Raw genomic sequence first — 276,408 nt, 5'->3', positions numbered from 1 at the left:
ATTTCAGGCCTGCAACAAATTTGACAAAAAATTCTGACAGAGGCAAATTAGAGCAAGTAATGAGGTAAAAAAAAAAAATGAATGATTGTAATCATGGTGTGGTACAAAAGCAGTATTCACGAAAGGCGGAGTCTTTGAGGAGTAAAGATCTCCAGTTTGTCAAAAAATGCATTAGAAAATTATTGAAATGTTTAAAAACAATGTTCCTTAAAGAAAGATTGGAAGGGATTGGTGTATTTCTCCCTCTACAGTGCATATTATCATGAAATGATTCAGGGAATCTGGAGGAAATTCAGTGCATATAGGGATAGGGTGCACTTTAAGCTGAACACATGTGACCTTCGATCCCTCAGACGGTTCAAGAAGTGTCACTCATCAATAGCTGATATAAGCACATGGGATTACAAGGGATGAGTTTGGCAAACCTTTGTCAGGCAAATACGGAGTTCCATTCACAAATGCCACTTAAAACTTTACTGTGCAAAAAAGAAGCTTTATGTTAACCATGTCCAGAAGTGGTGCTGACTTCTCTGGGCTCGGAGGCATCACACCATGGAAACGTGTATTGTGGTCTGATGAATCGGTATTCCAGATCTTGAAATTGACGCCATGTCCTCCAGACTAAAGACAAAAACGGACCATCCAGACTGTTATCAGCAACAAGGGTCTGTCATATTATGGGGTTGGCAAAGGGCATTTATTTATACTTTAATTATTTATATTTTTAATGTATAGTTCTGTGATGGCAGCATTAATATAGAAAAACACATTGAGGTTTAAGAGCAACATATGCTGCCTTCAAGACGACATCTTTTCCAGGGACATCCATACATTTATCAGCTTGACAATGTAAAACCACATTCTGCACACAATTTAAAGCAGGGGTGGGCAAAGTCAGTCCTGGAGGGCTGCAGTGGCTGCAGGTTGTCATTCCAACCCATTGGTTTAATTAAAAAACAATCCTTGCCAATAATTTAATTTCATGGCTTGTTAGTGCTTTAACTCTGCCATGTCAGGTCATTATCATATCCTGGAGTTTTTTTACTCTCTAAGGATATGATCCAAATAATTTAAAGTCTAAAATGGATGAGAAATTCTCAGGTCTTCACTCTTTTCTTGTCACTTTCCTTCCAAGTATTCCATTAAATCAAATACTGGGTGATAAATACACATAGGTGTAAATGGAAACAAGCTAAATGGAGAAATGCTGGTCTCTTTTGTTATTTGCATCTTATTGCTAATGAGGGGCCATTAAAAACCAAGAAAACGGCTGTTTAAGACTAAAAGAAGTAATAAGGGTTCAAAATATTAACAACTAAAATGAAGCAGAAGTGTCACTTGAGCAAAAAGTACTTCTTATTAAGTACTAGACAAAGAGCCCATTTCGACAACGTAAGATGAAACGGGCACGAGTGGAATAGTAATAAGTACTAGGGGGCTCCGCCCCCTGCTCGCTTCGCTCTCCAACCCCTGGTGTTGGGAAATGACAAAGAGCGTGATGTATGAATGAGATATAGAATAGTGTGAAGGTGTAGATGATGCAAACAGAAAGCAAAAATAAAGTGTGTGGCACAGTGTTAAGGGTTATTGGAAAATTTCTTTGTACACGCCTTTTAAGTGTAAAAGGTAATTTCAGGTCAGAACTTGTAAGGTCAATGAAGATGGTCATTGTCGTGATCAGAGTCAACTTTGTCAGAGCTTAGAAAGAGTTGTGTCTCTCCAGGAAGTAATGCAATGACTTGGGTATTTATGTTTTCTACATTAATATTGTTTGGACATAATATAGCACGTTGTGTTAAAAGGGGCATTTGGTCTAATGAGATTGCTGTTCCAAATATCTCTGTAACTAAGTCGTTGCAGATAAAGGCTTGAGGAATTGTAATAATATGTGGGTGAAGTCCATCTGTATTGGTGAGTGTACCATCTCACAGATGTAATAAGCAATTGTTATGATCTGGATCTGGACATCGCATGTTTTGTACTAACTGTATCTTTTGAAAGCAATGTCAATTGTCTGCGTATTTTAAGGTGCACTGAACAATAGCTGAGCGCATGGCATGTGGAACAATAGCTAAGCACTGTCAAAAATCTCCTCCTAATAAAAGTACCTTTCCTCCAAAGGGAATATTATTATTCATCAACGTTTGTAGAAGTTTATGAATGGTGTTGAGTAAGTGACTGGATGCCATTGTACATTCATCAATAATTAACAGTTTTGCAAGACGGATGTCATGTGCAGTGCTACTGTTCATGTTCATAGTGGATATCGATTTGTAGGATCTAATGCAGTTCATAAAGTTTTCACTTTCAGGTACATCGTTAGTTAGAAGGTTCTGTAGATATTCAGGATATGAATGTAAAGGAGGCAGTCTAATTTGACCCTTTTGACAACAACGTGTAAATTCATTACTTGTATTGTCAGTTGTTTCTTCAGGGAAGTGAACTTAATGACAATGATTGCAAATGACATTCATTAATCCCCATGAATTTTCCTGAATAGTGGACTCATTATTGAACGCGTTGTTAGCTAACTGGCGCAAGTGTTTAGCAGGTGTCTGTCGTTGATGTCCGTGACGTGTATCTTTTACTTGTGCCGTTTGAGAGGCGCGTTGTTGTATGTGTAGTATTTGGGACGTGTTGTTTTTGAGCTGTAATCGATTTGCCTGTGCCGTATGAGAAGCCCGTTGTAGTCTACTGCGTGCATTGTTTCTATTGAGTGTTACTCGTTTTTGTATGTCGGTCAGTTGAGCTTTCTCTTTTTGGAGACTTGCCTGCTTGTTTTTCGGCATTGCAGATGCGCGGTGTAGACGTCTGCATTTATTTATTTTGTCCCTTCGCTACTGTTTCTGTATGTCTGAGACGGGAGGTGTTTCGTTTTGAATCCGTGCCTGTTTCGATGCAGCACTTTGAGACGCGTGCTGTATGCGTGTACGTTCATTGTGTCTGTCCATATGCGCGCGTTTCTGTTAATGTGTTAGTTGAGCTTTGCGTTTTTGGAGCCGAGACATTTTTTCTTCCGGAGGTTCAGAAGCGCGTTGTATGCGCCGCCGTGTATTTTGTTTTTTCATGCGGGTTCGTGTGTTTGGTCCCGTTATCCGAGCCGTATCGTTTTGTACCTGTGATCGTGTATTCATGACTTGTTTGTTCTTCAGCGTGAGAAATATGGATAAGTAATAAGGAGGATCACACTCACTGTTAATATGGAGCCTTTTCTGCAGTTGAACGGTTAATAGTGCTTCAGTGTAAGGAGATCCACCTATGCTGCATAGTGTGAAGGTGTTGAGATGACGTATGTTTAATACGGACGGTTCCTTCAGAAATGGGGCTTTGGGTGTCACTTCTTATTGATGTTAGTGTGTTTGTGGGTCTGAATCGTTGTTTTTGTGAATGTTTCGTGTGCAATGTCCGTAGTCTGTCCCGTTTCGTGTCTAATGGGCTTTGTGTGGCGCTATGTGCTTTGCCGGCGTCTGGGGGGGGGGGGGGGAGGTTGCTTGGAGGGGGTGGTGGGATTGGTGGGGCGCGAGCGGCTTCTTTTTTTTTGTGTGCCAGGGGCTTGTTGAACCTTCCTCTTTGTGTGTGTCCCGTCCGTTGCTTGTAGGGGACGGGGGGGTGCTTGGAGGTGGGTGTGGGATTTGTGGGACGCGAGCGTCTTCTTTTTTTTTGTGTGCTAGTTTCGTGTGCAATGGGTTTCGTGCGGCGCTGTGTGCGTCGCCGGCGTTTGAGTCCTTTCTACTGTGCTGACTCCTTTTTTCTGTGGTCACGGCGCCTCATTTCTTGGGGCGCCTGCGCAGTATGTATTTCTTGGGGCGCCTGCGCAGTACGTCTTTTGCTTCCACGGCCCATGGCCGGATGTCCCTGCGTCCATCCGGTTTAACATTCTCGGTTAGTAATGTGGATAAGCACCACAAACCTGATATAGGTGTATTGAATGAATGCGTATGAATCAGAATGCGTAATTAGGCCTTGAGCTGTAGTCGAAATCGACTTTCAGGCCTCTAGAGCTTTAATCGTAGTCGCCTTTCTCTTTGAATTTTTGCGGCTGTAAATCCGCCACCTGCTGCGATGTCAGCCTCGTAAGGTTTTTCGGGCAGCTGCGCAGAAGGCGACTGCGCATTCAGCTTCGGACGTGAGTGAGTGAGTGAGTGAGTGAGTGAGTGAGTGAGTGAGTGAGTGAGTGAGTGAGTGAGTGAGTGAGTGAGTGAGTGAGTGAGTGAGTGAGTGAGGAGGCTGGCGAATTATGTATTATGATTTGGGTTGGAACAAAAACCTGCAGCCACTGTGGCCCTCCAGGAACGACTTTGCCCACCCCTGTGATAAAGGCATGGCAGCGCAAAAAGAGGGTATGGGTACTGGACTGGCCTGTCTGCCTGCCTGCAGTCCTCACCTGTCCTCAAAAGTGGAGAATTTTGAAACCAAAAATGCAACAACAACAACCCCCATACTGTTGCACACCTTAAGACGTGTTTGTAGGAAGAATGGGATGAAATAACACCTGAAACACTTCATTGCTTGGTGTTCTCAGTGCCAAAACATCTTTTAAGTGTTGTGAGAAGGAATGGCGACATTACAAAGCAGTGAATGCTTTACCATCCCAACTTTTTTTGGAATGTGTTGCAGGCCTGAAATTCAGGCATGGCTGTATATTAACAAAATGAAATTAGCAATGAACAAGCACTTTAAACAAGCCACAAATACTGCAGTGGAAAAGAATGAGACCAACCTTAGAGATACTCAGGTCAGGAAAGGGCTAATGGGGCCACTTTTAGCAGCAAAGTGTGGTCCAATTCTATGGTATCCCATAACACCGACTTACACGTGAGCCATAATGTGGAGGACAACGAGACTACTGCAGGAAATAAGATACACCAAATAACATCTGAACTGACAGTCTTTTTTTATGAAGTGCAAATATGCAACCCAAAACGCTCTACAGGCAATATGCACACTCTCTTCTGGATTCTGCGTTAGCCAGTTTCTTCACTTCCTGCTGACTAGCTATAGCATTTTTCAGTTGATCACTTCAAGACGTGCACAGACTTATAGTAAACGATGTAAGTTGCATTAGTCACACATGGAGCCAAACATCAGGAGCTAAAAAGGAGAAGGGCTTCAAATTATATGTTTCAAGCTAACATCCACAATTACGAAGGTAAGATCCGAATGTATTAAAGACTTGTGTCTACTATGAAGTTAGACGGGACAAATATGTGATTACATTAGGATTCTTTAAAAGAACAGAATTTCAATAATCAGTCATTAAACTTTATTCAGAGACAGGTGAATATGTAAGTTTAATACAAAATAACACGAGTCTGCTGGACAACTTACTTTGTAAAAAAAACAGATGTTTCTGTCTGAGCCAGCAAACCAGTGAATGCCAAACTGCTGCTTCATTGTAAGGGTCTCGATTTGTTTCCTCAGCTGGAGGATCTTCTCTCTGAGAGACACGTTTTCATCAAGTGCTAGGTCAACAACTGCTGGATCTGGAGCCGAAGTTAGTTATGGTGCTCGAGGATTTTATCTTCCTCCTCCTCACCAGGGGCCTCATGTACAAACGGTGCGTACGCACAGAAATGTTGCGTACGAATGTTTCCACGCTCAAATCGCGATGTATAAAACCTAAACTTGGCGTAAAGCCACGCACATTTCCACGGTAACTTTAACCTTGGTGTACGCAATTTCTCCGCTCGGTTTTGCAGACTGGCGGCACCCAGCGTCAAAGCTGTGCTACTGTTCCTGTGTGGTTACCCTTTCTTTCTTAGACCCACATTCCTGACGCAGCTTTATAAATACACTGAAATTAACTGCATATTATTTATTAGTGTAATGCATCTGATTGTAATTAACCTGTAGCAATATAATGGTCCAGGGAATAGCCATAGTATTCCAAATACCATAACTGCTTTAGCGTTGTTACGCTCACTGCATCTTGTTCTTCTTTTTGCTGCTCCCATTAAGGGTAGCCACTGCGGATCATCTTTTTCCATATTACTCTCACTGCACCACTCAGAGTATTTATATCACTGTATCTGAGTGTGAATCACAGCAGCAGCTGATCGGAAAGAGAATTATCGGTATACAGTTTCAAGTACACACTACCTCAACCACGGCAAAACGTGTCAAAACCTTTCCTGTACGGACCTCGCGTTTCAGAAACAGTTTCATCCCAAGAACTATAAACGCACTCAATCAGTCCATCAAGTGCTCCTTGTAGAACTGTTTGTACTTATAAGTACAATCACCTCACTGTAAACTTACACTACAGTTATAATATTGCACAACCTGCGCTACTTCATAAAGCACGTATGATGACAATATCATTTTTAAGATGAAATGCAGCAAAATATGTTGCTTATAGTATACAGATAAAACTTTAACTTCATTTAAATAATCTGTATTGTTAATAATTAAACATGTGAGGACACGGTGCCGCAGCGTATAGCTAGTTCACGGATAGCTCCTGCCTTGCGTTGTATTCTTGCTGGTGCTGACGTGACACTGGAAGGATAGACGGATAGAATAATTAAACACGTACTACGAAGATATTTCAATGTTCCTTAAAAGTTTTGAAGAATCGGCGTTCTAAGCTTACAGATGGCTTCACGTCTATTACAGAGCTGATTGTGTGGCGATTGGGTTTTTGGAGAAAGAAATGTAAGGACAGGAATTGGAGGTTAGTACATTTGAAAGAGACAGTACTTCTGTAATAAATTATTTCATCGAAGGTCGCACATGGCGCAGCAAGCCTCTTGCGTGAGATATGAACAATCACTGCGCCACCGTGTTCCCATGTTTAATAACATGCTTTCATTCCTATCATCATGAAAATGATATCACGTATACATCTCAGTATTTTAATTATTCAGAGAGCTGTAATATCTCGAATGTAATGATTCTGTGTCCTGTCGGAGAAAGAGAAAGAACGGAAGCACGTAGTGATTCACACACATAGAGCACATAGAAGATCAAACACAGAACAAAGCATTTAACGTGCTACTTGAGAAACTAGTAAAATAAACGATTTTAAGATGAAGTTTATGATGTTCTACTTTAATGGCAAAATAAACTATGTGATTAAAGTGGAAATTTCGAGATTAAAGTTGACATTTCGTGCTTTTTTCCCACTGTGTGCCTATTTGTTTTGTCTGTACCCTAATAAGCTTTCATATGACACTCAGACGATGGGCTACGACTTGTGTTTTCACGGCGACTTTGATATGTGATTTCTTTTTTATTTCGGGCACTGTGCGACTTTGTGAACTTCATCTTTCGAGTTTCTCCAACACTCTGTCACTCGATCAACTTCCTTTTGTTGATTATACCACTGTTTAAACCAACAAATAGTACGTTTTTCCTTTGCCTCCATTTGGTATTCGCTGAAATTCTTATATTTTCCCCCGTGCTTTTCCCATTGTCTTTTCACAGAAGGCTATTTATGTTGATTTGCATATTCAAAGAGACGTAATTCTGGGAGGAGTTGGGGCGGGACAGAAGGTGCGTGCACGTGCGTTACTTTTCACGCTGATCGGGATTTATGTAGTGGAAGAATGTGGAAGTTTGTGTGCGAACAGATTCCTGCATCTGGATTTTTCTGTGTGTACGCACATTCCCGCTTTTGTGCTTATGCCATGTTATAGTGTGAGTTCTACGCAAGGCGTTATACATGAGGCCCCAGGTGTGTCATCCTCTCTCAGTCACTTCCTCCTCTCTCAAACCCCCAGTCTGGAAAGCGGAACAGAGAAATTGCTCCACTCAAGCAATGCAAGAATTGCTCCCTTCTTCAACAGTCGTCGCCCTGTCTCAGACCCTGGCTTGTGAAAATCCTCTTTTTTAAAATGCTGGCTACAAACTCGGGTATGGGGACTAATAGTAAAGCTCTCCCTCCGGATAGTGACAATCCATTTGGATTGGATTTCCGCATCAGAAGGAAATGTATGAAAACTAAGTACAGTGGAACCTCTGTTCATGAACGTCTCGGTTCACAACCAAATCGGTTTACGACCAGAGTTTTGGAAAGAATTATGGTCGTGAACCGAGGTTCCACTGTACCATGTTGTACTTACTGGAAGCTCAACATAAAGGTACACAACAATGTTCAGCTGCAGAGCCATCTGTACGCTGAATTTTTAAATTCTTTTTCTCAAATATTCTCACCACTAAACAAAATCACAACTGCAGTATGGACAACGGAAGTGAAACAGCCGACCGAGATTTCACCAGAAGTATGTCAGCATATAGCTGATTACACATCATCTTTGTGCCACAAAGTGGCCTTTTAAAAATGTTTAATGGATGTTTGTTAACTGCGCTAACAGAAGAAAGTTGGCTTCCCACAGATGTGACATTGCACTCATAAATGAGTTTATTACATTCATTGAAATCCACAAATGATCAAATAGGGAGGTGAAGCTGATCCAATGTAAAGTGTGGGTGTTTTTTTTTCTGCTGATTTATTATTAAAATAGGCGATGTTTGTAATGTGCGGATCCGTGCATGTGCCTAGTGAGGTGAGGAGGCCTTTTTAGGTTTGACACCCAAGGGCCCTTGTGTTTTGATTCTAGCAGCACACGCTAGCAAAACGGCTGATGCTTTCAAAAATAGGTCTCACCTTAGAGGGGCCTGACCCTAGGAAACTGGGAGGCTTCGGCCTACAAAGCCCTAAACAAGGAAAACTGAAAAAGAATTAGTTATATCTCAAAATTAAAAAAAAATTAACAAATACGCTTCATAAGAAGGAGAACCATAAAACTCCGGTTCGAAGAGACAAGTCACAAAAAGGATCTTTATAAATGAAAATATTTATTAACAACAAAAAGAAACTGCAAAAAACTAAAAAAAAAGGAGTTACCTAAAAGGCAATTCAGAGTGAAGAAGTCTCAACAGGAAATCCAGAAGAATAACCCAATGAGCAAAAGCAAAAAATCAGAAACAGAGGAAAGAAAACAAAAAATAAGAAATAGCAATACTCACACAACCGTCCTCCAAAGCATATTCAGAGGACTGCAAGGAGCTTGTGATGAGTGCTTCATGAACGATTCATTCTTTCTGAGTGACTCTTTTCGGTGAATCATAAATATGAATCGATTTATGAGCACAAATAGCAGAGCTCGACGCGACTAGTGCATGTGTGTTCTGTGCGACGTCGTCATTCCCTTCTGTTTCGCTGCTGCTGCCAACTGCTGGATGTATAAAGTGTAAGAGAATCAATGATAAAGAACTGGGGTACCTCCCCAGTAACCCCATATTATTGGATCACAAGCAAATAGAAAAAAACAAGCAAATAATTGTATAAAGATCTTTTCAGACATGAGTTCAGGACAGAACTGGCAAAGATGGCGAGGCTTCCGGTTTTCAGTCATCATGGCAGGAAGAGGCGGGTCCAGGTGGATGGGCACCAGAAGTGCCATCAGAGATGTACTAGCCGTCAATCATCCAGTCTGTAGAGGGAGGAAGAGAGACAGGCGTTAAGACACAGCGCCAACCCCTGTAGTGGCGGTATATTTACAGTCACTAGAGCCCGCACGGGAATAAAGCAAATGTGCAAGAACCACCTGACTCGTGAGTCTTGACACACTTGATTTGTGAATGGGTCGCTATCTGAGAATCAGTCTAATGATTCTCGTTCATTTGATATTTATAATTAACTAGTCAAGCCCCGCGGCTCCATCCGTGTAGTAGTGAAACAGGACAGTGAAGAGGGCCCTGCTCGGCTCCCTACTCCTGATGTCACGCTTCCCCCTCCCCTCGGCCCGCATCCTCTGTCTTGGATTAACACGAATATATCGCTCCTGCAAGCGATCTGTGATTCATAGCGCAATGAGAGAAGTCGCAAAATCAACTGGAATGTTCAAGCAAATTATAGAAAAAAACCCGATCTAAATCTGTTAAGTGGTTCTCTCGTTCGCTAGCTAAGCGATTGTAAGATACACCCTGTGGCTGGGGCGTGAGTGAGAAGGGCCCCGCAACCCTCCCCTCGGCCCGCTGCGTCTATCTCGGATTTGCGCGAATAAATCGCTATAGCAGGTGAACTATGATTCTTAGTGCAATGAGAGAAGTCGCAAAATCAACTGGAATGTTCAAGCAAATTATAGAAAAAAAACCCAATCTAAATACATTAAGTAGTTCTCTCGTGAAAAGCGGACAGACAAACAGACGTTGGATTTTATATATAGAGAGATTAATCAAGCTTATAGATAATGTATTAAGTTTAACTTAACAAGCAATAATATCTATATACTGTATATAATTCACTAAGTCCATGGCAAGCAAGACGCACACAAGACAGCCCCGCCAACCAACAATTCACTAAACAGCTGACCATGGCGCGAGAGCGAAAGCATTTGCCAAGATTGTGTTCATTAATCAAGAACGAAAGTCGGCGGTTCGAAGAAGATCACATACCGTCATAGTTCCGACCATACACGATGCCGACTGGTGATCCGGCGATGTTATTCCCATGACCCGTAGGGCAGCCAACCAGGTAACCAAAGTCTTTGGGTTCCGGGGGGAGTATGGTTGCAAAGCTGAAACTGAAAGGAATTGACGGAAGGGCACCACCAGGTGTGGAGCCTTTGGCTTAATTGGACTCAACACGGGAAACCTCACCCAGGCGGAACGTGGCTCACAGGTGCATGCGACTGAGGCAGTGTGTGGAAAATGAACAGTCAACGTGACTCACAAGTGCATGTGGACTGTACACAGACGAAAGCAATTCAGGTGAGGAGTTGGGGGCGATGACTTAAGAAATCGGCAGACTAGAATGGCGGGGGCGGAATGGGCGTCAGACGATCAAACTTGCCTATCTAGAGGATGCAAATGTCCTAACACGAGTTCCATAGGTGAACCTGCGGAAGGATTGTTACCGGTTGTGCTGACCTGTCGTTGGACGGTTAGGACCCGAAACCTCTCGGGCCCGCTTCCCTGCCCTCTCTCCAGAGTTCCATCTTTGCATTCACTTACAGTCGTATCCTCAAACCCACCCCATTTGGACAACTGTGTCTTTCAGGAAGTGTTCACCCATCAATACATAATTATGCGGCGTATGGTACGCCGTGGGTTGGCTAGTCCATTGGCCGAGATCCATGCCCGGTTGGGATGGCCCTTTGACACTGGATCCAGGGGAGCAGTCATGGGATGCACACTACGTCCCCTGGAACACATGTTAGCAGCCCCCCTGGGTTGCATCGGGGCCAATAGTTTGGAACACCAGAGCTCATTCCTGTTGGGCTCCTTGGCCACCGCCAGAGGTGCTGTCGGAAGTAGGTCAACGAGCACCCACAGCACTTCCGGGTGGGCTATAAAAGAGGCCGACAGTCATCACTCCAGGCCCAGAGCAAGAGGAGGACATGGGAAAAAAAGACGGGGACTCCTGACAGTGCGCAGTGTGAGCCCGTCTGCTCGCAGACAGTGGAGGGCTGCACTGCGGAGGGGCGGAGACGCCACGAGCCCTCAGCTGGGCGGACCTCCAGGCAGTAATTCCCGTCGTGCTTCTGATCCCACAGGGTTTGGACTAAAGGGGGGCGACGTTGCTACAAATGCGGCTGCTGTGGTCACGGCTGGAGGGGTTGTCCCTGGAGGACGTTCAAAGTATGTGGACATCAGGACAACTCCTCCCCTGGGTTGGAGCAGTGCCTCGGTTTCCCGCAGGGCTCCATGGGAATTGGAGTTGGGGGCAGCCCAGTTGGGTCCTGCAGGCGCCGCCAGGGGGGGCTGCAGCTGGAACTCCTGAACCCTTGTGGGCAGTGTTTTCACCACACCCGGAAGTGCAGCCAGAACACGGCAATCAAGCACCTGGAGTACTCCTGGGTGAACTATAAAAGGGGCCAGCAGCCACCACTTCGGGAGCCAGAATCGGGAGGGGGAGGACGAGGATGCCAGGGAGGAGTGGTGGAGGAAGAGAGAGTGATTATTTGTGTGTTTTACTTGGTGTTGGTGCTTGGGGACTGTGTACTGCCTGTGGGACATGGGGAAGACGTGCACCCACAGGTGAAGAAAAAAATAAATAGTGCATCCATGTAAATCTGTGTTGGGTTGGGCGCCTATATAGTGCCTTTTTCACAATATATATGACGCTAATGTCTGAATTATTAAATTATATATTTGTGATGAGATAAACTACGGTAGGCCTATAAGTGATCCCTAAAAATGAATCAAATGAACCAAAAGAATCAATTCCCTTAAATGCATAGTTTGAAATAATCGATTCAGTAAATTAAAACAAAACACCCATCACGACAAGGAGCTCACTTTCCCAGTCTGCTTTTAAAGGCTTGGTAGGGTGGGTGGTCGCTTGGTGGTGAGGTAAGGGAATGTGTTTAGGAGAACATGTAGATGAAGGCAATTATAACGGAAGGAAGTCGTTATGAGGAAAAGAGTAAGAAAGGATGAGGAAATGGAAGAATGTGAGAAGTGAGGGGATGGCCAGCTACAGTATAGAGAAGTTCTGAGCATGAAAAAGATTAAGGGTGAGGAGCTGCGAGGAAGGACACGGGGAGGAAAAGAAAATGCAAGAATGAGTCAATGTGAGGGAGAGGAGATATAAGAAATCAACAGGGAAAAAAATGAACCCTGAGTCAAAGGCATCTTGGACAAGAGGAAACATAAAGAAGAAGGGGACTATGAAGAGGTGTAAGGAATGTGTAGGAGGGGTGAGGAAGAAGCAGCCAAGGGTTACAATGGAAATCAGATGAACAGCTGACAACAAGATGGAAGGACTGGGATTCTGGCAACAGTGTTGAAAAGTGTCAAACAAGTAAGAAGATGAAATGTAAGCAAATGGCACACTATGGCAGGCAAGGCCAAAAGAACTGCTACCCTTTCACCATTTTCTGTGAAAAACGTTCTAACTAACAAAAGTAACTGGCTTTCACCATTCTTTATTCAATATGGCAGACGTATTGCTTTCACTTGAAGACTTAAAAAAATAAAACCAATGAAAATGGCTTGGGTAAAATTATTGGGACCCCTAACCTAATATTTTGCAGCACACCCTTTTGAGGTAATAAGTACAATCAAGCGCTTTCTACAGCTCGGAGTGAGACTTGTGCAACTCTCAGCTAGCACACCTAACTGTACATCTCTTGAACTCTCCTGGTACTTTTGGGTTTGTTGGGTTCCTTCTTCCAGCTGCGAGTCTGAGCTCTTTCGGTAGACGTTCAGTTGAGTTCAGATTAGGAATTTAGAACATTCCAAGGTCTCCTTTTCAACCAGTCTTGGGTTCTCTTCAACGTTTTTCAGGTCATTATTGTACCGCAGCGTCCTGACAAGTAAGGTTCACTCAAGAATGACTTGATAATCTCATGATTCAGGACGGATGGGGCCAGAAGTAAGACAGCAGCCTTGTAACATTAATGAGACACCTCCACGTTTTATCATTTTGTCTTCTGTAAGCATACAGCTAAGGTGAGTGACTTACCAAAAAATCTCTAATTTAGTTTAATCTGTCCAAAGGACTATCTCTGAGAAGCACCGTGGCAATCTCCAGAACTTGTTTATGTTTCTCTTTTAGAAGTGGGGTTATGAAGCCCACTTTCATTCACACGATGACAGATGATGTGACTTGAAACTGTTGTACCTTGATCTTGGAGGTCAACCAGGGTCAGTCTTGATGTTTTGCTTCATTCAAACTATCCTTCTGTTCAATCTGGGATCAGTTATCCTCTTGCAGCCACCACAAGCGAGGTTGGCTGCAGTCGTCCAGCGGACCTTATTAACTGCAGTGATCACAGGAACATAAAGCTCTTTGTAGAAGTTCTTGTAGCTTTTACCTTGACCAGGCTTGCCTGTTCTACTTTCTTCCTCTCCTCCTTCTCTTGTCCATGTACAGCATGATGGTGTAATAAATAAATTCACGCAAGAAAACTTCAAAGAGTTGGGGAAATTGCCCTGTATAATGTCCGTCGGACATGATGAAGACTTGAGTGAGAGTTGCTCAAAAAACCAAAGCATTTGACAGAGTACAGATATGGAATGAGGATTTATATACAAAAATGGCAACAGGAAGTTATTTGGCAGGAAATGACACCAATACAGAGAGACGGAAGCGGAAATATGAGGTCATCAATAGGAAGCCATAACTGATGTCATCCATGGGAGTCGGAAGCGGGATTGTTGTGGAGTGGCCATTTTGTGAAACCGGAAGTATTGAAGGTAAGTGTGTGAGATTATTATTTCTCTTCTTTGGCTCTGTTGAAAGAGAGAGAGAGGCGATGGTACCCAAAATCAACCCCTTAAACCCTGGTAGATCACTTACCTTGGAGCTTGTTGGCTGCCACCTAAGCGCACGTGAATGACAATGGACACAATGATACAGCAGCTGAATGAAGACTTTTGCTCAATTCAAGTTGGCTGGGTGACTGATTATGGGATTGAAGATACCTGTGCGTCACACAACTAATCTGCTTCAGATGTCACCACAATCCCATGATTGTACAATTGCAGGAAAGGACAGAGCCGGTTATACTTCCTTAGAAGGCTGGCGTCCTTCAACATCTGCAATAAGATGCTACAGATGTTCTATCAGACAGTTGTGGCAAACGCCCTCTTCTACGCAGTGGTGTGCTGGGGAGGCAGCATTAAGAGGAAAGACGCCTCACCCCTGGACAAACTGGTGAGGAAGGCAGGCTCTATTGTTGGCATGGAGCTAGACAGTTTAACATCTGTGGCAGAGCGACGGGCACTCAGCAGGCTCCTATCAATTATGGAGAATCCACTGCATCCACTAAATAGTATCATCTCCAGACAGAAGAGCAGCTTCAGCGACAGACTGCTGTCAATGTCCTGCTCCACAGACAGATTGAGGAGATCGTTCCTCCTCCAAACTATGCGACTGTTTAATTCCACCTGGGGGGGTAAACGTTAACATTTAACATTATACAAAGTTATTGTCTGTTTTTCACCTGCATTATTATTATTATCAATCTTTAATTTAATATTATTTATTGTATCAGTATACTGCTGCTGGATAATGTGAATTTCCCATTGGGATTAATAAAGTATCTATCTATCTTCAAATGGGCACAAGACTTTTGACCATGCCATTTTCATTTCTATATACTTTTCAAATAATGTTATGCCCTACCCTACGATGGGCTGGCACCCTGTCCAGGTGTTGTTCCTGCCTTGTGCCCGATGATTGCTGGGATGGGCTCCAGCTTCCCCGTAACCCTGTACTGGATAAGTGGGTTAGAAAGCTGGATGTTAAACCCTAAATCCATTCTGCAGCCAGAATGATGGAAGCCAAATATTTTTGTCAGTTTCAACTGATTTCATGTAAAAGTGTGATTCTTTTTAAATTTAGTGGAAGGGTACCCAAACCTTGGGCCACATCTGTCACAGGATGACGTGGAGGAAGAGAGAAGTTTAGGGGAGGATGCCAGGGGCAGAAGAGGAGTTAATGAGGAAGAATCGTTGTAAGGGAGGAGGAATGCAGAAGAAAGATAAGGTAGATGTGAAAGAGGAAAGCTGAAGCAGAGGAGCCTCACACTGGCTTTTGGCCGTTGTGAAAATGGACAGACCCCTGAATATCTGCTCCCTCCCTGCTCTGCTCACCCTCCTGCCTAACCGTTTGTTTCTTTAGTGACAGTGGAAATAAACGCATTTGCCAGATCAAGTGAACAGGTAAAAGTGCCTTCTGCCAGATGACACCTGGGTGGACCAGTAAAGGGCCAGACATCTGGCTGCACTGTCCCATCCCCCATCCCGAGGCAGGAAGGCAACCGAGGGCGGCACCCTGCGGTGACATCACTGCCCATATAAAAGCCCTGCCTGCTCCCGGCCCCCAAGTCACATCATCACCCTGTGCTGAGCCACGACATGAGGGAAATTGTGCACCTGCAGGTCGGCCAGTGCGGCAATCAAATTGGATCAAAGGTAGGTCATCGGCTAATGTTGGGGTCTGTGGGGCAAGCCCACCATCATGGCCCCCTTCAGGGCTGGCTTACGTTTTGAGAGAACAAGAGCCAGAGTGAACTGCAGTCCACTCCCAGCTCAGGTTGGACACCTCTGGCTCGCAGGCAGCACTGGACGAGCCTGCATGATGCCAGGCACACACAGCTGTGCCACCCATGCAAATCTCCATGAGGAGCTTTTTTGAATGTTATTTGAATGCAACCGGCTGAGCAGTGAAAGGGATGCCCCTTTAAAGATGGGTGAGTTTGTGAGTGTGTGTGTGTGTGTGCCTTGACCGCAGGGAGTGCCACCAGTCAGCCTCCTGCATGGAGTAGAGAGATTACACTTCTGGGGGCTGAGATAAGGCCTCCCTCGCAGGCTTGCCCTGCCTGACTGACAGCGTGTGTCTTTGTATGTGTGTCTCAAATTCTCCTTTTCTTCTTTCTGCTCTGCTTGTGAGTTCTGGGAGGTGATCAGCGATGAGCATGGCATCAGCAACACGGGAGCCTACCAGGGGAACAGCACGCTGCAGCTGGACAGAGTAAACGTCTACTTCAATGAAGCACATGGTAAGAGACTTTGGCAGCTACGTGGGACCCCTGAGGAAGTCTCCATAGATGCTTACAAATGATTGGGGGTCTCTCCGAGGGGAATATTGTGTCAAAGCAGCCAGGTCAGACACTAAAAGGACAGACTTGTGGACAAATGTGACCATCGAGCTCCAAAGCTGCTCACCATTCTTATCCTGCTTATACATCCTCAAGGACTTGCGGGTTAGGTGAACTGCAGTCTCTGATTTGGCCCCTCTGCGACTGTAAGACTGGCTCTGTGCTAAGGTGGGCTTTGCCCAGGGTTGGTTCCAAACTTGTGCCAAATGACCCTGAATTTGATAAACCGGTTTGAGAATGGGAGGTCATATTTATCTTGAGTATCCATCAATAACCCCTCAATGCTCTTGGCAACTTCTTACCTGATGTTTGCCTGAGTGGTCCATTAGTGAAACCCCTACAGCTTTATTGGTCATTTTCTAACTGACACCCCCTGTCTTTCTTCAAGCAGCCATTTTCATAACTGAAGTCCACTTCATCCATCCATTATTTCAGCTGATAGTGTCCTTTTTTTAAAATAAGGTCATCACAGCTTCTCCCCTCTTCATTCCATGCTGGCACATTTTTGGTCATTCCAAAGTGACCCACGCCGTAACAGCCTCAAGATGAACTGGTTACAAAGCTATTGTGCCCTTTGTTGTAGTCAATATGGACCAAAAACCTCAAGAATGCTAACTGAACCCTCATTGTCCACACACCAACTACGGTACTGTACATGTAAAGGGTCTTTAAATGGTGTGCCCCTGCCTAGTAAGGCACTACTGTATATGAAACAAAGTTTGATGGAGTAATTTACTTCCTCCTTCAGATGGCAGATATGTGCCCCGGTCTCTACTGGTGGACCTCGAGCCTGGAACCATGGACAGCATCCGCAGCAGCAAAATAGGGCAACTTTTCCGCCCGGATAACTTCATCCATGGTGAGTATGCATGTGCACACGGCGGTGGGAGCTGTAGGGGAGGATGTACTGTATGTGCAAGCTGCTGTCACTCAGCATACATGTTGATATTTTTGTGTATGCACATAACAGTGGAGGCTGTAGGGAAGGACATATACAGTGCATCTGGAAAGTATTCACAGCGCATCACTTTTTCCACATTTTGTTATGTTACAGCCTTATTCCAAAATGGATTAAATTCATTTTTTTCCTCAGAATTCTACACACAACACCCCATAATAACAACGTGAAAAAAGTTTACTTGAGGTTTTTGCAAATTTATTAAAAAATAAAAGAACTGAGAAATCACATGTACATAAGTATTCACAGTCTTTGCTCAATACTTTGTCGATGCACCTTTGGCAGCAATTCCAGCCTCAAGTCTTGTTGAATATGATGCCACAAGCTTGGCACACCTATCCTTGACCAGTTTCGCCCATTCCTCTTTGCAGCACCTCTCCAGCTCCATCAGGTTGGATGGGAAGCGTCGGTGTACAGCCATTTTAAGATCTCTCCAGAGATGTTCAATAGGATTCAAGTCTGGGCTCTGGCTGGGCCACTCAAGGACATTCACAGAGTTGTCCTGAAGCCACTCCTTTGATATCTTGGCTGTATGCTTAGGGTCGTTGTCCTGCTGAAAGATGAACCGTCACCCCAGTCTGAGGTCAAGAGCGCTCTGGAGCAGGTTTTCATCCAGGATGTCTCTGTGCATTGCTGCAGTCATCTTTCCCTTGATCCTGACTAGTCTCCCAGTCCCTGCCGCTGAAAAACATCCCCACAGCATGATGCTGCCACCACCATGCTTCAATGTAGGGATGGTATTGGCCTGGTGATGAGCGGTGCCTGGTTTCCTCCAAACGTGACGCCTGGCATTCACACCAAAGAGTTCAGTCTTTGTCTCATCAGACCAGAGAATTTTCTTTCTCATGGTCTGAGAGTTGCCTCGCAGTTAGGAGACCCGGGTTCGCTTCCCGGGTCCACCCTGCGTGGAGTTTGCATGTTCTCCTCGTGTCTGCGTGGGTTTCCTCCGGGCGCTCCGGTTTCCTCCCACAGTCCAAAGACATGCAGGTTAGGTGGATTGGTGATTCTAAATTGGCCCTAGTGTGTGCTTGGTGTGTTTGTGTGTGTCCTGCGGTGGGTTGGCACCCTGCCCGGGATTGGTTCCCTGCCTTGTGCCCTGTGTTGGCTGGGATTGGCTCCAGCAAGACCCCCGTGACCCTGTGTTCGGATTCAGCGGGCTGGAAAATGGATGGATGGATGGATGGTCTGAGAGTCCTTCAGGTGCCTTTTGGCAAACTCCATGTGTGCCTTTTACTAAGGAGTGGCTTCCGTCTGGCCACTACCATACAGGCCTGATTGATAGATTGCTGTAGAGATGGTTGTCCTTCTGGAAGGTTCTCCTCTCTCCACAGAGGACCTCTGGAGCTCTGACAGAGTGACCATCGGGTTCTTGGTCACCTCCCTGACTAAGGCCCTTCTCCCCCGATTGCTCAGTTTAGATGGCCGGCCAGCTCTAGGAAGAGTCCTGGTGGTTTCGAACTTCTTCCACTTACGGATGATGGAGGCCACTGTGCTCATTGGGACCTTCAAAGCAGCAGAAATTTTTCTGTAACCATCCCCAGATATGTGCCTCGAGACAATCCTGTCTCGGAGGTCTACAGACAATTCCTTTGACTTCATGCTTGGTTTGTGCTCTGACATGAACTGTCAACTGTGGGACCTTATATAGACAGGTGTGTGCCTTTCCAAATCATGTCCAATCAACTGAATTTCCCACAGGTGGACTCCAATTAAGCTGCAGAAACATCTCAAGGATTATCAGGGGAAACAGGATGCACCTGAGCTCAATTTTGAGCTTCATGGCAAAGGCTGTGAATACTTATGTACATGTGCTTTCTCAATTTTTTTATTTTTAATAAATTTGCAAAAATCTCAAGTAAACTTTTCTCACGTTGTCATTATGGGGTGTTGTGTGTAGAATTCTGAGTAAAAAACGAATTTAATCCATTTTGGAATAAGGCTGTAACATAAGAAAATGTGGAAAAAGTGATGCACTGTGAATACTTTCCGGATGTACTGTATGTCACATATATGCATCTGTACTGTCATAAGATCTTCATGGCATGCTTTATACTGGTTTTAAACATTGCAGATACAGTGACCTGGTTAAGAGGACCTGCATGATGCACACTTGATCTTCCAGGTACAAAGGAATATACAGCAAAATACAGTGACGTTCCACAACTATGAGCAGTAGGACTGTTTGCTCAGGAATTCCCATGGCTTTTTCTTCCATTTTTAAGTTTAATTATTGCACTTTATTGTGGGAGGCTTGAAACAGGAGGTGGATGACCATAAGTGTCTCTGGGGATTGTGAAAGCTTTCTTAATAGCGAGTTGGTATAAATGTGCTCTTCAGAACAACTGCTTCTCTACCAGTGCTGGTTGCTCATACCTTTTCCTCACACAGGTAACTCTGGAGCAGGCAATAACTGGGCTAAAGGCCACTACACTGAGGGAGCAGAGCTGGTCGAAAGCGTCATGGATGTCCTACGCAATGAGTGTGAAAGTTGTGACTGCCTGCAGGGCTTCCAGCTGGTCCATTCCCTAGGGGGGGGCACCGGTTCAGGCATGGGCACGCTGCTCATCAACAAGATCCGTGAGGAATATCCAGACCGCATCATGAACAGCTTTAGTGTGATGCCATCGCCTAAAGTATCTGACACAGTGGTGGAGCCCTACAACGCCATCCTGTCTATTCACCAGCTCATAGAGAACACAGATGAGACCTACTGCATCGATAATGAGGCACTCTATGACATCTGCTTCCGCACTCTCAAGCTAAGTACCCCTACCTATGGAGACCTCAACCACCTCGTCTCCTTGACCATGAGTGGTGTCACTACATCTCTGCGCTTCCCTGGTCAGCTCAATGCGGATCTGCGTAAGCTGGCGGTCAACATGGTACCTTTTCCCCGTTTGCATTTCTTCATGCCAGGATTTGCACCTCTGACTGCTCGGGGGAGCCAGCAGTACTGTGCTTTGACTGTGCCTGAGCTCACTCAACAAATGTTTGACGCCCGTAACATGATGACAGCCTGTGATCCACGCCATGGCCGCTATCTCACAGTGGCTGGGGTCTTCAGAGGACAAATGTCCACCAAGGAAGTAGATGAGCAGATGCTAGCTATCCAACAGAAAAACAGCAGTTACTTCGTGGAGTGGATTCCCCATAACGTCAAAGTAGCTGTGTGTGACATCCCCCCTAGGGGACTAAGGATGGCGTCCACTTTCATTGGAAACAATACAGCTATCCAAGAGCTGTTCCGCAGGATCTCTGAACAGTTTTCAGCCATGTTCAGGAGAAAGGCCTTTCTACACTGGTATACCGGTGAAGGTATGGACGAGCTCGAGTTTTCTGAGGCTGAATGCAACACCAACGACCTTGTGTCGGAGTACCAGCAGTACCAGGATGCCACTGCTGACCTGGAGTGGGGGGAGGAGGAGGAGGAAGAAGAAGAGACCGTGGCAGCGGAGACAGAGGTCCAGTCGTAGCAGTAGATATGTCGCTACAGGCTGCCTGGGCCTCAAACCTCCTTAGCATAGGTGTCTCACCTTTAAGTTTTGTTTTTTATTTAAAAAGATATGCAGTGATTTAGATTTCCATATAATATTTTAATGAACAATAAAACTGAGCGATCTCAAGTCCATTTTCTACTACAAATTCCTGGAAACCAGACTTCTATTGTCATTGGACTGCTTATGCATCAGGGAAAAAAAAAAAAATCATCTTTGCACATCTCAGCAGCTTCAAATATTTTTCCCTACCTGCAGTCGTGCGGACATTCGTGTGTTAGGTTTTGGCTTCCTTACTGCCGATTCATTTAAAGGACTGACTGGGAAAGCACTGAACACAAGTCAAAAAAGTGGCAACCAGCAGCAAATAAACTTGAAATGGCTCACTTACATTATGTCAGTAGAAATTCACTGAAATCAAGAAAAACAACAAAAAAACTTTAAAAAAGGTACTGGACCACCCAAATATCTACACAGATACAGAATTGGCTGGCACTTACCTGTACAAGTAAACAGCCACTCTAAACTTCATAGAAAAGGTCTGGTATATAAGGTTTGTAAATACACAAGCATTGGCTTTTCATATATGCTTGGCCTCAATGCCCTGCCAATTTACAATAAGAGCTGCAGTGAGCCTCACATGAAGACGACTAAGACTGCCTTTTATACACCAACCTACCATCTTATATGCTATTCCTCAAGGTGCTATACATGCTAAAAATGTAACTACTAGTCTGGGTCAATAAAAACAGTGTTGGAAAAATGACAAAGTGTTGTTTGATTTTAGGACAAAGTCGGTTTGCAAACTAAAATCTCAGGGGGAGATGATATGCATATTTTGACTTTGTTATTCAAAATAAGAGACCAGTCACCAGTTTGCATTGCACTGCATTTGCCTTTGTGGATTTGAATAACCTGGGCCATTATTTCAGTCTTGTCAATTGCAGCTTGAAATTTTTGACTCTTAATACGAGTGTCAAATGAACAGATAGCTAGAAGCAGGGACACAGACTTGTATGTTAACCTTATTCTCTTCATTAAATACTAGACATTACTGTAAGCACAGCATTCTGTCACAACTCTGAAATAACAGCAAATACAACTGCTTAGGGGTTTGGAATTTTTAATGTAATTACATTAATACAGTTACAGTGGACTGGTATGAGAACAGAAGTGGAATAAGGAAAATATCATCCAAAAGGGAACCAAATAGTTCTGGGCTCAGCCTGAGGGGGGGAAAAAAAAAAAAAAAAGACGTTACATTTGACAATTTCTAATGTAAATATTAACAATGAAAGAAAACCAACATTATGTTATTGTACTGGACTAGAAACCGAAGTTCTCTATTGGGCAACACACTCAAGATTAAGAAGTAAAGAAAACTTATTCAACACACCAGGAAAGCCTGACATTAAAACAAAAATGCCTCTTGCATTATTCCAATGATATTCTTAAACAGAAGCTTTATAGTGTAAATAACCAGTTTGTTGCAAGATTTTACAGTTGCACTTCTGGAATAGAAATTATGCTTCCCTTAGTATTTTTAATTTTTTTTGTGTTACTTTACTTTTCACACTGAATGTTAATCACATCTTCAATCAAAACCTGGTATCAGATAAGACATGTGTAGCACAAAATGCTGACACCTTCATCGATTTACTTAATAATGAAAAGTTATAATGCCAGAATATTTCTTTAGTCTCCGTTATAACACGGACAGGCAGGCAGAAAGAAAGAACAAACTTTAATTTGTCCCCAAAGAAATATTTGGCTTTTTACAGAAGCTCTTTAAATAGCAATGAGAGCTATGGCAGTGGTTAAGGCTTTTTTAGACTTAAACCCTACGGTTGTAGGAGCAAATCCCACTACTGACACTGTGTGCCAATGAGCAATCCACTCACTTACCTGTACACCAACTGCAAGAACAAAAAGAAATGTAACTAATTGTATCTCAAATGCTATAAGTCACCTTGGATAAAGGGGAGCTAAATAAGTTAATAGAATTTTTAAGAATAAAGGAATTTTGGCCAATTAATCTACACAGAAATGTTTCAGCTTAGCTACATTTGTGGGTGTATAAACATGAACACCATCAAGATGCTGCCTGTTCAGTTCATCCCTTTGGCTTGACCATTCCAAATTGCAGACCCATGTCCCACACACTATTCTGGTGGTGATAAACTTGTCTATCTACCAGAGCTTCAGCTTCTTCTCAGGTGTCATGACATTCTCCTGAAAAATCATTTATCATGGTCACATGTGACCGTTAATAACATGTTTTTAAACTGAAATGAAGGATTAGCTAATAGCAGTATGCCTCCAAGATCTTTAATTTTTGACCTGAAATGCCACTGTTTTGAACTCAAGGATTACATCGGTGTATTTTAGTATTTATAGTGAGTGGTGCTTTCAAACCTGTTACTCTATCATGTATTTTATTTTTCTCCCACTGCAAGCAATTCTGTCTGTAGAGTCAAACACTGAACTTTGCAGTTGTAAGAAATGCCTAAAAATCTTAATTATTTTATAGAGATATTTTGAAATTTTGGATGAATAATGAATTTTCAGACTGACAGCAAAAAATATTTTTATCTGGGATTTTTAAAAATGAGTATTAGAATCTGTGTGCTCATGAACTTCACTCTGATGGAAAGGGCTAAGGTTAACCCAATGTACACTGGAAGGATGGTCTGTAAGAAGTCTTAAAAAAAAAAAAAAAGAAAAAAAAAAAAAGACCTTAATTATCCATTTATTTCGGGGGTCAACCTTTCACACTTGAAGACTGCTTGCTTTATTACCTTGGTCAACAAACAAATGAACAAAGAACCAAAAATGGTAATATGGTGTTGCCTTTTATCTACATGTCCATCTATCCATCCTCTAAACCTGCTTTATCCTGAGTAGGAGTGTGGGGAAGCTGGAGCCCATCTCAGCAAGCACTGGGCGCAAGGCAGGAACAATCCCTGGTCATAGGGCTGGGCGATACGGGAGGAAAAAAAAAATGTCTAACTAGATATACAAAAGGGAACATTTTTGCAAACTTTGCAATTTACTTTAGTCTCACACCTGATCCTTCATATGGAAGCCAGTAAGAGACAAGTGAAAAGGTTAAGGGCCTTTCTTTGGAATTAGCTCATTTGTAAGGGAAACTGCACTTGTCCTGTTCTTTGCATTAATATAGTTTGACTTTACACTTGTGATCAGTTGATCAAATTAAGGTGTTTGTTTGACTGTTTACCTGTACCATGTAATTTATATAAAAAAAAACATGATTTTCATGTTTGTCAATTACTTTAACTCATTAATTCAAATTAAATAATTTAAAATCGAAAAGAAACAAAATTAAAATCGTCCGGCTCTACTTGGATGGGGCAGCAGCCCATTGAAGCATGTACAGATGGAAATGCATGTGCCAATTTAGCTTTGCAAATCCACCAAACCTGCATGTCTGTGGACTGTGGGAGGAAACCCACGCAGACATTATCTACCTTCTTCTTGGGACACTGCATTCGTTTAATGCGGGTAGGGACATCCTTCACATATGAAAGTCCCACTGAATTAACAAGCTAACTAAAAATGCAGGCTCACTTATAAGACACAATCTGGACACCCTAGAGGTCAAGAAACACTACTGGGGGTCCTTTATACCAAAAGCACAACACCTGCATAATTCATTACTGCAGCTGGAACTACTAACTCAGAAGATTTTTCTTTTTAGTCATTCTGGTGTATATTTGAAAGAGCTTTGCTTGTCATATAAATATTTATTAATTGAGCTTCAGTAGAAAGCCAAATCCTCTCCTTGGAAACAAATAAGACTTCCGTTTATCTGTCTAAAACATACATGTATATTACATAAATATCAATACTCTTAGATACATACACAAAGATATACATATAAGCATGCTTTATTTTTAAAGATTAGATACACACAAGCACACTTTTTCTGCCAAGGGCTGTGAAAGAATTGTACACAGCAATGGGGCTGCTGCTTTAAGCCAATGGAGGATGAAATAGAAGAATAAAACTTCTGCAAAGCTCAAAGACGACATGCTTAGCAAGTTGTGTTCCCTTGGATACACACAGTACTCCCTAATCTGTTGGCTTTCTCTTACTCCTTGAGATGTGGTATACAAACAAACTTGATGGGGGTTTTATGGTTGTTCTCATTGGATTGTTGATCGAATGGATCTTACTTATACAGAGGTCATATACTTCAAAAAATTGGGTAGGAGACAGAGGCCCCTTTTGGTGAAGTACATATAATATTGTGGAGAACTGGGGTATTCCCTTCGCAGTCAGACTATGATGTGCTGCTATGCTTAGGTTTGCAAAGCAGAAACAGTGGATACAACAGATACTAGGAGTGACAGCATGCCTTGGTCAGTTTAAATGCTTGTTGCAGCTCATCAAAGGGGTCCCCCTCATGTACAAAATATGAAGGAAATAGACACTGAACATAATGTACAATATTTATTTTCACCTGTTCTTTTCTGTAAAATGCTCTTACCATTAAACTCATTTCAAAGGCCACACAAATAGGAAGCTTGTAATCAATGCTGTATGTAACAAGCTAAAGGAAACCACGATTCACTGTATGTTGTCTTCATCTAAACTCTCGAAAACTTTGCAAATGTACAAGACTACAGATGAAAGAATGACATTCATATCCAATTTAAGCTATCATTATACCAGATTTGACAACAGGAGAAATTATATTTATGCCCAAAATTTCCCTTATTCCTATTAATTTCATCTCTGAATTAAAAAAATGTAACTTCAAAGAAAGGTGCTTTTCCCAATGACCATCAACAAAAGCCAAGGTCAGTCGCTGGGAAAAGCAATAACTGATTTACTTCAGAATGTTTTACTAATGGGCAATTGAAAGTAGCATGTTCAAGAGTAAGGAGCTCCAGTGAAGTAATATTAGACCCAGGATAAAAAAAAAATAATAATAAACCAACCTACAAATATTGTATCAGAAGTACTATGTATTGTACAGAGTATACATCTGATTAATCAAGATATGAGAAGCACTGGGAGTGTGGGTCATCAAATCCATATTAGATATCATTACTTAAAAAAAGAATTTTTTTTAAGTGTGCGGTCTTATCAAAATAGCTCAAATGCATTTTCATTTTACTTTAAAATAAATAAATTGGGAACGTGAAAATACTGGTTGATATGTTCATCTCAAAAATGCTAATTTTTCTGCCAACACCTCAGAAGCTTTTATGCTTTGCGGATCTACAAGTTATGTGAATAAGTGCATTGATTTCCAAAAATATTATGTAATACAATCAGTTGTGCTATGCCATATGATTAATAATCCATAAAGAAAAAAAAAATGAAAAGTTGTAAACTCCATTTAAATAAAATAAAATGAGTTTGTTTCAAGTATCTCGGCATGAGATCGACAGGCGGATCGGTGTGGCCTCCGCAGTGATGCGGGCTCTGCATCGGTCTGTCGTGGTGAAAAAGGAGCTGAGCCGTAAGGCAAAGCTCTCAATTTACCAGTCGATCTATGTTCCTACCCTCACCTATGGTCATGAGCTATGGGTAGTGACCGAAAGAACGAGATCGCGAATACAAGCGGCTGAAATGAGTTTCCTCCGCAGGGTGTCTGGGCTCTCCCTTAAAGATAGGGTGAGAAGCTCAGTGATCTGGGAGGGGCTCAGAGTAGAGCCGCTGCTCCTCCGCATCGAGAGGAGTCAGATGAGGTGGCTCGGGCATCTGATCAGGATGCCTCCTGGACGCCTCCCTGGTGAGGTGTTCCGGGCACGTCTAACCGGGAGGAGGCCCCGGGGAAGACCCAGGACACGCTGGAGGGACTATGTCTCTCGACTGGCCTGGGAACGTCTCGGGATTCTCCCGGAAGAGCTAGAAGAAGTGGCCGGGGAGAGGGAAGTCTGGGTATCTCTGCTCAAGCTGCTGCCCCCGCGACCCGACCTCGGATAAGCGGAAGAGGATGGATGAGTTTGTTTCACCCAATAAATACCCTATATTTAAACAAAAAACTAAATATAAGAAGAAAGCCAAAATTTGTAACAATCTCACCAGCTGGTACATAGTGGTGCAAATCTAACATCAACTCTATCTAGACCTCAGTATGTGCGTCTTGGGAACTGCACGTCTGACATTGTGGTCAGCAACACAGGAGCGCCACAGGGGATTGTACTTTCTCCGGTCCTGTTCAGCCTGTATACATTGGACTTCAAATACAACTTGGAGTCCTGCCATGTGCAAAAGTTCACTGATGACACTGCTATCGTGGGCTGCATCAGGAATGGGCTGGAGGAGGAGTATAGGGACCTAATCAATGACTTTGTTAAATGGTGCGACTCAAACCACCTACACCTGAACACCAGCAAAACCAAGGAGCTGGTGGTGGATTTTAGGAGGCCCAGACCCCTCATAGACCCAGTGATCATCAAAGGTGACTGTGTGCAGATGGTGCAGACCTATAAATATCTGGGAGTGCAGCTGGATGATAAATTAGACTGGACTGCCAATACGGATGCGCTGTGCAAGAAAGGACAGAGCCGGTTATACTACCTTAGAAGGCTGGCGTCCTTCAACATCTGCAATAAGATGCTGCAGATGTTCTATCAGACGGTTGTGGCGAGCGCCCTTTTCTACGCAGTGGTGTGCTGGGGAGGCAGTAAAAAAAAAGTAGGACGCCTCATGCCTGGACAAACTGGTGAGGAAGGCAGGCTCTATTGTTGGCATGGAGCTGGACAGTTTAACATCTGTGGCAGAGCGACGGGCGCTCAGCAGGCTCCTATCAATTATGGAGAATCCACTGCATCCACTTAATAGTATCATCTCCAGACAGAAGAGCAGCTTCAGCGACAGACTGCTGTCACTGTCCTGCTCCACTGACAGATTGAGGAGATCGTTCCTCCCCCAAACTATGCGACTCTTTAATTCCACCCGGGGGGGTAAACGTTAACATTATACATAGTTATTGTCTGTTTTTCACCTGCATTACTATCATCCTTTAATTTAATATTATTTATTGTATCAGTATGCTGCTGCTGAAGAATGTGAATTTTCCATTGGGATTAATAAAGTATCTATCTATCTATCGTTGACCGCATTAGCCAGTGTCATGAGTACATGATACCCTTGGATGGCCAGTCCTACCTTGCTCTGACTGCTAAACTAGAAAGTGTGTCTACTAACTGAACTGGGATATTCAGTCTTTGTATACACTGTCTCATTGGCAAGAAGTTATTCTCATGCCCAAGCCAGTTTTGGACACTGTGCTTACCATGGGGTGACTATATATTATCTTTCCAAAAGTTACAGTGTCAATACTTTTACATAATTGAAAAAACAAAGCCCTCAGAACGATATTTTTATCCGAGTTTGTTTTCTCCTTTTAACAAACCAAAAAAGTCTTAGGATTTCTCCTAGATTATGATGCATCAGATGCTAAAAAGCTATCAGTTGTGATGTCAGTCTAAGTTATACATTTCACTGATCTGTCACGATCACCCTCAGCTGCAGTTAGTTTCCTCGGTTTTTCAGGCTCACACTAGGCAGCCTGATGATGTGCTCCTTTCGTTAAAGCCAGTTCCATGTGTTGTTTAATGGACATGTGCAAAGCAGTCTGTGCCTTTATTTGCTAAGGGCAACTATGTGGCGGCTGTACAAGAACCTTTCGACTTCCCATTCATTGTCGCTAGATTGACAACAGATATATTTATTTTTCAATTCATATTTAAATCGACGCTTTCTTTAGTGCATCTTTTGTACTTTGGTTATGATTTTTCAAACATAATGCGACTTTGCCCAATCCTTCTAGGAACTGTCAAACTGTGCTCTCCTTTAAACAAATCTCTTAGCGCTTTCTAACTACTTATGAATGAAGTTACGGTGCGTTTAAGTTCAAAGAATCATACATTACATGAAACGAATTTTTAGTAATTGTAAAAACAACCGGTCCATGTAATGAGAAAAAAAAAAAAAATTGACCAAGATTTTGTATAAGTTCCGGCCTATTTTAGGCATCTAAAAGAGACCATGTTCATGAAAGAGGGTGTCTGGTCACCGTTGATTTACTTTGGAAGAATGAAGCACACTTTAGCGATCACAGTCACTTTCTTTGTTACTTTACTCACCAGACGTCTTGCCCTTAGTGACCTTCACGTTCGCTCCAGCCGCCCGTTCAGCTTCCACTCTGATCTGAGGCTTGAGGGCTGCGCGTACGGCCTGCGCACATATCTGCGAGTATCGGATGTAGCTGAAATCGGGGAGAGAGAAAGAAGGCCTTGCTCAAGAGTGCTGTCACTAGAAGTGGCAAGAGGTACGAGACATGCAGGACGGAGGTACTTATGAAGGTGGCAAAGCCAGTCACACACATAAAAAAATGACTATACCTGGCCTCCATGCTGTATGCACTTTCTAAACTAATAACTCGTTATCTCAACCACTTACCTGAGACCAGCCTGCCTCCAGTACGCCACCATTTTTGCCTTTAATTCGAGCGGTCAAGGACAGCCGAGCAAAAGAGCGCAGCACACAGAAGATGTGTCCGGTCACGTGGCAATACGTAAAGCATGCCGGGGGAAGTACGGAACAGGGACTGCAGCGGCTTCCGCACCCGCGTATATTTAAGTCGTACTAGTCGTGGTGCTCGCACATCAGGAGCGAAGATGCAGTAAATGTAAACATTTTCAGAACTATTTAAGGAAATTTTACACTGTATAACCATCACAAGACTGGATCTAAGGCCTTCCCTGCAAGAACACGGGGAATATTTCAACAATATAATTAACAGATACTGAATGATATAACGATATAGTTAATATATACTGAATAATACAGGCTAAATTTCCATTTTAAAGCTATTTCTAGAATTTTAATGGCCATACAGAAACATGTAATAGAAAGTCTAAAACTGTCATATGTACAGAGTAAAGATAAATTCTTACTTGGGGTGGAAACCGTTAAGATTCACGAGGAAGAGACTCTCTTGTCTCTATTGAACTAAATTGTGTATATGTGTATAATAAAGGGTGTGGGCTGATATCCCTTGCAGCCGTGGTTTGTGAGAACAATACTGGGTAATCCTTTAATTTATCTATACTAAATATTTTTACTGATATAAAATGCAGATATTCACGGGAGATTATTATTCTTTCCACTAACACAAGGAACCATACAGAAGCAGACTAAACACAGTTCTATTTTATTTCCATTTTATTTTTTTCTTAAGATGTTTATAAGCACCTACAAAAATTAATTCTGCTTTGATTCTGTATAGAAAATATGTGTAGCTGATGGGTATGCCTTCAATAAAAGGTATGTAAATTGGCTACACCCCATTTTTGCCAAATAAGAAACAAACTTGTATTTGAAACATTGTGGCTTCTGGGGGCCATTTTTTCAAATTACACATTTTCTTGTGTAAACAGAGTCACACTGAACTCTACCAATTGCAAGCACTTTGTACAGTCTGAGTTGATGATGCTGTTCAACACAACTTGGACAATTCAGCCTGTAATGTGAAAGTATATAAGCAAATATCAAAGAGGCTGAAAAAAACAGGTGTGTATTCTGTAGAAAAAAAAGTTAAAACAAAGTGGCAAAGGGAACAATTATCACAACAATAATTCCCTTTATATTTTCCATTTAGGGAAGTATGCAAATATCCATTGCATACATTTGTTGGAACCACTGTAAACATAATACCCTAAGTTAGAGCTCTTGTTTGTAATGGAAAAACATCTGGCACTAGGCCATGTGCCTCATTTGAATTCCTGGTGTTACTTTCTATTGTAATCATCATTTATGGGTACTTTACAAATATGGGAGTACACTACAGTCTAATGTTCTTCATTTGTTTTACATTTGGAGCATGCAGGGTTAGGTGGCTTGCTTAAGGATACATAAGGAGTAGGTGACTGAGTCAACATTGTTATAGTGTTAAGTCCATCACGTGTGCCACTAGGCCAACCTGCTGCACTTCATTTGTTATCGTCAGTTAAAAAGATTGAATGATTTTATTCTATTTCATTCAACATATTCTTATAAAATGCACTTCCAATTGTAAGTAACAATAAAAACAAAAATGATCATTCAAAGGTGTTATGTTTGGTCTGTCTTGATTTATGGTTGTAAAACATGGATTGTCAGCAAAGCAACAGAAGGTAGACTAAAGAGCTGTGAGATATAAAGTACTGTGCACAAGTTTTAGGCAGGTGTGAAAAAATGCTGTAAACAAAGAATGCTTTCAAAAATGGAAGTGTTAATAATTTATTTTCATCAATCAACAAAATGTGAATGAACAAAAAAGAAATCTAAATCAAATCAATATTTGGTGTGACTACCCTTTGCCTTCAAAACAGCATCAATTCTTCTAGGTACACTTGCTCACAGTTTTTGAAGGAACTCGGCTGGTAGGTTGTTCCAAACATCTTGGAGAACTAACCACAGATCTTCTGTGGATGTAGGCTTCCTCACATCCTTCTGTCTCTTCATGTAATCCCAGACACACTCGATGATGTTGAGATCTGGGCTCTGTGGGGGCCATACCATCACTTCCAGGACTTCTTGTTCTTCTTTACGCTGAAGATAGTTCTTAATGACTTTGGCTTTATGTTTGGGGTCGTTGTCCTGCTACAGAATAAATTTGGGGCCATTCATACGCCTCCCTGATGGTACTGCATGATGGATAAGTATCTGCCTGTATTTCTCAGCATTGAGAACACCATTAATCCTGACCAAATCTCCAACTCCATTTGCAGAAATGCAGCCCCAAACGTTCAAGGAACCTCCACCATGCTTCACTGTTGCCTGCAGACACTCATTATTGTATCGCTCTCCAGCCCTTCAACGAACAAACTGCCTTCTGCTACAGCCAAATATTTCAAATTTTGACTCATCAGTCCAGAGCACCTGCTGCCATTTATCTGCACCCCAGTTCCTATGTTTTCATGCATACTTGAGTCGCTTGGCCTTGTTTCCACGTCGGAGGTATGGCTTTTTGGCTGCAACTCTTCTATGAAGACCACTTCTGGCCAGACTTCTCCGGACAGTAGATGGGTATACCTGGGTCCCACTGGTTTCTGCCAGTTCTGAGCTGATGGCACTGCTGGACATCTTCCGATTTCGAAGGGTAATAAGCTTGCTGTGTCTTTCATCTGCTGCACTAAGTTTCCTTGGCCGACCACTGCGTCTACAATCCTCAGCGTTGCCCGTTTCTTTGTGCTTCTTCAAAAGAGCTTGAACAGCACATCTTGAAACCCCAGTCTGCTTTGAAATCTTTGTCTGGGAGAGACCTTGCTGATGCCATATAACTACCTTGTGTCTTGTTGCTGTGCTCAATCTTGCCATGACATGAAACTGTCTTCCACAACCTCACCTTGGTAGCAGAGTTTGGCTGTTCCTCACCCAGTTTTAAGCCTCCTACACAGCTGTTTCTGTTTCAGTTAATGACTGGGTTTCAACCTACGTGTGACATTGATGATCATTAGCACCTGTTTGGTATAATTGGTTGGTCAGACACCCGACTATAATCCTACAAAATCCCTGACTTTGTGCAAGTGTATCTATAAGAATTGATGCTGGTTTGAAGGCAAAAGGTAGTAACACCAAATATTGATTTGATTTAGATTTTTCTTTTGTTCGCTCACTTTGCATTTTGTAAATTGATAACAATAAACAATCATTATATTTTTGAAAGCATTCTTTGTTTACAGCATTTTTTCACACCTGCCTAAAACTTTTGCACAGTACTGTATTTTTTTCAGAAGACTGCTGAAAATTTGTGGACAGATAAAACAGCAAAGGAGTATTAAAAAGAGAGCAGATGAAAAGACATTTACTAAATGAGATGAAGAACAGACAATTTAAATATTTGGGACACTTCACCAGAGATGAAGGCATTAAAGTGTTGTATTGCTAGGTAAAAGCAATGAAAAGAGAGCAAAAGGAAGGCAGAGAAACACCATCAGTGGATTTGCTGTGAGATGATCTGGGAACAACAAGAATTACAATGAGAGGTTTAGTAGGGCAAGGAAAAGGAACACATGGAAGACCATGCTCAGCAACATCTGCATTGGACATGGCACATAGAGAGAGAGAGAGCAATACACACTGTTACAAATACAGTAGAGTTACATTTAAATACAAGATTGGATTACAAGTACTCTCTCTCACACACACACACACGCACACACACACACACAGACCATGCAATATGTACACAGAAACCGGAATAGATCCACGTTTCTGCCAAGACAACCTGCTAACTTCATTACAGATACTATGCAATGCCCACCTGTGCAGACAAATGAGAAATTCCTGGAAAGTGGGTGTGTGCATGTGTTTGACCTGTGGAGGACCAGCACCATGCTCTGCTTTGCACCTAGTGCTTCTGGAGCATGTTTCAGTCCTGCAACCATGATTCCATCAGTGGAGATGGGACATTCACTGCAAGGACCTGAGAGTTAGGTCACTGAAAACAAAACACCAACATCAACAAAAAAAAAAAAAAAACTTGGGAAAATCTTAGTAAAAGGCAATCAAAGTGATCACTAGATGAACAGCCTCATCAAGAGGCCTAACAAACATGCTATGAAGAAATAATGAGTTTATTGCCAGGAGACCAAATGAGCCACTTTACTTAATAAAAAAGTTACCCATGTACAGAGTTACTGGCCTATACACGGTAATTGTATTTTTCCAAGGAATTTATGTTTGCTCGATTCTAAAATGGTAACTATAAACATAAACTTGATAATACATTATTATTTTGTGAGTTACAGTCTAAAGTATTTTTTGTCATTTGTACTGCTGCCTTAATCCATTGGGAAACTACACTGCTCAAAAAATAAATCACACATTGGATCTCGATGAACAAAATATTCAAGTGGAAAATCTTTACTGAGTAAGACTGTAATATTCATTAAGAACAAAATGATGTAACAATAGTCAATGGAATACAAAAACACATACCCACTGAAGGCTGGATTCAACCTCACACTGAAAATCAAAGTTAAAAACTGAAATCACAGGCTGTTCCAACTTGCATGAATTTTATCACGGCAACTCATAATGTGACTCGGTACTGTGTATGGCCTCCACATGCCTGTATGCACTCTCATCAATGTGTGGACATGCTCCTGACAAGATGGAGGATGGCGTACTGGGGGATCTTCTCCCAGACCTGGATCACGGCATCTGTGAGCTCCTGGTCAGTCTGTGGTGTTACTTGGCGGCATTGGATATACCGATACATAACGTCCCAGAGGTTCTCAGTTGGACTCAGGTCTGGGCAACATGCGGGCCAGTAAATAGCATCAATGCATTTGTCATCCAGGAGCTACCCAATCACTCTGGCCACATAAAACTGGGCATTACCCTGCATCAAGAGGAGTCCAGAGCCCACTGCACCAGCGTAAGGCCTGACAATGGCTCTGAGGATTTCATCCCAGGACCTAACAGCAGTCAGTGTACCGTTGCTTAGCATGTGGAGGTCTATTTGACCCTCCAGGGATATGCCTCTCCAGACCTTTACTGACCCACTGGTCATGCTGGATGATGTTGCAGGTTGCATAACGTTCACCATGGCATCTCCAGACTTTTTCAGGTCTTTCACATGGCTCAATGTGAACCTACTCTCATCTGTGAGGAGAACGGGGCACCAATGGCGTAGCTACCAATTGTGTTATTCTCAAGCGAATGCCAATCGAGCTGCATTAGAGGACATCAGGTCCTCAAGCCACCCTCATGGTGTCTATTTCTGACCATGGACTCCAGTAGCCAGCTGGAGGTCATTTTGTAGGGCTCTAGCAGTGCTTCTCCTCACACAAAGGATCAGTCCTGCTGCTAGGTTGATGCCCTTCTATGGCCCTGTCCAGCTCTGTTCATGTAACGGCCCATCTCCTGATGTCTCATTTACACCAAAGCAGGTGTAGCTGATTCACAACTGCTTATGCTTCCTAACTGGACAGACTGATATCCCTGAAGCTTAATTGACATGGAATTAGATTGTGAAGATTAAGTATTCCCGTAATTTTTTTTTAAAATTTATTTATTAATTTTTATTGTAATCATTCCATACAAATAGATCAATTTATAATCAAACAAAATTGAAGACAAATCAAACCCCACCCCTGAGAAGGAGAGCTTAGCCAAAGGAGAATTGCTTAGGGCTTTTTAATAAGGCAACAATAAACAAAAGAAAGGGAGAAATAAATATATAGGCAAATAAGAAATGGAGAAGGGAATTAAATGCGGTAATAGTTATTTCTCTTATTCTAAAATAATATTGATTAGATCCTGCCAGGTTTTAAAAAAATTTTGTACATATCCTCTAACTGAGAATTTTATTTTTTCCAATTTCAAATAATATAAAACATCGGTTTCCCACTGACTTATCAGAGGAGAGTTAGGATTCTTCCAATTTAACAGAATAAGTCTGCGTGCCAAAAGTGTAGTGAATGCAATCACCATTTGCTTGTCCTTCTCCACTTCAAGTCCGTCTGGAAGAACACCAAACACAGCTGTTAGTGGGTTAGGAGGGATTGTGACCCCAAGGCTGTCTGAAAGGCACTTAAAAATTTTGGTCCAAAATGATGTTAGTTTGGTGCAGGCCCAAAACATGTGACCCAGTGAGGCAGGAGCTTGGTTGCAGCGTTCGCAGGTTGGATCTTGCCCTGGAAACATTTTGGACAGTTTTAAGCGAGACAGATGAGCTTGATATATAATTTTTAGTTGAATAATTCTATGCTTTGCGCATATGGAGCTCGAGTGAATTCTCTGCTTTGCTACCTTCCACTCCTTTCCTGATATATTGATTAAAAGATCTTCTTCCCAATGTCCTCTTGGATCTTTGAAAGGTAGGGACTCTAATAGGATTTTATATAATGCGGAAATGGTGTTTAATTCCTCCTTAATTTTTTGAGCAGTGTAGCTTTGGTAACCTATCTTGGTCACTGCCTCTGAGGATGATATTACACTTTTTGTGCTGGTAATGGAATAAATGGACATTGATTAATTTCCTAATATAAAACAGGACTACATGTTAGGTGTGGGCAGCATGATGGCGCTGTGGTAGTGCTGCTGCCTCGCAGTAAGGAGACCTGGGTTCGCTTCCCGGATCCTCCCTGCGTGGAGTTTGCATGTGTCTGCGTGGGTTCCCTCTGGGTGCTCCGGTTTCCTCCCACAGTTCAAAGACATGCAGGTTACGTTCATTGGCGATCCTAAATCGTCCCTAGTGTGTGCTTGGTGTGTGTGTGTGTTGCGCCCTGCCCCAGCTTTTGTTCCTGCCTTGCGCCCTGTGTTGGCTGGGATTGGCACCAGCAGACCCCTGTGTTAGGATATAGCGGGTTGGACAGTGACTGACTGTGCTTTTATAATCATTTTTGTAATTACTCTAAAAAACCCCACTATTAATGTACTAATTTCATACCTAATCTAGTCAAATGGCATGTACAGTACTGTATATGTTTTGGGAGAATAAGATGTACAGCATGTGGGCGTAATTTTCCCAGCTAGCCGTAAGCGCTGAAAACCTTTAAAATATGTCATAATTTTGCAATTCTATTACAATGCGTTTATAAAGGTTCGGGGATGATTGGGAAATCAGACGTACTCGGAGAAGGTCCACGTAGGGTCTTTACCCTATATGGCCTTCATCAGCTACCGTAGTCCGGAATTCCAGGGCCCGATCATGTGCCTCACAGAGGGTGTGGCTAAGATAAGCCTCTGGAAGGTTCCGGCGCGAGCGGTAGCCGGTGACTTTGACAGTGTGGTTCCTCGTGACTGCTAGTGCTTTTCACTATGAAGATCTGGACCTCCGAACACGTTTTCAAGTAAGTGGGAGTCATATTCTAATCGGTTGGGTCGAGCATAGAAACAGATTTTGCTGCTAGAGACAGGATCTTTGAGTTTTCTTTTGGGGCGCCGGCGTGGTTAAGTTATATCCTTAGAATGGCCTAGAAGTTTGCGGAAATTGCCTAGAATTAAGTTAGTACTCGGACTTGTTAAAGTGGTATACTTTTCTTACCAAACGAAGTATATTTTATGTTTGTGAGCTTTTATTGGTGTAAGAGCCACACGAAAAATTACTTTGTATGAGAGCGGAAGTATCATTAAGCGGAACTCGCCGCTCACAATCTACGGGTTTTAGAGGCCAGTGATGGAGAGAGCGCTTTCAAGCAATTATACGATTAGTATCGGAGGGAAGTAAAGCCCGTTAATTGAAACTTGCCGGTCCATATCTGCTGTTTTTAAACACCCTAATTTCTTGAAGAGTGGACTGAGCACCTTATAACGGATTCCCTTTCATTTATTGTGTTCATATTGTTTAATGCAAAGATAAAATAGAAACCAGATTTTATATCCGTTAACGACATTAAGCATTTTGTTGAGTGTACTGATTTGGCAATACCAACCGAGGAAGCCATGGCTACAGCGTCGTGACGTCCCACTAACCTTGAAGGAACTCTGTACAGCGACGCAATATCTGGACAGGACGTTCAGTTCGCTTGATACCGAATGTGCAATTCAGGGCAGGAATGCTGCTCCGTCAGCCCTGCTCTAGTGTTACATCACAATTTGACCTTTCTCCCAATTACATAGTGCTTCTGACTCCGCCCCTGTATCGTAGCAACTTCTGTCATGCTGCACTGCGCATATGCACATTAAGGAACTGCGACGGGAATACGCAAGAACATTTGGACGTTTTTTGCTGTTTGGGCACGTTGATTTCACGTTCGTGACGACTGATTTTAGTGCTTTGACGTCAAAGCTTTAGGTGTTCTGGAAGTGCATGGAGTTTCCGGTTGTTTTACACAAATGTATTTCTTTTACCGTCGCATCTTATTTGGTCGATTGGCATCCTCCTTTATGCTGACATACGGCTAGATATGAGTGATGTTTGCACTTTATCTTCTCATCTGAAACGAGGAATAAACGATATTATTGTCCGTTCAGCATGCTTGCACAGCGTGACTAGTGGTCTAGAAATCGTAGAATGGCGTGGCATGTAGATGTTTGCTTAATAATTTAACTGGTTAAACTCCTGATTGATAGTCTATCTCGTTCATCTGGCGGGATATTGACCAGCTTTTACCATTTGATCGCCAAATCCTAGATGCTGTTTGACCACGCATGCCTGTCTTGGGGAAGATTTAAGGAACCTAGAGTAACGAGCGAAAACCCACGTCAATAAGGGTAAACTAAACTCGTTTGGTGACTTGAGGCGTTTTCACATCCGTTTCATTTGGAAAGTTTTTTTCCCCCCAGCTCTGAAGCCATTTGCCCCCCATATTCCGGTTCGTTTAGGTATATGCGAACGTGCCAATTGCACTCTAGTGTGGGCCACTCTTTTTGTAATGACCCTCGAGCAGTTAACGTGAAGTGGGAATATGTTCTGACACTGGCCTAAATTAACTACTGGAAATACTGAGTATGATGGGAAATATTTCAGTTGGTAAGTGTACAATTTTTAGTTGAAAAAAAAATCCACAATTGCATGGAAGTTTGCATAGAACACCTCTTAAAATTACCATTCAGTTAGATACATCCTTGTACCTGATTCAGCCTTTTTATCTCCATTGCGATCAGATAACAGGTTAAACAGTTATTTTAAAAAATAAAATTAAGGGTTTAAATTCACTTGTGATCAGGTAGATAAAATCACATACAGAATTGTCAAGAAATGAGTGTCCTGTGCAATCAATAAGTAAATCCCGTAGTTTGCACCACTACAGTGATGCACACAGGTGGGCATTCTTTTAATGTGATTTTGCCTGGCACAATGCGGATCCTGGAGATGCATTAACTTAAGATACTGTTTTGTAAATGTTAATTGGACATTCTGGAGTAAACATAAGGCATATTTCCATGTTAATTGATTACAGACAGGAGATTTTGGGTAAACTAAATAGAAATGTTCACATAGTAGGTTATTGGAGAGTAGCATAATACACAGTGCATTACATGCACCTGATACTTTTACTGTCTAAATGCAATTGAGGTACATCAGTGTACAGTCAACCAGATGAAAATTGTTCTTTCTGTAGCATGCAAAGTAATGCATCATTTTCATGTGTTCTTCTAGTTATCAGATAACAGACATTCTGTCCACAGAGTGGTGTTTGGTAAACAAACCATTTAATTATTATAAATACAGTGTTGATGATTTTCCAGGGCAAATGTGTTTGCCCAATGAACAGAGGCCACAACAGCACCACAGAGTGTTTTTTGTGCCTTCTGCTTTTCTTAGCAGTTTGCTATGTGACATGCAAATGAACTCTTTGGAAATTGAAACAAAGTAACCAATCAAACAGACTATGAGTTTGAAAACGTCCTTAAATGTGTGTCCCTGTAGCTGTGAGCCAGCAGTGCTAAATTTTTCCGCCACTATACCACCCCAATACACAGTTCCACTTTGTAATTTATCAAGCTATCAGTTCTTTTTAAACATTCGTTCTATTGCAGGATGTCAAAGCCAACCTGGTAAGATCCACCATTCCATTGGAGGGCATTCACTCACACTTACATATGCGGGGTAATTTACAGTTGAACAGTGAGAGGTGTAACTGTGACACAGCTTTAAAAACTACACCGTTGTGCCCACCATATGAAGATTTTATTATGGCAAATGAAAGAGCTTGCAACAGTTTTGTTCAGATTGTTTGAAAAGCTCAACTATGTGTCTGAATTTTATCATAGCATATCCAATATGCGTTTCACAAATCTGTTGATTAGTCAGCAGTTTACAGAATTGCTTTATATGCTTATATGGATGCAATGTCTCATTGTTCCTTTTTAAATAAAATAAAAATGCAATGATTTAATGTTGGCAGCAAGTAACTAGAGATGTCCCTTTTTAAATAATTGTTTACTCGGATTTTTTAATGTGGTGTTTAAATAATAGTACATATTTTTACGACAGATTAAAAGTTTACTAGGGAACTGAGTTTGGCTGTTTTACTTCTTTGAAAGTTGGAAACTGATGTACTGAAGCTCTTTGGAAAATGTGTTGGTTGGATTAGGACCAGCTTACATCTGTCTGCCCTATCCAAAGGCTGTTTTCCACTATATACATGTATAATAGTCACAGTTTAAATCTTGGTGTGCTAATCACAATGTTAAAGCATAATTAAAAATTAGCAGCTTACACACCTGGTCAGATATCCTCTGAAAGCAGCAGACAGGTCTGTTTTTGCCCCTTGCATGTTCTTCTACAATGAAGAGTATTCTTGAGAAAATGTGGTTTCTCCTTTCTGAAAACAGTATTGTAACACTAGTGTTGACTTGTGTTTCAAATGTTGTATGTTATTGACCGGCAAGGAAATTTGTCCAATTGCACCACCATGATGCCTCTTTTAATATACAAAGTATTTAGTGCACATTGCTTTCCGTGTTACATCCAATAGAGCATAAACTTTAAGAAATGATTCTGTGCTATTCTGCGACTGCAGGGCTTTGAACATTCTTTATCATCCAGGGGTTATTGGTGTCAAGATGCAAAGGTCAAAGGATCAACATAAATGCAGCAGGGGGCGACCATAACCGCAGTTTAAGTTGTTATTCAGTGTGAAACTGCACATAGTAGTTTACAAAACAGCTGTGCAAATTCCTTATGAGCTCTAGGATACAGTTATTGAAGTTATACTAGTTGTGCACTGCAAACATTAAAGCTGAGGACTATGTTGATTACTTAGATTTTAACCCCTCATAGACGGTTAGCATAATCTATTGGAACGTATTTTGTAATAAAATAATTTACATTTATCCTTCCAACAGGTGGTGCATCACAAATTTTGCAGATGACAGAGACATAGACATGCAGGCACTTGTTCTTTTATTAAGATGGATTTGACGCTGCAGTGCGCAGACTGTGCTGCTTGCCTGACCCTTTGCTTACAGCAGCATGGCACTCCTCAAACCTGCTGTACCAACCCCTAGGTATATGTCTTAACCCAAAATTATAGATGAGACTTCACATACCATTATTGTTGTAACATGCCAAAGGCTATTCCCTTTGGAGATCTGTTGTGGGTGCAACAGTATTTTAAATATTTCAGTCCATTGTGCGTTTACACTTTGACACATCCTAGTTTTTAACAGTTTGCATGTTACAGGGTTTCTGCTGAGGGGTAGTTTTTGACTATGAAAGAAGTAACTTCCAGAAAGATTTGAGTTATTTTTCAGTACTGCTGACTATCAGTTTAAAGTTTAGTGGACTGGGGACACTTGCTGAAGTATAGGTAGGCAGGTTTTATCCAGTGGTGCATGAGCAACCTTTTCACTTCATTTTACCTGAATAACGGGTGTGCCCTCCTTGTCAAAGTGGAGGTACAGTAACATCTTTTTCTTTGTGAGAGAATGTGGGCATAGTTGTGATTTTTTTTTATAAGGATATTAATTAATTTTAATTAATGATATCCATGCCTAAAATGTTCTAGTTTTAACATTTCTTATCATGAGAGTTTTCTGGATTGGAAAATTAGACTGTGAGCAGAGAGTAAGTGGTTTAAATAACAAATGAATATAGTCTCATACTGACACGTCCTCTTGTAACAAAACCAACAGCAGCCTTTTCTCCATCAGGACTATGCCAGTGAAATTGTTCTCCATACAAAGAAAAACAGCAGCAATCCTATTACTGACTAGAGATTGTGAACTGACAAATGTATTTCAGTTCTCATGCAAATTGACCAGAATCCATTTAATATATTAATTTGTATTTTTTGCTTTGTCCATAGCCATCCATGGGACACTGTTACCAAGGCAGCTATGCAGAAATACCCCAACCCTATGAATCCTAGTGTGGTTGGTGTTGATGTTCTCAACAGACATGTGGATATTCAAGGAAGATTGCATAGCTGCCGGCTACTTAGCACTGAATGGGGGCTACCATCAATTGTCAAATCTGTAAGTAGTTCAAAGTAACGATTATTTTTTATGAACAGACTCTTGAAGAGAGCCTTTTGCATGCAAACCCCAGTACAAGCCAGTTTAAGTGGATATGCATGTTTCAAGTATGCAAGGCCTGTCAAAGTGTCCAACAGAATGAAAGTTCTCCTAGAAAGCCTGGCTGATTTGGAATTTTCTGCCCCTGCAATTGTTCCAAATGGTAATGGTCTGCTATTGCATCGTCATTCTGTGTTGGAATCGCAGTGGGTGCATTGTGTAGCCCTTTTGTAAAAAGTGTGGTAGTGATGTTTTACTGAGAGCCTGCAGTTTTGTCCAGATTAGGCATCTGGGGCACAATTTGCCTTTGAGCATTGAGAGTTTTACATGCCTCTCATTCTCTGTTGAATTTATTTTTAGATTATTGGTGCCACACGTACGAGGACATATGTACAAGAGCAATCTGTTGTGGATCCAGAAGAACAGACATTTGAGCTCAGATCTTCAAATGTAAGTAGCCTTTGAACTTTGATCTGTTTAGTTAGTTACGGTCACTGCAGGCACTTTCCTGCTACATAATGTCTTGGGTCTTCTGCTGGTGGGACACCCAAAACGAGCTCATGTACTATTATACACATTGTTTCATGGATAAATATACATACAGTGGGTACGGAAAGTATTCAGACCTCCTTCAATTTTTCACTCTTTGTTATATTGCAGCCATTTGCTAAAATCATTTAAATTAATTTTTTTCCTCATTAATCTACACACAGCACCCCATATTGACAGACAAAAAAAAAGAATTTTTGAAATTGTTGCAGATTTATTAAAAAAGAAAAACTGAAATATCACATGGTCCTAAGTATTCAGACCCTTTGCTGTGACACTCATATATTTAACTCAGGTGCTTTCCATTTCTTCTGATCATCCTTGAGATCACCTTCATTTGAGTCCAGCTGTGTTTGATTATACGGATTGGACTTGATTAGGAAAGCCACACACCTGTCTATATAAGACCTTACAGCTCACAATGCATGTCAGAGCAAATGAGAATCATGAGGTCAAAGGAACTGCCTGAAGAGCTCAGAGACAGAATTGTGGCAAGGCACAGATCTGGCCAAGGTTACAAAAAAATTTCTGCTGCACTTAAGGTTCCCAAGAGCACAGTGGCCTCCATAATCCTTAAATGGAAGACATTTGGGACGACCAGAACCCTTCCTAGAGCTGGCCGTCCGGCCAAGCTGAGCTACCGGGGGAGAAGAGCCTTGGTGAGAGAGGTAAAGAAGAACCCAAAGATCACTTTGGTTGAGCTCCAGAGATGCAGTCAGGAGATGGGAGAAAGTTGTAGAAAGTCAACCATCACTGCAGCCCTCCACCAGTCAGGGCTTTATGGCAGAGTGGCCTGTCGGAAGCCTCTCCTCAGTGCAAGACACATGACAGCCCGCATGGAGTTTGCTAAAAGACACCTGAAGGACTCTGAGATGGTGAGAAATAAGATTCTCTGGTCTGATGAGACCAAGATAGAACTTTTTGGCCTTAATTCTAAGCGGTATGTGTGGAGACAACCAGGCACTGCTCATCACTTGTCCAATACACAGTGAAGCATGGCGGTGGCAGCATCATGCTGTGGGGGTGTTTTTCAGCAGCAGGGACAGGACGACTGGTTGCAATCGAGGGAAAGATGAATGCGGCCAAGTACAGGGATATCCTGGACAAAAACCTTCTCCAGAGTGCTAAGGACCTCAGACTGGGCCGAAGGTTTACCTTCCAACAAGACAATGACCCTAAGCAAACAGCTAAAATAACGAAGGAGTGGCTTTACAACAACTCTGTGACTGTTCTTGAATGGCCCAGCCAGAGCCCTGACTTAAACCCAATTGAGCATCTCTGGAGAGACCTAAAAATGGCTGTCCACCAACGTTTACCATCCAACCTGACAGAACTGGAGAGGATCTGCAAGGAGGAATGGCAGAGGATCCCCAAATCCAGGTGTGAAAAACTTGTTGCATCTTTCCCAAGAAGACTCATGGCTGTATTAGCTCAAAAGGGTGCTTCTACTGAATACTGAGCAAAGGGTCTGAATACTTAGGACCATGTGATATTTCAGTTTTTCTTTTTTAATAAATCTGCAACAATTTCAAAAATTCTTTTTTTTGTCTGTCAATATGGGGTGCTGTGTGTACATTAATGAGTAAAAAAATTAATTTAAATGATTTTAGCAAATGGCTGCAATATGACAAAGAGTGAAAAATTGAAGAGGGTCTGAATACTTTCCGTACCCACTGTATGTCTGTTCTTTTTATATATGCACACATAGGTATTTGACTTTACTTTTACTCTCCCATCATGGTTCTGTAAGGCTTCAATATTATCCTTGTCTTTGACAAATGTGAATGAGTACACACATTACTCAAGGTCCTACATGATGATTGTTCTTTTTTCTTTTTAAGATCACATTTACTAACTTAGTTTCAGTGGATGAGAGATTGGTTTACAAGCCCCATCCTCAAGACTCTGAGAGGTATGTTGTGCAGAGTAATTTATGAGTAAGATGTTGATATTATCAGCACTGCTTCTCACGGGCTTCTGTTTATTAGGACTGTTCTCACCCAAGAGGCAATCATCACTGTCAAAGGTGTCAGCCTTAGTAGCTACTTAGAGGGAGTAATGGCCAGCACAATATCATCGAACGCCAGCAAGGTATGGAACACCAGCCTTTGAGATGACCTGCTTAAAGAAATCATGTTGTTTTGGGAAAGTCATCACAGCAAATATCTTGAAATATCTGTCTGCTTTTGTATTTTGTGTTGTGCTTCTTCACAAATCTTCATGTGTTATTATTGTTGGGTTTAATGCTAAAGTGTGCATAGGATTCTTCTACTTTTTCTGATTGTCTGTTTGTGTCCTCCTCAGGGCCGTGAAGCAATGGAATGGGTGATCCGACGGTTGAACTCTGAAATTGAAGAATTCACAGCTACAGCTCGAAATACAATCCGAACACCTATGGCTGCTGCTGTCACAGAGAAATGACCCTCATGATTGAGCCACTGGCGTTGTCTGGACCAGTCAGGCCCTACTCAGCCTCTCTTTGTGCTTCTATTTATTTCTAAATGTACATAACAGGCAAGCACTCGGTCTGAGAATTGCATATCTATATTAGATATTTTGAGAAATGAGCACAAAGAGGGGCTGTGCAGACCTATTTATTTAGAGAGAAGAAGGGGCCGAGAGTTGAAGCCTGCATAGATTGTGACCAACTGAAGAATTTAGCCATGAGATATCAGTTGGGTAGTCCGAAGTGCAGGATTGTTGGTCACAGGAGCTGCAGTTACATTTGGGCCTGGCCTGCTTTCTCAATGAGTTCCTCTGTCAGAGTGCAGCAGGTAGAATTCTTGAGAACAAGATGGACTGCGGTGGTGGGAGTCTAGCTAGGATGATGTATGGCGAATGTAAAAAAGTGGTGAGGTGAAGGCTCTGTTTTTGTTCAGCGATGGCCAGTTTTAGCAAATCAATACTTGAAAATGGTGGTACTACAAGTGACTTGGAGAAGGAAGCATTTTTATAATAGTTAATATTTAAAGCACATAAACATTGTTTCTAGTCTGCACCATTCCAGTACAGGTGGATTGTGTCCAAAAGACTTCACTTGGGAAATGGGAACAGTGAATGTGCAGCCCAGCTTTTGTTTTTTTTTGTTTGTTTACATTGAATCACAAAGTGAAATATTTGCTGATGACCAGCATCTCCTTATTTATTGTTGGTGCATTTTGCCATTGTATTTGAATGTGACAAGCACAGTGGATCGTGTAGTACGTGATGACTGTCTGTAATGATTTGGCATGCAATGAAGATATTGTGTAAAAGGGTGTGGGGCCTGCAGATCAGACATAATGAATTATAGGTTGCTCAAAGAGAAGAATGAACATATTCTAAATGCACAATAAAGAAAAAAGAAGGTCCAAGCAGATAGCCCCATGCTTTCATACCTAGTAAGTCTAATTTGTATAATTCTCTTGGTGGCATTTTGATAGATAAGTTAGGGATGTTACTTACATGTCTATGGTATTTCTATTTATATGACTAATCGGATCACTCTGATCTCCAGCAGCATGGTTAACACTACTAATAAGCAGTATCTAATGGGCTTAAGGATGAATAGTCCAAATATAGTACTGGTTATGTGTATTTGGTTATCACTGGGACACAAAAGGTCATATACTGTATGTGCTATGATGATCTAAAGTGGGCAGCTCTTCTCTATCAAGTGACTGGTGTGTGTAACAAAATACACTCTTTCTGGGAAGGACCGATCAGCTTGAACTACACATGTTGTGGAAATTCCAGTATTCCTCTGTGACTCCCTACTTTGATGGACTTTAAAGTCACATGTCATGTTATATTTGGTTTGTAACATTCTATTAAAATACATGACTAAACCTTCTTTATGAAATTTGCAGAATTCAGTTGGTGTCTTCATTTTTGGCTACTAAAGGTGGTTAGCAAAAGCTATAGGAGATGTGACCATTTCAGTTGTATCTGCTGACAGGGAGTTCATCAACTACGGTGCCTTGTGAAAGTATTCATCCCCCTTAGTGTTTTATCATGTTTTATTACAACTTGTTATTAAAATGGATTTTTGAGTTAAGCATCATTTGATTTTGAGGGTACAAAATATTTTCACTGTGACACACAGTTCTGAAAGAAAAAAACAAATCTTGAGTGTGCATAGACATTTACCCTCCAAGTCCATATTTTGTAGGGTCGCCTTTTGCTGCAGTTTCAGCTGCAAGTCTCTGTTATATATATCTTTATTAGTTTAGCATGTCTAGCCACTGTGATTTTCATCCATTCCTCAAGGCAAAACTGCTCTAACTCCTTCAAGTTTGAAGAGTTGTGTTGGTGTCAAGCAGTCTTCCAAATCATGCCATGGATTCTCAATTGCATTGTGGTCTGGGCTTTGACTATGCCATTCCAAAACATTTAAACATTTCCCTTTAAACCACTCTACTGTAGCTTTAGCAGTATTTTTAGGGTTATTGTTCTGCTGGAAAGTTAACCTTCAACTCAGTTTCAAATCTGACAGACTGAAATAGGTTTTCCTCAAGAACTGCCCTGTATTTAGTGCCATCCATCTTCCCGTCAATCCTGATTAGTTTTCCTGTGCCTGCTGATGAAAACCATCCCTGCAGCATAATGCTGCTACCACCATACTTCTCTGTGGGAACAGCGCTCTTGGGGTGATGGAAAGTGATTGGGTTTGTGCCACAAATGGTTTTTCCCATGAGGGATTAAAAAGTTCAATTTTAGTCTCATCTCAGAGATCCTTCTTCCATGTATTTGGGGAATCCGCCACATGCTGTTGGGTAAATTCCAAACATGTTAGTTTTTTCTTTAAGCAATGGCTTTTGCAGGTCACTTTTCCATAAAGCCCCCCTCTGTGGAATATACAACTTGAAGTTGTCCTATGGACAGATAACCCCATCTGTCTCTGCTGTGGATCTTTGCAGCTCCTTCAGTTTTAATTGCATCTCTGATTAATGCTGACCTTGTCTGGTCTGTGAGGTTTGGTGGGCAGCCTTCTCTTATCAGGTTTGTAGTAGTGCCATATTCTTTCCATTGTGTTCTAATGGATGATTTAATGATGCTCTGTGGGATATTCAAAGTTTGGTATTTTTTATTCATAACCCAACCCTGGTCTACACTTATCCACAGCTTTGTCTCTGACCCGTTTGGTGTGCTCGTTGGTCTTTATGTTGCTTGCATAATCATGCTCCAGAGACAAGGGCCTTTCAGAACAGGCCATTTTATACCATGTGACACTTTGATTGCACGCAGGTGGACCCCAATCAACTAATTTTTGTGGGATGTTAAAGAGTAAATCAGAGAAAACACTCAGTCAACTGAGATATGTTAAAAGTTTCAGAATAGTGACCAGGCTAAAATTTGAATGTAGGTCTCTGAATGTGAGAAGCAGCATTAAGTTGATCATCTTCTTTCGGCTGCTCCCGTTAGGGGTTGCCACAGCGGATCATCTTCTATATCTTTCTGTCCTCTCCATCTTGCTCTGTTACACCCATCACCTGCATGTCCTCTCTCATCACATCCATTAACCTTTGCTTAGGCCTTCCTCTTTTTCTCTTGCCTGGCAGCTCTATCCTTAACATCCTTTTCCCCAATATACTCAGCATCTCTCCTCTGCACATGTCCAAACCAACACAATCTCGCCACTTTGACTTTGTCTCCCAACCGTCCAGCTTAAGCTGACCCTCTAATGTACTCATTTCTAATCCTGTCCATCCTCATCACACACAGTGCAAATCTTAGCATCTTTAACTCTGCTACCTCCAGCTCTGTCTCCTGCTTTCTGGTCAGTGCCACCGTCTCCAATCCATATAACATACTGTAGCTGGTCTCACTACTGTCCTGTAGACCTTCCCTTTCACTATTGCTGATACCCATCTGTCACAAATCACTCCTGACACTCTTCTGGTCCCACTCCACCCTGCCTGCACTCTCTTTTTCACTTCTCTTCCACAATCCCCATTACTCTGTACTGTTGATCCCAAGTATTTAAACTCATCCACCTTCGCCAACTCTACTGCCTGCATCCTCACCATTCCACTGACCTCCCTCTCATTTACTTACATTTATTCTGTCTTGTTCCTACTGACCTTCATTCCTCTCCTCTCTAGAGCATATCTCTACCTCTCCAGGGTCTTCTCAACCTGCTCCCTACTCTCGCTACAGATCACAATGTCATCAGCAAACATCATGTTGATAAGTTTTTTTTTTTTTTTTTTTTTTAAAAAGGCAATAATGGATTCAAACTGTTATATTTTTTGAATTATCACTTATCTACGTGTCCACTCTGGCCTCGTCTTTCTCTTCAAGGTCTGATTCAGAGATAACCTTTTGTTAGTGAAAAGTTGTGGTTGCGTTTTTGACTTTTAGTTACCTTGAATGAGTCTGTTCATTCTATCACCTCTTGCATTACAAATGTGTTGTCACCCAGAGCACTACCACTCATTGGATATTCTGATTTTAATTTTCACATAATTCTCTACTGTAAAGTCTAGAGGCTGTAGCGTGTAAACATCCTAGGAGGGTGGCTCTTTTGGAGATTCCTGACCCACTACACCTGGCTCCCAACAATGCAAAGTCACTTAGGTTATGTCTTGCCAATTCTAATATTTAGTGGAACAACAACCAAACCTTTTTACCAAGTCGGAATAATGGATACTGTGTTGCAGCCACGTGAGTGAAGGTTTTGAGGAGGCGACTATCTGATGTACCTTGTAAACTGAGCACCATGGAGGTCAGCATAGGCCCTTAGTATCTAAACTGCAATGTAAACTACTGTATGGTGATTACTACTACCTCCTGGGTTTTTCAAATTATGGAACAACTTCTGTAATTTTACCAGAGCAGTTGCATCATGTTGCCAGTTGAATACTGAAGCTGAATGTAGCTTAGTGAAACGGCTGGTGTAGGGCTACTGGCCGAGCAAATCTATTTAAAAATATTGTTTATTCACAACAGTTCAGTTCGTCCATAAAAATGTTCTTTTTGATTTTCTGGATCTTTAGATAACATTAACATTTAATTTTGTCAGCGCTTCATATGGTTGTTTGGCAACATGCAGTGGACTGCACAACTTTACACAACCTATAAACTTTATTGGAATTTCAGCTTCTGTTGATGTCAAGGTTGAAAATGAGACAAGTCATGTCATACCTTTCTTCATCTTTAATATGTTTTGTCACAAACAATATTTAAGTGAAAAAAAATCTTTTTTCCTAATTCCAGGTTTTTGCATCAAGAGAAGCTAATTGACGAGTCTGAGGGTCCACAAAAGCACTATACACATAGTCCTGCTGTGAAGATTTGAAACAACAATGATCTTCTCCAAAGCAACTGTACCTGAAACACTTATCACAAGTCTGTCTTCCATGTTTGAAACCATCAGCAAAACATGTTCAAAGTGGGAGTCATGGAAGACAGGCAAAAAAAAAAAAAATTGCTTCATTGTGCTAGTCATAGGCACATGAACATTGGAACTTTCTGGCGTCATGGGTTCTGTTATCATCATTCACTCTGCTGGGGTTGTTGTAGCAACATGCTGAGTTGGGCCCTACCTCCTGGGGATTTCCCAAACACTATCAGGCTAGTTGACAGATACCCAGTAGGCCATGCTTTCATGGAAGGCACCAAAGGGAGCATTCTGACTATTTGCTCAAACGAACCTCAATGGGTTCTTCTTGGTCCAGACAAGCACTGTCCTCTCAAATTGCTGAGCTCCTTATCATAGAAAATGAGTCTAGCAACCTTGTAACAATTGTAAATGCTACACTTCACCAAGTTTATAGTGAAAATTGTACTGATGATTGTGGGTCAACCCCAAACTGCCTTCAGCCTCTTCCCACAGCGCAGAAAGATGACTTACAATAATAAAAGTGATTTTTACAAAACTACACAGAGAAAAGATGCAACAAACAAAATGTAATTAATACATTTTCTACAGTCCCCCAAAACTTCCCCTCTTCCAATATATAAAGTACAATAAACAAAAGGCATAAAATTATGTACCCAAGAATATTCCCCACTGTTCATTCGATTTAGTCTTTTTTATCCGATTATCCTATTTCCCCATAGTTCAGTTTCTTAGACACACCAATCCCAGAATAAAAGATTTATGGCTCACACTGCTTCTGATCCCTTTCACGGTAAAGTTCACTTCCCTCAGTGTATCCGGAATCTTCAAGGTGGCCACCCCAGACTGCGTTGAACTTATGGTGCTCCCCAAAAACAATCTTTCTCCTGGACTCAGATGGTCATATCTTTTTACTCCACCATAAAAACCCGGGCTGTCTTTTCTTCCTTCTCTTCCTGCCTTTTCGCGCCCCTATTTAAATAGTGCGTCTGTTTTCATGGCACTCCCGGAAATCACAATGACAGCCTCTTACCTCCCAAAAAGTCCTCTCTATCCAACCCGCCCATCTTATGCTACAGTATTCTCAAATGGTAACAGGATTTTACACAGAGAGACAAAAAAAACAAACCGCATACAAATTTATGTGGCAATTCTACATAATTCCCCTAAATTGAATGAACCGTGGGGAATATTCTTGGATACATAATTTTATGCCTTTTGTTTATTGTATATATAGGAAGAGAGGGAGTTTTGGGGGATTGTAGAAAAAGTATTAATTACATTTTGTTTATTGCATTTTTTCTCTGTGTGGTTTTATGATCGATTTTTCAGGTTTCAAGACCCGACTTACACGTGAGTATCAATGTTCCCTCTAAGGAGTAGCATATAGTGAGCAAAAAACATTGTTTATGAGCGACATTTTGTTTAAGCCAAAAATTTATGAGCACCAACTCCGACAGTCGGAGTGAGCGATCGTGCGATAAGTACGAGCGACGCCGTCGGAATGAGCGATCGTGCGGGAAGTATGAGCGACGCTATGAATTCGTGTGAGCGATCGCTCATGCGCTCAGCTTAGAGGGAACATTGGTGAGTGTATATGGTAAATGTTGCTGTTCACTGTGCAGCTGGGTTTTTAACTTCTTCACAAGCAGGCCCCAGGTGGTTTGAGTGAGTGATCACACTTCACTATTCCTCACTCTCAACACAGGTTGCTCCATGGGTCTGTGATTTGAATCCTCTGCTGTACTCCCTCTATACTGTATATATCACTGCATATCTACACACGGCTTTAACGTCATTGTTTTCTAATAACACAGCTGTGGTGGGCCTGATCGTTGAAAACAATAAGCAGGCTTACCTGTAAGAAGTACAGAAACTGTAACTATGGTGTCGCAACAACAGTCGTCTTCTGAATTGCAGCAAGACAAAGGAGCTGATTGTGGACATTGGGAGAAAACAGCAGAGGCACTAGTACCTCCTCAGTATAAACAACACTCAGCTGGGGAGGGCGGACAGTTTCAGATACCTCAGTGACCACATTGCAGAGGACCTGAGCTGATTAAAGCACATTGACACCTTGGTGAAGAAGGCACAACAATGTCCTTACCACCTCAGACATCCCAGGCATTTTAGGCTGCCCTCCCAGATAATAAAGACCTATTCACCTTTCCACCACTGAATGTTTCCTGACTGGAAGTATTACTGACTGCTTTGGAAATAGCACACGCCAGGACTGAAATGCTCTGCTGAGAGTGGTGTGGCCTGCTGAACAAATCACAGTTTGTACACTCTCTAACTTCCAGGATGTCTATATCAAGCCATGTTGGAAAGGGCAAACAAAATTATTAGTGATACTGGCCGTCCTAGCAATGGCCTCCTTTCTGTGCTGTGGTCAGGTAAACTCTGCCACTGCCTGCAGACTACTTCAGAGAGACTGAGGGGGAGCTTCAGTCAACAATCCATCTGCATCCTAATTGTGTACAGTGCTCAGGGCAACATGATGCTTTGTTGTTAATTCTCTTATATCAAGTCATTTATTATCTATTCTGTCATTGCACTTATTGATTTTTATTCTTTATTCTCTTTAACACTATTTTTCTAATGCACCGTCTTGGAGTATAACAACTAAGCATTTCAATACATATTGTACAAGACAAAAATTTTATTTGACAAAGATGAGATTAAATCACAGGAAGTGTTTACTGGATCTGTACATTTTAATTTAATCATTAAGAATTAAAACCATTATATCCTGTATTTGCAATATCTCCTGCATTTGTATTATTGCCTAAAAACATCTTATATCTGCGGTGGGTTGGCACCCTGCCTGGGATTGGTTCCTGCCTTGTGCCCTGTGTTGGCTGGGATTGCCTCCAGCAGACCCCCGTGACCCTGTGTTTGGATTCAGCGGGTTGGAAAATGGATGGATGAAACATCTTATATATATATAACTGTCTACGTGTGGAAGTGTGTGTGTCTGTCCGGCCTGGAAGTGAGAGGTGGAGTCGGGGTAAGGGCTCCACCACCGAGGAAACAGAAAACTTGCTTAGCCGCTAATAACACAAGCAGGGCCAACACCTCAGCAAAATGATTCCTCAGAAGAAAGACAAAGTCGCTTAGCCACTGACATCAGCAAAATGGTATCCCTTTTACTTTTCCTGCCGCCCCTAATGCACAAGCGAGGCGAGCACGTCGATAAAATGAATTCTCCAAAGAAAGACAAAGTCGCTTACCCGCTAACATCAGCAAAACGGTATCCTTTTTACTTTTCTTCCTGCCATTAATACACAACCAAGGCGAGCACATTGGCAAAACGAATCCTCCTAGGAGAGAGATGCCCAGAGTTGTTCCTTTCAATTACCTAACATCTCGACATTTCAGTTTTTTTTCTGACGATTTCAATAGTTTCTACAACTCCGGGCTTTTTACAACACGGGCTTACACAGCTAGTCTTATATAATTCACAAAAGAGCCAGGATTTTGATTTGTCAAAACAGACCAATATAAATCCTCTGACCCAGTGCTGAATGAATGAATAATAATTTCCTTAAAGTCAACAAGGAAAAAAATTCAGACATGAGTGTCAGTAGGCTTTGTGCCCTAGGAACCAAGTTACCCAAACTATTCTATAACATTTCAGTAATTATTTATGGCTCTGAGGCTGATCTTTCTGATCATAAAATAGGTCCATTACGATAGCAATTGACAAGAAGAATTCATAATTAATGAATGTCATGGTATTTGAGGGTTCCTCTAGAGTGCCTTTTTCTCTTGCACGATTTTGCTCAAAAACTAATCAGCACGTTGTCATCTCATAATCGGCTTACTTTTCGAGTTTGGTATTTTTCCATCCAACTGTTTTAGCTCTAGACCATCCTCAGGAAACTGTGACACACAGACACACACACATAAACAGACACACAACCATCATGGAGATGTTGATGTTTTTGGTATCAAGGGACCCTTAAACCAGAGATCGAAATTTTTGACAAATCTAAAGCTTTCACCCCTCCCTCATAGACGGTAGGTTATGGTGAGGGAGGGTGCAAAGCAAAATAATTGTAATTATAGGCAGCAAACAGACATAAACTAGAGTGTTTGGCTTTACAAACAAGGCTTGCATCATTTTAGATTCAAATTGCACATTAAGCAGACTACTAAAACTGCATTTTTTCACTTAGGAAACATTGCACTATCATAGTTAGATCTTTTATATTTAAGGTGCAGGAAAGTTAATACAGTTTTTTGTCTTTTGCTGTTAACATTACTGCAATTGCACTAATATCAGGATTACCAAAAAAATATACAAGTTGTCTGCAATTAGTCCAAAATGCAGCATTAAGAATTTTAACTAAAAAGAGAAAATCTGAGCATATCTCACCAGTCTTAGCACCACTGCACTGGCTGGCTGAGTCCTTAGAATTGATTTTAAAATATTGTTTGTAAGCCTCTAAACAATCTAGCACCTTCTTATACAGTCATATGAAAAAGCGTGGGAACCCCTCTTAATTCTTTGGATTTTTGTTTATCATTGGCTGAGCTTTCAAAGTAGCAACTTCCTTTTAATATCTGACATGTCTTATGAAAACAGTAGTATTTCAGCAGTGACATTAAGTTTATTGCATTAACAGAAAATATTCAATATGCATCATAACAAAATTAGGTGCATACATTTGGGCACCCCAACAGAGATATTACATCAATACTTAGTTGAGCCTCCTATTGTAAATATAACAGCCTCTAGACGCCTCCTGTAGCCTTTGAGTGTCTGGATTCTGGATGGAGGTATTGTTGACCATTCTTCCATACACAGTCTCTCCAGTTCAGTTCAATTTGATGGCTGCCAAGCATGGACAGCCTGCTTCAAATTATCCCACAGATTTTCGATGATATTCAAGTCAGGGGACTGTGACGTCACTCCAGAACATTGAACTTCTCCGTCTGCATGAATGCCTTTGTAGATTTCGAACTGTGTTTTGGGTCATTGTCTTGTTGGAATATCCAACCCCTGAGTAACCTCAACTTTGTGACTGATGCTTGAACATTATCCGGAAGAATTTGTTGATTTTGGGTTGAATTCATCCGACCCACGATTTTAACAAGGGCCCCAGTCCCTGAACTAGCCACACAGCCCCACAGCATGATGGAACCTCCACTAAATTTGACAGCACGTAGCAGGTGTTTTTCTTGGAATGCGGCGTTCTTCTTCATGCAAAGCGCTTTTTGTCATGACCAAATAACTCAATTTTTTTCTCATCAGTCCAAAGCACTTTGTTCCAAAATGAATCTGGCTTGTCTAAATGAGCATTTGCATACAACAAGCGACTCTGTTTGTGGCATGAGTGCAGAAAGGGCTTCTTTCTCATCACACTGCCATACAGATGTTCTTTGTGCAAATTGCGCTGAATTGTAGAACGATGTACAGATACACCATCTGCAGCAAGATGTTCTTGCAGGTCTTTGGAGGTGATCTGTGGGTTGTGTGTAACCATTCTCACAATCCTGCAGAAATGCCGCTTCTGTATTTTTCTTGGCCTGCCAGACCCGCTGGGTTTAACAGCAACTGTGCCTGTGGCCTTCCATTTCCTGATTACATTCCTTACAGTTGAAACTGACAGCTTAAACCTCTGAGATAGCTTTTTGTAGCCTTCCCCTAAACCGTGATCCTGAACAATCTTTGTTTTCAGATCTTTTGAGAGTTGCTTTGAGGATCCCATGCTGTCACTCTTCAGAGGAAAGTCAAAGGGAAGCACAACTTGCAATTGACCACCTTGAATACCTTTTCTAATGATTGGACACACCTGTCTATGAAGTTCAAGGCTTAATGAGCTAATCCAGCCAATTTGGTGTTGCAAGTAATCAGCATTGAGCAGTGACAGACATTCAAATCAGCAAAATTACAAGGGGGCTCACATTTTTGCAGAGCCAGTCTTTCATATTTGATTTAATTTCATACAACTAAATACTGCTTCACTAAAAATCTTTGTTTGGAAAACACCCCAGTACTTAGATGTTCCTAGGAAATGAAAGACATACCACTGTTATCTTTTTTGTTGAAAGTAGAGAAAATTATTATGCAGGCTGAGAGGGGTTCCCAAACTTTTTCATATGACAATATTTATTTTGCTTGTTGCCCTATACTCCCAATTGTTAACATTTGATCCTCTAAGTCTGGTTTGCTTGGTATTCCAAGAGTATAAAGCATAAAAGAACTTTAGAGGCAACATTCTGTTTCTTTGCACCAAAGATCTTGAATACTTTATAATTAGATATATGCAGGGCCAATACAATTTAGCACTTTAATAAACTACTAAAAAATACCTATTGAATATGTCTTTCTCTTAAACACTTAAATTACTAACATCACAAATACTGTTTTGTTTTACACAGAGGGGAAAAAAAATTGGTTCTCTTTCATTAAATGTAATTCGATTTGTTGTTTATAGGATTGTTACTTACCACTACTGTTGTGTGTTTTCTTTTTTTCCGCTCCTCTGTGTTAGTGCCACGTGCCCCTACTCCCTGACCTAAGTATCCTGCAGCCACCTGAGATGCTGGAAAAATGAAGAAAAATAACCTCCACAACATTATCGTGTAATTGTGACACATTCATGTACTGTACTATAGAATGCCATGGGGGGCTTGGAATGGCCTGTGGATTTTTTGGCATTGGAAACCCTGCAGATTTTGCTTTTTTCTCCAGTTTATCTAGAGTATTTTTTATTTTTTCTGTCTTAACCGGACATCTCACTATGCCATCAGAATTACCTTTAGAAACTTAGTAACTAATCTTTACAGACTTAAAAATGAAATAAGGAATGTATTTTCTTTTCTATTGCTTGCATATCCATGTTAGATAAATATGTACTAATTTATTATTATCTAATACATTTTGGTATTTGTTTTAATATTATTTGTATCTAATTCTGATTTGTTTATCTGTTCTTGTTCTATTTTCATTGTTATCTGGTAAAGCACTTTGAGCTATATCATTTGTATGAAAATGTGCTATAGAAAGAAATCTTCTTGTTGCTGTTATTGTTTATTAGGTAAGCTATAATAAATATATTTTTAAAAGTTATTGATAATAATGGTTATCCAGGTGGCGCAGTGTGGTTAATGTTTCTGGGTTGCAGGCATTATCAGTGGGGAGTCTGCATATCCCTATCATGCCCGAGTGGCTTTTTTCCAGGTATTTGTTTTTCACTCACATTCCCAAGGTATGAGATTTATAGCATAAACAAATGGAGACTACAAGGAAGTATGATAGCAACGTTAAATATTATAAAGTGAGTGAATTAAATAATGGTATCCAAGATGTAATTCCTCCCCAATGCTGAAATTTTCATGCAGTAAATATCAGAATACAATTGGTGCGTTGATGACCTTAAAGTTATGACAGTCACTCTCTGAATGTAAACTACATTATTCATTTAAAAATGGGTACGATCACAGGAAAGTGATAAGTGTTTGCTTTGTATGATCACTCTGTGTGACTGAGATTTGGGTTCAAGTGAAACAAACTGTAATCTTGATGACTGCATTTCAACAAGAGGACACTGGTAAATAAAAATTTTTTAAAGCTCACCCATTTTTTAAGTGGCCTTCATTTATGAGCATGTGTACTATAAATTTGATTTCATGGTCATTACTTGTTAATTTAACTACCGGTAAGTGGGTTAAAAGTGACATAATAATATCATTTGGATATACATTACATAAAATAATTGTCTTCAATTGTCAATGTATTGTTGTCTTTATTAGAAAGTGTACATTTACTGTGCACTTCTTTCCCTAATGCATTTCTAGTTATTGAGTTGTTTAGTACGTTCGCACATCAAAAATTCAAGTACAGAGAAATCATATTCAAAATGTTAAAACTTCAAATAATTCTAAGTAGATTATCACATGGCTGTATTTCTACTAATAGTGGATCATAAACTGTATTCTGAGATTTTTCAGATAAGGAAGACAGAGGTGTTGAGGTAAAGTTGTTTTGCTCACTAATCATGAAGAGTGGCGACATGTTAAATGTTGATTAGCACAGGCAAGTAAAAATTTCACTGTGACAACAATGAGCTTATAAAAATATAACACTATAAACCTATGATTTTTATTTACACAACTTCACTTTCTGGAGCAAATTAATGTACGCAACCTTCCAGAAAAAGAACTTTGACTTAAAAATACTGAACTTATCCTTTAAGTTGATTAGCAGCTTTAAATTATCCACTATACGAATGGGTTGGCTAGTATGTTCTAAACAAGACTGGTGCCCTGGGTTCATTCCTGTCTACTGCTTGGTGCAGCAGAAAAATTAACATTAGAGCAATCTAGACGAGAACAGGCCATTGAGCACAACAAAGCTCCCCAGTCCTATCCAATTAATTCCTCCAAAAGAATGTCAAGTCAAGTTTTGAAAAGTCCTATTGTCTACCACACTACTTGGGAACTTATTCCAAGTGTCTACAGTTCTCTGTGTGAAGAAACTCTTAATATTTGTGTGAAATTTACCCTTAACAAGTTTCCAACTGCGTCCCCGTGTTCTTGCTGAACTCGTTTTAAAGTAACAGTCTCGATCCACTGGACTAATTCCCTTCATAATGATAAACACTTCAGTCAGGTCTCCTCTTAATCTTCTTTTGCTTAAACTGAAAAGGCTCAGCTCTTGTAATCTTTCTTCATAACTCATCCCCTGTAGCCCTGAAATGAGCCCAGTTGCTCTTCTTTGGACTTTTTCTAGCACTGTTATGTCCTTTGTGTAGCCTGGAGACCAAAACTGTACACAATAAAGCAGATGAGGCCTCACCAGTGAATTATAAAGCTTGAGCAGAACCTCCTTGGACTTGTACTCCACATATCAGGGTGCTATATAACCTGACATTCTGTTAGCTTTCTTAATGGTTTCTGAACACTGTCTCAAAGTTGATAGTGTAAAGTCCACCACGACTCCTAAATCCTTCTCATAAGGTGTACTTTCAATTTTTCAGACCTCTCATTGTCTATTGAAACCTCACATTTCTACTTCCTACATGGGATACTTTACATTTATTGACATTCAATTTCATCCTCCACAAATCTGCCCAAGTCTGCATGCTGTCCAAGTCCCTCTGTGATGATTCAATGGATTCCAGATTATCTGCCAATCCACCTAGCTTGGTATCATCTGCAAACTTAACCAAACTTAACTTATATTCTTATCCAAAGATTTTGACCTTGCAGTCCTGTACTAATGTGTGAATTCAAGAAAAAAACATTATTTTTTAAACAAGTTATGTTATATATAAACAAGATATAATTTTATTAAGAAAAGCAAGAATTATTTGTATTTCTCATTTAATTGAACACATGTAAAAAATAACATTCTCAGGCCCATATCATCTTTTTTTATGGAGGCTGGTGCCTGTCGTGATGATACTGAGCGTGAGGATGGAACATTGCAGGACCTCAACATGCACACACCAGAAATAGCCAAATTAGAATAAACATTAGATGTGATGTGGTTGGGAAAATGGAATACTGTATGAGGATAAAAATGCACTGATACAAATCTGGTCAGAGATGGGAGCCAGGACTCTGGAACTGTAAGGGCGGTAGCGCTAACTAATGTGTCACCTGCATGTAAATTTCAAAAACTGTTATTCCTTATAATGAATTCTTAAAACTGGTTTAACCTGGAATTAAAATAACTTATTTTTCTAATATTCTAAATAAGAGATTTTCTTCCATTTGAATATTCTGATTCATTTTAGACTGCTGTAAGTAAATGACTTTACAAAAAAATGTTTCCTAGCTAATCATATACAGTAGTTCGTATATGGAGGTTAATTTATAATCTATACTATTCAGTACAAAAACAGAGAGATTTAAAAAGTAGATCTAATTTTTATTTTCCAGTAATTATTTATTGTCTATAATAATTACCTTCGAATTTCCGCTTTAAAACTTTATAGTTCGTACATAACATACAAACAAGGAGACCAATCGCTTAGCACATGCGCAGAAATAAATGCGACGTAAGTACATCACACGTACGTGTTCAGCGCCTGCGCTTTAACTTATTCCTGTCCTTCGACCAATAAACACTCGAGACGTTGAGGCGGTATTTAAAAGGAGAGATTTGAATTTAAACAGTCAAGTCCCGATCTGGTCTTTTGGAATAGAGGAAGGTACAGCTTTTTTCGAAAGTGGTGAGCGATAATAGTATTTTCAACTTTCACTGGTCCGTAGCAACTCAGTAAGGTTTAAACTTACGGTTGATTCAGAGTCGGATACGTCACGTTAAAGGTTTTGGTTTAACATCGTTTATTTTGCAGGGTTATGGATCCGGTCAGGAGACTGAATAACAACGCCTTGACCGGGCCCACAATGCAGGTAAGGAGACCATCGCTATTACTTTGGTATTTATTGGAAATCTATTCATCGCTATAGTTTGGAGATTAATAAATTTAAACTCTGTTGTGTTTGTGAGTTCACGTGAAAAGTAAAAGTGAATATGCTGTACTATATGCTTATATAGCGCCTTTCATTTTTAAATAGGTGTTCGATGTGCAGCTTTCCAGTGTAACGTATTTTCATGATTTATGTAAATGTGTATCTTTTTATAGGCCGCTGGAGTTGGGCCTAGGCGTGTACCAGTTGCACCGACTCGTGTAGCAGCCGCTGCAGTACTAGTCCCTCGACCTCTTGTACCCACCAATGGACCCCAGCGAGTACAGAAGCAGAAATGTGAAATAAAGGCAGATCTGCGCAAACCTCCATCGCATCAACCTTCCTTGCAAGCTGTGGTGGCCAAGGAAAACATGAAGTCTAAGCCAGCAGTCTCCGAGATTAATGTGGCTCAGGTGTCAAGCAAATCACTGGACCTGCCGAGTCAAAATGCAGCGGGTATGATCGGTTGCCTTGGGTTGTGTGTATATTCTGTGACTTATCCGTGTTGCTTTTGGTTTAATCATTTCATATTCTTGAATACAAAAGGGACCTATCCTCAGGATTGTAGTGGATATGCAGGTTCTCGAAGTTGGACCCTGAATCAAAGTCCAGTCCATCATCCTGCATCCTCTTCCACTCTGTCAGTTGTAGTTACTTGATACTTTTGGGTTGCCTCTTCTACCGCCATGCCATATTAATGTACAAATAATGCCACATCGGTGTGTAGGGAATGTGCAAACTCATCAGTGACATCCATGCTCCTAACTGCACTGGGGATCAAGTGTTGCAATGCCACCTTCATTATCAAATGTTGATAAATACATATGGGATCTACTCGTTGTATATAGCTCCTTTCTATATTGAGCATCATGCTTACATGCATTAACACAGCTGACTTAATCTTCCAGTGCAAGCAGGAACCCCCACATTAGTTTCAAACCTGTTGCCCATCTAGGCATTCCTCAACTATTTAATCTTGCAAAACCTACTTGGGTCTTGTTGACTTGGGGTATTCTACAACTTGCTTACTTGTGTCTGAGTAAATTGACTGTTTTGTTACTTTAAGGTGGTTGGTGATGTGTGTACTTGACTGTGCAGTTTTAAGAGCCCTATTCACAATAATGTAGTAAACTAAAAGTGAATGTCTACCATGTTTAATCCAAAAGTCTGTCTTTGTTTCCTCTGTATTTGCTAAACTAATCCATTTGGCTGTTGTGTTAATTGAGCATCATAAATTGGATCGGGTTGGGATGGTGGGTCTATTGCTGGTATGTCATTCAAAGTTGGCTCCTATCTTGCACCAGTAACTCCGACGGCACAACTGTGATTTTTATATGGGTAGGACCAAGTTTAACTGTGGCTTCAGGTTTTTGTTTCGACCAGACTCATAATCGGTACCAGCAACTGATAATCCTACTCAATTAGCTGGTATTTTTTTTTTTTTTTTTTTTCCCCTCTGTTCAGAAAACCACAACAGCATGCTTTTTGTAAGACCTTTAGACATATTACTATTTTTGCTTTAGTTTTAAATGCTTTAACACTCTTGTTGATTTTTGTTATATTTTTGCCCTTTCTCTGTGCAGTTTGCTTCCTTCATTGTATCTTAATAATTAAAGGAGTGGAGCAGACACCCTGGCAAACACTGAATCATGAAAGGCTGCACCTACTTTAGTGTCCGATTTTATTATAGTAAATGAAATAAACAATTGGAACACCTGGAGAAGTACAATGAAAATATTGCTAAGGAAGAAAAATACATTACAGTATTCCCATATAACTGCTTAGTATGTACTATGTGTGTGCTGGGGAAAAATGATACATAATTTTCAAATTTCTATATTGTTTGCAAAGCACAACCTGCGAAATAACAGTTCACTTAACCCAGGACTCCAATTAAAAGCATAAGCTGGTTGGAACAAAAACCTGCGGCCATAGTGGGTCCCCAGAACCAAGTTTGAGAACCCTGCTCTAGACCATTAAACGACGAATCCTGTTATTGAGATGAGTGGATGTTTATGAAGTTAAAGTCCGGTTACCACAAACTAGTCGCAAAAAAACTTTGTACGCAGCTGGTAGTGTTGCAAAAAATTTAAAAAGCTGGACTGAATTCATTAAGTAGCAGAAGATATGACAGTCTGTAAAACTGTAAATGCCTCAATTTGGCTCTGTCTTTGACTCTCTAGTCCCTTTTTAATCCTTTTATGCTGTCCCAGGAAGTACCTTTGCTCTTCGAGGTAGTGTGTGACTGAAAACCCAGAGTCAGTAAGTATCCAGGGGAAATTTTTGATCTCTTTAATGCCTCCAGATTTAACCATCTGTTCTTGGCACAGGACAGGATTGCCACAGACCTTGAGCAGACTGGATTTGGTCCTTGGGTCTGGTCACTATGGTCATTTTCCTCTACTCATCCTTTCATACCAAGTACAAGCATTTTAGGTTAGGTTGCAGGTAAAAATGGGCTGGTAGGAGTGTGTGTGCCTTATGAGGGACTGGTAGACCCTTCAGGGTTGATTGTTTTATGTCTCCATGCTGCTTGAATGGCTAAAGCTGCCAAAACCAATACATTTATTGAAGGTGCTACTGTATACTAAACAGATCAGTAGGGTTAATATTTTTATAGTTCTCACCTCTGCCCTGCTTTCATGCATGGTTTATATTGTAAATGATCAATTCACCTGTGAAGAGAATGGTCCAGCAAATATGGTATACTGGAAAGGTGTGTAGGTGGTTTTTTAAATAAAAGGCTTGCAAATTTTATTCCAAGAGCTGTTCTTGGTGAGGAAAGTTCCTTTTTATTAAAGAATTTATCATGAAAGTTGGCAGTCATGACCCTACTTTATTACCGGGAAGGAGAATCCCATTCACTGACTGACTAGTGTAAGGTTCACACTGTCCCAGGCCTCTATTCCTAAGTGCCTTGAGCATGGGAAAGGCGCTATATAAATTTATTATTCAGTTTGGGTGGGTTAACAAGGAGTGGGTGGCTGTAAGAAGTGCATTGTAATGATACTTCTAGTTGGATGTTGTGCAATCACAAATGCTTTACATATTTCTTAATGGATTGAATGAAGAAGCTTAAACTGTAATGCTGTTGCCAGGGAGCATCCAAAGTATATCATTTGTTTTTTCTGTTCTAGATTATATATCTGAAGATAACAAAACCTCTGAAAAGTAAGTATGTGTTTACACTTTGAACTTGTGCAGAACTGTGCTATCTATAGGAGTATGCTGTATTCACACAGTATTTCAGTAGGCAATTTCCTGTAAATGGCTTCCTAGGTGATTTCTTCCATTGGCATAATTCATAGATAACTTGGTTATCCCAAAAAATAACCTGGTAAGGAAGCAATTGTGTTATGACTCAATGTGCTCACAATTTTCTCAAATTTAATTTAATTTTTGCCTTTCGGTTTAGATCAAGTATCAGATCAACAGTAACCTTGTTTCTCCTGCAAGGCCCACTGTAAGCTTATGGGAAGTGAACAAATTCAAACCACAGCACATGAATGTGGTACTGAAAAGAGCTAGCCGTTCTCACCAATGGTGAGAAGAGCCCTTAAGGCATGTCCTTGTTGATAAATTTGTAAACTAGGTTGCTTCGTGAACCTTTTGCTAGAAGAAGCACTTGCTCAGAAATCCCATTATTTGTTCTTTGCTCAAGAGGAGAGACCATCTGTTGACATCAAATAAGTCCAATTTGCATAGTAGGTAGAAAGTCTGTCTTATTTTAAAAAGAGCCTGACGTTGACTTTCCCTTGCTGATACTAGTGTATTAAGGCTTTTCATTATGTGATTGAACCCCCCCCCAACCCCCCCCCAATTCATAACCTTTAATCAGAGGAGAGATAAGTCTATGCATTTAGAGAGTAGCCAGTGATGAAATAATATTTGAAATTCAATTGTATTCAAAAGAGAATTTTTCTTTTGAGGTGTTTTTTCCTGTGTTGATATTTTTACAATATACATTAGATGGAGAATATAATACTGTAATATTGGACAGTTTAATGTTCAGTTACTCTAGTGGCAGGATTTCTTCGATTTTTAATTGGCTTTGTGATAATCCGTGTTCATTTTAGAATGACTCTCCATACTAATTATGACTTTTTTTTGGCATCTTTCAGGAAGCGATGGACATTGGACAACTTTGACATTGGCCGTCCATTAGGAAAAGGAAAATTTGGCAATGTTTACTTGGCCCGTGAGCGCCAGTCCAAGTTCATCCTTGCCTTAAAAGTGCTTTTTAAATGCCAGATTGAAAAAGCTGGTGTAGAGCACCAGTTGCGCAGGGAGGTGGAAATACAAGCCCATCTAAGGTATTTGCTTCTGCTGTGTGTGATGTGGTTTGCATCTGTACACCATGCGTAATTAGACACTCAATGCTCTGATCCATATAATGTATAATCAGTCTTGGATACATCAGTTGTGTTTAAATCTAAGCTGTTAAAAGATAAATTCCTTTTAAAAATCCTTTTAACTAAATATATTACAGGCCAATTTCAGGTTGTGTGGTGCCCGCCCAGTAGAAGGCCTACTCTCTTGTACGAGGCCAGTTAATTATGCCAATATAGCTAACATATACATGCTCGGGGGGGATACCAAAGTAATAGGAGAAAAACCCATAGGTATAAGGAGAACCTGCAAACTCCACACAGATGGCAGGTGCAAAATCATCTTCTTGCCTCTAAGCTCACATCAGTTTCTCAGATGCATAGTTTTGTTGCAGCAGCTCAGTAGCCAATTTCTTTCGCTACTTCTACAACATTTAATTTAAAACCAGCTTCATATTTTCTTTTGATCGAACGCTCCATCGTATAGTGCATCCGGAAAGTATTCACAGCACATCACTTTTTCCAGTTATGTTACAGCCTTATTCCAAAATGGATTAAATTCATTTTTTCCCCTCAGAATTCTACACACAACACCCCATAATGACAACGTGAAAAAAGTTTACTTGAGGTTTTTGCAAATTTATTAAAAATAAAAAAAATTGAGACGCCACATGTACATAAGTATTCACAGCCTTTGCCATGAAGCTCAAAATTGAGCTCGGGTGCATCCTGTTCCCCTGATCATCCTTGATGTTTCTCCAGCTTAATTGGAGTCCACCTGTGGTAAATTCAGTTGATAGGTGTGTGCCTTTCCAAATAATGTCCAATCTATATAAGGTCCCACAGTTGACAGTTCATGTCAGAGCACAAACCAAGCATGAAGTCAAAGGAATTGTCTGTAGACGTCTGAGACAGGATTGTCTCGAGGCACAAATCTGGGGAAGGTTACAGAAATATTTCTGCTGCTTTGAAGGTCCCAATGAGCACAGTGGCCTCCATCATCCGTAACTGGAAGAAGTTCGAAACCACCAGAACTCTTCCTAGAGCTGACCGGCTTCCTAAATAGAGCGATCGTGGGAGAAGGGCCTTAGTCAGGGAGGTGACCAAGAACCTGATGGTCACTCTGTCAGAGCTCCAGAGGTCATCTATGGAGAGGAGAACCTTCCAGAAGGACAACCATCTCTGCAGCAATCCACCAATCAGGCCTGTATGGTATAGTGGCCAGATGGAAGCCACTCCTTAGCAAGAGGCACATGGCAGCCCGCTTGGAGTTTGCCAAAAGGCACCTGAAGGAGACTCGGACCATGAGAGAGAATTCTCTGGTCTGTTGAGACAGATTGAACTCTTTGGTGTGAATGCCAGGCGTCACGTTTGGAGGAAACCAGGCCAATACCATCCCTACAGTGAAGCATGGTGGTGGCAGCATCATGCTGTGGAGATGTTTGTCAGCGGCAGGGACTGGGAGACTAGTCAGGATAAAGGGAAAGATGACTGCAGCAATGTACAGAGACATCCTGGATGAAAACCTGCCCCAGAGCGCTCTTGACCTCAGACTGGGGCGACGGTTCATCTTTCAGCAGGACAACGACCCTAAGCACACAGCCAAAATATCAAAGGAGTGGCTTCAGGACAACTCTGTGAATGTCCTTGAGTGGCCCAGCCAGAGCCCAGACTTGAATCCGATTGAACATCTCTGGAGACATCTTAAAATGGCTGTGCACCGACGCTTCCTAGCCAACCTGATGGAGCTTGAGTGGTGCTGCAAAGAGGAATGGGTGAAACTGGCAAAGGATACGTGTGCCAAGCTTATGGCATCATATTCAAGAAGACTTGAGGCTGTAATTGCTGCCAAAGGTGCATCGACAAAGTATTGAGCAAAGGCTGTGAATACTTATGTACATGGGATTTCTCAGTTTTTAATTTTTAATAAATTTGCAAAAACCTCAAACTTTTTTTTCACGTTGTCATTATGGGGTGTTGTGTGTAGAATTCTGAGGGAAAAAAATGAATTTAATCCATTTTGGAATAAGGCTGTAACATCATAAAATGTGGAAAAAGTGATGCGCTGTGAATACTTTCCGGGTGCACTGTAGATAAGGGATGCTCTTACGATAGGTGTATGAGGTTGTGAGATATTAAAAAAAAAAAAAAAAAAAAAAAAAAATCAGTGCAAACTTTCCTTTGGAATAGTTTGGATATTACTGTGTGGTCACGTAGGCACAACAGAGTTTAGAATCACACGCTGATACAGCGCATTGCTGCACCACATAGAAAAAAAAATGTTCTCCATGGTTACTCTCTCTCCGGTGGGTGTTAGCTTTATTACCATATATACTCGTGGTTAAGTTCTGCCACGGATAAGTCTGGACTTGATTTTACAGTATAAATTTCTGGTATTTTACAATATCTGTCATGCAAGTCTAATGTGGGAAAACTCATTATTGGTACAAGAGATTGATATGCTATTATAAAATTCATAACTTTTTTTTTTTTAAATATATGAACATGTGAAGACTTTTGCCCACCCCACATTTGCAATGATTTGTTCAAAAACATTACTTATGGGTCTACACATTACTGTCATATTTTTGAACCTAGCACCCTGTAGTCTATCCAGTCCCTTTAACCATGTTGAAGAGATGAAATTATTTATAGTCCGGCATAGCTGCAAAAAAAGTTTGAATCTAGAGGATGATCAGATAAAGGTTCCGGTCATATCATTGAAGGAAGGAGAGCTTCACAGGAAACTTATCCACAATGTTTGTTGGTGGAGCTGGGGGTTGAAATATTCTTTTTATAAGGAGGAAAATTTGTTTTTTGTAACTTTTTTTTTTTTTTTTTTTTTCTCCTCCTCCCTCGCTTAAATTACCCCACCCCAACCTCCCCACCTTTTAGGCATCCCAACATCCTGAGGCTTTACGGTTATTTTCATGATACTGCCCGTGTGTACCTCATTTTGGAATATGCTCCCAAGGGTGAACTGTACAGTGAACTGCAAAAATGTGTCCGTTTTGATGATCAGAGAAGTGCTACGGTAAGAAAAGGGGTTTGGGTGCAGGTGAAGGAGTAATAATGGATTTGGAAACAAACCACCACCCAAGTCATTTGCTTCTATGATCAATGACTTATTTTGCCCTAAATAGTGTAGGTGGTCTAGGACATGGTGGTTTTCTTTAAACTGTGATATTTATTAGGCAAGTCACCAAGTGCATAACTTTTTATCTGGTTAATTCAATTGTCCTTTGTCAGTTATAGGATGAATGTTTATTTTAAGATGATTGACTGACTTATACCCTTGATCAGCTGAGAGGCTAACCTTAAGCAAAAAATCCTATACCAGATTTAGCAAGTAATATGCAATAACTGGCAAGCTGAATTTGTTTTAGTATATAGTGGTTTTATTAATGTATATACTGTGTGTGTTTTGTCTGAAGTTGTTGACGTGCAAACCTCTACAGGTACAGCAGATTCCGCTGAAACTCCATGCACATATATAACTGGGATAATTGACCCGGTTAAGGCAGAAACCTTTTTCAAATCTGCTTTTACATGTGCAAGTAAGTAATCTTCTGGAGTTTTCCTTTAGGAAAAGACTCCAATATCATAAACCTACGAGAATATGTTAAGTCATCATTGGCTGTTGTGAATCCACAACCAAGCATGACGCCTGTGATTGTGGGTTTTTTTTTTTTTTTTTTTTTATTCAAGTGACTTTAATGCCATTTATCCCCTTTTTTTTTTTTTTACATCTTTGACCTGTCAGAAGTGGCACACTACCTTAGGTAGATGAGGTGACTGCCAGAAAAAAGTGACCCACTCTTGTACCTGTAGTAAAGTATTTTCTTTGTATTACTGTTTATGAATGGAGACAACTTCATCCATGCTTCCCATAAGTGTTTTTTGGCCACTTTTTGCTGTCCTTCCTCTAGTAACCTTGAAATTAGTCCTGTGATAGTTGAGCAAGACATTTGTTTAACTCTGACGCTGGGCACAAATGTGTGGCCAGTTCTAAGTACAGGTTTTGCCCTTTATTTCCACAAAAAGTAACCCCTTTTAGCATCCATCTTGAATATAGACACCAAGTATGAAGTAGGGAAGTGGAACGGTTCATACACTGTGGTCTTCATTTTTTGTTTGCTGTTATATAGCCTATAAAGGGGGGGGGGGGGGTCTGTTCTGTGTACCTGTTAATGCTGATGGTGATTCTGTGTGTTTAACAGTATATAACTGAGCTGTCCGATGCACTGCTCTACTGTCACTCCAGAGGAGTAATTCACAGGGACATCAAGCCTGAGAATCTTCTCCTTGATGGCACTGGTCAGCTAAAGATTGCAGATTTTGGGTGGTCAGTTCATGCTCCTTCATCCAGGTATGTGCTCTTGTATAAATTTATGGGCTGGAGTTGTTGAGTAACTACCTTGTTATCTGGTGGATTATTTTTTCCACTAACGCCCCATACCCCCACTTCATTGTATGTGATGTTCCAACCTGTTGACTCAGACTGTTGATGGTGGCAAGTGGAAGGATGGTCTGTTTTTTCACAAATCATCCTCCATCTGCCATCCTAGTGCTACCTGTGATGACTTTTTTAAATTATGCCTTTGCCACTGGGCAGAGTGTTTTGCTCAAAATGTCTGTCAGAGTGCTGGAATTTGATCATATTTCACTAACAGTACTTTTTTTTTTTTTTTTTTTTTTTTAACTTTAAAATGACACATGTCTCAATTTATAAAGTTGAAGTAAATTTTTATTTAAAAATCACCATGTGACTAAAGTGTGCAAAACACACTTTGGAAAAGTTTGGAAAATCCATTTGATCCATTCACTGCCTTAACATTGTAAGCTTCAGTAATTTAGATTGACTAAACACTTTAAACACATTATTTCTATTTTGTAAATTTATCAACACACATCAAAAATGAGATTAATTGATATCTTCAAGTTTAGGTGTTTTTACCTTGAATTCTGTTCTAATCACTCTTTGCAGAATTTGTTGGCTCTCTGTATTTGCTCCCTTCTTTGCTAATCCGACTCTAAATTGACCCTGAATGAGTGGTGTGGAGAGGGGGTGCGGTTGATTGGCTGGGCCTTGCTGTGGACTAGTTGGTTCTAAACCTTATACACGTTGCTGCTGGGATAGGTTATGCAGGCGTGTAATAGACACAGTAGGGTCATAAAATATACGTGAAGTTCATTTCAAATAATTGCCTTGTACAGAATATATGATGCATACATTTTATTGTAACATGATACCGTTACAATAGGTTGCCCTAATATAGAAGCTATAAAAACAAATATGCATTGAAAATTTACATATGGAAATCTACAAAGAATACATTGTAAATACCATGAGCACTTTGAAAAAAGCAAATGTTGTAATATACTTCACTGTAGTTCACTGTAGAGTGTTCTTCCTCTCTCCACTAATAAACGGGTTATGAAAATCCTAAGTGAATTAGGAAAATATGCTAATGGAGTTCAAAGACACTGTTAAAAAAAACAAAAATGGTATAAGACAGGCATGTCGAACACGCGGCCCGCATGACAGATCCTAGTTAGCACTGAACTTGTACAAAATGATTGATTCAATCACAAACGATAGTATTCTGCATCTTCGGTGTTACTTATTGACTTTTCTTACTTCTGCCTTCTGACAAAAGCGCGTTTTCCCATGGCATTATGGTACCGGAAACGTCATCTGCTAGTATAGCCACGAGCCTTGAAAAGTTAATGAGCCGCAGCGTCACAACTGAAGTGCTAGGCTGCAGCAGGGGTGGCCTTAGGCATGTGCAAACTGTGCACCTGCACAGTGCCGCCAAATCCCAGGGGCCGCCACGCCAATATATATTGAATATAAAACAATGAGAAAATAACGACACAGCTGACAGCAATGTGGCTGAAAAACATTGTTTCTTGTTAATTAGTACTCTATTTACAAATGTCGCTAGAATCGGAGCAGTAAGCTATATGTAGTATTATGTTTTGCCGTAATGAGAATATCATGGGCCGCCACTTGGTTTTCAAGTTACAGACACGTGTATATAGAAGCGTGTCATGAGCACGAGGCAGCTATGCGGTGTCCGCAACAGATGTGGCCATCCGCCGTATTGACATTGCCAGGCGAAGGGGCCACCGATTCTTTCTCTGCCCAGGGCTGCCACGAGCCTAGAGCCGCCCCTGCTAAGGCTACCCTACTGACTGGGTTGCTGAGACTGGCCACTGGGCAGAACTGACCATTCACGTTTTTTTTTTCCTCTAGTTTCATGTAATTTTGTGCTAGTATTGTAACGAACAGTTAGTGCAGACTACAGCTGAAGATCTGAAGTGGACACGAGAAGTTGAGTTGTTTAACATTTTTGTGATTTTGAGTTTGTAAAATTATTGTAGGTCAGGTGGCTTTTTGCATATCGGCTTATTTTACAATATAAACTTTGAAGTAAACTTAGTAAAGTAAAATTTAATTTTTGGAGGATTTGTTTTCCAACTTGAATTACTGAGCAATGAATTCAGTGAGCATTTTCGTGATTTCAGTTCACACAAACATGCAGGGCATTGCGCTGTTCTCTTAGAACGCTGAGAATGCGCCTGAGAATATCCAAATGGAATTGATTGAACTGCAGTCAGATTCTATTCTGAAGGCAAAATACAACGAAGTTGGTGTGCCAGGCTTGTATGCTTACCTGCCACCCTCGTATGTGCAGATCCGTAAGTTGGCATAGAGAGTACTGTCAATGTTCAGAAGCACTTACCTTTGTGAGCAATTGTTTCTGTTAATGAAAGCTACCAAAACCCCACATCGCTCAAGACTTACCGTCGAGCACTTTTCATCCCTCATAAAAGTTGCAGCTGCACAAGATTTCAAGCCTGATATTGACGAACTGGTTACTAACAAGAGATGCCAAGTGTCAGGACAAAAGAAATAGATCTCACACTGTAAGGCTCCTATATAAGCAATGAATATAATATAATGAATGTCAATCATCAAGACACTATATAAAAGCGGTCGGGATTGACCTTCCATCCCGTGAGTGCAAAGTGTAGCGGTATTCCGCTTATCACAAACTTACTACTTGCGGTACGAAGCGACGCGATGAGCAGAGTTCTGGTGCTCCCATCGTTCCCTTGCTTTTGTGCGCGATGCGCTGGAAAAATAGACAAAATTATGTCTCTGGAAATTTAATGCTGATGGAGTACAAATGCCTCACTGCGTAGTAAATATCAGGGGAGATGGTGCTTGCTTATTCTCATCTATAGCTTATTTAGTGCATGAAACTCTGTCTTTAGCGGTACAGATCCGTGCTGACATTGTACGACATGTTTTAAGTAATTGGTCAAGGTTTCAGCCATTTACAATGATGCCGTCAGGAATCTCTTATACAAATGAGCTTCAGTATCTCACTGAAATGTCAAAGTCTCAAACTTATGGTACCATTTCTGAGCTAATGGCAGCGGGAGAGTTGTTCCCCTATGAGTTTCAAGTATATTATTATGGAGTCCTACACTCCAAGTTTGGACAGGCACTCGAGGGGATAAAAAAACGTAGGTTTTTGGGACATGTTATGAATGGGCACTTTGATGTTCTCATTCCCTACACTTGCATGCCTGATGTACACATGGAGCGCACACAAATTGAGAATAAAAGTCGGTCGCCTTAAAAGGAGGGGTGAGCCTAGTAATATAATGAGGACCTAGCTAAGAGGTTAAGACTCTAATTCTACACTGTTGTATGGAGACTGCATGGAAATAAATTGCTTTTCTTTAAACTAAGTGTTTTTTAAAGTTTTCAGTATTGGAAAGAAAGCTACAGTAACTTTGTATAATAGGATTTGTTACAGTATGGCCCGCTGACGCACGTATGGCAGTCGAAGCGGCCCAAAAATGGTAGTGAGTTTGACATGCCTGGTATAAGAGATCGCAAAGCATGACAGTTTTCTATTTAACAGCTGGAAGTTCTAAATTTGGATAATTGTCCAGAAGATGTGGAGAGAATGAAAAGCTCACACTGGTGTAACAATGTGTTGGTTGATATTATTTCCTTTTATATATAAAAATATCCTCCAGCCTCACCTTAAAGCTCATGTAGATTTGACCATGTAATTTGTTTGAGGAGATTAACTGTTTTCTAACTAGACACCTTGCTAGGCTTATAAGATGTAGTGACTCGGTAGAATGAGAATTCACTTGCCACTCTCTAGATCTATTGAAATAAAAAATATCATTCAATAATGCCATTTTTTAAAATTATTATTCACATATGATTGCAAAAACCAGGTGGCAAATGAAAAATGTTAAAATGGACAAAAGGACACCGGCACTGGGTAGAAGATAACAGGAAAAGTGTATAATGGTGAACATCCCAGTGTCATCTTTTCGCTTTTGGCAGATTACACTGTTATTCAGTGTGTATTTAAGAAGCTAACTGGGGGAACTGTAATGTGTTTTGTTTTGTTGCACTACACACTCTGATGTCCTTATTCTCTTAGGCATTTGTTCATTCTGTGTCTTCCACCTCGTTTTTCTGTTCTGGTTACATTCCTATTACCAAGAAACTTATTTCATACAAAGGTGACTGATAGTCTTGAGAGAAGAGGGCATTGTGTCATGTGGAATAACCTGTTTTTGGCAAAAAAGCAATACTGTTCTATTTTGCTTATGTTTTGAACGGACTGAACTTTTGAATGCCTTGCAACCCATGAGAACGGAATACCATCATTCAGCAATTCCAGTGCAAATAAAGGTTACTCTAATTCACAATTGGCTTGGTTACATGATTAAGAATACACTAAGGGAGTTTACTATTGGGACATTAAATGAATATCTGCTGAAAATGGGACTTTGATTTTTAATTTTTACTCGCTTGTGACTGCAGTATTTCAAGCAGTAATAGCCTTTAGAAACACTAAAATGTCTTGGCTGTACTGTATTTCTAAATTGGTTTGATAGCTTGATTTTAAAATATCAATTTGTAACACATGACAATTTCTGGGTGTGTCCAGACCCATGACTGGTTGTGTGTGTATATTTATATTAGCGCCCACCCCCAGGTTTGTTTTATCGGATATACAATTTTAAAGATTTTTTCATGGGAATTGTTACATATGCATTATTTTCACTTTTACTTCAAAACTTTTGTAAAAACAATACTTGTCCTTTATTTCCGGCTCCAGGCGTAGTTAAATCTCTCGCAGGACGTATAACGCTTCTCACGTTGTGAAGGGGATGCGCCTGAATGCACACTAAGTAGATGCCGTCGGATCATGTCTTGCTGCTGCCGGCGAGCTCAGTGTTCTGCTTGTCGTGCTGCGCGTTGATCATTTAAAAGCCTGTACAGCAGCTGTCCTTTTGCCATTTCGTGTCTCTGCCGCTTGAAAGGGGGGCTGAGCGCAAGATAAGGAGAAGCGGTTGGATCATCTGCTGGCAAGCTGCGTGTTCTGCTTGTTTTAAGAGCTGGGAGCACATGATGTCGGTCTGCCAAAATGATTCCAACAATTGCTTGGTTAGATGCCCATGAACTTGTTTAAAATGTTCTCACTGCCTTGTCTCGCAGGACGTCCAATTGTCTTCTGAGAAGATCACTTCTCGTCTCCCTCCCAAGATTTTATTTTTATAATAGAGAGGTACATACGTACGTTTTTAGTCGTATGAAAAAGTTTGGGAACTTTTTTTTTTAAATCATTGGCTGAGCTTTCAGAGTAGCAACTTTTTAATATGATATGCCTTATGGAAACAGTAGTATTTGAATAGTGACATTTTAAGTTTATTGGATTAACAGAAAATATGCAATATGCATCATAGCAAAATTAGACGGGTGCATAAATTTGGGCACCCCAACAGAGATATTACGTTAGTACTTAGTTGAGTCTCCTTTTTCAAATATAACAGCCTCTAGATCAGGGGTGGGCAGATTCAGTCCTGGAGGGCCGCAGTGGCTGCAGGTTTTTGCTCCAACCCAATTGCTTAATAAGAAGCCCTTATTGCTCAAGTAAAACTTCAACTTCACTTTACTTGTCTCGCTCGTTAAGATTTTGAACCCTTATTGCTTATTTTAGTCTTAAACAGCTGTATTCTTGGTTTTTAATTGCTCCTAATTAGCAATACCATGCAAATGACAAAAGAGACCAGCATTTCTCCATTTAGCTTGTTTTCATTTACACCTGTGTGTATTTATCATGCACTATTTGGTTTAATTAAATACTTGGAAGGAAAGTGAAGAGAAAAAAGTGAAGCACTGATAATTACTCATCTGTTTTAGACTTCAAATCATTTGGATGATATCCTTAGAAAGGAAAATAAAACTAGGATATGAGAATGACCTGACATGGCAGAGTTAAAGCACTAACAAGCCATGCAATTAAATAATTGACAAGGATTGTTTTTTAATTAAGCAACTGGGTTGGAACAAAAACCTGCAACCCCTGCGGCCCTCCAGGACTGAATCTGCCCACCCCTGCTCTAGATGCCTCCTATAGCCTTTGAGTGTCTGGATTCTGGATGGAGGTATTTTTGACCATTCTTCCATATAAAATCTCTCCAGTTCAATTTGATGGCTGCCGAGCATGGACAGCCTGCTTCAAATCATCCCATAGATTTTCAATGATATTCAAGTCAGGGGACTGTGACGGCCATTCCAGAACATTATACTTCATCCTTCTGCATGAATGCCTTTGACCCAAAATGCAGTTCTAAATCTACATTGTCTTGTTGGAATGTCCAATGCCTGCATAACCTCAACTCTGACTGATGCTTGAACATGTTGATATTGGGTTGAATTCATTCGACCCTCGACTTTAACAAGGGCCCCAGTCCCTGAACTAGCCACACAGCCCCAACAGCATGATGGAACCTCCACCAAATTTGACAGTAGGTAGCAGATGTTTTTCTTGGAATGCGGTATTCTTCTGCCATGCAAAGTGCTTTTTTTTGTGACCAGATAACTCAACTCAATTTTTGTCTCATCAGTCCAAAGCATTTTGTTCCAAAATGAATCTGGCTTGTCTAAATGAGCATTTGCATACAACAAGCAACTGTTTGTGGCTTGAGTGCAGAAAGGGCTTCTTTCTCATCACCCTGCCATACAGATGTTTTGTGCAAGTTGCGCTGAATTGTAGAAGCGATGTACAGATGCACCATCTGCAGCAAGATGTTCTTGCATGTGTTTGGAGGTAATCTATGGGTTGTCTGTAACCATTCTCACAATCCTGCGCATCTGCCACTCCTGTATTTTTCTTGGCCAGCCAGACCTGCTGGGTTTAACAGCAACTGTGCCTGTGGCCTTCCATTTCCTGATTATATTCCTTACAGTTGAAACTGACAGTTTAAACCTCTGAGATAGCTTTTTGTAGCCTTCCCCTAAACCAGGAGACTGAACAATCTGTTTTCAGATCTTTGGAGAGTTGCTTTGAGGATCCCATGCTGTCACTCTTCAGAAGAGAGTCAAAGGGAAGCGCAACTTGCAATTGACCACCTTAAATACCTTTTCTAATGATTGGACACACTGGTCTATGAAGTTCAAGGCTTAACGAGCTAATCCAACCAATTTGGTGTTCAATGTAATCAGTATTGAGCAGTGACAGGCATTAAAATCAGCAAAATGACAAGGGGACCCAAATTTTTACACAGCCAGTTTTTTTCACATTTGATTTAATTTCATACAACTAAATACTGCTTCACTAAAAATCTTTGTTCAGAAAACACCCCAGTACTCAGATGTTCCTAGGAAATGAAAGACATACCACGGTTATATTTATTTATTTATTTTTTTTGTTGAAAGTAAATTATAATGCAGGCTGATAGGTTTTCATATATATACAGTTAGGTCCATAAATATTTGGACAACTTTTTTCTAATTTTGGTTCTGTACATTACCACAATGAATTTTAAATGAAACAACTCAGATGCAGTTGAAGTGCAGACTTTCAGCTTCAATTCAGTGGGGTGAACAAAATGATTACGTAACAATGTGAGGCAACTAAAGCATTTTTTAAGACCATCCCTTCATTTCAGGGGCTCAAAAGTAATTGGACAATTGACTCAAAGGCTATTTCATGGGCAGGTGTGGGCAAGTCCGTCATTATGTCATTATCAATTAAGCAGATAAAACGCCTGGATTTGATTTGAGGTGTGGTGCTTGCATGTGGAAGATTTTGCTGTGAACAGACAACATGCGGTCAAAGCTCTCCATGCAGGTGAAAGAAGCCATCCTTAAGCTGCAAAAACAGAAAAACCCATCTGAGAATTTGCTACAATATTACGAGTGGCAAAATCTACAGTTTGGTACATCTTGAGAAAGAAAGCAAGCACTGGTGAACTCGGCAACGCAAAAAGACCTGGATGTCCACAGAAGACAACAGTGGTGGATGATCGCTGAATCATTTCCATGGTGAAGAGAAACCCTTTCACAACAGCCAACCAAGTGAACAACACTCTCCAGGGGGAAGGCGTATCGATATCCAAGTCTACCATAAAGAGAAGACTGCGTGAAAGTAAATACAAAGGGTGCACTGCAAGGTGCAAGCCACTCCTAAGCCTCAAGAAAAGAATAGGCTAGATTGGACTTTGCTAAAGAACATCTAAAAAGCCAGCACAGTTCTGGAAAAACATTCTTTGGACAGATGAAACCAAGATCAACCTCTACCAGAATGATGGCAAGAAAAAAGTATGGAGAAGGCGTGGAACAGCTCATTATCCAAAGAATACCACATCATCTGTATAACACGGTGGAGGCAGTGTGATGGCTTGGGCGTGCATGGCTGCCAGTGGCACTGGGACACTAGTGTTTATTGATGTGACACAGGACAGAAGCAGCCGAATGAATTCTGAGGTGTTCAGAGACATACTGTCTGCTCAAATCCAGCTAAATGCAGTCAAATTGATTAGGTGGCGTTTCATAATACAGATGGACAATGACCCAAAACATACAGCCAAATCAACCCAGGAGTTTATTACAGCAAAGAAGTGGAAAATTCTTGATTGGCCAAGTCAGTCACCTGATCTTAACCCAATTGAGCATGCATTTCACTTGTTGAAGACTAAACTTTGGACACTGAGGCCCACAAACCGCAACTGAAAGCCGCTGCAGTAAAGGCCTGGCAGATCATTAAAAAGGAGGAAACCCAGCATCTGGTGATGTCCATGAGTTCAAGACTTCAGGCTGTCATTGCCAGCAAAGGGTTTTCAACCAAGTATTAGAAATGAATATTTTATTTCCAGTTATTTAATTTGTCCAATTACTTTTCAGCCCCTGAAATGAAGGGATTGTTTAAAAAATAAAAAAATGCTTTAGTTGCCTCACATTTTTATGCAATCGTTTTGTTCACCCCACTGAATTGAAGCTGAAAGTCTGCACTTCAACTGCATCTGAGTGGTTTCATTTAAAATTCATTGTGGTAATGTACAGAACCAAAATTAGAAAAGTTTTCTGTCCAAATATTTATGGACCTATTTGCAAAGTACCTTTTGGAACATTTCTTTAAAAGAAGTTCACAACAATACAGATTAAGAAAGTTCACATTACCTCTTGGTGTGCATGTTTTAACATTACCTTTTTATTGAAAGCAACAAATTTTATAAAAGGGTTTTCTAATACTTGGTTACTTGCTTTCATTCCAAAGAATAAATGTGTGGGCATAGGTCTAAATAAGGGTTTTTAACCCACTCTGATCCACTGATTTAAGATTTGAATATCATGGAACCTGTGCCACATATCTGTACTGTAAAGTAGGTTGATAGTGATTAATGGGAATTTTCTGATAAAATGTGCAACACTTGGCTTTCTCTGATTTAGTGTACTAGGGTGTTGTACCGTGTTAGCCATTATGAATGTAGAGAAAAGCCAAGCAAAATGACACCTTTTATTGGCTAACTAGAAAGATTACAATATGCAAGCTTTCGAGGCAACTCAGGCCCCTTCTTCAGGCAAGATGTAATTGATTACATCTTGCCTGAAGAAGGGGCCTGAGTTGCCTCGAAAGCTTGCATATTGTAATCTTTCTAGTTAGCCAATAAAAGGTGTCATTTTGCTTGGCTTTTCTCTGATTTAGTGCTAATCCAAAGTGAGTACCTGGTATATTTTATTACATGGTAACAAAGTTGAGTGTGCATACAGTAGGCTAAAATGAGTTCTTTAGATGTAATGGACTGTTTCATTTATGCACCTCTCTCTGCACTGAACATATATTTCTAAATGTAACTTGACAGTTAATATTTTAAAGTCTGTTTCATTGGAGGTGCTTTTTGTGTAGTTTTGGAGAAAGCAGTCTTCTGAATCTGTGCCAAGATGGGAGTCGCAGCAGATTGAAAATATTCCTGTAAATGCCAAAAATATATATTACTGTAATTGTTTTTGAATGCCAGAGTCAAATATTGATTCACCAGACAAGAAATGTTAAAACCTGAAGCAAGCTGCTTATGCAAGACAACCAGTAGTTTTACAGGAAAACTAACTTTAGTCATTACTTTACCTATCCATGTTAAATATTGGAGTTTTTTATTTTGATTTGCTAATGCATTCTAAATTAGTGTACAGATTAGCTAGTATTTTGTTTTGCTTAATTTTGTTCTGATCTTCTCACCTCCCAGCTGGTGGAAACATAAAAATAATTTTAAAGGTCTTGTAGTCTTCAGATTTTAAATTTTGTAAGAAAACGAACACCACTTGGGTTTGTAGAAATTAAAGCTTTCAGTGGCATTGTCCTTGATTTCCTTATTTGATTTTAGCTAAATCCTAGTGAATTTTAGCATTCTTGTTCACATTTGAACCTTCAAGACTAAGAGTTTATAATAAGTAATGGGGACTAACTCTCCCTTAGTTTGAACCTGTGCATGTCTGTATTATTAGCCCCAACATTCAGGGGCATGTCCACTTTTGATCAGACCCATTTGGGTGATTTGTTATGATTTACAAAGGGCAGACACCAATTATGTGATAATTACTTAATTAGGCAGTGTGCCCAAGCGAAGCAAATCATGCAGAAAGCTTTTTCAAACAATGGCCAATGTTTCACTGCCAGGGTATTTAAGCTTATGAGCACTACTGTACCTCCGTCACAAACAAGACATTTGCTTGGGTGGCTGTTCCTTACTCGATTGCACATTCTTTATTCAGAGCTGCTGGGTACGAACTTAGCCAGTCAAGCTCAAGGAGACCCCCAGTAGCCAATCGGGCTTCTGACTGCGAGGACATCTTTTTGCTGCTAGCTCCCATTCAACTACTAAGAACCTTTAGTTGCCAATTCAACATTAACACTGCAGTAACACAGCCTTCTATTTTATACTGTTAATTGCATTTCTTTTGTTTAATTTTAAGAACTTGCTCAGGTTTTACGTGTAAACATTACAGATGTTGATCGATAGTTTTTCCACCTTTTTTATAATGAAACTGGCATTTTACAGCAGAAAAACTGAGCTTGGCATATTAATCTTTCACTGTTTCTTATTCAGAACTTTCCTTTGAGAAGCCATTTTATGTATCTTGAAAAGGCCATGCTGGAGACTAGAAATTTGATGAGAAAAAGTAATGCATTTACTTGGGCAGGCGGTCCTTTAATCAAATGCAAACGGCCCCCCAAACGCAAACCGTAAAGCCTGTGCTCCTTTAAAAGCTAATAAGCTTCCCAGTGGTAACCTCCGTTGTATTCAGAACAGTTTATTACATGCATTTACTTTTAATTCAAATGCAAATATTGTGGATGTAAAAGTTTATTTGAATCTGTGTCTAGTATTTGATGAGCCTGGCAGAAATGAACACCACAAGGCAAGCAATTATATTTGTAGCTGGCACCCCACAAGTTCAGATTATTGATATGTCTTCCTTTTAAGGTAGATAAGTATGTATCTAATTCAGGTCCTTGGTGTGTGTGCAGGTTGTTTTAACCTCTTGATTGAAACGTCACCCCACTATTACCTGATGTGAAAATGATTATAACTTGAACTTCAAGTGTGTTTATAATTGAATGGTGCTAATAGGATTTTGGATGCTCCACTAAAAAAATTACTGGATTTTTAGGATCATGAGAGCTAACAGAACTGCCCTCAATCAACATTGCATTTGAAATTGTACAGTACTCTGATCAAGAAACTCAATCACATTTATTTAGGAGGACAACACTTTGTGGGACCCTGGACTACTTACCCCCTGAAATGATTGAAGGGCGAATGCATGATGAAAAGGTTGACCTTTGGAGCTTGGGTGTCCTGTGCTACGAGTTTCTAGTTGGAAAGCCGCCTTTTGAAACTACTACACATGATGAGACCTACCGGAAAATTTCTAAAGTGAGTTGTTTCATTAGTTACATGGCTGGGAATCTCAATAGCACTGCTTGTTACTACTTTTTTAGTGGCGAGTCCCTCCCTCTGGCTCGAGTTCAAATATGCTTACGATTTTTGTTTTTTCTTTTTTAGGTGGAGTTCACCTTTCCTCCTTTTATGAGTGAGGGAAGCAGGGATTTAATTTCTAAGCTGCTGAAACATAACCCAAAGGAGAGACTACCCCTTACTCAGGTGCTTGTGCATCCCTGGATTTTAGCAAACTCCACTAAACAACCAACCTTCATGCATGAGAAGGATTCTGGCCAGCCTGTGCCAGAATTGAGTGCCAAGCAGTGATCTGTTGGTATAGATCGGATTTGGCTGCTGGATGAGAGTATACTTGAAGTGGGACATGCCTAGGTGCATGTGTGGTCTTGGGCAATGGCATGTCTTCATAGACCACTAGAAGAAGCAGTTGCTGCTCTGGCTTCTGACTGAGCCTGGAAGCCTAAACATTGGGATGTCTCATCAAGACACTACTGTGCAATAGCTGGTTTCTGTTCATGAATGGCTGAGGGTTGGTTAAGACTCTGTAAATAGCTCTTGATGGTTTTATTTTGTATATATTAATTGTATTTATCAATAAAGAATAAATGATGTTCTTTTGCACAGTGGATGTCATGCTAGGGTTTCTTGTCTAGGTTGAATCTGGCTTACCTTTAAAGCTTTGGAAACACTGAATTCCATAAACATTGTTCTTTGCTCATACTGGAAAAGACTAGTAAAGCTGAAAATATTGGAGTAAACTTGTCTGATTAGGTTTCTTTTCATTTGAAGCAGGGTAAATGTTGGCTGATGCTTTCATTTATATGCATTTATTTTTTTAAATTCTGCATTTTGTTTCATTGGGCAACATTATGGTGCAGGGATGGCACATTGGAGCAGTGGTCATTGCATCTATATACAGTATTTGGAAATCGGTGTTCATTTCCAGTTTGGATGTAGTCTCATTACAGGTGTGACCTCCCTGTGCCCATGTGAGTTTTCTTCAACTCCATTAACAGAAAAACGGCCATACTGTGTTACTGCAAACACTTAGAATGTATAGGATCTCTTACCCTACAGTTAATGGGCTGGTGCCCCATCCAGCTCTGCACTTAATGCTCCATCACACATTTAACAGAATGTAGATATTGAGGAAATGTCTGTCATGATGTGGTCAACACTCCCTCTTCCAAATTAGTGGAAACATCTAAAAATTCAGTAAAGTACAAAAAAATTAAGCAGGAACGTTTTTATGTACAAGGCAGCTTCTGTATATCTGACTGAACACAAACCTATAATTCATTAATAAAATTTGGTGAAATTGGCATTTGGAAGTTTTGTCAAATTCAGGTTATGAATTTAAAAGGTCAGAAATCAATGGAGGAGGATTTAGCACAAAGTAGTGTATGTGGTGGTTTATTTAAAAAGGGGGGGGGGCCTCGCCCCCTGCTCACTCTGCTTGCCAACCCCCAGGTCTGCGCTAAATGCAAGCCTCTTTGCGGTTCTGTCACTCACATATGATGTGGATGTACAATTTAAACAGATTATCTTCATGGGAATTGTTACATATGCATAATAGAACTATTTTACATTATAGTCAGTAATTTAACCATATTAAAAAAAAAAAATTGAAAAGTAAATTGTTTCATGTTGCTTTAGTTATTCGTTGCGTTATACATTTTCGTTCTCTTTGGCTTTGAAATTAACACACACATTTTTATTTATTTATTTTTTTTTTTTTAAAACTTTTACTGTAACTTCAGTAAAATTTTTTTCGTCAATATTGCATTGAATTTTGATTCTGTGTTTGGACTTTCATCCCGACAACGTGACGTATAACTGCCCATGACTGAATTTTGTTTTTCTCTCTGTTAAATAATGACTTTTTCAAATGTTTGGCTCTGAAATGTGTTAATTGTCTTTTGCAAAAGCTATTCTAATAGGAAACGTAACATTTTAATATGAATGTCCTATCAAGATCTCCTTTGTTGTGTAATATTATCCCCTGAAGATGTACTAAATTAACTTTCTTGGATACATCCTTCTTTCTACAGTAGTTCGTGCAGAGGAAGACCAGACGGTGTTAACGGTTGTAGATATTCTTCAGAATATTGTAAGTTGTTGTTTTCGTCGTCTTCACCACAAACTGTTGCAGCATAGTCTATTGATACTCATTTAACCAATTTGCTGTGTGATCGATTGACATTTTTTGCAGTTAATTCTTTGACTTCATTTCTAGGTGCTAGGATTGCCTGTGTACTCATTTTTTTTCTGTTTAACCATTCCTGATTAAATTCATCAATAAGATTTCGACATAATACGTGTTCTCTAATTGGGAACTTAAAGTGACGAAAACGTTAGTTTCTGCTCTCTCAGCTCTTATAAAATTTATTTGTCCAAAGCATTCACACGAATGAGAGGTGAGAGTACCTTGTGCGTGGTTGAGGAGGTTGGCGTGACTTGAACATCTCATGGCCAAAATCTCATCTCACGGGACTTAAAAAAAAAAAAAAATCCTGCAATGAAAATACTTTTTGGAAGATATTTTCATGTAATAGATTCCTTAGGGTGGTGCAGTAGTTAGGAGATGTGAGGGAACACTATTGGAAGGTCCTTACCTTTTTACCAACGGCACCTCAGAAACAACACTTACTTAAATAAGAGACTTGTGATTGTGCCCTGTGATGAATTTGACTAACAATGGATCAGTGCTAGAAAGACGCATACAGATCTCAAAATGAATTCTGGCTTGCTATGTGCGATTCCACACCAGTGGACAGAATGCTGGGTTTTAATGGGCTCACGCAATCTTGGATGTGTTGATCCAAATTATGGCACATTCCTGACAAAACTTTCAAGCCTTTATGAGCAGTGGTAGTGCTGCTGCTTTGCAGTAAGGAGACTGTGGAAGATTGTGGGATCGCTTCCCGGTTCCTCCCTGTGTGGATAGAGCTTTGAGTACTGAGAAAAGCGCTATATAAATGTAATGAATGAATGAGTTGACTTCTGAACAGCTGATCATCCATGGACTAAAAGTCTGAGAAACGCAGGGCAAAAACCTTCATGCCAGCACAGCAGCAGGTTACTGGTATATCGGGACAAAAGATGGCAACGGCTACTGCAGTAGAATATCAATATTCAGAGTGAAAGTATAAACACAGATTTCACTAACCGTTTAACTTGTAGTAAATTTTTGAATTGTGCAATGTACCGCTGATGACATTACATGAAACGTTACATACCATGAAGTAATTATAGGGTGGTCCAGATCTAACTATGCAACTTTTAATGCAATGCAATAATTGCATAGTTAGATCTGGACTACCCTATATTGTATTCAGTTTTTGCAGTAGTAATCAAGTTTGTTGCAATAGTGATTATTGTAGAGAGGTCATAGATTTAAAATAATGGTGTGAACGAAATCAAAGAAACACACACTAATGACCACATTGACCTTTTCAGTCTGGTTGTGTTGCTTGTACTCCATAACACAACACGATTGCATCTTTCTTGAAGGGGCCTGAGTTGCCTCAAACTTGCTTATCTTTAGAATTGGCCAATAAAAGGCATCATTTTGCTTAGCCATTATGGATGTGGTGAGAAGTTAACACTTTAGTACTACTAGAAAAACCCAGTTATACATTTATTTATCTAGCAAAGGCTTTATCCAAAGCAACATGCAGGGGATGAAATCCATTCAAGTAACTACCTGCCGGGGTGAGCAGAGCTGCAAGTGCCACTCCACAAGCTACCTGAATAAGTAAAAGCAAAATAGAAAATGGGAAGCAAGTTAGTAATCTGAAGTGCTGTAGTCAATAGTAAAAGCCATCAGCCATACGAACTACAACACAATACAGAAGTTATATCGTTGCCATTGCAGTACCTTGAATTGAAACTGCATTAATAAACTTTAGGTGTTTTGTGAAGTAGAAGGGATGAATTGTGGGCAGCTTGATCCACCAGCTAGTCTGTTTTTAATTATTAGTGCTCAGAAACTGCTGCCGATAACTACGTTTAATTGTCCTGCCTGTGATTCTGTGGAATTTCTTTTTGACGGTGGTTATTAATTTGAGGCTGTGTGTGTGTGCATGGAGACACCAGTTCAAAGTTAGGCACACTTTTTAATGATTGCTTTGCTGATGTTTGGCATCTGTCACGGAGAAAGCTGCCGTTAGCCAAAAAAAAAATGTGAGCGTTGGATGTACAGCGGTAATATTCAATCATCTTTGTCTGATTTGGACTTCTGTGTCGATTTTGTTCATTCTGGAAGGGGCAGGTTATTTTCAACATTTTGTCTGGCTTTACTTCTTTAATAGTACAGTTGGGATCAGCATTTCTGGCAGGTCATTTTACAGACTTGCTCTTTTGCAGGTGAGTGTCTGTGAGCATTGGTTGCTTCTCTCACCGAGCTGGATCACATCATATCTTTGTTTCTTGGAGCAGACAAATCTTAAGAATTCAGAATGCAGGATTAGTGAAGTATTCACATATTTGCCCTAGCAGTTCACATAATTATGACTTAATCCATTCCAGAAACACAAGTTTGGCTAAATCCTGTTTTTCTGGAACAGAATTGGCCAATTTCTCTGAATTATGATTTACTTCAACCGCATTTCACATGAATCCTACATTCTGGAACAGACCCCAGGTTTTGGTTCCTGTTTTGCAAATGCTGTCATTGTCAGAAGTAGTTTTTAATAGTGGATGCATGAATTCTACTTTAAAAGTGTCAATACTGCATGGCAATTGATTTTTTTTTTTTCTTACTTTTGATGCAAATCAAGTTCTTTGGTCAAAAACCTTTTTTAGATGGGATGAGGTGGTTTTTTTTAGGTCTCAAGATTAATTTATGTAGCACTTTACTGTCCCAGGGGCAAATTTTAGCTTCTAACAAAGAGCATCACAAACACGATAACTAAAAAGAATGTAAAGATAAAAGGAGCAGTTATAGTCTCAGTGAGGCATGAAGATGAGGTTTATTATAGGACTTTTCCATTTACTGGCTAAAGTGTATGAATGTGCTCTGCTCTGGTTCCTTTCCGCTAGATTGCTTTACCTTTCCTGCCTTACACATTCTTCGAGTAGGAGGTGCTAATTCTCAGCCTAGCCACCCTGTGAGCTGCTGGAGGCCATAAAACACCAGGCATACATCAATATACAGCCCTTACCCGGCGGGACACCCTGAGTATGGAAGGCCCAGGGGAGAGAGTATTTGTAAGACTATTTCCCTGACAGAGGGCAGCCCCCTTGGCTTACGGCAGGGTCACGGGCTATAAGCATCAAAGCTCAACCCTGCTGGGGCCTGCCAAGGGGACGCCTGGAGGGCCCTAATTGGCAGCACTTCTGCCACACCCAAAAGTGCTGCTGGAAGAAGCTTGTTGGGCACCTGGACCCCTTCCGGGCGCCCTATAAAAGGAGCAGGTTGCCACCACTCAATGGCCTGAGTCAGGAGGAAGTGGATGAAGCTCTTGAAGAGGGCTTGTGCTGTGAACAAATAAATCATAGGCAGGACAGGACTTTGCCACACAGCATATCTGCCTGTGTTGGGGATAGAGTGGCTATAGTGCCCTGGCCTTCACACCATGAACAACACAGATGATATGCTCAAAGCTGTGGCTGCAGTCATTATTTCTTATAAATGGAATCCATCCAGCCATTTTCCAACCCGCTGAATCCGAACACAGGGTCACGGGGGTCTGCTGGAGCCAATCCCAGCCAACACAGGGCACAAGGCAGGGAACCAATCCCGGGCAGGGTGCCAACCCACCGCAGGACACACACCAAGCACACACTAGGAAACCAGATATACCATAACTAGTGTTCTATGCCTGTCCTTAAGTAGATCTGACGTAGCAAGAGTGGGGATAACAACTGACACCCTCCATATTGAGGAAATGTAATGGCAGCTGCAGAATCCTAAAATACTTGGGCCCAACTACGTGGCCATAAATCCTCCTCAGATCTACAAAGCCAGTTGGCAAATGGTCCCTCATCTGTGCAGAAACAAAGTTGGTTCAGTGTCTTGATATTTGGTTTGTCTGATTTGTAGCATTCTGGAATGTGCTCTACCTGAGATGCTAGCAGGGAAAGGGGGGGTGGTTGGGGGGCACCATTCCCAGTGTTAATGCAAAGGTGAAGACACTTCTTCCAATATCCTAATTTTCTAAACTTTTAATATTTACTGTCTTGAAGCCTTGCCAGCTTTTCAGTTACTGCAGTCATCAAAAAAAAATGTACAGAACAAGTGCGTCTACCAGAAGGTACGTCTACCCGATTCAGAAGTTTTTAAATTGCTAGTCCACTCACTAAAGTATTTAATCAAGATCAATTATTTTCCCACCTTACCCAAGACCAAGGTTTCTAAATGTAAATGGCAGCCTATCAAGACCAACTGGATGTGTTGAAGGTACTGTACTTAGCATTATATGGACTAATATATCTATAATATTTAGGAAATACATATACTGTACCTGCATTATAAATATTAACTGCAAAGATTTACATCATTCAGTTTTGAACTTTCAAAGCTACCCATATACCATACACCTTAACCCTGAGGCTGAAAGTTTATAGTGAACACATACAAAGAGTGAGGTAAAAAGATATGCTAAGAAATAATTCTGACTTGGTGAAGCAATGTGGAGATGCACCTTATTCCCAAATGAACAAAGAGGGCAGCATTGTAAGGATTGTGTTTTTTGTGTGTACCATCCAGCCATCTCTCTTCAGGGGAAAGCTCAGAGATATGCAGGTGGATGAGTCTATGGTGCCCTGGATAATGGACTACCTTGTGCAGTTTGTGAAGCTTAGGGACTATGAGCAACACTGCAGCACCACAGGGAACAGCCCGGTCTCCTTTTTTCTTCATTCTGTACACTTCAGACTACACATATAATGCAAGGTCATGTCAGGTCACTTGTAGAAATTCTCAGATGATTCTGCACTTATGGGGTGTATTGATAAGGGCGATGAGCGAGTATAGGAGTTGGGTGGAGACGTTTGTTTCTTCAGTTCAGTCAATCAGTCATTATCCAACCCGCTATATCCTAACACAGGGTCATGGGGGTCTGCTGGAGTCAATCCCAGCCAACACAGGGCGCAAGGCAGGAACAAATCCCCAGGCAGGGTTCCAGCCCACCGCAGGCCACACACACACATCCAACACACCAAGCACATACTAGGGACCTAACCTGCATGTCTTTGGACTGTGGGAGGTCTCCTGGAGGAAACTCACGCAGACACGGGCAGAACATACAAACTCCACGCAGGGAGGACCAAGGAAGTGGACCCGGGTCTCCTAACTGAGGCAGCAGCGCTAACCACTGTGCCACCGTGCTGCCCGCCTGCAATTCAACATCAGCAAAATCAAAGAGCTGGTTATTGACTTTTAGCACATCATAAAGTCTACACTGGTCACTATAAAGGGAGTCGAGGTGATGTAATGCTGCAAGTACTTGTGGGTCTACATCAATGACAGGTTGGGCTGGTCTCATAACACAGAGGAAATGTATAAGAGCGGAACAGACTCTTTCATATGCAGCTATATATATATATATATATATAATATATATATTTATAGGGTGCAGACCTATAAATACCTGGGAGTGCAGCTGGATGATAAATTGGACTGGACTGCCAATACTGATGCTCTGTGCAAGAAAGGACAGAGCCAACTATACTTCCTTAGAAGGCTGGCGTCCTTCAACATCTGCAATAAGATGCTGCAGATGTTCTATCAGACGGTTGTGGTGAGCGCCCTCTTCTACGCGGTGGTGTGCTGGGGAGGCAGCATAAAGAAGAGAGACACCTCACGCCTGGACAAACTGGTGAGGAAGGCAGGCTCTATTGTAGGCATGGAGCGGGACAGTTTGACATCCGTAGCAGAGAGACGGGCGCTGAGCAGGCTCCTGTCAATCATGGAGAATCCACTGCATCCACTGAACAGTATCATCTCCAGACAGAGGAGCAGCTTCAGCGACAGACTGCTGTCACTGTCCTGCTCCACTGACAGACTGAGGAGCTCGTTCCTCCCCCAAACTATGCAACTCTTCAATTCCACCCGGGAGGGTAAACGTTAACATTATACAAAGTTATTGACTGTCTGTATACCTGCATTATCACTCTTTAATATTTTCTTTATCAGTATGCTGCTGCTGGAGTATGTGAATTTTCCCTTGGTATTAATAAAGTATCTATCTATCTTTCATTAGGACAATTCATACTTTTAATGTGTGTAGTGACATCCTTCACGTCTTCCACGACTCTGTGATGACCAGTGTGATTTTCTACACCGTGATGCGTTCATCCAATAACATCACTTCAGGAGGGGCCCACCCAGTCAGTAAGGCAATTAAACAGGGCAGGCTCAGCTATAGGACGCAGTCTCGACCCGCTGGAGGTAGTAGCAGAGGAGAGGCTGGCCCATTATTAAGTCTGCACATCCTCTCTCTGACATAATAAGACTCAAATACCTCAAACCAATGACTGGGGTTCCTTCATAGCTATGGCAATATGCCTTTCTAATGCCTCACTGCGACAGCTCTTTTATCTTTAACTAAGTCAGATGTTTTCTGTCTTGTGTGTATTTGAGGGGAGTATTGAGCTTCTATAAAAAAAAAAAAAAACTAAATTTCCCCCTAGGGACAAAAAACAAATAAAAGTTCTACCTATCTGTCTATTGACATGTATCGGCATGCAGGTACGTTCACAGTTTGAAAGCAGACTTGTTCAGTAACTTTAGAGTTTTGATTTCTGATTCTGCTGCTGGCTCCTTGCTGGCCACATCCTGGGTTTGAGTTGTACTCTTCCTCGCCCTGTCTATACGGGTTTTGTTCCACGTTACTTCCTCACCCTAAAGATCTGTGTCTGCATATCTGGGTTAGGTTAGTTGGTAATCCTGAATATCTGGGCGTGTATGTGAGTAGGCTATGAAATGATTTGGCATCCTGTGCAGTGTTGGGTTTCTGCCTTGCTATCCTGAGTTACACATTTAATTTGTGATAATGTATTTTTATGCTCAGAGGTTTTTTCTGTGCTTCAAATATTGCCATTTTGCATTCAGAGCCTGCTGTATCCAGATATACACGAGTATTTGGATCCATTATGTACAGTTTATAATTTAATTTTGGTAAATTTTTTTCAGCTCAGTTGTTTATTTACCAGTTTTATTAGCCAAGTAAATGTTTTTTACTAGAAAGAAGACGAGGCCACGCAAACAGTGAAACCTTTCACCCTTTTTATTTGTGCACTGACCTTTCAATGACATTGACCTGAGTACCAAATGGAAGGAAGATTCGACTGTCCTCCTGATTTAAGTTAACTTTCTTAAATTGCATAATAAATGAAAAAGGTACACGTTTATAAAAATATGTTATTTCCTTAAATTTTACAAATTCCATTTATATTAACATCAATTAAAAGGAAAAACATTCTGTATCTTAGATAGAAGGTCCAGTATGTTTTGTATCTAAAGGCATTTAAATATTAGTTGATTGTATTTGCTCTACTAGCTTTGCTATGCACCCACTTAAAGACGACCTGCTCCAATCCCGGCTTACACAAATCCACATTCTTGGACTATTCTGGTCCAGACACATTATTCACTGCCCCTCCATAGTACAATACCCATCAGCAAGGAGCTACCCTGATGGTCAAAGGGTGTTTGTAATAAAATAGGTGATTATTGTCTGAATTCTATGTTACCTATCAATTACATTTCATCACTTAACTGACTGGTTGAAGAGCCCATGGGCCGACTACATATGGCTAGAGTACACAAATAGACCACGATGCATTAATGGCTGGAGGCAGGAGGCTTGAAGAGGCCCACTTTCCGGAAGTAACGCACAATTAAAGGCACAGAGACGACAGTGATACTAATCCGCACGGGGGCGAACATCTTGTGAATAGCATAGGCCAACACAAATGTACTGGTGCCTGCAGCCATCTTGGACTGGACCACACTCTCACTGAAGCCAATCTTAAACAGAAGAGACGTCATGTCAATGCCACTGTGAACAAAGTAAAGAGATGGAAATTAGAAATAAAGGATTTGCTTTTTTTTCGGGTTAACACTGCTTAGAGAAATCAAAGGTGGAGACAATGTTAAATAGAGAAAGCCAAAATAAAAAACAAACAACAATGTTACAAAACTTCTAATCTGAAGGTCAATCGTCTTTTCTTATCTCTTTCACCAACTGCATTTCCTGTAACTTCATTCACCCTTTTCTCATGCAAATAAACCTACTGACTCTAAATGTGTTGCTAAGAAACAGTCCAATGACTTTCATGGGTCAATATGTTTGGAATTTTATTATTTCTTTTTAAATGGTAAAATAGAAATGACTATTACCTACAGTATATTAATAGAATATTTATTGGACCTTGCTACTTGTTCATTGCAGATTCTTTAATCTTTAAATACACAAATGTTTACTTCCCATACAGTTATTTGTGTTTTGATTATACACAATGCTTTGTTTCTCAGTCTCAACTTATGTTGACAACTTATCAGGCACAGCCAGGCCAATCTTGATGCGATAGTTAACATTCTCAATGTACGGCTGTTCCATGATAAACACGAGTGACTGAGAACCTCCCAGGATGCCATAGCAATTTTTTAAATGTGTGACCACAGTGCCTTGCAAAAGCATTCAGTACCCTTGATTGATTCTCTAGTTTTACTGAGTGCTGAAAGTTTATTTTTAAAACACTGAAACTCAATCTTTTTTTTTTTTTAAACATGGCATTGTTTTATAATATTAAAAAACACGTGGAGTAAAATAAAAAAAGAAATATGTAGTTTCAGAAATATTCAAATGCTACTCATTAATATTTCATACAGTAACGTTTTACAACAACAATACTGCTAAATCTTATTGAGATGAGTATGCACATTCTTTGCAAGTGATTTTGGGCCATACTTCTAGGAAATGTATTCCAGGTTACGCAGGTTTACTGAATGACACTCTGAAGCACATTTTGTAATTAGAGCCACAAATTCTCAGTCTGACTGAAATCAGGGCTTTGATTGGGTCAACCGTAATGCAATTAACTAATGCAGGCCTACAACTTTAATACTACTGACCCCTTAACTATAATTAATGATTCGTTGGGGTGTGGGCTGTGTTACAATTCCAAAAAAGTTGGGACGCTGTTTAAAATGTAAATAAGAACAGAAAGCAATGATTTGCAAATCTCATAAAGCCATATTTCATTCACTACAGAACATAGAAAAAATAACAAATGTTGAAAGTGAGACATTTTACTATTTCGCGAAACATATTAGCTCATTTTGAACTTGATGGCAGCAACACGTCTCAGAAAAGTTGGAACGGGAGCAACAAAAGACTGGAAAAGTAAGTAAGCTGGATGAACATTTTGCAACTAATTAGGTTAATTGGCAACAGGTCAGTGACATGATTGGGTATAAAAAAGCATCTTAAAGAGGCAGAGTCTCTCAGAAGTAAAGATGGGCAGAGGTCCACCAATCTGCAAAAACTGTCTACAAATTGTGCAACAATTTCAGAATAATGTTCCTCAATATAAAATTGCAAAGACTTTGAATATCTCATCATCTACAGTACATAATATCATCAAAAGATTCCAGGACTCTGGACCAATCTCTGTGCGCAAGGGACAAGGCTGAAAAATCAATATTGGATGCCCATAATGTTCGGGACCTCAGGTGGCACTGTGTTAATAACAGATCTGATCCTGTCATGGAAATCACTGCAAGGGCTCAGGAACACTTCCAGAAATCACTATCTGTGAACACAGTTCATTGTGCCATCCACAAATGAAGGTTAAAGCTTTATAATGGGAAGAAGAAGCCATACGTGAACATGCTCCAGAAATACTACCATCTTCCCTAGGCCAAAGTTCATTTAAAATGGATTGAGGCAAAGCGGAAAACTGTTCAGAGGTCAGATAAATTGAAATTTTAAATTCTTTTTGGAAAACATGGACGCCATGTCCTCTGGACTAAAGAGGAGAAGGACCATCTGGCTTGTAATCATATCTCTTTAAAAAGCATCTTTGATGGTATGAGGGTGCATTAGTGCCCAGGCAATTGGCGTCTTGCACATATGGAAAGGCACCATCAATGCTGAAAGGTATATACAGAGCAACAAATGCCCCAGCCAGACATCTTTCTCAGGGAAGGCCTTGCATATTTCAGCACAACAATGCTAAACTGCATATTGCAGCGAATACAACAGCATGGCCTCATAGTAAGAGTCTGGGTGCTGACCTGGCCTGCCTGCAGTCCAGACCTTTCAACATTTAAAAACACTTGGAGCATCATGAATTGAAAAATATAACAAAGATGACCCAGGACTGTTGAGCAGCTACAATCCTATATCAGACAAGAATGGAAAAACATTCTAGTCCCAAAAGTCCAGCACCTGGTCTCCTCGGTTCCCAAGTGTTTATGGACTTTTATTAAAAGAACAGGGGATGCTACACGGTGGTAAACATGGCCCTGGCCCAACTTTTTTGAGACGTGTTGCTGCCATCAAATTCAAAATGACCTTGTTCTTTTCTTAAAATGGTACATTTTCTCAGTTTAAACATTTCATATGCTTTCTGTGTTCTGTTGTGAATAAAATATCTACCAATCCCATTTTTTTTCTCTACACACCATGTTCAGGGTTGTGGCATTGATGAATATGCCTCAGAACCTAGGGAAAGGTGTGAACCAGCCCTGAAGCGGGCACCAGTCCATACCTAGACTAATAGCATCTATCTATGATCTTCTGTGAACTTAAGGCACATGATTTTGTGAAGTGGGAGGAAAACACTCACAAACACAGGGAAAATGGGCTGAAATCCAGACCATGACCTAGAGCTGAGAGGCAGTAGTACTAATAGCAGCACTATCATGCCTTCAATTTACTTATTTAGCACTGGAAGTTTGCGCTTACTATACATTTTGAAAGCATTTTAAACATCATGATAGGACATAAAAAAACATTTTTTATAAATTACACATCCACTTATGCACTCAGAATGACACCAACGTATACCATAAATTGAATACAACTTAGCCATCAAAATTAAAAAATTATGAAGAGATCTCTCATACCTAAACCCCAATTGAACTAGAACTTTACAAATAATCCGATATGCTTACATGAACATATACATCTAGGGGAAGTCTTCCTGTCATCTACCACAAAATCCAAACAATGCAGTCATCTCTCTGAAATGTGCTCTCTTAAGCTCATATCTGTGCACTTGGGGAGCAGGGATGAATGGCTGATGCTGGTTATCTTCCTCAGTGCAACCCTGTCCTATTTAGACTACTCAAATCTTTCATACTTATGCAAGTCTCATCACATTCTTTCTGATTCCACATTGGAACTGCTCACCTTGACAGAGCCACGTAAAACATCCCGAGAGACAGCAAGGAGATTCCAATATGAAAAGTAACCCCTACTGCTCCATATTCCTTGAAAACTGTCTTCAGCTGTTGGGCCTTGCTTGGTTTCCCATGCATATCCTGATCTTTTTCAGGCTTATCCTGTGAGAAAAAAAGGCTAATTGTGATATAATGCAGTATTCATAGGAAGATGCATAAGAAATTTTTCTAGGCGGAGTTGAGAAAGTTTTCATATTATCTGTATACATTCTGTCCCTTGCTGTTCTGGCTTCTGTGCTGACTTAACACACCGACTTAATAGAGAGGGTCTACATGTGTTAAGAGTGAGATATTTAATTCAGTTATTATTGAAATGAGGCTAGTTATTCTCTTTAAACCAGTGCACCTCCTCATTTGTTCCTTTCTTTGACCAAATCGCTTCTGGAATACCACTTTTTAAAACCTCCCTGTATTTTAATTCAATTTTAATCACAAAACAAAGCGGGTTCTGTGCTTCCATTACTTCCTTAACAGTCCCATTTCCTGCCTCATTCGGCTGCTGCTTTAATTCCTAACAAAGTTACCAGCGCAATCCCCCCTTTGTTCATTCTCTCTTCCGCACTCATTTCCCTTAAAAAATTTTTAAAAACTTCTACCTATTCCGCCTGTCACGATCCCTACATTACCTGCAGATAGTGTCACTGCAAATATTATGCCCTTTGAACATTTTTTACTATAAGATGCCAAAAGAGTTACGCAAGAAGTAGTCCTCTCAGACTGTCCCATAATCTCCAAGCATTGAGTATTGCCGACTCGGTAACACATGCCATCCAGTGATACCCCAGTTTCACTTTCCTCCGTGCCCACTTTTCCACCAGCTTGTTTGCACTGCCTGGTTCCAATTAATTTCCTCGACCCTGATGCCCATTTTCTCGTGCGTCGCGATGACACGTACCTCGGCATTGTCCGGGCTCCTTATCTCTTGGCCCCTGTTGGTTGAGCCGGATAGTCTCCTTTGCAAGTTGTAGGTCGGCGGTGCTGTAGAAAGGAGATAAGGAGGCCGCGGCACGATTATGTGGGCGCAGGAGATCCGTTTGAGGGAAGCCGCTGAAACTCGGTTAGTCGCCAGGCGGGATGTAGTATGCAAGCCGCATACAAGCCTCTGAAACATTGCTGCGGCGGCAAAGTATTACTATCCAGACTGAAGCAGCGCACAGCGGCCAAGGGCGGCACATCAGAGTGGGCTCTGAGCTCGAGTAACCGCCTTCTCCGGAGCCACGTGATGCGGTGTTTACTCTACAGGGTAGAAGTTTACAATTCAAGCTACCAGACGCCGGCACAATGCCACGCCCACTGTTAAATATTCACCCCTCCTACTCCGCCAGTAAGTGGGATATTAACCGCCACGCGGGCCATCACGAGTCCTTTTGTGTTGAATATTCATCAGCACTGATGATTTTTTTTTTTAAAAAGCCGACTGGTATGTGTCACGTCATGTCTTTGTTGCATATTCTTTACCGCCTACAATCTACACTGACGGTCATGACAGCACACCCCGAAATTAATATTCAGATCTCCTATTATGATACTGCCCCAGGTGTCGTGTGGAACGTCACGCTGCCTATTCAATTTTAGTCGTCTCCCACCTACCAAGTAAGCGTGACGCTACAAATGGATGCAAGTATCAAATTGTATGCAAATAGCTGCAAGTAAATGCAAATATGTTATTAGCTCAGGAGCAAAAGAGACAATATAAAGCATGGCCTAAAGAACGGAGCAAATATAATCAGAAACAACTACGAGCGAAAACGCAAGTACAGGAAAAATGCAAGGACATATGTACAGCAAATGCATAAAGACTCATAAAACAACACAGCAGGTAATGAAATCCGAGGCTGATGTAATAAAAAACGAAAGTGTCTTTCTTAATTAGAGCCACTGAAAGACGTTTTGGTATTGGTAATTATTAAAAGGCGTGTATGTGTTTTAATCTGTACGGCGATGATAAATAGCGTCGTCAAGCGGAAGGATCTGGCATTGCTAGGGCTGACTCCAAAGTTTCAAGGTTTCATCCGTCCATTCTCAAACCAGTCTAATCCAGTTAAGAGGCGTGGAAGTCAGGATCCTCGGGAAAAGAGGCGAGCGTGGCAATGGCGAAAGTTATTAAGTTTTGGGAGAAAACACCCAGCGAAAAAACCGGGCATTCATGAGAACGTGAACATTGCACACTGAAAGTGAACCCATTTTTCTACCATTGTGTATTTACAAAAAATACAAAGTAAGGAAATCCATGTAGAAGTTGATGGTTAAAGCGGATTTCCTGCCACAAGAATAAGCCAGTGTGATGGGTGGACTGGTGTCCCAGCTGGGATGGGCCCTGTTCCCTTACCTGACCGAGGGGCTACCATAACAAGCAGGAAAGCAGATGGGATATTCCCAGTTAAGCCAGGAGGCTGGCATGAAGGGGCACAATGACTGCTGATATCCTGGGACTGGCAGCCCAGTTCTAATAGATGGAAATCTTTTACCTGGATGGTAAGTCAGAATAGTGAATGGATGACTAGAATGATGAGGCATCCCGATTGGGGATGGTTAGCAGGTACTTTCTTGGTCAGGATGCTAGAAGAAATGAGATACAGTGGGTGGCTGCTTGTCATGCTCAGTTTGCAGGGTTTCTTGTGGCAAGCCTCTGTATGGATGTCTGCATAGCAGCATAGACATTGTAATACCATAGGGTTGCCCTGTTGGATTCTTTGGGGGTCACCAGGAGGAGCTGTCAGGAGATGAATGCTGTGATTCTAGGTTGGTTCCACCTGACCAAGAAGTGCTTCCTGTAGTCAATGGCTTTGGTACCCCAGGTTAGGTGTAAAAGGGAGCCCTCCACTTTGCCCTGAGAGTTGGACTCGTGAGAGAAGGAAGAGGAAAACGCTTGTCTGGAAGGAGTGGAAGAGAATGAAAGATTTTGATATGAATTTTGAAGATTATGAGAAAGGAAACTTGAACAAAGGTGTTTTTTGTTAATAAAATAACTTTATTTGAACCTGGGACTGTGTGTTGGCAGTTGTGTCTGGGGTTTGGAGCTCTAATGTGCTCTCTAGTGGACACAGCAGGTTAGGTGGATTGGCAATACTAAATTGACCCTAGAGTGTGTGTGTGTGCATGCGTGTGTGTGTGCTCACCCTGCAATGGACTGGTGCATACTTCCTAGTTGAGCCCAGCCCTTTGCAATAGCAAGGACTGGTGGTGTGGCCAGGATTGATTGGAAGATTTGCGTCTCAGGTCTTCTCTGCGTGGAGATTGCATGTTCTCCCCGTGCCTGTGTGGGTTTCCTCTGGGTGCTCCTCCCATAGTCCAAAGACATGCAGGTTAGGTGAACTGGCAATGCTAAGTTGGCCTTAGTGTGTGTTCACCTTGCGATGGACTGGCGCCCCGTCCAGGGTTTGTTCCTGCCTTGTGCCCTATGCTGCCAGGGATAGGCTCCATCTTATTTGTGACCTTACTGAGGTTGAGGGGGGTGGGAAAATGGATAGATGGATGGATGGATGGATGGATGGTTAAATCATCAACAGCAAATGTACTTTCTATACAATTTTATAAAGCCGTTACTGAAAATTTGAGCACATTCTCTGTTGTTGTCTGGTTTGGTTCAGCAATGGTCTGCTCAAAAAATAAATTACTGCATGTTTTGAGGTCTGCTGAGAAAGTAATTGTCTGTGCTCTACCATCTGTTGCAGACTTGTATACATCGAGTATCTTACAGTATGTCGGAAGGATCACCATGGACTCCTCTCATCCAAGTCATCACATGTTCCAAAACCTCCACTCTGCTAAATGCAGTAAGTCAATTAAAACTAAAACTAACAGACATCTTCTTTCCCAGAGATGAATCCTTTACATTTGCTTATTTGGGTAACACCTTTATCAAAGGAGACTTACAACATTTATGATACAACCAGTAATGGCGCACTGCACGATAGCATGCAGTGAATACACTTGACTTATAGTTTTCATCCTCTTTCTTTCTCTGTATGTTTACCATTCGTTTGTTCAGAGGTTGATGCGCTTGCTGCTGCCTGAGCAGCTCTTCTTTTCTCCACTCTAGTGGCCCACTTCTTCTCTTCTTTCGTTGGCATCTTTTCACATTAAAACTGATTAAGTCAGTGTTTGTGTGGCAATTACTTAGCACATTTTCTTTAATTTTTCACTTAGTTATCGTCTGTTTTTACCTACATTTTTATTACTCTTTAATTTAATATTGTTTTTTGTATCAGTATGCTGCTGCTGGAGTGTGTGAATTTCCCCTTGGGATTATCTATCTATCTATCTATCTATCTATCTATCTATCTATCTATCTATCTATCTATCTATCTATCTATCTATCTATCTATCTATCTATCTATCTATCTATCTATCTATCTATCTATCTATCTATCTATCTATCTATCTTAACCATTACACACACTGCCTGCATGCCAGCTCTCACAAGGCAGGCAGTCATTTAGCCTCACTTACTCGTGTTTTTTTGTGTGTGAAGCTGTGAATGTGTATGTATGCATATGCACGCTATACACACACGTTATTTCATTTGCAGATTATTAACTTAGCTCATTTATGACTATTCTGCAACTGTTTATAGTGTCCACCCATCCATTTTCCAACCCGCTATATCCTAACACAGAGTCACGGGGGTCTGCTGGAGCTGATCCCAGCCAACACAGGGCACAAGGTAGGAACCAATCCCGGGCAGGGCGCCAACCCACCACAGGGCACACACACACACACACCAAGCACACACTAGGGACAATTTAGAATCGCCAATCCACCTAACCTGCATGTCTTTGGACTGTGGGAGGAAACCGGAGCACCCGGAGGAAACCCACGCAGACACAGGGAGAACATGCAAACTCCACGCAGGGAGAACCCAGGAAGCGAACCCAGGTCTCCTAACTGTGAGGCAGCAGCGCTACCCATTGCACCACTGTGCCGCCCCTGTTTATAGTGTGTATTGTTTAATTTTTTTTTGTATGTGATATTGTGTTCTCATGTAAGCAGCTCCAAAGCTTCCAAGTTAAATACATAACATACCTGTTCATTAAGTACTGGCAAACAAAAGTGACTTTGATTCGAAAATTGTCAAAAGCTGGGATATTTAGAAAAAAAATCTTTAAAGTAAAGACAATTTACCATAGATCTAAGGACTACTCACACAAGAAAAGAAAGAAAGAAAGTTAAAAATTTACAAATAGAAATGGACATGAGAAACATCCATTTTCTAGTTCAGTTTATCTTGTCACAAGAGAGCAAGGGCCTGTATAGCACTGTGTGCAAGGTGACAGGCAACCCTGGAGATGGTGGCACACTTGGTTACACTGAACCAGGGCACCAAACAAGCACATGAGTGTGAGGAGAAAACTGGTCCCTTGAAAAATGAGAATTGAAAAATAATTAAAAAGATGAGAATGGCTTATAAAATAAAGTTGGGATGAAGAAAACTAGGGGTGATAGATATCAACGGGAAAGTGGTTGTAATAAAAATGGGCGGAAAGTGAAAGAGCGTATCAAGAAAGCTATGTGAAAAATGTAATAAATATGCAAAATAATCAAAAAGTAAACAGAAAGCAGAGTGAAGTCTACCAGTTTCAAGCAGAAGCCTAGCAAGAAGCTATGAAAAGACAAAAGATAGAAGGAAAAGAAATAAAAGGAGTTATTGTCAGGGAAGCAAACAATAAGTCATTCATTTGCCCTAATAGTGAACAGCACAAGCTTCATAATTAATACTCGTAACAGCAATATGGCAGAATAGAGTTTTAAAAACTTAACAGACTAACAAGAAAATATACGCATGGAGTGGCATTCAGGAACGGTTGGGTATCATGGGTAACTGTTTTGAAATTTGAGCATTTTTAAATACTTGTATTATAACTTTATTACTTTTACAACATTGAGTCATATTACAAATTGCAGTGAAAACTGAGTGTACTGTAATTATAGATACAGGCTTGTGGTGTCTCAAAAAATGTACAAAGACAATGTTTTGACTCAGATCGGTTTTTGCTGCTCTGTTTCAGGGTTATTTAACATTTTTATAGGCCCTTTGCCATGACTGTCATTGGGAATTCAATTTTTCCTGTGAAGAATACACTTTCATCAGAAATATCTTTCTCCATAATGTGTTTTTAAGGTTATGTAGTTATGGTAAAGAGTAGTGGAAGCTAGGTTAAGAAGTGAGGTTATGATTAGTGAGCAGCAGTGTGGTTTCTTGCCAAGAAAGTGCACCACAGATGCAATGTTTGCTCAGAGGATGTTGATGGACAAGTTTAGAGAAGGGCAGAAGGAGTTGCATTGCGTCTTTCAGGACCTGGAGAAAGCATATGACAGGGTGCCTCAAGAGGAGCTGTGGTATTGTATGATGAAGTCGGGAGTGGCAGAGGAATACGCAAGAGTTGTACAGGATATGTACGAGGGAAGTGTGACTGTGGTGAGGTCTGCAGTGGGAGTGATGGATGCATTCAAGTTGGAGGTGAGATTACATCAGGGATCGGCTCTGAGCCCTTTCTTATTTCCAATGGCGATGGACAGGTTGATAGACGAGATTGGACAGGAGTCCCCATGGACTATGATGTTTGCTGATGACATTGTGATCTGTAGCGATAGTAGGGAGCAGGTTGAGAAGACCCTGGAGAAGTGGAGATATACTCTAGAGAGAAGAGGAATAAAGGTCAGTAGGAACAAGACAGAATACATGTGTGTGAATGAGAGGGAGGTCAGTGGAATGGTGAGGATGCAGGGAGTAGAGTTGGCGAAGGTGGATGAGTTTAAATACTTGGGATCAACAGTACAGAGTAATGGGGATTGTGGAAGAGAGGTGAAAAAGAGTGCAGGTGGGGTGGAATGGGTGGAGAAGAGTATTAGGAGTAATTTGTGACAGACGGGTATCAGCAATAGTGAAAGGAAAGGTCTACAGGACGGTAGTGAGACCAGCTATGTTATATGGGTTGGAGATGGTGGCACTGACCAGAAAGCAGGAGACAGAGCTGGAGGTAGAAGAGTTAAAGATGCTAAGATTTGCACTGGGTGTGACGAGGATGGATAGGATTAGAAATGAGGACATTAGAGGGTCAGCTCAGGTTGGACGGTTGGGAGACAAAGTCAGAGAGAAGCGGGATTGTGTTGGTTTGGACATGTCCAGAGGAGAGATGCTGGGGATATTGGGAAAAAGGATGTTAAGGATAGAGCTGACTGGCAAGAAGAAAAGAGGAAGGCCTAAGAGAAGGTTTATGGATGTGGTGAGAGAGGACATGCAGGTGATGGGTGTAACAGAACAAGATGACGAGGACAGAAAGATATGGAAGAAGATGATCCACTGTGGCAATCCCTAACAGGAGTAGCCGAAAGAAGAAGAAGAAGATCGTGAAGAACTTAATGAGATGTACTATACTCACCAGTGAGGCTGCATTAAGAAGTTTTTTGTTTAACATTGTTATTTTTGTTTTACCGTGGCACCATTTTGTGGCTCTATTGCTAGGGGTGTTATCCTGAAAGTCACAAGTACTGTTGCTATTTCCTTAATGTTATAAAAGGTCACCATTTTGAATGAAGCACTGTCCAACTTTGTGGATAATTTGAAGCTTAGAAAATGTTCTTGTATAAATTCTGGTTTAGAAATCTTCATGTCTTACTCTTTGGAGTGGTGGCTCTGAGGCTGGCAATCAAAATCCCATAAACACCTGAAGTGACTGTGCTCCATTGGGCCCTTGAGCAAGACCCTCAGCCTTCAATAGCTTTGTCCTAGGAATGACGTTAAGTGGAATCCATCTCTGCAAGCAGGTCCTCCAACTTGCAGGGAAAATTGGGGGGTTAGTGGCAGGATTGGCACTCCAACCACCGTAAAAAAAAAAAAACACACTTTCAGTGTGGTGCTAAGGTGTCACCCGCTACACTCGGGTCCCAATCCAGGAGGTTCGTCGTGTGGTGGGTGTAGCAACATGCTTACTCTTACTCTTTGATTTCTCTTCTCCCTCTGCTTTTAGTTGCTCTCAGTTTCCTTGCATTTCGTTGTGGGTTTTACATTTAACCTTACTTTCTGGTCCATCTCTGTTTTATTCTATGCACCTTACGGTGTGTCACACATGTGTGCGTGGGAAACAGCTAAAAGGACCAATAGAAGGTAATTCCACATCAGGCCAGGGGGTGGCGGGGTGTGCTGAAACGCTCTCTGATATCCTTTGTGGCAGATGGCCAGGGCACTTGCCTCGTTGCGACACCACCACGCTGGGAGGAACGGGTGAGCCAGCCTATCCAGAGCATTACCACCCTTGGATCGCTAGATGGCAGCCCCCCTGGATTTCAGTGGTGCCTAGGACTCCTTCTGGGCTTAATGGGAGTTGGAGTTTGGTGCAGCCCTGTTGGGATCCATGAGCGCCACCAGGGGGTGCTGTAGCTGCTGCTGAGCCCTACAGAGCAGCTCTTCTGCTCCCCACACCCGGAAGGGCTGCCGGAAACAGGTCATCAAGCACCTGGAGTGCTTCTGGGTGCATTATAAAAGGAGCCAGCAGCCACTACTCAGAGAGCCGGAGTCGGGAGGCAGAGGACAGAGCTTGCTGTGGAGGAGAAGAAATAAGAAGGAGAAAGAAAAGGAGAAAGAAAAGTATTGTGTTGTGCTTGGGACTGTGTGTTATACTTTTGGGGAAAGGGGAAGGTGTTTCCCACAAGGGAAAAAGAAAATAAAAACTCACGTGTGCTTGAACTTGTGTCCTATGCCTGTCTGTGTCAGGGTTGGCCTTTACACCCTACAGACCAAACACGGGAAATTCTGCCTGGTTCCGGGCCTGATGACATCACTTCTGGTTCCGGGCCTGATGATGTCACTCTTGGTTCCAGGCTTGATGATGTCACTTCCAGTTCTGGCCTCGATGATGTCACTTCTGCCAACCAGCCATAACAGCCAGACCACATCCTGCTTTTACTGAGTTCTGTTCTGGACTCAACTCTGTCCACATCTGTACTTAATACTTGCCTTTTTGCGCCTGGATTTAAGTGTACGGGTGGATGCCCCAAACCTCAAACCTTTTTCGTGTGTCAAGGCTGTTCATTTCACAGGTGTCATAACAACGACATGATACGTTGTTGTTAGAGAGCGAGTCCTGGAAGTCGTATTGTGTCGTATCATCATCGCGATGTCTTTACATTAATAACCAGTGTCACATGCTCATTGTCATCTGGGAGTGATGTTAGTATTTACCAGTGTGTTTGTCTTTTCTAGTGATTTATGGTTTAAAAATGACATAGAGCATTTTTGTCTATGAGTTTACCTAACATCTTGGTTTTGGTTCCTAGTTTTCTTGATAATCTGGTTTTGACTATTGCTACATTTAAGATTTCGATTAATTTCTTGATGTTTTTTTCCAGCTTTTTTTTATATCAGGGAAGTTTAGGTTTAAAAAAGCAGGAGGGCTTTGCCTAGCTCTTTGGCCTGCCATTATAAAATCATAAAACTTTTTATGCCTCTTCCATTTTCTTCCATGCCTGTACAGACAAGTGATGTAAAATTACATTTTTTGTACTGTTGTTAGTCATTAGTTGTGTAGGGTCAATGTGTAAATGTCATTCAGATTTCTGGCATTTTCTGCCCTTCTTCTATGAAGATCCTCAAGTTCTGTCAGTCTAGATGGAGACAATCAGTAGACAGCTATATTCAGGGCACTCCTGTGTTGTCTTTTCTTTTTGCTTAGGGTCATTGTCCTTTTGGAAGGTGAACCTTCAGCTCAGTCTGAGGTCCTGAGCGCTCTGGAGCAGATTTTCATTAAGGATGTCACTGTACTTTGCTCTGTTCAATTTTCCCTCAACCCTTTCTAGTCTCCCAGTCCCTGCTGCTAAAAAACGACCCCACAGCATGAGGCTGCCATCCGCGTTGCCAGGTTTCCTCCAGGCATGATGCTAAGCTTGATTTTATCAAACCACAAAATCTTGTTTCTCACAGTCCGAGTGTCATTTAAGTGTCTTTTTGCAAACTCCAAGTGGGTGACTACAATATGTGTCTTTTACTGAAGAGAGTTTTCTGTTTGGCAACTCTGTCATAAAGCCCAGATTGGTGGAGTGTTATAGTGATGCTTGTCCTTCTGGAAGTTTCTCCCATCTCCACACAGGTTCTGTGGTGCTCAATCGAGTTCTTGGTCATCTCTGTTGCCAAATTTCTTCTCTCACGTTTGCTCAGTTTGGCTAGGTGGTCAGTTCTAGGAAAAGTCATGGTTGTTCAAAACATTATGGAGTTCACTGTGTAGCGGGGCTACATAGTTTATAGTGTTGTCAAATGTTAGTACTGAGTGCATCTTGTTTCCATTGTCCCGTTTGCTGTTTATGTGTGTGTCAGTGATGGAAGGAGACTGCAACCCCAAACCTGGAAAACTCCTGTTCACTATATCAATTAATTACAGCCGTCACAGAACTATTTAAGCAATCAGGAGGGAATAGCCAGGGAGAGAAGAGAAGGAGACCATTTTTCCAACCACGGATTCAACTTACCTGCTGTTTTTTCTCATCGCACCAGTTTGTTTTTCATTTTGTCGGACCGTCTTCCATCCCTCATCTGCAGAGACCCCGGGTCCGGAACGTCATCCACCACACGCTGAGGAATCACGGTGAGGTTGCTCCAATTTCCGGGAAAATCAAACAACTCATTTATCTATAATTCAGTCATCCATATTCAGGACAGTTTTTATAACCGGACTCAAATTCACGATCATTCATTCCGTATATCATTCATTGTTGTTGTTCGTTGTCTGTTATATGTTACAGGGGCAAGGGAGGGTTTGTTGTATTTATATATGGTGGTGTCTCGTTGTTGTTGTGGTGGAGGGATATTTGTATTAAATGAAATAAATATATATAAATATAATCAGTTTAATTTTAAATATCTGCTTTTGTGTGCTTGTATTTACACCGTCGATTGTGGGGGAAAAGTTTAATTTGTTAGAGGTACGGCTTGATAGTTAGATTTAACCTCAGTAAATTATCCAGGCCACAGGTCTTGGAGGTGTAGCTGCCGGCTGGGTAAAGGGTCGGCCGTTACAACTGTACTCTTGAGAAACTTCAGTGCTGCAGGAATTTTTTGTAGCCTTCCCCAGATCTGTTTGGTTTTTGTTCCGGTACACATTGTCAACTGTGGGACCTTCTATAGACAAGTGTGTCTTTCCTAATCCTGCCCAACCAATTGAATGGACGGACCACAGGTGGACTCCAAACCAGGGGTAGAAGCATCTCAGTGATGATCAATAGAATGTCATAGGGAAGGGTCTGAGTACTTGTGTCAATGTAAAGTTCCAGTTTTTTATTTTTAATGCATTTGCAAAACATTTCTAAAATCTTGTCCTGTCTGAATTCTTTCTAAATCTACTGTCTAATGCAGCTGAACCTTCTCAAAAAAAGCAAAGGTACAATGTTAGTGCAGTTGTGTATTCCATCTCGATTACACTGATTCAGGAGAAGGGATTCTCAATTTTTATTTTAGCTCCAAGTCAAGACTAGGACCTTCCCTAGTCAGACAACAACCTTTTACAGAAGCTGTGTTCTCTTTGTTCACATACATGTTTGGCTTACATAATATTTTGTAATAACTAATAGAGGGGTGTGGGGGGCCTAAGGCTGACCAACCCCACACGGAGCTGGTTAAGTCAAACGCTGTTACTGGTATGTGTGGACTGTATAAACTTGCGGACGAATTTAATAAAAATAATGTTAACATACACTGGATTTTCACATTACAGTATTCATCTAAATTTTTGCAAGATAATGAAATAATCTATTAAAAAAGTGTGCCATGATCTCTTCCACTCATGGCATTAATAGCAATACGGCTAAACCAATAATTAACCGTTGCTGCTCGTTCCACTACCAAACACTTCCCGCACTGTTTCAACTTTGCCTACTGTAGCAAACTGAACCAGAGACTCGACTAAGAAACGATGGTAGGCTCTCCAGACATGAATGAGTCGTAAGCGACAAGCCATCAGTTGTTCCCAAGTCAAAACAGAAGCCAACCCAGCGACTAATGGGCTATACCTATTTTTAAAAAAGGATTATACTAGCGACCCTTTTTGGGCGATGCAGGTGGACTATGGAATGTTTTCAAAGATGTACATCACTGATGTGCAGTGTGGGGTTCATGGCTGGTGAGGCATGGACTCCTTCAAAGTTAGATTTACAAATATATGAACCCAAAAGAGTAGCGTATTCACTATTCTGTTGGCACATGCACATTGACTACTGGTTATGTTTCATATTTTATCAGCATTCTTTACACACACATAGGTAAGGCGCATATTTGGCTGAGAAAGAACATTACATTTATAGCAGTGGGAGAGAGCGGAGAGAGCTCCTTTTGATCTGCACCCTCCATGTCTTCTAAATTTGCCGTTGCAGTTCCACAATTCACACTCATTCAATACAAATGAAAGTATAGAGTGGTGTACAAAAACAAGAGATTTCAATTTTGACCTTAATTGAAATATTTAGCTGTTTTTAAAAGCTTTTAATTCTGATGTTTTAATCAATTTTAATATAGACTGTTCAAGAAAAGGATAACAAGAAAAACAAGAGTATTTCATTTACGGTCAAAATTTAGTTTTTAAATATTGGATTGTTTTTTGCTTAGTCTGATCTCATTTTTTATAAAGTTGAAAACCGTTTATGGTCTTACCGTTATTTGTAAATGAAGTCCATGTGCCTATCCTTCTCCACGAAAATCTGTCACTTTCTTGTAAAAGTTCCTCCTTATTTTCCTTTATTTTTAAAAATCTTAATCTTCCATTGTGGTAGTTAATCTGAACAAAAAATGAAAATAAATGGACCATTGCAGTGCACTTGACTTTCTGATATTGCTAACTTATTGGCACCTCTGTGTAGAAAAAAAGCAGCAACAAGCACCTGTTTAGCTCACATGCACCCCCTTCAGTGCGGTACTGTCTGCCTCACCTTGTGCCTTTTCACTGCGGTTTTATGTCTGATCAGCAAGACTAAACATGTCACACACATTCATTAAAGATATTAGCCAGACTGTGGAATGTCAGGGTGTATAATAAACTCGTCTGTAAACATTATATTAACGACATACAGAGAGACAGCGACAGGCACGTGCCAATTGCACGCATCAACCCAGTTTGTGAGGGAGAGCACAGTCCGAGGTGAGGGTCAGCTCTTCTCTGCTGCACCTCATGTTTCTCCCCTGTATTTGAGCAGGAAATGCACAAATTCACCTATTTTGAGTATAAAATGATAATGACTGGAATCATACAGAAAACAAATTTATAGCACAGGCCAGTAGACAAATTTATTTTATGTTATTAGTGAGGCTCTGCTCACCTGCCTCCCCTGACTGCACATCCCTAACGTACATGTGCTGAATTTGACCTTGAAGAGGGATTTTAAAAGGGTTCCTCTTAGAAGCATCTAAAATATATACAGTTAGGTCCATAAATATTTGGACAACTTTTTTCTAATTTTGGTTCTGTACATTACCACAATGAATTTTAAATGAAACTCAGATGCAGTTGAAGTGCAGACTTTCAGCTTTAATTCAGTGTGCTGAACAAAACAATTGCATAAAAATGTGAGGCAACTAAAGCATTTTTTTAACACAATCCTTTCATTTCAGGGGCTCAAAAGTAATTGGACAATTGACTCAAAGGCTATTTCAAGGGCAGGTGTGGCCAAGTCTGTCATTATGTCATTATCAATTAAGCAGATAAAGGGCCTGGAGTTGATTGCAGGTGTGGTGCTTGCATTTGGAAGATTTTGCTGTGAACAGACAACATGCGATCAAAGGAGCTCTCCATGCAGGTGAAAGAAGCCATCCTTAAGCTGCGAAAACAGAAAGAACCCATCCGAGAAATTGCTACAATATTACGAGTGGCAAAATCTACAGTTTGGCACATCCTGAGAAAAAAGGCAAGTACTGGTGAACTCAGCAACGCAAGAAGACCTGGACGTCCACGGAAGACAACAGCGGTGGATGATTGCAGAATCATTTCCATGGTGAAGAGAAACCCCTTCACAACAGCCAACCAAGTGAACAACACTCTCCAGGGGGTAGGCGTATCGATATCCAAGTCTACCATAAAGAGAAGACTGCATGAAAGTAAATACAGAGGGTGCACTGCAAGGTGCAAGCCACTCATAAGCCTCAAGAATAGAAAGGCTAGATTGGACTTTGCTAAAGAACATCTAAAAAAGCCAGCACAGTTCTGGAAAAACATGCTTTGGACAGATGAAACCAAGATCAACCTCTACCAGAATGATGGCAAGAAAAAAGTATGGAGAAGGCGTGGAACAGCTCATTATCCAAAGCATACCACATCATCTGTAAAACACAGTGGAGGCAGTGTGATGGCTTGGGCGTGCATGGCTGCCAGTGGCACTGGGACACTAGTGTTTATTGATGATGTGACAGGACAGAAGCAGCCGAATGAATTCTGAGGTGTTCAAAGACATACTGTCCGCTCAAATCCAGCTAAATGCAGTCAAATTGATTGGGCGGCGTTTCATGATACAGATGGACAATGACCCAAAACATACAGCCAAAGCAACCCAGGAGTTTATTAAAGCAAAGAAGTAGAAAATTCTTGAATGGCCAAGTCAGCCACCTGATCTTAACCCAGTTGAGCATGCATTTCACTTGTTGCTGACGGAGAAGTGCAAAGCATTTTAAGGCGGGACTGATCTACGAGTTTTTTCGTAGACTCTGGTAATTCTAGTGTTAAAAAGGAGGAAACCCAGCATCTGGTGATGTTCATGAGTTCAAGACTTCAGGCTGTCATTGCCAGCAAAGGGTTTTCTACCGAATATTAGAAATGAACATTTTATTTCCAGTTATTTAATTTGTCCAATTACATTTTGAGCCCCTGAAATGAAGGGATTGTGTTAAAAAAATGCTTTAGTTGCCTCACATTTTTATGCAATCGTTTTGTTCACCCCACTGAATTGAAGCTGAAAGTCTGCACTTCAACTGCATCTGAGTTATTTCATTTAAAATTCATTGTGGTAATGTACAGAACCAAAATTAGAAAAAAATTGTCTCTGTCCAAATATTTATGGACCTAACTGTATATACTGGAGAATATAACTTGACAAATCCACTTGAATGGGACACACGGACCTCAAAAGTGGGGCCCCCTTAGGCACGGGGCCTGGGGTGGTTGCCCCACTTGCCACCCCCAAACGTTGTTCTTGATAAATAATTGCAGAAAGAGGCAACCCTGTTAGCAACCCCCCCCCCCCCCAAAAAAAAACAAACTATATCTTTATTTCTGTTTCACTTCTTAAATATTTGGGAACTCCTTCCCTTGCACTTGTCATTTTTGTTTGTTCTGGAAGAATTTTTGTAAAAAATAAGATGGATGCTAATTGAACAGTGCTCCAATATTCACAACATTACGTCTGTATCCATGAAATGGGAAGTGGAGGATGGGAATTTCTTGTGTCATCTTGCCTAGGGAACCAAATGACCCAGGAGGCCACTACTACTAATCATTGTACCACCATGCTATATCCAACTACATTTACTGTATTTGTAATATAATTTATAAATCCCTGAAGTAAAATTATCTTTTTGTATGGCCTTTGGAGGTTAACAATTGCACCCCTTATTCTGCTGACACCTTTATCGAAGGCGACTTACAACATTTGAGATGCAATTGGTTCCATTACTTTTATTTTTCCAGTTGCAACTCAGTTTTAGTAGCAGGATTTGAACTGACAGCCTTAAGCCTTAACCAGAAAGCCACACTGCCAGCTATAATGATAAGAAACCTAAAGGACGTGTTATTTGATATTTCAGCTAATTCAGATTTGATAGGAAGTAGTTGTAATCAGAAAGACTGAAGGAGAGTGTGCAATGGAGTGAACAGTATGGTTGCACTTTGGAGTAAGGAAATGGGGAAGGTGTGTAGTGGTGGTGTTGAGGTACAAATTTAAAAGTATCAGTAATCATCAGTATGGCCTAGAAAAACATTCTATATTCTACTAAAAAGCAAAGTGCTCACAGTAAAGGAAGAATGAAAAGACAATGAGATTTTGAAGTTTAGATGTATGCTTTCCTGAAAAAGCCATTCATGATTTAATACAGAAAAGGTAGGATTTAACAGTCAGCTCTAAACACTCACATGTTATTTTTTCTATACACACATTTCTGTTACTTCCCACATTCTGATACTGTTCAATCAACTTTTACATGTTGTAGGTACCAGGGAGGAAGGACAGGCATCCTGGCTGGGATAAAGGATGGATTGTTGACTGGCCAGGTAATGGATGGGGTGGGTGAACAGGCATACTGGGAGCAGTTCATTCCCCTAAACAATGGGAGGGAGTGCTCATCAAGGTTGAACCTGTTTAAGATACCTGCAGAGTGGCACAGGGTCTTTGGATACCGCCAGATGGCACTGCCAGGGGAGGGCTGCCCTGGTTTCCACACAGCCCTGAAATGCTCCAAATGACCGGGACATGATGACCCAAAGCTGTTTCTGGATTGAATTTAGAAGAGAGCCCATCGTCTCACTTAATTAAGTCAGTGTCTGTGGACAATGGGCAACACTCTCTTGGAGGAGGAAGGAGATGAATAAAAACACTTTTTTTTTTTTTTGAACTGGAATTGTGTTTGGGCATTATTATGTCTGTGGTTTGGAGCTCAGTGGTGTCCTCTTGTGGTTACATTGCCCAGGTCTTCACTCAGTCCTTTCATTATGGCCTCCTGGCCAGGCACGAATCCATCCTTTATCCCAGCCAGGATGCGTGTTCTTTCTCTTTGGCACCTGCAATGTGTAATTGTAAAGCTATTTACCATATCTCTGTGAAGAGAGTATGTGTCTGATGTTTCAAGCTCAGTGTCTAGGACCCTTCATGCTGGTATTTATTGTATTCTCTGAATGACAGTTGTTGTGCTAGCACTGCACATTGCCTGTCTCTGTGGTTCAGACCTAAAATTGTGATCTAGAAAGCACAAAGGCTGCTTGTACTGGACTCTGCAGAACCAGAACCACACCTCGAACCAGCCATTAAGTGAGATGTGTGATGTATCCATTAATACGTATCTGGGATCAAACTATTGATGGGTGAAGTCAGAATCAAACAAGAATATTTTGTCGGCAGTTGGTGCAGAATCAAATGCCAGTGCAGAAAAGTCATTTCATATTTTCAAGATACATGAGCAAGCCCACTGTTAGATCTGTCCCTTGGAACTTCATCTTTGATAGGGGAGAGCCCCGTGCAAGGCAACTTACACTGGTGTTAAGACATGGCGGTTTCGCTCACTTCTGCTGACAAGTGCCTTTTCCATCCAGCCTCTCCACCCCCACTGATTTTCTACTGACAGCCTTTGGGCATATATCCTGTTTTACCACCGACAAAACCTACACTGTCTCAATGCTGGTATTTTTTGGTATTTGCAAAACATTTTGTCTTTTTTTTTGTGTGGTTCACCTCCAAAGAGATCAAATCTCCCTAACAGCTTCAGGTAACATTATTTAAATGAATAACTGCCCACACTGAAACTTCTCTGAGGATGATCAAATATTTAGAAATGTTTATTAAGCTGTTAGTTCTCATTTTCAACTGTGGCTTAGGTGGTTGTGCCATGTGTCTCCGAGATGACTGGTATTGGGTTCCTGGGTTAAGACACAGTGCATGAGGAGTCCCTTGATACTAAAAGGCCAGAATTTGTGTACAGAATGGCATTTGGTTTCCAACAGTGTGTTAAACACCAGGGGTCCAGTTTTGAAATCTTACTTCAGTACTGTGAAATATAAAACAAATTAGCTAAGTACATACCAGTTTGGATATAGTGTACATATCTTAAGTAGACAAGCTGCATTACACATGAATTTGCAGTCTGCAAAGAAAAGCCACAACACTTTGTATGTCTGACCAGAAATGCACAGAACAGCTACTTTCATAAGATACACACATTTAAACGCTGTGTGTGCAACATTAAAATGGTTATTTCATCATGTGGATTGAGATTATTGTGTGCTGTGAACCAATTTGCCATCCTGCCACAAACCAGAACTGCAGCTGTAGTTTGTTAAAAGCACAGAAGGCAGAAGAAACATGGGTTTTGAGGAGAAGGCAGTATTTCTCCCTTATATGAACATTGGTTGGGATTAGCAGTCTCAGTCACTTTCTGCTGTCCATCACACTCTTCAACATCACTAATGGCTACATGGAGCTCCTGTTTATAATTTTTCTGTAAACGTCTCTGCACCCTTTCTCAGATCCTTTTGAGGCTTGTCAAAGGGCACACTGCCCACTTGCTTCTCTGCCAGGCAGACTGCTGCCATTCAAGTCTGTAGCTCCACCCAGGCGGTGAAAAGATATCTCCAGGCTACTGTAATGCTCTCATGGTTCAGAGTTCTTTCCCTATTTTCTATTTAATATTTTGTTGTTTTTCAAATACAGTATATACCCATGTTTAAGTCAGGGCTTGATTTCACGGTATAATTTCTGGTATTTTATAATGTCGATCGTATAGGTCAAATGCGGAAAACTCACACTATTGGGCCAAGAGATTACGATATGCTAACGCCCACCTGAGAGAGTAACCACGGAGCACACTGCCTTTTTTTTCTGTGTATTGTGCCAACGTGACCACACAGTAATACCCGAACTATTCAGAAGGGACGTTTGCAATGATTTGTTTTTTTGCATCTCACAACCTCATACACCTTTATTGTAAGAGCATCCCTTATCTATGATGAAGCGTTCGATCAGAAGAAAATATGAAGCTGGTTTTAAATTAAAAGTCGTTGAAGTGGCGAAAGAAACTGGTAACTGCACTGCTGCAACAAAATTCGATGTGTCTGAGAAACTGGTGTGAGATTGGAGGAGGCAAGAAGATGTAAAAAAAAAAATAAGTGTGGTATTTTTGAACGGGCGTATAAGTTGGGGCCTGATTTTATGATCGATTTTTCGGGTTTCAAGACCCCGACTTATACGTGAGTATATATGGTATTTATTTTGTATATTTCATTATGAGGCAGCACGGTGGCGCAGTGGATAGCACTGCTGCCTCGCAGTTGGGAGACCTGGGGACCTGGGTTCGCTTCCCGGGTCCTCTCTGTGTGGAGTTTGCATGTTCTCCCCGTGTCTGCGTGGGTTTCCTCCGGGCGCTCCGGTTTCCTCCCACAGTCCAAAGACATGCAGGTTAGGTGGATTGGCGATTCTAAATTGGCCCTAGTGTGTGCTTGGTGTGTGGGTGTGTTTGTGTGTGTCCTGCAGTGGGTTGGCACCCTGCCCGGGATTGGCTCCTGCCTTGTGCTCTGTGCTGGCTGGGATTGGCTCCAGCAGAACCCCGTGACCCTGTGTTCGGATTCAGCGGGTTGGAAAATGGATGGATGGATGGATTAAAAATAATAGTTTTTTGTGTTCTCTGTCCTGTCTTCTTTATGTGGAGCCTAAGGAGGCAGGGCCACTTGATTATTTAGCTTTGGGACTGAATCCTGCAGTATAAATGGTGAAGCTGTTAGTCTTGCTGCAGCTTTGGCATTGCATTTTTGACCTTTCATTCCTGTTTGTGATTTAGTGCATCTGTTTTCAGATTCCCGGTTTTGACCCCTGTTATCATGAAATGTATTGATTCTGATTTAGTGATGTTTTGTTAGGTTTCAAAATATTGTATTTGTTTGCTCTAACCTGTTTTTCCTGTTGTTTACTGTCCTGCCTTGTTTGTTGCATCCCCTTTGAATCTCCTAATGAATAATTAAATATAGAGGAACTTTGCCTGTGTTAATCCTGGATGAGAGGTTTGTGGTGTTTCTTTTCTCTGTTTTTTGACATTTTTGAGAATATGTGATATTTAAGAACCTTCTCCCTATTTTTGGGTCTGTGCAGGATGAAAGCCTGTCATTTGAGGTTGGGGTTAGGCATACAGCCTGCACAGGGCAGCAGTTGTTTTGAGTAGAGAGAATCAGAAGATGCATTGTAAAAAAAAAACTAGAAAAATGAGATTTAGTAAACACAGCCCAGAAAACGAGGCAAGAGGCAAGAACTGTAAGTAGACAATCATGGCGAGAAGGTCAGAAATGAGAATAGTGAAAAAAGCCAAAACATTAAATGTAAATGAAAGTCAAGGGTCAGAAAACAGTTTAAAACCATTGACTCTTTTATATGTTCAAATAACAAAATTAGGTATTAGGCTGTATACAACAAACTTAGATGATGAATGCTCTGTGCTACTGGCTTATAAGTTGTTGCACCGATAATGTCACCTGGTGCACAGATGTCACTTGGCATCTGTAACAAAAACAAGACCACCGGAGATCATGTTTAATTTTCAGCACCATTAAAAAATAAAGTAACAACCAAATGCCTTGACCTCTGAAATCCACATAACAAAATCTTGAGCATTTCAAAGGTCAAGGAGAAACTGTAAAAAAATGAAAAATAGATGCAGGTTCATGACACTAGGCTGCCTGGGGTGAGGCTTAACAAGGGCTTCATCCCTTTTTGTGCTTCCTAGTGGCAGTAATCACAACAAATCTTTTGTTGCAGAAACAGTAATAGGCACAGAGTGATTTACAACAGAATAGCATGTTTGTAACATGTATTTTATGGGACCCCACATAATTTTCATTTTCAGGCTTTCTGGAGGTCCAGAGAGTTAATTAGAGCATCAAACACCTCACTATATTTTGACACTTTCAGTAATTCACATCACACTTGAGAATTGCATGTTTGGCAAGCGGCATGGTGCTGCCACATGCAGTTTATGAATAGATTCTTGCCTTGAAGATGTCTATTTATGATTGTCATCTAACAAAAAAAATTCCTATATTCCAAAGTTTCATGGACTTATCAGCTTTTGAAGCACTCAGCGAAATACTGGAAAAGAAACATGCCTGGAAGATGCTGTTTTTCCTTTGCAACACATATACTGATAGATTGATGGATGCTTTATTGATTCCAAAGAGAAGTTGCACTGTTACAGCAGTCCACACACAAAAACTACACAAAACACACTTGATATAAAACAACAAGATAGATTAAATAAAAAAGTATTTCCATAATCTTATTAAAATTCAACATATTAAAATAGCCGGAAAACACAGGTAGAGGTTGTGTTGTAAATATATGCACATACAGTATACAGTGTGTGCAAAAAATACATTAACAAGTGAGAATGAGACAGTGAGTATATGTGTGTGAAGCCTGATTAAAAAAATAATAATAAAAATTTCCACAAAATTATATGTCAGCAAAATTTTGATTTATTTATAAAGCAGCAATTTTTCTTTCTTTACTGATCTGAAAATCAGACCCATTCACACTTTCCATAGTAGGACCAATAGGTCAGTAGTGACTGAGAGTGAAGAGCAGTGTGCGACACAGCCAGCCTGCAGAGAGTTCAGTTGCTGACACCTTCCTCAGCCTTCATCTACTCTTTTATGTGCCAACCTGTCCCTTTCGACACTTGTCCGCTCCCTCTCAAGTTCACCTACCGCTGCTTAAGTGATCTGTCCTTCTGGGCTCCGTCCTGCTGTCTCTTGTGCTGATCCAGTGTTGTCTGAGTAAGAGATGTTCTTTTTAGCTATCATTTTACTGACCACATACACTCAGAATTGTATCTGGCAGCTCATCTGGGCCTTCTAGGAAGTGTAGAGTGCTTGTACAAATGCTGGTGTATAGCTGCCTGGCATGTGCTGATGACAGCGTGCTTTAAGTAATAACGGTGTTCTGTGTGCCCACCCTGTAATGGACGGTGTCTTGTAAACAGTCCTGACAACGTGAGAAGTTCTGAACAAGGAGAGGACACATTCCAGAAAGTGCACCTTATAGAAACTCAGCCACACTATCAGAACTTTGTCTGTCATGCGTCTGCTTTTGTAAGCATCTTTGAATGTATAGGTGCCTGTCACTGCTGCAGCAATATGCAAGCGTCTGATAAAAGACCCAAGAGACCTCTCCCTTCCTGTCTCTCTGTGCTTTTTTTCCCATCTAAATTCCAGACCTTGGAATAATTTACACCGGCTCCTTTTGTGCAGCTCACTGTTCACTAGCTGGTGTTCAGCAGAAAGCAAAACATTACCACCACACTCAACTGAAAATGTGCTTTAAGCCAAAATGTGGTTGATAGATGCCCTCCCATACCTGAACAGCAAGTACAACTACCCTGTCAGTCAGGTGTAGAGGTCAGCACAGCCTTGACATCGCAGGATAGTGCAACAAATTAAAGTGACCGTACTGTGCAACCCAAATCTACAAAGGGAAGCACCTCTGACGATTATCTCTAGAGCTGCTAAGAAATGCTGCAGCAGCCTCCTTCTTTCTCTTCCACCACCTCAAGCGGTTGCTTTAGCTTCAGCAGAGGTGGCTCCCCACTACTCACTGTGTAACTCAGGGCACTTCCATTCGAACTGACTGTGGAAATCTGGGACTTTGGAGCTACTCCAGGACCATTTTCATCCCCATTGCTCAGGTGGCCATTGAGCAGGGGGTGGCCACTCAGTTTTGCAGCCACTCTCTGTCTTTTTAATTCTGCCAGCGTCTGGTGACTTCCATCTCTGCATGCTGTCCAGGGGGCAGCCATTGGCTGCGAACACGAGGCACTCTTGAATTCCTGCAACAAATTGCTCTTGGGCAGGGTGCCGTTGCATGGAACCTGACAGTTGGAGTCAGCTTTCATGGCAGGTTCAGTCTGGGTCAGGGTGTCATGTTTGGTCTCTTTTGGCTTTGCATTCCATACATCTGGCAAGGTATTCTGGAGAAAAAAATGAAAAAGAAAGAAAGAAGATTTAAGAACAGACAAATACAAATTTTATGAAAATTAGCTGGCCAAAAAAGGTTCCAAGAGCATAAGAAAATCTAGAAATGAGTGGAGACCACTGAGGCTTGTTTTAAACTACAGTATCAGGTAATTTGTTTGAAAGTAGTTCCACTTACTTCTGTGAAACTATCATTACTAATGTTTGTGTGAATTACATTCATAACCGTTTTCCATTACTGTGCTCCTTTGTTTCTTCAGACATGTGTCATGCGCTTTGCCTGAACGTTCACTTCATTTCCATTCTGGTGGCTCCCTCCTTGATTTTGATGAGCACTGTTACATCCTCCATGTAACAGATGTAAAAGGCGCTATATAGCGCCCGACCCGGCACAGACTGACGCAGAGGCACGTGTAAAACAAGCACACTTTTTATTTTTCTTCACCTGTGGGGCACGTCTTCCCCGTGAACCCCACAGGCAATACATAGTCCCAAAAGCACGTAAGTCCAACACCAACAACTCTCCACCTTGCACCACCACTCCTCCCAGGCAACCTCGTCCTCTTCCTCCCGATTTTGGCTCACGAGTGGTGGTGGCTGGCCCCTTTTTATAGCCCACCCAGAAGTGTTCCAGGTGCTTGACCACCTGGTCACAATTGCACTTCCAGGTGGGGCTGAAGACTCGTCCAGCCGGGCTGTTGATTCCAGGCAGCACCCACTAGCGGCCACCCCAGCTCCCAACCAGGCTGTGGAGGACTCCATCTCCCATGGAGCCATGCGGGAGGTTGGGGAATCACCGTCGGCCAGGGAGGCTGCCACCAAGCGTCCCGGGGGAGGTATTGAGCTGCCCATGGTTGCTCCCCCGGAACATACGCAGCAGGGAAATCCCGGCCGGGCATGGGACCTGGCCGCCCATCACACAGACTAAAACCTCACGCCATATTCCAGTTGTAGCTTAACATATGCATTAAACATGTTCATTCTAATTTCTCAACTATGTAATCAAAGACCTCTCTGATTGCATCAGGAGACTGACTGGGCATGGACAGAAAGGTGTCTGCTAACACAAAAAATATACATACACTATTTAATCTACAAGGAAACGACATGTAGCTGTTCACACCAATTAATGATTTTTATAGTGCATACTGAATAGAAAGAAAATGAACAATTGAATAATTGCACCCCATAGGAGGTGCAGTGCACTCCCTTCTCTGCTGCAGATTCTTTCCATAGTTCATGTATGGGACTGTGCTGTCCCTTTAATAGAACTGGTAGCTGGAGAGCTTCCTTGAGAACAACTAAAGGCTCAAGGGTGTAGGACCTTCAAAGAAGCTCTTGAGTGAGTTTTAAGCCCAGTGTTCCCATAACAAATGTGGTCGCACCCATAACCCCCAGACGTGATTCCTCAGCTTAGTTGGAACTAACCCTGGTAAACAATTTAAACCCTCCTGATACCCTACAGCTTGACAAGGATTCAAATCATCGAGGGAAAGGGAGACTAGGAGAGAACTTGAGAGACAAAGAGCAAGAGATGAGTAGTGGGAGGTGAGCTTGGGATGGATTTATGATCCTTGAAATCAGTCAGGTTGGCAAGCCATTCTTCCTGGTAGTCATAAGTGCACCTAGGGAGCCTGCAGGGTTTTCTTTTCTTATTCTGTCCTGTTTATTGCTGCTTTGTGTGGCCCCAATCATCATTCATCCCTTATGTTTAGTTACTTTATAATTGTACATGTGTTTGCACATTTTAGCCTCCTTGGCATGGAATATTACAATAGCACCACCTTTTATGACAACTCCTATTCTGTAGCTTTCTATTATTCTACCTCCCACCTTTACTTTTTCCTAATTTTCTCTAGTTCTCTTTCATTCATGTCAGTGACAGGCACTTACAGGATCTGTGTTTTCTTGGTCAGAACTCCTCTCGTCTGCTTCTTTTGTTTCCGTTTTTCCCAGCCACACAATGGCCTCTGTTTCATACTCTTTGCGGTAGAGATTGTTTCGGTCTGAGAGGCTTGCCCTGCGGACTACTTTCCTGTGGAGGCATCAAACAATCTACTGTGAAACCTGAGCCAATCAGAGCCAGTGAGTCCAGCAGATCTCATTGGCCACTTACCCTCGGCTACCAGTGCTGGATGTTCTCCGGCACAAGGAGGTCTTCTGTTTCAGATGAGACTTCATGATGATGTCATGTTTATGCTTTAGGTCCAGTAATATAGCCCTGAATTCTTCATCTTCACATAAATCTGAGGAAGACAACAGAAACAATGTCATGATGACATAAAGTTCCACAAATGTAATTCAATTAGAGATGCAGTGTGGTACGAGTGAGGCATTACAGAAAGAGAGAGAGAGCAGTGTAAGCTGGGTGTCCTTCAACTCTGGTTGATAAGGAAGCTAACCTCAGAAATGATTGAACAATTGAGTGCCATGGACTACAGTATGCTACAAAGGGCATGTAACCAGATTTACAAGTGTGAATCGTACTGAAGCACATAAGAAAACATAAATCTGTCTGGAATTCTCTTAAATGTCTTCATCACTCGCAACACCCATGGCAAACAGCAGTCCTTTTCACTGTAGTTTGTTGACAGAACACATACAGCTGTGGTACAGCCAGGTAGAGCGACTTGGTCAGGGTCATGTGGTGAGCCAGTAATGGTTGGAGAGCCTGCAACATTTCTGATATATTTCCATAAAATGCAGTCATCAGTCATTCCATAAAGATGAACAAAGTTCAAAAGAAGAATCACGAATAGAGACAGTAGAGCTTACCAATAGGTGTCTCATCAAGAAAGGATTTGGCCATTAGATTTGCTCCATGGGAAACCAGTAGCTCTGCCACATGCACCTATGAACAGAAAATTTTGACAGTCAGCTACAGAGAACTGGTAGTTGAGGAGACCCAAAAAGAATGACTGACCTTTTAGGCCAGCTTTGACAGAAACGGGCCATTCAGCCCAACAAATGTCATCAGCCCTACCCACCTAATTTCTTGAAAATAACACTGGGGTGGGTTTTGAAGGTCCCTAAAATCCTACTCTCCACCACTCTACTTGGTAATCTGTTTTATGTTTCTACAGTTCTCCATGTGAAGAACATTTTTGTAATATTCTCTAGTGCTTCTGCGTCTTTTTGTAATATGGAGACCAAAACTGTACACAGTACTCCAGGCGAGGCCTTGCTAGTGCAATATATGGCTTAAGCATAACTTTCTTTGACTTGTACTCCACATACAGGTCACTGTATATAACGTAACATCCTATTAGCCTTCTTTATCACTCATGTATGCTGTGTGAATGTAGATGGTGACGGGTCCGGTATGACTCCTATTTATTCAAGTTTTAAACTTCTCATTGTGTATTCAAATCTAACATTTTTACTTCCTACATGTAATATTTTACAATTATTTACATTCAACTTCATCCGCTATGAATCTGCCTAAGCTTGCACTCTGTCCAAGTCTCTCTGTTATGATTCTACTGATTTTATTCTCTCTGCCTATCCATCTAATTTAGGATCATCTCTAAACGTATCCAGCTTGTTATTTATATTCTTACCAAGGTCATTTACAGTCATGGCCGAAATTATCGGCACCCCTGGAATTTTCCCAGAAAATGCACCATTTCTCCCAGAAAATGATTGCAATTACAAATGTTTTTGTATATACATGTTTACTTCCTTAATTTGCATTGGAACAACACCATAAAACAGAGAAAAAAAAGCCAAATCTGACATCATGTCACACAGAACTCCAAAAATGGGCCGGACAAAATTATTGGCACCCTTTCAAAATTGTGGGTAAATCGTTTTATTTCAAGCGTATGATGCTCGTTTGAACTCACCTGTGGCAAGAAACAGGTGCTGGCAATATAGCAATCACACCTGAAGCCAGTTAAAATGGAGAAAAGTTGACTCAACCTTTCTGTTGTGTGTCTGAGTGTGCCACACTAAGCATGGAGAACAGAAAGAAGAGCAGAGAACTGAGGACTTGAGAACAAAAATTGTGAAAAAATATCAACAATCTCCAGAGATCTTCATGCTCCTTTGTCCTCTGTGCGCAACATAATCAAGAAGTTCACAACACATGGCACTGTAGCTAATCTCCCTGGACGTGGACGGAATTGATAAGACTGCAACGAAGGATAGTCCGAATGGTGGATAAACAACCCCAATCTACTTCAAAACATTTTCAAGCTGTTCTGCAGACTTGGGGTGCAACAGTGTCAGCTCGAACTATCCGTCGACATCTGAACGAAATGAAACGCTATGGCAGGAGAGCAAGGAGGACCCCACTGCTGACACAGAAACATAAAAAAGCCAGACTGGAGTTTGCCAAAATGTACTTGAGGAAGCCAAAATCCTTCTGGGTGAACGTCTTGTGAACAGATGAGACCAAGGTAGAGCTTTTTGGTAAAGCTCATCATTCTACTGTTTACAGAAAACAGAATGAGGCCTACGAAGAAAAGAACACAGTACCTACAGTCAAACATGGTGGAGGTTCTAAGATATTTTGGGGATGTTTTGCTGCCTCTGGCACTGGATGCCTTGACTGTATGCAAGGCATCATGAAATCTGAAGACTACCAAAAGATATTGGGGCGCAATGTAGGGCCCAGTGTCAGAAAGCTGGGTCTGCGTCAGAGGTCATGGGTGTTCCAGCAGGACAATAACCCCAAACATACCTCTAAAAACACTCAGAAATGGTTGAAGACAAAGCGCTGCAGAGTTCTGAAGTGGCCAGCAATGAGTCCGGATCTAAATCCGATTGAACACTTATGGAGAGATCTCAAAATTGCTGTTGGGAGAAGGCGCCCTTCAAATCTGAGAAACCTTGAGCAGTTTGCAAAAGAAGAGTGGTCAGAAATTCCAGTTGAGAGGTGTAACAAGCTTGTTGATGGTTATAGGAAGCGCTTGATTTCAGTTATTTTTTCCAAAGGGCGTGCAACCAAATATTAAGTAGAGGGTGCCAATAATTTTGTCCAGCCCGGTTTTTGAGTTTTGTGTGAAATGATGTCAGATTTGGCTTTTTTTCTGCTTTTTTGTGTTGTTCCCATGCACATAAAGGAAATAAACGTGAATACCAAAACATTTGTAATTGCAACAGTTTTTTGGGAGAAATGGTGCATTTTCAAGGAAAATTCCAGGGGTGCCGATAATTTCGGCCATGACTGTATGTATATTAAAAAGAGAAGTGGATGGGCACTACTTCTACCATAACCTAATTCTGAAAACATACCTCTCATCATAACTCTTGGCTTCATGTTGTTAAACCAGCTTTTCACCCATCTCCACATTGTGCCATGAATTCCCACTCTTTTCATTTTGAACATTAGCCTCTCATGTAGGACTTTTAGAAAAGCTTTCTAAAAATTGAGATGATTATATTATACTAGTCATTTAGCCCGTTACAATAACGGGCGCTAGAACAGTAGTGCATAAACATTAGTAGGAACAGTCTATATTAAATAGCAAGGGACTTTGACCTCATTCTTTTTGTTGGTCGTATTTTTCTTTCTTTCAGCCTTTCTTTTGTTGATGTTTACTTGCTGAGCTGACCGTTCTTCGTGGGCTGCCGCCGTGTATTGTGTGTCTTTAATTTTCTGTGACAGTAATACTGTCTTGTATGTCCGCTGGCTTGTACGTCCGTAATATACCTTTAATTTTCTCTGGCGGTAATACAGGCGTGCGCGTCGGTAATATGCCTTTAATCTCCTCTGACAGTAATACTGGCTTGTATGTGGCTGTAATATGCGTCACTGTATTGTGTACCTTTAATTTCCTCTCACAGTATTACTGGTTTGTATTTCTGTAAAACGCCTGTAACTTTCTCTGACATTAATATCGCGCATCACACCGTGCCCCGCGCATGCACAGTTCACCAGAAGACACACACACACGAACACAGGGATTTTATTAAAGAGGATGCTAAATTATATTATATGCTAAATCTTGTCCTTAATAATTACTTCTAATAATTTAATCCTTGATGCATATTAAGCCTAGTAGCCTATGGTTTCTTGGATCAGACCAGTCAAATTTTTTGTATAATGAGTAACACTTGCTGGGTTCTGGTCCTGAGGAATTTGTGTGCAGTGATTCCTGAAATATATGCCTGAAGGATTTATATATGTACGTAGGGATCAACAGGTAATAGAATACATTTTTACAAATTTGATATCTCTTGCCCTTTGTGTACCCTCAGTGTTCCTTCTGCACCTTTCCTTGGCATCCTTGTGTGTCTTGACCTCTATTGCCCAGTAGTTCCTCTCTCGATCGCATTTCCATAAAGCCTATTTCTCAGATTCGGTCATGTCGAGATACCTTGTTTGCCTCCTTTCCACTTTTAACTACAATCAATGTTAGATAAGCTGTCATTACCCACTGTAGAGAAAAGTCAAGCAAAATGACACCTTTTATTGGCTAACTAAAAAGATTACAATATGCAAGCTTTCGAGGCAACTCAGGCCCCTTCTTCAGGCAAGATGTGCTGGTTTACAAAATGTCATCATTTGTGACCAAATTACTTTAGCCTATCATATGGTGACCACACCCACTATATTATGGTGACCACACCCACTATATATACCCTGATCAGGTCACTTGTAGGCGGTTTCTGCCATTGCTGCATTTATTCCATGATGACACCCAAGCGGAGACTCGTAAGAATACAGATGATGTTTTCACAGTGGGTAATGAGTACTAGGGTATTGTACCGTGTTAGCCATTATAAATGTAGAGAAAAGCCAAGCAAAATGACACCTTTTATTGGCTAACTAAAAAGATTACAATATGCAAGCTTTCGAGGCAACTCAGGCCCCTTCTTCAGGCAAGATGTACTCTTTTGGGTCTTCTACAAAGTAAACTAAGTCAGACCACTACTGTGCTAGCAGAATAGGGCTTGATTGTTCAATTAAAAGGACCATGCTTGTCTGTATGTCCACTCACAGCTTGTACCTTTTACGTTCTTATGTAGCTGTGAGGTCCCATGAAAGTGGACTGACTCACCTGGCCCCAAAAAGTGGCTGCGTGAAGTGGCTGCCATCCTTCAGAGTCCTGTACGTCAAGTTTGGCACCTTGTTCCAGGAGGATCTCTACTACACGTAGATAGCCATTAGCAGCAGCGATGTGCAACTGCAAGGACAAGAAGGATAAAGCATGCTGGGTGGAGACACTGACTTTGTCAACACTACCACAACAGATCACAATAGAAGTTTAGTGAATGGCCACTTGAGGGCAGCATTGAACAAACTTTACAGTGCAGAACTGGGAAAAGTTGGCAAATGAAATGGAGCTCAGGACAGAGTGGCTTGGGTTACCATAGCAACTGGATTAAGAGAAAAGTCCATTAAAATGTTATGTATATTATTAAAAACACTGGATCATTCAGGAGATCTGCATTATGGATACACTTTGATTATTCCAGATCATTTGAGGGTTTGACCCTCTCCCCCTTCCCATATTACACTCACCAAAGTGACACCCTGGTCATCAGTTTGGTTGATATCCCCGTGTTGCTGTACGATTTCTTGAATATCAGCCACCATGAGCCTTTCCTGTGCCTCCCGTGTCTCATTAATAATTTCCTGGGTTATGCCTGAGGGGGATAAAAGCCAGAAATGCACACTTTGGGTCTTGAGAATTTAGTGACAGGAATGGGAAACAACAGCAATGTTGGCCTACTTAAAAGCTAGGAAATTGCAATGTTAAAGGAGAAGTCATTTCCTCTATGAAGCCTCTGAGATAGTTTGATAACTGATAACCAGCATAAAAAAATCTGAGCACATCTTCTTTGTGGATAAGTACCCACCTCATGTGTGGCATAATCATTATGCAAGTAGCACCTTTTGATGTTCTGGTTTATATAGGGAGATATCTGAAAAAATGTTGTCTGGTGGTGGACATGTATCAAGAATTTTGGTACAAATACACAAGTTGTAACTAAACTCATATCCTGCAGTACACTTGATTTGCCATGGAATAGAGTTATGGTGGACCCTTTGTTAGACCTTCATGGAATTAAGAAATAATCATCATCATTTGCCTGAGCTAAAATGTGAAACTAAAAACCTTTGGACACTATTTTTTTCATTTTAGAGCAACCCTAAAAAATTCTAATGTCTTGGGTTAGTTACTTGAAGAGATATTTTTAGAAGGACACAGTAGGGGTCGAGTCTCCCACCAGACATCTAGCAGCCCTGTCTATCCTCTTCACTGCAAAAAGGACAAAAGCCCTCCATGAGTTCCAGGTGACCAGCTCCCACTTCTGGTCTCCCCAGCTTTCCAACCATAAAAATGATGCTTTGGAAGGCTAAGGGGACAGAGGGGGAATAATAGTGATTTAAAGAAGACAGACACCATGACACATAGTTTCCATTGCCTCCAACTACAAGTCAGAAAGGTGAATTTTACTTTTTGTTTTCATTTTCCTTTCCCACCTTCCTTGCAAGATATAAACTTCCTAATTTGAACCTAAGATCTTCTTGTTTATCCTACTAGCTCATTCATAAATCATTTTCTTTTTAAATACAGCATTCTGTTGGTTTTTCCAATATTTTTGATTTTCTGTTGAATTTTGTTTTGTGCTAAGATTTGCATTGGGTGTGACAAGGATGGACAGGATTAGAAATGAGTACCTCAGAGGGCCAGCTCAGGTTGGATGGTTGGGAGACAAAGTCAGAGAGACGAGATTGCGTTGGTTTGGACATGTGCAGAGGAGAGATGCTGGGTATATTGGGAGAAGGATGCTAAGGATAGAGCTGCCAGGGAAGAGGAAAAGGGGAAGACCTAAGTGAAGGTTTATGGATGTGGTGAGAGAGGACATGCAGGTGATGGGTGTGACAGAGCAAGATGCAGAGGACAGAAAGATATGGAAGAAGATGATCTAACCTAATGGGAGCAGCTGAAAGAAGAAGAAGCTATACTAGTAGAACACGTTGACCTTCATTCTTTAAATAGAATGGAATGGAAAACAATCCTGTTGTTTGTAGTGAACACGGCAGCACTGGCATTTGATGCTGGAGCATTATAACGTCTTCCGTCTGCAAAATTGGTTTGGAAGTATGTTTTTATTTTTTGAACTGGTCTGCCCTCTATTTGCGGCTTTTGATTTTATTCTTCTTGAATTTGCCTCATGTTTGTAATCATTCAGGCATAAGGATCATTTGTGGCAATGAAATCTTGTAGTTTCTGAAGCAAATAAGGAGAGCTGTGTTTATTTTCAAGCCTTAAAAGTGTTCATCCAAGGGATTCATTAGGATCAACATTGTACAGATTGGCGTAAGCTGGAGGCTGGTCTTTGTAGGGGTGTAGTAAACCAATATAATGATACATTGTCCTGAGGAATCATCAAGAGAGCAAAAGATTACACTGTTGACAATGAGTATGTGTTGTAAATAGTGGTGTGTTGAACATCTTGTGGAAGTTATAATGTCTTTTAGTAGTTGCGTAGCTGTTATTACATGTACAAAGCACTGTGTGTTGTAATGGCTTTGGTCTGGTGAACAAGGCAGTGGTGAAGTACTTTTTAACTTCTTGAACCTGTCTCTCATCTAAATGTGCTTGTAGTTTTTCTTCTTGTTAAACTTGCCTCCTATTCCTAAAGACCAGAGCGTAAGGTCTGTTTACGTTAATGAAATGTTGTCCTTGTCTGTATTTTCAGACCATGAAAGTGTTTGCTTAAGCATTTCATTTGAACAGGCATGCATGTAACAAGGTTTTGAACTTGTCAGGCATCTATGGTGTTCTGCTCATGTGAACATGCATGCACCAAACGTCATCAGCAAAATCGGTCTTGCTTTTAGACCAATGGTAAGCTGAGGTTGGGGATCCTGCTGGCTTTCTTGGCCAAATGGTGTGTACGGTCTTGGCCAAAAGTTCTGAGAATGACACAAGTATTGGTTTTCACAAAGTTTGATGCTTCAGTGTTTTTAGATGTTTTTATCAAATGTTTCTATGGTATACTGAAGTAGAATTACGAGCATTTCATAAGTTTCAAAGGCTTTTATTGACAAATACATTAAATTTATGCAAAGAGTCAATATTTGCAGTGTTGGCCCTTTTTTCTTTTTCAAGACCTCTGCTTTCAATCAACTTCTGGGCCAAATCCTGACTGATGGCAGCCAATTCTTGTATAATCAATGTTTGGATTTTGTCAGAATTTGTAGGTTTTTGTTTGTTCATACATCTCTTGAGGATTGATCACAAGTTCTCAAAGGGATTAAGGTCTGGGGAGTTTCATAGCCATGGACTCAAAATGTTGATATTTTGTTCCCCGAGCCACTTAGTTATCACTTTTTCCTTATGGCCCGGAGCTCCATCATGCTGGTAAAGGCATTGTTTGTCACCTAACTGTTCTTGGATGGTTGGGAGAAGTTGCTCTCAGAGGATGTTTTGGTGCCATTCTTTATTCATGGCTGTGTTCTCAGGCAAAATTGTGAGTGAGCCCACTCCCTTGGCTGAGAAGCAACCCCACATATGAATGGTCTCGGGATGCTTTACTGTCGGCATGACACAGGACTGATGGCAATGCTCATCTTTTCTTCTCCGGACAATCTTTTTTGCCCCAAATAATCAGAAAGGGGATTCATCAGAGCAAATGACTTTTCCCCAGTCTTCAGCAGTCCAATTTCTGTACCTTCTGCAGAATATCAGTCTGTCTCTGATGTTTTTCTTGGCTTCTTTGCTGCCCTTCTTGACACCATGCCATCCTCCAAAAGTCTTCACCTAACTGTGTGAGCAGATGCACTCACACCTGCCTGCTGCCATTCCTAAGCAAGCTCTGCACTGGTGGTGCCTGCAGCTGAATCAACTTTAGGAGACGGTCCTGGTGCTTGCTGAACTTTCTTGGTTGCCCTGAAGCCTTCTTCACAACAACAGTGCAAATGGGTTTTTGGGATGAAGTTCATTTTCATGGCAAAGAGGGACCTTGCAATTAAGTGCAGTTCATCTGATCACTCTTCATAACATCCTGGAGTATATGCAAATTGCCATCATAAAAACCGAGGCAGCAAACTTTGTGAAAATGAATATTTGTGTCATTCTCAAAACGTTTGGCCATGACTGTAAGTTTGTTCAGGAAACTACCGGTGTTTGCCGCGTCAGCATTCTGTGTCCTGTAATTGATGTGCTTCCTGCCAGATATGTGGTGCGATCGCTTGGCTGATGTTATCATGTCAGCTGTAAGTTGTGCGTGTGTGTGAGTCAAGGTGTGCTGCTGTGTCTCTCCTGTTTGTTTGATTTTGGGAACCTGAAAAAGACGCAACTACAGTTACAGTTACTGTTCTAAACTTTAGACCAACAGCCAATCAGAAGAAAAGGGAGTTAAAATCATCCAAACACAGAAACCAGTGCCCAAATTAGAGTTAAAAGATGTCAGAGCCCGGTATTGACGAGCGCACAGAAAGGCGTACCTAAGAACTTGGAGCAACAAAAAAAAACCTGAACACAGAGTCCAGTGTAACTGGTGCCACATACTTAGCTGATTAAAATCCAGAGCCTAAAGCTAAGAAGATGTACTTACATTTAAAAGGGAGGTAGATTCTGAGTGCTAATAACTTACACTGATGCTCTACTAAATGCCACAACATCAGAAAAACATCTGTGGAATTCCCCTTGACGTTAAAGCACCATTAGCCTGATGTGTCGAACACTTCACCTCTGTTTTCAATTCAGTGACATAAAGTTTATGATGGTGCCAGAGAATAATGACCATGCTAAACAGACATTCTTAATTCATACAGAAAGATCATTCAAAATTATACAAAGCCACTGAATTCATATCGTTCATTCAGTCAGAAATAAGGTGAACTGATTCAGATATGTCATCCAGCCTGCACGCCAAATTTTTCTAACGTTTTTTCCTTTAATTTTGATCATAATGCAATGACACTTTGCTTCTTTTTTGCTTACATTTTTGAAGGTTATGCTCAGACTCTTTAAGGCCACATCTGGAGCAGTGTGCTATATAAAGATATAGTATAAAAATGTACAAAATGGGCTACCGGTCAGGAACAAAACAAGCTGATAAACAAAAGTAAAACCTTGAGAGGAAAGTCCCTGAGAAACTAGCTTTTCTACATTAGAGAAAGAGGCTTATGTATTTGAAATACAGTGCAATTATTGAGAATACCATCACACATGTAGGATATGTCTTAGTGATGCACGGCGTCGTAGCAACCAACACTTGATTATGTCACCAACAAGTGGAATGGATATGAGAAGAATAAACCAACCTAATCATTATGCTAATGGTAATAATAAGGACAAAATATTGTCAGTCAGTGTCATTTTCACTTAAATCCTGACTTATGTTTTTCTGATTTGCATGTTGAATTTTAAATTAATAATAATAATACATTTTACGGCACGGTGGCGCAGTGGGTAGCGCTGCTGCCTCGCAGTTAGGAGACCCAGGTTCGCTTCCCGGGTCCTCCCTGCGTGGAGTTTGCATGTTCTCCCCGTGTCTGTGTGGGTTTCCTCCGGGTACTCCAGTTTCCTCCCACTGTCCAAAGACATGCAGGTTAGGTGCATTGGGGATTCTAAATTGTCCCTAGTGTGTGCTTGGTGTGTGGGTGTATATGTGTGTGTGTGCGCGCGCCCTATGGTGGGCTGGCGCCCTGCCCGGGGTTTGTTTCCTGCCTTGCACCCTGTGTTGAGTGGGATTGGCTCCAGCAGACCCCCGTGACCCTGTAGTTAGGATATAGCGGGTTGGATAATGGATGGATGGAAGGAATACATTTTATTTGTATAGCACCTTTCCCATGCTCAAGGTGCTTTTGTTTGCAGAGTTAATAAAATGTTCTCAGAACTCTGGTCTGGTTTGGTTTCACTACAGCAGCACCAACACTGCTGCCTTCCACCTTCTGAACCCTAGGCTCAAACAGAAGCTTCACCACTCTCCTCCTTGTGCAAGTGTGGCCTTTTCTTCGGGTACTCTCCATGTCTCAAGTATGTGCAGGTCAGGCTATTTGGTGGCTGTGTCCTGGATGGACTGGTACTCTCTCCACTGTTAGTTTCTACCTTGTGCTTGATGCCATTGAGATTGAGGTCTTGACACATTCTGACCTTGAATGGGCTTAACCACGTTTGATAATGGATGAATCGATTGTTTAACTGTAATGTGCTAAGTACTGTGGCCAACCTCTTCAACTAACTAGATGGGAATTTTGTGCTAATTTTCAAGAAATATATCATAGATGTCAATCAACCAATCATGGTTTCAGCATTGCTTGTAGGTGTGTACTTCCTTCTAAGACACTATTATCAAACCACAGACTACTCATGTTTAGTCATGATGTTTACCCCTAGGTATTTAAACAGATCTGTGATGATAAAAGGGAAGTTGTCCAGAAATCTTTTGAAATTTTGTTAGTGCTGTTAGGACTGCAGGCACAGTATTTTGTGTCTCTGATATATATATATATATATATATATATATATATATATATATATATATATATATATATATATATATATATATATATAGTACCATATCATCTGCATATTCAGTATTTTGCGCACTATAAGGCGCACTTAAAAGCCTTTAATTTTCTCAAAAATCCACGGTGCGCCTTTAAATTCAGTGTGCCTTATGTGTGCACTGAGTTCCAAAATCTGTAAAAATGTTGTTGTGCATTTTAGTAAGCGCTCCGCTTGATTGACTGTCGGACCATTTCCTGCCGACATAGGGACGTAGTAATACGTACACTATGAACGCTGGCAGTGATAAACCAATTGCAAAACATTACGTAAAGCCACGTACACTTACCACCGCCATGCCTACGGCAGGTAGGTATATTGTACTACTGGTGCACTGCGAAACCACATTTGTTTCGCTAAGGACCCTGAAAATGGCATCAGAGAAGAGACATGCTTACGATGCACAATTCAAACTACAGGCTATCAGTTACGGGGTTGTAAATGGGAATAGAGCAGCAGCGAGAGAATTTAAAATCAATGAATCTATGGTTCGGAAGTGGAGGAAGCAGGAGAATGAATTGCGCCAAGTTAAAAAGACAAAAAAGAGTTTCCGCGGGAACAAGGCGAGGTGGCCAGAGTTGGAAGACCAACTTGAACAATGGATTCTTGAACAAAGAGCAGCCGGGAGAAGCGTCTCTACAGTCACCATTCGACTGAAGGCAATAACGATAGCACAACACATGAAGCTCGAACACTTTCAAAGAGGTCCGTCTTGGTGCTTTCGTTTTATGAAAAGGCGCCATCTCGCCATCTGCACACGAACTACCGTGGCGCAGCAACTGCCAGCGGATTACAAAGAAAAGCTGACCATCTTCCGCACCTACTGCAGCAACAAGATTACCGACAAGAAAATCCAGCCCAACCACATCACCAACATGGACGAGGTCCCTCTCACTTTTGACATCCCCGTGAACCATACTGTGGAGAAAAAGGGGACCAGCACGGTATCCATACGCACCACGGGGCATGAGAAGTCGGCTTTCACTGTTGTTCTTGGTTGCCACGGTAATGGACAGAAACTACCACCTATGGTCATTTTTAAGAGGAAGACGCTGCCAAAAGAAAAGTTTCCAGCCGGAGTCATCGTTAAGGCCAATCCAAAGGGCTGGATGGACGAGGAGAAAATGAGGAGAGTGGCTGAGAGAGGTGTATGTGAAGAGACCGGGCGGGTTTTTCCATGCATCACCGTCTTTGTTGATCTGCGACTCCATGCGTGCCCATATCACCGCTACTGTGAAAAAACAAGTGAAGCAAATGAATACGGAGCTTGCCATCATTCTGGGAGGATTAACAAAAGAACTCCAACCGCTGGACATCGGTGTTAACAGGGCGTTCAAAGTGAAGATGCGAGCGTCATGGGAGCGATGGATGAGAGATGGCGAACACACCTTTACTAAGACTGGGAGGCAGCGCCGGGTGAGTTACGCCACCATATGTGAATGGATTGTGGATGCCTGGGCTAAGGTGTCTGCTTCGACTGTTGTCCGAGCTTACGCGAAAGCTGGAATCATTGCTGAACAGCCACCCGACAACGAGACTGACTCCGACAATGACGAGAGGGAACCCGGCATGTTTGATGGCGAACTTGCCCATCTGTTCAATTCAGATACAGAAGGTGAGGACTTCGATGGATTTGTGACAACAGACTGATCAAACTGTGAGTGTATTTTTAAATACGTAGTAGAAAAAGGTTTAACTAAACTCATTGTTTTGCTTCTGTTACCTTGTTTTTGCATGCGCCGAATAATATGGTGCGCCTTATGTATGGCTTAAGTACAGAAATAAGCCCCGCAATTGAGAGTGCGCCTTTCAATCCAGTGCACCTTATGGTGTGCAAAATACTGTAATTATATTTTCTGTTCAAGTCCTTCACTGATAATCCCCTTTACCTCATAAGTGCTTCGATAGAGAACTGTCAGTGGCACTGCAAATAGCAGTGGTGACAAGGTCTAGTACCCTGTTCTAGTTTGAAGTAGTCTGAATTAATGTTGTTAATACAAACTGAAGCTTCTGGACTGGTATACAGTAGTTTGATCCATGCACAGATGTTCAGGCCAAACCCAAATTTCTCCAGTGTAGTAAAGAGGTAGTTCCATTCAACCATATCAAATTCTTTTTCTGCATCCAACAATAATATTGTTTCTGGTGAATGAATATATTGTGAGTGAATATATCACATTAAACAGACGTAGAAGATTGGAAGCTAAGTGTCTGCCTTTAATAAATTCAGTTTGGTCTTGTGATATTACTGAAGGAAGCACTTTCTCCATCCTTCTGGCTAGGACTTTGGAAAGTATCTTTACATCATTATTCAAAAGTGAGATTGGTCTGTATGATGCACATTGTAATAAGACCTTATTTTGCATAGGAGAGACGGTAATTAGAGCTTGATGAAAAGTTTGAGGTAGAATTTTATTGTCTCTAGCTTCTGTAAATGTTGCTAATAAAAGAGGAACTGGCTTAACTGAGATTTTTTAAATAAAAATCAGCAGGGTAGCCATCAGGACCTGCTTTTTTCCCACTCTGAAGTGAGTTTATAGCATCTAGTAATGATAGTGCCAAAGGTTTATCCAGTTCCTCTGCATGAGAGTATCTAGTTGTGGTATCTGAAATGCATCCAGAAATGCATTAGGTTGTGTGTTGTCTTCTTTAAACTCAGTAGAATATAAGGACTTATAGTAGTCTCTAAATGTATGCATTATTTTTTCATGATCAATGATTTTGTCTCCATTTGTGTTTTGGTAATTGCTGGGATTGCATTGTGAGCTTCCTGCTTGTGGATTTGTTGAGCTAAATTCTTATTGGCTTTCTCTGCGTGTTCATAGTAATGATGTCTTGATTTAAAATGAGCTGTTTTGTTTCTTTTGTTGTCCACAGGTTGAGTTCTGAATGCAGAGCCCGTCTTTTTCTATGAAATGCCTCACTTGGACACCTGGCATGTTCTTCATCTATTAGCTCTGATACCTTCTTGGTTTCCAATTAATGTTTGCGGGTAAGATATGAGATAATCTGTTCTCTTAAGAAAGCCTTCAGAGTTTCCCAAAGTATTCCTGCAGAAACCTCAGAGGATGTATTTGCCTCTAAAAAAAAATTGATTTGCTTGGATATAAATTCTGTACAGTTCTCGTCTGCTAATAAAAGTGGTTTAAGATGCCATCTGTGAGATAAGTATGTGGGGCATAATGATTTTAGCTCCAAGATCAGAGGAGTGTGATTAGAAATAACTATAGCGTCGTACTTACAAGATTTAATTGTAGGCAAAAAATTATTATCAATAAAAAAAAAATCAATTCTTGTGTAGCAGTGATGCACTGGTGAGTGGAAGGAATATGCTCTTGAGTTTGGGTTTAAAAATCTCCAGGGGTCTGATAAGTTGTGGTCTGTTACAAACTGTGTAATTGTTTTTGCGGTGTTAAAATTCAAATAATAATGTATCACTGTATATGCTTTCATTTACAAATAAAATAGATTTATCATGAAAACTATGGGCGGCACGGTGGCACTGTGGGTAGTGCTGCTGCCTCGCAGTTAAGAGACCCAGGTTCGCTTCCCGGGTCCTCCCTGCGTGGAGTTTGCATGCTCTCCCCGTGTCTGCGTGGGTTTCCTCCGGGTACTCCGGTTTCCTCCCACAGTCCAAAGGCATGCAGGTTAGGTGCATTGGCGATTCTAAATTGTCCGTAGTGTGTGCTTGGTGTGTGGGTGGGTGTGCGTGTGCATGCCCAGTGGTGGGCTGGCACCCTGCCTGGGGTTTGTTTCCTGCCTTGCGCCCTGTGTTGACTGGGGTTGGCTCCAGCCCCTGTAGTTAGGATATAGTGGGTTGGATGGATGGATGAAAACTACACACACATTTATGCAGTTAAATCAGCACAGCATTAAGAAATTTATAATTGGATGACTCAGTTCAGAAACAGGAAAACAACACATTTAAGTAAACAAAGATCTGAAGGAAGGAAGGAATTAACTGTTGATTAAAAGGGAGCTGGGAACTGAGCTGGGAGGTGAGCTGGGAGGTGGGGAGGTCTGCACAGAGCCTCTTGGGAGTTAGGGACTGACATGGGAGTGATTGAGCAATCTGTGGGTGAAATAAGATGTAGCAGAACCTGCTGTGGATGACACTAAGGGTCACTGAGTCAAATCAAGGGGACCTGTTCAGGGTGATGTTGAGAATCAGAATCATGACCTGGCCATGATGATGCTTTGAATCGTTTAGTGAGACATGACCTGCTCAGGGTGACATGTGGAAACAATGGGTGTCCTGTTCAGGGTTACACGTAGAGATAATGGGTCAAATGGGCAGTGAGAAGTCCTACGTGGGGTGACACCGGGAACCGAATGGTGAATATGGGAGTGAGGGAACCTGCTCAGTGCTGATGCTGTGAATCAGTGACTGAAATGGTAGTGAGGCATGACCTGCTGAGGGTGACATGGGGAATGAGTGAGAGAATTGAGGAGGGAGAGGACCTGTTTAGGGATACACTTAGAGTTAAGGGGTCAACTGGGCAGTGACAGAACCTACTCAGGGTGCAGCTGGTGAATTGGAGAGTAAGGGGACCTGCTCAGCAGCAAGTGTCAAATTAGCTTCTCCGTTTAGGGTGAATTCCAAAGGTAAAAAATCATTCATTAGAAAACAAAGTAACGGCATTAAAGAAAACAGTGTCGGAGGCACAGATGGATTACGTTGCCATTCTTTCTTTCCCTCCTCTAGGTCATGTCTTTCCTTTTTACCATTTAAGGTCTTTCCTGACTTTGTTTTTCCTTTTTACATTTTGTATAATCACATGAAAGTGTGAAGCAACGCCATAAACCTCTGTCATGGGCACGGGACAGTCGCTCGCTCCTGTGATGAGGCTGCTCTGTGATCTGCTGGAAGGCTACTTTAGACAGTCTCATAATCACCATTCCAAGCTCAATTCAACCTCAGCAATGCATATTACATACTGTACATGTTGTACATCGGAACTTAAATGAAATATCAAATTTCATTCAGCAGACAACTTAAATGAAAATATCTAGGTACTAAATTGCATTATAGAAAGTGAAAGTAATACTAGCTGAACTCCAGTCTTCATTTGTCCTCTTTGTCTGCTTTACGCAAGTTTTATGTTGATTGTTATCAGTGTGTGCCACCATATTACCTCTTACAGTATGGCATTAATAAAATAAACAATAAATCTTTAGTTTATAAGTCACCTTACAGTACATAGTCTGCACAATCACAGACCCTAAGCTGTTCTTTTATCAGTCCTCCTCTGGACTGCATAGTGGCATACTGATTAGCACTGATGTCGCCCAGTTCCAGAACCCTTAATTTTAATCCCAGCTCAAATTACTATCTGTTCTGTTATTTAATTTGCATGGGTTTTCCGGTGGGTTCTCTGGCTTTCATCCTATATCCCAAAGTCAGGTGATAGATTATTTGTGATTTTAAACGGGCCTGGTGTACATGAGTGAAGACGTGTGTGTGAGTGTGCCCCTGCTATGGATAGGCAAGATAATGGGTGCTGGATAACATTTACCCAGTTGAGAGGTGGCACCCTAATGGTTGGATGGCATTCTTCCAGTGAAGAGGAGGCACTTGCTTTCTACCATTTTCTGCAGAGATAGTCTTTGGCTTCCAAGTGTATCAGAAGGAATAAAAAATGGACCCCCACACTTCGTACAGTCCATTGGCTCACATGCAATAATCGACCCTTGTTCCATACTTTCTTCTTCCAGCACTGTGTCAGACATTGTACAGGATGTCAATTTAAAAGCAGCCAACCAACGTAATTTACATTTCTTTGGAATGTGAAAGGAAACTGGAGAAGCTCCACATGGACAAAGGGAGAACATGTAAACTCCATAAAGACATAGTAATAAAATAAACAGTAGGACAGCACGAGTCATGGTTTAAGCTTAGTTAGTTTTTTTCTTTTTCTCCTGATAGTCCTGTTTTTTCTTTCACATCTCAAAGGAATGTATTTTAGGTTAAATGGTGACTCTGTATTGGTTTTTAGGAGTGAGTGTATATGTGTTTGGTACAATGGACTGGCATCCAAGTTATTATATAGTTTTATGAGAACAGGCGTTGGCTCGCTGCCAGTCTAAATTTAGATTAAGTAAATGCGTGAGTGAATACTGTAATAAAGATATTGGCCATAAATTCTTTGAGCATTTTTCTTTATTATAATATGCTAGAGAACAATACACATAGCATAATTTTATCTCTTTCCCATGGTTACTCTTAGAAATATTGAAAGTGGCAGTAGGAGTACAATTTAAAAAGCTCTACTTTTGAGAGAGGCCGTGACCTTTAGACTTACAGAAGTGTGGATTGTGTTTCGCTCACCTAGACTACACTTTCTGGATTATGCCAGGCTCGTTTGTCTTTGCCCTGTAGCAATGGACAGGCCTCTGCACCAGGTTGGATCCTGGTACTAGAGTAGGCTCTGACCCTTTGACCTTGAACTGAAATAATTAATAATTGGATTAGTCGGTGGTTGGAGATCAGTAGTCTCTTCTGTATGCTGTCTGCATGTGGTGATAGAAAAAATATTTCCTGCCTGTTTTATCAAACGAGCAGCAACTAAAGGCCTTCTTACATTACACAACATTTCTAATGGTTTTCAGTTTTAGACTCCAAGTACACAAGCTTTGTGAGTCAGAGGAAGTTGCAGCATACTCCCCTGACCTCGACTGGTGCAGTCTGACCTTCTCTGACTTACACCAACTAGTCTGCAAGTCGTAGTGGTGGTCTTGTGTGAGTGTGAGAGATGACAACCAATGAGCACTCGTCTGGAAGTACAATGCGCATAACTCAGTGATGAGAAATAAGGAATACAAGTGTTTTGGATCTTGGAAAAAGAAGGCAGCCTTGTCTGTCTGATGTCTCATGTTTTATGTACCACTACAGAATGGGCAAAAGAATAAAAGAGCTGAAATCACTCTACCCATAAACCTCATGCACAGGCACACGCTCTGTCATGTAACACGGTACTGGCTGTTAGAAGAAGAGGACTGCTTGCAGTCCTTTGGAAATATGTAACTATACTGAAAGGTCTTCATGTTGTTGAGTAATTCTAGTCATGCAGATTAACATCCTCAGGTGATGAGATTATGTAACTGCAGTTGTCAATTTGACATCCCCTCTGGCTAATGTGACATTGGCTTCAGTCACTCTCAGCTGGACTAGGTTTGTATATGAATGTGCCACTATAATAGTCAGGCATCCATGGTTGAATCCTACCTCAACAGGGTGTGGCTCTCCTAAGTGTGATGTGGAAAACTCAAGAGTCCTAAACAGAAGAGCTTATCTTAGCTGCCTGCTTCCATTTTCTGGAACCAAGGGATTCCACTGCTGCCATCACTTCAGTCTCTTTCAGATGAAATGAAGTTCAAAATTTTAAAATGCATGTTGACCCCAAACTGCCCAGTGTTGCTTCCTTGTGCTTGTTGTTACTGCTGAGATAGATTCTGGCCCCCACAACCATAAACGAATTATGCCCATTCATTATTGGATGGATGGACATTCACCCCCTTGAAGTGTTTGCAGTTGGCAGCATTGTAAGGATCAGTGCTGACTCCATCTTCCAGAAGAGGTAAATACAGAGGTGCTCACCTTACTTTACAGTCAACCATTTCAAACCACATAACACCCAGACTACAAAGGTAAAAGGTTAAGAATCCAAATAAAGTGCGGCTAACCCAACAGTGACTTTTTGGAGTTATGTCCTGGGAAGAAGGATAGATAGATAGATAGATAGATAGATAGATAGATAGATAGATAGATAGATAGATAGATAGATAGATAGATAGATAGATAGATAGATAGATAGATAGATAGATAGATAGATAGATACTAGCACCTAAATCTAATATATATATATATATATATATATATATATATATATATATATATATATATTATATATATGGTTGAAATAGTTTACTGTCAAATAAATGCAAAGAATACACGACACGTGTTTCGCCCTCATTCTGGGCTCATCAGGTGTACACACTCCACTGCACTCCCTCTCGGGAATCGAACCTCGGAGTCAGAGGCGATGCCCCTAACGTTGCGCCACGGCGTGTGGTTCGTTTATTTGACAGCATTCTATGATCTGCTCCTCACAAACTGAGGGCAACCGTGGCGGATGTTAGCAGATTGCTGGCCAACCACAGGCGTTACCTGGTAGGTAACCACCCATACAATCAGATTGTGACACCAGACTACGAATGCCGTGAATATATATATTTTGCATTTATTTGACAGTAAACTATTTCAACCATATATAATATATATATATAATCTGGTGATGACAAATCAGGATGTAGGAGGGTGGCATCATTCAATAATCCATGCCAAGAAGATGCACTTCATAGCTATTGCTCAGTTTAACAAGAGTGATTGACAAATGAAAAATCTATTCATTATGCCACACTGAGCAGGGTTCAACATTATTATCAAACACTGTTGGAAAACATTGCGCAAGACATTGTTGAGGGAGACTTCCTGAAAAAAAAAAAAAGCAAACTCCAGCTCTGGGCACTTGAACAGGAATCTCACAGTCGCGAAAACACTGCTCTCCAAGGACTCGATAATTACAACCTCCACCCTTTCCTCTCTCTTTAACACAATCCCCAACTTCCAGATCACCCCTCACTCCCTGCAACGTTTACTCCACTTACGCTGAAATAACAAAAACGAGGCAGCGGACATTTGTGAGAGCAACCCGCAGGAAGAGCGCAACTTGTTCTAAAATGGATGCTCAGGCAGTGAGCAGAAGCCTCTTAGCTGTTAATAGTGTTAAGGAAAATAAGAGCAGCTTATATGAGCAGCCCCCCCCACAGCCGATGTGATAAGCCCCACCCCTCACCTTGATTGACCATAGCAGTTTCAATCATGTCCAGAGTGGGTTCATCTTCACAGAGGTCATAGGGCATGTTGCCATCAGAGTTTACAGCTAGCAGGTCAGCTCCACTGTAAAGAGAGAAGCATGTTTAAATACAACGTGTTAGAACTGTTTCTTTTAAATTTTTTGAAATGCATAATTTTTCATGAAAACCGTGAAAAACAAAACAGATGTTATAGTTGAAATACAACATTAACCACAAAAAAGAGGTTTGTCTGGTAGGTGTTTAACAACTGTACCATAGACAACAGGAGTGGAGCAGAAACACTGAGAAGTCACAGAAATGATTCGGGGCCTCACTCACTCTAATGCAGCCTGCATGCAAAGCCACCTTTCTAACGGATACAGGGACTCACTCACACCGGACTCGGCCTGAACAGAATGCACAAAGTGCCTATAAAAAAAATCTACCCACTTGCAAGTTTTTACGTTTATTGTGTATATATAACATTGAGTCAACGGTGGATTTACCGTATATACTCGCGTTTAAGTTTCCCCACGGATAAGTTGGGGCCTGATTTTACTGTACTATTTCCAGTATTTTATAATGTCGGTCATATAAGTCAAATGTGGAAAACTCACGCTATTGGTCCAAGAGATTACGATATGCTAACGCCCACCTGAGAGAGTAACCACGGAGCGCACGGCCTTTTTTTTGTATGTATTGTGCCCTACGTGGCCACAGCATAATACGCGAACTATTCCAAAGCAACGTTTGCACTGATTTGTGTTTTTTGTATCTCACAACCCTCATATTACCTTTATCGTAAGAGCATCCCTTATAGGATCGTTCGATCAGAAGAAAATATGAAGCTGCTTTATATTAAAAGTCGTTGAAGTGGTGAAAGAAATATTGGTAACTGTGCTTGCTGCAATAAAATTTGATGCTCTCTGAGAAACTGGTGCGAGATTGGACAAGGCAAGAAAATGTAAAAAAAAATTTAAGTGTCGCATTTTTGAACGGGCGTATAAGTCAGGGTCTGATTTTATGATCGATTTTTCGGGTTTCAAGACCCAACTTAGACACGAGTATATACGGTAATTTGGCTTTACTGACACTGATCAACACAAAAAAATTCTTTAATGTCAAAGAAAAAAAAAAGAAATCTCTGCAAAATGGTCTAAATTAAAAATTATAAAACACCAAATAACTAACTGCATAAATATTCACTCCCTTTAATAAGAAACACCTAAATCATCACTGGTGTTAGATGTCACAGAATTAGTTCAAAGATGATCACTTTTTTGTAGTGTGAGTGAAGGCTGCCATCTTTACCCAGCTAGGACAACCTTAACCAGGAAGAATCAGGGGAGATGGCATACACAGGACCCCAGGGCACCAATGGCATTGGAAATCTTCGACTCGGCCTTGTTTGGGTTCCGTGGGTGCCAACATGAGGTGCTGTAAGGACTAGGAAGCTCAACTTCATGGGGTTCCATCTTTAAATGGAAGTACTTTGCGGGGATAATGGTAAAAAGGAGCTGCCTGCCTGCAAGAGTCAGGAGGAAGGAGGACGAAGCATTGCGGAAAGGAGTGGACGAGCAGTAACCGGGAGACTAACCGAGAAAAAGAGAGACAAAGAGAGGAAGAAGACGGAGTGTTGCTTGTTGTGTGCTACTGTGCTTATATGTACTTGTGGCTGTGGTGTGGGAAAACACTTACAAAAGAAGAGTTTCGCACAATAAAAATTCTTTTGTTCATTTTATATTTGTGTCAGGTTTGGGGAACTGGAGCTCCCACTACAGTCTACAGTAGTCAAGGATTTTCATTAATTGTGGCATAAATAAACCTTAATTTGAAAAGTCTATCTTGTGGTGAGTCAGTACGGTGGCCATCCTTCCCTACCCTATACATTGAAGACAAAAAAGAACACTCTAAGCAACACAGTGAAAAGGTGATTGAAAGCACGAGTCAGGGGACAGAGACAAGAAAATATCCAAGTCACTGAATGTCCCTTGCAGTCCAGTTACATTGGTCATTAAGAAATGGAATGAGTATTGCACAGCTGTAAATCAGCATCCACAAACACTAAATGATCATACAAGAAGAAGACTAGTGAGGCAGGCCACCAAGAGGACCTATGATATCTCTGGAAGAGTTACAAGCCACAGCGGGTGAGATTAAACACCTGTTGCCAAGGTGCTTCACCATTTGCAGCTTTACAGGAGAGTGGCAAAGAGAAGATACTGTTATAATATCATGAGTGGTCTCCCAAAGACTTTCTCGTATACTCAGATATGGGGATGGATATTTAAGGAGGTAAACTGCAAGGGCAAAAGGCTAGAAGACCATCTCTAAGCAGCTTGATGTTCCTGTGACAAAAGCTGCGAATATTATTAAGACAAAGGGGCTTTGCCCCCCTGCTCACTTCACTCGCCAATCCCCGGGCGGGCACTACGTGCTAGCCACTTCACGTATCTGTCGCTCGCATATGGGGATGCGGATGTAAAATTTAAACAGATTGTTATTTTCATGGGAATTTTACATATGCATAATAGGACTAACTATTTTATATTACAGTGAGAAATTAACCATATTAAAAAATAGTAAAACGTAATAATATGAAAGTAAATTATGTTTCATGTTGCGTTTCAGTTTTTTTCGTTGCTTTATATGATTTCATCCTGTTTGGTTTTGAAATTAACACGCAAATATTTTTACACTTACACTTTATACTGTAAAACTTCAGTAAAAACAATTTTTTGAAGTAAATTTTCATCAATATTGCATTGAATTTTTATTCTGTGTTTGGACTTCCCGTGAGTGAATATCGTTTCTTTCTCTCTAATAAATAAACCCCGACTTTTTCGAATGTTTGTCCTCTGTGATTTGTTAATCGTCCTTTGGAAAAGCTATTCTAACGGGAAATGGTTAACATTTTATTATGAATGGCATATCAAGGTCTCCTTTGTTGTCTAATGAAGATGTACTACATTACCTTTCTTGGATACATCCTTCTTTCTACAGTAATTCATGTGGTGGAAGATCGAACGGTATTAACGGTTGTAGATATTCTTCAGGATATTGTAAGTTGATGTTTTCATCTTCCGCATGATCACCACCAAGTGTTTCAGTACAGTCTATTGATACATATTTTACCAATTTGACGTGTAACCGATCTTCATTTTTCGCGTTAATTCATTTGCTAGGATTGCCCGTGTACTCATTTCTTCTGTTGATAACCCTTCGAGATGAAATTCATCAATAAGATTTGGACATAATACGTCTTCTTTAATTGGGAACGTAAAGTGAGGAAAACGTAAAAATTTATAAGAGCTGAGAGAGGCAGAAAATGTGTCTGTCAAAAGCATTTACACGAATGAGAGGTGAGAGTACCGTGTGCGTGTTTGACTATAGTTGAGAGGAGGGCATGACTTGAAACAATCTCATGGCAAAAGTCTCGTCTTGCCGGGACTTCTAAAACTTCAAAAAAAGTCTTTTTTTAATATAATATAGAGAGAGTGTTTAAGGCTGTAGTCTGTCTCTCTGATGCTGCTGCAACAGGAAAATCGAAAGGTGCAAAAGGATAGTGAGAATGGCAGACAAAAAGCCAAGGTCATCTTCCAAAGAGATACAAGCTGAACTCCAAGGTCAAAGTGGTCTGATCGCACCATCTGTCGCTTTTTGAGTGATGGTGGGTTTAATGGAAAAAAAAAAACCCCAGGCAGACTCCACTGTTGAAATAAAACATGAAAAGCAAGAATGGAATTTGCTAAAATGAATATTGACAAGGCCTCAATGCTACTGGGAGAATGTCCTTTGAACAGATGACACAAAACTGGAGCTTTCTGGCAACTCACACCCAGCTCTATGTCCACAGATGAAAAAATGAAGCTTTCCAAAGAAAAGAACACCATAACTACTGTTAAACATGGAGGAGGCTCGGCTGTGTTTTGTGGCTGCTTTGCTGTGTCTGGCATGGAGTGCCTTGAGTCTGTGCAGGGTACAATGAAATCTCGAGACATTGTGACATACTGCCCAGTGTCACAGTCATGGGTCAGTATAATGCCCCAAAATACACAGCTAAAAGCACTCAAGCATGGCTAAGAACAAAACATTGGATTATTGTAAGGTGGCCTTCCATGAGCCCTGATTTGAATCATGTCAAACATTTATGGAAAGAACTGAACATGCAGTCTGGAGCAGTTTTGCTCAGGATGAGTCGGCCAAACAACCTGTGGACAGGTGCAGAAGTCTCATGGAGAGCTACAGGAATCACTTGTTTGCAGGGATTGTGTAACAAAATATTAAGTTAAGGAGTCCCATCATTTTTGTCCTTGCCATTTTCACTTGTGTTGTTATATGAAATATTATGTTGAATCAAAACTCTAAAGAAAAGTCTGATTTTTCTTGAGTACGGAGTAAACCATAACATGTGCCAATTACTTTTGTCAGTTTCTAATTGTTTCAGAGACACTTGTGAGTTCTTCTTCTTCTTGTCGCGGAGGGGTACCAACAAATATGTCCACATGTGGTGCTCCTACCAGGGTATGCAGCCTCACTCACACTAACAGCTTGCATTGCACAGCTTTATCTACACTTTTGGGCACAATACAAAGCATCATTTCAAACTGCGTCACGCCTGAATGTACAACCCCGCCTCACACAAACAGCCTGGGTCCTGCACTTCGCTTGCAGTGACTCATTCTTGATAGATCCTTTTGCAAACATGGACTCTGCCTCACTCACACTGACAGCCTGGATACACAGCCTCGCTCACGCCAACTCATCTTTTTTACACCCTGGTTCTCTGACACAGACAGCCTGCAAACAGAGTCCCTTTCTTACTGTACTCTCTTGGCCTGGATTGATACACAACCTTACTCAAATCGTATTTCCATGACATTAGTCCAGCCAGGATTCACAGCTTCATTTTTAGGACCTCTGCCTCGATACATGACCTTCCTCACCCTGGCAACCTAAAGACAGAGCTCTGTTCACGATGATACAGGGTAGATGCACCATTTTCCATACATTGACTCTGCTTTGGTGTATAGCCTAATTCACACTGACAGCCTTTATACACAGCGTGATCCACAATTCTAGCTTGTATAAACAGTGTTATTCTCACTAGGTCAGGGTCTCCAATACGTCGTTCATGAGCTACCCCTTTCCAAGTAGCTTACCAAAGGGTTAATGAATTCCTACATAAATATGAAAACTTGATTAGTCAAATTAGGGGTGGGTGATCTTTCCAAAAAATCGTATCAAGATCCACAATCTGAATTGCAATCTATCTTTTCAATGTGGCATACAATTAAGAGAATATCCGGACTCATACTCATCAAGACCTAAGTCACACTTTATTTTAAATATGAAACAAAGTTGAATTTAATTGTTCTCTCGTTCACTAGCAAAATGAGAGAAGTCGCAAAATCAACCGGAATGTTCAAGCAAATTATAGAAAAAAACCTGATCTAAACTCTGTTCAAGTAGTTTCTCTTGTGAAAAGCGGACAGACATACAAACAGACAGACATTGGATTTTATATATTATATATTAGTAAACCTTCAAAATAATGTGCAGTTAAAGTCTCAGCATTTCTGGAGCTTAGCAGAGCCAGATAAGTATACAAATCTTCACCAAGCAGCTCTGAAAATGTCTGCTTTGTTTGGGTCCACATAGCTCAGTGAGTCTGACATGAATGTCATGAAATCAAAGTTCAGAACAAGACTGACAACGAACATTTAAATGACTCCATAAGAGTGAACCTCAGTGGCTCCACTCCACCAGACACCTGCCTGTCTTGGTGACTCCACACAGTGCCAGTTGTCTCACTAACTAAAAAACACATCACACATGCAACTGGACATGTGAAGTGACACAGTGACATGGAACAAAATGACAAATGAAGAAGTCATATCTGTGTATTTGGCAATTGCATTGTTTTGTTTTGACAGCATTCATGTTTTTAATTCAATGGTGTGAGATACACTAGAAAATGCATACAGACATACAAAATGCACTTGCAGGTGAACTAAATATTTTTGTTGATGTTTTAATGCAAAATGTGAGTTGTGGACACCTTTGTAAATGTTCAGGCAAAACAAGCTTATTCCATTGTTTGGGTTGGAAGTAAGCTATGAGAATAAACGTTAGAAAACATGAGTAGCTCTCGGCCATTTTCATTTTGTAAAATTAGCTCTCAGGGGGAAAAAAAGGTTGGAGACCCCTGCACTAGCAAACCTGCAAGCACAGCCTCACTGACAATGACAACCCCACATACGCAAACTCGTCATTTACACACAGGTTCTCTCACACCAATGGCCTGATATCAGAGTCCTGTTCCCACTTGCTAAGGCTGGATTGATACACACCATTACATGCCCTGCCGCTGCAACCACTTACATTAGTCCAGCCAGGATACAGAGCCTCATTTTTTACTAATATCAGTACACAATGACACATCACAGATACACCATTTTCCTCCGCCTTAATACTTGACAGTCTGGATACGTCACTTGATCCACAATTCTAGCCTGGATGCACGGACCTCACTCATCCTAGATACACAATTTTATGTTCTCTGACTTGGATCAAAGCACCACTTGGACTACCTGGCCCCACTTACTTCAATGGCCGACAGACAGGGTCTTATTCACCACTTGACCTAAATGCAGTATATTATTTCTCAAGATACACAGCCTTGCTCACTAGTCCAGTCTGGGTATACATCTTTCTTACTAACACCATAGCTTCACATACACTGACAAACCTAGTCCAACATGGATACATGGCCTCATTCCATTCTTCACACCCCAAATACACCATGTACTCTAGCCTGGCTACTCAGCCACGTTTCCATATATTCACCCCTTGCAACATCCTCACACTCACTGACCCAGTGCACAGATTTCATTCCACAATAGCCCAGTTTACTCACTGCTGGATGAGAAGCTTGACAAGGTTGCTGTGTCCACAGGTGGCTGCCGCATGCAGTGGGGTCCATAGTTCATTATCCTTGGGATTCACGTTAGCACCGTGATTGAGAAGTATCTTGACGATGCCTTCATAGTTATCTATACAGCACTGAAAAAGACAAGAACAAACAGTGAGAAACAGACCTGACAAAATCCCAACATGAAGTGGAGCCCAAGTCCTGGTACTGGGATGCATCCACTCCAACCTCTTAACCCCAACAGAGAGAAGAAAATCCTGTGATCTGCCATAAGAGAGTACTGAGGTGGTGCTTGGCTTTGAGCTGGACTCCCACCACAGGATTAGTGGAGTATAGATAACAATCAACAATGTAATGAATGTGCAGATGAAGTAGGGGCCGATGGTGGAACCACAGTGAGACAGTGTGCTGTCACAAAGTGACCAAGTGCCAGTCCTCTGAGGGATGCTTCATCTTGTCACGTATGATAAAACTTTAGTTTAATGAAAAGGTTCACGTGGTATCCATTAATAACTAACCGAGAATGCTAAACCGGTTGATGGACGCAGGCACATCCGGCCATGGGCCGTAGCTGCAAAAAGACGTACTGCGCAGGGCGCAAGAAAGGGCCGCGAGAGGCGGATGAGGGGCCACGAGAGGCGGACAAGACCCACAGAAAAAAGGAGTGAGCAAAGAAAACAAGAGGACAAAGAAATGAGACGCCGAAGCACAGAAAAAGGGAAAAGGCAAAGAAAAATGTAGTCAAAGGCAGGCACCGCAACGAAACCCATTGCACACGAAACTAGCACACAAAAAAAAAGAAGACGCTCAGCGCCACAACGGCAAGGCTCCCCCCCCCTACAGGCACCGGACGGGATACACACCAAGAGGGGGATTTAACAAGCCCCTGGAACACAAAAAAAAAAGAACACAAAAACCACCCCACACACCCTACAAGCAACAGACGGGACACACACAAAGAGGGGTATTCAACAAGCCCCTGGAACACAAAACGAAAGAAGACGCGCGCGCAACAACAATCCTCACCCACACCCCCCCCCCCCACAAATCAATAAGAAGTGACACCCAAAGCCACATATCTAAAGGAAACGTCCATATTAAACATACATCATCTCAAAACCTTCACACTAGGCAGCATAGGTGGATCTCATTAAAATAAAGCACTATTAACCGTTCAACTGGAGAAAAGGCTCCATATTAACAGTGAGTGCGATCCTCCTTAATACTTATACATATTTCGCACGCTGAGGAACAAACAAGTCATGCATACACGGTCACGGGTACAAAACGATTCGGATCAGATAACGGGACCAAACATACGAACACGAATGAAACCAAAACAATACACGGCGGCGCATACAACGCGCTTCGGAAAATACGTGAGAAAAAATGTCTTGGATCAAAAAATTCAAAGCTCGAGTAACCCCGTTACAGAGACGTGTCCAAATGGACAGACAAAGTGAACGTAGATGCATACAGTACGCGTCTCAAAGTGCTGCATCGAAACAAGCAGGATTTCAAAAGAAAGAGCTCGCGACTCAGACATACAAAAAAGGGAGCAAAGCAACGCGCATATGACCGGCCAGAAAACAAGCAAGCGGGACTCAAAAAGCAGAAAGCTCAACTGACCGACATACAAAACCGGACAAGGCATGATACAAACAATGCACGACGTAGAGTGAAACGGACTTTGCGCAAAGCGGAGGCGAATCAATTAAAAATCAAAAATAGCGCGTCACAAATAATGGACATGCAACAACGCGGCACTCAAACGCCACAAGCAAAACATGCCCATCGCAGACATCAACGCCAGACGTCTGATAAACGCTTACGCCAGTTGGCTGACAACGCTTTCAATAATGAGTCCACTATTGAGGAAAATTCATTGGATTAATGAATGTCATTTGCAATCATTGTCATTCACTTAACTTCACAGAAGAAACAACTGGCAATACAAATAATGAATTTACACGTTGTTGTCAAAAGGGGCAGATTAGAAAGCCTCCTTTACATTCATATCCTGAATATCTACAGAAGCTTCTAACTAACGATGTGCCTGAAAGTAAAAACTTTATGAACTGCATTAGATCCTACAATAGTTCATCTGCTTTTGCATCTACCGGAGAACATAACAGGACACCAAAAGGCAATGGCCCTTACTGCTTTCGCATATGTGGTTAACCACAACGCACTATATTATGTCCAAAAAATATTAATGTTAATCACATTAATAACAGGTCATTTCATTACTTCCTGGAGAGACACGGCTTTTTCTAAGCTCTGACAAAGTTGACTCTGATGACGACAATGAACATCTGAATTTACCCTTAGAATATTTGAACACTATTAACCCGGATGGATGACCACAACACAACCTTACCTTAAAAACGGAACAATAATCATGCTATTAGGAAACCTTAACACTAAACAGGGGTTTATGCAATGGCACACGACGGTTAGTCGTCAACACCATAACACACGATGTTATTCAAGCAACAGTTCTTTCTGATTCACATGCTAACAATACTGTTCTCATTCTTGGAATTGACCTTATGAGTTCTGACCTGGATTTACCTTTTACATTGAAACACCGACAGTTCCCCATTAAACCTGCATTTGCCATGACCATCAACAAATCACAAGGACAAAACCATGGACAAAGTTGGATCTGCCTCTCTGAACCCGTTTTTGGGACATGGACATCTTATGTTGCCTTCTCATGTGTTCGACGTTCATCTCACATTAAACTTAAAGTTAAAAATGATCCATGCCAAGGAAGACTCATTCAAAGACAAGACACCATCTTACTACTAATGTTGTATACAGAGAAATATTCCAATAAAACATTACTCTATGCCAAACACTCTATTTTGTATTTATATAGGCATCATCCAAACCTGCACACTATTCTATATCTAATTCATACATCTCACTCTTTATCATGCCCCAACGCCAGGGGTTGGCGAGCGAAGCGAGCAGGGGGCGGAGCCCCCTAGTGTTAAATAGAGCAGAAGGAGGACCTTTCACAAGTTTTTGTGGGCAGTAAGGGACAATCAGAGTTAAGTTGGGGTGTGTGGCAGATGACCAGGGACCTTGCCCCACCAGGACGCCTGGAGAGTGGGAAGGACTGGGAGAGAGGCAATACCTTCACCGGGACACGAGAGGGCAGCCCTGGTTTGCAGCAGGGCCATGGGACTGGAGCTTGGAAGCTCAATCCTGTTGGGGATCGTGACCACTGCCAGGGGCACTTGGACAATCTCGGAGCCTTGGATTGCAGCACTTCTGCCACACCTGGAACGGGAGTCTCTGGATCTGTAAGGCAACAGACTAACCACCGCTCAACCCTCAGACACACATGCAGCGCACTCCTCTGCTCCCTCACACCCACACACACACATACATACACACACCTCATCCTGTCCAATTTTTATGCATAAACTTCACAGCCTTCTCTGTAATCCCCATTAGTGAACACAAACCCGAAGGAGATTAAGGAAAGAATGCGACCCACCCTGAGTCTGAAAGCACGGCCTGTTCAGAAAGTAGATTACGCCTTCACACAGAATAAACAAGATGTCCAGTGTGCCAGGTCAGTAAGGATCACACACTTGGCCAGAACAGTAGAGGCAGAGTGACTCCCACAATATGTGAATAGAGGCCTTGTCCAGTTATAAAAAAAGAAAAAGAAAAAGACAAACAATGCCCATGTCCTTGGTATCATTTAATGGCCAGTGAGGAGCAAAAAGGGGAGAAAGAACCGGTAATCACCAGGAAATGTCCAGATAACAGAAGGCCGCACAGCCAATCAGTTGGGAAATCCTGGCCAATGCAGTACATAGTGCCTAGTCTAAGAGACTGCCAGTGGTCAGCTGTCAAGTGTAAGCCCCAGACAGCTGTCTTCTTCAGGTCTTATCACCCTTTTTACCAGTTATGTGTCAGTCATGATTTAAATCAGGCACCACCCAGTCTCCATTCTACTGTATGTATTAAATTATTACTACTGATTATTTCCATTCTAAAATTATTATGGTGTTTCTCAGGCATCGCATTCATTTTCTAAAACCAGGCCTCACATCTCGAGGTAGAAGACTCCTGTTTATCACGAATTGACCTTCATGCCTCATTAACTTCTTTCAGTCATGTTTCATTTACATGTCTCCCCCTCACTTCTCACTTCCCTTTCTGCACTTGAGTTTTCTTTCTTAGACAGGCTGTGTTTAAAGTATACAAATATGCTAAGAGTGAAGCACAGCTTTCCACCAGTCACTAATGTTCACAAATCAGCCTTGGTGTTGTGCCTGTCATGTCAGAGGAGCTGTGAATGCCCACCTGTGATGGTCATGCAGGCGACTGAGGAATTATGCAGGACAGAGTTAGAGCTGAGCAGTGCTGTCGGTGACAGGATGGGGGGTCCACACTGGCAGAAGCATCAGTGTAGTGGCGAGAACACCGTTCAATGTGGTATATCCAATGTGTAAGTTTTGTGTAATGTGGGGGCAACAACATTAAACAGAGCGAAGTGCAATCCCTAGGCTGGGCAGGAACAGGCTGGCCAGAACGTAGCTCCAATAGGCATCTGGACCCCATATCAACAATGGATTAGCAGGGGCCACAATCTGTGTCTCATTGTGGACTCAAACCTGCTTAATCCAATTCAGGATTGCTGTGGGTCAGAGCTTATCCTGGCAACATACCAATATCACCAGACATACCACCTGCACTTCAGAACTGCTTATCCACCTGAAGCTAAGCAAGTTTGGGAACTACCAGTACTTGGTTGGGAGACCATTTAGGAAAAACTTGGGTTACTACTTGAAGGGGGCACTTACCCTGAGGTCTGTGTGTGGTTCCCAATGTCCTGTGCCATGACTCACATAATGTGCTATAAAAAACTGGCTCTGTCCTTCAGATGAGACACAAAAACTAAACTGAGATCCATACTCTTTCTGGTCATGAAATACTCCTGGGCATCCTTTGTAAAGAGTAAGGTGTTTTCTGATGTTATAGCTAAATTGCCTATCATGGCCCAGTCATCTGGCCCCCCTAATCATCCCATGTCTTTTATTGGCTATCCATTTCTCACCCCTACACCAGCTGATAACTAATTTGTGGAGAGCATACTGGCTACACACATACATGGCTGTTGTTGCATCATCCAGGTGGATGCCACACATTAACTGTCATCTATGTAAAGCCCTTTGAGTGTCTTGAAAAGCGCTATATAAATGCACTGTAGCCCACAGCAGAGCTCACTCACACACAGTGGCCTAATTAGAATTGATGATTAACCCAACCTTCACGTTTATAACCACTTCAGACATCGGGAGAACATGCTAACTGCACAAAGACAACATTCAAACCACCCAGGATGCTGGATTCATGAGGCAACAGCACAACCATGCCGTTTACTGCACAACGTTCATTTTGTAATCCACTACGTCCTGGTCAGGATCTCAAGGAAACTGGGGTCTGAAACTTGTTTGTCATACCAGTCAGAGAATCAGATACAATGACTGATGGATCATTTCAGCCAATAACTAATTATAGAGCTGAGAGTGGTCTAAAGACCACATCCTTGCATCTCACCGTGTAGCACAATGTGGCTTGGTGCTGCAGTGTGGTCCACACTAACAATGGTTGACAGTCAAAGTAGCAATCAACCCTGTAACAGTAGATGGCGCTATACCAGCGCTTAACCCGGCACACAGACACTGACGACACGTTTTTTAAAACACCAAGAAGTATTTAAATTTCGTTTGCCTTCTTGTACTTGTGCCTTCAAAGCACCACAGCCAACAATAAACACAATTCTTTTCTGCACTACACCTCCCAGCAAGCTCAGTCACACTCCTCCCAACTCTGGCTCCTTTGCTGGGTCTCCATCAGTCCTTTATATAGTTCTCGACCTGGAAGTGCTTCTTTCCTTCTGTCCATGTGACTCATCTGCACTTCCGGGTCAGATGGAGAATTATATTTTTCTTCAGTACTTCAGGACTCCCGTCCTCGTGACTTGGGAGTACTTCCGGGCTATAAATCTGGGACCCACCCACGGCCATAGACATATATAGGTAGACGACGCATTCACTGTGTTGCCCATTCGACACGATACGTCAGCGCGTATGCCATATTGCGAGTGGCAAAAGTGCCATTAAACTAATACAAGTAAACGTGGAAACTGGGTATTCTGATGAAAAAAACAATAATAATTAAAACAGTATCGTTTACATACAACAGATTCTGGCAAATCGTTTAAATGCAATTATTTATATCAGTTTATACACTAATAATGGCAATTATTAAATATAATAATAATATAATAATTAATTATTATTATTATTATTATTAAATAATTCCTCCCATATAGTAACAATTGCTCGGACTGCCTTCTTCCAACTCCGAAACATTTCTAGACTTTGTTCTGTTCTTACGCAACACAGTACTGAATTATTGGTTAATGCCCTAGTCACCACACGTATAGATTACTGTAATGCTCTTCTATCTGGCATCCAGCAAAAACGTATCCATCGCTTACAACTGCTTCAAAATTCTGCTGCCAGGATAATAACCTGCTGTTCTAAATCCACTGAACATATTACACCTCTTCTCTCTCAACTTCACTGGCTCCCAGTTAACTACAGAATATAATACAAAATACCGCTCTTAACATTTAAAGCTCTCCACAGTCTCACTGATCTCCAACAGACTTACACTCCTCTCGCTCCCTCAGATCCTCATCTGCAGCTCTACTTTCTGTACCACACATCAAACTCTGTTCTTTGGGAGCTCGAGCGTCTCTCATAGTGCTCCTCAACTCTGGAATTCTCTTCCCTCTCATATCTGTCAGCTCGATTCAATAACACATTTTAAAACTGCCCTCAAAACGTATCTTTTCAAACTGGCATACCAATTGTGAATACTGCCAGTTATCATTGTTTGTTTGCTAATTGTTGCTTTTTGATTTATCATTCTCTTGTTTTAATTTTACTAATGTTGTTTAATTTTATTGTAAGGTGACCTTGAGTACTAAGATTATAAAATGGGATTTTCTAATGGCCAAATATAACCAAAACAATTGTTCAGCCTTACCTATGAAATGTAATCCCCCGGGATCTGATTTGGAGCGTACAGCGGTTTGTACAATACCAAGCAGCACATTATTCATTACTTCACTCCACAGCAGTGCCACTCGCAATATGGCGGCGACGTTGACGTATGATGTATCTGGTCATGCGGCGTCTAGTAATTCTATGTCTATGCCACGGCACCCAACTGAACTCCAAGATCCAGAATACCCTGCCAGATCCCGGGAAAGCTGCCATCTAGTGTTTTGGGGGAGGCAGTGACCAGGAAAAGCTGCCCTCCCCCATCCTTCCATCACAGGGCCATCTTGGCCGAGATGAGCTGCCAGCTGTCTGCCACAACCCATAATCTGGCCCTTCAGAGCAAACATGGCTTTGCAGTTTATAAAGGTGCGGCAACTAGATTACCTTATAACCAATATGAGACGGAGCTTTGTTTTTTATATCTACTACTTCTCTGCTACAATATTTTAACAGTGCACAGACATATTAGTAACACTTTAGAATCAGGACTTTAAGTTCAAGTATATTGTCACATATAAATAGTACAATGACATTCTAACTTGCATGTTTCCTCATACGCAGAATGTGTATAACATATAAACATATAAACAATATAGGCATATAAATAAGAACTTGCACAATATTTGTTATTGTGACTGCCTGTTCATTAAGTCCATTGAATAGAAGTTGCCCGTGAATCTACTTGCACGAGTGCCAATGGTTCTGTCTTGTTTGCCCAAAGGGAGGAGTGAGAAAAGCAGCTGTGCAGGATGGCTGTGGTCCTTAATACTCCTGTTTGCCTTTCTAAGGCACCGAGTGTTATTTATGTTCTGAACAGAAGGCAGCTGGGTGCCGGCAACATTCATTGCCGCCTTCACCATCCTCTGCTGTGCCTTGTGGTCTTTAGCTAAGCAGGTGCCATACCAGGATGCGATGCCGCCAGTGACGACGGTCTCCACTGTGCACCTACAGAAGGTGGTGGTAACAAATGGAGAAATGCGAGCTGCCATCACTTATCTGCTTAAGGGCCTCCTATAAGACATCATTGAGTCACTTATAGATAAATAACAGAAAGTATTTGTTAAAGTCAGCAGTAACTGACTGATAAATCGCCTATACGTTTAAAACATACAGATGCTAAAGTGGTTCTTCACAGTGATGCACAGAGAATCAGTATTGGCAGTCCAGTCCAATTTATTATCCAGCTGCACTCCCAGGTATTTATAGGTCTGCACCATCTGCACACAGTCACCTCTGATGATCATGGGGTCCATGAGGGGTCTGGGCCTCCTAAAATCCACCACCAGCTCTTTGGTTTTGCTGGTGTTCAGGTGTAGGTGGTTTGAGTCGCACCATTTAACAAAGTCCTTGATTAGGTCCCTATACTCCTCCTCCTGCCCACTCCTGATGTAGCCCACGATAGCAGTGTCATCAGCGAACTTTTGCACGTGGCAGGACTCCGAGTTGTATTGGAAGTCCGATGTATATAGGCTGAACAGGACCGGAGAAAGTCCAGTCCCCTGCAGCGCTCCTGTGCTGCTGACCACAATGTCAGACCTGCAGTTCCCGAGATGCACATACTGAGGTCTGTTTGTAAGACAGTCCATGATCCATGCCATTAGGTATGAATCTACTCCCATCTCTGTCAGCTTGTCCCTAAGGAGCAGAGGTTGGATTGTGTTGAAGGCGCTAGAGAAGTCCAGAAACATAATTCTTACAGCACCACCGCCTCTGTCCAAGTGAGAGAGGGATCGGTGTAGCATGTAGATGATGGCATCCTCCGCTCCCACCTTCTCCTGGTATGCGAACTGCAGAGGGTTGAGGGTGTGGCATACCTGTGGCCTCAGGTGGTGAAGCAGCAGCCACTCCATGGTCTTCATCACATGCGACGTCAGAACAACAGGCCGGAAGTCATTCAGCTCACTAGGACGTGATACCTTTTTAACTGATTGTATATGTAAAGAACCCTTCCCAGAATCAAATGGTTCTGTGCCCAGCAATGTTTCGATACGAAGCCACACAACCCAGTAAAGTGTCATTTATTAAGAGTGTCAGTAGTCTTTGTTCCAAAGTGTCACTTGCGTATTTTTAGCCATGGTAACACTCCTTCACAGATTACAAAGAGGCCCATGTACAGCCTCTCAGATCACACAGACTACACCATTAGTGCGCTGCTGGCTCTGTGTTAGACAATTAAACATCAAAACCAGTCATCTTACTAACAGATGCACTGTCAATTACAAATATGAGAAAAATCACTTCCATAATTTAGAAAAGTAAGTAAACATATTTAAAAAAAAATTAATAATATCTACCTTAAAAATCAATACATTAGTATTTTTTTTTTCAGCAAGAAAGGTGATGCATTATCCAAGGCTATTTCCACATAAACATCTTATATATTAAAGTCTACGCATGGAAGTATGTGTGTCTGTCCGGCCCGGAAGTGAGAGGTGGAGTTGGGGTAAGGGCTGCACCACCGAGGAAACAGAAAACTCACTTAGCTGCTAATAACACAAGCGAGGTGAGCACATCAGCAAAACAACACCTCAGAAGAAAGACAAAGTCGCTTAGCCACTAACACCGGCAAAATGGTGTCACTTTTACTTTTCCTCCCGCCGTTAATGCACAAGCGATGCGAGCAAATCGGCAAAATGAATCCTCCTAGAGAGAGAGATGCCCAGAGTAGTTCCTTTCAATTACCAGACATCTCAATATTTCAATTTTTTCTGACAATTTCAATAGTTTCTAGGACCCCTAGTGTGGATGATTTCTTCCTGCAGCTCTGCACGTGTCGGATTGGGAAGTGAATTAGCTATGGAAGTTCTTGTATTATAAAAGGCATGTTTGTGTTAAATGCATTCAGTTTTTCATAATCAAACAGAAACAGATGTCAATAATAAAGAAATGTGTATGTCTAATACACAAAGGAATTTCAAAGACTTGCAGGAGAATGAGTAATGAATAGAAAGGCAAGCTTCTACAATTACGATCCCCTAAACTGGAGTACAGAAAGAGAGGAAACTCAACTGATAATCCTTGGCTGTAATCGTGGAGAATCCGAGCGTGACAATATCAGATCTCGACTACAGGAATGTGGAAGACATTGAGAAATTGTTAAAGAAGATTTCACAGTGGAATTAGGCCAGTACTAAATGTTATAAGCATAACACCACCCCCCATCCTGAGAGCATCATTCCTATCATGAAATGTGGTGGTAGCATCATGCCATAGAATGCTTCCCTCTATCATGGTGTACACCACTGATAAAAATAAAATACAGTGAAGGCCTGGAGGAAAACCTGCTGTTGTAGGCAAAAAGAAGACTCATGTACCAGTAGGGCAAAGACTCAAAGCACATGGCCACCGGAAAGGTTTAAAAATGAAAATCAATGCTCTGGATTGAGACTCCATTGGACTGAGAAGACAAGGCCAGAGTTGAAAAAACGTGGTTCACTAATGGCAGTCATCTAACTTGAGCAAGATAGACACAAATGACCATGCCCAGAGGTCCAAAGCTGGTAGAAATGGAACCCTTCAAAAAATATCCTGTCAAAAGCTGCTCCCGTCAAATATTGACCCAACACATTTATCGCCTTTTGCTAATGTGCTTGTTATTAGTGAAGTTTTTTTAAGCATTGCATAGTTTGTTTTAAGGTTTAGCAAAGGAAAAACACAATGAAGTGTAAAATTCCCAAGGTAGGGTCAATCATTTTTATAGCTATATATTTCCTGTATGTATCCATTAACAGAGTGAATTAATGAAAATCAAAGAATAAGAACAGACTGCACTTTGTTTCACCAATTCAAAGAACAACGTAGTGTATTTACACGATCATTTAATTTGTTGCCTCTCATACACTTGACTTGTTCATGTGATAAGCGTCAATGGGCTTCAGCCGCGCTATCTGTGTTCTCACAAGTCTAATTGATTAATTGAACATTAGTGGTGACTGAATGATTATTAAACATGTCATGCCAGGGAGGGGGCTGCACGACCAGTTAGCCTTCATCCTCCTAAATGTGACTTAGGCCAAAACAGACCATCTTGTGAATATACTGGGTTAAGAGCATGCGTAGGCCTCAAACATACAGAAACCTGGCTGGAGTCAGAAACCTAGCATCATTCACATATTGTTAAGGTCCCAAAAGTGTGCCAGAGGATTAACATAAGAACAGAAATGATCAGGGCAACAAGCGAGACGTAACAGGGGTGGAAAACTGTCAAATCAAATCAAACTAGGACAAGCTAGGAACTCAAAGAACAGAGGGACAAGGCGTTAACTGTGAGACCGGATGGAAAACAAAACTGAAACCAAGAATACAATGGCACCACTTGGGCCTTCGTGAAAAGGACTGAACTAACACCACAAAGAATTTGAAAAGATAATGCAAAGTGCGATCGCCAGAATGTTCGTAGAGTCACTTTCTTCCATGTCTTCAGTGAGGCAATGGAGGGTCACATGACCTACAAAAGGGTGTTGCGTAAATAATAAAACTATGACGTTAACTATATGAATCTTTATAATCTTAATTCCAAACTTAAAAAACATTAGAATATGTGAATATACAACCCCAATTCCAAAAAAGTCAGAACACTGTGTAAAATGCAAATAAAAACAGAATGCAATGATTTGCAAATCTCATAAACCCATATTTTATTCACAATAGAACACAGAAAACATATCAAATGTTTAAACTGAGAAAAGAAAAAGGTCATTTTGAATTTGATGGCAAAAAAAAAAGTTGGGCCAGGGGCCATTTTTACCACCGTGTAGCATCCCCTGTTCTTTAAATAAAAGTCTGTAAACGTCTGGGAACTGAGGAGACCAGGTGCTGGACTTTTGGGAGAGGAATGTTTCCCCATTCTTGTCTGATATAGGATTCTAGCTGATCAACAGTCCTGGGTTGTCTTTGTTGTATTTTTCCATGACAGAATCAGGCCTGTTTTTAATGCTGTGCTACCTGAGGGCCCGAAGATAACAGGCATCCAATACTGAATTTTAGGCTTTGTCCCTCGCACCGAGATTTCTCCATATTCTCAGAATCTTTTGATATCATGTACTGTAGATGACAAGATATTAAGTCTTTGCAATTTTATGTTGAACATTATTCAGAAAGTGTTCCACAATTTGTAGACAGTTTTTTGCAGACTGGTGAAACTTTGCTCATCTTTACTTCTGAGAGACTCTGTCTCTCCAAGATGCTCTTTTTTATACTCCATCATGTTACTTACCTGTTGCAAAATGTTCCTCCAGTTGTTTCTTTAGCACTACTTACTTTTACAGCCTTTTGTTGCCCCTGCCCCAACTTTTGAGATGTTGCCGTCATCAAATTCAAAATGAGCTAATATTTTTCATGAAATAGTAAAATGTCTCACTTTCAATATTTGACATGTTTTCTATGTTCTGTTGTGAATAAAATGTGGATTTATGAGATTTGCAAATCATTGCATTCTGTTTTCTCTCTATTATAAAAGAAATTCTTGAGACGAGACGAAACTATTGCCAAGAAATTTTTTCATGTGCTGCCCTCTTCTTAACCATTCCTGGTTAACAGCCCACGCTCACAGTCCTTTTACCTCTCATTTGTGTAAATGCTTTTGTCAGACACAGTTACTGCGCTCTCAGCTCTTATAGATTTTTAAGTTTTCCTCACTTTAAGTTCCCAATAAAAAAAAAGGGCTATCAACAGAAGAAATGAGTACAAGGACAATCCTAGCACCGAAAAACGATGAAGTCAAATGAAATAACATGAAAATTGTTGATCGGTTACAAAGCAAATTGGTTAAATGCGTATGAATTGACTGAGCTGAAACAGTTGGTGGTGACTGTGCACAAGATGAAAACATCAGCTTACAATATCCCGTAGAATATCTACAGCCGTTAATACTGTTTGGTCTTCCACCAGCTGAATTACTCATGAAAGAAGGATGTATCGTAATGTTATTGCGTAATTTATGTCTGAGTGATGGGCTATGCAATAGGATAAGATTAGTTGTATTCAAAATTGGTCGAACAATTCTGACATGTAAAATTTTAACAGGTGACAAGAAAGGTAATGTAGTATATCTTCCACAGATAACATTAGACACCAAAGGAGATCTTGATATGCCATTCGTATTGAAACATTTACAGTTTCCCATTAGAACAGCTTTTGCTATGACAATTAACAAATCACAGGGACAAACATTCGACAAACTCGGTTTATTTATTAGAGGGAACAAAACGATATTCACTCTCGGGCAGTTATACGTTGCATTGTGACAATGCAAATCCAAAAAATCCAGTCAAAATTCAATGCGATATTTACGAAACGTTATTTCCAAATATTGTTTTTACTGAAGTTTTACAGTAAAAGTGTAAGTTTAAAAAGTATTTGCGTGTTAATTTCAAAGCCAAACAGAATGAAACCGTATAACGTAATGAATACCTAATACCTAATGAAACATAATTTTATTATGTTTTACTATTTTTTATTATGGTTAATTACTCGCTGTAATGTAAAATAGTTAGGTCTATTATGTATATGCAACAATTCCCTTGAAAATAACAATCTGTTTAAATTGAACATCCGCTTCCCCATACGCGAGCTGCAGAGCAGTCTAGGGGTTGGTGAGCGAAGTGAGCAGGAGGCAGAGCCCCCTAGTTATGTACATTTTACACATAATTGGGGGTTATATGTGTGAACAATGATGTCAAAGTTCTAGATCATGAGGAAACCTAGTATAATTTGTGGAAATCAGTGAATAATGTTTTAAATTGCTGGGTCAAGTATGGAAAACACTAGGATGATCACACATAAGATAGTGTTGTTGATGCAAGAAAAAACAATCATAAGAGACTTGGGCAATGATGTAAAAAGATCTCCTAAAGTCTTCATTGTTTTTCTAGTTTATTTCTTTTCTAGAGATATGTTATTTGAGACATTATTGGAAATCGAATGAAGTGTTAGTTATGCAAGCTCAGCTCCATCCAAAACAAGGGGGAAGGTATTGAATTTGGTTACCACCAGAAATACCCAGTATGGCTAAAAAGAATAAAAACCAACACAATAAAATTAGAATAAAAATGGAGAAGGTGAATCCAAACCAGAAGAAACACACAAAGAATAGTCAGAAAAACATAGCAGGCGCCAGAGCCCGAAAGAGAAGGGATAGATAAATCATCAGACCAGAAGCTCTAGTCAAAACGTCTTAGCCATCACTAAAAACAGCCTTTCCCTAACTAAACTAGAAACACAAAGGTTTGTCTTTAGAGGTTTTATTTAGGAATCTACAAATTTACATGTCAAACAATATGCACTGCCATATTTTACAGATGGAGCAAAATGACGCACACCATTGTGTGGCCTTTGCACCACTTGGCCAGCTACAGTAAACTACCTGGTAGCAACGAGAAAGTAAACAACAAAAGATGTTGTAAAATAATAATACTGTAGTTATTAATAGTATGAAAACAACACAATGAAAGCAGTGTCATTAGAAACATTACATTTTCAGTAGAACATTCATGACAGCAGCTAAGCCAATCCCACAGTTTGAGATGGCTTTTGCTTTGTGACATGGTGAATTATCATGCTGGAAGTAGCCATTAGAAGATGGGTAAATTATGTCCATGAAGGGATGCGCATTGTCAGCAACGATACACAAATAGGCCTTGGCATTCAAGTAATGATTGATTGCTATGAAGAGGCCCAAAGTAGGTCAAGAAAACATTCCCAACACCAATGTGCCACCAGCCTGGGCTGTTGACACAAAAGGGGGAATGGGAGTATGGATTCATGCTGTTAGTGCCAAATTCTGTGTCCCTCAGCAGAAATTGAGATTCTTCAGACCAGGCTACATTTTTCCAATCTTCATCAGTTCAGATTTGGTGAGCCTATGACTATAGCAGTTTCAGCTTTCTGTTGTTGGCTACTGGAGTTGAACCCGACATGGTTTGCTGCTGTTGTTGCCCGTACACCTTAATGTGTTGAGCATTCTGAGATGCTTTTCTAATCGCCACAGTTGTAGAGGGTTTGTCTGGGTTACTTGAACCGGGCTGGCCATTGTCCTCTGAATGTTTCTTATCACCAAGACATAATTTTATGCACTGCCCTACTGTCACATCATTGGCCGATTACATAATTGCCTGGATAATAACTTCTATGTAGAGCCTATGTGCGTAGGCTACGCCGTTGAAAGCAGTTTAAAGTTCTGCATCATGCCGTGCTGTAGTTACAAACCTGAATGATAGCTGATGGTGTTTGTAGCATGCTAGAAAAGCAAATGATCCACAAAAGTGCAGTCAGTTTTCGTCCTCTAGGATCTCCACTCCTCTTGCTACACATTTTCTTCCATAGGTGAACGAACTTGACCCTCACATTTGTTCACTTTATCATACATTTGCAGACTTCCAAAATGGAAGATGAATGGAAGCACTTTTCAGGTAATACGTCGCTACCAAATGGGCCAATCTGAGTCGTAGCTGTCTGCAATGGGTTCACGTCAACATTTATGAGGAGGTTCACGCCAAGCTACACTAAAACAATGACATTGTTGGCATGGACTATGGCATAGGTTCTACAAAGATGTACAGTATAAATCAGCCTTAAATGTGTCTGTGTGATCCAAGTACACTGTGCATGTACAAAAAAATAAGTTGATAAACTTTCAACCATTATTTCTTCGTTTCTTATTTTTATGGCAAACACAAAAAGAAGTATAATGCCACTGGTTGTGGTCCTTACAGTGGCTTATTGTTTATGGTCTCTGTCAGCCTGGTAGATTACCAGGTTATGTGAACCGGGCCTTGTCAGTGTTGTGATACTTGCTGGCCTTCTCCAGTGATGCTGGATTTTTAAACCACAGTGGATGTGAAGAATGACCCTGACACCAAGTGACCAGTCAAGTGACAGGTGAACGATACCCAATGACTGAACTAGCGATTCATTTTCATGACCTAAAATGGACGTATCAAAACATTCTGCTGGGCCCCCAGTGAAAAGCTCCCCAGCCTTGCTCTGGATGACTAGGTGTACAAATGAGGAGGGGCTGTGATGATCCTTTAGTTGTCACAGTGCTGGTGGGTCTGCTTGGTTTACAAAGAGGTTTACAAAGATTCTTACCTGATGCAGTGCCGTCAGCCCATCTTCATTGCACAGGTCAGGATTCACGCCACTCTTCAGCAGGTAGCGCACTGGGGAGAAGGGAAAGGAGACATGACAATGCGGCCTGGCTTACACCCAAAGCTCCCTCAATTACACACTAAGAGACACTGAATGAAAAATGGCTACACCTTGACAGACAGATTTCTGTTCTATTTTGTAAACTGTTTGTGGACACAAGTGGTGTCACTGGCTAGCAATTTTCACACGGGTTCTGGCCTTTGTCAACAACAATGAAGTACACAATCCTATCTGCTCAGGTTCTGGATGTTGATCTTGGCAACAACAAGGCAGGAAATCACTTAGGACAGGAAGATGATCCAGCGCAGAGTAGAAACAGACGCCTCTCACGCTGTCATCAAAGCAACTACCCAACTGTCAGACAGCACAGGAACATGGGGTGGTTGTGCAGCAGACTCCACACAGATGACACCCACAAACCCTGGAGCGCTAAGACGTGTGTTGTTATGTCACTCTGCCTTCCGTTCTGGTTTTGTTTAAACAAGGCTGCTTCAGAAGCCTTTGTAGTGACGATTCTCAAAATCCCAAAATGCACTTCACCACAAAATTTGAGTTCATTTTACAACATGATAAACCCAAAAAAATTAGCATGTTTTGTCAAATTTTTCAGAAAAAAAAAACCGATGTAAACAAAGCAACAACTTAAAGAGGAAGTTTTTCTCTTTTTGAAATGTTACTATTGTGGTATGCATTCATTTGCCCCTGAAAAGTTGCATTCTTAAGTGAAGCACTATGTATAAATTAAAAAAAAAAAAACGAAAATGTGTGCCCCCCCCCCCGTAAACAGTATACTTTGGCAGTCTGTGTGGCACCAGAGGAAACTTGAAATAAAAGCCTTAAAACAGCAGTAGCAGTCGGTCAGGTCTTTAGACCCTAATCTCACCATAGAAACCTCCTTGATATGAACTTGGCAACAAGAACTACAATTCTGTGACTAATAAGATTTATTTTGTGTGCGACTAAAGTTAATCCTCTATGAAATAATATTTTTGGCATATTTAGTTACGTTTCATAAAAGCAGCAGTTAGAGTTTGTCTGATAAGAATGATAAGAATAACCGATCTGAATGAAGATACTGAGGAGAAGGAGTAGAAATAGCAAACAGATTTTTGAATGGCCAGGCAAGCTAAATATAGTGGAGTTTATTTAGTAAGGAGTAAGTAAGGCGTACGGAGTACATCAGGGCAGCTGATCTGGGTTTTCTGTTAAATAAAATTAAGTTCTGTATTTTACCACATCTATTGCTACTCATAGGGCTGGGCAATATAGTAAAAAATGTATCATGATGCTTTTTTTCATATGAATCAATATATATCACGATATAAATCAAATCACTATTTCTGTCAAGCTTAAAGGTTCCTTTTTACTCCTAAGTGAGATGTGAAGATATCATAAAATTAATTTTGGTTTAAATATTAATTTTCTGAACATTTGATTCCATAATTTTTAATCTGCTGTCACACGTGCACTTGGGAGTCAACCAAAGGGACCAGAAAACGACAATTCCACGCCAGGCTAGGGGGCGACGGGTTGCACTAAACCTCTCTCTTTTCTCTTTGCAGACCAAAAATGAGAAATCCTGCCTGTCCCGGCCCAGAGGATGTCACTTCCTGGGAACCGACTATAAAAACCCCTCATCTTCCATACTTGAGCAGTTCTACTTTGGACTTGTACTAAAACTTCAACCCTTTTTACAGCCAGGGAAACTATACGGGTGGCTGCCCCAAACCTTCATTGTGTGTCCAGTCATTTACAGTGCATCCGGAAAGTATTCACAGGGCATCACTTTTTCCACATTTTGTTATGTTACAGCCTTATTCCAAAGTGGATTAAATTCATTTTTTTTCCTCAGAATTCTACACACAACACCCCATAATGACAACGTGAAAAAAGTTTACTTGAGGTTTTTGCACATTTATTAAAAATAAAAAAATTGAGAAAGCACATGTACCTAAGTATTCACAGCCTTTGCCATGAAGCTCAAAATTGAGCTCAGGTGCATCCTGTTTCCCCTGATCATCCTTGAGATGTTTCTGCTGCTTAACTGGAGTTCACCTGTGGTAAATTCAGTTGATTGGACATGATTTGGAAAGGCACACACCTGTCTATATAAGGTCCCACAGTTGACAGTTCATGTCAGAGCACAAACCAAGCATGAAGTCAAAGGAATTGTCTGTAGACCTCTGAGACAGGATTGTCTCGAGGCACAAATCTGGGGAAGGTTACAGAAAAATTTCTGCTGCTTTGAAGGTCCCAATGAGCACAGTGGCCTCCATCATCTGTAAGTGGAAGAAGTTCGAAACCACCAGGACTCTTCCTAGAGCTGGCCGGCCATCTAAACTGAGCGATCGGGGGAGAAGGGCCTTAGTCAGGGAGGTGACCAAGAACCCAATGGTCATTCTGTCAGAGCTCCAGAGGTCCTCTGTGGAGAGAGGAGAACCTTCCAGAAGGACAACCATCTCTGCAGCAATCCACCAATCAGGCCTGTATGGTAGAGTGGCCAGATGGAAGCCACTCCTTAGTAAAAGGCACACATGGAGTTTGCCAAAAGGCACCTGAAGGACTCTCGGACCACGAGAAAGAAAATTCTCTGGTCTGATGAGACAAAGATTGAACTCTTTGGTGTGAATGCCAGGCGTCAGGTTTGGAGGAAACCAGGCACCGCTCATCACCAGGCCAATACCATCCCTACAGTGAAGCATGGTGGGGGCAGCATCATGCTGTGGGGATGTTTTTCAGCGGCAGGAACTGAGAGACTAGTCAGGATAAAGGGAATGATGACTGCAGCAATGTACAGAGACATCCTGGATGAAAACCTGCTCCAGAGCGCTCTTCACCTCAGACTGGGGCGACGGTTCATCTTTCAGCAGGACAACAACCCTAAGCACACAGCCAAGATATCAAAGGAGTGGCTTCAGGACAACTCTGTGAATGTCCTTGAGTGGCCCAGCCAGAGCCCAGACTTGAATCCGATTGAACATCTCTGGAGAGATCTTAAAATCGCTGTGCACCGACGCTTCCCATCCAACTTGATGGAGCTTGAGAGGTGTTGCAAAGAGGAATGGGCGAAACTGGCCAAGGATAGGTGTGCCAAGCTTGTGGCATCATATTCAAAAAGACTTGAGGCTGTAATTGCTGCCAAAGGTGCATCGACAAAGTATTGAGCAAAGGCTGTGAATACTTATGTACATGTGATTTCTCAATTTTTTTATTTTTAATAAATTTGCAAAAACCTCAAGTAAACTTTTTCCACGTTGTCATTATGGGGTGTTGTGTGTAGAATTCTGAGGGAGAAATTGAATTTAATCCATTTTGGAATAAGGCTGTAACATAACAAAATGTGGAAAAAGTGATGCGCTGTGAATACTTTCCGGATGCACTGTACTTCACCTGCCTAATCTGATAACAAAACAATAACTTAATTTGTTTGAGTCATGTGTCACAAAGCCAGAATGCTAAGCTATTAATTAAAAATTGTTTTGTGTTATATCTGACTTGTTTATTTGCTATGAAGTAAAAAAGCTAGGTAAACACTGTCTAAGTGTGGTGATCTCTTAATTTTTGCCAGCCAGTGTACACACGCTTGTACTTTACACCCAGTGGAGTCTTTCCACTTAATTGTCTGATTTTCTTTACAATAGAAAAGAGCTGACAAGAAATAAAGGGTTTTTCCAAATTTTGACTCTGAGGAAACTCACTTTGTTTAAGTGTACTTCAGGAAGCCGGCGTACATGTGGTAACACCCTGAGCTTGTCGGTTGGTTGGATACAAATGGACACAAATATCTGTCAAAAGGTGCTTTGACATTTAGTGCTGCAGCATTTTATACCGCACTACACACAAGTCAAGGTGTAAAAGGACACAAATGGAGCATTTTGCACATGCATATCTCTCTTATTATAAAAAAAAAATCTTGCGACGAGACAAGATCTTTTGAAGAGAGACAGAGAGACAAAGAGACACTTTAACATCTCGCAAGACAGTCAAGTCACGTCATATTTACAGCCTTTGGAAGCAAGTCCTGTGATACACATGCAGAGCAGGTTAGAGATAATGGAAGTAGGAAAATTCGAAAGTCTCAAAAAAATGAGAGTAAAGATCGAATTAGTGCAAACAAATGGAAAATATTACTCGGTGAAATAACGGAACAGCGAAAAGAGATTGAAGTGTTTGAGGATGTCTGGGGGACAAGAGAAACAAGGCAGTGAGACTAAAGGACAGCTGCTCTACAGGCTTTTAAACATTCGAAGCGCCGCATAAGATGCAGATCTCGCGGCATGGCAGCAGCAGCAAGCCAGCAGCTGATCGAGCAAAGAGGAGGTAAAAAAAAATGTATTTGTTTCCCATTGTATCACCATTTAACAGGGGTTTTGGAGGAGTGGCCGCGTTTCCTTGGGGTGCATTCAGCCCCAGCGAGCAGGGGGCAAAGCCCCCTAGTATATATATACATATACCTTGTTCCAGATGGATGGGGACCCTATGGTGATGGATGGTCCCCGTGATGGACATTACCTCCCCTGGGCCACGAGGGGGCAGTTGCCCGGGTCTGCTTATGGGCCACTGGACCGGAGTTGGGACATTCATCCCTACCAGAGGACGTGGTCACCACCAGGGGGCGCCCAGACAGTTGTGAAGTCCTGGATGGCAGCACTTCCGCCACACCAGGAAGTGCTGCCGGAAGAATTCCCAGGGGCACCAGGAGGGCTTCCGGGGGTTCTCTTGACACTTCCACCACACCAGGAAGTGTCGTCAAGGGGAGCACCTGGAGCTCATCCGGGTCAGTATATAAGGGACCGCCTCCCTCCAGAAGCTGAGCCAGAGTTGGGAGGAAGGAGACAAAGCTTGTGAGGAGGGGAGAGGCGGTGAGAAAGAGAAAGAAGAAAAGAAAGAGAAAGAAGAAAGAGTTGGTGGAGGAAGGCATTGTGGTGCGAAAAGAAATAAAGAAGTGTGTTTTGGACATTCTGGTGTCTGTCTGTCTGTGTCCGGGGGTATGCTTTCCACAACCTATATAAGCAATACGCCTTTATGATGCCTAACCGTCACTGCTCTTTTTATCTTTAAGTGTTCTTTCTTTTTATTAAGTCTGCTGTGGGTTGTATTTGTTTGTTATAATATTAATTAATTTATTTATTGAGCTTCTGTAAAAAGCTAAATTTCCCCCTTGGGACAAATGAAGTACCATCTATTGATCTATCTGTCTAGAGCAGGGGTCTCTGGAGAGCTGACATGGCAGCAGGATTCCATTTGAGCCCTTTTCTTGATTAGTAAAACAATAAACAATAATGAGATACAAAACAAGCTAATGCATGACCAGTTAAGCCGTGTCCATCACACAATAGCTGAAAATAAAGAAGGGCGACGGTCTCTGTAACATTGATCTGCTCAGGTCCAGGAAAAATTTTGAGGGCGCTGTTAAAAAAGACAATTAAGAGTTTTGGAAATGTCTGCTGTGAGAGAATAAGAGTAGCAACAGGCCGCAGAATTAAATAATGGATTTAATTGACAGCAAGATTAGAATTTTAATTAAGAAACTAGTTGGAGTGAAACTGGTCAGAGTTTGAGGCCCTGACTTAGCTGGTCATCAGTTGGCTCGCTTCACATCTCATTTCAGTTTAAGAGTCGTTAAAGGAACAAAAACAATGAAGCAATTCAGAGGATTGAATCTTAAAAAACAAGTTCATTAAAATGAAGGGAAAAGAAATCCATTAACAGCAAAAACGGATCACTAATTAAAAAAAGGATTAGAATGAAAACCTGCAGCCACAATTTTGACAAGAACCAGCCATTAAGCCCAACCTTTCCAAAATAGCATAAAGTCAACATTTGAAGGTCCCTAAAGTCCTACTGTTACCATACTGCTTGGTAGTTTATTCCTACAAACCTGCGCATTCCTACAGAAACAAGTGCAAACACAACAAATGTACATCTGAAAAACATAAGCATGTGTGAAGACACAAAATAACATGCATCAAGAGAGTGCTCCTGACACACACGCCCACATGTGCACACTGACGCCTGCCGTAAGACACACTTGATCTCACTTGTGATTTCACACGGATCTAGATGATCACACCTGGGGCCTTGTGCATAAATGGTGCGTATGCCTGTTTCCGCGCTCACATCAAGATCTATAAAAACTAGTGCTGGGCGGTGATTAAAATTTTTAATCGCGATTAGTCGACAATGACAACAATCACATTGTTATGTGCAAAATTCAATAATGAACTCAAAAGTAGAGTATTCCATGTATTTGGTTTGCAAACACTTTAAACAAATAATGTACTTTTTAACAGCTCTATTCCCTTTACATAGTAGCAGTTAAAATATTTCTTGTAAATCTCAACTTAAACATTAATGTAATCTAATCAAATATAAAACCAAAGCTATTTGTCACTGCCAGGGCATTAACGTTTTATCTCGTCTGTTATAGAAAAACAAGTTACCCTCAGGGCGGCACGGTGGCGCAGTGGGTAGTGCTGCTGCCTCGCAGTTGGGAGACCTGGGGACCCGGGTTCACTTCCCGGGTCCTCCCTGCGTGGAGTTTGCATGTTCTCCCCGTGTCTGCGTGGGTTTCCTCCGGGCGCTCCGGTTTCCTCCCACAGTCCAAAGACATGCAGGTTAGGTGGATTGGCGATTCTAAATTGGCCCTAGTGTGTGCTTGGTGTGTGGGTGTGTTTGTGTGTGTCCTGCGGTGGGTTGGCACCCTGCCCAGGATTGGTTCCCTGCCTTGTGCCCTGTGTTGGCTGGGATTGGCTCCAGCAGACCCCCGTGACCCTGTGTTCGGATTCAGCGGGTTGGAAAATGGATGGATGGATGGAAGTTACCCTCAGAGTCCAGAGCCACGATCACATTATAACAGACTCCTTCCGAGCAACAGCAAGTTAACATTTCTAAATGTGTTTTCTTTTTTATCTGAACAGATACCAGCAGAAACATTTTCTTTTATCAGGGAGCAGCATAAACAGTTGATGTTCAGTAGCAACTCTTTGAGGCCTAATATTTTTTCCAAAAAACTCACGTTTTCTGAAAAGCGCACAAAGCAATGGCTTAACACATAAATCAACATATAAAGTCTGTTGCCGCCTGTTGTGCCTGCTGGCGCCTGTTTGCAGTTTACGGCGACTCGAGGGCCAACAGGAATGCATGGTGGGCTGGCTGCCTGGCTGTCTTTGTGAGACAGGCGCGCGGGGGGTGGCAGTTGCAGTGAGACGCAATAAGGTTTGTATCTCCTGTCATTGTAATGTCTGCCCTCCCTGAAGAATGTTGCCATAGGTGCATCATCTACACGAACGTGTTCAGCACCACGATCAGCTGGGGAACAATCAGCTGATGCCGGTACCTCACTTTCGTTTTTGATCTCCATCTCCAGATCACTTACATCAAAATCGGAGTCCGACAAATCAGAGTCCAATTCAGCGATAATACGAAAAAAGTCATCCACGGATTATTTTGCTTTGTGCATTCACTTTGGTATTTATCCACAGGCCATTTTAGAAGCTGTTTGCTCTTCGCCACTCATGCACACGCAGGGATTCAAGGTCAAATCAACAAAGCTAACTTTCCTTCTAGCAAAAGCGTATCAGAAAGCGCTGTAACAAGAAGATCACTGATCTCCATCAATCATTAGCGAGAGTGATGCTTGCAAAATAATAATAATAATAATAAGAAAAACTGCATTAATGCACAATAAAATAATTGTCGGCATTAATTAATTAACGAGTTAATGCAATAATAATGTGTTAACTTGCCCAACCCTAATAAAAACTAAACTCGGCATAAAGCCACACACATTTTCACGACAGGCTCACACCATGCGTATGCAACTTTCTGTTTGGTTCTGTAAATGGTCGGCACCCAGCATCAAAGCAGTGCTACTCTTTCTGTGGGGTTTCCCTTTCTTTTTTAGATTAGCATCCATGAGGTGGGCTTTATCAAATACACTGAAATTAATTGCATATTGTTTACAAATTTTAGCCACTTTATTGTAATCATTCTGTAACAATATGATGGTTCATGGAAAGGCAAAACTATTCCAACTACCATAGCTGCTTTAGCATTGTTAGAAGATACCACAAGTGGAAGAATTAGAAGAGAGTGTGTATTAAGAGATCATACTGATTTCTTGTCCCATGGTGATGAGTGGCTTCTAAGTCGATTTCGGTTTCTAAGCGCCGGCTTTACTAAGGAAGACTTTGAGGAATTGTGCTCTACCTGCTCCTTTATAAGTTCTGCCCACCCTTGGGATATTAGCCACAGGAGCTTTTCAACGTGAACTGGATATTTCACAATCATCACGAGGTGCGCCGTGCCAGCTCCACAGGATGGTATTATCCGCTTGCCATCCAGATACAGTATATAAGATTTCCTTACACTGTGTTTGAACTGGCAAACATAAAAGCGCAATTTGCAGCAACGTCAGGTTTTCCAAATGCAATCGGAGCGGTCAACTGCAAGCGCATTGCTATTGCAATGACTGCTGGACAAGTTACATCAGCCAGGGATAAATCACTGGCTGGCACTACATCATCTATAGTAGAGCGTTTATAAAAATGGCAACTCCGCACAATCGCAGGTGCTTTTGTTCCAACTAGTGTGGCAAAAGGCAAGCAGTCCTTTTAAGGATAGTTAGTCACCTCAAAGAGCCATGTAAAGAGCATAGAATCTATCCATTGTGGCGTCCAGTGCTTACACTACACTATAAAGGCTCCTTCAGAGAATGAATTTCCATCCATCCATCCATTTTCCAACCCGCTGAATCCGAACACAGGGTCACGGGGGTCTGCTGGAGCCAATCCCAGCCAACACAGGGCACAAGGCAGGAACCAATCCCGGGCAGGGTGCCAACCCACCGCAGGAGAATGAATTTGCTTATGTAAATAGAAAGCATTTCCACTCAATTAATAAGCTGCTTTATAGTCCACGGAAAGTGTGTATCGCATTGTGAAAGCATGTAGCGTGCTGCATAATGTGGCATACGATTGTGGCTTGCCCATACCTCAAGAAATGCGCTATGATGAACCTGACCCTGACCCACCAAATGATCAGCCAGATTGGACAGCGTTGCAGCTTTGTTTGACTGTAATTAGCAGAATGTAAAAACAGGTAATCAGATGCAGCATTAATTTTTTAATCAATTCATTTAATTTGTTGTCAATATCACCCAGTACAGCCCTTATATTCCTTAGTTCATTGGCCACATCTCTTACAGCATCCACTACTACATTTTATGACTCCAGAACAGCCAGGTGGTCGTCCAGCAGTTTCCGAGGCAGAGGTGTGTGTGCAGCCTGAGCCCAAAGATATTCTGGGCAGAGCAACACCATCGCTCCCTGGAGTCACATGGGTCGCTTATTGTCTGAAACAGAATAAACAGTAATACCGCATATGCTGCCTGCTTGTTTGTTTTATTAAACATGTAAATTATTTACACATGATTTACACTTTTTTTTATTTTGAGCACTGTGTGACTTTCTGATCTTGAACTTTTGAGTGCCTCTGTACTGCTGTGCAACTCCATCAGTTAACTTTTGTTGCTTATACCACTGCTTAAGCCACTAAATAGTACGTTTTTGTTGCTTCCACTTCACTGAGCAGGACCTCCACTTTGCATTCACTGAAGTTCTTCTTTTTTACACATGCTTTTGCCATTGTCTTCTAACAAAACACTGAACGGAAGGGCTATTTATATTGATTTGCATATTCAAATAAATGAAATTCGTGGAGGAGTCAGGGTGGGGCTGTAGGCACGTGTACATGCATTAAAATTCACCTTGATTGGGATTTATAAAGGGAAGGTGTGTGGAACTTTGCTTACACACAGTTTTAAGCATCTGATTTTTTTGTGTGCGCACACATTTCTAATTTTGTGTGTATGCCATGTTTTAGTGTGAAATCCATGCAGGTCATTATACATGAGACCCTGGGAGCCCACATGCATAAATAGATATATAAGTGTACACAAATAATGGGAGCATTTCAAATGGACACACATAACCACTGATGTACGCATCCATTCTTAATGACACATATGCATCTTGAAATGATCTCACAATACACACACACTCCCACTGCACACTGACACACAAGGCCGGATTAAGACCCCCCCAGCCACCCCCTCCCCCCCCATCCCTTAACAGACATTTGGTCTTATTTTTAGCAATGTAGCGCGCAGACACCGATTCATTTCATGCAGCAACATATTGTATTTCTTGCTCTTGAATTTGGTGTGAGACTTGATCACTTTATCACCCCCTTGAAGAGGGGGGTCTTCCTTGATGCTTTTGCCATGCAGGTACTCCCTCGTTTCATCGAGTGATAGTGGTTGGTACAAATGCTCCTTGCCGTCATGGACCCCTGTGCATCCAAAAAAATCTGATGGCACATCAACCCATGCTGACACACTGTTAAATGGATATGGCCCTGTTATCTCTCACACACTGACACTTCAGGTGAGAGGCATATGCAGACCCCTATTTTCACATGAACATACCGCTACACATCAAGAAAGCACCGCCAATGCACACTCGTCCCCACACACCCTCACACACACGGACACAGATCACGCAAACATACTTTTCACACGTGCATGCTGACACACATTGCGGCATCAGGATTGCACATGTATTCATATGCATAGACATAGATACTCTCAGTGACACTCATCTTACATGTGTTGCACACACATAACCACATATACACACTGACACACATTAAAAAGCCTGTCAGACACGGCCACAGGCGTTCACACACAATGACAGGCACAAATACACCTGTGAGTACCCTCATTCACACACTCCCACATGTGTTAATTTGCAGATTCACACCTTCAACCTGCACCTCTGCAGCCCCCTCATTCATCTGTAGCCGTGAATTTAATAACACTTGTGAGTCATGTATAGTTTTGTACTTTTCTGTTCCTGCTTTCTTCTTGGAACTTCCTCTAGATGTTCTGAGTGTACCTTCAGTGAGGTGCGCTATATAATAATGCATATGTGAACACGCACCCTAAGAACAGAAACCTCCCTTATCGGTAAATAAGCAGAAGTTGTCAGCTGCAGCCCCAGCACTGGCATGTTTGCTCTGACCCACTCACATGGACTTTCACCTGAGGAAGTGGTGATGATGAAGACCTGAAGCAACAGGGCTCAGAGCTCAGGACCTTGTGGAGAGTGTCACTTCCGGACTGGTTTTTCTTGGCTGCCTGTCCTGACTGGGCTGTTTAGCCAGCCTCATCTGATTCATCATAACAGACATATTAGCCACAGCGGGGCACAAAATCAAACAGAATGCATTTCAAAATGTAGCTGTTATAACTGCAGGGGTCCTGAGGCTTTTCTTATTTCCATGGCCTTCTAAATAAACTTGACTTTTCCGCTGTACCTGCCCTGCTGTGTCAAACTCCCACCTCAGTACATGGCATCTTCTCATTTTGTGAGCCACAAGCTTGAAACATTCCTCATGCCACACCCTGGATGCTCTGGCATATTCATATGGCCAGGCCTGATTTTGCCCGTCACAGCATCTGAGTGTTCTGAAGGCAAGTGGCAAGGAGCCCGCCTCAGGAATGGCACTGTGTTGATGCAGAACTCTCCTATCTGAAAACAAATCAGGCCATTCATCTAGCTGAATGGTTTCCTGCTATTTTGTGAGCAATGCCAAGGGGTCCTCCCATCAGATAAGAGGGAGAGGCAGCTTGACACTGACCACATTGACCCCCTGGAGAGGCTCAGATGATTCAGCCACTTGTTTACTCAGTGAAGATGGAAGATTCCTTTTATGTCTGTCATCGGAAAGCAACACAAGCAGAGATGAAGAGCCTGGAGCTTAGGGGAGCTGGTCAGGGTGACACAGGGGGCAAAATTCTAAATTGGGAATGAGAGGAACTGTTGTGGCGATCAGTTAAAGAAATGGGAGGTGGGGAGGCCCGACTGGAGTTACACTGCAATTCAGTGACTGATTTGGGAGATAAAAAGATCTGATCAGGGGGGCACAGGGGGCAGTGACTGAACTGGGAGGTGAGAAGACCACATTTAAGTTATACTGGGGTTCAGTGGATGTACTGGAAGATGAAAAGGCCTGATTAGGGTAACACTGAGGGATGCAGAGACCTTGTAAGAGTGACACTGGTATGCGAGTAGAACTCAAGTTGTAGGTCAATGACTGAACAGTCCAGAGTTGGACTGGAGTTCCCTGGCTCAACCAGAAGGTGAAAAGGCCTCCTCAGAGTCACATTAGAAGTCAGTGACTGAACTGGGAAGTGTGGAGACCCAATCAGAGTTGCACTGGGGTTCACTGGTTTAATTGAAGAATGGAAAGACCTTCTCAGAGTCACATAATAGGTCAGGGACTGAACTGGAAGGTGAGGGAAACAGTTTATGATGATGCAGGAGAATCAGTGACTGAACTGGCAAATAAGGAAACCTGATCATGGTCCTACTGGGAGTTGCTGCCTCAACTGGGATGTAAATGGTCTTGACCTGGGTAACACTGGAAGGTGAAGAAACCTGACGAAAGTGGCACAGAGAGGTGAGAAGACCTCATCAAAGTTGTATTTTGGGTCAGGGTTTAACTGAAAGGTGAAAAGAGCTGCTCAGAGTCACATCGTGGGGCAATGACTCAACCGGTGTGGTGAGGAGAAGAGCTCAGGGTGACAGAAGGAGGTGATGATGACGATAAAGGCATCTGAGGTGTGGACACATGTGCTGTGGAATGCTCTCACTGTTGATCCAAACTGCCCCATGATGCTGGTCTGTGTGAGATGTCTACTTTGCTGTTTGCTTACCTTCACTTCCATCGTTCCTTGCTGATGCTTCAAGCAGCACCACATTAGTAGCAAATGACACCCTCCTGCGGGCAGTGCCATTGTGTGCCTTCTTCTTGTCAGCCTTGCGCTTCTTGCTTTGCATTTCCTTCTCATACTGGGCCCACTTCTTTAGCTGCTGGTTCCGTCGTTTCTGGGCAGTGCGCAGACGCTCCAAGCTGGGCACCTTCTCCAGGAGTTGCAGCTCGCTCAGGAGGTCGACGTGGTTTGTCATCAGAGCAATGGGATGAGCTTTTCCTGAAGCAGTGGTTGACTGTGGGACAGCCAAGAGACACACAGCTTCTCCTTATGGGACTCCTTCATCCAATTTTTAAACTGAACACCATGATGGCCAGCAGTTCTGGAGTCTCCAGGAACCTGTAATAGTAAAGGAAAAAAAAAAAAGTTGAAAGAATTATGCAGCTCCAGCGTGGAAGCTGCATTAACAACACAGAGCCTACAGGGCGACCTGCTTCTGCCTCCTCTTCTATCACCCAAAGCAAACTTCCTGTGTCAGAAACGGAAATAACTTGGTAATTCAGTGAAGCGAGTGGAGCTCAACCACAAAACGAACCCTCAGAGAACTCAAGATCAGCAGAAATCTCAGTCACTGGTGGTGCCACCTGATTGGCTCACTTCTGTCCATGTAGCGGTCACTCTGTCTGTGCCAAAGGCTGCATGGGAGAAGCACCCTGTGAAGATAAGCAAGACAGAAACCTGTGCGAGCAACTTTTTCCACAAGGCTAACCTAGTGGGGGCTTGCTGCCTGCCAGCATCATGTCGGCAGGAGCTACAGGCCTCACCCCAAATAGCAAGGATTACTACCCCTCATGCAGACATTTTAATCTCTGTCTGGGGCAAGAAAGCCAATAATCTTTCACAGCCAGCTTAAGCATTTCTGCCCAGAAACCAGAAGGCTAATCAGCTGCTGAATAGGCCGGCCCATCTACATGCCCACCTCAGGCCTATCTAATCTCTGCGTCCTGAGATTTCATACCATAAAGTGGACAGTGCCTCCCCTAACATCCTGACCCTGACAAGTCTAAACACCTTTATTATGAAACGCTCATGTTCATGTGCCTGTAACTGTGGATTGTAACTGGAAGTTTGTGCACCTGCCAGCCATTGTGTGCCCCAGTTTGCCATTGTCATCTGGGAATGTGTGATTACAGCTCCCTCTAGCACTCTCAAACGTTAACATGTGCTCTGGAACAATTTACAATCATCCCTGAAGTCTGCAGAGCCACTCTGCTAAAGTGGTCATGTATAGTGGTATATAGGGGTGGTAATGCCCTCTACGTGTTTAATGGTACTACTCACTGTAGGCTTGTATTGACTTCTACAGCTCCATAATGTTTCTGTTGGATTCACACTGTTCCTCTTGCTGACCCTCTAACCATGTGAGGGTACAATGGTGCTGCTGCCTACTACCATAATATGTACTGAGGAGCCATTCACTGATATACAAGTCATTCCATTCCACAGCCGTACATGGTATACGGGGGCACTGCCCGCCATATGTACTGTTGTACCACTCCCTGTTAGTCTGCTTTTTCTTGATCTTTGCTATACATCTACAGTATATAATGGTGCCAGTCCTTGGAGGTCTATTTTTCATGTGCAAAGGTGGTGCTCACTGATGCTGCTGTGATTTGCAAGTACTGTGGTCCATAGTTTTCTCCATCTCAGGGCCCTCAACACAGCACACACAACAAGTTGCATGAAGCTGGTTTACAGTCACCATTTCACTAAACTGGAGGGACATTAGAGGAGCACACAAGTATGCTGGGAAAACCCAAATAGACACAAGGAGAACATGCAAACTGATAATGGCTGGGATTGGGACTTGAAACTAGGATGCAGGATCAATGTTAACCACTGCACCAGCACATTTCTAGTCTATCATCAATCCATCCATTTGCAGCACCAGTTATTCAGTGCAGGACTGTGGGAAAGCTGGAGCCTACCCAAGCAAGCATCAAGCACAAGGCAGGAACATTCACAGGTAAGGGCATCAGCCCATTGCAGGGTGAACACACACGGGCACATCAGGGGTCTCCTTACCATTATTTTATATCTAGAGAGTGGTAGTGTTGCTGCCTCACAGCAAGGAGACCAGGGTTTGCATCCCAGGTGTCTCCAAAGACATGCAGGTTAGGTGGATTGGCATTGGGCCCAGGTATGTGTGTGTGGTGTGTTCCTTGTGCGATGGTCCAGCGCCACGTCCAAGGATTGTTCCTGCCTTGCACCCTCATGCTTGCTGAGACAGACTCCAGCCCACAGTGACATTGCTTAGGATTAAGTGGGCTTAGAAAATGGTATGGTAATTATATCCATCTTCACAGGAAGGTAGTTTTCTCAGATAAGGAGGACAGAAGTTTTGAGGTAAGGTAGCAGTATGTTCTGATCATTCCATCGGAGTAGTGGTGTGCTGCATGCTCATTGGGACTCGCAAACAAGAATAGTACTGCACTCTGTACATGTGACAAGATTGACCCTGTGACCATATTTTATTATGCTATGGCATTTTCTAACCTTCTTAATCCAGACCAGGGTCATGGGGAGTGCTGGAGCCTATCATCCCAAATAGCATAAGGGCACAAGTCAGATACAAACCCTAGACAGGGCGCCAGTCCATTGCAAAGCAAACACACAGATAATTTAGTGTCGCAAATTCACATAACCTGCATGTCTTTGGACTGTGGGAGGAAACTCATGCAGATACAGGGAGAACATGTCAACTCCACAGAGGGAGGACACGGGACAAGAACCCTGGTCTCCTTACTGCGAGGCACTGCACCACATGTCACATCCATATCCATATTATATTATATTATATTATATTATATTATATTATATTATATTATATTATATTATATTATATTATATTATAATTACTATGCAACTTTCCCACTTATCTGCATGGACTCCCTGTGCCACTGCCTTGCTTGTCTTCATTGGTGACATTTTCCTATGCCCTTCTAAGTATAATGATGATGTTCTTTGTGCCCTGGTATCTACATGCTTCTGGGGGTGTTCTCTGTGAATCTGCAGTGCTGACTCTCCCCCCCTGGCACTGTGGTCTTCATGTGCACGTCCTGACACCTTGGCACTGCCCTCCAAGTGGCTCTGTCTCTTCCTGTTCCCTGATTGCACTCTCTGTGCTTACCTTTTGCCTGTCCAGCAGTGCCACCCCTGACATGTGCATGAACTGAGGTGCCGGACCCCACACCAGACCTTCAGCATGTCTGCATCTATATGTCTGTCCTTGACTCACCTGGTATTTGAGTCATCTTTTTAGGTAGTGATGTCCATCTAATTTGCTGCTAGCATTTGAACTGGATTTGAGTCCAACTAAGGCAGTTCCTCTGTGGAGTTGAACATCTTCTGCCTGTATTTGTGTGGTTTTCTCCCACAGTCAAGGGGGACTGGTAAATATAAATTGGCCCGTTGTGAGTGGGTGAGTGTGTTTGCACAATCAAGTGCCCTAAGATGGACTGATACCCCATCCAGAATGATATACACCTTGTGTCCGGTTTGGCAGACATGTGCACCACTAGATTAGATAAAGAGTGGAAGGATAGATGGATGGAATAGACTCCTGGCTTTTCTGTACTGGTTACTAAATGCCAGTAGCCATGTTTGTACCCACTAGTTGGTGAGCTGCTCCACAAAAGTGGATGACCTCGCATGTGGCATAACCATGCGTCGCATGCTGGTCAGACATACATTTCAGGATTTCACTATGCTCTGTACACGTGCCGATACTCTGCTGCTACCTGCACCATCCAGCTTATACATAATGGACAGCCAGCGTCCCTCTGGGAAGCAAAACAAGACCTCCTTCAAGCCGTGGGGGAGACGTTCAGGGCCTTCTTGAAAATAATTGGTGCCACATACATGCCATGCTTTGGTAAAAAGAAGCAAAAGAGAAAGCTAGAGAGGTATGTTAACAACTAAACAGGAAGAGTTGTCTTTTCAGATGATGATGGGGAACACTGACATTTAAGAAAAGAAAGGACTGTGAAGCATTATGTTCACTAAGGTAAGAAGCAGAAACGAAAAAGTGGGATATGTAATTTTTCAAATGCCTGTTAAATGTTTCTTCTACAAAGGAAGAAGTTTCAAGGCAAAGCTTAATAAAATTATTCAATATCTAAGACAACTCGGGTTAGAATATAAGGGAAATATGAAGCAAACAAGAGAGGAAACTCTAATAAATTTTAAAGTGAAAGGTTGTGACGTATGAAACAGATTGGTTCATAAAACCCTTGAGCAGGCCTCAGTTTAGTGCTGTCGTCTGTCATGACCCTCACGTTCAGTCACAGTGCCGTGCCTGCATGGCCTTAGGGTGCCCTTCCCGCCATCGTCTCGGGTACCTTAATGTAAATGTCTTCACCGCTCAGGCCCCACACTTTTGTCAGCAACGCAGATTTGCTGTTATAGTGACTGGTAAACAGCCATCGTCACTGCCTAATACTAAACATTGTAATTGACTTCCGGTGGGTTTCTAGCAACAGAACACAGGTCTGGGTAACACAGGCATGCTTAATGACTTTACTGGAAACCAGTCGGTTAGAGCAAGTACACAACCCTGGAATCACAAGATCATGGAGACAATTCAAGGAAAGAATCAAACAAAGGGGCAGGAACATAACGGCTTCCTGGCATTTGTAAGCAGAGTCAGCGCGCCTCCGAATTACTTCCTTGTTGAAGTCACAGAGTAGAACTTGCGCACAAACCTGCCTCACATGCCCACCTCAGATTGACAAGTGTAACCTCACAAGCTGCAGCTACCAACAGACAGCACCCCCCCCATACCCCCCACCTCCACGATGGCCTCTGAAAAACAGAACACAAGAGCCACTCTCTTCTGCCTACGTGCAAATGAGATCTGCTTCAGCACATTCCCACTGACAAAGAGTAATCAGTCCTGGCCAGTTTTCATATCATACAGCCAACAACATCAAGTTATTTTAATAAACTTATATAAGTGCACAATGCATGCAGGCTCACATGTGAAGTCAGGGGTGTGATGTCAACCTGTGACCTTGTGGGTTCAAGCATCAGTTATCATAGTTCAAAAAGACCCACCTCTTCTTCACTGATTCGTTTAAGCCTTCATATTTTATAGCGCCTTTTGCAATATGCTTAGCTAAATATCGATTGTAATTGGAAGGAAAGAAAGAAAGAAAGAAAGAAAGAAAGAAAGAAAGAAAGAAAGAAAGAAAGAAAGTTGGTGCAGACCCAAACCAGATTGAACCAAGGAATAAAGCGCCATCTGCATGGCAGCTCGAATCGGACAGCAGCCCCTGACACGCGTGCAATACGCCCTGTCAAATCCCGGTACTTTAACAAAGCTACGCAAATAAATCCCACAGGATTAGTCGGCTGCTTCAGCATCGCGCCCCGCAGGCAAACAGGGGTATCTATAACCTGCCAAAAGAGCACGTAAACATCTGTGTCCCAGTAACACTGGGGGGAAATGACACAAATAAATAACCGTGTAAAAGACGCGGGATAGCAACGATGTCTAACAAGCAACCTCGCAGCGATCCACTTGCCCGGGCACAGCAGTCCCACTGTCCAAGCCTGCCCAGTATCGAGCCCCCCGAGTGTGGCTTACCTTTTCAAATCTCTGAGAAATCAGTGTCTCTTCCTTTGATCGCCGACCGATAAACGCTTAGGCTTGTGCCGAAGGCTTCTCAAGGGGTAGGACCGCGCTCCCGAATAATGATCCGGTGACAGCAAAGTGCCGCTTTCCGTCGCCGTGCGTAGACCCTGCACGAGGGGGCGGGGCCACACGTGTCGGGGAGTGACCACGCCCAGTCCAATTTCCCTTGCCCCGCTAATCGCCACGAGGAAGCGGAGCCAAATTTAGTTAACTGGAACGCAAAGAGCAGGAATGTGTTACATGGGACGTCGCGTGACTGGCGGTAGACGCGCAGCGTCGTCCTTGGAGCCTAACGGAGTGAAAACCGTGAACACTTTCACGTCAACGACAGAAAGGGGAACGATCGGGCCTGGCTGGCTCCCTTTAGAGCTTTAAATTTGCCGATTGGCTAGCGGCATTTGCTTGTCGCGAAGGGTCAGTGTACACCTTCTGCCTGCCCAGAGTGGCAGCGTATGCCCAACCTCCTTAACGATGACAGTTGCAGTTGTAAATAAAAGCAGTAAGTAGGTCAGAGTGGAGATGTTCGGTTTATACTGACAATCAAAGCAACGGTTTATTAACAATGTATGAGCAAAGGGAGCGGGGTGCACCGCTAACGGAATTTTGAATCGCAGCTTAGGCGCGTGTGCGGTGCGGCAGTTTTAAAAAAGAGATCCACAGAACTCGGGGGTTTACAAGCACATTGTTCTTCTTCTCAAGCTTTTCCCACTTTTATGTATATTGGGCCAGCCTTCTCCACCCTATAGTCTGATGTGCAATTCCTTGCCTGACCCCACTTTCTCCCTTAGATGCTCCTCCACACATTCCATCCACTTTTTATTTTGGTCGTCCTCTTCTTCCATATCCGTAATTCTTCTCCCCACATACTGTAATTTGCGTCTCTTCTCATGACATGCCCATACCACTTTATCCTTCTTTCCAGTATTTTCTATGAATTGTACCTCTAATTTGCTCATTCCTAATCTTTTCAGTCTTTGTTACTCCACACATTCATCTCAACATCCTCATTTCTGTAGCTCCCAGCTTCCTTTTTAACTGCTCAGATTTCTTATCCATACAAAAATGTTGGTCTGACCTCACACTGTTTTACACACTTTACCCTTCACTCTTGCAGTAATTCTTTGGTCACATAACACTCCATTTTTCCCAATCTTTCCAACTGGGTTGCATTTTATGGTTTTTGTTATGGTTGATGCGAGACATCTCGACTTTCCCACTCTTTTAAGTTGTAATCCCTCGTGTCCTTTAAACCGTCGGTCTTTTTCCTACTAATCTTAATACCTCTGTCCTCCATAGCCCTTCTCCACTTCTCTCGATTCCTTCTACAATGTTCTTAGTGGTGCCACATTGCAGGATGATATCTGTAAATATTGCAAACACATTAAGAGAAGTAAAAGCAGTACTGAGACGAATTGTTGGCACAGCAGGCTTCAGTCCTAGCGGACCGCCTTCAGTGTGACATTTGCTTGCGCTCCCTTGGCCTCTGTATTCCTCCCCAGTTTGAAGCCATAGATTTTAGTGGATCTGTGATTTTAAATGGACCAGTAAAGGTGTGTGTGTGAGTGCAACCTGATGAGGAATGGCACCCCATCTCAGGTTTGGCCCTGTTTCCATTATGGTTTTCTCACATTATTTTAGGAGGTGTTGAGTAACCTGGATGGAAGGAAAATCAAGCCATCCTAAATATGACTATGGCTGCTAGTCAGGATGGTAGTTAGCGCTGCCACCTCAGCACACCAGGAGGCAGAGTTAGACTCTGGTCAGTGTCTGTGTCCACATGGAATGTGTCCTGGAAACTAAACACTGGAGAGAGTCTGTGCAGGAGAGTGTCCTGCGATTGACTAGCATCCCACCCAGAGCTCATTCCTTCTCTGTGATTGAAATAAGTGAGGCCAGCTAACTCACTGATGGAATTTGGCAGATAAGCCGTCACCAGTCCTTAGGGAGACATTCAGTGTTGAGATAAGCTGTCTTCTTTAAGATACGACAATTTCTAAAAAAAAACAAAAGGGAGACAGAGAGAGAGAGCGTGACAGATAGACGCATTATCAGTCAAAAGTTTGGACACAGAAATTGATCTGAGATACCATTCAATGGCTTTGAGTTTAAATTGTTCATTACTAGTGTTTATTAATGGCTATAGCTACTTGAAATTGTAAAATTATTATTCATATATGGCTGCAAAGCCCCCTTTTCAGCAGCAGTTCCTTCAGTGTTAGAATGGACAACTGCCTCAGCGTCTCCTCAATTAGTCAAATGCGAATTAGTTATTAGAGAAACCTTTATAATGACATTAGCAGCGCTGAATCCTGTCATTCTGTTCACTTGGGCCGCAAGGTCCTGGCATTCTTAAAGTTCAGTTCTGGATTAAAAAAATGGTCAAAATAAAACAGCTTTCTCAAGAAACATTTCAGTCGACTGTTTTGTTTTTTTGTAGAATGAAGGCAGACTACCAAGAAACCGAAGATTTCACACAAAGGGGTCTGTTCCTGTCTTGAGAAAGGAGGACAAGACGATTGCGGGATGCCTGCCTTAGCGGCAGAGTTAGTTTTCCACAACATTTGTGATAAAATTGTTTGGGTTTTCTGTGCAGCTTTCCCACACACATGAGGAAGCCTGGTGTGTGTCTGTGGTCACACTTTAGGTAGAGTTTTTTAGTCTTGATCAGGTAAACATGGCCGCTCCACTCCACCAAAGAAGAGCAGTAAGCTGTGATCTTTGTTTTTGCAGAATGAAGGTTATTTTATGTGACAGATAACCAAGAAACCAAAGATTTCCTAGAAAGGCGCCTGCTACTGTCTTGAAAAAACAGAACAAGATCGTTCCATGATGCCAGCCTTAGAGGCAGAGTTTCAACGAAAAAGCCACATGAACAACTGGCAAATAAGGAGGAACGGTTAAAATGGGGGCAAGAACAGCAACATCAGGTGGAAGGGGATTAGAAAAGCATATTCTGCTCAGCATCCTGGATTTGCCTTTTCACCGTTTCAGACAATACTGGTATTTGGTGTGTATTTAAAGAAGCGGACAACTGAGGACCTGTTAGTCGTTTGTAGCTCACACTCCAGACTCGGATGTCCTTCTCCTTTTAGGCTCTTCTCCATCTTTGCATTCCCCCTCTGTTTCTCTCCTGGATTAGATCCCATTTGCCCTCTTCTCTTACGACAGCTTTGTGTGAAATCTTCAGTTTGTGGGCAATCTGTCACTTGGAATAGCCGTCATCCTGCAAAAATAAAAAGGCATGTTTCCTGAGAAAGCTGTTTTATTTTGACCACTTTTGACCCAGAACTGAACTTTAGGGAGTCCAGTACCTTGCAACCCTACTGAACAGAATGACAGGTTCCATCAGCGTAAGTGTAATCACAAAGGTTTCTCTAATAACCAATTAGCATTTTTACATGACTAATTAAAGAGATGCTAATGGATTTGACAATTAATACACTGAGGGAGTGGCTTTGCAGTCATATGGGAATAATAAATTAAAAATCGTCCATTTCAAGCAGTAATAGCCATCAGCAACAATAACATACTCACAAGTGAGGAGAGTGTGTCGAGAAGATGGAAAGAGTACTTTGAGAGGCTGATGAATGAAGAGAACAAGAGAGAGAGAAGGTTGGATGATGTGGAGATAGTGAATTAGGAAAAGCAATGGATTAGCAAGGAGGACATAAGGGCAGCTATAAAGAGGATGAAAAATGGAAAGGCCATTGGTCCAGATGACATACCTGTGGAAGCATGGAGGTGTTTAGGAGAGATGGCAGTGGAGTTTTTAACCAGATTGTTTAATGGAATCTTGGAAAGTGAGAGGATGCCTGAGGAGTGGAGAAGAAGTGCACTGATGCCAATATTTAAGAATAAGGGGGATGTGCAGGACTGCAGTAACTACAGGGGAATAAAACTGATGAGCCACAGCATGAAGTTATGGGAAAGAGTAGTGGAAGCTCAGTTAAGAAGTGAGGTGATGATTAGTGAGCAGCAGTATGGTTTCATGCCAAGAAAGAGCACCATAGATGCAATGTTTGCTCTGCAGATGTTGATGGAGAAATTTAGAGTAGGCCAGAAGGAGTTGCATTGCATCTTTGTGGACCTGGAGAAGGCATATGACAGGGTGTATCGAGAGGAGGTGTGGTATTGTATGAGGAAGTCGGGAGTGGCAGAGAAATACATAAGAGTTGTACTGGATATGTACGAGGGAAGTGTGACTGTGGTGAGCTCTGCGGTAGGAGGGATGGATGCATTCAAGGTGGAGGTGGGATTACATCAGGGATCGGCTCTGAGCCCTTTCTTATTTACAATGGTGATGGACAGGTTGACAGACGAAATTAGACAGGAGTGCCCGTGGACTATGATGTTTGCTGATGACATTGTGATCTGTAGCGATTGTAGGGAGCAGGTTGAGGAGACCCTGGAGAGGTGGAGATATGCTCTAGAGAGGAGAGGAATGAAGGTCAGTAGGAACAAGACAGAATACATGTGTGAATGAGAGGGAGTTCAGTGGAATGGTGAGGATGCAGGGAGTAGAGCTGGTGGATTAGTTTAAATACTTGGGATCAGCAGTACAGAGTAATGGGGATTGTGGAAGAGAGATGAAAAAGAGAGTGCAGGCAGGGTGGAATGGGTGGAGAAGAGTGTTAGGAGTAATTTGTGACAGACGGGTATCAGCAAGAATGAAAGGGAAGGTCTACATGACGGTTGTAAGACCAGCTATGTTATATGGGTTGGAGACGGTGGCACTGACCAGAAAGCAGGAGACAGAGCTGGAGGTAGCAGAGTTCAAGATGCTAAGATTTGCATTGGGTGTGACGAGGATGGATTGGATTAGAAATGAGGACATTAGAGGGTCAGCTCAGGTTGGACGGTTGGGAGACAAAGTCAGAGAGGCGAGATTGCGTTGGTTTGGACATGTGCAGAGGAGAGATGCTGGGTATATTGGGAAAAGGATGTTAAGGATAGAGCTGCCAGGCAAGAGAAAAAGAGGAAGGTCAAAGAGAAGGTTTATGGATGTGGTGAGAGAGGACATGCAGATGAGCTATCTGGTGCATGGGATGACATGTTTGAACAGCGGATGGGGACTTTGAAAGTGCCCAGTGAAGACCAGAGGGGCAATGGGGGTTTTATTTTGGTTTATTCATTTGTTACTTTATATCTGTGATGAACCTTCACTTGTTGTTCTGACGTTTTAACAAGCCATTACTTTTCATATACAACTTTTTTTCATCAATTGTATTTCAGTTTAGGAGGACAAAAAGAGTTTTCCTGTGTCATAAAAGACATAACCAAACTGATAGATAGATAGATAGATAGATAGATAGATAGATAGATAGATACATAGATAGATAGATAGATAGATAGATAGATAGATAGATAGATAGATAGATAGATAGATAGATAGATAGATAGATAGATAGATAGATATGAAGGTAAGTCAATGTGATCATTTTGTTTCATTTGGCTGTACAGCTTTCCCCAAGCACAGCTGGAGACATGGTGTGTGTCTGTGGTCACACAGGTAAAGCTTCAGTTTCTCTTGTTGTTTTCTAGGAGTAAACATGGCCGCTCCAATCTCCTTTTGCACCAATGAGGAGCAGCAAGCAGTGATCAGCATTTAATACACTGCCAGTCTACCAGGAGTCAAAATCCAGAAAAGACTTTACATTAGCAGGTATGGTGGCAGGTTCACCTCAAACACCAAAAACTTCTTGTCTCCTCCTGTACTCTGGCTGCACTATTTCTCCCCTTGTTGAGCTTTTATCCCATCGGCATCCCAACTCTCAGCTCAGAGGGCAACTGGCAGGGAACAGCCTTTACACCACAACCACTGGTTACTTCCATATGGAACACACTTTAAAAATTCTAGGACCAACACAGCAGATCTCTCTCTTTGGTATTCCTGCAGTGCCTGATTCCCGACTAATGAGCCCGGCACCATTAGTAGCTCTCACGGTTTTGGCTGTCATGTGTAGTTCCACCTGTTCCACCTAACAGTTTGGTGAAGTTCTACAGCATTCTGCATTGTCACTTTGATGCCCGTAGACAGACAGACTTTGTTATGCTCAGAACTAACCACAGAAAATTACAGAGAGGAATGAAACTAGAATGTGAAACAAAGTTAAAATCAAATTGACTATCATTACTGGAGTGTGCAGCCAGCAAAATGGCAGATAAACTTTTTGATCAAAACTAGGAGAAACGTACAAAAACCAAAACAAAGGTGGAAAGCAAACCAAAGCCCAACATGAGAGACAATAATCGAGGTCAAGAGATCAAGAGGATCAAAAACGAAAGTATATGCGAGAAAAGAGCACAATGATAAACTTTAACTTCTTTACAGTCTTGGTATATTCAAAGATCAGATAAGGATTTGAACTCATAGCCATCCTTTTATCTCATCATGTCGATAATGGTGCCGTCTGAGGACCTAAAATCATACCAAACTATGACAGGGAGGACAAAGAGACCCAAAATAACAAAGTCAAAAACACTAAACAAGCTTGTAGTATAAAAGGACCTACTGTACAAGAATGTCAAAATCTGGAGATTAGAGAGAAAATAAACGTGTACAATTCTTTGTGTAGGAAGTTCACAGATCACAGATAATGAAGGACATGTCATGTCATACAACGTGTCACACTAATGCTGTTGTACGTCATGTCATGCAAAACTACGCTGCTGGCAACCAGGAATTGCTCCATAGTACAGCAATAGATTCACAAAAGAGTGACTCGGTAAATAAAGGACATAATGTAAATAAAATTAACCTTTCCCTTCCTGCACAGAGAAAAATGACAAAACCTTAGCCACAGAATAAAATGTTCAAACTTTTAAAAATATTGTACAAAACCTGGGGAGTCAAGAACATCATTTTAATAATCTTTCATTTCATAACAGATATCTAGATGGATACATAACACATTATAGAACACATTCATGGAGGAAAAGGTACATAATTACATAAAAATGGTTTATAAATGACTAGCTATGCTACCCGTCTAAGGCGGGTTGATATCTAAGTAATCAACATGGAACTCAGCATTAATGTTTGCAGTGCACCATCTATTGGAATATATTTTGTAATGCATGTAGTAATAAAATGTATGGAATTTGTCATTCCAGCAGATGGTGCATCAGAAATATTTTGTAGTAAAAAAGTGCATTAGTACAAATGTCTGTGATGCACCATCTGTTTGAATGACAAATGCAATGCATACAATTCTGTTATATGCCATTTGGCATTGGATTTTGTAAAAGCAATGTTAATGTTTGTGATGCACCGTCTGTTTGAATGACAGAGACATAGCAACTGAGTGAACACACAGACAGACAGACAGACAGACACACACACATGCACACACACACATACACACACACACACCACTTATCCTTTTATTAAGGTGGGTGCCTGTCATTTCTTTTGGTACAACTGGTCAGATCCCATTGGGTCCACTGTGGTTTGTTGTCTGTTTCAGCTTCATTTTTGATTTGTCTTCAGTTTTTCCTTTAACCTAGATCAGACTTTTTGGCCATTTTAAAATGTTATCTTTTTCGTATTTCATTTTTAATAATGCCCTTATTTGTCCCTATACTGTAGGTCGCTTGACATCAAGCAGGCAGGGCAGACAACACTTATAGGTTAAAAACTCCCATGATCACCACATCTTCTTTACCACACAAATAACAGGAACAATTTCAATGCCGAAACAGCTAATGTGTCTTGTTGCTTTGACTTTAATATCAGAGTGGCCCCACCTCCCTAGGCTCAACACAAAGGCAGCTAGAACACCACAAAACTAATCCAACTCATATGCAAGAATGTAGCACTAAACAAAATAAAATAAATCAAATCAGACAACATGAATAAGAAGACAAAGTCAATAATATTTACAAAATCATTATTAAAAAAAATAACAAAAAATAAAGAAAGAATAGTCACGCTTGGTGAGACCCAGGGTGAATTAGTGCCTTACAGCTCTGGTACTCTTCTTGATGAAGACCACCATACTTTGGTGAGTTGAGCCACCTGCATAACACCAGCGATCGCGGCTCAGTTCCTGGTTGCAATGCTATGTGTGTGCGTTTTGCCTTTTTCACATCTGAACGATGTACAAGTAGGGCTGGTTTGTGAGTGGCCATGCCCTGTGATGGACTGGCATGCATCGCCGTTGATTTCTAAATTGTGCAGAATTCCTGGGAAAGGATCTGTAATGAAAATAACAGGATTAGATGATAAAAGAACATCACTGGCACTGTTTTGCCTGCTGTTTAGGGGCCCTTATGGAGACATTTGTAATACTGTATGTGGTTTTGTGAAATGTGTGCAGCACGTAGAAGATAAACTGAGAATCCTCTACTTCAGCCGCTTTCAAAGATTTTGACTTGTGAACTGGCAGAAGACTGAGAAGATCTTCACACGCAGAGAAACATATTTACTCTGTATCATAATAATTCCAACCACTGCCTGTAGTGTCAGCACCCTCTTTTTAAGTTCGTTTTCCTAATAGTTGGAGGATTTACCGTCATTAGATCAGAGCACAGAGGCAGGGTTTCAGTCCCTCTCAGAGTTTTGCGCTTCAACATTTACTAACATTAGATCAGAGAGTGTGCTTTCACGCTTGGTGATTAGAATGTCAAGAATACGAACATCAGATCAGAGGTGTAGGTCCTCCTTTGAGTTTTGGTTGCCCAGGTTTACTTACACTGGCTCAGAAATCGAGGTGGGTTTCCTCCTTGGAGTTTAGGGCATCAAGATGTACCAACATTACATCAGAAGTGAGCTTTGTGTGTCCAGATTTACTAACATTAGATCGGAGACTTGGTCCACTCTTGGTTGGAGTTTTGAGCATCCAGATGTTGTACAGTTTATTTAAAGAACCAGGCAGAGTGGAGTTTGGGTTTTGAATGACCAGACACAACATATTTTTTTTCATTTGCAATGTGATCGGAAAAGAACATGACCTAGGTATTTCACTGATGTTTGTGGGCCAGGCCAATATCAGTCTATGGACCAGAGGTTGGAGAATACTGCTCCACATAACACATTTTCTCTTTATGGGAAACACAACAGGGGTGAGTGATGCACCCGGGTCTTCGTTCCTCTGGCAAAAAATCTGCTCCAATGTAACCAGTTCAGCTTCAAGAGCCACCATTGCTATGAGACAGCTCTGCTAACCGTTGTCGACATGCTGCAGTTGACTAAAGCTACCACCGTGTCATCTATTGTCATTCTTCTTAATTTAGTGCCTGACATTGTAAACCATCACATCCTCCTTACCACCCTCTACTGGACATCACTGGGATGACTCTCTTAGTTTAAATCCTACCTCTCGGGCAGATCCTATCATGAGGGGAGAGGTGTTACAGTCACATCAGGTACTCATGGGGCCCTCTTCTCTTCCCCTTATGCATCTCTTCACTAGGTCCGATAATCAAGTCCCATGGCTTCTTACATTACGGGTGCCAATGATACCCAACTGTACCTGTTATTCCCTCCTGAAGATACCACTATTTTGGCTAGAATCGTAGCATGTATCATTGACATCTTACACAGGGATACAGGAACTCCAAATCAACCTGTCGAAGACTGAGCTGCTTATGATCCCAGCTGGTCCATTGTGTTGTGATTACAGTGAAACCAAATGGTGGAAAGTGGTGAACAGGCCTCAAAATAAGCAGAAACCCAGACCAGGACTGCACTGGTCTCACCCTAGACAGCCTGGCTCCAAACTCAAACGATAGGCTTCAACCTGCACAAGTTTTAAAATGGGACATGTTCTAAAAGTCCAAAAAATACCGGACTCGAATTTCACCTTCAAACTAACTGCTAATCTTAGAGGTTCACATACTTTTGCAACTCACAAATACTTCATATTCGATCATTTTCCTCAATAAATAATTGACCAAGTATAATATTTTTGTCTCATTTGTTTAACTGGTTTCTCTTTATCTACTTTTAGGACTTGAGTGAAAATCTGATGATGTTTTAGGTCATATTTTTGCAGAAATATAGAAAATTCTAAAGGGTTCACAAACTTTCAAGCACAACTGTACAATACTGAATGTCAGGAATTACGAGTTCAAATAAAGCACTTCTGAAAATGCCCACTAAGGAAGAATTTCACATCAAACCCCAGCTAGACAGAGGGGCAAACACAAATGGACCTTTTACAAAATAAAAAGACAGATTTTTCACAAAAAAATGCTTGGTAATATTGTGAAGCTCCAAACAGCACAAAAGTCACAAAGGAGTTGCCTGAAACAATAAGGCAATGCAAAGTAAACACAGTCTCAATACAGAATCAGGTACAATGACAAAAACAGAGCAGAAGGTCAAAAATCCATCCATTTTCCAACCCACTGAATCCGAACACAGGGTCACGGGGGTCTGCTGGAGCCAATCCCAGCCAACACAGGGCACAAGGCAGGAACCAATCCCGGGCAGGGTGCCAACCCACCGCAGGACACACACAAACACACCCACACACCAAGCACACACTAAGGCCAATTTAGAATCGCCAATCCACCTAACCTGCATGTCTTTGGACTGTGGGAGGAAACCGGAGCGCCCGGAGGAAACCCACGCAGACACGGGGAGAACATGCAAACTCCACACAGGGAGGACCCGGGAAGCGAACCCGGGTCCCCAGGTCTCCCAACTGCGAGGCAGCAGCGCTACCCACTGCGCCACCGTGCCACCAACAAAAATCCAGAAATCCAATAAATCACAGAATATCAATAAATGCAAGTAAACTCACGACCCCCCCCAATCGGGAACTGTGGAAGACCCTCGGGATTTATAGGGCAGGGGGCCCCGTCTCTTGGGGGACCATCTACAAAACACATGGAGCATAACACAGGCTTAGATACAGAAACAAAAAAAAAACAAATAAAAGAACACTGAAAATCATAAACAAAAGAAATATTACTGCATACAAACTCATCAAAAATATACAACAAAGACACAAAGCAAGCGTCGACAGTGAACTGCACTTGACAAGTCTCAATGACACTCTGCCTGCCTTAATCCTCAGAAAGAGTATAAAAGGCTTTGGGTGGTCCTAAGTAGTGGTATTGTGGAAGAAGCCTCAGAGGAAGACAGGAATAGCTTTTTATTCAGTCCCAGATGAGTACTTGGATTCATGTGTTGCAAGCAGAAGAGCAAATTTCTCTTTTTCGGTCGGCTTTATATTTTTCTTCCCTTCCCTCTTCCCCTTACTTCTCAAAAAGCATAATATCATTTACCTAAGCATTTCATTTTTATTACAGAAATGGGCCATCTGTTTCTGTTTTGTGTACGTGTCAGATGGGGCCATAAAGAAGGAAAGGTTATCTTTCCTGTGTCTGACAGACGCGTTCCCAAAGAGGAAGCTGTCCTGGGTCAGTCTACTGCACCCTGTCTTATGACAGACGCCTGTATGAATAACCTGCCATTATAGCAAAACAGCTTTGTCAGCTTTTAACCCTTAGTAACTTGCATGCAGTTAATTTTTCTTTCACAGTATCATGGTGGACCTGGCCACAGAACACAAGATGACTCAGGTAAACATACGTAAATACAAAATACATTCTGAGTCTAAAGACAAAACTCTTGTGGTTAATGATAAAAAGAACAAGGCCGTGAGTACAAGCAGCAGAAATGAGGTTTCTTCACTGGGCGGACACTCCATGATGGGGTCAGAACCTCAGAGTAGAGTCACTGCTCCTCCGGATTGAGGGGAGCCAGCTCATGTGGTTTGGGTACGTTGAGAGGACACCCCCTGGATGGCTGCCCCAGGCATGTCGACATTGGGCAAAGATCCTGTGGCAGACCCAGGGCATCCCGGAGGGATTATATCTCTTGGCTGGTGTGGAGACACCTGGGGTGACCCCCAGAAGAGCTGGAATCTGTAGCCAACTTAATCCTCACCAGGAAAAAGCATTGTGGGAAGATGAGATGAGACATACCATAAATACTAAATAATAAAGACAGATTAAAAAATGAACAAAAAAGTATGCGTCTAATTCCTAACAACTCATTTAAAATCAACACAAATAATAATAATGTAATGTAATAATACTATAATGTCTGTTATACCTGCATTTTTATTACTCTTTAATTTAATATTGTTTTTTTATCAATATGCAGCTGGAGTTTGTGAATTTCCCGTTGGGATTAATAAAGTATCTATCTATCTATCTATCTATCTATCTATCTATCTATCTATCTATCTATCTATCTATCTATCTGGTTATTAATCCCTTATTAGATTTATTTATTGTCTTTTATGACACAGGACAACTCTTTTTGTCCTCCTAAACTGATATACAATTGAAGAAAAGAGTTGTAAATGAAAAGTAATGGTTTGATAAAACGTCGGAAGAACAAGTGAAGGTTCATCACAGATATAAAGTAACAAATGAACAAATCAAAATAAAAACCCCATTGTCCCTCTGGTCTTCACTGGGCACTTTCAAAGTCCCCATCCACTCAGCTGTTCAAACATGTCATCCCATGCACCAGATAGCTCACCTGCATGTCCTCTCTCACCACATCCATAAACCTTCTCTTAGGCCTTCCTCTTTTCCTCTTCCCTGGCAGCTCTATCCTTAGCATCCTTCTCCCAATCTATCTATCTAATAAAAAGTGAAATACACTGAAAGCCAGGGAATAAACTCTGCCTGAAACATAACACTTGGGCTTACTATCCTTAGCACTTGCCAAGTCGGCAGGTAACCCTGGGGTGATGCCCGGCTAACTTTGACTGATTACACCATGCTGGTCTTTTGTTCGTGCAGATTCACTTCGCTGTAAAACATCTGCTGCATCGCACCATATTTGACAGACTATGCAGCTGAAGTTCTGGTCCAGGCTCAGGTCACAACGTGCCTTAACTATTGCAGCTCCTTACAGACAGTGGTACCGGCCAGTGCTGTCAAGTGACAATGCAGTGACACATCTTGTTTTCATGTCGCTCTTCTTCTCAGGTCAATCTGCTGCCCCCCTCTATCAACCCCCTGCAGCAGCACTCGTCAAGATCAAGTCATTCACATCTGCCTTCCGGAAGTCAGTGGTTTTCCTCTGGTGAGACGAGTTGCCCACATTCATCTGAACATCTTAGAGCGTTTATAAAGCCTTTAAAAACTTTCTTGTTTTGTTAACACCTTCCTAGCTGCTCATGGTACTGATATTTGGTTCTTTTTGCTGCTAACGTAAGGTTAATTAGTCTTGAATTAGTTTAATGATCGCTTACTTTTAGGGTCTACAGCAGTCCTTCTCAACTTCCTTGTCGGGTCACAGGCTGCTGCTGGTGGGTTGTGAGTTGCTGTTCTTTATGATGGTAGTGGGTCACCCGGTACGTCACCGCTTTGACCATTGTGCTCGATTCACCAAGGGGGGACCACCTCGTCCTCGGTTCTGACAATCATGCTAAACTCACAAAGGGGGACAACTACTCCCCCACCCTGCTCTGGAAATCCTGCTTAGTTCAGCAAAGGAGGACCCACCTGCCTTGGTGGGATGCAAAGACACTTACATGGGATAAAGTGGGGGATGACACCAGGGTCTAGAACATTTTCCACTTGTTCTGGTCATTTTTTGTAACCTTGCCCTGTTTCAAAACAAACCCCTAACTAAAGATGTCTTGATTATGTTGTCATGTTGTAGAAATGTGTCTGCTAAAATGTAAAAAATATAAATGTAACAGCGCAGATTTGTCTGTCAGGTTCAGCCTCCTCCCAGAGATTCAAACACAGGTCTGTTAGGCTCCTGATAGACTGGCCGAGTGTGTGTGCCAAGTAATAAACTGGAATTCCACACAGGACTGGGTCCTGCATTGCACCAAGTGTTGTAGAGCCAGCCATTGGCCCGGACGCTCCATGTATTCATGGGTGACAGGAACACAGTGGATGGTGTAGCCGACTCACACCTCCAGGCCCCATCTGCTTGCCACGTTGCTTTTACTCAGTTCTGTCGCTGGCTCCCCATTTCCCAAAGCCAAGCACATTAGGTAATGTGGAGACCCAAAAATAGGCCAAGCAAGCTGCTATGTGAAGCAATGGTGTGCCTTCCATGGTAGGGTCAGGGCCTTGTGCCCAGTGTCCAGCTCCCTGCCAGCCTACAGTGCAAAGTGTGTTAAGAAAGTGGACGCCAGCCCCAGAGGCGGCCTTAGGGGTGTGCGGGGCCGGTTACATCAAACACTGTTACCGGTACGTGTGGACTGTATAAACTTGCACGCGAATTTAACAAAAATAATGTTAATATACACCGGATTTTCTCATTACATCCATCCATCCATCCATCCAATTTCCAACCTGCTGAATCTGAACACAGGGTCACGGGGGTCTGCTGGAGCCAATCCCAGCCAACACAGGGCACAAGGCAGGAACCAATCCCGGGCAGGGTGCCAACCCACCGCAGTCTTATTACATTATTCAGTTAAATTTTTGCAAGATAACACGTGGACTTTATGAAAATATAACGATATCCCTTTATTATAAAAGAAAATCTTGAGACAAGACGAGATGAGACTATTGCCTAGAGATTTTTTTAGGTCCCACCATCTTCACAACCATTTTCAAAGACTCCCACGGGCCACACACCCCTCACTCGTGTGAATGCTTTTGTCAGACACAGTTCTTGAACTCTCAGCTCTTATGAATTTTTACGTTTTTCTCACTTTAAGTTCCCAATGAAACAAGACGTATCATGTCCAAATCTTATTGAAGAATTTAATCCCGAAGGGTTATCAACAGAAGAAATGAGTACACGGGCAATCCTAACACCAGGAAACGATGAAGTCAAACGAATTAACGTGAAAATTGTTGATTGGTTACACAGCAAATTGGTTAAATGCGTATCAATAGACTATGCTGAAACAGATGTGGTGATCGTGCGGAAGAAGAAATCATCAGCTTACAATATCCGAAGAATATTTACAACCGTTAACACTGTCCAGTCTTCCTCTGCACAAATTGCTGTAGAAAGAAGGACGTATCCAAGAAAGGTAATGTAGTACATCGTAAGGGAATAACATTAGACACCAAAGGAGATCTTGATATACCATTCATATCAAAACGTTAACCATTTCCTGTTAGATTAGATTTTGCAAAGACAATTAACAAATCATAGGGACAAACATTCAAAAAAGTCGGTTTATTTATTAGAGAAAAAGTAACGATATTCACTCACTATGTTGCGTTGTCACGATGTAAGTCCAAGCACAGAATCAAAATTCAAATATTTCAAATATTGTTTTACAGTAAAAGTGAAAGTTTAAAAAGTATGTGTGTTAATTTCAAAGCCAAACAGAACAAAATCGTATAACACAACGGATACCTCTAACGCAACATGAAACACAATTTTCTTTCAATTTATTACGTTTTATTATTTTTTCCATCCATCCATCCATTATCCAACCCGCTATATCCTAACTACAGGGTCACGGGGGTCTGCTGGGGCCAATCCCAGCCAGCACAGGGCGCAAGGCAGGAAACAAACCCCGGGCAGGGCGCCACCCCACCGCAGTTTATTATTTTTTAATATGGTTAATTACTCGCTGTAATGTAAAATAGTTAGTTCTATTATGCATATGTAACAATTGTCATGAAAATAAGAATGTGTAAATTGTATATCCACCTCCCCATATGCGAGTGGCAGATATGTGAAGTGGCTAGCACGTAGTGCCCGCCCAGGGATTGGCGAGCGAAGCGAGCAGGGGGCAGAGCCCCCTAGTAATCTATTACAAAAGTGCAATTCATAATTCATGACAATACCACGACAGTGCGAAATGTGATGCAGTGTCATGAGGAAATCAGCAGGGCCTCTTCTAGAAAACGTACCCAAATTGCAAGTATACTCTTGAGTCTCGATATGCAGGATGTCATAGTCATAACTTACGCTGATGTCATGTCAGCCGGTTACCATTAGTGATACATGTTTGTGTGCATTAATATTTGGACATGTTTATGGCCTACAAATATCATCATGAAATCTCTTACCAGTTTCCAAGTTCAGAGACAAAAATCCACTTTTCTTGCCTTCCGATTGGAAAAGTTGTTGATGACATCTTTGTAGTCTAATCTGGATGCAATGTCTTTTTCTATGCAGTAGATAGGAGATGCCAAACCCAGGTGACTAATGGGCTAGACCTGTTTTAGGAAGGGATTATACTGGCGACCATTTTCGGGCAATGAAGGTGGACTATGGAATGTTTTCAAAAACGTACATGTATAGAATTTGACCTTGAAGAGGGATTTTAAAAGGGTTCCTCTTAGAAGCGTCTCAAATACCGTATATACTAGCGGATAAGTTCTACCACAGATAAGTCGGGGCTTGATATTACCGTATAGATTCCTGATATTTTATAATGCCGGTCGTATAGGTCAAATACGGAAAACTCATGCTATTGGTCCAAGAGATTACGATATGCTAACACCCACCTGAGAGAGTAACCACGGAGCACACGGCCTTTATTTCTATTTATTGTGACTACGTGACCACACAGTAATACCCGAACTATTCTGAAGCGACGTTTGCACTGATTTGTGTTTTTTGTATCTCACACCCTCATACACTTTTATTGTAAGAGCATCTCTTATCTACGATGGAGCGTTTGATCAGAAAACAATATGAAGCTGGTTTTAAATTAAATGTTGTTGAAGTGGAGAAAGAAATTGGAAACTGCGCTGCTGCAACAAAATTCGATATGTCTGAGAAACTGGTGCGAAATTGGAGGAGGCAAGAAGATGTAAAAAAAAAAAAAAAAAAAATATATATATATATAAATGTTGCACTTTTGAATGGGCGTACAAGTCAGGGTCTGATTAAATGGTCGATTTTTCGGGTTTTGCGACCCAACTTATACATGAGTATATACGATATATATATACTGGAGAATATAACTTGACAAATCCGCTCGAACGGGACACGCGGACATCAAAAGCGGGGCCCCCTTAGGCACGGGGCCTGTGGTGGTCACCCCACATGCCACCCCCAAACCCCATCTAGTGTGGTGCCTGGACAACCCGCTTCAGAGTCACGGGGGGCACAAGCTTATCTCGTTAACATTCATGGGGCAGAAGTCACTTTGAACAGGGTGTCAGTGCACAGCAGTCATTCAAGTTAACAGGAAATCATCCCTGGGGTGGGCATGTGAATATGAAAGGAGGGAAACTCAAGTTTTATTTTGACTGATTTTTATGGGCACTAAAAAGCTGTGTCCTTGATTGCAAGGAAAGCGCATGGACTCACCCACACTGGGCCAGTTTAGAGGCACCAGTTAACCAAACATGGCTGCCTTTAGGATTTGGGAGGTGTGTAACTGGTGGTGTTGAACCCATCAACCACCTGATCCTCAGAACGCTGACTTGTATCCACTGTATGCACTTGCAGGCTCAGGCTGTTAAAACAATGGCAGCATTCATCCTCTTCCTCTATGCTGTTGTGTCCCATGCCATTGTACACAGAAGCATTAGCGCAGCAGATAAGCAGCGGCAGTTACTGTACATGGCAGTTTGATGTGATGCCCGCTGACATGCCGGTGCTCCCAACTCTCAGCAATAATTCACTGACGAGGCGTGACGTTGGGCCAAATGCATTTCAGCCCACTCCAAGACATGTTCACACGCACTTGAATATTTCATCAGCACTCCATTTAGTAAAGTTGAAATGCTAAATCAATCCAGAGATGAGACATTAGACGGCTGACCTGAATTTCACATAACGTGCTTGTTCACCTCCCTGAAGGAGCACGGCTACATTATTTAAGCACACGTCTATTTTTAACACCGTCACAACCCACCGACTAAGATTAGTGCTTGGGGCCTGGCAGGGTGTTAGGGTGGCTCACTTAGACACAATGCTCCCATGTTTAACCAAGTGGAATGTCACAGCAGAGTGGACCCTCCAGAAGGCAGCCCACCCAAATCACCTGTGATGTGCTATGGTATACAGACGCGGGCCAGAAGGTGGCCCTTTAAAAGCTGTGGACGGGTTGGTTTTGATGATTCTGGTCAGTGTCGTTTATGGAGTGTGTTCAGGATTTTAGACACTTGCCATTGCCTCAAGTATTCTGACCATTTCCTCTGCTCAATATGTGTTTGGTGCCCTTTCAGCAGCGATTACAGCTTCACACACCTGGATTTGGTCATTTTCAGCCATTCTTCCCTGCCGATCTTACTCGAGTTCTCTCAGGTTGGATGGAGGCTGTAGGTGGGCAGCTATTTTGGGTTTCACCAGAGGTGTTTGGGTAAAGGTCTGGGCTCTGGCTGGGCCAGTCAGTGATATTCTAAGCCACTCCTGAGCTCTCCTTTCTCTCTGCTTGCCATCATTATGAGGCCCAGAGTGCTCTGCAGAAGATTTTCATTAAGGATATCCCTGTACTTTGCTCCATTCAGCCTTCCCTCAACTGTAACTAATCTCCCAGTCCCTGCCACAAACAAGAACAACACAACAACCCCACAGCGTGATGCTGACACCACCATGCTTCACCCATAGAATGGTTTTGTGCAGATGATGAGCGATGCCTGGTTTCTGCCAGATATGCGGCCAATCTTGGTTTCATCAAACCAAGAGACTCTTGTTTCTCATAGTCTGGGAGTTCTTTAGGTGCCATTCTGCAAACTCCAAGTGGGCTTTCATGTGTCTTTTACAGAGAAGAGGCTTCTGTCTGACCACTCTGTCATAATGAGTGTTGCAGTGATGGTTGTTATCTTTTTGGAATTTTCTCCCATCTCTATACAGGTTCCCTGAAGCTCAGTCAGAGTGATCATTGGGTTCTTAGTCTTCGTTATCCTGTGGTTGCTCAGAGTGGCCAGCTCTAGGTTGTTGTTCTGAACTTCTTGCATTTAAATATAATGAAGGCCACTGTGCTCTGCGGGAACTTCAATGCCACATAAACTTTTGTAGCCCTTCCCGAGATCTGTGCATTGACCCAATCCTGTCTCTAAGCTTTACAGGCAGTTCCTTTGGCCTTCTCATGGCTTGGTCTTTGCTCGGAGACAAATTGCCGACTGTGGGTCCTTCTATTGGCAGAGGTGTGCCATTCCTAAACATGTTTAGTCAGCTGAATGGACCACAGGTGGATTCCAAACAAGGTGCAGAAACATCTTAATGATTATCAAAAGAATGGGAGCCACCTTAACACATTTCAAGTGTCATAAGGAAAGGTTCTAAATATGGGATATTTCAGTTTTGTATTTTTGATACATTTGTAAAAATATCTAAAATCCTGTTTTTACTTTGACATTTTTGGGGTATTGAGTGTTACTTGATCAGGAGAACAATGAATTTAAATGACTTCAGCACATGGTGGCAACATAAAATGTGGAAAAATTGAAGGTGTCTGAATATGTTCTAAACATCAGGCTCTTTCAACACACAGCCACCAAAGAGCACACAAGCTTACATCATTAACATACATTAGCACACTTATCTTGTTAAATGAATAGCAGTATGGAGTTCCATAAACTTGAGTTAAATATTAACCCATGAGCTTTAGTGTAGAGGATTTGCAGGAGCCAATTTTTTCCTATGGAAAAATTACAATTCTTCTTGGATCACTTAGGCTGGCAAACCCCCCAGGGAATTCATTCATCCATATCTTTACTCCTTTTTTTTTTTTAAGAGATCAGTGTGTAAACTGGCAGGCTTGGAGTAGAGACCAACCCTGGCAGAGACACGAGTCCACTGCTGAAGACATGTCAGCCCACACAAACTCCCCTTTTCATTGGATATGTGTAGAGGGGCCAGTGAACCCAAGTTGCACACAATTATGATAATGGCTGAAGCATCTGGAGAAACAGGGTGGGCAGAACATGCCAGCTCAACGCAGATGGTAGCTAAGGCAGGAACTGAACCCAAGTCTATCACGTTATGAGGCAGCAGTGCTATAAATAAATTGTTAGTTAGTGGGGTCTGGGTGCTGTTATTGTTCCTTACACTTTGCAAGCACTAGTCAAATCTCTACTATGACATTCCATGTCACAGAAAGCAAGAACATGTCACTCAGGTGAATTGTATATTTGATGTTTATCATTCTTTACACTTGACGAAACTTCATCCAACAATTTTCAAAACCCACTTAATCAAATTTTTATGATCAATGAAAACCACAGCACTTTATGGAAGCATCAGGTACAAGGCCGAAACCAACACTGCCAGTTCATCACAGGACACACTCAAACAGGGCCGAACATGCAAATCCTTCTAATAGAAGAGGAAACTCCACATGGTGTCCAGACCCCAAGACTCTGGAGTGATAACACAGCACCGACTCCGTGGCCGGCTATTCCCTATTCATTTACATGTATAAAAGTCAAAGTACGTATGTTCCAGCATCACTTCATGAAACTTGGTACACGTTTCTCATTGGTTGACTAAAAATACTGTAGGGTGAAATCAACCCTAACCCACTCCCTTCTGGGTAGGGTGGGGGGTGATCTTGCAGTCTTGTATGCATGTTATCATCCAGTTGACAGTCGGAACGACCACCAGAGGGTGAACTGGAGGTGACTATTTATTTTTGAGCACCACCCCGACCCGGTTGCTTTTGAAATTAAATAAAGTTGTCTAGTTCCGAGGGTCAACTGGATGATTACATACAAGACTGCTAGACAAGCACGTGAGTGAGTCTTCATTGTTAATTTATTTTTAAAGTTGTGTTTTTTTTTTTAATTATATTTTTCTCAAACAAAATAAAAAAAAAACACTTTATTTTCCTCCTGGGCAACACCGGGTATTTCAGCTATGTTAGCTAGTTTTTCCATAATAACAAACAGTTTTCTAGGCCACTTGGTGACAATGTTGACCAAATAAATGGCTCCACGGACCACCTAAGCACAAATTTCTTATTTTCTCTGTTCACGTTGTGATGATCATCAGTTTATAATGTCTTCTTGCTACAGTCATGCTAAGAAGCTTAATCACAGCAGGCGGATGGTCCACTTTATTCTGAAAAAGATTCCTGCCCATTTTTCATGGATTTAGCTTATGAAACTTGTGTCAAACGGAAATTTCTTCTTAAAAGCTTCACAAGGCCAGAGTGAAAAAGTACTATAAATGTGTTTTTGTTTAAAGGCCAAGTTGGAACTAAGGACAGAGTGAAAACAAACTGCTAGACATGTGCAAGGTGAGCAAGAGAATATTTGATTGGCTCAAACTGAGGTCATTCCTGAAGAAAACTCCTAATTCTTGGCAATACAAGCAGCGTATCAGTCGTACAAGGCAGCAGTTGTATACCACTGTACATCAACGGCTGATCAGGCCCCAGGACATCTCATATCTACTTAGTTGGAGGAACATCCACCCAAGGAACAATGTGTATGTCCTACATTCAATTTGGAAATGTAAGAAGAGTCTATGGTTGGGCATTCACCTGTTGTATAATGTCATTAGGCTGGCCAGCCATTAAAAGCAGTATTATAAGGCAGTGTTTCTCAACTGTTACTGCTTTGGGAGCCAGTTTTACATTTTTAAATTTACTGAGGACCCAAAAGTGCTTCCCCCTTGATGAAATGAGCTCAAATGTAAGGGTGATGGTCCCCATTGGTGAATCGAGTGCGATTGTATGAGCGTGGGTCCTTCCATGTTCTATATTCACAGAAATAAATGGATACAAATATTACGCAGTGTTGTTACTTAGGTGGCCCACTCTTACAACCACTGGCAGCAGCCTGTGTCCCAAAAGTGAGTCCTGACACGGTGCTTCAGAAACACTGTTAACTAAAGCAAGGTTAAACTTCCCCTAACAACAAGTAGAGGAACTGAAATTGATTGAACCCAAAAACCACAAAACCCACCATTTTGGATGCGGTATGGGATTTTAGAATGCTGTCAAAACTGCACCATTCCTTGTGCAAATGTATAGTACCCTAAGTTCTTGTCTATAAGCCGGACTCATGTATTAGCCGGAGACCAAAAATCATACGAATTTTTAAAATAAAATCGTATCATAGATAAGCCGGACTCATGGATAAGCCGAACGTACTATAACCTATAACTAATAGAAGGGAGGGAGGTCAGTGGTCTCACTCGCGCCCATTTAATTTCTTTAAGGGGGGAGAGAGTGTGAGATATTGCCGTCTCTCTCACTCCCCGCATGGCGCGGTTGGAGCGGCCGGAGCGCGTTCTTTCTGCTCTGGGTGTCGCCGAGTCAACACGAGCGCGTAGCGGTCATTTAAATTGTGATTTTATATGTAAGCATATTTAAATATATATCGCGGATTTCTGCGGACAATGGGTCTTTTAATTTCTGGTACATGCTTCCTCAGTTGGTTTGCCCAGTTGATTTCATACAAGGGACGCTATTGGCAGATGGCTGAGAAGCTACCCAACTTTTCTCTTTCTCTCTCTTGCGCTTTCTCTGATCCTGACATAGGGGGTGTGAGCAGGGGGGCTGTTCGCACACCTAGACGATACGGACGCTCGTCTAAAAATGCTGAAAGATTATCTTCACGTTGCTATCTTTTGTAAAGCTGATTCCTGAAAAGACATGCTGCACAGTGCTTCGCATACTTAAAAGCTCGAAGGGCACGTATTGATTTTTGACTTTTTATCTCTCTTTGTCTGCTCCTGACGGAGGGGGTGTGAGCTGCCGCCTTCAACAGCTTTGTGCCGCGATGCTTCGCATACTTAAAAGAAAAAACAGCCCTATTGATTTTTTTGCTTCACTCCTTTGAAGACGAAGATATGTTTGCATTCTTTTAATTGTGAGACGGAACTGTCATCTCTGTCTTGTCACGGAGCACAGTTTAAACTTTTGAAAAAGAGACAAATGTTTGTTTGCAGTGTTTGAATAACGGTCCTGTCTCTCTACAACCTCCTGTGTTTCTGCGCAAATCTGTGACCCAAGCATGACAATATAAAAATAACCATATAAACATATGGTTTCTACTTCGCGGATATTCTTATTTCGCGGGTGGCTCTGGAACGCAACCCCCGCGATGGATGTATAAGCCGGACTTATGTATAAGCCGATATTCTATTTTTTCATTTTCACAACTTTTTTCCTTAGATAAGCCGCGGCTTATTGACAAGAACTTAGGGTAATTGAACCTGATCATGGTTGAAGATGACCAGACTCCTGTCATGGCTGCTTGAGTCAGACACACTCAGTTAACACAAAGTAGTCAAAGACAGAGGCCATAACGGAGGGTGTGACTCTAGGGCCTGTCCCTCTGAGCTGATAACCAGTGGTTCATGTCAACTGTCGCAACTCTCTAGCTTGGGTCCTGAAGTCAAAACATGTGATCATTGTCCAATGTGACATTCTAGTACTTTCTGTGAGTATGTTGGTCTTCCACACAGGTCTTCATGTAAATTGAACCAATGTGTTCAGGTGCAACTTTTTGTAGAGGTAAGAGATAAGCAATGACAGTCAAAGACTAATTTGAAAAAAGAAAAAAGGAACAGATCTGGTTTGGAGAATGGACATGTTGTCTCATCATAGGCTGCATTATCTGTGAAACGTTGTGGCAAAATAATGATCAATATGGAGACTTTTATTTTAAAACAAAAGGATTTCAAGAGGTGAGCTGAATGTGTGAAAGCTCTGCAACCTCAAACTAAAAAAATGAGATCCCTACTCATAAAAAAGGGTGATAGAATGAAGATGCAACAAGCACTGTGTGCATCTGATCATAATGAATGTTCCCCTTACATCACTCACACTGTATTACTGTTCGCATTACCACTCCAAGGGAGTGGATTACACCCTGCATAGCTTCAGCAGGTCTTTTAGACAATTGAATGTTCAAGGTAAAATCTCCCACCACTTCACTTGTTCTTGTTATTCAGCAGCAAGTAGTTCTACACCACCAGAGGCAAGGCTAGGTGCTGAAGGCACTATATTATTTTGCTCAGCAGGTCTTGAAGTCTGTTTACTGATGCGTATAGGAACGAACAGATTGGAGGCTCCATGTTCTTTCAGATATTCCCCACCTTTTTCCTCATATTCGGTCCTTGAAATCCACCCTGTGTCCTGGTCCTTATACTGCAGAGCCCAATTACGTGCACCATACCAGCCATCTAGAATTGGATTGGAAGCCAAATGTACCTGCAAAAGTCACCACAAGTACATAATGAATGTCTACAACAAGTGCTGACAATTACAACCACAACCCTTAAAGACCAGATACACTTCACATGGACACTCACACTTTCAAACACTCAAAAAAGACAATGGGAGGATGAAGGACATTTACCTGAAATTGTGACTGGAATGGTCTAATGGCAAGAAGCTCCTTCTCAAGGCGCTCCCTTATTCCTGGGTAGGAGACATTTCCACCAGTAAGGAGAATATTGTTCACCATAAGATTCTGTTGCTCTTTTGGATATCTACAAATAACACAGAAGTGTCAATAAAAGACTACTTTGATAAACCAGCTTCTTTTTGTCACAAATTCATTTACAACAAAACCTAAAATAACAAAAGAAATAGATGTTACTGCAGTACAGTTACAGAGAATGCAACAGAGATTTACTCAATATATGCCTGGACATTATAAAAATTGTGAATGCAAAATAATCTGAAAAAATGTAACCTAAAAGGTAAACAAGAGTTGTTTCTTCATTGACAGTCTAGATAAAAATATGATGTCCGTAGAATAGCAGTGCAAAGGCAAAGATTTTGCGAATAGAACATCGCTGTATACACTTCAGTATGGCCAGTATGTACAGTATTGATAAACTGGTGATTGACTTTGGAAATATGCTAAAAACGGCTGAATGCTCAACTGAATAGAAAACAAATCCTACTGTTATCTTGGGGGTTCTTTTTCCTGAAAAGAACCTTTAATGCACAGCTCTGAAGATTCCATGGAGATCCAGTACTTTGTTTATACTCTACAAGTACCACTTCTTGCAAACTATCTCAAAAGCAATGCCAGTAGAGCACAGATCTTTCTTTGTGTCAGTTCCATATTCAACAGTCATTTAACACTCATTAGGACCGGTGTACAATTACACCAGTCCTAGATTTTATTAAGTTATCTGTGACAGAACAGTCTGTTGCTGATAACTATAAAGTGAAATTCACATTAATAGTTCAAATTCTGATTCATTTAGTGAATGTAAAGTGGTAGAGTTGACAAGGGCCAACTCTTGGGCTTGCTGATGGTGAATGGAGATCACGTCATAATGTAAAAACACTACTTCATTTTTATTAAGTACCTAATGGGAATCTAATCATAGCCAAACTCCTTTAATCCAACAATTTTCAAATATTCTTAATCCATTTCAATGTGTGCCAGACAAGTCACCCCTGGGCGGGTGGGCGCGCGCACACACACACATACATACATTCACACACACACTTACATTTTCGAGTTGCAAATTAACATCACATACACATCCTCACAATGTTTAAGGGAAGCCAAAGGACATACAGAAGAATCAAGACAGACATGGTAGGACTGTACAAACATTGCACAAAGTGACTGGTCCAGGATTTGAGTCCACACTCCTGCAGCAATTAGAAGAATTTTCAAATCCATTATGGATTTTGATTACAACAGGGATATCACTTATTCATTTGTAAAAGGTTAAGAAGTGTATTTGAGTGCAAAAAAGATATAAGCAACAAAAAATATTTCAAAATGCTAAAAATGCTACATATGACAGGGTGCCTCAAGAGGAGCTGTGGTATTGTATGAGGAAGTCGGGAGTGGCAGAGAAGTACGTAAGAGTTGTACAGGATATGTACGAGGGAAGTGTGACAGTGGTGAGGTCTGCGGTAGGAGCGACGGATGCATTCAAGGTAGAGGTGGGATTACATCAGGGATCGGCTCTGAGCCCTTTCTTATTTGCAATGGTGATGGACAGGTTGACAGATGAGATTAGACAGGAGTCCCTGTGGACTATGATGTTTGCTGATGACATTGTGATCTGTAGCGATAGTAGGGAGAAGGTTGAGGAGACCCTGGAGAAGTGGAGATATGCTCTGGAAAGGAAAGGAGTGAAGGTCAGTAAGAAGAAGACAGAATACATGTGTGTAAATGAGAGGGCGGTCAGTGGAATGGTGAGGATGCATGGAGAAGAGTTGGTGAAGGTGGATGAGTTTAAATACTTGGGATCAACAGCACAGAGTAACGGGGAGTGTGGAAGAGAGGTGAAAAAGAGTGCAGGCAGGGTGGAATAGGTGGAGAAGTGTGGTGGTATCAGCAAGAGTGAAAGGGAAGGTCTACAGGATGGTAGTGAGACCAGCTATGTTATATGGGTTGGAGACGGTGGCACTGACCAGAAAGCAGGAGACAGAGCTGGAGGTGGCAGAGTTAAAGATGTTAAGATTTGCATTGGGTATGACAAGGATGGACAGGAATAGAAATGAGAACATTAGAGGGTCAGCTCAGGTTGGACGATTGGGAGACAAAGTCAGAGAGGCGAGATTGCGTTGGTTTGGACATGTGCAGAGGAGAGCTGCCAGGAAAAAGGAAAACAGGAAGGCCTAAGAGAAGGTTTATGGATGTGGTGAGAGAAGACATGCAGGTGATGCGTGTAAAAGAGCAAGATGCAAAGGACAGAAAGAAATGAAAAGGATGATCCGCTGTGGCAACCCCTAACGAGAGCAGCTGAAAGAAGAAGAAGAAAGAAGAAAAATCTTCTTCTAGATCTAATGATTTAATGGAAATAAAACAGAGGTGCATGCAAACAGTTTGGCCCATTTTATTTCTGTATTGCTCTTTTACTTTTTGCTTGATTGGTCCAGCCTTATTCTTCCACTGGTCTCAAAGGGTACTTCTGTTGAAACTGGTGAATATCTAATAAATATTTCACTTCCAGTTTCCAATGATGTTGGAAGTAATCATTCAAAGCGATATTCACCCTTGCTAGTTTCTTAGCTTTACCGTTTTGTTCAGACCAAGCAATTTTTCTCATACTGATGATAGACTGATAGTTTCAATGAGTTAAAACAGAGCAGTGGTTTTCAAGTTCAGTCCTGCTTTGCCCCACTGTGGCTGCAGGTTTTTGTTTTGACCAGTGTGGCAGTCGGCTGGTGTCCATGCCCAGCCGGGACGCCTCTACTCACTATATTCAGGGGGAGCAGCCCTGGACAGTGCAATACCTCCCCCTGGACGCTAGATGGCCGCCCCCTTGGGCTGAAGTAGTGCCTCGGTTTCCCACAGGGCTCCCTGGGAATTGGAGTTGGGGACAGCCCTGTTGGGTCCCGCTGGTACCGCCAGGGGGTGCTGTGTTTGGGACTCCTGAGCCCGTGTGGGCAACAGATTCATCACACCTGGAAGTGCAGCCGGAACTCGGTGATCAAACACCTGGAGCACTTCCAGGTGACCTATAAAAGGAGCCAGCGACCACCACTCAAAGGGCCAGAGTCGGGTGGAGGAGGACAAGGTTGCTAGAGAGGAGTGGTGGTGCCAAGGAGAAGAAAAGTGCTTGTACTGGTGGTTATTAGTGCTTGGGACTGTGTATTGCCTGTGGGTCACGGGGAAGATGTGCGCCCACGGGTGAAGAATAATAAAATCTTTGTATTTTATACGTGCCTCCTGTGTCAAGTCTGTGCCGGGTTGGGCGCAATATAGCGTCTTTCTGACACCAGTTTCATATTAGAGATTTTACTTTAATTTTTAATCAATTTCATTGTTTAATTAGCTGTCCTTTGAAGGGATGGAGGGGATTTTTCATGACGGCATCCAGTTTTGCCATCATCCTCTTTTCCACAACAGGTTCTAGTGTGTGCAGTGTTCGCCTTGTCATGGAACAGGCTTTTCTCATAAATTTGTGCAGGCATTGTGCTTCTTTTGAGTTCAAGTTGCTTCCCCAGGAGACTGCAGCGTAGAAAATCATGCTGGCTACTTTGGACTGACAGAACATCTCCAGCAGCTTGCTGCACACATCAAAAGACCAGAGTCTCCTGAGCAATTCCTGAATCTCCTTTGCATTCAGAAAAGTGCTTTAGTGTCAGATTTGCATTTAAATGAAATTAAGAAATATTTCCTTTTTTGCTGTATCTTTCTATGCTGAACTTTGTGATTTTCTTTTTAATTTACTTGTTCTGTGGAGTTTGCTCACTTAATTATATCTGCATACTCACAATAAATGACAAGTGCAGCAGTCACCAGGGCAAACAACACTCACTGCTAAAGAGGGGCTATTTTAGTATTTAATGTAAATAATGTCAAAATAATGTCATAAATAATCATAAAATGTCTTCAGTAAACAACATTATCAGTTTGCAACTTCGGAAATGATACGAAAAACACAAACTGGGAAGTAACTAACATCTTGCTTAATTAATGTAGGGAGCCCATTAAATAAAGAAATTGGTTAGAGATGAAAACCTGTAGTGTTGAGGGCCTCCAGGACTGAACTTGAGAACCACTGAATTACAGCAGCGACTGTAATGGTCTTTAAATGTGGAAAAAATATTGTAGGTAGGTAGGTTGAGAGACAATGCCAGAGATATAGATAGACAGAATGTTATTTGTCCCAAGATGAAAATGTAGCTTTTTACAGAATTTAAAAAACAAACAAACACCAACTCCTCCAAATACACACAAAGAATTACAAGAAAAGAAGAACACTTCTGACTTGGCTAATGATAAGAAAGCAGTCGCAGTGAGGCACTAGAAGGGTGCATTGCTGTTGGTATGGAGGAGCCCCAGTATCGTTTCTCGACACACTTCTGCTCAATAATTCGTGACTGAAAGAAATTAAGGCTAGCATGTCAGAGAGAGAAAGTCCAGCATTACATCACCGTCATATTTTATCCCTCAAGGTCTGAATATTAATGTAGCTTAATCAGCCCACAACTTAGGAGTTATTGTTGACACTAATCCATTTTATGAAATGCAGTACTGTGTTATCCAGAACCTACTTTTACAGAAAAATATAGGAAAATGAAGGCATTTTCTTAGTATTCAGAACAAGAAGTTCATTCATGAATTTATTTCAAATGTCAAATCGCTCTATTTGTAGTTTTTCAAGTATTTCAAAATACTGCGGCAACAGCCATTAATAAAAATAGGAGTACAAACATAACACTCCTGTATTGACTTCTATTTTATTTCAAATCCTTCCTCTAACACAGAGTTTTAGATATTCTGATAGTGGGGGGTTCAGGTTATCTTCTAAAAGTTCCATGGTCAAGTAAAACTACTGTGGGAAGCTGGGCCTTTAGCTAAAATGGGTTTAACACCAGTGAATAATCTGTCAGTGTAAGGGATGCTCCACTGGTATAAACATTTCAATCCAGGCTGAAAACCCAATACTTTGGTCTAACATACCCGATTACAGCAACTAATAAGGCACATTTGTCCACGTTTGATACTACAGCATTTTGGTCAAAGACAAGGCCAAAACAGTCATTACAACTGTTCTGTTCCGTCAGCCTTCACCTGTGTTAGTAGGCCATGTCTCAATTCTTGAGTGATAGGACTTTATATTGTCATGGTCTTGTTATATTTAAAGGAGTGATTTTATGAAGAAGTGCTTTACAGATTTGGTTATAATTTTTTTTATTAACTGGTAATTATATGCTTTAAAATAGTTTGCTAAATTACTTACTAGACCTGAAAGGTTTTGTGTTGTAGCAGAAATGCTGTCTAATTGCTGAAAGGTGAGGAGGTTTGTGTGTCTGTTCTTGGGTATCTTTTGTCTTCAGGTAGCGTTTTGGAGAAGGAACAAGTATGCCACTGTGGGGCAGATGCTTTGCAAAGCAGAGGTACTGGCAGTTGATTGACACGTAGTGTGCAAATATTCAGTGGTGCAGAATAGCTTTCCATGATGCATACTGGCATGGGGTCACGGATGTTCACACACAGGCCATTTGAAATGTGGCACATGCAGATAACAGGTGGTGGGTGAAGCACAGTGCAATACCTGGTGGTATCCCAAATTGACTACATATGTCACCCAGGCTAGTCTGAATGATTTTTCTGTTTTCGCGGTAGATCATCGACTTGGGACAAGAGCTCCAAGAGGGTGATAGCAGCTAAAGCTGCTCTGTAATTAAAAGATGACCTAGGGCTGCTCTTTTTTTGTTTTAATCCTGATTAAGAAGGAAAAAGGGGAATATTTAATTGCAATTTTGTTTTTTTTATTAAAATTTTAAAGAATGCTTTATCCGCACTACCTATTGATCACGTTTTTGGGTTTTGGATGGAATGCACCTGAAATGCTTTTATTAATATTTAACTTTTTTTTTTTTTTTTTGCACAATACAGTTATATTTCTTTTGTACTTGCATTTCTGGAGATTGCCCCTCTATTTGGTGTGTCTGGTTGTTGGTCCTGTTACTTGATGTCAGTGTCTCAGTGTCTGTTTTCTAGGACACCTGTTGTCAGAGATTTATATTTTTGTTTACAAAAATTATTTTGTACTTTGTCGTTATGATATTATATTTTTAAATTTGTGTAACTGCACTGAGTAAGGAGAGTACTGGATTAAACTGAAGTCAGAATGGCGAGAGATGGTGGGATTGAGTTCATATCATATGTGTTCCTGTTGCATTATCTGATAGGTCACATGCTTGAAGCACCACCAAGGAAACAGGGAAGCATGGGGGACATAACATGTTGCAGCTATTTTTATGTATTCTATGTCTTTATCTGATTAGATCACAGCATCAATTACATTTATGCATAATGCTGTGGATTTTAAATCACTTTATTTTTTATTTAACTATTAATGCTATGATTTTGGAAATTACTGTAAAAAGGAAAAAGAAGTTTATACAAAAACTAAAAAGTAAATAGAAAATAGGAATTCATAAGATCATTAAGTTTTTCATTTTTTTATTCTTCAGTCATAAAACAATACTCCATTGTTTCCCTGTTTATTTTTTTTTCATCATGATGTACTGTTGTGCAGTAACTTGCCACCATTAATGTATGTTTCAAAATGCAAAGCATGAAAATTTTTATTTGGTTAACACTAGAATCTATGAAACTTATGAAAAAACTCATAATCCCGCGTCACCTTAAATTCCTTTGCACCTCTCCATCAGCATCTTTTGTTTTGTACTGTAAATGCATTGATCAGCACAAGCAGCAATCAGCCTGCTATCCCATTCCACTCCCACCAACGGAGTTCAACTCAGGCAAAAAAGTTTTCCCAGCTCAAGGCTCTTTATCTGCATGTGAGGTGCCTGGAATTGTATAGGGTAAATAATATATCGTTATTTAGAATACATGTATTTCATCTGTGTTCCGTGTCTACAATGATCTGTGCAAGTATAGGATGAAAGGAAATGTGAGGCAAGAAATGCTGAAAACATACCTAAAACAGAAACTTCTTCCATGTTATACTAATAATGACATGAAGTGTATAATGTGTGAAGACTTTAGTCCAAATATCAAATAATCATGTGCACTCTCTCTATTATAAAAAAAAAATCCTGGGAGGGAGACTAGGGAGATGAGATGTGATCTTCCCGGAAGACAATTTGACATCCTGCGAGAGACACTTAAACGTCACGTGAGACAAGGCAGTGAGACAACATTTAAAACAAGTTCACGGACATCTAATCAAGCAGATGTTGGAATGCTTTTGGCAGACAGACATCATGTGCTCCCAGCTCTTAAAACAACAAGCGACAAGCAGAACACACAGCTTGCCAGCAGCAGCAGCAGGAAGCCAGCAGATGAGTCAACCGTTTCTCCTTAGCTTGCGTTCAGCCCCCCCTTTCACAACACGAGCGGGAGAGACGCGAAGTGGCAAAAGGACAGCTGTTGTACAGGCTTTAAAATGATCGGCATACAGCGCAACATAAAGAACACACAGCTTGCCAGCAGCAGCAACAGAAAGACAGCAGATGATCCGACGGCATCTCCTTAGCGTGTGTTCAGCCGCCCCTCTTCACAACACAAGCAGTGTTATACGTCCTGCAAGAAAGATTTAACCATGTCCGGGGCCGGAAATAAAGGGCAAGTATTGTTTTTACAAAAGTTTTAAAGTAACAGTGAAAATAATGCATATGTAACAATTCCCATGAAAATAACAATCTCTTTAAATTGTATATCCGGTAAACCAAACCTGGGGGTGGGCAAGCGAAGCGAGCAGTGGGTGAAGCCCCCTAGTTATTCAAAAATACAACCAAAGTAAAAACCCAAGCTCAAATGTTATTCGAGAGAAAGTTGATATGTGTTCTTGGATGGTGCAGAGGTAAGAACTGTTGCCTTATAACCATAAGGTTCTGGGTTCGAGAACGGCCGCTCTGCCTTTTTTGTAGTGTGCTGCTATTATTATTACTGTAATATAATAAAAAACATAAATTTGATTTGAGTTTGTAACACCCAGAGTAAATTTTGGCGAATTGCAAAAGATATCGCCGAAGGGATATAAGCAGACAAACCAACGCTCGTGAATTATGTTTTCTTGGTCTCTTGTTGTCACTTGAATTTTCTGTTATTCAGTTTTGTTTTTGAATAAAAGCACACTTGTTTTGTTATACTTTTGCAAACGTGTTTATTTTATACTCCAGTAACCACTTCAACGAGATCAAATCTGTCTCTGCCTCTCTCTTACATGCACACACACATTCATACAAAATGAAACGTTTTGAAAATGCAACTCTGCGTTATGGTGCTGAAAATGCAGACAGACTTCTTTTTTGGTGCATACACTGTCAGCATGGCAGTGCTAAATCTAAACACAAGCATGGAAAATTGCTTGCGAACTAAAGTGACTTTAATTGCAGGTGGAAGTCCCATTTTACTTCTGCTGCCAAGGAGAGTTGTGTTGTGGTGCAGCAGTCTATTAGCCAGTGAAAGTGCCTTTGTTCAGAAATGGCTCCATAAGCTTTATGACCACAGACTCAGAAAGTCTTTGCCCTTGGGTTGTAACTCAAAACACAGCTCTCAACAAAACGTTGCCAGACGTCCGAAATTGCAGCAAACCTGTTGTTTTTTACACGTTCTGCATGGGTGTCTTTGTTGTCAAATGCCGCATGATAGTGTGATAGCAGTCACGGGACATCGTATCTTTGATTGCCAGTACAACAAATAAATCTGAGCAGGCATAGTGTGATAGCAGTCACGGGACATCGTATCTTTGATTGCCAGTACAACAAATAAATCTGAGCAGGCATCAACCACAGCAGCAATTGTGGTCATTGCTAATCTTGTGAAAAGAATGGAGATAAACGTCATCAGCTCAGAGAGGGAAAGGCTAGTTCGTTGTACCACTGACAGAATAAAACAAAAAAAAAAAGCGCTAACTTTTACAAGTAGCCAAAATTTACACTGGGTGTTACAGACTCAAATGAAATGTATGTTTTTATTATAGTAATAATAATAATAGTAGCTCACTACTCAAAATGCGGAGCGCCTGGTCTTGAACCCGGAAACTTTTGGTTATTAAACAGCAGTTCTTACTTCTGCACCATCCCAGAATACATATCAATTTTCTGTAGATTGACATTTGAGCTTGGGTTTTTAACTCATTGACAGTAACATGTAAGTTGAATGATTTTCTATTTTTTACTTTGGTTATATTCTTGAAGAAAAGTGCACATGTTTATTCGATATCTGGACTAAAGTCTTCACACATTACATATTTCACATCATTATTAGTATAACATGGAAAAAGTTTCTGCTTTAGGTATGTGTTCACTTCTTGCCTCGCATTTCCTTTCATACTAAACTTACACAGATCGTTGTAGATATGGAACACACATGAAATGCATTAATTCCAAATAACGATATATTATTTACCCTATACAGCTCCAGGCACCTTACACGCAGATATACACACTTGAGCTTGGAGAGATTCAGCTCCATCGAGGGTTTAGTTGGAGGGGATAGGATAGCAGGCTGCTTGTGCTGATCGGCACATTTGCAAAACAAAAGGAATTTAAGGTGGGCTGGGATTACAAATTTTTTGTAGGCTTCAGAGATTCTAGTGTTCATATAATAACTTTATTTAACTGATCTAAAAAAGTCTGGTGTAGGTTTTTATTTTGTGGGGTAAACGTAATGCATTCTCTCTCAATGATTAATAAATTCTCATTTTCTATTGTAGCAAGGCTACATAACTTGACAGTCGGATTAGCCTTCAGGACTGTCCGCCACTTTATAATGTTGGCTGGGAGGGTGTTTGTAAATAGCCCTTCAGGCAGCTTTGGTGACGTCCCAGTGCTGGGAGGACCCCGTCTAGTAAATATTCCAGCTGCATGTTGCCGGCGTGAGGTTTCCATAACAACCGAGAGGGGCAAGGATGTTTCGGCAGGAAACTTTTTCTTTTTAAGGGAAATGGCAGATCAAGGAAAAGGAGAGGAAAAAAGGAAGGGAAAGGCTGAAGGCAAGGTGGCAACTATCCACGCTCAAAGAATCATTCAGGATCGTTCTTCACCCAGGGACGTCTGCTAATTTTGGCCACCCTGAAGAAATAATCAGGTGACGAATCCCAAGAAGAGGCCAGGTACTGGTGTTCTCAGGGTGCTCCCATCTGGTGAGTCGGATCCCTGAGTTTGCATTTCTTCATGATAGTCTGTGGAGAAGCCGTTTCGCCAGAGGACTGTTGTGTTTCCTCCTGCCACACGGGAGGAACTGAACTGCAGGGTTTATTGTTTTCTTATATGTGGACTAAGTTAAATCTTTCTTTTTGTGTTCTCAAAGAACAGTTTTTTTTTATTATTTACTTTTTTTATTGTCTGTGTCAAACCGGGGGTTAGGATTTGGGTGTCTGGGGAAGGGGTTCACTAATGAGCACTTAGGCACCGGGCAAGTAAATGTAAACAGACAAATGTCAATATATTTATCAGTCCCACTTTCTGTTGCACTTTATTTTTTGCCAATTATTTAAGAGCGTGCATAGGGACAAGAGGGGCAGAGGACCGAATATGGTAATGCTATTATAACCTTCAAATATCGTTCACTCCCCTGTCAGGTTGTGAAGTGTAGGAATCGCGCTCCCATATTTTGCGGTTGCTACACTATAAAAAAATGTAGTGTGCATTTTTAAGAGTAAAGGCTTTAACACAATACCATGAATGAATTACAAAATATCTACCACAGGGCTTTTCAATCATTTTTCTAAGCAGGAAACCAAATGGAAGTTTAAGAGATCATGGGGACAGCAGCAAAAAAAACAAAAAACAAAAACACAATCTTACTGTATATGATGGGGGATAAGCTAGTCTTGACTCTGGTGTGAAAGGATAACTTTATCCTCCAAACAGAAATGGCTTGTAATGACGTGTGTTTCTTAGACTAGCACAGTACTTCTGAAATAATCTGTAGAGTAATCAGCAGTGTGGCAGGAGGAACGTGTAATGTGCTCCTGTGTTGCTACTTTATTATCTCTATGCTGCCTTTTAAATTGTATTTTCTTCAAAGCTGTTTGGTAGCATGATGTGGAAATTCTGTGCTATTATTACTTCAAGTGGCACAGAAGTATTTCAAGCACATATTCAAGGACACAATTACTTTCAAACACTTAAGTTTCCATGTACAATGATGTTAGAAAAGGTAGTAAACAATCAACAGCCAAAAATAAATATAATGTGGTCTGTCAAAGGAAGTGCCCCACTTGAAAAAGAGAACAGACAGCCCTGAAGCACAAGTGCCTTGGCTGTCAGCATTAATGATGTGTAATTTATTTTAAACACAAAAATTATCTTCAAATTAAATAATTTTTAAAATATCAAAAAAGAGTTGCACTCAACTTTCAGGTAAGAGAATAATAAATTAAACAAATGTGAAACCAACTGTGCATTTCTCAGTTCTGTTCTGGCACCCTACAAGCTGTGGTTGTCTGCAGCTCAGAAATCTGTGAACATACTGCTCCTCTGTACATTATGCATAAATGATGCACACATTCCACCACACAAATAAATTAATTAGTTTGATATACTGTAGATTCTGGATTTTCTTTTTTTTTGCCTAGTTGTTGAAGTGGTGTGGGTACACCAGTAGTAAGGAGACACCAGTATAAATTTGCAAACCTGGATAAATTTTCACATGTCAAGATGCCACCTTTGTTACTTGTCACAACAGTGACACAACTGTTGTGGTGGCAAGGTAACAGGACACCTACTCCTCACCATGTGATGCAACTCTGTATGTGGCAGTACAACTATGCAGATGGAAAAAGAAGATGTACACAATCACATACACACACTCGCATGTATTGTTATGTTGCTACCAAAACGTGAACTGCTGTCTCACTCTCCTCCAGACAACTATACAATAATCACAGAAAAATATCACATATAACTTGTTGTTGTTTAAACTGTTCCGGGACTACAGATTCTCATAGCGTATGGTCCATTATTGTGTAAATCTACGTTTTGTGCTTTGAATGATGCAAATGCGAAAAGACTTTGTTGTTTACTCTTTGTCTTTTATATCGGACCTCGATTTGTCCTGCTATTTTTTCAATTACCCCTGTGTCTGATGATTAATCACCTTTTGTTTGCGGTAATGCAATCTTTTCTATCTGTTCTTTGATACTGTAGCGACTGATATGATAAAATGTCACAAAAGTTTTACTTGAACAATCGCCGACTTCCTAACTCCAAACACAACTTTCTAGCACCCTCTCCAACGTCCCCCCTTACCGCATCAATCAATACCCCGCTATCAGTCTTCCGTGCTGAACTCCGTCCTCCATCAATCGGACCTAACAGTCACTTAAAACCAAAAAGCCCTCAACCTGGCTGGGACGCTACAATACTTGTGGATTTAACTGCTTTCATATTCTGTACCTTTCTCTGCATGTGTATTGCGCCATCGTTTGTTGGAGCCTTTCGAATTCCACTGCTTTCATAATATCTTATCTGCCTTTTTTTCTCTGCAACGCATTCTCCGTATTGTCCTTATACGCTTTATATGTGCTGAGAGCACATGATCTGTATGTACCACATTACTGAGTGTTTTTTGATGGGTGAGCTCTTATATGATGAGCTCATTCGTCTTGGACGCGTGCCCGCTTTGCTTGCGGCATTTCAGACGCGCGTTGTAGGTGCCTGCGTACATTGATTTTATCCAGCCGGGCTCGTGTTTGTATATCCATCAGTCGAGCCCGTTCATTTTGAACCCGTGTCTGCTGTGCTTCCGCAGTTTCAGACGCGCGTTGTAGGCGCCTGCGTTCATTGATCTTATCCAGGTGAGCTCGTGTTTGTATCGTTGAGCTGTATTGTGTTTGAATTCGGTGTAAAGCGTTCAGCAGTTTGTACAATCCCAAGCAGCACATTACTCCTTACTTCACTACGCAGTAGTGCCACGCACAATATGGCGGTGGCGCCTGCGCCTTTCGTACCATCTTTGTGGACCTGTGGGGCCGCCGTAGCCTCTTCCGTTTGAATCCGGGCTGCAGCGCAGAATCCTCTTTTTGGCGTGGCTGTGTCGGTAGTCGTTAGCTATGGGCGCCTTGTTGCTTCATTTCTCATTCACGTCCGTTGAGCTGTTTCGTTTTTTGGGCCGTGAGTCCTTCGTTCGCGGTGGATAAGACTTCGATTGCGGTTTATGAGACTTGCTCTTCGCGCCTGCGCAGTACGTCTCATGGTCCCATCGCCGTGTACCCGCGTCCATGCCATCCGGTTTACCATTCTCGGTTAGTAATATGGATATTATATATATATATATATATATATATATATATACATACACACATATATATATATATATATATATATATATATATATATATATATATATATATATATATATACATATATATATATATACACATATATACATACATATATTTATACTGTACATATATCTTGTTCTTTCGGCTGCTCCCGTTAGGGGTTGCCACATTGGATCATCTTCTTCGATATCTTTTTATATACAGTGATCCCTCGCTATATCATGCTTCGACTTTCGTGGCTTCACTCTATCGCGATTTTTTCTCATACACACTTACGTCGATATGCATGCGCTTTCTGAGAACTTTTATCTAAGCCCCAAGATGGCTCCTAAACGTGCTGCTTTTTCTAAGCCTTCTGACAATAAAACTAAGCGCCGGAAGAAGATGCTTACCATCCAGGAGAAGGTGAAACTCTTGGATATGATCAAAGATGGCAATACCCTACAAAAGCCTCCTCACGCATATGAAAAGACAGCGCCAGCAACTGCCTATCAAGATGTTCTTTAGCCGCGCACCTAGACACCCACTGCCTACTCCTAGTACTCCTTCAGCGGAAGAAGCAAACGACGCACCTGCTGAAGATACTGCACCACCTGAACACTCTCCTACTAAGGTTGTGCCTTCATAGGTTAGTGGTTGTGTGTAAGAACTGTGTGTGTGTGTGTAATTAAATGTACAGTACAATAATAATAAGATATTTGTAATGTCTAATGTGTCTTATTTTCTCTTATTTTGTCTAATATATTGGGTAATACGAGTGTAATGGTGACTAAAGGGTGTTATTTCATGTCTAGAAGGCTCTAATAATGTTAAAAAACGTATTTAGAAGGTCGTAAACAGGTTTTCTATACTCTAACTGTGAAAATATTCGATTTATAAATAAAGAATCCTACTTCACGAAAATTAATTTATCACGGTAGAGTCTGGAACGGATTAACCGTGATAACGAGGGTTCACTGTACACATATATTTTCATATACAGTATATTATATATATATTGTCACACACGTGCGGATGGGAGGCAGCTAAAGGGCTTGAGTAAGGGCAGTTCCGAGGCATACTGGGATGTGGCAGAGTGCAACAACTCTTTTTCTCCCTTTCCTGTAGACCAGTGGTCCCCAACCTTCTTGACAGCAAGGACTACTTTATTAGATGCAAATTTTTCCACGGACCGGTCAATAGGGGGGCAGTTTTATACACAATTTACATAACATTTCTATTATTATTAAGTTGTGAAGCAGTTCGCACACGTTTGCAACACTGAGATTTTTCTTTTTTTTTTTTTTGCATATAACAAAGACATATGCTTTGCATTTGCCATTCCAACAGATTGCACATCACAAACATTAACACTGCTATCTTTCTTTCGTGTCTGCCGTTTCTATAGGAGGGTGACAATGAGTTAAATTACAATGGATGTTTTTCAAATGTTGACAAGCAATAAGCAAAAGGTATCACTGAAAACCACAGAAAACAAAAACAGCAAAAAAAAAAAAAAAAAAAACAGTACGAGGAAAGTTCGAAGAAAGAGATTTTTTTTTTTTTACAATGTTTCTGTTTGGGGATCGTTGTGCAAACATGCACAACTGAGCTGTGACCACAGATCTAACTGCTCTGTGGATAATTCGTTCAAGCATTTCAAGGTCACTTCGTTGTAATGAAAGCATCGGCTGAATGTACTTTGTAGTAACGCGATTTCTATAGACTCGTGTCATATGGGGAAACTGTCGGGACCATAAAAATAACTTTGTTGTAATACTCTCTCACCTCGGTCTCTCTCCTCTGTCTGCGCTGCTGCAAAGCCCCGCCCGCCAAGAGTTCTGAAAAGTCTGAGTGAGTCTCCGTTGCCGGCTGTTCGACGGCCACGGCCTGGTAGTGGGCTGCGGACCGGGGGTTGGGGACCCCTGCTGTAGACCATTCATGGAAGATTCCACCTGGATCTCTTGACGTCACTTCCGGGACCGTGCCTATGGAAAGAGGCCTTGCCAGCTCTGGCCCCTGTGATGTCACGTCCGGGCTCGAGCCAATGACTGAAGACCTTCATTAGCCCGACCCCTATGATCTCACTTCCTGTTTTCCCCTTTAAAAGCCTGCACCTTTTCCCTATTCCCTCAGTTCTGTTTTGGACTCGGTTTTGTGCACAGCAGTGCTGTATTTATTTGCTCAACTTTGCAGCCAGGAAATCAATTATACGCGTGGCTGCTCCAAACCTTTCAATGACTGAGTCGAGTTTCTGACAATATATATATCTGTATACATACTGTATATCTATCTATCTATCTATCTATCTATCTATATATATATATATATATATATATATATATATATATATCTTTATATACTGTATATCTATATATCTATATTATATATTTATATATATATATAAAGATATATATAATATATATATCTATTTAAATATATATACAGTACACCCCCAAAATTCGTGGGAATTACGTTCCTAGAGCACCTGCGAATTGTGAAAAACCACGACTTTTGGATGTGGTTAAAAGATGCCTTTTAAATGCCTATTTTTATCGTTTCAACCCTAAATACAGTATGCCCCCAAAGCACTTTAATTTTGTTGCAAACTCAGCTTAATACATTAATACATTACCTAAAAAAATTACCTTAATACATTACCTAAAAACAGAATGTAAAGGTAAACCCGTCTACTGTACAGTACTGTACTGCTATGTCTCCCAAGGTGATAGAATGTGAAATACAGATGTTACCGCTATACGTACTGTAATTCATGCAAGCGCATTTTCTTTGGTATGCGCTGTCATTTTCTTTGTTAGAGTAAATACACAATAATTTCATTTAATTAAAATACAGTAAAATGTACGGGTACTCACCAATGATGAATGATATTGATGATGAAGTAGCTTTAAAACTTTAGCAGATTTGAAACTCCTTGGGTGGTGCCTCTTTTTCAGGCGCTTCAGGAGTCGTCGTATCTTTGTATGGGTCTTCTTTTGGTGGGGTTTCGTGCTGGCTTTTCTTTATAGGTTTCAGGAACGTTGTGATAGGAAGTTGCTACATTGTCTCCTATAGCAAACTGCTGGTACAATTTCCGTGCTTTCTCACGGATGATGTTACCGTCTTCCTGCAGTCGGTGACCAACAGTGCCAAGGCAGGTCCCATCCTGACGATATTTTTTTATTCCTTACAGTCTTTTCCTTTTTGGCACTATCACAGAAACTTACAGATACGGTACTCCAGATCGCTGCTTCGTTCTTCTTTATGTAGCATACGGTGCTTTCATTAATGCCATAGTGGCGCGCTACTGCAGCATAACTTTTTAGTTCCCGGAGCAAATCAACCTTCTCCTGGAGACTTTAAAACTTCTTCTGGCACTTAGGCTCAGTTCCAGAAGCCTTAGAAGGTGCAGAGCGGTTCAACAACATTGTGTGCGTTTAAAAATAACAAAACAATAACCAAATGGAAAACATGAGGACACTCAGCTGGAGATGCGTCACAAAGTAGCAGTCAATCATCAGCAAGGAGAAATGAATAACGCTCTTGGATTGGCTACTTTCACCATCCAAAACCGCAGTACAGTATTGCCACGAAAAAAGCCATAAAAAATTGAGGAGGATATTTGCGCTTTCCGCTAACAATTAATAGTTAGGTTCTAAGAAAAAATGCGCAAAGGACTGAGTCCGCGAACCCTGAACCACGACTTTTATATTTATTATATATCTTGATAAGAGATTATATATATCTATATATATCTTATCAAGAATTATAGTACTGTGCAAAAGTTTTAGGCAGGTGTGAAAAAAATGCTGTAAACAAAGAATGCTTTCAAAAATGGAAGTGTTAATCATTTATTTTCATCAATCAACAAAATGCAGTGAATGAACAAAAGAGAAATCTAAATCAAATCAATATTTGGTGTGACCACCCTTTGCCTTCAAAACAGCATCAATTCTTCTAGGTACACTTGCACACAGTTTTTGAAGGAACTCGGCTGGTAGGTTGTTCCAAACATCTTGGAGAACTAACCACAGATCTTTTGTGGATGTAGGCTTCCTCACATCCTTCTGTCATTTCATGTAATCCCAGACACACTCGATGATGTTGAGATCAGGGCTCTGTGGGGGCCATACCATCACTTCCAGGACTTCTTGTTCTTCTTTACGCTGAAGATAGTTCTTAATGACTTTGGCTGTATGTTTGGGGTCGTTGTCCTGCTGCAAAATAAATTTGGAGCCAATCATATGCCTCCTTCATGGTATAGCATGATGGATAAGTATCTGCCTGTATTTCTCAGCATTGAGAACACCATTAATCCTGACCAAATCTCCAACTCCATTTGCAGAAATGCAGCCCCAAACGTTCAAGGAACCCCAACCATACTTCACTGTTGCCTGCATACACTCATTATTGTACCGCTCTCCAGCCCTTCGACGAACAAACTGCCTTCTGCTACAGCCAAATATTTCAATTTTTGACTCATCAGTCCATAGGACCTGCTGCCATTTTTCTGCACCACAGTTCCTAGGTTTTCATGCATACTTGGGTCACTTGGCCTTGTTTCCACGTCGGAGGTATGGCTTTTTGGCTGCAACTCTTCCATGAAGACCACTTCTGGCCAGACTTCTCCGGACAGTAGATGGGTGTACTTGGGCTCCACTGGTTTCTGCCAGTTCTGAGCTGATGGCACTGCTGGACATCTTCCGATTTTGAAGGGTAATAAGCTTGATGTGTCTTTCATCTGCTGCACTAAGTTTCCTTGGCCGACCACTGCGTCTACAATCCTCAACGCTGACCATTTGTTTGTGCTTCTTCAAAAGAGCTTGAACAGCACATCTGGAAACCCCAGTCTGCTTTGAAATCTTTGTCTGGCAGTGACCTTGCGGATTCAAAATAACTACCTTCTGTCTTGTTGCTGTGCTCAGTCTTGCCATGACATGAAACTGTCTTCCACAACCTCACCTTGGTAGCAGAGTTTGGCTGTTCCTCACCCAGTTTTAAGCCTGTTACACAGCTGTTTCTGTTTCAGTTAATGACTGTGTTTCAACCTACGTGTGACATTGATGATCATTAGCACCCGTTTGGTATAATTGGTTGATCATACACACGACTATAATCCTACAAAATCCCTGACTTTGTACCTAAAAGAATTGATTGTGGTTTGAAGGCAAAATGTAGTAACAACAAATATTGATGTGATTTAGATTTTTCTTTTGTTCGCTCACTTTGCATTTTGTAAATTGAGAAAAATAAACAATCATTTATATTTCTGAAAGCATTCTTTGTTTACAGCATTTTTTCACACCTGCCTAAAACTTTTGCACAGTACTGTATCTTGATATACACTGTACAGGTGCTGGTCATAAAATTAGAATATCATGACAAAGTTGATTTATTTCAGTAATTCCATTCAAAAAGTGAAACTTGTATATTAGATTCATTCATTACACACAGACTGATGTATTTCAAATGTTTATTTCTTTTAATGTTGATGATTATAACTGACAACTAATGAAAGTCCCAAATTCAGTATCTCGGAAAATTAGAATATTGTGAAAAGGTTCAAAAGATAGCGTCAGAAGCGTCTCGCCTTTGGACTGCTGCTGAGTGGTCCAAAGTTAAGTTCTCTGATGAAAGTAAATTTTGCATTTCCTTTGGAAATCAAGGTCCCAGAGTCTGGAGGAAGAGAGGAGAGGCACAGAATCCACATTGCGTGAGGTCCAGTGTAAAGTTTCCACAGTCAATGATGGTTTGGTGTGCCATGTCATCTGCTGGTGTTGGTCCATTGTGTTTTCTGAGGTCCAAGGTCAACACAGCCGTCTATCAGGAAGTTTTAGAGCACTTCATGCTTCCTGCTGCTGACGAACTTAATGGAGATGCAGATTTCATTTTCCAACAGGACCTGGCACCTGCACATAGTGCCAAAGCTACTAGTACCTGGTTTAAGGACCATGATGTCCCTGTTCTTGATTGGCCAGCAAACTCGCCTGACCTTAACCCCATAGAAAATCTATGGGGTATTGTGAAGAGGAAGATGCAATACGCCAGACACAACAATTCAGAAGAGCTGAAGGCCACTATCAGAGCAACATGGGCTCTCATAAAACCTGAGCAGTGCCACAGACTGATCGACTCCATGCCACGCCGCATTGCTGCAGTAATCCAGGCCAAAGGAGCCCCAACTAAATATTGAGTGCTGTACATGCTCATACTTTTCATGTTCATACCTTTCAGTTGGCCAACATTTCTAAAAATCCTTTTTTTGCATTGGTCTTAATTGATATTCTAATTTTCCGAGATACTGAATTTGGGACTTTCATTAGTTGTCAGTTATAAGCATCAACATTAAAAGAAATAAACATTTGAAATACATCAGTCTGTGTATAATGAATGAATCTAATATACAAGTTTCACTTTTTGAATGAAATTACTGAAATAAATCAACTTTGTCATGATATTCTAATTTTATGACCAGCAACTGTATATATAAATATATAAATATCTTGAGATATATATATATATATATATATAAAATTATTTATTTTATATGATTTTTATATCATCCATATTACTAACCGAGAATGCTAAACCGGATGGACGCAGGGACATCCGGCCATGGGCCGTAGCCGCAAAAAGACGTACTGCGCAGGCGCCCCAAGAAATGAGGCTCCGCGAGAGGCGGCCGCGACCACAGAAAAAAGGAGTCAGCACAGAAAAAAGGAGTCAAACGCAGGCGACGCACAGCGCCGCACGAAACCCATTGCACACGAAACTAGCACACAAAAAAAAAGAAGCCGCTCGCGCCCACCTGCAAGCCCCCCCCCCTACAGGCACCGGACGGGAGATTTTAGGAGGAGATTTTAGACAGTGCTTAACTATTACTCCACTTACGATGCGCTCATCTATTGTTCAGTCCACCTTAAAATACGCGGACAATTGGCATTGCGTTGATGAATAATAATATTCCCTTTGGAGTAAAGGTACTTTTATTAGGAGTAGATTTTAGACAGTGCTTACCTATTGCTCCACATGGCATGCGCTCAGCTATTATTCAGCCCACCTTAAAATACGCGACGACGTCATATAAACAACACGAGACCGAACTACAATACATATACAGGCGCGAGACCTGATTGGTGATAATACGAAGAAACGAACAGTCCGCATATTAACAGTGAGTTCGATCCTACTTATTACTTATCCATATTCCTAACGATAAAGATCAAACAAGTCATCAATTCACGATCACGCATACAAAACTAGACGGCTCGAGTAACGGGACCACAAACACGAACCCGCATCAAACAAAAAAATTCACCTCGGCGCGCTTCTAAAACCGCGGAACAAAAAATGTTACGCGAACAATTGGCTTTGCTTTCTAAATATACACTTGGTACAAAACATGCGATTTCCAGATCCCGAATATAACAATTGGTTATTACAACTAGAACATTGTACACCTAGAATTGACCTTACGAGTTCTGACCTAGAATTACCTTTTACATTGAAACGCCGACAGTTCCCCATTAAACCTGCATTTACCATGACCATCAACAAAACACAAGGACAAACCATGGACAAGGTTGGCATCTACCTCTCTGAGCCCGTTTTTGGACATGGACAACTTTATGTTGCCTTCTCACGTGTTCGACGTTCATCTGACATTAAAGTTAAAGTTATAAATCTCACTCTTTGTCATGCCCCAACGCCAGGGGTTGGCGAGCGAAGCGAGCAGGGGGCGGAGCCCCCTAGTTATTTTAATAATATACATACACTATATGTGAACTATAAAGCAATAAATGCATAATTTCGTGCATTTTAACCAGTTTACATCTCTCAACTTGTTAAAAATTTGCATATAATCAACTTATATGAACCTTTACTTCAATAATATACACATTATGTTTGTATTGCATGCACACCTTGCTGTGTAATTATTTCAATGAACATGTGGTATTGTCGAGTACATAGTGTTCCCATTTATACCCCACTACGCAGCGGCTGAATTATAATAATAATAATAATTCCTTACGTGTTTATAGCGCCTTTCTTACTACTCAAAGCAACTTGTAAAAATAAATAAATAAATAAACAAATAAATAAATAACAGAAAGGAAGCTCCCCGGACACAAACCGGTGATCATTTAACTGCGAGTCAGCAATCTTACTCCTACCACCACCTCTTCCTGTTAGATACGGCACATTATAATTTTGAGCACTACTTTTTTATTTTAAACTGTCATAAATAAATTATATCAAAAATGATTTTTAAAAAGCCAATTTGAAGCAAAGAGGGTAAGTAATAACTATTTTTATTGTAAGTCAATCAAAAATGCTTACGCCTAAAAAAAGATCGTCCTGTCAAAATATGAGACTCTTTCACCTTGATGATGTGAATCATCTTTAAATGAAATGCTGCCAATAAGAAATAATAGAAATCCGCGCGCTGCTTTCTATCTTTGACGAACTAACGTTTTATGGGGTGAAAAAAATGATCGCCCCTGACAGATACACTTAATTAGTAGTGTGTGCGACCCACGATTTGTGAGTTTGTGTGTGTGTGTGTGTGTTGTGTGCGTGTATAGGGTGGTCCAGATCTAACTATGCAACTTTTAATGCAATGCAATAATTGCATAATTAGATCTGGACCACCCTGTACGTGCGTGTGTGTGGTTTTGTCAGTTTTACTATAAAAACATTTAGACATCAGTTATTTGTGAAGCATGAATATTGTGGTCATTCTGATCCCTGATCATCATTTAAAATAAACAGCGCAACTCCACTGTTTTCTTCCATAACATCCTTTCAGCAAATAGAACTAAGTTCCTTGCTAAAGCAGATCACCCTTTAATGAAATGCTTCCAATACGAAATAACAGAAATCAGTAGGTGGCTTTCGGTCAATGATAAACCAGCGTCTCATGAGGTGAAAAAATGGGACGTACTGCGGTTGTGATCAATGCTTTCCGGTAACTCGGCTTTTGAAAAGAATCTGTCAAGAGGGAGCGAGTGAGGCGGGTGCATTGAGCCGGGGCGAGACGGAGCGGGGCAAGGAGGCGTGTATCTGTGCGAGTGTTTTAAATAATGAAAGGAGAAAAAGTGCTTTGAAATTGAGGACCCCCAACCAAGACGGCTTACGAAACAAAACATGATAGACAGGCATATGCTACCTGTATAAAATACATGCAATAATGACAAACAATATTGAAGCAATGATGAAGCGAAAGGGTGATGATAAACTTGGGTGGCCACATTGTGCCTGCCCGTTAATCCCAATATATATATCTGAACAGATGTAGCTGAACCGATGTATATATGTGTGTGGTCGTGAACCGAGGCAAAAGTTTGGTGAACTTTTTACTCGTAAACCGATTTGTACGTGTACCGAGACGTTCATGAACCGAGGTTCCACTATATATATATATATATATATATATATAGATATATATATATATATATATATATATCTATACTAATAAAAGGCAAAGCCCTCACTGACTGACTCACTGACTGATTGACTGACTGACTGACTGACTGACTCATCACTAATTGTCCAACTTCCCGTGTAGGTGGAAGGCTGAAATTTGGCAGGCTCATTCCTTACAGCTTACTTACAAAAGTTAGGCAGGTTTCATTTCGAAATTCAACGCGTAATGGTCATAACTGGAACCTCTTTTTTGACAATATACTGTAATGGACAGCAGCTCGATGGCCGTGGGAGGCGGAGTTGAGTGTCACGTCATCACGCCTCCCACGTAATCACGTGAAAAGACTGTGAACGCAGTAGGGAGAAATGAAGGAAGAGCCGCAAACAGCGAAGAACAAAAAATTCATTAAACAATTGAGAAGGGAGCGAAACAATAAGAAGCGAGCGAGTGAAGCATACAAGCATCTTCATAAGGGAAACAAAGCATGGTGTAAAACGTAAGTTTAAATTAAGTTTATAGAAACGCTCCCGCTGCGGATTGCAATAACATATTCGCGAGATAAAAGTTTAATGAGAAGACACGAGGTATAAACGAACCACACGCCGTAGCGCAACGTTAGGGGCTTCACTTCTGGTGCTGACGTTCGAGATTCGATTCCCGAGAGGGGATGCAATGCGTGTGTACGCATGAAGAGCACAGAATTAGGGCGAAACACGTGTCGCGTACTCTTTGCATAATTTGAAAGTAAACAATTTCAACCATTCTATGATCTGCTTCTCGCAACTGAAAGACGGCACATGGCGGATGTTAGCCGACTTGCTGACCGCAACGTTAGGGGCTTCAACTCTGGCGCTGATGATAGAGATTCGATTCCCGAGAGGGGATGCAGTGAGTGTGTACGCCTGATGAGCCCAGAATTAGGGAGAAACACGTGTCGCATACTCTTTGCATTATTTGAAAGTAAACTATTAAAACCATTCTATGATCTGCTTCTGGGAACAGAAAGAGGGCACGTGGCGGACGTAAGGCGACTTCCTGACCAACCACAAGCCTAATCTGGCAGGTAACCACCCATACAATCAGATTGTGATTCAGAAAACGAATGCCATGAATGTAATTACCACTATCTACATACTGTCAAATAAACGAAACACACGCCGTAGCGCGACAGCTGTGAAAAGGGAGGTTCACAAAAAAACAGATCCTTAACAAATTGTTATTGGTATATTTTCGATCCGTTTAAAAAGGTTTTCTTTTCTTCTTAATAAAAAATTAAAAGCAGTACTTCGCCGCAATGAACCACGAGAATTTGGCTATACATATATCTGCTTCTCGCAATTAAAAGAGGGCACATGGCGGATGTTAGACGACTTGATGACCAAGCATAAGCGTTACCTGCCAGGTAACCACCCATACAATCAGATTGTGATTCAGACTAGGAATGCAATGAATGTAATTACCCCGATCTACATACAAGGCGAAAGTCTTGCAACATTCAAAGATGATGGTTTGGGATAAGTACACCATGGAACATAAAAGAGCTTATGAAGCCTTGAACCGAAAAAAGCAAGATCTCAGAGATCGTAAAAAAAAAAAAATAGGAGGTAATGTCGTTTTACTCGCTGTAGATTTTAGTCAAACATTACCAGTTATTCCACGAGGGAGACCAGCAGATGAACTCAACGCGTGTTTAAAATCCATGCTTCTCCCACGGTCGGTTATATGTCGCGTGTTCTCGGGTAGGTACAACAAAAAATGTATACATTTAAGCATGTAATGGGCAAACAAAAAATGAGGTATACCCGAAGGCACTGCAGTAGTACTCAATGTAACTTTACTTCTTAAATGTTAATGTTTTACTGTTTAATAATTTATACGCTTCTTATATGTTGTTCAAATTCTTTTATCAAAATATCAGTGACAGCGCAATGCACGATAACATGGAGTGAATACACTATACGCATCTGCCCACGGCCGCCCTTGTGTGCGCAGATAGGAGTTGATTCTACAATAAAATAAAATAAAGATAAAAAGAGTAATACAATCATCACCCATAAAGCGGATAGTAGACGTGACGTACTATATGTGTACCAGATTTCAAGTCAATAGGTGAAACGGTTTGAGAGCTACAGGTGATTTAAAATCCTGGACAGACAAACGAATAGCCACGGTAGCAAATTATAGAAGAACATTTTACTGTTTAATAATTTATATTTATATGAAATGTGCTTCTTATATATTACTTCATATTCTCATATGATAATGATGTTAATGTTGTATATATTGATTACTATGTTATTGTAAGTGCATGTATGTGTGTATATGTATATTTATATATATATATATAATATATATGTATAATATGAATATGTATATATATATATAATATGTATGTATATATAATATGTATATATATATATATATATATATATATATATATATATATAAATATATATAATATATATATATATATATATAAATATAATGTGTATATATATATATATATATATATATATATATATATATATATATATATACATATATGTTGTGACAGACGACCGGCTATGGACTCCGGTCGTCACCCCCAGGCCGTTAGGAGGAGCCCTCCGGACAACATATTTGTGCCCCGAGTTCCAGCAGGGCCTCATGGACTTTGTAGTGTTTTGACACAGCCCTGCTGGATACCTTGGGGGCCGCCAGGAGTCGCTGTAGGAGGGCTAGTGGGCTCTGGCATGCCGTATAACCCGGGAGTGCATCTCAGTCACGTGACTGGAAGAAGCGATGTGCTCCCGGGATGAAGAAAAGGACTGTTTGCCCTGACCCGGAAGGAAAACAGACTTGTGGGTTTGGCTTGGAGCCACTTCCGGGTCAGGGGCTATAAAAGGACTCTGGGAAGCCCAGAACACCGAGCTGAGCTGGGAGGTAGGGTGGCGACGTGTCTGGGCGAGGAGGAGAGTTAGAGAATTGTTTATTGTTTATATGAGTGTGGAGTGGAGGGTGCTTTGTGCACATTATAATAACAAAATAAATAGTTGTTATATTTTCACCTGGTCTGAAGAGTGGTACCTGAGGGTTCGAGAGGTGGACAAAAGCCTCATCTGTTACACTGGCGTAGTCGGCAGGATTCTCTGGCCGTCCGTTGGCAGAGGATCTGCATCAAAAATTAAATTTGTTGTGGCAGAGAACCCTAAGAAGGTCCCTCTAGTAACCGCGGAGGTGAAAACTCCACCCGCGACCAAGAGCGCTGCAGCTGAGAGCCATCCTCTACAGCAGGCAAATATGGGGAAGAAGACTGGGAAGAAGGCTGGAGTTGTCCAGAAGACTTCGGTCCCAGATCCAATGGAGAAGCTGTGGACTTACCTGACGGGCAGTGAGGACGACCGGGAGCAGCTCAAGACAGAGCAAACCCGTGCGGGATGACAGCCGGAACGTTGCAGGATTGCAACTCCCGAAGATTATAACAGGGAGTTGGAGCGTGACCGCATACGTTCCGAGGTAAGTGCTGGGGAAGCACGCGAACCGCCGGGTGCTTGTTTTTCTCTGTTTGCAGAGGCTTGTCTGCACGAAGCGGACAAAGAGCACGCCCGCCTCACACCTAGACAAGATGGCTGCGACGAAAAGAAAGCAAGCCAGTCTAGGCGTCCGCAGAAAGGGAGTCCATTGGCTGACGATGTCCACGTGACCTCGCGCGACGGCAACCAGGAAGAAGGTCAGTTTGGAGCCGTCGGTGAGGTCAATACTTCCCCAACGCGTCTGCGCTCCCTGAAGGGGAAGGGGGCGGCGAGCGAAGCAGCGCCACCATTTAACAAAGGTAAAGAGAGACGGGACGTGACTGTAGTGTCTGCTGGCAAAATTAAAAAGGCAGACCGCAGCCAGCCGGAGGAGGCTACCCGTTCCTCTAAAGACTCCATATCCCAGGAGCCCTTGCGCTCATCAGCAGAGCACGTGCCAGGAGTGGACGTGCTCATTGGTTCCCGGTCGGCAGGTGACCAAAATAAGGAAGTAGCCTTACTGCCGGCCGAGACAAATAACTTAACAAACTATATGGTACGGGATCTCGAAGAGGTACTCGAGCCCGTACTGGGTTTCTTTCAGGGAATCGAGGACCTGAGGAGACGGTTGGAGGAGCTGGGAGCCACGGTCGAAGCGCCGCTGAGGAGACTTCATGAATACCTTCGGCGGTTAGGCCGTGAAGCCCCGGCCTCGATTAATGCGGCGGTGCAGGTAGGTGCCCTCTGTACCGTATATAATAAGGGGACGCAGTGTGAATCGGCACCGCGTTTAATAAGTTGCGGTTGCCAAAGCGCTGTGTGCCCGACAATCGAATGTGGCACGATGACGGAGGGGTCGGGAAATTATCCGTTGGAACCGGAGCAGCGGTATCAGACGCTGCTCTGGACTAATGCGGACGTTAAAAGCCCGACCCGCGTGGAAAAGGGGTTGCCGTTGGTTACTGAAGGGGCGGGGGAAGCACCGATCGTCCCGGGGCAGCTGAATAGATAGATAGATAGATACTTTATTAATCCCAATGGGAAATTCACATTCTTCAGCAGCAGCATACTGATACAATAAATAATAATAATATTACAGGTGAAAAGTGCTGTTACCCGGAGCGATACGGTACTAATGACGCTGCCTCCGAGTTTACATAGGACAACGGGCGTGCAAACAGCAAAGAGGCTCACTCTTTGCCATAGAGAGCCTCACGCTGTACACAAGCCCCAGAGAAAGCAGGAGATCCCTGAATTAAAAAGAGGGTCTCCTGACATAGAAAAGAAACGGGCAAAGAGTAGCAAAGCGGCTGTTAACCCCTCCTTGGCGGAGGACAGGGTGGAGCTAACTGAATTCCCGAGGTGTTTCAGGTCTCGGGAAGAGAGGCCACCAGGAGGACGTCGGCGGTGCTACAACTGCCGGCAACCGGGCCATGTGTGGAGGAGTTGTCCCCGGAGGACAGGGGAGCGGTGGGATAGCAGATACACCGTTCCCCCAAGGTTCGCTGGGGGGTCTCGACAACAGAGCCACGGTCCGGATAAAGCGTTCTCCTGGAGGAAGACGTCCCTCGCGGGAATCGACGCTCCGCCCCACTGCTCGTCGCTAAGGGGGAGGGACTGTGACAGACGACCGGCTATGGACTCCGGTCGTCACCCCCAGGCCGCTAGGAGGAGCCCTCCGGACAACATATTTGTGCCCCGAGTTCCAGCAGGGCCTCATGGACTTTGTAGTGTTTTGACACAGCCCTGCTGGATACCTTGGGGGCCGCCAGGAGTCGCTGTAGGAGGGCTAGTGGGCTCTGGCATGCCCTATAACCCGGGAGTGCATCTCAGTCACGTGACTGGAAGAAGCGATGTGCTCCCGGGATGAAGAAAAGGACTGTTTGCCCTGACCCGGAAGGAAAACAGACTTGTGGGTTTGGCTTGGAGCCACTTCCGGGTCAGGGGCTATAAAAGGACTCTGGGAAGCCCAGAACACCGAGCTGAGCTGGGAGGTAGGGTGGCGACGTGTCTGGGCGAGGAGGAGAGTTAGAGAGAGAATTGTTTATTGTTTATATGAGTGTGGAGTGGAGGGTGCTTTGTGCACATTATAATAACAAAATAAATAGTTGTTATATTTTCACCTGGTCTGAAGAGTGGTACCTGAGGGTTCGAGAGGTGGACAAAAGCCTCATCTGTTACAATGTATATATATATATATATATATACATATAGATAAATAAAATGTGTATATATATATATATATATATATATATATATATATATATATATATATATATATATATATATATATATATATATATATATATATAATATATGTGTATAGTAATCCCTCGCTATATCGCGCTTCGCGGCTTCACTCCATCGCGGATTTTACATGTAAGCATATTTAAATATATATCGCGGATTTCTGTGGACAATGGGTCTTTTAATTTCTGGTACATGCTTCCTCACTTGGTTTGCCCAGTTGATTTCATACAAGGGACGCTATTGGCAGATGGCTGAGAAGCTACCCAGCTTACTTTTCTCTTTCTCTTGCGCTGACTTTCTCTGATCCTGACGTAGGGGATCCCCTGCCATTCCTCCTTGCAGATCCTCTCCAGTTCTGTCAGGTTGGATGGTAAACGTTGGTGGACAGCCATTTTTAGGTCTCTCCAGAGATGCTCAACTGGGTTTAAGTCAGGGCTCTGGCTGGGCCATTCAAGAACAGTCACAGAGTTGTTGTGAAGCCACTCCTTCATTATTTTAGCTGTGTGCTTAGGATCATTGTCTTGTTGGAAGGTAAACGATTGGCCCAGTCTGAGGTCCTTAGCACTCTGGAGAAGGTTTTAGTCCAGGCTATCCCTGTACTTGGCTGCATTCATCTTTCCCTCGATTGAAACTAGTCGTCCTGTCCCTGCAGCTGAAAAACACCCCCACAGCATGATGCTGCCACCGCCATGCTTCGCTGTGGGGACTGTATTGGACAAGTGATGAGCAGTGCCTGGTTGTCTCCACACATCAGACCAGAGAATCTTATTTCTCACCATCTCAGAGTCCTTCAGGTGTCTTTTAGCAAACTCCATGCGGGCTGTCATGTGTCTTGCACTGAGGAGATGTGCGGTATGTGTGGAGACAACCAGGCACTGCTCATCACTTGTCCATTAATGAGGAAAAAAATTAATTTAAATGATTTTAGCAAATGGCTGCAATATAACAAAGACTGAAAAATTGAAGGGGGTCTGAATACTTTCCGTACCCACTGTATATATTATATATATATATATATATATATACACACACACACACACACATACAGTGCATCCAGAAAGTATTCACAGCGCATCACTTTTTCCACATTTTGTTATGTTACAGCCTTATTCCAAAGTGGATTAAATTCATTTTTTTCCCCAGAATTCTACACACAACACCACATAATAACAACGTGAAAAAAGTTTACTTGAGGTTTGTGCAAATTTATTAAAAATAAAAAAACTGAGAAATCACATGTACATAAGTATTCACAGCCTTTGCTCAATACTTTGTCGATGCACCTTTGGCAGCAATTACAGCCTCAAGTCTTTTTGAATATGATGCCACAAGCTTGGCACACCTATCCTTGGCCAGTTTCGCCCATTCCTCTTTGCAGCACCTCTCAAGCTCCATCAGGTTGGATGGAAAGCATCGGTGCACAGCCATTTTAAGATCTCTCCAGAGATGTTCAATTGGATTCAAGTCTGGGCTCTGGCTGGGCCACTCAAGGACATTAACAGAGTTGTCCTGAAGCCACTCCTTTGATATCTTGGCTGTGTGTTTAGGGTCGTTGTCCTGCTGAAAGATGAACCGTCTCCCCGTCTGAGGTCAAGAGCGCTCTGGAGCAGGTTTTCATCCAGGATGTCTCTGTACATTGCTGCAGTCATCTTTCCCTTTATCCTGACTAGTCTCCCAGTCCCTGCCGCTGAAAAACATCCCACAGCATGATGCTGCCACCACCATGCTTCACTGTAGGGATGGTATTGGCCTGGTGATGAGCGGTGCCTGGCATTCACGCCAAAGAGTTCAATCTTTGTCTCATCAGACCAGAGAATTTTCTTTCTCATGGTCTGAGAGTCCTTCAGGTGCCTTTTGGCAAATTTCAGGCGGGCTGCCATGTGACTAAGCAGTGGCTTCCATCTGGCCACTCTACTATACAGGCCTGATTGGTGGATTGCTGCAGAGATGGTTGTCCTTCTGGAAGGTTCTCCCCTCTCCATAGAGGACCTCTGACAGAGTGCCCATCGGGTTCTTGGTCACCTCCCTGACTTAGGCCCTTCTCCCCCCGATCGCTCAGTTTAGATGGCCGGCCAGCTCTAGGAAGAGTCCTGGTGGTTTCGAACTTCTTCCACTTACAGATAATGGAGGCCACTATGCTCATTGGGACCTTCAATGCAGCAGAAATTTTTCTATAACCTTCACCAGATTTGTGCCACGAGACAATCCTGTCTCGGAGGTCTACAGACAATTCCTTTGACTTCATGCTTGGTTTGTGCTCTGACGTGAACTGTCAACTGTGGGACCTTATATAGACAGGTGTGTGCCTTTCCAAATCATGTCCAATCAACTGAATTTACCACAGGTGGACTCCCATTAAGCTGCAGAAACATCTCAAGGATGATCAGGGGAAACAGGATGCACCTGAGCTCAATTTTGAGCTTCAAAGCAAAGGCTGTGAATACTTATGTACATGTGCTTTCTCAGTTTTTTTATTTTTAATAAATTTGCAAAAATCTCAAGTAAACTTTTTTCACGTTATCATTATGGGTTGTTGTGTGTAGAATTCTGAGGAAAAAAATGAATTTAATCCATTTTGGAATAAGGCTGTAACATAACAAAATGTGGAAAAAGTGATGCGCTGTGAATACTTTCTGGATGCACTGTAGGTAATGTTAGCAGTTGCTCGATAGTAGCCTAATGATTGGGTTTCCTAATAAAATTAACTAAAAAACTCCACCATATTTAAATGAATTTGTCATTTATCGTGAGTTAGTATTAACTCAGTTAGTCTGACTATCAGAGAAAAAAAATCAGTCATTTTTTCTATTTTAAAGTAGAAACAGCAAAACTTTCATGCAATTTAAAAATCTGAACACTTAATTGATATTTTAAACTAGCACTGTTTAACCCTCTGGTAATTAAAAAAATAGTTTAATGGGTTACATATTTTAACTTTAAAAACTGTTATTTGAAAACTGGATATTTAAATTCAATTTGGATTTCTTGTAAAATATTTTTTCTTATGCCCACAGGCTCTGGAAAACCATGTTTCTTATTCAATGAACTTAATTAACTCTGGCTTTAAAAGAATTGGTTTGGAATTTATGTTGGAGTTTCTTTTTTGCAATCATGCCATGTGTTGCTGAAGCAACTTGTGGCGTTAAAGGAAGCATAATATATCAGGAAAAAAGCTTCCCCCCTGTGGCAAGAGGCCATCAACAGAAATTAAAAATAAAGTATTTTCACTTTAAACAATGCATTTATTTAAAAAAAAAAAAGACATGCCTTCTATGGCAAATAATACCGTAATAAACTTGTAAGTAATTTTTTATCACACATTCTTGGCATTATCTATCATGGTGCAAGATTATGTATGTACTTTGTTCACAAAAACTGATTCTGCTGAAGTTTCCATGTAAACATCAGCCTGTGTGAAGGAAGCCATGGTGGAAACTGGAAGTGCAAGAGTAGATTATCTTGTGTCTGTGGCTGTTGAGGATAAAATTTCTTTTCAGCTAAAACAGTCTAAAAATGCACATATACAGGATGTGAAAACAAAAGGGAAAAACAGAGCCTATAGTTTATATTTAACCCATTTCAGTTACCTTTCAGTCTTTGGTTTGTATCATTTAGATGTGAGCTGTGAAGCATTCATGCAAAATGTGCTGCTACACTAATGACATCCATAAATTAAGTTACCCCAATAAATATTGTCTGTTTGGTCCTTAGGGCTTCAACCACTACATCCAGTATTATTTTGGAAAAATTTTACTTCTTATTAACCAATCACTAGTTTTCATGAGAGTGTCTGTATCACTAATGGCTATAAATCTTCCTCTATTTCTGCAATTCTGTCCATCCCTTTATTCTTCTCATCTTTCATCTGTTGAAGATTCTCACTGAAGTATTCACACTTATTTACAGTGGCACGCAAAAGTTTGGACACCCTTGCATAAAATTTCTGTTCCTGTGAATAGTTAAGTGAGCAGGAGGTGAATTGATCACCAAAAGGCATAAAGTTCTAGATCACTTATTTACTAAGCTTTTGCATGCCACTGTAGCTATGAGGCAAAACATTAAGTTACCTTTACAATCAGATATATTAATGATATAAAATGAGAGCTTGTTTGTTAACATTTGTAATTTTATCAGAAAAAACCAAGCACCGTCTGCTGTGTATGAATTTCTAACAAAAGTACAAATGTGACCACAGCATCTCTGAAGCTGTCTACCAATAAAAATGTTCCAGGAAGTGGTTATCATTAATTAGGGCAATGATGTTGGTGGCTAGACCTCTTTAAACATGATGGCATCTTACAAAAATAAGTCATATTTCTGTGAAAATTATAAGGATATGCACATCTTTTGAATTTATAGTGAGGAGTACTCTCTACTTCCCTATGGATATATATGGTAATTTTTAAGGCTGTTGTTTCAACTGTTCCAGTAACCAGCACTATAAGCTCAATTATAAATTATGCTTCACTCAACACAAATTTCTGTAGCAACTAACTTCAAATATACAAAATTGACTTGGTAACTTACACAATTTAAGAGTTATTAAATTCAGGAACCAGAAATCAGTAATTGAAGCAAATGGTTCAATAATCAGGAAAAGACTTTGCCATCACAACTGTAATGCAGAAAAGATGAAAACAGCATATTCACACACACAGTACCTGTCCAGGACGTACTGCAGTGTTTCTACAATCCCTGCCTGTTCTTCTCCAATCAATGAAGGCTGGAACAAGATTTCTGGCACTCGCAGCATCTCTGTACCCAAGTACATTTGGTGATATTCAGCAAGGTTAAATATGGACTGTGAGTAAAGGACACAAGATTAGTAAGTAAGCATGAAAGAGGACACCAACAAGACAGCCAGGAATGAAGTCAAGCTAATTGTTAACAGGGAAACCTTTAGTAATTTTGACACATGTAAAAGAAATAGCACAAAAAATATTAATTTCAATGAAGTCTACCATCTCTGTAAAGAAACATTCAGAGAACAGACAGCTACTCCGTTTTAACACTGCCATTTTTGTCATGTGACTCTTACAGCCGGTTACAGGCTGTACAACAGACAGCAGTCTCTTGATCATGCACTAAAGCAAAATACAGGTTGCCTCTTTTAATTCATCATTGTAGGCATAAAATCCATTCTTATATTAGATACTTAAAAATAAATGCAATTTTTCCTTCTTTAATGGTGCCTAAAAGATTGGGAGCCATATAAAACACAGCTGGTTTATTGATCTTAGACAAGTTTTAGCTTTCAATGAGATGCAAACTTGTTATTCTTAAATAATCACCCAGAAGTAGCCATTGAAATGAAAAATGCTAACTAATAAAGTTTGGTGCTTTTTAGTTAATTTAGCTATTTTTTCCCCCAAAATATAAAATTGGAGCTGTCAGCATCTTCTAGCCTACCTGTGATGTGCTGATTGTCTTTTCCGTCTCCATTTGGTCCACTTTGAACTCAGGATCCATGTCTGCTACACTGTCCACATCATAAAGATTAGGCTCAAGCTCAGGTGCCTGTAACAGAGATGGTGTATAACATTTGTTACAGAAATCACTTTGTGGTCCAAGTTCTGGATGGTTGTCTTTTGTTGGGGAACACAAATGTAACGGGCTACTTCAGAAGCTACAGCACTGAATGATGAAGAAAATCTTCCAAAGACAAGACCCTGCATAAAATGTGAACATGTCTAGGTGAAATAAAGTAATTTTGCAAATTGTATATGAACATGTATTATACAGATACAATAACTTTATTATCCTCTTGAGGAATATACCATGCATTATGTGTCGAGGGGGAGGGGGCGGTGGGAAGCGGAAGAAAAAAAAAAAATCAATGTATGTTGGTAGTCATGTTTCATCATTGCTACCATGAATTAGGCAATTTGCACAAATGCCAGTCAAATACTGGAAGTCTAGTGCTCTCTCTCTCTCATGGTCGGATAACAGGTGATCATGTTAAAGAGAAGGAAAAAATAGAAGAAAAAGGTCTCAATTCACATGTGATTGGGTCAATCAAACCACATATAGAGGAGGCGACAAACAAAACAGCAGTGATCCGAATAACCGATGATCAAACCAGTTAATCTTACACCATGTTAATTACCGTTTTTCCTAAGCAAAATAAGGACTTATTACAATGTGCGTTATACAGATCAATCTCACTTCTAAATAATAATGTTAAGATACTCCCCAAAGCCCTAGCTGGAAGGATTGAGAAAGTGCTTCCTTCAGTAATATCATAAGACCAAACTGGATTTATTAAAGACAGACACTTACCTTCCAATCTTCGACGCCTGTTTAATGTAATATATTCACCCACAATATATTCACTCACCAGAGACGATATTATTGTTGGATGCAGAAAAAGAATTTGATATGGTTGAATGGAACTACCTCTTTACTACACTGGAGTAATTTGGGTTTGGCCCGAACATACAGTACTGTGCAAACGTTTTAGGCAGGTGTGAAAAAATGCTATAAACAAAGAACGCTTTCAGAAATATAAATAATGATGGTTTATTGTTATCAATTTACAAAATGCAAAGTGAGCGAGCAAAAGAAAAATCTAAATCAAATCAATATTTGGTGTTACTATATTTTGCCTTCAAACCAGCATCAATTCTTATAGATACACTTGCACAAAGTCAGGGATTTTGTAGGATTATAGTCAGGTGTATGATCAACCAATTATACCAAACAGGTGCTAATGATCATCAATGTCACATGTAGGTTGAAACACAGTAATTAACTGAAACAGAAACAGCTGTGTAGGAGGCTTAAAACTGGGTGAGGAACAGCCAAACTCTGCTACCAAGATGAGGTTGTGGAAGACAGTTTCATGTCATGGCAAGATTGAGTACAGCAACAAGACACAAGGTAGTTATACTGCATCAGCAAGGTCTCTCCCAGACAAAGATTTCAAAGCAGACTGGGGTTTCAAGATGTGCTGTTCAAGCTCTTTTGAAGAAGCACAAAAAAACGGGCAACGGTGAGGCAGTGATTGGCCAAGGAAACTTAGAGCAGCAAATGAAAGACACATCAAGCTTATTACCCTTCGAAATCGGAAGATGTCCAGCAGTTCCATCAGCTCTGAACTGGCAGAAACCAGTGGGACCCAGGTACACCCATCTACTGTCCGGAGAAGTCTGGCCAGAAGTGGTCTTCATGGAAGAGTTGCAGCCAAAAAGCCATACCTCTGACGTGAAAACAAGGCCAAGCGACTCAAGTATGCACGAAAACATAGGAACTGTGGTGCAGAAAAATGGCAGCAGGTGCTCTGGACTGATGAGTCAAAATTTGAAATATTTGGCTGTAGCAGAAGGCAGTTTGTTCGTCGAAGGGCTGGAGAGCGGTACAATAATGAGTGTCTGCAGGCAACAGTGAAGCATGGTGAAGGTTCCTTGAACGTTTGGGGCTGCATTTCTGCAAATGGAGTTGGAGATTTGGTCAGGATTAATGGTGTTCTCAATGCTGAGAAATGCAGGCAGATATGTATCCATCATGCAATACCATCAGGGAGGCGTATAATTGGCCCCAAATTTATTCTGCAGCAGGACAACGACCCCAAACATACAGCCAAAGTCATTAAGAACTATCTTCAGCGTAAAGAAGAACAAGAAGTCCTGGAAGTGATGGTATGGCCCCCACAGAGCCCTGATCTCAACATCATCAACTGTGTCTGGGATTACATGAAGAGACAGAAGAATGTGAGGAAGCCTACATCCACAAAAGATCTGTGGTTAGTTCTCCAAGATGTTTGGAACAACCTACCAGAAAAATTCCTTCAAAAACTGTGTGCAAGTGTACCTAGAAGAATTGATGCTGTTTTGAAGGCAAAGGGTGGTCACACCATATTGATTTGATTTAGATTTCTCTTTTGTTCATTCACTGCATTTTGTTGATTGATGAAAATAAATAATTAACACTTCCATTTTTGAAAGCATTCTTTGTTTATAGCATTTTTTCTGACCTGCCTAAAACTTTTGCACAGTACTGAATGTGCATGGATCAAACTACCGTATACCAGTCCAGAAGCTTCAGTTTGTATTAACAACATTAATTCAGACTACTTCAAACTAGAATGTGGTATTAGACAAGGATGACCCATGTCACCACTGCTTTTTGCAATTGCCATTGAGCCACTGGCAGTTCAATTTCGAAATGCTTATGAGATAAAGGGGATTATCAGAGAAGGACTTGAACAGAAAATGTCACTATATGGAGATGATATGATACTGTATATATCAGATCTTTTAAGAAGTTAGACTCAATCATAAGCTAATTTATTTGGAATTCAAAACATCAACGTTAACTGAAATAGATGAACATACACAGGCTTGGTCCGTAATAGAAATAAAATCCTGCAGCACTTCTTTATATTCCTTGCTTTGTACTCCAGTACACACAAGTTCTCGCCAATACACTAACAGCCCAATTGTGCTTCATTCACTCAGAATATGGAACCAATGTAGGAAGTATTTCAAGATAGAGAAGCTTTTATCTGTGGCACCTCTGCACGATAACCACCTTTTTCTACCATCTCAAACGTACGCAGCTTTTACTGTCTGGAAAACATTTGGGATTAAATCACTTAGAGATCTGTACATAGACAACATCTTCGCATCCTATGAACAATTACACTCCAAATTTAACTTTCCAGCAACACATTTCTTTTACTACCTCAAATTTTGATAAACAAAACCTGCCTAATTTTCCTCAAAACTCCCCCTTGCTTGTATGGAATGTTATTTGCTTTTAATAAATAAAATACTTAAAAAAAAACAAAACTGCAAGACTGACACGTGTGGAGGCAACATAACTTTGATACCACACAGTAAATGCTAATCAAACATCCAAAATGGACATGACAAACTAATATTTACAGGTCTAAAGGTTGTGTTCCTGTAGTAGACAGAGCAGCAGAACTTGCCATCTTTTGCAGAGTCACCTAGATGAAATATGGCTTTTCTATATGATGCAAAGCAGCACATCATTTTCATGTATTCACCTAGGTATCGGATAAAGTAAATTCTGCTCACAGAGCTGTGTTTGGTAAACATACCACTTCATTACTGTGAATGTTGCAATGCACAAACGAAGCTTATCGTGACCCCCCCCCCCCCCCCCCACGATGAATTTTCCAGAAAAAATTTGTTTCTGCCCAATGAAAACAGTCAAAGATATGCCAATGAGGTGTTTGTTGTTTTGATGTCATTTTCTCAAAAGTTGTTTGTGTGAAACACAACTGAACTAAGCAGAGATTGAAACAAAGTAATTTAACATCTCCTGATCTAACACAAAGAAAACAGACTATGGGTGTGAAAACACCTAAAGACTAACTGCTGTTGCAGTGTGCATGTTGGACCTGGTGAAGGTTAACAAAAGTTGTGTACTAACTTAAAATTTCTCATAAGCATGTCCAACTATATTATTACAGTCTAGTGTCTACAGCATCAGCATAACAAAATAAGTAACACAAATATCTGACAAAAGGAAGCTGTAAATTAATATAAAATTCCTGATAGCTTGAAAGACTGCTAAAATAAGAAAAAAATACTAGCCCTACCAAATTTCTCCTAGGCCTCTGTTCACACCAACTATCATGGCTGGAGTTTTCATGTAGACAACAATCAGCATAATGGATGTTATGGTGCAAACCTGAAGCACTACACTATCATGAAGTATGTGTATATAGATTTTCAACACATTGTCTTTCAGCTAAAAGGTTAACTAAAAAGATTACACTATGCAAGCTTTCTAGGCAATTTAGGCCCCTTCTTGAGGCAAGATGTTGCCTGAAGAAGCGGCCTGAGTTGCCTCGAAAGCTTGCATACTGTAATCTTTTTAGTTAGCCAATAAAAGGTGTAATTTTGCTTGACTTCTCACTACATTCATAATGGCTAAAAAGGTATAACATCCTAGTACTACAGCTAAAAGACTGAAAAACGCACATAACAAGGATATAAAATCAAAATGGAAAAAAATAAAGCGCAGCCTCCTAGTGACACGTATTTGTAGTATTACCAGCGAGCCAATCCAAGGACAAATCTACAGCATGTTGTTTTCAGCTGTGGTAGCAGTAAGTTCTACTCTCTCCAAACGCATTTGTTCAAGGTTGGCACAATATTACAGTTTCAACATGTGCACCACCAATTGCCCTGAGTTGACCTGAGCGTTGTCATTGATTCACACTGTATATTTATTTCACTTTGCACGTTTGTTCTTTTTTCTCTCCTTCAGGCTATTACATTTCTTCCTTGGTATATTATGAAGAAATTCAACAATGAGGCTAAATGTCATAATTACTGTCAGACATATTGATGGTATAAAATGAAAGCCCACTTGTCTTAATGCTCAGTGAAATAATAATCAAAATTTCTTCTATTAAAGTATTGGAAGATGCAATGGCACAATTGAGAAGATATTATATCTGAAGAGAGGGACTAAAGTGAAGAAAACAGCAGGTCTTATTTTAAAGTGGCTCACAAAAATAAATGATTTTTAATCATCAAGTTCTTCCCTCTGTGAACCCTGAATACAATGAGGACTGATTGAGGTCATTTACTGTATGTCTGGTAGAATGCCTAGAGGGGGCTGGGCGGTCTTGTGGCCTCGGAACCCTTGCAGATATTTTTTTTTTGTTTGTTTTTTCTGTTCCCCCCATGGTCATCGGACCTTACTTTTATTCTATGTTAATTAGTGTTCCCTAATTTTATTTTCTTAGCTATTTTGCCTTTTTTTCTCTTTCTTCATTATGTAAAGCACTTTGAGCTACATCATTTGTATGAAAATGTGCTATATAAATAAATGTTGTTGTTGTACTATGACATATTTTGGGAAAATGATATGAATTAAGAATGACGTGTAGCTGCACAATAAAACAAACAAAGCTAAAATTTACTAACAATAACTTGGAATAAAATAGATAATTTTCAAGGCATTTTAATATTAGATGTACGAGTGTAAATAGCATTGTCCACATCCTTATTAACAATATGAAAATTTATAAATAAATTAAAAAAAAAAATTAAAGCACCAGGTTAAGTGTTTACTCCTTGAGACAAGCTTTTAATAAAAGCATCAAACCCCACCTAAGACTATTGCCTTTCTGACATTTACAGACATGGACAAATGGGCTGGTAGTCCATCCATCCATCCATTATCCAACCCGCTGAATCCGAACACAGGGTCACGGGGGTCTGCTGGAGCCAATCCCAGCCAACACAAGGCACAAGGCAGGAACCAATCCTGGGCAGGGTGCCAGGGTTGGTAGTCCTTCATGAAAAATAAGAACCCACAATTGTGTAGCAAACTGCTCCAGCTGTGTCAAGTTTGAAGGGTGCCTTCTCTAGAGTAAATGCTTCAGTTGTTTCCATAGATGTTTGATGGGATTTAAATCAAGGCTCATAAAAGGCCACTTCAGAATAATCCAATGTTTTTTCTTAGCCATTCTTGGGTACTTTGGGTCAATATCCTGTTGGAGGATCCATGACATGCGACTGAGCATTGGACAGTACATTTCATTCCATAATGTCTTCATAGTTTTAGGATATTATTGTTCCCTGCAAAGACTCAAGGCACACTGTGACAGACACAGCAAAGCAGCCCCAAAACATAGCCGAGCCTCCCCCATGTTTCAAAGTAGGTATGGTGTTAATCATTAGTAAGTATGCTTGTCTTTCTGTGGACATAAAGCAGTTATGACATGCCAAAAAACTCCAGTTCTTGTCTCATATGTCTAATATGACTTTTGTATATAGACTTTGTGTGTCTGGTTGGTGAATTTTAGCTAAGGGAAAAAAAAAATCACTTTCATCAATTTCTGGTTAGTTTATATGATACAAACTGAAAGGAAATAATGAAAAACATGCTCAAAATGAAGTGGAAATTAAGGGGAAGCACACTTAAGACTGTAGCAATAAAGCAATTCTTTTCACACAGTCTCAAAGGAATCTGGAAAAAACTACCAAGTCAGATAGAATCCTTAAAGCTTTCAGAAAGCAATTGAATGAGATACTGGAACAACTTTACTGCTAGCTAACCAAATAAGTTTCCACTATAGTGTCACTGGGAGTTGGCACAAATTCTAACAGAAAGAAAAACAGGGATAGCTGAAACAATGCCATTAGTTACCAAGATAACATTTCCTAACTATACTTTACCCAATTCAGTGATTAAAGGGGTGGGAAACTATGCTGACAGCGTTAGGCAAAATGATATGCCACTACTCCACCACAGGGCACACTCATAGATGACATCCATACTCTCACTTACATGGGGCCAATTCAGAATCACCAATTATCATTACACACATATTTGAAATTTGGTAAAACTGGAGCACCTGGAGAATACCCCAGATAGACACAGAAGGAACATGCCACACAGGCTTTTTATAAGAGGGAATATCCTGTGACTGAGGGAAGCAGAAGCCACGCTTTCCTCTGTGACCCTTTTGGTGCATTTTTTCTTATAGAAAATAAATGTCTATGTATGAGCAAAAGTTAAACATAACTTTTATTCCCAGGGATCTGGAGCCTAAACCAGCAGCAAGAGGTTTAAGGCAGGAATCATCTCAGGATGGGGTGCCAGTCCATCACTGGGCCTACTGAAGTGGGGCCAAATTCAGAATTATCACTCAACCTAACATATATGTCTTGGGGGATGTGTAAATAAAACTGGAATACCCAAAGAACAATCCTCAGAGGCATGAAATGTAACACAGATTGAAACCTCATAAAACTTATCATAGACATTTAAGTTTTAGGCAAAAAAATCAAAAACCTGGAGTTAAAATTAAGTGATTTCTTCTAAAACAATATTACATTTTATGTAACTTCTTGTTAGAATTACAATTTTTGTTTTAAATTTTTTTCACCTTAAAAATTATTTAGGTATGTACTGTATCAGACTAAAGTTAATATTATGCTGACACCTTTAGGGAAAAATGTATACATTTGCTACAGACACTAGGGCCATGCGATCTTGGCAAACTATATCTTATAATACACCTTGCAATAGAAGAAAAACTCAAGGATGACCTTACATGTTATATCATTGAAAATAAGTGTCTCAGGAACAAGAGTGAGGCCTGAATCATCATTAACTTATTTAAATCTGTCACACAAACTCCCTTTATAAATTTATGTACAGCTGTATCAAAGATTGTGTGGCATATGCAACCCTAGACATCAGTTTCATGATGGACATGAAATTATTTTACAAGCATTGCCTTCCAGCTCGCATGAAAACCTAAGTAACTGTAACCCTGAAAATATTGGTTGTATTTAATATGCATGTTAATTACATCTTCATCTTTTGTGCTAAAAAGGGTCTTTTTTGTATAGATGTGTACTCACAAAAGCAGATACAACTGTCTCTTTTGTAAAATTAAGCCTGGAGTAGGTCTGCTGGGCTTGGTTAAAATGAGACTGGATCTGGGGTATTTTAAAATGACAGAGAGACACTTATCAAACATCATGTAATAACTTCTGACCCATATACAATGCTGGAAAAACATACAGTATTTTTGTCCTAAAAATCCACATAGTTCAAGCTCTTCAAAATTCAGCCCCTGGAAAATATACAATGCGCAGAACCTGAAACCCATCATATTAATGATTATGCTGATTTTCTTCCTGTAACTCTTGTCTTCAGAGTATTTTTCTTCCTCACTTATTTTCCACTATCACCCTTCATTTAAACAGTAAAGGACGTGCTTCACTTGACTTAAAAAATATGCACTCTAAATCTGTACTTGTAATTGATAGGCAGTCAAAACATAATGTGTATGTATGATCAATCAGGTGCTAAGCTGGTCTGTAATTATTCTTGAAAATGAAAGCCAAATATCTTTGCCTTTGTAACTGTGATAATAACACTTATGTGTACGTAACGACTTTGATATTGGACACCATTAATACTCATTCCTATAAGACATACTCTCAACACAACCGAGCTATAGTTATCAAAAAATGGCAGTGTGCAGGTATAAAAAACAGTGGAATTAAACTTTACGCTTACTTCAGATTTGTTGTCTGCAGAATCCACATCAACACTGGCCTCTGCCTGCATTATCTTGTGCCGGGTTTGCTCGACAGATAAACTCAGCTTAGTGATGTAGGAATGCAACTCTTCGGCAGAGTCCATGTTAAGTTCAACCAATGCCTTATGGAACTGGTCTACCAGACCATCCTCAAGTAGCTCCTATTAGTTAGAAAAGAGTAAACAGAAAATTTAGACTATCAATTCAAATGCAATATACATAATAGCAAATGTATTACATTGACTCTACTGACCAAACTTAACCAAACAATGAATAAATCCAGTCCTTTATCACGCTAGGCAGAGGAGGACTTTGCAATTCTGCGGGCTAAACAAAAAATTAACCTTTCCCTCATATTCACTTTGCAACTTCTGAAACAGACTTCATCTGTCCAAAGTGGAAATTCAGCTTTTACAGAACCTGAAGGAATACAGAAATATTATAACAATAATAACCCATCAAATACAACAACAAGAGTTTTAAAAAAAGTAAAAGACTTGGCTAATGATAAGGGGAGCAGTCACTGTGAGGTGAAGTGCCACTGATATGAAGGAGTCCCAGTAGCACCTTGACACACTTCTGCTAAATAATTCTTTATCTAAAAGTCCTCTATAATTTTGTGTCACAAAGAGGATGTGCAGCCTTATTCATAATGGCTATCAGTTTTGTTTTCATCCACTCATTTGCCACTACCTTTATTTTTAGCCAGGCAGAGAAGCTAATGATAAGACATTTATGGTAAATTGTTATTTAAGCAATTTTTACAAAATTATATTCTATGAACTATTAGAGTACATATGCAAGAAATATATTTCAGTTTTGGACAGATGTATTTGCTGATAATTAAGTCTGACTTAAAAATTCTTATACACATGTTTGCAATAAAAATACCAATTGGATGAAAACATACAAGTACCAATGAAAAAAATAAATTGTTTGAAAACTTCAGTGACAATGAAAATAATCTTTAGACATTGAATGAATTAACTATAATTAACTTGGGGTTACAGCCAAAAATCCATATCATGGTATAATAAAAAGTTTTAATGGTTTCACTAGATAGCTGTGTAATTATTGGTATATACTTGATGGACTTAAATGTAATTTTGACTAACTTTGCAGATATTGGGCACCTCTTATTTGCTGAAATGTTTATAACACTGCTACTCAAACAGATCAATAGCAGGTATTTACATTTCTCAAACTGGTAAAAGATCATTTTTTTCTTACTCAATTACTCATGCTGCAGCAGCTGCTGCTGCCAAGCAAACACAGCACAAGACACAGATTCTTTGTGTTCTACCTTCCTGTTTACATCAAGTTACCATCCAGAGTGAACCACACTCTGTAAAATTCTTAAAAGTGGTCGGCTTACCTATTGTACACAGGTAATAAACAAGTACAAATCCTGTTTGCTGCAGGACAAGGGCTATGGCAGGGTAAGATGTCTGAATGTGACCATACAGTGCATCCGGAAAGTATTCACAGCGCATCACTTTTTGTTATGTTACAGCCTTATTCCAAAATGGATTAAATTAATTCTTTCCTCAGAATTCTACACACAACACCCCATAATGACAATGTGAAAAAAGTTTACTTGAGGTATTTGCAAATTTATTAAAAATAAACTGAGAAAGCACATGTACTTAAGTATTCACAGCCTTTGCCATGAAGCTCAATATTGAGCTCAGGTGCATCCTGTTTCCCCTGATCATCCTTGAGATGTTTCTGCAGCTTAACTGGAGTCCACCTGTGGTAAATTCAGTTGATTGGACATGATTTGGAAAGGCACACATCTGTCTATATAAGGTCCCACAGTTGACAGTTCATGTCAGAGCACAAACCAAGCATGAAGTCAAAGGAATTGTCTGTAGACCTCCGAGACAGGATTGTCTCGAGGCACAAATCTGGGGAAGGTTACAGAAAAAATTCTGCTGCTTTGAAGGTCCCAATGAGCACAGTGGCCTTCATCATCCGTAAGTGGAAGAAGTTCGAAACCACCAGGACTCTTCCTAGAGCTGGCCGGCCATCTAAACTTAGCGATCGGGGGAGAAGGGCCTTAGTCAGGGAGGTGACCAAGAACCTGATGGTCACCCTGTCAGAGCTCCTGAGGTCCTCTATGGAGAGAGGAGAACCTTCCAGAAGGACAACCATCTCTGCAGCAATCCACCAATCAGGCCTGTATGGTAGAGTGGCCAGACGGAAGCCACTCCTTAGTAAAAGGCACATGGCAGCACGCCTGGAGTTTGCCAAAAGGCACCTGAAGGACTCTCAGACCATGAGAAAGAAAATTCTCTGGTCTGATGAGACAAAGATTGAACTCTTTGGTGTGAATGCCAGGCATCACATTTGGAGGAGACCAGGCACCGCTCATCACCAGGCCAATACCATCCCTAGAGTGAAGCATGGTGGTGGCAGCATCATGCTGTGGGGATGTTTTTCAGTGGCAGGGACTGGGAGACTAGTCAGGATAAAGGGAAAGATGACTGCAGCAATGTACAGAGACATCCTGGATGAAAACCTGCTCCAGAGCGTTCTTGACCTCAGACTGGGGAGACAGTTCATCTTTCAGCAGGACAACGACCCTAAGCACACAGCCAAGATATCAAAGGAGTGGCTTCAGGACAACTCTGTGAATGTCCTTGAGTGGCCCAGAAGGAGCCCAGACTTGAATCCGATTGAACATCACTGGAGAGATCTTAAAATGGCTGTGCACCGACGCTTTCCATCCAACCTGATGGAGCTTGAGAGGTGCTGCAAAGAGGAATGGGCGAAACTGGCCAAGGATAGGTGTGCCAAGCTTGTGGCCTCATATTCAAAAAGACTTGAGGCTGTAATTGCTGCCAAAGGTGCATCGACAAAGTATTAAGCAAAGGCTGTGAATACTTATGTACATGTGATTTCTCAGTTTTTTTATTTTTAATAAATTTGCAAAAACCTCAAGTAAACTTTTTTCACGTTGTCATTATGGGGTGTTGTGTGTAGAATTCTGAGGAAAAAAATGAATTTAATCCATTTTGGAATAAGGCTGTAACATAACAAAATTTGGAAAAAGTGATGCGCTGTGAATACTTTCCGGATGCACTGTATAGGACTCGTGTTGAGGTTTTACTTTCTCTTTTACTGTTGTTATCAATTAAATTGCATTATTAATATTTAAGTATTTTTGATTGCCACTTAGCTCAGCTGACATCTTTCCATTTGGGTTACAAAGTCTTCCAGTTTCCTCTTAGTCCGCTTTTCCAGTCACTTAAACACACAGTGTAATCAAGGAGAACCAGTCTGTTACTTATCAGCTAAACGTTTCTGAATTACTTTCTTGCACATATTTCAGCCATCCATCAGTTGCTACATCAGATTACTTTTGATTATTTTATTATTTATTATTTTATTTATTATCAGATTATTTTGGAATAAGGCTCTAACATAAAATGTGGAAAAAGTGATGCACTGTGAATACTTTCCGGATGCACTGTATAGGGAAGGCATTGTATTATGGGTGCATTTATTTATTCATTCATTTTTCTAGTTATGATATTGGTTATTTATTCATCATTGACAAGATAAATACTTTCCTCTACTGTACCAGAATACAGGAGTAGATCTTGTTTAACTGTATGTTCAAGTGTGTTCACATATTTTCAAGTAATTATTAGTAGGGATGCACCGATACCACTTTTTTGGAAAACGAGTACGAGTACGAGTACTTGCATTTCAGTACTCGCCGATACTGAGTACTTGCCGATACTGAGTACTTAATAAAAACATGATTTAAATTTACAGGTAACAGCTTTAGTCATATAATTTAACAAAAAAAACAAGAAACTCTCGTCTATCCACTGGGAGGTTAGGGTAATTAGCGACACGGGGCGAATACTGCTTGTCCAAATATCCGTGGTGAAACTAAACGCAGAGGAGGCTTGCAGTAGGCTGTGGATATGTTTTTTCACGGAGTCGTGTAGTTTAGGCAGCTCCGTGTCAGTCATGTAGCGGCGGCTTGGGACATCATATCTGGGCTCCAGAACATGGAGGAGACGCAGGAATCCCACATTTTCTACCTCTGAGAGTGGCTGGTCACTCAATGCAATGTACTCGATAATTGCCTGTGTTATTTTCACAGCACGTGGATTGTCTGTGGACATTTTCTCTCGTCTTGCAAGAGTTTGCTGCAGCGTGGGTTGTGTTGGTTTAGAAGCGTGGGTAAACTCTTTGTACTCGTTGTCGTGTTGGGATTTTAGGTGCTTGATTAAATTACTTGTGTTAAATGCGCTACCTTTTGAGCCTCCTCTGGACAATTTCGCTGAGCACAATTTGCAGTCCGCCTTTGTTTTGTCGTCTTCATTCACTTTGAAATAGTTCCACACGGCTGACATGTCTCGCCTCGCCTTCTCCCCGCTCTGAGCTGCAGCCGGGGCCTGGGGGCGGGCACTCGGCGCCTGTGATTAACCCCTTACACGCCGCTCAAACATAGACATTTCTCAGACCGTGGTATCGGTCCCCGGTATCGGGGGACTTTTAACGAGTACGAGTACTTTAGAAAATGTGGTATCGAGGCCGATACCAGATACCCGTTTCGGTATCGGTGCATCCCTAATTATTAGTATACTGGTAGATTTTGTTTTTCTGAAATGCACAATGGAACAATAATTTATACTAAAATGATCAGTATATCGTCAATATCTACTATTAACTAATATACATATTAAAATCAATAAACAAATATTTAATAATTAACCTTTATATGTTTATTGTGAAGTATACTATAATCACTTGGTATTTGAAATATATATTTCTTATGAATCAGATGTTTTCTATGATAACAAAAACATGTCACATTATGGAAATTTGCAAGAATATGTCACTTTCACAGTTATAAGAGAAAGGCACAATAACTCCATTTAAGCATATAACTAAGTGATTCAATTAGAAAAATAATAATACAGCCCTACTGCTGAAACACAAAAAGGTTGTGGTATAAAACGAAAATAAAGAGATAATTAATTTACCATAGTCATAACACACAAAACCATATTTGTGTTCCTTAAAAAAGATGGAAACTATAGCTAGAAACATACAGACTGTGTAAAGTATGAAAACAATTCTAACTGACAGTTGCATGGTTTTTAGAAGAAGCAAATCATGTCACAATGGTTATACTTTTTTCAAAACAAAATAGGTTATGCACAACAGGAAAGACTATCACTCAGTCTACCTAGAGACCACTTCACAGGCATAAGACAGAAGTTTGAAAAGTTTTTAGAATTCAACTTATTGGCCTTGTCTCCTGACAGTAATTTGATAAAATTAGCATCAGTTCTCTCTGTGAACTTTTAGGACAATAAAAGCGCATGAGGGATGAGCACAAAGTCTGCACACCTCTAAACATACTAGTTTCCCAGCAGTACTTGCATGTATGCAATTTGTTTGATTAGAACAATCTGCATTGCCTACTGAACATTTCATTGTAGGTGTGGAATGTGGTGAGCATCTATCAACTTACACAAACTGCCTGCTGAACAATGCAAAGGCTGCACATTTGAAATCGTATCACATGCAGCTGAGACTTCCATTCTACATTTGGAATTTGAAGCAGACCATATCAATTGTTTATCGATAACTTAAACCTATCCAAGTATCTTACCTAATAAAATGTCTGTAGTACTAGGGTGTTGCACCGTGTTAGCCATTATGAATGTAGTGAGAAGTCAAGCAAAATGACCCCTTTTATTGGCTAACTAAAAAGATTACAATAGGCAAGCTTCCAAAGCAACTCAGGCCCCTTCTTCAGACAAGATGTAATTAAGATTACAAGATTACATCTTGTCTGAAGAAAGAGCCTGAGTTGCCTCGAAAGCTTGCATATTGTAATCTTTTTAGTCAGCCAATAAAAGGCATTATTTTGCTTGACTTCTCACTAATAAAATGTGAAATAGTTCAAGAAATTGGTGAAAAATAAGACAGAACTGCAATAATAATAAAAAAAAATGATATGCAACTTGATCTTTTACTGTATTGGGTTGTTATGGTATTAACTAGGTGCCTTAAATACGAACTTAATATGAACTACATTAACATTCTTTTATAATGCTTCTTTAGCCGAGTTGCTATTGATACCTGTACAAAGAGCAGCCTGTCCAGTTTCTCCTGGTCTAATTGTAATTTTTCCTCCCGGCGCCGAGCGTTTAATTCCTGCAAACGACGCAGCTGCTGTGACCGCCTTTCCTGCCGCTCTTCTGCACTCAAAGTGCTTCCTAACAGTTTCTGTGAAAATGGCAACTGCATTCTGTGGACTTCCTTTTCATAAAAATCTGGTTTTCTCCACTTTTCCATCTCTGAAGGATAAAAATAGGGCTTTAGGATTTGAAAGAGCAATTTAAGATGGAAAAAATGTGTTTATCTAATTCAAGGCAGACATACGGTACACCATAAATGTGATAGTGCAACAACATAATCTGTATAGGGTTATTGTTATCAGGAGGCAACAACCTGGAAGACACGTTAAGTCTTACCATCGTGATAGTCATGTGCTACATAGCAATGCCCATGCAGTATCTCTTCTGCACGACTGAGGGTGATGGCTGCCAGATGCACTGGATACTTCAGCTGTAATAATCTTTGCAGGTAAGATGCGGCATGGCTTCCTCCAAGGTTAATACGTTTGCAGTTTCTGCTGTCCAGCCTAAATGAAAAGTGACAGGTAAGATGAATCATGCCTTGATCACATGATAAACTAAATTCAACAGATTTTCCTGTAAGAATTTACTTACGAGTCTACAATAAAAACAACATTTCATTAATTAACTTGTAAACCACAGATAACCTTTTAAGTCATAAAGTAAAAAAAAAAAGTTAAATTAACAAATAATATGACTTAGTGTTTGTAAGTGCTTGTGAATGCAGCCTTCTTCCTCAATTGAAAACAGAAAAATATTTTGTGCTCTTCTTTAGAAGCTTCACTGTTTTTGTAAAGAATGTGTCAAAGACTTCAACGTGGTCCCACACACAACAAATGCTGGGCACAACTTACCTTCCTTCTAAAACTGGTAAGATGTGCGTACAGTGATAACCAGAGGAGATGATTAATCCATTGGAGGGGACACTGACTCCCCCCTTGTAGTTATTGTGATTGAAACTATACATAGCATCAATTCCATAGGATACTTTGGGTATTTGGTAGCACTCAAACAAAAGCTCAGACATCATCTGCCTGCAGTGCAAAGGATTGCAAGGTGCCTCTGTCATCACAATAGGATGCTCCACACTTCCCTGAAAAAGAAAACAGACAGTAAATGAAAACATTAAACAGGACAAGTTTTTTTTTTTTTTTAATTCCTTTGTTCCATCTAACTAGTCCACACTGCACACAGTATACAAATACCTCTTGAATCAGTTCTCAAAATCAATCCTAGGGATCTGATGTGGATGCAGGTTTTTGTTCCAACCACTTTCACAATGAGCGAGTCACTTTACCTCATTTAATTAGCAGGACTTTTTTCCCCCCACTTCTCTTACTCCGGATTCAAAAAAGCAAATCCATGTGATTTTTTTTTTTTACTTTTATAAGACAACTAAGTGTTTTACCCACACTTGCCCAGAAAATGTCCTAAGACAATGGAAGTTGATTATAGTGCAGTTAATTGTACTGTATATGTCAGGAGTATTTCCTATTTGACTTTTATTATTGCTTTTACACAACAACATATTAGTCAAATTTGGGGAGTAATTAGAGTGCCAAGCTTCATTAACATTCAGTTGGGGTAGTAGGAGGTCACACTGATAGTGGCTCACTACAAACAGCACTGCATTGCCCACCTCCTGTATGTTCTCTCCTTGAGACTCTTTTACTGAGCTTTGCAACACTCAGTACCAAGGCATGCTCTCGCTCTTAGCCTGTGTAGTACTCAGGGCTTGGGTGGGTACACTGAACTGGTCCTTCACGGATTCTGCCTTGTGAAATGGAGCATAGTGGCACATCACAGTCTGTCGTCCATGGGCACACCCAATTCTCTATAGTACTGCATGTACTTCTGTGATAAGGGGTCCGTGGCAAAACACAATTTTAAATAAATAAACGAATCCTAGAGCGTGCAAACTCTGAACAGGTGTAAGTGCACGCACCACTCTGGGGTTGGCTGGGGTGGTTGACTGATTCAAGTAGGTCAGTCAGGTGCCTCATCCATACCTTGGAGTAGGTGAAGGACAGTACCTGCACCCAGTTTGGCAGCATAACAGGAGCCTGCACAGAAGAAAAAAGGGCAGGTTAAAAAAAAGAACAAAAATGAATTGCAAAGGGTGTAGGTTAACAAGAGAAATAGAGGTGGGCTGCTCCTCCTCCTTGATCCTGTGTGAGGGAATGGAAGCAGGTGGTTGGGAAGATGACCCGTACAGCAGTGCACAGCCAGCACTTGAGGGGCAGGGGTTGCACCTGCTGAGCATTTTTTTGGGAACAGGAGCGACCGAGTGCTCCAGCAGGGCTTCTGAAAAAGACTGAGGAATTGCAGCAGAAGCTAGAGGAGCAAACCTTGGAGCAGATGACCTGTTGGGAGCCTTGGAATGGCAAGGGACCTGAGCCACATAAGGTGACTGCACCTGTGGGAGGATGTCTCTTCTGGCTACTGAGATCCTCACTGGGGTAAGCGGAGGAAACGTCGGTTTTTAGAAAGCTGCATTGGGCCTCATGGATTTTATAAAGGACAGATTCTGCCTGGGATTTTAACCTTGTTTTTATTAGCTTACTAGCTGATTACCCAGTGGCTTCGCTCACTGAGTGCAAGAGAAAAAAATAAAATGTAGTCTATAAGTTATTAAACAGTAAAACATTAACATTTAAGAAGTAAAGATACATTGAGCACTACTGGAGTAGTTTCGGGTAAACTACATTTTAAAGGCAGTATAACACAACAGGTAAGTAGTAGTAACAACAGCTAAAATGTATTTGGATCATCTGTCGGTAGTAGATCCCTTGTGAAAGGCGCTACACGACCGCTGTGGTATAGAAATTACATTTTCTATGTGATCGTCCAAATTTCTGCCTGACAACCTTGCACTATGTGCCTGTGATTTAAGAGAAAAATAATTCTGATAAATGTGGACACTGCCCTTCCATGCTTAACGGGCAGAAGGTCCAAACAACTCCCAAGTCCAACACTTTACATGAAGAGGTCTGTACATCTTCTTAGATGTAAACTCTCCATCTTCTTAAAATAATTGATCACAAAAGCAACCTTGAATGTTGCGGGGTTTTAGTGACCCAAACTCACCTTAAGGGACAGTAAGTAGTCGTGCAGGGCAATTTACAAACAGAGTCCTGCTTCGATGGCGCCGATTACACTCATTCGCAAAGATTTCCATTCTCCCGAGAGGCGACGGGGCACTTGAAGTGTCACAAACAGTGCGAGAAGAGAGGACGCTGCCCGAAACTACAAAGCTCTCGACCCAGCGGAGTAGCCAGACATTCCGCGCCTCCCAGCATCCACTTTGTTTTCACGACCCCTCGTCTTCACATTGTTTACAGCTTGGTGCAGTTAAAAAGTAGAAAGACACAAAGCTGTTTTCCTCATCTCTTCTACTATCAAGTACTGCCAACTAAAAAAAAGTTAGATGTAGTGTCGGACCCTGAAGGGAGATATGTGATGGTCATGGGCAACTTATATAACAGTAAAATGATTTTGATAAATGTTTATGCACCCAATGTTGATGATAAGGAATTCATGCAAAATCTATTTGCATCCATTCCCACTGTGAACACTCATAAAATTATAATGGCTGGGGACTTTAATTGTGTTTTAAATCCACTCTTAGATAGGACTCCTGTGACAGGGGGGACGACATCTAATACTGCAAAGATAATTACACAGTTTTTAAATGATCACAACTTATCAGACCCCTGGAGGTTTCTTAACCCAAACTCAAGAACATATTCGTTCTACTCACCAGTGCATTATAGCTACTCAAGAATTGATTATTTTTTTATAGATAATAATTTCCTGCCTACAATTAAATCATGCAAATACGACACAATTGTTATCTCTGACCATGCCCCTCTAGTCTTGGAGCTAAAATCATTAAGCCCCTCACACTCACCTCGCAGATGGCGTCTTAACCCTCTTTTATTGGCAGACGAGAACTGCACAGAATTTATATCCAAACAAATCAGCTTCTTCCTAGAGACAAACACGTCCACAGAGGTTTCTGCAGGAACACTCTGGGAAACTCTAAAGGCCTTCTTAAGAGGACAGATTATTTCATATATTTCCCACAGAAATAAATTAGAAACCAAGAAAGTGTCAGAGCTAAGAAATGAAATTACTAGAATAGATGAAGAACAAGCCAGGCGTCCAAACGAAGTTCTCCACAGGAAAAGGCAGGCCCTGCATACAGAACTTAACATCTTATAAATAAGTTGTTCAGTTTCTTTAGTTGTTAAGTCTAGACAGCATTACTATGAACACGGAGAAAAAGCTAATAAGCTTTTAGCTCAACAAATTCATAAGCAAGAAGTTCACAATGCAATACCAGTAATCACCAACAAGAATGGAGAAGAAATCATCGACCATAATAAAATAATGCACACATTTAGAGATTACTATAAGTCTTTATAGATAGATAGATAGATAGATATTCTACTGAGTCCAAAGAAGACAACACACAATCTAATGCATTCCTGGAAACATCACAGATACCACAGATGCTTTAAGTGCTGAGGAACTGGATAAACCTCTAACGCTAACAGAATTACTAGACGCTATAAAGTCACTACAAAGCGGGAAATCATCAGGCCCTGATCGTTACCCCGTAGAATTTTATAAGAAATTCTCCAATCAGCTAGCTCCCCTCTTATTGGCAACATTTACAGAAGCTAGAGACAACCAAATACTACCTCAAACATTGACAAGCATTAATCACCGTCTTTCCTAAACAAAATAAGGACTTGTTACAATGTGCATCATACAGACCAATTTCACTCCTGAATAATGATGTTAAGATACTCTCAAAAATCCTAGCTAGGATGGAGAAAGTGCTGCCCTCGGTAATATCACAGGATCAAACTGGATTTATTAAAGGCCGACATCTATCTTCAAATCTCCGACGCTTGTTTAATGCTATATATTCACCAGCAAAATCAAACACCCCAGAGATATTACTATCATTAGACGCAGAAAAAGCATTTGATGATTGAATGGAATCACCTTTTCACTGCAGTGGAGAAATTTGGGTTTGGCCCGAATATTTGTGCATGGATCAAACTACTGTATACCAATCCAGAAGCTTCAGTTTGTATTAATAACATTTGCTCAGACTACTTTAAACTAGAACGTGGTACCAAACAAGGATGTCCCTTGTCGCCACTGTTGTTTGCAATTGCTATTGAACCAGTGGCGGTTCACTGCCGAAATTCTTATCAGATAAAGGGGATTGTCAGAGAAGGACTGGAACAGAAAATTTCTCTATATGCAGATGATATGGTCTTATATATATCAGACCCAGAAAACACTGTTCCTGCTGTTTTAACAGCACTAACAGAATTTCAAAAGATATCTGGTCTTAGAATTAATCTGAATAAAAGTATACTCTTTCCAGTGAATTCACAAGCATATAATATTAGATTAGACACCCTACCTTTTACCATAGCAGATCAGTTTAAATACCTAGGGGTAAATATCACAAGTAAACATAAAGCTCTTTATCAACAAAATTTTGGCGTCTGTATGGAAAAAATTAAGCAAGACTTGCATAGATGGTCAACCCTTCATCTCACTCTAGCCGGAAGAATTAACATTGTTAAGATGAATATCCTTCCTAAACTTCTCTTTTTATTTCAAAACATTCCAATATATATCAATAAATAATTTTTTAAACAGTTAGATTCAACAATAACCGCATTCATTTGGAACTCAAAACACCCACGTATCCAAAGAGCGACCCTACAAAGACCTCAGGCAGAAGGTGGCATGGCTTTACCTAATTTTCAGTTTTATTACTGGGCAGCAAACATACAAGCCATAAAAACCTGGACACAAATAAATGAACATACACAGGCTTGGTCCGCAATAGAAGTAAAATCCTGTAGTACTTCTTTATATTCCCTGCTCTGCACTCCAATAAATGAAAGTTATCGCAAATATACTAATAACCCAATTGTGCTCTACTCACTCAGAATATGGAACCAAATTAGAAAGCATTTTAAGATGGAAAATCTTTTATCAGTGGCACCTCCGCAAGAGAACCACCTCTTTCAACCTTTGCAAGTATATCCAGTTTATAATACCTGGAAATGTTTTGGGATTAAAATGCTCAGAGATCTTTATATAGACAACATATTTACATCTTTTGAACAATTACGTTCAAAATTCAACCTCCCAGCTACACATTTCTTTTACTATCTTCAAATTAGAAATTTTGTTAAACAGAAATTGCCCAATTTCCCCCACCTTGCACCCTCCACAATGCTGGAAAAAATACTGCTCAATTTCGAGGAAATAAACACTATTTCCGCAATATATAAAATCTTTATTAGAGTCCCTACCTTTCAAAGATCCAAGAGGACATTGGGAAGAAGATCTCTTAATCAATATATCAGAAAAGGAGTGGAAGGTAGCAAAGCAGAGAATTCACTCGAGTTCTATATGCGCAAAGCATAGAATTATTCAACTAAAAATTATATATCGAGCCCATCTGTCTCGCTTAAAACTGTCCAAAATGTTTCCAGGGCAGGATCCAACCTGCGAACGCTGCAACCAAGCTCCTGCCTCACTGGGTCACATGTTCTGGGCCTGCACCAAAGCAACATCATTTTGGACAAAAATTTTTAAGTGCCTCTCAGACAGCCTTGGGGTCACAATCCCTCCTAACCCATTAACAGCTGTGTTCGGTGTTCTTCCAGATGGACTTGAATTGGAGAAGGACAAGCAAACGGTGATTGCATTCACTACACTTTTGGCACGCAGACTTATTTTGTTAAATTGGAAGAATCCTAATTCTCCTCTTATAAGTCAGTGGGAAACCGATGTTTTATATTATTTGAAATTGGAAAAAATCAAATTCTCAGTTAGAGGATCTGTACAAAATTTTTTCAAAACCTGGCAGGATTTAATCAATATTATTTTAGAATAAGAGAAATAACTATTACCGCATTTAACTCCCTTCTCCATCTCTTATTTACATAGATATTTACTTCTCCCTTTCTTTTGTTTAATGTTGCCTTATTAAAAAGCCTTAAGCAATTTTTCTTTAGCTAAGCTCTCCTTCTCAGGGGTGGGGTTTGATTTGTCTTCAAATTTGCTGGGTTATAAATTGATCTGTTTGTATGGAATGATTACAATGAAAATTAATAAAATAAAAATATAAAAAAAAAAAATAAAATAAAAAAAAGTTACAATGCGGCAGATTCTGCGACAGTCACGTGGACGAATAAATAAAACTTCACTGTCAGAACGCGCGGACGGCTCAGCGTTGTAGTCCAGATGATAGATCATGGGATAGATCGGTGTGTTTGTGTTTACTTCTTTTCAATATCAGTAAAATACCTCTCACACAAATAATAACAATTCGTAAAGACGATATAAAAATGGCGTCCACAAACAAAGTGATTAGTTCCTGTATTATAATATGTCATACGTAATTTCCGTTTCATACGTGAAAAGAATTTTAAATATACGGTACTGTGCAAAAGTTTTAGGCAGTTGTGAAAAAATGCTGTAAACAAAGAATGCTTTCAAAAATGGAAGGGTTAATCATTTATTTTCATCAATCAACAAAATGCAGTGAATGAACAAAAGAGAAATCTAAATCAAATCAATATTTGGTGTGACCACCCTTTGCCTTCAAAACAGCATCAATTCTTCACACACTCGATGATGTTGAGATCAGGGCTCTGTGGGGGCCATACCATCACTTCCAGGACTTCTTGTTCTTCTTTACGCTGAAGATAGTTCTTAATGACTTTGGCTGTATGTTTGGGGTCGTTGTCCTGCTGCAGAATAAATTTGGGTCCAATCATACGCCTCCCTGATGGTATTGCATGATGGATAAGTATCTGCCTATATTTCTCAGCACTGAGAACACCATTAATCCTGGCCAAATCTCCAACTCCATTTGCAGAAATGCAGCCCCAAACGTTCAAGGAACCTCCACCATGCTTCACTGTTGCCTGCAGACGCTCATTATTGTACCGCTGTCCAGCCCTTCGACGAACAAACTGCCTTCTGCTACAGCCAAATATTTCAAATTTTGACTCATTAATCCAGAGCACCTGCTGCCATTTTTCTGCACCACAGTTCCTATGTTTACGTGCATACTTGAGTCGCTTGACCTTGTTTCCACGTCGGAGGTATGGCTTTTTGGCTGCAACTCTTCCATGAAGACCACTTCTGGCCAGACTTCTCCGGACAGTAGATGGGTGTACCTGGGTCCCACTGGTTTCTGCCAGTTCTGAGCTGATGGCACTGCTCGACATCTTTCGATTTCGAAGGGTAATAAGCTTGATGTGTCTTTCATCTGCTGCACGAAGTTTCCTTGGCAGACCACTGCGTCTACGATCCTCAACGTTGCCCGTTTCTTTGTGCTTCTTCAAAAGAGCTTGAACAGCACATCTTGAAACCCCAGTCTGCTTTGAAATCTTTGCCTGGGAGAGACCTTGCTGATGCAGTATAACTATCATTAGCACCTATTTGGTATAATTGGTTGATCATACACCTGACTATAATCCTACAAAATCCCTGACTTTGTGCAAGTGTACCTATAAGAATTGATGCTGGTTTAAAGGCAAAAGGTTGTAACACTAAATATTGATTTGATTTAGATTTTTCTTTTGTTCGCTCACTTTGCATTTTGTAAATTGGTAACAATAAACAATCATTATTTATATTTCTGAAAGCATTCTTTGTTTACAGCATTTTTTCACACCTGCCTAAAACTTTTGCACAGTACTGTATATAGATTTATTGGATTTTTAACCAACATGTTTCACTTTGCTTTTATTTATTGAAAATCACTTGCACTGCAAGTCTTGGAACACTGTTTGCTTGCTAGGTGTTTAATAAAAGCACTTTGCACAGTTGCACCAACCCCTTTGGTAACTGTGTGTGTCCTCATTTGCCTGGCTCATCTTGATTTATGACAATCGATGGCTCCGAGTTCAAGAGGCTCCTGTAAGCAACTAAGGAGCATGCAGCCAACCGAGACCATCACAACTTCACCACCAAGGGCCTGTTATACACTACCCCAATTTTCAAAATATGTGTAGCATATATAAAAGTGTTATCAACAATACAACGGGGACAACCCCTCTTTGAATATGTACATATGGCACATTTATACCACATTGCAAGGAATATGAAGAAGTCAACAAAATAGGGAGTACTGCCTGTATACAAAGAGGCAACTCGCTAAACAGGTCTGCTTTAAGCTTCACTGAACTTTAGCCCCCCCACCCCCTTTGCTTCTGGTAGCTGCCTTCATTTGCATAAAGTGGCAGCTCCATTTTTTTAATCTTCATCTGTGGTGCCTAGTGGTGAAAAAAGGATGCAGCCCCTAAGAACAGCCCTCTTGTAAAGCATCATTACTAGCAAATATAAACAAATAATAATTCTAATAATACATTGAACTGTCATTTTTAGGTGGATGCCTACTGCACTAGATGTACAGTACCACTGTGCAAAGTTTCAACTTTTTAGCTAAATAGTGTTTTTGCTGATGAGTTACAAAGTCAGTTGTTATATTGTTGCAGTGCTACTGGTAGTTAAAACTGCATCTCCCAGCAGTCCCTGCAGGGGCTGTTGGGGTCAAAGGTGGTCAGAGGGGTTTAAAAGGAGGGCAGGTGTCCGAAAAGAAAAAGAGAGTGTTTTTTGTTGTTGTATTTTGTGTTTCATTTACCTGTCGGACTTCCTTCTGTTGATTAAGCCGTATTTAGTTTTTGTGTCCTGGATTGTGTCATTGTTGGGGTCTGGATCGTCTACTGTCTACCTGTGTGCTGAGGACTGATTGTGGATTCATTGGCTTCCCCACAAGAAAAGTAGCGCTGCTGAACCATCCATCCGTTTTCACCCTTACAGTGTTTACCGGTAGGACTGTTTTTCATTTCCTTTCAGCGTGCAGATTTCTGGACTCATTATCGTCATCTTTCATTGCATCCGGTGTTGTTTCCATGGACTTTGCTGTGTGGAGTTGTGTTTATATGTTTAATGTAATATCGCTGTAGGGGTACAGGGGTGGTATTATTGTTTTGATTTATATTATTTAATTTCATTATATTCTTAATTGTTGTTAGTTCTCAGTGTGCTTTATTTTGTCTCTGTTTTTGAGTGTGTGCGGGTTGGGCCAAGGCTGGGGGCATCCCTGGGATCTCCTCTACAAAAATAAATAAATCACTGTCATATTGATGGTGTGAATCTTAGCGGCAATATGATTTAGAAATATTTTGCTTTCTGTAGTTTAATACTCTTAACTCTCCTTAGTTCCATAATTTTTTCACTGTGTTAACTGGACACACAGATTTTTTTTTATGATTCACATGATTGTACTGGATCAATATGGCAGCATTGTGCTAGTACTTTCTGCTAGAATGCACCTTTTCCGCAATATTTTAGTACAGTATATTATAGTATGTGGGAAATGTATTCAGCAAGGTAAGTTTGCCATGTGTAATATGATTCTTTTTTTTTTTTTTTTTTACTAATACCACAGGAGCTATATGAATCTGGAGCTGTAAAAACAAGTTCACTGTTCACTTAATTTTCAATGACTAACAGGGAAGAGAAAGAAGAATCGATACCACAAAAGAAAACGTAATCAGGGTGTGAGTGGGGAAAAAAAACAAAACATACATTTGAGTCAAAAAATTGATTTGTTTGAAAAAAAATTCAGATTGTGTTGATGAAAATTTAATAGAAAGCAAAAAAGAATACTCAGGAGTTTTAAAGTCCTTTTTCAACATGATTTAATAAAAAAAAAAAATCACTGATGAAACTAATAATTTCCAAAATCAATATTGAATAAAATGGAAAAGTACAATGCTAGATTATAGAATTATCCTGCTTCCTGTCAATTAACTGACTAATACTATTGCTGTAGAAAGAGAAAAATAAATGATTACTGGAGGGTGGATCTCTATTTTTTCCTAAAATAAATGTTGCCTTATTTTTCCTGATACCTTATTTTATCATGGGCATAATTTTGGTATAAAGCTTTTTGTATTATGTGACTGTAAGACAAAATGCAAAGTTTATTTTATTATTTATACTGGAGCTTGTGTGGAAGTGAAGGCCTATGTTGAAAATATTGCAAAAAAACAAGAAATATAGTCCTTGCATTGTCAGAGTCCTATCTGGGTAAGGGATATTTGTTATTTGTTGATAACTTGTATAATAATAATAATTCTTTACATTTATATAGCGCTTTTCTCACTAGTCAATGTTAGCCTAGCTCTTTTTTCTGAATTACATGAGCATAAAACAATTGCATGTAGCACAGTTAATAAAAAAAATTGGAATTTCAAGCCTTCAATTAATGAAAAATTAAATAAATGTAAAACAGTTCATTCCAAAGTCAGGAAATTTATTAGTAGTGAAATGCATGGACAAAAGAGAAGTTAGAATGCTAACCACACTAGACTTCAGTGAAATAACAGCTACAGAAAAGAAAAACAAAACAATTCTGAAGCCAGTGTGTATTGTTAATAGTAATCCTACTATATAAAAGCGGTCGGGATTGTCCTTCCGTCCCGTGAGTGCAAAGCATGGCGGTATTCCGCTTATCACAGACTTAATACTTGCGTCTTGCGGTACGAAGCGACGCGATGTGAGCAAAGTTCTGGTGCTCCCATTGTTCCCTTGCTTTTGTGCGCGATGCGCTGGAAAAATAGACAAAATTATGTCTCTGGAAATAATTAATGTTGATGGAGTACAAATGCCTCACCGCGTAGTAAATATCAGGGGAGATGGTGCTTGCTTATTCTCATCTATAGCTTATTTAGTGCATGAAACTCCGTCTTTAGCGGTACAGATTCGGGCTGACATTGTACGACATGTTTTAAGTAATTGGTCAAGGTTTCAGCCATTTACAATGATGCCGTCAGGAATCTCTTATGCTAATGAGCTTCAGTATCTCACTGAAATGTCAAAGTCTCAAACTTATGGTACCATTTCTGAGCTAATGGCAGCGGGAGAGTTGTTCCCCTATGAGTTTCAAGTATATTATTATCCATATTACTAACCGAGAATGGTAAACCAGAAGGCACGGACGCAGGTACACGGCGATGGACACAGGAGACATAGTGCGCAGGCGCCTACAGTGCGCATCTCATAAACCGCAAGCGAAGTCTGATCCACCGCGAACGAAGGAGTCACAGCTCAAAAACGAAAGAGCTCAACTAATGCCACACAGAAAAGAGGATTCTGCACTGCACCCCAGAGTCAAACGGAAGACACTATGGAGTCCGCAAAGGTCCACAAAGATAGTACGGAAGGCGCGAGAAAGTACGAAAGGCGCAGGCGCCTACAACGCGCTTCTGAACTAAACGTCCACACTACACACCATGGTCCGGGTAATAAGAATAAACAAACAAATGTTCGGCATCCTCACACGTCCAAACCATATAGCATATGTGAATCACATTACAGTGATGCATTATTAACAGTACAACCACAGAAAACGCTCTGTATTAACAGTAAGTGCAATTATCCATATTACTAACGGTAGACAACGGATAACTAATGGAGTCACGGTCACGGCTCCAAAACGATCCAACTCAACTAACGGAGCTACAAAAACGAGCCCGCATGGATAAAATCATTAAACGTGGGCGCCTACAACGCGCGTCTGAAACCGCGAAAGCAAAACTGTCTCGGCTCAAAAACCAAACAGCTCGACTAACGGAGCTACAAAAACGAGCCCGCATGGACAAATACAATGAACATAGATGCCTACAACGCGCATCTGAAACTGCGGAAGCAAAGCAGGCACGGGTTCAAAACGAAAGACCACAACTGATGGAGATACACAAACGAGCCCGCCTGGATAAAATCAATGAACGCAGGCGCCTACAACGTGCGTCTGAAATGCCGCAAGCAAAGCAGGCACGGCTCCAAAAAGAAAGAGCTCGACTAACGGGGCTACAAAGACGAGCCTGCCTGGATAAAAACAATGAATGCAGGCACCTACAACGCGCTTCTCAAACAACGCAACCAAAGGAGTCACGGCTCCAAAACGAAACATCTCAACTGACAGACATACAGAAACGAGCCCGCCTGAATACAATTAATGAACGCAGGCGCCTACAACGTGCCTCTCAAACAGCAGAGGCAATAGATAAACGGCAAAGAAAGGAACGACAAACGGCCGCTAAACAATTCCGCCAATTAGCTGACAACGCATTCTGTAATGAGTCTACTATTAATGAACATTCATTAGGATTAATGAATATCATTTGCTGTCATTGTCATTCACTTAACTTCCCTGAAGAAACAACTGGCACTACAACTAATGAGTTTACACGTTGTTGTCAAAAGGGTCAGGTTAGACTGCCTCCTTTAGATGACTTTCCTGAATATCTACGGAAGCTTCTAACTAACAATGTACCCGAAAGTAAAAACTTTATGGACTGCATTGGATCCTACAATAGCTCATTTGCTTTTGCATCTACTGGGGTAAATATCAGGCCACCAGCTGGCAATGGCCCATACTGCTTTCGCGTATGTGGACAAGTATTACATCGGAGTGGAACAGTGCACCCTGAACCAAATCACGAACGCAAATATGCATAAATCTACATGTTAGATCCAGATGTCGCAATCTATCAATGAATGACCCTTCCTGAAAACAAGCAATACACAGAGCTGATAATGAGAAACGTCGCTGAAGTCATAAACAGTCACCCATTAGCTAAGTCTACAAAAGTACTTACAGGATCACATTCTAACAATACTGTTTTGATTCCTACAGTTGACCTTACAAGTTCTGACCTGGAATTACCTTTTACATTTAAACGACGCCAATTTCCCATTAAACCTGCATTTGCCATGACAATCAACAAATCCCAAGGACAAACCATGGACAGAGTTGGCATATACCTTTCTGAGCCTATACTTGGACATGAACAACTTTATGTAGCCTTCTCAAGAGTTCGGCGTTCATCTGACATTAAAGTTAAAGTTGTAGATACTCCATGCCAAGGAAACCTCATTCAAGGACAACACACCATCTTTACTACAAATGTTGTGTATAAAGAAATATTCCAATAAATCTTTCTAATGTGCCATGCTATGGGTTCTTTACTTCCTTTGTTCGTCATCTACACCTTTACACTCCAATATATCTCATACATACATCAATGTATTTTGGGTTACCCAACACCAGGGGTTGGCGAGCGAAGCGAGCAGGGGACGGAGCCCCCTAGTGGAGTCCTACACTCCAAGTTTGGACAGGCACTCGAGGGGATAAAAAAAACTTAGGTTTTCGGGAGATGTTATGAATGGGCACTTTGATGTTCTCATTCCCTACACTTACATGCCTGATGTACACATGGAGAGCACACAAATTAAGGATAAAAGTCGGTCACCTTAAAAGGCGGGTGAGCCTAGTTATAATATAGGGGCCATTGACAAATCAGACATGCTACAAAGTTCAACAGTCAATCTGTAAAGCAGTTAAGTGGTATAAGTAAGCGTTTTTTCATATACTGGACATTAGTTTATTAAATGCCCATGCCATATATAAAACTAAATTCTGGTGTTAACATACCAATGGTAAAATATATTTTAGCACTAGTGAAGGGACATGTTGAGAAGTACAACATTAAAACCACCTGCAGTACTGAGCACTTCACAAGGTATTAGTAATATGTTCTGTTGCCTTACCGAATGGCATTTCTTAGCCATTTATCCACCAAATGAGAAAAAAAAAAGCACACACCATCTAAAACATGTATTATGTACTGTAAACAAAGCATTAGAAAAGAAACCCGACACCCATGCAAAAACCTTTGTGTAGTGCCTTGCATTAAAGAATAAACATTCAAAAATGACTTTAGATTTATTTTTGATCATTTAGAACTGTTTCTCTTTCAGTAACTTTTAAATTAAAACCATGGAATATTACATACAATGCATTAGCTTGTCTTTTAATAAAATACCAGTAACGGCGCACTGCACGATAACATGCAGTAAATACACTTGACTTAAGCATTCATAGTTTTCATCCTCTTTCTTACTCTGTACGTTTAGCATTCGTTTGTTCAGAGGTTGATGCGCTTGTTGCTTCCTGAGCAGCTCTTCTTTTCTCCACCCTAATGGCCCGCTTCTTCTATAATTTCATCAGCATCTTTTCGCATTAAAACTGATTAAGTCAGTGTTTCGGTTGCAATTACTTACTACGTTTTCTTTAATTTTTCACTTAAGCCTTAAGACTGACTTAATATATAAAGAGGTAGGGAAGTGACGGCGAAGAGGGATGAGAACGGCGTCCGTACGCATGCGTCGAGAGTTGATTCTACAAAAAAATAAAATACAAATAAAAAGAGGAATAATCTTGGAGGTCAATCATCACCATGAAAGTGGATAGTAGACGTCACGTAGTGTATGTGTACTAAGTTTCAGGTCAATAGTTCAAATGGTTTGCGAGCTACAGGTGATTTCAAATAATGAACAGACAAACGGAGAGCTACGGTAGCATCTCTTATATATATTTCTCTTCTGGTTTGTCCTGCTTCTATTTCAAAACCGGTCCTGCCCACACGCAGCCGACACGGCATTTCTCGATTCCTAATTTCCTCTTCCATGTCATGAACTATACTGTACTGGCCTGCTGAGCGTAATACATCCAACAAGTACTCTAGGTGCTGCCACAACAGTACAGTAGCTTTACCACCTTTGCGGGAGCCACCTGTGTCTTTACAACAGCTTCTTACACAGCAAACATCAGAAGCTAAAAATTATCGTGATCTCTAGTGTTTGCTTCCATGGGTGCACAGATAACTCAACCTCCTGGCGACAGACCATACTGTTTTAAAATACACGGGCAAATTTATCACCAAGTCTCTCCATTATAGGCTAACACTTCTACCTCTCCAGGATATGGACAGTTGTATGTTTTTGACACAGAGCAAACTACTCAAGTATGCTTACAAAATAAAGCAAACTCTGCATGCAGCGAAAATGTACTTCTCCAGCTAGATTCCATGCTCAGAACCATCAACCCCTTCACTAAATCATACAAACACATGCATGAAATCGCTCAGTCCAATCCAACAGCATCTGTACGAATGGTTTTCAAGGAAAACCCTGGGCAGGATTTATGACGATACAATGCCCCAATATGCAACAAAACTATCAGGATGCCATGGCCATAGTACGTAAATTTGGAAAGCCTGATTTATTTATCACTTTCACATGTAATCCTGCTTGGCCAGAAATTCTACATGCACACTGCGTCTTTCAAGAAGTATTGATTTCTTCTTGATTTCTGAATTCCTTTCTCACCATTTTCCGTTCCTATTCTTACACCGCCGTATGTTACGGTGGGCATCGGCTAGTATTAAATATAAAGATTGCTACGGTTAATGGCAAAAACAAAAACTGGTAAAAATGACCTCAAAATATACAGACTAGGAAATAACAGCTTGCTTAATTAGGCTATGACTCCAATTAAAAAAAGGAAGTATTTGAAACAAAAACTTGCAAACAAATTTAGAGGCACTGTCTTAAATGTAAACAGTAGACTCAGGAGACAGACTGGGAGTTACTCCACAAAGCACCTTTATGACATCAACAATAATGTTGCACAGTCTAACACGCCAAGTGGCTTAGTCTAATCAGTCTGCGACTTACCCTGCCAAAATCCAACAGGTTTATATTTGGCTTAAAATTATAGAGGTGGGCTCTTTGTCTGTGAGAGACTTGAGAACCAAGGAGTACTCAGCTAGAAGTACAGTAGAAATTATGCAAGAGGCAAGCTCTCGATACTTTGGAAAGGTGAATTTGTGCTGGAAAGCTATCATTAAGTGATGTAATTTGTCATGTCCTGTGATTTCTGTAGGTGTAATGTGACATTCTCAGGCAACAAGACCAGCAACTACTATAATGATGTCTGACATCCCCTCCGTTTATAAGTAGGTTTACTGTGCTACTGACTAGCCGAATAAGTCTCATTTGAATAAACCTTGCTTTCCAATCAAGGCTTAATCAGATCTATGAACTCAAAATGTTTCTTGTTAATGCAAAACAGTCTTAATAAATACTTATATGAATGACAGATTTTGATTTTTGATAAATTTGCAAACCCTTCTGAAAATCTGTTTTTACTTTGTTAATATGGATTATTGAATGTGGAGTGATGGGTAAAATGCAACATGCATCCATTCAAAATTAACTCTACAAAACAAAGTTTGCAGAAAGGATAAGGTGGAGTCTGAATACTTCCTATATCCACTGTATTTGCAGGTCTTTCTTGTGCATGTACTTTCAAAAATCAAGTGTAATACTACTCAGTTAAAAATATATAAAATCCTAACCTGAAAACGCAATATAAAAACTGATCAACTTTAAATAACAGTAAAAATCAAACCTAGACAGGGAATCAAAATGCTAACATTTGTTTTTTTGGATATTAACAAAACTATAAGCAGTAAGATATATACAAACTGTAAATGAAACTCAAATCTAAACAGGCAGTCAAAATTGTCTCATTCAAGTACTCCTTAGGTCTGTGGTGGTGCTGCTGCTTTGCAGTAAGGAGACTGTGGAAGATTGTGGGTTCACATCCCGGTTCCTCCCTGTGTGGATAGCGCTTTGAGTACTGAGAAAAGCGCTATATAAATGTAATGAATTATTATTATTATTATTGTTAACAATGGCTATAACACTAATTGTCCATTGACTTTCTCATCCAATTTAGGAGACACGAGGTGCCATTACTTAATCAGGCTGCACTGCGTGCTAGGCTGCAAACGGCCCAGGACAGGATGCTAGCGCATCACAGGGCACAATCACAGACTTGCACAACTTCATTCTGGTTTTAAGGTCAGCAATTAACTCAATGACCATGTATTTGGGATGTAGGAGAAAAACCTGCCAGAAAACCCATGACATTATGCTGAGAAAATCCACACTCTACTCTAGACGCAAGATCAAGATACTGAGGCTGTTTGGGAACAGCACTATCAACTACTCCACCATGTTCATCGCAACCAACAATCCAATTTAGGGGAACTGACAAAGCACCAGTCCATCATATTCTTTTAATCCAGCTATAGTGAGCCAAACCTCACTACAGCGGAATTGCTGTCAATGCAAGAACCTCTCCTGAATGGCAGGTAACAATGAGTACATTCATGCATGTGTTCTATCACTCTCTCATCAATAACAGTTTAAAGATGCCAATTAACAGAATACTTGGTGTTAAATATAAGCACTCTGCATGAACAGGTTTTTACTCTAAAGATGTTTAATAATGCATACAGCTAATTCTCCTGCTGTAAAAATTCTGCACGAAAAATTGTCTGACCTTTACTTTGAGTTGTAGAACCAGGGACGTGCAGTCAGGGGAGGAGTCATCATGAAAAGTAAAAAAAGAAAAAAAAAAAAAACTAATAATGATAACATAACATAAATTTATCAACTGATCTGTGCTACAAATTTGTTTTCTGTACGATTCCAATGATTTTGATCATTTTTATAGTCAAAATCTCTGAATTGGTGCATTTCCTGTTCAAATACAGAGGAGAAATGCGAGGTGTGCCAGCGACCAACCAAACCTCACCTTGGACTGCACTCTCCCTCAGACTCTTTATTGATGCATGCAATTGGTGACTGCAAGTTGCTGCCTCTCTGTATGTCGCCAATATAATGTTTGCAGAGAGGTTTACTTACCATGGCAATGACATTCATGTCTTTGGTGACTCTTCCTATTAAGTCAGCAGACGGATTGGGAGAGCATGGGGGGTCATGAGGTCGCTGGAAAGGGGTGTGTGGCACTCCCGACATCCATGCAAAAGGACAAAGGTCCGAGTCTTTAGAGACCTGGTGCTCCCTGTCTTGCTATATGGTTGCGAGACATGGACACTATCCAGTGCCCTGAGACGAAGACTGGACTCCTTTGATACTGTGTCTCTCCGAAAAATCCTTGGTTACCATTGGTCTGACTTTGTGTCGAAAGAGTGGTTGCGCATGGAGTCCCAAATAAGGCACATTACCTGCATTGTAAGGGAGCATCAGTTACGGCACTACGGCCATGTGGCGCGTTTCCCCAAGGGTGATCCAGCTCGTAGGATCCTCATTGTTAGGGACCCGAATGGCTGGACCAGGCCAAGGGGTCGCCCACGTAACACCTGGCTGTGGCAGATACAGGGTCATTTCCGGAGGGTGGGACTGGACGGCGTGTCTGCCTGGGGGGTTGCCAACCTGGATCCAGAGTTATTTCATCGTGTAGTGGGTGCAGCAATGCACTGTACCAGTGCGTGCTCCCCAACTTGACTTGACTCACGTTTATTATACACCATGACTTTCCACAGTCTGGCTAATATCTTTAATGAATGTGTGTGACATATTTAGTCTTGCTGATCAGACATAAACCCGCAGTGAAAAGGCACAAGGTGAGGCAGGCAGTACCGTGCCTAACCGAAGGGGGCGAATGTGAGCCCAACAGGTGCGTGTTGCTGCTATTCTTTTACGCAGAGGCTCTGGGCACCCAATAAGTTAGCAATATCAGAAAGTCAAGTGCACTGCTGCACTCCGTTTAATTTTATATTTTGTTCTGACTGACTGCCAAAATGGAAGAAAAAGATTTTTAAAAATAAAGGAAAATGAGGACTTTTACAAGAAAGTGATGGAGATTTTTGTGGAGAAGGATGGGCACATAGGCTTTATTTACAAATAAAGGTAGGGCTATAAACGGTTTTCAGTTTTATAAAAAATGGGATCAGACTAAGAAAAAAACAATCCAATATTTAAAAACTAAATTTTGATCGTAAATAAAATATTCCTTTGTTTTAAAAGCTTTAATTAAAAGCCCTTAAAAACAACCAATTATTTCAATTATGGTCAAAATTGAAATCCGTTTTTTTGTACAACAATCTGTACTTTCATTTGTATTGAATGAGTGTGAATTGTGAAATTGCAACGGCAAATTTAGAATACACGGAGGGTGCACACCAAATGCGCTCTCGCCGCTATAAATGTAACGTTCTTTCTTAGTCAAATATGTACTTTACCTATGTTTGTGTAAAGAATGCTGATGAGATATTAAACATAACCAGTAGTTAATGTGCATGCTGCCAACTGAATAAGATACTCTTTTGGGTTCATATATTTATAAATCAGACTCTGAAGGAGTCCATGCACGTCACTGAGTAGAACATGAATGCTGCGTGAAACTTGATAAAGTTAAAGCCAGATAAATTAAAGTACTGTAATGGAAAACGTCAAACAATGAAGCTAGGTTTAATTAACCTGTAGGTGGAGGCTAACAGCAAACCTCTAATGTAACATACTTTGCGACGATTTTTACAATAATAACCATTTTTTACAAGCTATGAAAACAAAATAATCACCCTAACTATAGCAGAGATGACTGCCAAACCTCTATGAGGTTTTACATTATAAACCGGCCAACATATGTGAAAGCTCATCAACAGTAACACGCTTTCTGACTCGTGTTTGATTGTCTACTATAATCTCTTTTTGACTCTTAGTGGTCTCCTATTTTTTTTCTTTTAAAATTACCCTCCCTAACATGTGCGACCACCCATACCTCGCTGCTGATCCCCAGGTGCGTAAAGACGTAATCCAATATGAGCTCCTGAACCTCCAAATTCACCACCACGTTTCTATCGAACTGGCTCTTCAGCAGCCACCGTAACGGTTCTAAGTTGGCGATGTCATTGCCGATTTGAGTCTCACTTCGAGCAGCACCCCGGCTTCGCGCCACCACAGTCTTCAGCGCCAATCGTGGCTCCGCAAAAGTCTTATCAGCACATGCCAAGCCAGCTCGAGTCTGGAACGAACCGTTATCGATGACGATGGGAACCGGAGAAGGTTGCAAGCACTCAAAACTAAGAGTGTACAGAGGATCAGGAACGGCTCGTGTATCAGCAAAGGTAAACACCTTCGCCATGTTGGTTAGTCGTGTGTCTCAGCAAAAAGCGACCGTGTGCCAAATTATACAAAACCGTGGAGGGAGCGTTCCGGAAAATAAACAGTTCCGTGACTATAAACAAGACGACGTCGCCATCGTGTGGACAGTACCTGCCTCTTGTGTCATGCATAAAATTCACTAATAGAGTCGTTTCATGGATGTATTTACTTTGACAACACTCCAGAGCCGAAAGCCCCCCACTTATTCGCACAGGGAAGGCAAACTGAGAAAAAAAAATCTACCTTGTTTAAAGGATAAGTGTATGTGTGTCTGTCCGTGTGTTCTTCCGGTTGCTATGTCTCTGTTAGCTAATAGATTACGCATCACAATAATAGAACAGAGACACCGTAACTGGATGGACGCACTGCAAATGTTAATGCTAAAAAACATCCAACAGAGAGTAACTGGCAGACAGACAGCTTAATAAAAGGGCATGTGTCTGTGTATCTATGTGTCTGTCTGGCTGCTATTTCTCTGTCATTCCAACTGATTGCACATCACAAACATTTGTAGTAATAAAATGCATTACTACAAATGTTTATGATGCACCATCTGTTGGAATGACAAATACAATGCAACGTTAAAGTTGAGGTCTATGTTAATTAATTGCACTTCAACATATCTTAGATGGGTACCACATCTGGTGCAAATTGTAATCCTTTGGCATCAGCCTATGCCATTCCAGTCGAATTTCCAACCCAACTGCCTTGACGAATTCTGGGCACCAGAAAAGGTTGAATCTCCACTAAACAGTGTGCAAGAAATTTTATCCATGTTCTAGAAAAGATGCAACCTTAGATCTGTTTTCCTCTGAATGGTTCCTTTTTAACAGAAATCATTACTGATTGTTTCAGTTATAAAGCCTTTGTTGCTATAGCCATGGGTGTGTTTAACAGGCTTAGATTTCGGGGGTTTGTAAAGTTTTTAATTTATTTTTTGTGATCATTTTTATTAATAAAGTCAAAAGGAAATCAGCATTCCAGAAAAAATATTAATCAATCTGAAAAATAAACCTAAACAGTACCTCCTCACCCACCTCTCATGCTATCCCATGTCATACACTATGCCACCAGGAACTACAGCAGTGCCAACCGACCACATCATTATATCAGACAAAGGGAACAACTACATGAAATGTTTGTGTTCATAAAGCATGTAAGTTTAGAAGCATCAGAGTTATAATCATCATGAACTGAAATTCTTAATTCCCCACTCATTTCTGATGCAGACAGCTCCAAAAGAATCAAGCTATGAAAGGCAGACAATCAGTTCTTCATTGTAATGCAGCCTGGGTTCTTCCATCAAGAAGCAAGCAGTGGTTTAGCAGATGCTGTGCCCAAACATAAGAACTTAACATTAGTACACAGAGAAGACGGCCTGAAAGACTTAATAGTATAAGAATATGTGGCAAGTGGGATAGGAACTGATAGCACTGAAGAAAGAAAGCAGGGGTCTCATTTCTAAAACTTTGCGTGAGGTTGTGTTTGAAAATATGCATACAAAACAGGACAGTGTGAAAAAATTCTGATTTGTAAAACATTGTGTACACACATTTCCACACAATGTATCTTTATAAGTCACAATATTCTTGTAAAGTTGCGTATGTGAATGCACCTTGGAC

At 41.1% G+C, this 276,408-nt stretch overlaps 7 protein-coding genes across 7 annotated transcripts; 3 read left to right on the top strand and 4 right to left on the bottom strand.

The window, feature by feature from the left end:
* Positions 1-15,764: 15,764 nt before the first annotated feature.
* Positions 15,765-21,072, top strand: tubb1 (tubulin, beta 1 class VI). Its single transcript, XM_028811944.2, has 4 exons — positions 15,765-15,870; positions 16,349-16,457; positions 17,305-17,415; positions 19,903-21,072. Exons 1-4 carry the CDS (start codon positions 15,814-15,816, stop codon positions 20,985-20,987), a joined length of 1,362 nt encoding a protein of 453 aa, XP_028667777.1. The 5' UTR covers positions 15,765-15,813; the 3' UTR covers positions 20,988-21,072.
* A 1,042-nt stretch (positions 21,073-22,114) lies between these two features.
* Positions 22,115-29,590, bottom strand: atp5f1e (ATP synthase F1 subunit epsilon). The gene is made up of 3 exons (XM_028811943.2): positions 29,451-29,590; positions 29,135-29,256; positions 22,115-22,234 (listed from the first exon to the last, which is right to left on the bottom strand). The coding sequence occupies exons 1-3, from the start codon at positions 29,480-29,482 to the stop codon at positions 22,230-22,232; spliced, it is 159 nt and encodes a 52-aa protein (XP_028667776.1). The 5' UTR covers positions 29,483-29,590; the 3' UTR covers positions 22,115-22,229.
* A 7,089-nt stretch (positions 29,591-36,679) lies between these two features.
* On the top strand, positions 36,680-46,338 carry prelid3b (PRELI domain containing 3). Its single transcript, XM_051932611.1, has 6 exons — positions 36,680-36,835; positions 41,741-41,909; positions 42,309-42,398; positions 44,339-44,409; positions 44,486-44,588; positions 44,802-46,338. The coding sequence occupies exons 1-6, from the start codon at positions 36,804-36,806 to the stop codon at positions 44,916-44,918; spliced, it is 582 nt and encodes a 193-aa protein (XP_051788571.1). The 5' UTR covers positions 36,680-36,803; the 3' UTR covers positions 44,919-46,338.
* Positions 46,339-60,138: 13,800 nt separating this feature from the next.
* aurka (aurora kinase A) lies at positions 60,139-81,498 on the top strand. Its single transcript, XM_028811941.2, has 8 exons — positions 60,139-60,192; positions 60,426-60,705; positions 63,387-63,420; positions 64,371-64,562; positions 67,473-67,611; positions 68,798-68,946; positions 80,672-80,846; positions 80,976-81,498. Exons 1-8 carry the CDS (start codon positions 60,139-60,141, stop codon positions 81,177-81,179), a joined length of 1,227 nt encoding a protein of 408 aa, XP_028667774.1. The 3' UTR covers positions 81,180-81,498.
* An 8,587-nt stretch (positions 81,499-90,085) lies between these two features.
* On the bottom strand, positions 90,086-95,544 carry fam210b (family with sequence similarity 210 member B). Its single transcript, XM_028811940.2, has 3 exons — positions 95,183-95,544; positions 94,238-94,389; positions 90,086-90,877 (listed from the first exon to the last, which is right to left on the bottom strand). Exons 1-3 carry the CDS (start codon positions 95,396-95,398, stop codon positions 90,661-90,663), a joined length of 585 nt encoding a protein of 194 aa, XP_028667773.1. The 5' UTR covers positions 95,399-95,544; the 3' UTR covers positions 90,086-90,660.
* Positions 95,545-115,119: 19,575 nt separating this feature from the next.
* On the bottom strand, positions 115,120-181,073 carry ppp1r16b (protein phosphatase 1, regulatory subunit 16B). The gene is made up of 11 exons (XM_028811939.2): positions 180,913-181,073; positions 175,269-175,664; positions 162,428-162,498; positions 146,223-146,368; positions 139,303-139,406; positions 124,441-124,565; positions 123,977-124,102; positions 119,745-119,820; positions 119,086-119,215; positions 118,863-119,004; positions 115,120-116,965 (listed from the first exon to the last, which is right to left on the bottom strand). The coding sequence occupies exons 2-11, from the start codon at positions 175,519-175,521 to the stop codon at positions 116,504-116,506; spliced, it is 1,635 nt and encodes a 544-aa protein (XP_028667772.1). The 5' UTR covers positions 175,522-175,664; positions 180,913-181,073; the 3' UTR covers positions 115,120-116,503.
* A 19,205-nt stretch (positions 181,074-200,278) lies between these two features.
* Positions 200,279-274,788, bottom strand: actr5 (actin related protein 5). The gene is made up of 10 exons (XM_051933273.1): positions 274,404-274,788; positions 254,692-254,930; positions 254,174-254,343; positions 253,779-253,996; positions 247,643-247,825; positions 239,030-239,137; positions 238,282-238,421; positions 205,132-205,264; positions 203,984-204,983; positions 200,279-202,800 (listed from the first exon to the last, which is right to left on the bottom strand). The coding sequence occupies exons 1-9, from the start codon at positions 274,764-274,766 to the stop codon at positions 204,717-204,719; spliced, it is 1,821 nt and encodes a 606-aa protein (XP_051789233.1). The 5' UTR covers positions 274,767-274,788; the 3' UTR covers positions 200,279-202,800; positions 203,984-204,716.
* Positions 274,789-276,408: the final 1,620 nt, after the last annotated feature.

This window comes from Erpetoichthys calabaricus, chromosome 10, assembly GCF_900747795.2.
Source record: "Erpetoichthys calabaricus chromosome 10, fErpCal1.3, whole genome shotgun sequence".
Lineage (NCBI taxonomy): Eukaryota > Metazoa > Chordata > Cladistia > Polypteriformes > Polypteridae > Erpetoichthys > Erpetoichthys calabaricus.
Note: the sequence above shows the minus strand (reverse complement) of the source record. Positions and strands in the feature narration are given on the sequence as shown.

Coding starts and splice junctions, on each gene's coding strand:
- tubb1 (XM_028811944.2), top strand. CDS start 15,814: ATGAGGGAAATTGTGCACCTGCAGGTCGGCCAGTGCGGCAATCAAATT. Junction 15,871..16,348: donor GCAATCAAATTGGATCAAAG/GTAGGTCATCGG, acceptor TCTGCTTGTGAG/TTCTGGGAGGTGATCAGCGA. Junction 16,458..17,304: donor CTACTTCAATGAAGCACATG/GTAAGAGACTTT, acceptor TTCCTCCTTCAG/ATGGCAGATATGTGCCCCGG.
- atp5f1e (XM_028811943.2), bottom strand. CDS start 29,482: ATGGTGGCGTACTGGAGGCAGGCTGGTCTCAG. Junction 29,257..29,450: donor TGGAGGCAGGCTGGTCTCAG/GTAAGTGGTTGA, acceptor CCCCGATTTCAG/CTACATCCGATACTCGCAGA.
- prelid3b (XM_051932611.1), top strand. CDS start 36,804: ATGAAGATCTGGACCTCCGAACACGTTTTCAA. Junction 44,410..44,485: donor CATCCTCAAGACTCTGAGAG/GTATGTTGTGCA, acceptor TCTGTTTATTAG/GACTGTTCTCACCCAAGAGG. Junction 44,589..44,801: donor TATCATCGAACGCCAGCAAG/GTATGGAACACC, acceptor TGTCCTCCTCAG/GGCCGTGAAGCAATGGAATG.
- aurka (XM_028811941.2), top strand. CDS start 60,139: ATGGATCCGGTCAGGAGACTGAATAACAACGCCTTGACCGGGCCCACA. Junction 64,563..67,472: donor GAAATACAAGCCCATCTAAG/GTATTTGCTTCT, acceptor CCCACCTTTTAG/GCATCCCAACATCCTGAGGC. Junction 80,847..80,975: donor CCTACCGGAAAATTTCTAAA/GTGAGTTGTTTC, acceptor TTTCTTTTTTAG/GTGGAGTTCACCTTTCCTCC.
- fam210b (XM_028811940.2), bottom strand. CDS start 95,398: ATGTTTCAGAGGCTTGTATGCGGCTTGCATACTACATCCCGCCTGGCG. Junction 94,390..95,182: donor GGAGCCCGGACAATGCCGAG/GTACGTGTCATC, acceptor TTTTTCTCACAG/GATAAGCCTGAAAAAGATCA. Junction 90,878..94,237: donor TTTTACGTGGCTCTGTCAAG/GTGAGCAGTTCC, acceptor CTTTGTTCACAG/TGGCATTGACATGACGTCTC.
- ppp1r16b (XM_028811939.2), bottom strand. CDS start 175,521: ATGACAAACCACGTCGACCTCCTGAGCGAGCTGCAACTCCTGGAGAAG. Junction 119,821..123,976: donor CAGCCACTTTTTGGGGCCAG/GTGAGTCAGTCC, acceptor TTCTGTTCATAG/GTGCATGTGGCAGAGCTACT. Junction 119,216..119,744: donor TCTTGATGAGACACCTATTG/GTAAGCTCTACT, acceptor TGTCTTCCTCAG/ATTTATGTGAAGATGAAGAA.
- actr5 (XM_051933273.1), bottom strand. CDS start 274,766: ATGGCGAAGGTGTTTACCTTTGCTGATACACGAGCCGTTCCTGATCCT. Junction 253,997..254,173: donor AGCACATGACTATCACGATG/GTAAGACTTAAC, acceptor TTTATCCTTCAG/AGATGGAAAAGTGGAGAAAA. Junction 205,265..238,281: donor CTGCAGTACGTCCTGGACAG/GTACTGTGTGTG, acceptor TGTTATTTGTAG/ATATCCAAAAGAGCAACAGA.